At 37.6% G+C, this 288,358-nt stretch overlaps 1 protein-coding gene across 4 annotated transcripts; it reads right to left on the bottom strand.

The window, feature by feature from the left end:
* Positions 1 to 30,187: 30,187 nt before the first annotated feature.
* KCNJ3 (potassium inwardly rectifying channel subfamily J member 3) lies at positions 30,188 to 198,406 on the bottom strand. Of its 4 annotated transcripts, none has more exons than XM_055145198.1 (4): positions 198,162 to 198,300; positions 196,671 to 197,421; positions 186,325 to 186,541; positions 30,188 to 33,330 (listed from the first exon to the last, which is right to left on the bottom strand). In XM_055145198.1, exons 2-4 carry the CDS (start codon positions 197,370 to 197,372, stop codon positions 32,744 to 32,746), a joined length of 1,506 nt encoding a protein of 501 aa, XP_055001173.1. In that variant the 5' UTR covers positions 197,373 to 197,421; positions 198,162 to 198,300; the 3' UTR covers positions 30,188 to 32,743. The 4 variants fall into 4 exon arrangements, with proteins under 4 accessions (XP_055001173.1, XP_004621877.1, XP_055001334.1 ...); XM_055145359.1 differs by adding an exon at positions 85,474 to 85,529 and having other exon boundaries at positions 33,208 to 33,330; positions 196,671 to 198,405; XM_004621820.3 differs by having other exon boundaries at positions 196,671 to 198,402.
* Positions 198,407 to 288,358: the final 89,952 nt, after the last annotated feature.

Raw genomic sequence — 288,358 nt, forward strand, 5'->3', positions numbered from 1 at the left:
CCACTTTGTGGCCGCATGGTCCAGGAATGTGTTTATTCATGCATGAGGCTTAGCCAGATGGTGTGGAAAGCAAAACGACCTGGAGTGTGACGGCAGTTAGGTAGTGGAAGTCAGCTGATGGGACTGGATCCGTTGGGGCGGGAAGGGCTCTCACCCGCTCCCATCTGGGACGTCCTGAGTGGAAACAGCCTCTGGTGTGAAGTTTGGTGGCATGGTTATGGGAACCTCAATTTATGCTCCCTTTTGGAGGAAGCATCTGTGACGGCTGCTTCACAGTGATTCAATAAAAAAATTTTTTTTTAAATTTTTAAAAAATGTCCTCAGGGATGGAGCGACAGCATAGCAGGTAGAGTGTTTGCCTTGCACGTGGCCAACCTGGGTTCAATATTATGCTGTGTAATGTTTATTGCATAAGGTATGTTTAAATACCTTATAATATACCATTAAATTTAATTACCTTTAAATCTAAATACCTTTAAATATATAAGTACATTTTTATTTATGTATTCTGAATGAATCACTGTCACTGTCATCCCATTGCTCATTGATTTGCTTGAGCAGCCACCAGTAACATCTTCATTGTGAGACTTGTTACTGTTTTTGGCATATCGAATATGCTACAGGTAGCATTCCAGGCTCTGCCTTGCTGGTGAGATACTCTTGGTAGCTTTCCAGTCTCTCTGAGAGGGGCAGAAGAATCGAACCCAGGTCAGCCATGTGCAACGCAAACGCCTTACCTGCTGTGCTATCGTTCCAGACCTTCTGAATGAATACATTAGTATATTTTTAAGTAACCATGTAACATATTTAAGGCATCTATTTTATTCAAAATTTTATTTGTGTTTAGACCACACTTAGTGGCGCTCAGGGCTTACTCCAGATTACATGCTCAGATATCACTCCTGGTAGTGCTCAGTGAATCATCAGTGGTGCCAGGGATCAAACCAGGATCATCTACATACAAGTATGTGCCTTAACCGCTGCTTGGAACTGCCTTGGGTGAATGAGTCTGAAGCTGGATTAAGAAAACAAGACAGGAGCACTAAATAAATGATGGTTAGAGGAATCACTCGGGATGGTAGATACAAGTTGAAAGCAGACTATGGACCAAACGTGATGGCTGCTTGTTACTTGTATTGCAAACCATAACACCCCAAAATACAGAGAGAGCAAGAGGGAAAGAGGGATTGTGCCTGCCACAGAGGCAGGAGGTGGGAAGGGTGGGGTAAGGGGAGGGATACTGGGAACATTGGGATTGGAGAATGGGCACTGGTGGATAGATGGGTACTTAAACATTGTTTGACTGAAACACAATCATGAAAGTCTGTAAGTCTGTAAATGTATCTCACGGTGATATATTAAAATAAAAATTAAATAAAAAATGAATAAAAATGAAAAAATTAAAAGAAAATAAAAAAGAAAACAAGACAGGTCAAAGAGAGAGAAAAGCATGGAGTCAGGGGGCTAACAGCTTCGTGGACTAAAAATGCCCAATAGATTTATATAAAGAATATATAGTCCACTTGTGTACAGAATGATTATCTAATGCCATTTTGAAAATATTTATTTCAACATGTATTTCAATAAAATATAGTGTAGTGGATTTTGCAAGATATTTTCGTAAATTAGACAGAGGGTAAGTCACTAAATGAAGAAGACCTAGAAATTTTTCAAACTAAATAAAGAAGACCTAGAAAATTTTCAAACATGCACAGTTAGATATCAGTGAAATGGATGCGATTAGGAAACAACTGGAACAAGAATAATTCTAAGGGCATAGATATTTGGCTAGAAAAATAAAACACAAATGTTTGAAAGAGCTTCTACATATTGAATAAACTGTCATTATCCCACATTCATTGATTAAATCAAAATTTATAACATTTGACCACCAATACTTCCTACAGTAAAAATAAAAGCATGATATTATAATGTCATAATAATGTCACCATAACAGCCATGCTTGAGGCCCCTCTCCACATGTTCGACGGGCCTCACACATGAAGGTACCGACAGAGGAACCCAGGTGTGTGTAATCCCATCAACGGCCAACATCCAGAGACTTAAAAGCAAGCTCTCAGAAGCACGCAGCCGCAAAGTGACCACGCGATATCTTGTAACCTACTTCTCCCTCTGGGAGAAACTGGCAAGCTTCTGAGAGTTTCCTGCCCACATGGGACAGCCTTGCAAGCTTCCCATGGTGTATTCATATGCTAAAGCCAGTAACAAGCTGGATCCCATTCCCCTGACCCTGAAAGAGCCTCCAGTGCGATATCATTGAGAGGGCCAAGTTGAGAGAGACTTCTAAGATCTCAGGGAAAGGATGAATGGAGATGATACTGAGCCCGCTCAAGAAATCAATGATTAATGGGATTTCGTGATCGTGAATAACGTCACAGCTTTGGGGAATATGATTGTAAAGTTGATTAATTCTAAAAATAGGCCTTAACATAACATGGGTGAATAATGTATTATGTTTTCTTACAAAGAACAATTTAAACCCATTTCGGTATAATTGATACCTTCATAGTTCATGACTTTCTGACAGGTCTCCTGACTCCATTGTGAATAGATCTGTAAGCTCTAAATGTAATTGGATTGGCCAGTGAATTCTATTATATGGCTGGGTGGCAGACAAAATGTAATGCTATGATTTTTATTAAGAGACCTGGGTCAAAATTGCAAATACTGATTAGTGTAACAGTTTGGCAACCATAAAATAATAACTTCAATATTATTGTAAGTGATTATACCTCAATAAAAATATAAATATGTAAATAGGTATAATTATTTATGTAATATATTTATATTAAAAATGCAGTCCAAAATAAGTTAAAAGTCATAGCCATTAGAACATATAATTTTTAATCACAACAATGTAAAAATGTAATATGAAATACATAAAGAAAAATTAACAAGGTAAAAAGACATAGGCAATTCCACAATTATATTAGACTATTTTAAGACTCCTCCTTTCAGTAATTGAAGAATCAGAAAAAATAATCATTGAGAATAATGGAAAAGCAGCATCTATAATAAATTTACTGACTTCATATAGAATACTGCACTGTGGAAGCAAAAGATGTGATGCTTGTACCAGGTGAACACACTTGGACTTATTTCTGAAACTTATTTCTAAGTCAGTGCAATAAAGTCATGAAGCAGTCACAAAATTTCAGATTACTCAAAACAAGGGTCCTATACCCAGATCATAGCATAGTTTAGCTGTTGATGTGACAAAGTTTAGAAAAAAAATCCCGCATATCTAAAATTAAGAAATCCCTTTAAATTGTTAGTAGAAATATGTAGTGGAGGTTATAAAACATTGAATGAACAGGCAACAAAAACACTGCTTCCAAAACCTTCAAAATGCAGTTATAGGCATACAGATAATTGTAAGATAAAGAAATAAAATCAGCAACTTTGCAAAGTGTTTGTTTTTATTGTAGTTTATATAACATGGGTGGAATGTTAACATTGTGTGTTTCTAATTTTGTAATAATAAAAGCAACTTTTTAGAAAGTTGTGTGTAAATGAATATGCAATTGTTATGTACATTTGCTTTCTTCATGTAGTAACTAGAGGGACAGGGCAATTACAGGGACACATGTCTCACATGTGCAAGGACCCAAGTTTGCTTTCAGAGTTTTTTCCTATGTTTTCTAAAAGTATTCTGTGTCTCATTTTTTAGCTCCATAATCTTTTTTTTTAATTCTTTAATTAGTGAATCACCATTAGGGTACAGAGAGAGATTCACACATTTTAGAACTTGTTTTTCCCTCATACAATGTTCACAGACACATCCCTCCACCAATGCCCATTCTCCACCACCAATAAACCCAGTATCCCTCCCCTCCAATCCCATCTCCCCCCCCCCCCACCCAACACTGCCTCTGTGGCAGGGTATTCCATTTTGATCTCTCTCTCTCCAATTGGGTGTTGTGGTTTGCAATAGGGGTATTGAATGGCCATTGTGTTCAGTCTCTAGTCTACTTTCAGCATGCATCCCTCTTCCCAAGTGGGATCTCCAACCACATTTTATTAGGTGTTCTCTTCTCTATCTGAGCTGCCTTTTTCCCCAGAAAGTGAGGCCAGCTTCCAAGCCATGGAGCCAACCTACTGGTACTTATTTCTACTATTCTTGGATATTAGTCTCCTATTCTGTTATTTTATATTCCACAGATGTAGCTCCATGATCTTTTCCTCAGCAGCAGTTATCCTGTTGCTCAAACCTTCTATTGATTTTGTGTGTGTATAAGAGATAGAGAGAGAGAGAGAGAGAAATCTATCATACTCTACATTTCTGTCACTCCTGATTGGAGTGTGCTTTATTAGAAGCTTTGTTCTCTGGCATCTATTCTGCCATTTCTCCAGAAATCTGTGTCTCTTCATTTCTGTTGAAAATAATTCTAGAACCGAAGTGGGTGTTTTTTGTACCTTATGTAAATTTAGGTTTAAAAATATAAGACTTGTTAGCTTTTCAAACTGTTTTTAACATATGACAGTCCACTGCAGATATGAGAGTTCCATTTTCACCCTATTTTCTTCACATTTGTTAATTTATAATTTATTTTTATGACCTAAAGTTACAATAAACTTCATTTTATTGTGGTTTAGTTTATATTTCCCTAATGATCAATGACTCTGAGCAATTTGTCATGTATTTAGTGATCAATTTTTTTCTTTGATAGTGAATCAATTTTAATATTTTTCTCATTTTTTAGGTACAAACATTTTATGTTAATAGTTAAGATACAGAGAATTATCATATCTGGGCTGTAAACATTTTCTTCCTATATCTGGTTTGCTTTACAATTTCTCAAGCTCTTTAAAACAAAAATTTGAATCAAGTCCAATGTATTGTTTTTTCTTCTAACATCATTCTTGTAGTATCATATCTTAGAAATTTTTGGTTAATTCAAAGTAATAAAAATGTTCTGTAAAAGACCTGGACAGATTTATATAGAGGTTAAATATACTGGCTTTGCCATACAGCCAAGACCAGTTCAATCCCAGGTACCACAAATGATCTTCAGATCACTCCAAGGACAAATCCTTGAACATAGAGCCATGTGTAAGCCCCAGGTGCTGCCAACTGTGACACAAAATCCAAAAAAAAAGTTCTATATAAATTATAACAGTTTTGTTTTTTGCATTTATTCCTGCCATCTGTTTAAGTTGTTTGTGTCTATGTATGGTGTGTAAGTTAAAGATATATACTATATATATACAATATATATCTGTGTAGTTATATACAAATTATATATACATTTAGAGATATCTATTTATATATACACAACTATATACATATAATTTCAAACATTTACTGAAAAAAATCAAAGAATTCCCAAAGTATCTTTAAATCTTTGTGGAAAAATTAATGTGCTACAAATAAAGGATTATATTTGGATTACCAAATCTGTTTTCTATTAGTCTATTTTTATTATATAACCAAGCTGTACAGATTATTATCATTTTAAAGTTATCAAGTTTCAAATGAATAAATATTTGAGCAAAAGATATAAAGATTGTAAATCAGAGACTCTCCCACCGGTTCCCGGGCAGCGGGGGCTCCATTGGAACCCCCCCAACTCCCTGCGCTGCATGGACACGCCTCTCCGCTCCTCTGTAACGAGCTCCCAATCAGGTACTCACAAGGAGAACCCCGCCTACCCAGCCCTGTGCCCCAGAGATTACTGGGGGCGTGGCCTGTATTTCAGGGGGTGTGGCCTCAAAAGGAAGTGTGGCCACTTGCGGGAGCAGCAGCTGCTTATGCGGCCGCAGTTGTAATTTTTCTTACATTACATACTCTATAACCTATTTCTTCGAAAATCACCCTGGCCATATAAATCATTTTTTACAAAATAGTCCTTTAGCTGACTTGAATTTCACAAAAGCTGTCAATGAACAATAGAATCTGCACAAACTCCTCGTAAAGACAGCATAGCCTTAAGTCATCACTAAAGGCACCACATAAACCAAGAGGAGCACCTGAGAGTAAGGAAGTATTCTGGAATTGGAACCAAGACACCATCATCAACTTAGCACAAAAGAATCACCCCTGCAGAAAGAGGGAATAGGGATAGACAACTAGAAGGCTACAACTCTAGACTTCCATAACAATATGAAAAAACAGTGAAAATCCCCTTCATGAAGAGAAGATGAAGAAAAGATTCCAGAAATCTACACAGGGTCTACCCACATACTGGACCTCTCAGAAAAAGAATTCAGAGAAGAAATCTTGAAGAGAGTCGATGTACTCAAAGCAACCATGGAACAGACATCCAATAAATTAAGGGAGGATATGAATGATGCTTTGGAATGGTCAACCAAGAAAATGCAAGATGAAATGGGATCAGAAATTTCAAAGCTATGAACAGATGTCACAAAGCTATGAACAGAAGTCACAGAAATAAAGGAGTCGGTAGATGAACTAAAAATCTCAGTAGGTGCCGTCAACAGTAGAATGACTACAGCCGAAGACAGATTCAGTGAGCTTGAAGATGAGCTGTAGAAAGCTTACAGACAACAACAAATAATGGCAAAAGACCTCAAAATGGCTATAGAGCAACTCAGAGTTCTTGGGGATGACTTCAAGAGCAACAACATAAGAATAATTAGAGTATCAGAAGCACAGGTGTAAAAAACTAAAGGCCGCCTTCCATCTCCCACACTCCCAACTCCGGCCTCTCTCCAGATCTACTCCGCTCTTTCTCTAGTCTGTCCTTCCCCATGTCTCTCTCTCGGAACCCCTTTTTGCTCATGGTGCAATACATTGACAGTTACCAAAGGCACCAAAAGATCTTACAGGAAGAACATTGAGCCAACATTATTCTCTTGTATCTGCAGGCCAGTGAATTAGGCCTCCGGAAAGAAGATATAAAACCAAAACCTAAGCCTTCCTTGGACTGAAAAGCACTTGGATTTACATACCAAAGACTGGGCTGGGCTGCCACATGAAATCTACTTTGTCAATTACAAACTAGGCAGCACCTGAAATCTACATCCCAAAGACTAGGCTGGGCCAGAGCCTGGAATCTACAATGTAACAATTCAAGCTTAAAAGGTTCAATAACAATAGCAGAACACCTATTCTCTCTTTCAGCAGGACCCATCAATGATGAAATCCCATGGTTGTGTTTCTCCTCTCCTTGTCCAACAAACATATAAGCATTCATAATATTAATCGTTTTGTATGGGCATAGCAAGAGAAGCATTAAAATTTTAGAATTGCTCTCCTGGGGTCATCTCAATCTCAGACTACAGTGCTCAGGCCAGATTAGTCTTTCCTATCCCTAGCAGGGTCCTAGTCTCGTCATTACTTAAAGATCATGACAGCACTTGTCCATGATCAGACTCTTAACTTATAGTTAAGAATGAGGCACTTTGGCCAGGCCCATCTCGATGCCAGGGTAGCACATAACTTACCGCTTGCCCTGGGTCTGTCTTGTCCCCCATTGGGACCCTGCCTTATAGAGGGCTAGGAACTGAGGGCAACCAAGGCTACAGTCAAGAAAGCAGATGTCCGGGAATTAATAATATTCAAAGCCAATTAAATCCCAATTGCAAAGGCATATTAATAAATGTCTTTCTTTGTCCATACAAAAAGGACTTGCTCCGAATAAACTATGCAAAGGACGCTAGGAGAAGAGAAAGACATTATTTACAAGTCAACAGAACACTAAGAAAGAAGCTACAAATAAACACAGAGGAATGGGAGCACTGTGACAGGAGTAACCCAATAAACCTAAACTACCTGAAGCTATGCAATCCTACACACAAATAAGTAATCCCAATGAAAAAAACACAGTAAAAGACATCATTGCTAAGAACTTCCCAACTGGAGAAGGCAGGCATTCAGATCCAAGGAGTCCGAACAGTGCCAGCAAAAAGAGACCCGAATAAAAAGACCCCAAGGCATATCATAGTCAGAATGATGGATGTTGTGAATAGAGACACAATTTTGCAAGCAGCAAGGTCAAAGAAGGAAATCACATACAAAGGAGTACCCCTCAGATTTACAGCAGACCTATCAGAGGAAACTATCCAAGCCCGAAGACAATGGTGGGACATAGTGAAAAAACTCAACGAAATGAACGCCTCACCAAAAATACTTTATTCGGCTAAACACTCACTCAAACTCGAAGGATCCATACACAATTTTTTGGATAAACAACAGCTCAGGAACTTCATAGACTCAAAACCAAACTTGAAAGAAGGACTAAAGGGGCTATTGTAAGTCAAAGAAGAACCCCACAAGAACAACAAACCCCACAGAAAGATGACACAAAACCCCATGACAATAATCTCTCTCAATGTCAATGGCCTAAATGCACCAATTAAGAGACATAGAGTGGCAAAATGGATTAGGAAACTAAACCCAACATTCTGCTGCCTGCAAGAAACACACCTGAACAGTCAGGGCAAACACAGACTCAAAGTCAAAGGATGGAAAATAATCCTGCAGGCAAACGACTCCCTCAAAAAAGCTGGGGTGGCAATACTAGTATCCGACAATATAGATTTCAGGTTGAAAAAGATTAGAAGGGACAGAGAAGGTCACTTCTTATTTCTCAAGAGATATGTGCAACAGAAAGAAATCACACTCTTAAATGTATATTCACCTAATGAGAGACCGGCTATATACTTAAAACAACTCCTAACAGACGTTAAAAAGGACATAAATAACAGCAGAATAGTAGACGGAGACTTCAACACTGCCTTATCAACTCTGGAAAGATGGACAAGAACGAAACTCAGCAAGGAAACCCGGAGTCTGAAGGAAAAAATAGAAGAAAGAGGTCTAATAGACATATACAGGGCTTTACACCCGAAAAAGAAAGAATACACATTCATTTACAGTGCACACAGAAAATTTTCCAAAATAGACCATGTACTGGGTCACAAAACATACCTCAACAAAATCAGAAAAATAGAAATTGTATCAACTATCTTCTCAGACCACGATGTGCTGAAGATAGAAGCTACTCACACACAGATGCAGAGAATCAAAACAAACACCAGGAAATTAAACAGATCAATGTTGAACAATGAGTGTGTCAGGAAGAAAATCAAGGAAGAACTCAAGAGATAACTCGAAACAAATGAGAATGAAGACACGAGTTACCAAAACCTATGGGACACAACTAAAGCTGTGTTAAGGAGAAAATTTGTAGCTCTACAAGCATTCCTTAAGAAGGAAGAAAGGGCCTACATAGATAGCTTGATTTCACAGCTTAAGACCTTAGAAAAGGATCAGAAAAAGAAACCCAAACCAGACCGAAGGAAAGAAATAATAAAACAGAGCAGAAATTAACGACATGGAAACCCAGAAAACAATCTGAAAGGTCAATGAAACTAAGAGCTGGTTCTTTGAGAAAATAAACAAGATTTATAAACCACTAGCAAGACTCACAAAGAAAGAGAGACAGAGAACCCTAATAAATTGAATCAGGAATGAAAAGGGGGACATCATAACAGAAACCAACGAAATTCAAAAGATCGTCAGAGACTACTTTTAAAGTTATGCCATGAAACAAGAGAACCTAAAAGAAATGGATGAATTCCTTGGTTCCTACAATCTCCCAAGACTGAACCAAGAAGACTTGGAATACCTGAGCAGACCCATTAATATTAAGGAAATTGAAACTGTAATAAAAAATCTCCCCAAAAACAAAAGCCCAGGTACAGGTGGATTCACTTGCTAATTATTTTACACATTTAAAGAAGACCTGTTGCCAGTTCTCCTCAAGCTTTTCCAGAAAATTGAAAAAACAGAAACTCTCCCAAACAGTTATTATGAAACACATATCTCCCTAATAGCAAAAGCACACAAAGACACTACTAAGAAAGAAAATTATAGGCCAATATCCCTGATGAACAATGAAAAAAAGATCCTCATCAAAACTTAGCAAATAGGATCCAACAACTCATCAAAAAGATCATACACCATGACCAAGTAGGATTCATCCTGGGGATGCAAGGATGGTATAACATTCAGGAATCAATCAACATAAGGCATCAAATCAGCAAAAGTAAAGATAAAAACCATATGATCATATCATTAGATGCAGAGAAAGCATTTGACAAGATCCAACATCCATTCATGATGAAAACCCTCACCAAAATGGGTTTTGGAGGAACTTTCCTCAAGATAGTCAAAGCCATCTTCCACAAGCCTACAGCAAGCATTAATCTCAATGGGGAAAAAATTAAGGGCCTTTCCTCTAAGATCAGGCACAAGACAAGGATGCACACTCACCACTTCTCTTCCATACAGTACTGAAAGTACTTGTGATAACTGTTAGACAAGAAAAAGATATCAAGGGCCTCCAGATAGGAAAGGAAGAAATCAAACTCTCACTATTTGCATAGGATATGATACTATATCTAGAGAAGCCTAAAGCCTTTACTAAGAAACTCTTAGAAACAATAGACTTATACAGTAACGTTGCAGGCTACAAAATCAATACCCAAAAATCCATGGCCTTCCTATACACAAACAATGAAGCAGAGGAAAGGGACATGAAAAAAGCAATCCCATTCACAATCGTACCCCAGAAAATCAAGTACCTCGGAATCAGCTTAACCAAGGAAGTAAAAGACCTTTTCAAAGAAAACTATAAAACGCTACTCCATGAAATAAAAGAGGACATGAGGAAATGAAAGCATATCCCCTGTTCATGGATAGGGAGAATCAACATCGACAAAATGGCAATACTCCCCAAAGCATTATACAGATTCAATGCGATCCCTATAAGGATACCCATGACATTCTTCAAAGAAACGGATCAAGCAATGCTAAAATTCATATGGAACAACAAACGCCCATGGATAGCTAAAACAATTCTTGGGGAAAAGACGATGGGAGGCATCACCCTCCCCTACCTCAAACTTTATTACAAAGCGGTAACAATTAAAACAGCATGGTACTGGAACAAAGGCAGAGCAGCAGATCAATGGAAAAGGGTGGAATATCCCTACACACAACCCCAAATGTATGATCATCTAATCTTTGATAAGGGAGCAAGAGATGTGAAGTGGAGCAAGGAAAGCCTCTTTACAAATGGTGCTGGCATAACTGGACAACTACATGCAAAACAATGGGCTTAGACCTCGACCTGACACCATGTACAAAAGTCAGATCAAAATGGATTAAAGACCTGATCATCAGACCACAAACCATAAGGTACATTGAAGACAAGGTCGACAAAAACCTGCATGATATTGAAGCTAAAGGTATCTTCAAAGATGACATGCAACTGGCCAACGAAATGGAAACATAGATAAACAAATGGGACTACATTAAACTAAAAAGCTTCTGCACTGCAAAAGATACAGTGAGCAGAATACAAAGACAATCTACAGAATGGGAAAGAATATTCACCCAATAACCATCAGATAAGGGGTTAATATCATGGGTATATTAGGTTCTGGTTGAACTATACAAGAAGAAATCATCAAACCCCATCAGAAAATGTGGCGAAGAAATGAACAGAAACTTTCCCAAGGAAGACAGACAAGTGGCCAAAAGGCACATGAAAAGGTGTTCATCAGGGAGATGCAGATCAAAACAACCATGAGATACCACTTCACACCACAGAGACTGCCATACATCCAAACGAACAAAAGCAACCACTGTTGGAGAGGATGTGGGGAGAAAGGGACATTTTTTCACTACTGGTGGGAATGCTGAATGGTTCAGCCCTTTTGGAAAGCAATATGGACGCTTCTCAGAAAATTAGAAATTGAGCTCCCATTTGACCCAGAAATACCACTGCTGGGAAATTATTCCAGAGAAGCAAGAAAGTATAGTCAAAATGACATCTGCATTTAAATGTTCATAGCAGCACTGTTTACAATAGCCAGAGTCTGGAAAAATCCCGGGTAACCAAGAACAGATGACTGGTTAACGAAACTTTGGTACATCTATACAATGAAGTACTATGCATCTGTTAGGAAAGATGAATTCATAACTTTGCATATAAGTGGATCAACATGGAAAGTATCATGCTAAGTGAATTGAGTCAGAAAGTGAGAGACAGACATAGAAAGTTTCCACTCATCTGTGGAACATAAAATAACAGAGTAGGAGATTAACACCCAAGAATAGTAGAAATAAGTACCAGGATGTTGAATCCATGGCTTGGAAGCTGGCCTCACATGCTGGGGGAAAAGGCAGCTCAGGTAGATGAGGGAACACCAAGTAAAATGTGCTTGGAAACCACGCGTGGGAAGGGTGATTCGTGCTGAAAGTAGACTAGAGACTGCACACAATGGCTACTCAACACCACTATTGCAAACCACAACACCCAATTGGAGAGAGAGAACAAAAGGGAATACCCTGCCACAGCGGCAGGGTGGGGTGGCAGGAGATGGGATTGGATGGGTGGTAGGGATACTGGGTTTATTGGTGGCGGAAAATGGGCACGGGTGAATGGATGGGTTCTCAAATATTGTATGAGGGAAACCTGAGCACGAAAATGTATAAGTCTGTAACTGTACCCTTATGGTGATTCACTAATTAAAAATAAATTAAAAAAATAAAGATAGAACAGTTGATCAGACAGGAAATATAAAAGAACTAGCTCTTGGTTTCATTGATTTTTAGGTTTGTTTTTTGGATTTCCATCTTGTTAATTTCTGCTCTGAGTTTTATTATTTCCTTCTTTCTGTTCGGATTGGGCTCCTTTTGTTGGTCATTCTCCAAGCTCTTAAACTGTGAGGTTAGGTTACTTATGTGGGTTTTCTCCTTCTTCCTGAGGAATGCTTGTAGAGCTATAAACTTTCCTCTTAACACAACTTTTTCTGTGTCACATAAGTCTTGGTATCTCGTGACCTCATTGTCGTTCGTTTCCAGGAATCTTTTGATTTCCTCTTTGATTTCCTTTCTAAGCCACTCATTGTCCAATAGTGAGCTGTTTAATTTCCATGTGTTTGAGTTCATTTTTTGTTTGTCTGTGATTTATTCCTAATATCAGCGCATCATGGTCTGAGAAGATCGTTGATACAATCTCTATCTTCTTAATTTTATGGAGGCATGTTTTTTGGCTCAGCATGTGGTCTTCTTGGAGAATGTTCCATGCACACTTGAGAATAATGTATATTCAGCTTTTTGAGGATGAAGTGTCCTGTATATATCTACTTTCTTTCTTCCATTTCTTCCCTATGATGAAGTCCTTGCTAAGCTTGAGTCTGGTTGATCTATCAAGAGGTGATAAAGCGGTATTGAAGTCTTCAACTAGTATTGTGTTGCTATCAATGTCTTTCTTCAAGTCTATGAGTAGTTGTTTTAAGTACTTTGCTGTTCCCTCATTAGGTGCACATATATTTAGTATTGAAAGTTCTTCCTGTTGTACAGATCCCTTTATCAATAAGAAGTGACCTTCACTGTCTCTTGTGACCTTCTTTAGTCTGAAATCAATGTGGACTGATACTAGGACGGCTCCCCCAGATTTGTTATGGGAGTTGTTCGCTTGTAGGATTGTTTTCCAGTCTTTGACTTTGAGCCTGTGTTTGCTCTGATGTTGAGATGTGTTTCTTGCAGGCAGTAGAATGTTGGGTTCAATTTTCTAATCCATCCTGCCACTCTGTGTCTTTTAATTGGTGCGTTTGGCCCATTGACATTGAGAGAGATTATTGTTATGGGTTTCTTCCTATTTTTCAGCTGAAATTTGATGTATTTGCGGGGCCTGTCTTGTCTTAAAGTAGCCCATTCAGTTTTTCTTTGTAACCATGGTTTTAAGTCTATGAAGTTCCTGAGCTGTTGTTTATCTGTGAAACTGTGTGTTGTTCCTTCTCTTATTTATGAGTATAGCTGGGTAAATTATTTTTTGTGAGGCATTTATTTCATTGAGTTTCTTCACTATATTCCACCACTGTTTTTGAGCCCTGAGGGTTTCATCAGACAGGTTGATGACAGGTTCATCAGACAGGCTGTGAATCTTAAGGATGCTCCTTTTTAGGCAATTTCTTTCTTTGGTCTGCGGCTTTCTGGATTGTGTCTGTAAGATTTTGGCCATTTTGATCAGGATGTGTCTTGGGGTATTTTTATTTGGATTTCTTCTAGTTGGTACTCTTCAGGCCTCTTGAATTTGGTTGCATGTTTTCTTCAGCTCTGGGAACATTGTAGCAATGATGTCTTTGACAGTTTTCTTCTTCATCAGGGTTTTCTTCCTGTCCCTCTGGGACTCCAATAATTCTTATATTACTCCTCTTGGCTTCATCACGATCTTCTCTTGCTATCTGTTCCTGGATTGTCAGTCTCTTTCCCATTTTCTGTTCTTTTCTAGAGAGTCTCTGGACTTCATCTTCGAGCTCACTAATTCTGTCCTCAGCAGCTGTTGCTCTGCTGCTGAGGCCGTCCAGTGTGTTTTTTAATTCGCCTACCAGGTTTTTCAGGTCTGACATTTCCATTTGTAATTTTGTTTGCATATTCCGCATTTCTACCTTCAAATCCTCTTGTGTTTTATTGGTATTGCTTTCTATTGTTTCTTTAAGCTCCCTAAACATCCTCAGTAACTCCCTTCTAAATTCCTTGTTATTGCTGCTGGGGTCTTTTGGGCTAGCTTCTTCAACAAGTAAGCTTGATGGGGATCTGCGTTGCTTTACCATTGTGATCTATGTGGCTCAGCCTTTCACACTCAGTTACTATTCTGCTTATGATGCAATATTAGTCGAGGTGGACTTAATGAGTTATTGGCTAATGTGTTTCTGGTGGTTAAGGTAACCTGGTGAAAGTTCCAGCTAAGAGGGTAACTTACAGTTCTTGTGGGATATGGAGGGGAGAGAATAACTCGCAGCTGTATTTTACTATTATAAGACAGTTGGATCTTTTGGCTTTTAGAAGATCATGTGTGACTATATCAGGAATATTACTAATTAGTAGATCTGGCATAAATGTGCCTGAATTTCTTTAGTGTATTTATGGGTGAATAGAGATCTTCATCATATATATACACATTTTTTTAAACCTTTTCTTACCATACTTAACAGTATTCAGTGCATTTGTACCTGACATTGCTTGGGAAGCCAGCAGTGCCAGGAATGAACCTGGGCATTTAAAATGAAAAACACACAACTATAGCCCTATGAGTAATTTCCCTGGTCTGAAATAAAGATCTTTTAATTTTATTCATAAGGTCATTTTTACATATTAGTTTTCAAAATATCACTGTATCACTGTCATCCCATTGTTCATCAATTTACTCGAGCAGGCATCAGAAACATCTCCATTTGTCCCAGCCCTGAGATGTTAGCAGCCTCTCCTTACTAGTCTTTCCCAATGATTGGAAGCTCTTTCAGGGTCAAGGAAATGAGACCTGTTATTGTTACTGTATTTGGCATATCTAATATGCCATGGGGAACTTGCCAGCTCTGCCATTCAAATATTGAAATATTTATATTTCAATAAATAAACAAATATTTTAAATATTTATATTTCAAAATACAACTAATCAAAATAAAATATACCAATTTCACTGTGTCTGCAAAGTCAGCCTAATATTTTAAATGTAGTATTATTTTTTGCAGCATATTATATTTAATTATTCTGCATTTTTCTTATTAAGCATGTACCTGTGTTTGAACTTTTAATTTCTTTATTTTTTGAATTATATTTTAATGCTTCATCTAATATTTTGTGGATGGATATATAAAAGCAGAAAATTTATAAAAATGGAAAGTGAGTAATGATGTAAGTAAATACAAGAGTCAGATTTATAATTGCTTTCAGAATGAAATATGGTTCAAGAAGTAAAGCACATATCTAGCAAATGCAAGAAACTTGACTTGATGAGTTTAGTCCACAGACACTGAGTGAGAGTGTTGGGATCAAGTGGTTTATTGCTAGTATTTTGTCGAAGTTAAGTATGGTGTGAGGTTTATCTTGCATTTTAAATGAATGCCTTTAGTGCTTCTTGAAAAACTGATTTTAAGGCTATGAATTTTTCAATCTGTGGGTTGTGCATGAAAATTTATATCATTCTTTTAAACCAGAATGATAATCTAACTGGATAAAATATTCTTGGTGAATTGTTCAATTCCTTCAGCTTTTAAAAAAAATATTGTATCCCACCATTCTCTTCTTGTCCACAGAGTCTCATTTGATTGTGTGTGTATGTGTGTGTGTGTGAGAGAGAGAAAGAGAGAGAGACAGAGAGAGAGACAGAGAGAGAGACTCAGAATACTTCCTCTGTATATGAGTTTCTTCTCTGGTTTTGCTGATTGTTGCAATATTCTGTACCTCTGACCTTTCTCATTTTGATTACAGTGTGTTGTGATTTTTTTCCTGTTTGAAGCCCTCTTGGCTGGAATATTTTAGATTTGTTGAATCTGGATACATGGACTCTTCAACTTGGGTTTATCCCTCAGAAACAGTGAGGAGTACCCCACGATTGTAGACTCTGACCAGGATATTGATGCCTTCAGCATGAAGGTGGAGGAATAGAAATCTTGATTCAGGGTAGCAGAGGGTTCATTTAGAGCTCCACCACATCCCCATAGGATCTCAGTTAATTGGCTAGCTGGACAATCCCTTAGGGGTTAGGAACAGATGGACTGGCCAACAGCCATGGCCCCTCTAGGGCTGGGATGGAGCTTTATGCTGTGGGCTGTGTGGACTGGCTAAGCATGATGCCAACTCCCCTGGGGTGCTTCCCTTTAATAGGCAAGGCTGGAAACTCCACAGGAAGCAGCAAGCAGGCTGGCAACTTGAATTCCTTTCATTACTCTATTTTTAAAGTCATTTTAGAAACCTAGAAACTTTTAGACCTAAATGAAAAATGTAATGGGTGAGTAACCTGGAGTTTTGTATGAGTCCTCATACCTAATATATTTTAAAGATGGAGAGAGTGGCAGAACAAATACTGGCAATTTCCTGTTGACCTAGAAATTGAGAATTCATCTGTTTCAATTACTAAATTCTATTCATAATTGTCAGAGTATTCAAGCCAGAGAGAAAGGGCAAAACCCCCCAAAAACTTCATATGACTTGTATCTTCCTGCTCTGATTTCCTTTATGAATCCTCACCCCTTGGACTTGGGAAGAGGCTTCTTGTCCATTGAAATAGAGTGACTATGGCAAAAATGATGACAGAGTTGCAGAAGTTACTTACACCTAAAAGCTGAAGGAAACACGAGTCTCTCTCTACTCCTGGCTTTGAAACAGCAAAGCTGTCATGAATCCTATAACTACAGGAAAGGAATATATTTGACTTCTAGATTAAATTACTTCTGAGTAGTCGGATTGTCATACTGTATAGCTTAACTATTGCTCAAAGATAAGTAGGCCCATGTACTTCTCACTGAAGAGTATAAGATAACCAAGTCAGTTTAATTAGGCCTTATCAGGAGAATAGCACTCAGCAACTATAATTTCATGCTAAAAGTTACCATTGTTTTAGACATAAAAGGTGTGTAAAAACACATAAAAGAAAAAGGAAAGGGGTGCAGAGCGCCTCACCGCACCGCACAGGGCACTGGGCACAGGGCAGCGGCGCTGTCTCTCCCGCCACCCGCGTTCGGTAGTCTCCAGCCGCTTCCCCGACCCCGGGGAGGTTGATGGCAATGACGAGCCAGGCGAAGGAAGGAACGGAGGCAAGATGGTTGGTCTCAATCGCAGTTTATTCCATTCCCATCTCCATTCTCCTCTGATTCTCCTCCTGCTTCTTCCTCTCCCATCCTACTTCATTCTCCTTCTCCTCTGGGTCTCGATCTCAATCTAGGTCCTCCAGATCTGGCCCTGGGACTGACCCTGGAATTTGACAGCACTCGCCCCCAGCCCCCTCTCACAGCCACCTTAAACCCCCCCGCATCCGGGGCCGGGGATTATGCATAAGTGTGGTTAAAATCAATAGGGGGTAAAGTTCTATCCCTTAGGGGATGCTTTCACTAGGACAGAATATCTTTCAGCAGGACACCCGCCCAAGAGTGGAATCCCGTGGGTGTGTTTCTCCTCTCTTTGTCCAACTAATATATAAGTATTCATATTATAAATCATTTTGTATGGACATAGCAAGAGATGCATTAAACTTATAGAATTGCTCTCCTGGGGTCACCTCGATCTCAGACTACAGTGCTCAGGCTAGATTAGTCTTTCCTAGCCCTAGCAGGGTCCTAGTCTCGTCGTTGCTTTTGGATCATGACATGATACGTCCATGATCAACCTCTTAACATATAGTTAAGCATTAGGCGCTTTGGCCAGGCCCATCTCCATGCCAGGGTAGCACATAACTCACCGCTTGCCCTGGGTCCGTCCCGTCCCTCGTCGGGATCCTGCTTTTGGGGGTGCTAGGAAGTAAGGGCAGCTGAGGCTTAAGTCAAGAAAGCAGATGCCCGGGAATGAATAATATTTGAAACCAATTAAATCCCATGTTACCAAAGCATATTAACAATTGTCTTTCTTTGTCCATACAAAAAGGATATTGTTTTAAAGTAAACTATTCAAAAGACATAAGAGAGGAGAAAGACAATATTAACTTACAATACAAGTACACTTGTCCTAGCAAGTTCTGACCTTACAAATTAACAGAGTTTGATTAGAGGAAGAGCAGATAAACTGGTAGAAGTGGTTACAGATAAACAAAGGAATGGGAGTGACTTGGGAGCACTTTGATGGGTGTGACTGATATACCTAAGCTCCTAGTGGCAAGGGGAGCAGGACATACCAATGTAGTCTAGAATTGTTTAGAGATTATTACCAGATAAACCCAAACTCTGTGGCAAGGGAGAAAGGACAAACCAATGATATCCAACAAAAAGGAATGTAGATTAAAAATATAGTTTGATGAATTTAGACTTCAAACCTCTGCGCAATCATTGCACACCAACTATTATCTGAGGAGTGGGCACCTTAGTTCTGAAGAGATACTGGTGTAATTCAATAGTAAATAGAATCTCACTGACATTAGACTGACTTCTAGTTGGAAGATGACTCTGAAGAAGTAAATAGTTCTACAGTTTGTGTCAAATATGTTTTCATGTGTTTCCTGAAAAAAAAAAACTCAAGTGCTAGCAATCAATAGTGAGCTGTTGAAGACATTCAGACGATTTACATGGGGACCTGGAGAAGACTAGAGGCACAGATTTTTCCATTATCATTAGTTTGGTTTTTTTTTTTTGCTTTTTGGGTCACACCTAGCGATACACAGGGGTTACTCCTGGCTCTACACTCAGGAATCACCCCTGGTGGTGCTCAGGGGACCATATGGGATGCTGGGAATTGAACCCGGGTCAGTCGCGTGCAAGGCAAACGCCCTACCTGCTGTGCTATTTCCAGCCCCATCATTAGTTTGTTCTTCTAGATTCTAGACATGTCTCACAACTGGAAATACTGTGCATCTTTTTAATAAATCCAAAGATAGCCCCCTTAAGGCATTAAAATTATATAGTTAGTTGTTAATACATGTACTAGCATGTAGAATAATAATCATACCATCTTTCTTCATTTTCAAAAAAAGAGCATAATATTTTAAAAAATTGGAGGGGCATGTCCAGTGATACTCAGGGTTTACTACTAACTCTGCACTCAGGAATCACTCCTGGAGGGCTCAGAGGACCATATGGGGTGCTGGGTGCTGGGGATTGAACTCAGGTGAGTAGCAGGCAAAGCAAGTGCCCTACTATCGCTCTGGCCTCAAGAGCGTAACATTTCCATATTTCAAATTTTCAGGGAATATTTATAAATATGTATGTGTATAAATATGTGTGTAGCAAGATAGAGTAGGTAATTTTTTATTTTTAGATTTTGTTATTTTATGCAATGTTTATGAATTTAAATTGTAAAGCAAGTAGTTGTCTTGATAACCTGGAATTTTTATTCTTTTTCTTAAATTTGAGATGAAGTTTTGATCACTTGTATCTTCTTTTGTCAGACTTCTAATTATTGATTCTCTTTGTGTTTTTGCCATACCATCTTCAATAAGCATACTGAGCACTCAGGTAATTTGAGGAATACATTTAAATACATAACTGTCAATGAGGAGAAAATGTCAGACAAGTATATTTAATTTTTCATTGAATATAAAGTAATAAGATTTACATGGTGAAGTAGAAGTAGCTTGACCTATTTGTAATTTGTCCCCTCAGAAACTACACCATGTCCACCATATCTGTGCCCATCATTCCAGATGTTGATTAAGGTGATCATTTATCATTAATTTCCAATATTTGCAATGATTTATATGATTTGGAGGATATCAAAATATATAGAACTAACTAGCTATGCTTTTATCTTTATACATTTTATTGTAAAATTTTATTGTAAATTCAAATTATAAAGGAACAGTTCTGACTTGTATCTCATAAAGCTGATAGTGTTCCATGAATGTGTATGTATTTTGCTTATATATGACTATCATTTCATATGTGTGTTGCATTTAAGGGTCAGTATCTGAATCAGTAGATTGAAATAGAGATGAATGTACAGATATTTACTATTGCTTAGATAATGTCTTATAACTATGAAAATTTTCATTCTTTTCTTTTTTTGTGGGGGGGGGGTGCAGTGGGAAATAAGTGGTGGTGCTCAGGGCTGACTCCTGGCTCTGCACTCAGCATCATCCTGGTGTGTCTCAAAAGACACTTTGTGGTGCCAGGGATTGAACTTGTGTCTGCTACATCCAAGGCAAGGGCCCTACCCACTGTACTATCACTCTGTCCCCTCAGATTTCATTTCTATATAAATAATTAGTGGAAATATTTTTTTGCATACGGCTTTACAATTCAGTCATTTAACATTTAATCTTTAATTATAAAATTTAAAATAATATAAATTATGTATCAAATAGATACCACTTTTTTTTGCCACACCTGACAGTGCTCATGGCTGACTCCTGACTCCGTGATCAGGGACCATTCTGGTTGGGGACAATAAGGGATGTCTTGGATAAAAGCCAGGTCATCTGCATGCAAGACAAATGCCCTACCTGCTATATTGCTATTGCTCTGGCCCCTTGTAAGAAATTCTATCTTGGATTATAGAAGTTTTCCCTCTGAAACACACATCTCACACCAAAAAAATAAACATTTAAGTAAACAGTCCAATGTCAAAACTGTTAGGGGCTGGAGCAATAGCACAACAGGTAGGGCATTTGCTTTGCACGCGGCCGACCCGGGTTCAATTCCTAGCATCCCATATGGTACCCTGAGCACTGCCACAAGTAATTCCTGAGTGCATGAGCCAGGAGTAACCCCAGTGCAGTGGCGGGTGTGACCCAAAAAGCAAAAAAAAAAAAACTGTTAGTTTTTTTTATCATTGCTTTCTCACAATCAGCATTTTGCTCTCCTTAAGACAACTCAATAATTTTAAATGTAGCAAAAACAAAATGAGTAAATAAAATTTCAAATAGTACTCTCTTTGGGGAACATTTTAGGTAATTTAGATTTGTGACTGCAGTGGTTGAAGAAAGTAAGTCTTGGGGTCCTGGCTGTCACACCCACGATCTGCCTCCAGGTACCACCTCAGTGCATCAATATCCTTAAACCAGAGACTCCCAAATGAATCTCAAAATAGATTAGCTCCCTACAGATATGTCTCTGGACCCCAACCATTTAAAATTTACAATTTTAGAATCCTGGAAGTGCGTGGCTTTTCATGATATTCATAATAAGCAATAGAAAATTAATTATTTAGCATCTACCCCTGACATGTAGGCTTGAATGGTGGTGAGAAAATTCGAAATAATGGTGGTGAGAAGGTGTAATGGTGGTGGGCTTCGTGCTGAAATATTGAATGTAATCAATTAATATGAAAAATCTTATGAAAATAAAATTTAAAAAAATTATTGAATGCTCTTTGGGGAATTTTCCCTCAGATATGTGCACTGTAGCACTGTAGCACTGTCATCCTGTTGTTTGTTGATTTGCTCGAGTGGGTACCAGTAACGTCTCCATTGTGAGACTTGTTGAATATGCCATGGGTACATTGCCAGGCTCTGCCGTGAGGGTGGGATACTCTCGGTAGCTTTTGGGGCTCTCCAAGAGGGACAGAGAAATCTAACCCGGGTCGGCCATGTGCAAGTGTCCTCATCCCTTACCAAAAATAGTATAAGGAGGCACAAGCAGTGCAGTGGGGCTGGAAACATGGTGTTTTTCTTTCTTCAAACACACACCTACTGTGCTATCACTCCAGTCCACAATAGTATATAGCAAAGTTATTGTTTATCATAATTTTGCACAACTAAAACCAAACAAGTAAAACAACAACCAAAAAAAAGGAACCAATTCAAAAATATGGAATGCTTCACAAATTTGCAAATAAGTGCAACGACATAAAATAACCCCCTCTTTTTTTGGTTCTACTTCCCATGAGTGAAATATTGCACTTGTATAAATCTTTCAGATTAGACTATATTCTTTTTCTCACATATCTTGTGTATTAATTTTCCATATTCCCCTGTAACACTTTGTAAGCCTCATAAATTCTTTTTATGACTGTGTGAACTACCACTGTATCACTGTATCACCATTGCTCATTGATTGCTCGAGCAGGTGCCTGTAACACCTCTATTTGTCCCTATTGCATGCTAGTGTGGCCCAATGGTGTCTGCTCACTCCAGGAACATTAAGAGCACATTATTGTTACTGTTTTGAGCATATCAAGTAGGACATGGGTAGCTTGCCAGGCTCTGCTGTGCGGGATGTGAACTATATGTAAATATAATGAAAAAACATAGGTTCCAATAAAACGAAAAGTGTAGTTCCTTTATCCCTAGAGTATATTGGAAGACCAAACTTTTCAAAACGATTGTATGATCCCTCCCTCCATTCAACATCATTAAAGTCGTCTTTAATATTTTGAATGGAGTAGTTGTTTTGAACTCATTATCTTCTAGCTCAGTATTTTCATATAGGAATGCAATATATTTTGTGTATTGATTGTGTATCTTGATACTTTTTTATTTTAGATTATTGTTTCTAGGAGATTTTTCAGTGAACTCTTTCAAAACAGTGTCCGAAAATCAAGCAGGAATAAACCTAATAAAAGATGTGGGGGCTGGAGTGATAGCACAGAAGGTAGGGCCTTGCATGCGGCTGACCCGGGTTCGATTCCCAGCATCCCATATGGTCCCCTGAGCGCTGCCAGGAGCAATTCCTGAGTGCATGAGCCAGGAGTAACCCCTGTGCAATGCCAGTTATGACCCAAAAAGCAAAAAAAAAAAAAAGATGTGGAAGAACTTTACCTTGAAAACTATAAGTCAATTATGAAAGAAATATTAGAGAATTAACCTCAGGAAACAAAATATTTCATGTTCATTGATTGGAAGGATTATCATGGCCAAAATTGCCATTCTACCTAAATTATATATATGTATATATATATGCAATCTAATCCTCATCACATTCTAAAGACATTATTCAGTGGTAAAGAAACTTATCCAGAAAGAATTTCAAAAGAAGGAATGGAAAGGAAACAAACTATAAGCTGGAATGTCTGAATTACCAAAAAATAGAGTGTTCAAAGTCAAAAGAAAGGAATTAGCTCCCCAAGTTAGAATGTGGGTGGTCAAAAACGAAAGAATAAATTCCTTAAGTGAAGACGATATTATAGGCCTTCTCTATATCTTCCTGGTCTTTTGGGGCTTTTTATGCAAATAAAACTCTGTTGTCACAGGAAATAGAGGGTGAAGGAGAATCATAAAAAGTAGAAAATTACGTTTAAAGTGTTCAGAAGTCTGTGTGCTATGCAGTATGATTTCTAGGACCAAGCCAGTGCAATGTTTAACCTTATTTAGTTTAAAATTACCTCATGTAAATGTATTTTTATTACAGAGTTTTTGGTATTTTGTCAAAATTGGCAATAGAATGGTGATTATTATTCTAGAGTTTTGGTCTAAGTGGTGTAACTGCTTAATTATAATATCAACATATTATCAAAATTTTTGCATTATTTCTGAGTTACTAAAAATTTTATTCTTATTAAAATTAAAGTGGAAGTTAATTTAAATTTATTCCTGTGAAAACATTTCTTTTCCAATATCAGTTTTCCTGTGTAGTTTAAATGCATATAGTCTCATTATTTTCTTAGTCTCCTTTCAGTCTGAGGAACAAGTAGAAATCTGGAAAATAGAGTTTCAATATATTCCTTAGAGTTTTCCTTAACACTGAACTGACTGAATGGAAGTAAAAAAAAAAAGACATTATTCAAGGACTTAGAAGTCACTGATAAAATTTATATGGAATCATAAAGTACCCAAAATAGCCAAAAACATACGGAGGCATAAGAAATCAGGAAATATTATATTACTTGGCTTGCAACTATACTATACTATAGTAGAAAAAATAGCAGGGTAGGGCTGAAGTGATAGTACAGATGGGCTGCATGCAAGGCAAAATACCTACCTACTGTACTATCACTTTTTTGGGGAGGTGGGGCTAACTTCAGTGGTACTCAGGGCTTACTTCTACCTCTGCGCTCTGTATCACTCCTGGCTGCTGAGCACATGGGATCATATGCAGTACCAGGGATAGAACCCTAGTCCAGCACATGCAAGTAAATGCTCTACCCGCTATACTATCTCTCTGGCCCCATTTTTGTACCATCTTTTTTTTGGGCTTTTTGAGTCATACCCTGTGATGCTCAGGGATTAGTCCTGGCTCTGCACTCAGGAATTACTCCCAACGGTACTCTGGATACCGTATGGAATATCAGGGATCAAACGTGGTTTGGCCACGTGCAAGGCAGATGCCCTACCCCTGTGCTAACACTCCAGCACCTGTATGATCTTTAACATAAAAACATCAACTACTTGAAGCTAGAGAAATAGTACAGTGTCTTGGTCCAATTCCTCCTACCACATGAACTTTCTACATTGCTGGGTGTGGCCCTAGAAAGCCCCAACCACTGTCACAGTACAGGGTTGGCACTTTACATCCTGCAGCATCCAGAGCCCAAGAAGCAAGTCATGATTATGCTTTTGCATTGAACTGTCTTGGCTTATAATTATTGAGAGGAACTCCCAGCCCCCAGACTTCCTGAGCACCACTTGGAAACCCTCAAACAAACAAATAAAAAACACCTATTTTCTGTAGGTTATATGTAAAACATATCAACCTTTCCAATGTCCATTTATTGGCTTTGATTTTGGTTTGGGGGCCACACTGGGTTGTGCTTAAGGCTTACTCTTGTGCTCTGAGCTCAGGTATTAATCCTGGCATGACTTGGAGACTCAGTGGGATGCCGGAATTGAACCGAGTAAACTGTGTGGAAGGCAAGTGCCTTTCTAGCTGTACTATCACTCCAGCCCCATCCAATGACTATATATCTATGCACATTACTCCCTTCACCTGTCATTTTTAGTTCTTCAACTGTCTGAAAACAATTATAATTTTCTTTACTGTAAAAGTATTTTAAAGATCTTCCTATTTTTTAAGACCTCAACCTAATACCATATTCTTTCTTGGTATATACATAACCTCCTGTGCAGCTATGTTTCAATATTACTTAAAAATTTGTGTTTATTAGCTATCTCTAAAAAGTTTGGATAGTTATTTTCCCTTTATTACCTTTATAACTTTAACATATATCATAATATCTACAATATAGTGGGCACACAAAAATTGACAAATCAAACTGATATAGATTTGAAGCTTTAAAGTGATTGAGTTTCTGCATACTTGAGTTATGCAGTTAATTTAAAGCTGGAAACAACTATCAACAAAGTTCATGTTATTGGTTAAAGGGGAGTTGACTTGTCAAAGCAATTGGATTTTAAAAAAGGCATAATTGACAATCTGGAAATTGTTAATAGGGTATTGGAGAGAGAAATATATATAAGTAGTACCTAAGAAATAACAGGATATTTACAATTATTTTTTGATTCAAATGATTGACATGAATACTGGTTGTTCAGTTTGTGCTATGTCCTAATTAATATTATCCAATATAATTATCCAATATAATTAATATTATCCAATGTAATAACATTGATCTCAGAGGTAAAAATACTCTCTTCAAGACTAAGTATAGGGGCTGGAGTGATAGTATAGTGTGTAGTGTGTTTGCCTTGCATGCAACTGACCCAGGTTTGATTCCCAACATCCCAGATGGTCCTCTGAGAACCACCAGGAGTAATTCCAGAGTGCACAAGCAGGAGTAACCCCTGAGCATAACTGGGTGTGGCCCAAAAAGCCAAAAAGAAAAAAAGGACAAGTATAATGCATATCACAGTGATTTTTTCTCCATCTTGGTGGCCCATAATTAGCTTATCCCCTAATACCAGGCTTATAATTAATGGTTACTGTATTCAAGAAACTATATTTTCTATCATGGTTTATACCTTACTCTACTGAATAACTGGCACTTTGTATTTTCTTTAGATTTGTGTATCAACTCTGTCGTCAATCTAAATGAAAAGTTACTTACTTAGGCTGACTTATCTCACACATAAAAGTGATAGATGCTGTTTCCAATCTATTTTATTAAACAATGTTTGAGTTATTATGCATTTAATCTCATGAAGAATTGTAACATAAAATCCAATCAGATATTTTCTCACAATTCTAACAAAAATCACTGTATCATTGTCACTTTCATACTGTTGTTTATTGATTTACTCAAACAGGCACCAGTAATGTCTCCATTCGTCCCAACCCTGAGATTTTAGCAGCTTCTCCTTATTTGTTTTTCCCAAAAATTGGAAGCTCTTTTCAGGGTCAGGGGAATGAGACCTATTATTATTACTGTGTTTGGCATATCAAATACACCACGGGGAGCTTGCCAGGATTTTCCATGTGGGCGGGATACTCTGGGTAGCTTGCCAGGCTCTCCAATAGGCATTTACATATATATATATGTATTGAGGTATATATTCATATATATATGTACATAAGGCATATATACATCATCTAACAAAAATAAGAACTTTCATCCATGATAAGAAAAAGGACCCTTTAATAAAAAAAGAGACTAAGAGAATACAAAACAATTCCTATAAATCAAAGCTATTATAGAAGGAAAAAACTTAGACAATAAGTGGTATCAACTAAAGAAACAAAATTTTAATTGTTGTAGAGTATAAAATAAAAATTTTTAATAGAGAAAATTTCAAAGAGATAATAACTAAAAAGGAATTACTAAAATATTAGAAAATTCCGAGTTCCAATATCCAAATAATACACAATTTGGAAAGACGAAATAGAAAAAATTGGGAGAAAACTTTAAAAAATTTTCCTTAAGGACATGTTTCCAGATTTAAATGGAACACCAAAAATGCATTAAAACTGACCCAGATTAAAGTAGAAAATTAAAAATTTTAGGACACTGGGAAGATCCCAGAGAAGAGAAACCATTTTTTACACAAAGGATTAAAATTCAAAGGGCAAAAAATATATTTATAGCAACATTAGAAATTAGGGAAAATGTAAAAGTTGTTAAAAGAAAAGTTATGTAAGCCCTAAACCAAACTATTAATATTGATTCTAAAGGAACAATTAATTTATAAAAGATATAAACATTTCAGATAACATATGTCCATATTTTTCTTTCTTAGAAATTACTAAATAGTGAATCAAGGAAGATAAAAAATATATTTCTTGAAAAGGCTTCTCCACTCAACAGAGATAAATGGATCCTTCTTCTGACCAGTATCTGCACAGTAGACAATTAAATACGTATAACTGTGTATGTTAGAAAGCTTGTAGAAAATTCTTCAGAAAGATAAGATAGATCAAATATTTTGTGTGTTTCATGAACAATAAATCTTTACATTTGAGAAATAGTTATGTGGCTGAGTGGCTGAGTTAGTGATGAGTAATGAAAACAATACAGGTCCAGAGAGATAATACAATAGGGAAGGCATTTGCTTTGCACACAGCTGACCTGGGTTTGATTCCCCAGCAACAGATATGGTCCCTGGAACACTTTGCAGAGTTATCTCTGAGTACAGCTGGGTGTGACCCTCAAACAAACAAAATAATAGAAAAAAAATCAACCCGAAAGTGACTGACATGCAGAACTGAGAAATGTTGGGCAGGGGTTATACTTACTTTTTAGTATTGGGGGATGGAATCCAGGGCCTCACACATGAAAGGCATATATGCTCCTCCACTGAGTCACTTCTCCATATAGATTCCATATACGGAGAATAGATGCAGAATATGTTGAAGTTTTAATAAGCAATAAGAAAACAATGGGTCTTACTGTTTGTGTTAGTATTATCTAGAGCTGTCTTTCTCAAAGTAGGTAGAACCTCCCCTAGGGGTAAAAAGAAGTAGCTTCAGGTGAGTGACACTTTCTTTTTGTCCACTTAAAGAAGGTAGATTTCCAAGGTGCTGTAGAGTAATTTGTTTTTCTTTTTCAGAAACATGAGTGGTAGGCTAGATAAGTTGGGAGTCTATATCATTCATTGGTCAAACATAGTTCAAAAACAGCTATGACTTCAAGAAGAACTGTCCAGGCTTTAAAAAATGACATAGGAAAAAAATGCTACTGAGTGTTTGAGGACCATCTTCTTGGAACAGCATGAGGCCAGAAGCTCCAGAAAGTTAGTTTTTAAAATGAATTCTTTAAGAGTTCAGACTTAGATAGTTCACAGAAATGAACTGATCCAAATATAAGACACAATATTCTCATAAATTATTCTCAGGCAGTAACTTTGAAAAAGTCTTTATTTGATATCTAGACAAGTTGATATATAAAAAATTAGGAAAATGATGTATTTTTTTTTTGCTATACTTACTGTGGATCTGTAACACTTGTTTGGCTAAGGGAAAGATGGTTGTGATGTGTCCTCCAAGAAATGCAAGTCTCGGTCAGTATGAAGAGTTCAGGTTCAATATCACTATCATACTTCACAGGTAGGAGCTAAAATAAAAGTAATTTTTGTGGAGTGACTGTGAAGGATTCAGTAATTGCTTTAGGAGGAAAGTGTCTAATGAAAAATAGACTGAACCTAGAAATGTGAGTGATTAACTATTCAGAATTTCAAAAATGATGTTTAGATAGTTCACAGAAATGAACTGATCCAAATATAGCAATACAATATTCTCATAAATTATTTTCAGGCAGTAACTAACTCTGAAAAATGTTGATTTGATATCTTAGACAATTTTATATATAAAAATTAGGACAATTTAACCACCAAAAATTAAACCAAATTAAATTGGAAAGTTTAATGAAGTTTTAAAAACTGAAATTTCAAATATTAATTATATGAGATTATATCATTAAAAATCTATGACTGCAATTCATTGCATATTAGTTATAATATGTACAATATAATGCAAGTTTAAATTCTGAAGTAGAGCTTACAAGTGTGTTGCATGAACAAGCTAAAAATCTCTTCTTACTATGAAATAGTAGGAATCTTCAACAGTGGTAGAAATACAATCAGAACATAAACTACCTTCACCCTAATCTGTCTTTATTCATTAGGATTAATCCATTTGGTTTCATCTTATATCAACAAGGAAAATCTTGTTCTTGTTGTTGTTCATGATTGAGTTTCAGTTATATAATATTCCAAAACCCTTCACCAGTGTACATTTCTCACCAGCAATGCCCTCAGTTTGTCTTCCCACTTCCCATCTGCCTCTATGCAAGATACCTTTCTTCTCTCTCTCTCTCTCTCTCTCTCTCTCTCTCTCTCAAGAATCTTGAGAACTGAAAGATTAAGTACTTTTCATGATGAAACTCATAAGAGCATTGATTTAAAGCAGCCTGTATGTTTTTTTTCAGAAAATTAATGATTAAATATCCGTATCTGTAATTTGGTATACATTTATAAAAGTACAATCATATTGCTGAGAAGGATCAATATAGAAACCGAAATAAAAGCCTTATTAAATTTTTTTCATCATTTTTATAGAATGATTTTTTTTATCCTGACAGGAACTCTATGATAAAACCCTATAAATAGAGAACTTGTTTCCAGTTAAATAGAATTCAATACATGTTGCTTTCCAATAGTCCTGACATTAAAAGGCAGATATTATCTTGGCTTTAGTGGACTTCTGGTATCTTTGTTTAGAGCTCTGAAAACTTTCTGAAATGACACAGAAACAGATTCTACTTTTAGGTTGTCAATAAAATGCCTAACTCTTCACTGTTGAGAAAACATGTCAGATACACATTAAATAACTGTTAAATGTGTCACTTTGATAAGAATTCAGACTGAATATATATAAGTGATTATTATCTAGTGTTACCAGTGTAAGATAAACTAGTAACTATAAGCATAAAATAAACCAGTGAAAGAGAAAAGGAAATTCTTTATTTTTTTATCCAAATATGCCAGACTTCATAAGTTTCAACAAAAACATACAGTCACCAAATGTCATCCAAACCAGGACATACCAAAAGTGAGTGCTATTAATCATTTCACAGGTACAACAGGTATAAACGGAAACTTTCTAGGTAAACTGGGACCTATAATTAACTTATCAATAAGGTTTAAACTGCAATTACATGCAGAAATTATATCTTTCCCATTCATATCTGGAAAAGACAAAGGAATAGCTTTCATTTTAGAAAATTTTGAAAACATCAGTTTTCTTGTATCAATCAGGTATCAGTCATCTCTATGAGTCAGTTACCTCTCATATAATAATTCTTACTCGACATATTCCTATCATTGTATCCTGTTTTCCACTCTGCTTATAGTTTAACTCTCTGAAATAATTCTGTTTGCTCCTGGGTGTCTCCAAAGTCCTTTAGCCTTACTGTCCTACTTACAATAGGATTCAAATGATCAGTGGCCTTATCTCACTTAGTCATATCGAAATCACAAGGAGATAAGATGCCTAAGACATAAAATACATGCAAAAAATTTTTTGAACAAACGAGACAAGAATTTGGCCTCATTCTCCTTGGTACCAAAGATAAATTTAAACTATTATCCAAACTTAGTTATGGCTCTATTTGTTTCTAAAGGTTGGTCTATGCAGTTTCTTCTTCTGCTAGTAACTAGATCATGCCCCTGAGACCCCTTCTATGTTTGTTATTGTTATTTTATTTTCTAAGTCTAGGAAATATGAAAGTTTGAAAATCAAGGGGTAAGATAACCAGCTCTCCTCACAGTGGATGGATTCTAAAAGTTGATCATTATGTCAATAGCAATTCCCTGGTATATATTTGCACCTATAGAATTTGATCGATAGAGAGGTAGCCAGAAAGTATTACTATAGTCAATGTTAGAATTGTTGGTATAATTATTTTCTAGTAAGAAAATTATCACAAGTTTGTTAAAAAAAGATAATGGGGGTCTAAACCAGCCATTAAAGTTTTACATATTAATGAGAGAAAAAAGGTAAAATTTAAACAAACTTAAATTGAAATGCCTAAAGAATAAGAAAATTCACGAAAATCACCTATAAGTTTTTATAAAAATCTCCGCATTCTCAATTTTTATTGTTCAGGTGTTCTAATTGAGCAATAGTTGTAATCCCCACTTGAGTCTTAGATATCAGAACTTGAGGTTAAAAAAATAGTGTTGAAATTATTCTGGTAAGACACAGAGCTAAGATTTTGTAATATCAGACAAAATAAAACAAAATAGCTTAATCTAATTAAAAGGTTTCTTAGGAATTCCTCCTGAACTGAGTGATAGGAATAGGGTGGGATAGGTTTCCAGATGAGAGAAAAAATACGTCCTGTTAAACAACAAACAAATGTCATTAACAAGAGAAGATTACTTTTAAAAGTCTTTAACTAGACATACATATTTTAAGAATAAATATTTTTATCTTTTATAGTGTATTGTTGCATTCCCTCAGAGATAAACTGTTGGTTTTTCAAGTAACAAAATTTCAGGAAAAGAATAGAAATATTACCAATGAACTCAATGAACTCAACTTCAAACAAGAAACATTACTTATGTAACCACACAGATTTTGATATATTTAATATAAATTGGCTGCTGATGATTACAATGATTACACATTTGTTCAGAGCTCATATTTGTATTAGATCAAATATAAAATATATTTCTATATTTTAGTTATCCCAGAGAAAGACCAATTCTCAAATTAATTGATGAATATTTTTTCTAGTTATAGCAGTATTTAAAAATCATAAGAAATTTTCAGAAATTTGCAACTATACAGTGGTTATTATTAATTGTTTGCTGGGCATAAATAGCACAGACTTGTATGATTCTCTCATATAAAGTACATTTGAAAACCTCCCAAAACCTTAAACGTAAGAAAACATTAAATCAGATTTTTTAACTGACAAGTAATTTAAGGCTAAAATATTTGGTATTAATAATTAATGCCAGAAGCCATCCTAGCCTAATAAACATGCACAAGAATTACAACTTTGAACAAAACACCACAATTTTATCATATATGTATGTATGTATGTGCCTGGATATATATACATATACCTGTATTTATGTGTATATATATATAAATATATAGTTTTATCATCCTGAAAACTATCCACTCATGTTTGGCTTAATACATATGTTAGAAATGTAATGGAGAGTATCACTCCTTTAAATATATATATTTCCAGAATATACAATATAAATATACCATATATAAATCATGCCATAAAACTAAATTCAAAATATGAACATTATTGCATGCTTGATTGGATAATACATGCCTGTTAATAAGAACTTTAGGATGTCCTCCCTTCACAACTTTTGCTTTCTCAATACAGCAATATTTGGGAAAAATTCTCAAATATGCAATATGACTTGTAGGGAAAAATGCAACTCTCAGATTCCTTAGAGAAGATCATTTCATTAGCCAAATACTGGACTATGACTAAATCAAAAAGTAAATAATGCCTAAGTGGATGTTATGTGAATCGATCAGAGTTCATTTTCCTTAATTTTGCTGGAAGATTTCCTTCCATCCTGGCTGCTCCTCCAGCCATTTTTTGAAGCTTTGGTGGCAAATCAGCCACTGACTGGCTCATGGGGTCAGACAACATTTTGGTGGTTTTTGAAACCAGTTTTTCTTCCGAGTTGCCAGGAACTGAACTTATTCGTTGAAGTTTCATGGGCAAATCTCCCAAGCTATATGCTTTTTCTGAAGTTGTAGAACTCATCCTCAAGAGTTTCTTTGGAAAGTCTTCTCTTCCAGTAATTTTCTGCAGCTTAGATGGAAGTTTTGTACTGATGTCATCAAGCCCATCTAAGCATTCCACAGAATTATGTCTTTCTTTGCTGCTAGTGATGGCTGGTGCTATTAAAGGGGATGACATAAGAAGCATTTCCTCCTGTTCCTTTACACTATAGGGTGGGGTAGGGACTTCAAATGTTGCATGGAATTGGGAATAATCAACTTTAAAAAATCCTTCTTCTAAGGAAATTACAGGAAAAAAACGATGACCCCAAAGCACTTCATCTTCAGTATATGATGTTCGAGCTTGACAAGTCATTCCTATAAGAGATAAAATCATTGATGAATTATGCATAAATAGAATCTGAAATTTATTTTTATTTAAGTCTAAACTGCCTACATGCTAGAATGAACAATAGAATATGTTGATTTTTTTTGTTAATGTTAATAAATAGCTTAGATACATGTGTTGTCCATCAGTGGAAAGTGGTGATGTTACTGTTATGCTTAAATGTATCAAAGTGTAATTAATTGTTTTCTACCTAGAAATAAAAATAAAAATAGCAAAAATAATTTTAGAACATGGGAAAATAATAAAACGTTCATCAACATTTAAGAAGGAATGTGATATGTAAAATAAACTTGACCTTGAGCCCAAACTTTACTATTGTATGAGTATCTTCAGAAACAGAGTTGAGTACCATCTCATTCTTTTGTAAATCATGAAAGAAAATGTTTTATAATACTATAGTAGCATGAAATTTAAAACCTTGTACAGAAATGTGAAATGTTCACAATGTCAAAAATAATTAGTTCTTAGTAAATAAGAACAAAAATAACTACATTAAGCTTTTTTATAATTAAAAAGGGATATTTCTATTTTGGATGATGGAAAGTCATTCTGGTAAGTATAAGTTCCTCGGAATCATTAAAAATAGAATAAGCTTTTGCCCAAATTTCAGAAGTCCATATGTTAAATTGGTATTATGAACCATGCAATATTTCAAATTGTATTTATGCTACAGGAATTTATTAAATAACTATTTAGTATTATATTAAAAACTTCCTAAAAATATGCTATGCTGCTTAGATACAATTTAGTTCATGCTAGTGTTATGATCAATTGTATTTACTTCAAAAATCATATGCTTAAACTGCATTACTTTCAGATAAATCTCTGCATATTCATACTGTGAATACAGAAAGTGCAAGAACAAGTTAAAGCAATATGTAAATTATCAGTCATATTAGTCAAAGTCACAATTTTCTTTTCTCTTGAAAATTTACTACTTTCCTATACCTTTACTCTCAGACTTCTAATAGTGGGTATTAAAATGTAAAATTATAAATAAAATTACAAAATTGCATCTCTTAAATAATAAGTATAATTTAAAGAGCTGATGATAGTCTTTTCCCCTTTCATTTTTATTATTCTTTTGGCAACCTATAAATCATTTCTATTTTGTTTAAGCCTAGAATACTTTAGATTAAGCTATATTGTTTTTCCCCCAGTGACTAGTAATCATATATGCAATACTTTGTATCAGATGCAACACATAATGAAAAACCTATATTAAAGATGCTTAAATTCTTCATTGAATTATTCTAAAATCTTGCCAATTATTTTTATCAGCATTATCATGAAATTAGTTGTCAAGATTTGTATAACCATAATTTTCTACACATTTTTCTAAAGTTTCTTCTAAGAAACTTGTGTGGAAAATAAAATGTTATGAAATCTTAAGATTGTGCATAGGTGCTTTTGAAATTTCTTTTAATCCTCAATATAATTCTACAAGAAGAAAAAATTCTTTGTTTTAAAATTTTTTGGTTTTTAGAAAAAGAAATAAAAAGAAGACTAAAAAAAAGAAAAAAGAAAAGAAAAAAAAGAAGAAAAAAAGAAAACAATGTTTTTGGTTTTGAGCCACACCTGATGCTCCTCAGAAACTACTCCCTGGCTCTGTTCTCAGAGGTGTCTGGAGCACTCAGTGGTCCTCAAGGGACATCAAGGGACAACAGGCAGTCAGGAATAATATTCCAGTTTTGATACTTCAATAGCATGGAAAGCAAAAGACTAATTCTATACACTATACCAACCCCAAAGAAGATACTATATATCCATCACAAAAACAAAGATGAAATAAAACATGATTAAATAACTTGAAAATTATAAGGGTATTAGTATATTTCTAATTCCTAGGATTTTTATTACAGTTGTTCCTGTTGTGTTGTTTTAATTTACCATGGTGACTTTATTATTTATTTAGAAATGCAACTTCAAATATTTTCTCAGGAATCAGAGGCATACTACAGTGGGAATAGCGCTTGCCTTGCATGTGGCTTACTCAGATTTGAGCACTGGCACTCCTTAAAGTTCTCTGAGTTCAACAGGAGTGCGCTTAGAACCATAAGTAAGGTGTAAACAGCTCTCGGTGTGCCCCTCCCAATAAAACAAATTATCAATTAAGTTAAAATGTTAAAAAGCTGAGAAAAGCCAATTGTCAATCTTTATAACCATTATTATATCAGGAATATCCCCCCAAAATTTATACAAGAATATGAACTAAATTAGAAAAGTAATTAATAAAATTTTTAGACATATATTCAATAACTTTCTGTCTTCTCAAGCCTCTAAATACTTCATAAGAAAAATTGAAGAAAGATCATGATTCATTATAAAGAGGTGAAAATGTATTTACTGACATATTTATTTAGTTTATTGGCTTTATTCTGAGAAGTTCAAAAACCAGGAAAATACATAAAATAAAAAACAAATATTTCTATACAGGAAGTCAGGAATCATATTATGAGAGATAAAATAGAAAGCATTAACTGTGCTTTATTTATTTAACTGTCCTTTTATTTTTCTGTGAAAGCAATCACTTTCATGAAATCATTATTTGTCTTTCCAGTCCCTGTAAATAAATTTAATTCGAAGAAAAATTTTATAAATATGTACCTACCTGTTAAGTGATAATAGCTCCCTTAGAACTCAATATTTTAATTTCAAAAAAGAGACTTGTTTCATTGAAAGTTGATAGTGGGCATATTTATCTGACATGATGACAAACTATAACTCAGTGTTGAACTTTGCAATGCAAGTTTGTAAATTTAGTTATTAAGAATTGGGGTGAATTTACTCAATTATCTCTAAGAATAATAGAGTAAATAGTAAAATAGTCAGTCCATTTCATTTTTCATGACTTTTTTCTACCTGAGAAAATGAACATGAAATTTAACTGTGCTAAATGAAAAGGCAGATAGAAAGAAATGGGAAAAGGCAACAACAGAAATCTAAGACAGAAAACGAAAGACAGAATTGTAGTGAAGGCATATTTATCATTAATTGCCCCAAATTTGAATGCTTTAAACTCACCAATCAAAAGAACAATGCCTAGACTGACAAAAAAGCAGGATCCCTACTTACCATGTATTCAAAAGGCTCTTGTTCAATAAAAAGACAAATAGACAGTTTAGAGTTAAATAATGGAACAAGGTGTTTCGAGACAATATGCAGAGAAAAGACCAGGACCTGCTGGACTCATTCTGGATGAAAAAACTTCAACAAATAAAGATATTGAAACCAAAAAGAATAGTATATTATGATCAAAAGGAACAATCCCCCAGGTGGATATAGTGATCATCAATATGTAGGCACACAGTATGGAGGAATCTAAATATATTAATTGTGGTGGAAAAATAGTTCAGGGGCTAGGACACCCAAGTATCACTGAGTGTGGCCCCCCAAACACTTAAGAACGGCCTAGAATGCCCTCATGTTTCCTATATTCCAGGGACAGAGTAGAAACACATCATTCAGCTAGATCTTTAGCAGTAAGTTTTGCTAGCCATATTGACGAGAGAAGATTCTGTAAGCACTGCTTGAAGCTCCTAAATAAATCGATAAATAAGAAAACAAATAAAGATTATATTCCTGGTATTAATTTAACAACACTGAAAATTCCCAATGCCTACACAGAAATGAGCAAAAGGAACAAAAATGAATAAAAAGAATAGGAGAAAAAAATCTTATAAAACTTTAGGTAAAGAAAGATTAAATGACATCTACAATGAAAACAGGTCTTTCAAATATGTTGAATACTTAATAGAATAATACCTATTAAGCATTGTCTCTAAAACGTCAGTGGATAAATTTGGCTTTGAAGTAAAATGGAGATTTTATTCTACTATATGAAATTAGATTTATTTCCGTCCATGGCAAGCTAATACTTGTGAGGCAACATTCTTATGTTATTAAAAAATATGAATTTGGCTTTTACCTGCACTACCTAATAGCATATGAAAATTACTTAAAGCTCTCAGAAACTCAATTTCATTCTGCAAAGGAAAGATAGTGATATATTCTCTTTTAACGTAGCTGTTAATTTGAAATAAGTAATGTGCTTAGTGTTAGTCAGAGCTTAATATTGGCTGCTGCTTTTATATTTTTATCAGTGATCACTGTATTTCTGTTTTCCTTAGAAATTGATGCTAGTACTTTCATACACTTGAAAATATCTGGCATTAGTAATTTGCCTTATATTAGTAGGATGTAGAAACAATTTAAACCTAGATAAGGTAGAAGTGTTCTCTTTTAATTAAATCAATTAAAATTTCAATTATTTTAAAATATAGAAAAGATATTACTCATATTTTCAAATTTTAAAGAATTCACAACATTTTCTTCAATAGCATGGAATTAACTAAGAGTGAAAAGTCGAGTGCATTTAAAAAGGTCTACAGCAAGATGAGTGAATAAAATCCATGTATATACTTTGTTAACTTTATAAAGAACATTTGTCAGTATTTTAATTTTTACTTATTCCTCTGCTATTTCTTTTTTTGGAGGCCACACTCAGCTGTGCTCAAAACTTTCACCTAAAAAACAAACAAACAAACAAAAAAAGCAACTTGCACCTGACTCTGTGCTCAGGGCTCACTCTTGGAGGTGCTTTGAGGACCAGATGGGATGCCAGGGATGGAACCTGGGTTTTTTGCATGCAAAATAAGTGCCTTACCTGCTGTACTATCTCTCAGACCCTGCTATATCTTTTATAATCCATTAGAAATAGGAAACACATAACATTACCCCTTCAATGCGTTATAGTTTTAAAATCTCATTTTGCTTTTTGATTATTTTTAATGCAAAATAAAAACACATAGAATAATATGGGAGCTGTATATTGAATAGCAAAATGCCTATAAAGGTCAATTTGTAGCTGAAACAATGCTAAAATTAGATGGAACAGAGGCAATCATTAATTTCACAAAAGTTATCACAAAATTACATTTAAAATACATGGATATCAATGAAAAGAGTTAAAGTGACTATAATTTTGTTTTCTAAGAACATCTATTCCCCATTCTAAAATGATTTATATTATGACAGTCTTTACTGTCAAATGTAGACAAATAACATCATTTTAAGGATAGTATATGATTGAACTCCTTCACTGGTAATGCAACTGTTTGAATGTTTTAACCAGATTCCAGACTTGAACAAATGTGATGAAAATCAACAGAAGCTCATCTCTGTGGAAACTAGCAAAGCAACAGATGCTGCTACTGGAAATAGCTGGTACTTTTGAATCCTTAGATGAAGAACATTTTGAGAAATAAAAGGATTTATTCTGTGCATTGATTCATGGATTAAAAGGCTACATAATAGTGCTTCATCTATTCCAGCCTCAGTTTGTCAATGTAAAATGATGAACATAAATTCATTGTTTCTTTACATTCTCTTCCTGATTCTGGATTCATAGCACTCTAGGAAGTTCATCTATTTATCTGAATTGAGTGTTTGTTCAAATAACAAGTCTGAAAGATTTTAAAATGAAAATGACACAGTGAGTTGTTATTTGACAAATTTCATTATACCTATAATGCAGTTGTTACTCCTGGGTAGAGTTGGTGCTAATATGCATTACATGAATTGGGTATGATATGATTAAGTACAATATAACTTCAGGGCAAAGGAACAATCTGGATGCTATTGACACAGAAAATAGCAAATAATCAATAACTCCTGCCCAGCAGCAGCTTTATCTAAACCTTACCCAACATATTGCTTTGAGAAAGATTTTTTTATTTCAATCGTGTCTGTGTTTTATCATGTATTCACTAAACATAAGAGGGAAGGGAGATATAAAACTTTAATCGTGCCATAAAATAATAATACTGATGAGTAATATCTCCATAGGGCTTTTACTATGTGTCAACTATCTAGAATTCTGAGTATTTATTGTCTTGAATGGTCTCCTCTCTTTGAGGAAGGGGCTATTATGCCTTTTTAGTTTGACTGGAAACTAAATCACAGAGAGCTTACAAGTTAGTACCATCACAAAGATAAGAGTATGTGAAGTTGCAACTTGGTTTTTGCCTTTCTTTTTTTTGTTTGTTTGTTTTGGGGTTACAACCAATGGTGCTCAGGGATTACTCCTGGCTCTGCATTCAGGAATCACTCCTGGTGGGCTTGAGGGATCATATGGGATGCCAGGGATTGAACAAGTCAGCCACTTGCAAGGCAAGGGCCTTGCCCACTGTACTATAACTTCGGCGCCTGTGAAGTTGAAATTCGAGCTTAATGTTTGAGAAATAATATTCTGAACACCAATTTTATTATTGTGTATTAGAAAGAAGGAACAAGAACTAAACACATAATCCACACTGATTTTTGTTAAACTCTTTGTAACTTTACTACCTTATGATTATCTTAGTGGCTTAGATAAGGAGTAGTAGTCAAGGAGTCAATTTAAGACTGATGAACAGAAGTTTAACTTTTGGTGGCAAACACAGCACATATATATGCATATGTATATATATGTTTGTATATATGTGTATATATATGCACACACATATATATACACATCTGAGTTTGTACAACAAAAATAGAATTTCTATTCTATCTAGATATCCCATTTCTAGGAATCTATCTCCCCCAAACAGAAAACCATTAATTTCAAAAGATATAATCACAGTTCTGTACATTGTAGTTCTTAGTACAATAGCTAGGATACAGAAGCAATGCAAATGCCCAAAAATAGATGAATGAATGAAGTTTTAATACATATAAACAATGGAATACTATGCAGCCACAAAAAAGGAGTTATGCAGCTTTTTGGCAAATTGGATAAAACTGAAAGTATCATACTAAGTAAAACAAGCCACAGGCAGAAGGAAAAAATATAGAATTATTTCATTTATCTGTGATATATAGACACAAATCAAGGCTATGAACAATATCAAATTACAATAAACCTTGGACACTAAAAAGTGTCATTTGGTGGTGAGGGCTGGAATACAAATAGGTTGATTGGAAGTAACATGGAACATAGATGACAGATATGATACACATGGGTGACAGCTAAGGGATGTAGGAGTATGATTCAGAATCATAATTGTTATTCAACAAACTGAGAGATGGGGTAGGGAGAAATTGGATTGAAGGTGACATAGGGACAGTGGTAGAGGGACACGGAAATTTTTGTAGCAATTGTATGCATAACTTTGTACCTCAACATCATAAACTTAAGCACTATTATAATTCTAATACCTAAATTAATGAGATTAAAAATAAAAGCAGTCTTACTGTGATTAGAAAATAATGCTATAAAAATATAACATTTTTTGGGCTGAAGTGATAGCCCAGCGGGTAGGGCGTTTGCCTTGCACGCGGCCAACCAGGGTTCGATTCCCAGCATCCCATATGGTCACCTGAGCACCGCCGGATGTAATTCCTGAGTGCAGAGCCAGGAGTGACTCCTGTGCACTGCCAGGTGTGACCCCAAAAAAGCTAAAAATATATATATAACATTTTTATTATAAGTATGTGTATAGGTATATGTATTTAGTTTACTTATTCAATCATTCATTTCTATCTGGGATTCATATTTCTCAATTATCTTACTTAATATACAAGCTATTTATGCATCACTAAAATAATCTGATCCAAGGAGATTGTACAGAATAACAATAGATGATTTTCTGACCTATGAAGTAAGCATGTCATGTAAATCCTAGAGTCCATCTGTGTGGAGGAGAAAGGATGAACTTTAATGCCAGAATCATTTAATATAAAACATGGAACTCTTGCTCCACAAGTAATGAATGTGTCACTTTGGCCAAAAATGTTAAATATAAGTATCCATTTCATCATATGTAAAATTGAGGCCAGTCTACTGACCTCACAAGGATATTGTGAGGATAAAATAGAAGAATTAATGTTCATGTATCTATAAATTGCATGCACTATAAATATTGGTCATTTTCTTTGAGGAGAGTCTTTTGACACTGGCAGTGTGACAATTTTACAAAATTCAAACACATACACATTGCTTTAAAAAAATTGCCCAAGTGCTACACAGTACATGGTTTTTCTTAAACATGTCTTCAGTTTTTTTCTTCACTTTAACCTGAGTTTTACAACTGAATTAATGAATGGCTTAGCATGACTAGTATGTGCTATGTCACAAAATAATGTCTTAGTCTGCCTTATATTGCTCTAAGGATTACTGAGTAAGATTTGTAGCTATTTCTTTCCTATAATACTTCCAGGATCTAACCCAGCTGCCAAGATATAATACCCATAGTAGCTAGTCTGAATTCTCTGCATACTATTATGACACAATGGGCTAGACCTAAACTTAAATAGCAAAGTTTTTGTAAAAGCACATGATACTTTTCCAACTTTTTTTTCGTAAAACAAAGATACTGTCTACACCACTTTTCTAAAATGCTGATGTTACATCAGGCTTTTCTGGGCTATAATGTTGCAAAGTTATTTGGAAAAAAATAAAATGCAGTTCTCAAGTAGATAGAATTTCTTTAAAGCTCAGAGAGTTTTAAGGAAGAGAAGAAATGTTTGGCCTGCATTCAACCCAATATTATCCTCTATTATTCAAAAGCACTTGGTCTTACAATGTGTTTTCAGACATCAGTTTGCCATTATTGCTCAAGTGAAGTCAAAGAATTCTCAAAGAATATTAAAATGAAAACAAACAAAAGCTTTCTATTGTTTTACCTAGAAAATAAATTGCCAGTAAGAAATTTAGCAACATAGATTTAAAATGGATTACTGTAGGTTTCTAAGTTCTCAGAAGAACAGAACAAAAGAAGCAAAAACAGATTTTTAACCTTGATCAAAATAGCAAAATATCAGAGTCCCAAAAAAAAGATAAATACAGTTCTAAAAGTTGATGTAAGTTAGAAAATATAATAAGAAATTCATAATCATATTACAGAATACATACTTAGAAGAAATAAATTATTAGGCAAAATAATATAGATTTTTAATTTAAACTTTATTTTATTTAACTATGTTTTCTTAGTAAGATCTTTGGACACGTTGTCTAAGCTACCTAAACCTTAGTTGCTATAAAACATGGGATGGTCACCAAAAAATAACATCTAATACATAATTTAATAAAATTATGAATTACATAAACAATTGTTTGTTAAAAAATAAATGTTAAATAATTGGTGGAGACACAATAACTATCAGTCACTATTTATGCATTTTTGATTAATAAAATGATAAGTTACATATACACATATCTCAAACTTTTAGTGATTTAGTCATTGCTAAGAATCAACCAAAACATATTAAATCATTTTCAAGCTTTATAAATACAAATTTGCTTCACATTGTTGCTACCATTCTGGAGAGTGCAAAGAAAGCATATTATTATCATATTATGAATGGAACAACAAGTATAGCACACTCAAAGGTCTTTCTGTGAACACCTTAGGGCCATTAATTTTTAGGGCATTTTTTTGCTTGGAATTCGTCAGTTTTTATTTTCTTTCTTTTTGGGTCACACCCAGCGATGCTCAGGGGTTACTCCTGGTTCTGCACTCAGGAATAACTCCTGGCGGTGCTTGGAGGACCGTATGGGATGCTGGAGATAGGATGCAGGTGGGCCGCGTGCAAGACAAACGCCCTGTCTTTTTTTTTAACCTTAGCGCCCTGCCACTTGAAATTCATCCAGGTGTGGTAGGGAAATCTCCAGAACCTCCTTCAACCAATTACTCCTCTACCTTTACTCCTGGTTGCCAATCCCCGCCTTTTCCCCCACTTCCCCAAGTGAACCATCCCCCTAAAGACTGCAACCCTGTTCCTGCCAGAATAAACGAGAGATCTCATAGTCCCCTAATATACCCCAAACGACTGGTATGTCAGGTTTGCTAGAGACCAAATGGCAGTCAGCTGATGAATCAAAGATCACCCTGCCCCCAGCAGGACTTATGGCCCATCTGGCTGCATTCCATGCTTCCTCACATCTATCCACTACAGATAACAGAAGGCCAGGCCCATTCCACTGGTCTTTCTTCTCTTTTCTTGCCCAAGACAACTTAAAAGTCCCCTTAGTCTCTCCAGGATGAGGCTCTACCCCAGCCTCGGCCCTGGGGCCAGTATAGGATCCATTTTGGGAGTGCAGTAAATGTCTATTCCTTTCAAAAAATACAAACACAATTTCTCTGCTATGTTGACAAAACATTAGCTTTTCACTTTTACTTCATAGGGAAGTACTGCAGAATTTGCTTAGTTTAACAGTGGAAATGACCCATTCTTAGGATATTTTTTCCCTGATTTTATTTCATATTATCTATTTTTAAAGCTTTTTGAATTATCAAAGATGACATTGAAAGTATATCTGCATAAATAAATTTTGCCAAAAAAAGTGAAAAATATAACTTTAGTGTCTTCAGCATCTTAGTGGTTGAAGTATAACCTCTATAACTGTTTGAAACTCGGTGTATGGCTTGTAATCAGAAAAGAATTTTTTTTTCTTTTTGGGTCACACCCGGTGATGCACAGGGGCTACTTCTGGCTCATGCACTCAGAAATTACTCCTGGCGGTGCTCGAGGGATCATATGGGATGCTGGGAATCGAACTCGGGGAGGCCACGTGCAAGGCAAACACCCTGCCTGCTGCTCCAGTCCAGAAAAGAATTTTTTTTAAAGGGGAAATAGAATAAATTTTGAGCTTCAACATAGTTTACATAACATTGAGATATAATTATCTTGGAGCACATTATCCTGCTTATGGGAGGATAAATCTTTTTGAAATAGTGTCTGAAACAGTAATACAAATCAGCATTGACAAAATATGCACAGATTATAATAATTAAATGCTTAGATCTATATATGCTTTAAAATGTAAGCATATCTTTAACTTCATTTAAAAAATAACCGTATCTTTTCTACTTTACTTATAACCATTTTTTGTGGTCTTATGGCCAAATATTTGTATCCTTTCCAAGTCCTTTTTGATGAAGTCATGCCTCATAATGTGAAGATACTGAGATATGGAATTCAGTAAACTTTGAGTTGTTTTCTTTAAAATAAATAAAATTTTGCGGCTGGAGTGATAGCACAGCGGGTAGGGGGTTTGCCTTGCACGTGGCCAACCTGGGTTCAATATCCGGCATCCCATATGGTCCCCTAAGCACCTCCAGGAGTAATTCCTGAGTGCAGAGCCAGGAGTAACCCCTGAGCTATGCTGGATGTGACCAAAAAAGCAAAAGAAAATAATAAGTAATAAAATAAATGAAATTTTAAAACAAGTAAAATTAAACACCTTATGTATGGAATAACAAGTATAGCACCCTGAAAAATCTTTCTGTGAACACTGTAGCTCAAAGAACTGGAAATGCATGTTTTACATGCAAGGGCCCCAGATTTACTGGCCAGTACAGCATGATATCCAGAGTATCACCAGGAAGTGGCCATGTGACCACAAAACGAAACCAAATAAATAAGCCCCAAACTTATGCTGTCCTCCTACTCCTAAAATCTAGTTCCAAAATAGTCACAATTTTATCTCTTTAAAAAAGTCATAACACTGCAACACAGTAAAAACATATACTTTATACTACTAAATACATGTGATTATCATATATTTATAACTGCCTATCTATTAAATATGTGCTATTGTTTTTCTCATATGAGAGAGAACCATCCTGAGATATTGAGAGGAGATGTTACTTTCTCAGTATGTCAAAGATGGCTATAGTCAAAAGTTACAAACTTAAGCACTCTAATTCCAGAGTCAGTCTTTAAACTTTATGTTCTTTTACTCTTTTTTTTTTCTTGAGTGGATGACTTTCCCACTGATTGATATTTACCAGGCATATTACTTGGTCCACATGGTTTCAATTCCTTTAAATATTCTCTCTTGCCTTTCTACAGATTGATACCTCAAATTCAAAGTTCAGCTCAAATACCATTAATGCCTGGAAGTCTTTCTTGATTTTCCATTTTAATCTCTTATGTTTTCTGTATACCATACTGCCATAAAAGTGTTTTATCAATAAAGTGATCAACTCCCTCTCAATCCCTGTATTTAAACTTAGTTTAGAAAAACAATTAGTAGCTAGACACAATTCTATATTTGCCATGAAGTAAAAAGCATAGCTTGAGGTAGAGAGAGAGCACATGAGAAGGTCAATGATTTGCAACGTGAATTTTGGTTACAGTTCTAATTGCTTATTCACTGAAGTTAGAGACATATCAAATTAGTATATGTAAGAGAGCTCTAGATACCTTAACATGTCAAGAATCCAGAATTGTTGATACTCTTTAGTGTTTGAATTTAGATGTCCAGTGGAAGAAAGGAAAAACAGGACTATATGAAAAAAGTCAGGGCAACCATTTAATATTTTTTATTATAGCACTCAGTTCAATAGCTAGGACATAGAATCAACCTAGGTACCCACAAACAGATGAGTTGACAATAAAAAGTGGTATATATACACAATGGAATACTAGATAAGGACACTGAAGTCATGTGATTCATTGTAACTTGGATAGAACTAGAGGATACCAAGTTAAGTGAAGTGAATCAGAAGGACAAACACCAGATGATTTCACTCATCTTTGGTTTATAAAAGAAAAAAATGCAAGATATCAAAGAGGTATTGGATATTAATTCTAAGTGTTTTAGACTTCATCAGTGAATTGCCCCTCCTCCCCACATCCTAGAAAAGCTTATAGTGCTTTTATGATCACCCCTAATCCCCAAGTTTATCTTTAACCTTTCCTTTGTGTTAGCTACTAAGTCAAACCTGGTGATTCTGGATTTTGTATTTGTAGTGAATTATTTGCTTCTCTATTTCCCCTATTGCCTTTTCATATTTTACTATAGAGCAATGGTCTTTGATTAAACATAGAAAAATCCTTAGTGATAGGCTCCTAATATTTGGGATTTGAATGATTCCATAATACATCTACTCCTAGGTGTCCATCATGATTACTTGACTCAGGCTTCAATTGATGTCTTTTCTAACACCTCACAAAGGATGGTCCCACTATGGGCTTGGATGGACTGAAGTGAGCCACAGACTCACCCCTGGACTGAAGTAGACAGTCTAGAAAGCAAAAAAGCATGCTCTTGATGCAAGCTCTTATGAATTAAGAGACAGGAGGACCCCCATGGGGAAGGACAAACTGAACCAGCCAGACAACTTAGTCTTGGATTTACAATAAAAGCCTTGCTTGACCTCAGAGTCCAGAGAACTAAATTTTGGAATCTATATCTTTCTGTGCTTATCCAAATAACTGCAAGTATTAGTAAGAAAAGCAATATAGATGTCCCTGGGAGATAGAGTGTCTCCTTGTCTCCTTGAATTACCTCCCCACCCCCGAGAATTGCCTCCACTGAAATGCTTTTACCTGTGTAAAAGATCAATCACACCTGTGTGCAGTCCTATACCTTGAAGCCCTTCAGATGTTCTGTAGCAATTCTCACAGTTGTGCATTAAAGGGACCATTTTGGCCATCAGTCCTTGGACTCCCGTCTCTTTATTCCTCTGCTAGGAAGACCAGGAGGTGGTTCAAGGCCACCAAAGATGTTGGCCACATGGACCCCAGAACTCACAGAGGGGATACCTCAATTACCCTTGACACTAGATTATAGAAATGAGAAGGACAGGGGAAAAAAGTAATCAAGAGGAGAGTAAGAAGAGATGGTTGGGTGGTAATAGGGGTAGGAGTCAGGGGCTTTGGGCACATTAAAGGTGTTGAGGGGAGTCATGTGTCAATATACAGAGTCAACAGTAAGGAGGAGATCCAAACTACAACAACCAAACTTTAAAATGTGTCTGTTGGTTGGAGGTCATTTGGGGGAAGGGCGATGCAGGCCGAATACAGACTAGAGACTGAACACAATGGCCACTCAACACCTTTATTGCAAACCACAACACCTAATCAGAGAGAGAGAACAAAAGGGAATGCCCTGCCATAGTGGCAGTGTGGGGTGGGGGGAGATGGGACTGGGGAGGGGGGGAGGGATGTTGGGTTTACTGGTGGTGGAGAATGGGCACTGGTGAAGGGATGGGTTATCGAACTTTGTAAGGGAGAAACATGAGCACAAAAATGTATAAATCTGTAACTGTACCCTCACGTTGACTCACTAATTAAAAATAAAATATTAATTATTAATTAAAATGTGTCTGTCAAGAAGGCAGGCTTGGGTGTAGGAGGAAATCTGGTGACATTGCTGGAGGGAAGTTAACCCTGGTGGTAGAGTTTGCATTTGAGCAGGAACTTAACTTTCTTAATGACAGAGATACACATGTCCATCAATACCACCATTAAAGGTAGTTACTAGTAAAAATAAAAGAAATTTAACCACTAATGAATTATCTATCTGTAATAGGGTCATCCTGATTATTTTTTATGCCTCTCAAGTGGTGATCTATTACTCTGTTTAATTTAAGAAACAAAACATACTAAGTGCTTCTTATTTTGATTAGAGAAGTGAGGTAAAACAATCTTAAAATAAATTATATAGTCACTACATAAAATACAAATAATTCTTGAATAAAGAAATGACACACTTGCTGATATTAAAATTTAATGACAAGTAATAAACAGCTAACTTTTCCCTTGCGATACACACAGATGCATGCCTATATCACTAGAGAGGTCATGTTTATCTGCATTTTAAAAGTTAAGTCATATAATTAAATTAATTTGATATTTTAAAATACATTTGCTCTAGGTAATCCAGTTTTGTGAAAATTCTAATTCCCTATAAAACTGTAACCTAACAATTGACTTTATAAAATGTTGTATATCTATTTTTACTTAAAATGTAAAACTTTTCACCCAAAATTCATAAGGTTCACTTTTTATATAAACTGCTACATCTTTTTCAGTCACAAAGTATAGCGTATGCTATTTTTTAACATCTCCTTTGGCAGAAATTCAAATATATTTTGTTTGCTTGCAGGCTTTGAACAGAGCCTGAATAAATATTTGCAATTCAGCAGTTGTTCTAGTTCTGTGCTCTATATAAAAGGTCAGAAAATTTTCCTCCTAATTTTCCTGTTATGTTATTTATAGAGTTAAATGAAAAATAAAATTCATGTAAGTTTATGAAAACTGTTAGTTTCTTTGCTTAGGTATGAAAATACCACACCACAGTAGTAATTACAAATATATGATGTTTTATTTATTTATTTATACTTTGAGTTTTGGTACCACACCCAGTGGTGCTCAGGGCTTACACCTGGTCTGCACTCAGGAATTACTCATGGTGGTGCTCATGGGACCATATGAGAGGTGGTAATTAAACTCTAGTTGGCCATGTGCAATGGAAGTGACCTATCCAATGTACCACTGTTCTGACCCCAAATATTGTCATTGTCATTGTCATTGTCATCCCGTTGCTCATCAATTTGCTCGAGCGGGCACCAGTAACGTCTCTCATTGTGAGACTTATTATTGTTTCTGGCATATCCAATATGCCACGGGTAGCTTGCCAGGCTCTACCATGCGGGCGTGATACTCTCGGTAGCTTGCCAGGCTCTCCAGAGAGGGGTGGAGGAATCGAACATGGGTCGGCCGCGTGAAAGGCAAATGCCCTACCGCTATGCTATCGCTCCAGCCTGGCCCCAAATATAAGATATTTTAATATAGCTATTTTAAAAATGAATGATTGCATTGAAACGCAAGTCTCCTGAAAAAATTAGTTTTCTCTCATGACATAAACACATCTTTGAAAGTGAAATATTAAAACCTTCACTAAATGCTATGATTTCTCTTCTCCCTAGATAGTAGTTTAATTTGCTTCACTAAGAAACGGAACCAACTTTAAAAATATTAAAATAATGAGGCAAGCAGAATATGTAATGTGAACAGTTACTGCCTAAAACTGAGATTTTTCAGAAAGGAAATAACTGAAATCTGCAAGTTTAAGCGAAACTGTAGTTCATCTCTTGATACAGCCTAGGTATTCTCCTCAGTTGTACTGTATTTTATTTATTTATTGTTGCTTATTTATTTATTGCATTTTATTTATTTATTATTCTTTTACTTGTCTCTACTTGGTATTTTTTGTTTATTTTTGTAAAAAATTTTAGTCACCATGGTTTATAATACTGTCAATGATAGAATTCTATGAATAATGCCTCACCACACTCTCCCCCGGCAGGCCCTCTTCTCTCCCAAATATCCCTTATTCTAATACAGACTCTCCACCCACCACTATCTTCCTTTGTAGCATGCTTTTTGCTGGACTGATTTTCAGTTTCTGTTGACTTTGAGTGTTTATTATACGCTACATTTCATTATGCTCCACATATAAAAGAGATTATTTTGTGTGTATCTCTCTCTTAACTTCACTCAGCATGATACCTCCAGATCAATCCACTTAGCAGCAAACTTCACTATTTCATCTTTCTTATAGCTGAGTAGTATTCTATTGTAACTATGTACCATAGTTTCTTTATTCAATCATCTGTTCTTGAGCATTTGGGCTATGTTCAGATTTTATCTGTTGTGAATAATACTACAATGAACACAAGAGTGCAAATATTCTTCCTGAATAGAGTTTTTGGTTTCTTGGGGTAGATGCCAAGAAGTTATCACTGGGTTACATGGGGATCAAATCTTAGTTTTTTGAGGAGTTCATATTGTTTTCCAGAAAAACTAGATCAGTCAACATTCTAATCGGCAGGGAATGAGGATCTTTTTCACAATATCCAAGCTAACAGTGGTTGATTTTGTTTTATGTGATGAGTACCAATGTTACTAATGTGATGATGTCTTATTGTTGTTTTGATTTGCATTTTCCTAATGAAAATGATGTAGAACATATTTTTATTATTTTATTTTATTTTTTAAATTATTTTTTATTGAGACACCATGAGATACACAGTTACAAAGCTGTTCATGATCAGGTTTCAGTCATACAATGTTCCAACACCCATCCCTCCACCAGTGTACATTTCCCATGACCAAAGTTTCTCTCCCACAACCTCTTTGCCCCTTCCCTAATGAAAGTGATATAGAACATATTTTTAAATATACCCTTTGACGACCTGTATGGCTTCTTTGAGAAAGTTTATGTTCATCTCCATACCTCCCCCATTATTTCATGAGGTCGGTTGTTTTCTTCTTGTAAATCCCTATCAGTGCATTGTGTATGCTGAATATTAATTCTTTATCATAAAGTGGTGTCATCTACTTCAAAAGACCAAAAACTCTATTCAGGAAGAATATTTGCACTCCTGTGTTCATTGTAGCACTATTCACAACAGATAAAATCTGAACATAGCCCAAACCTCACTTTATGGTTTTTTACTTTAGGTCTTAAAGTAAAAAATAACTCACTTATGAGTATTTTTTAATATAAAGGAGTCAGATGACAGAAATAAAATTCTTAACTGCTCTGGTGACATTTTGGAGAAATTTTATTTATGTCTTTGTAAAATGCCCTGATATTGAGAAAAGAATTGCTTATATTACAAAAATTATGCTAAGATATGCAGCATATAAAATGATCTAATATTCAAAGACATATTAGTATTGCAAAATCTTTTTTTTTCTTTTTTGCATCACACTCAGCAATGCTCAGGGGTTACTTCTGACTCTGTACTCAGGAATTACTCCTGGCGGTGTTTGGAGGACCATATGGGATGCCAGGGATCAAACCCGGTTTAGCTGCACACAAGGCAAATGCCCTACCTGCTGTACTATCGCTCTGGTCAAGTATTGCAAAACTTTTTAACAAGCTCTAAACAAGAAAGGGGACAAAAGAGTAAATGCAAGTGAATTAATTCACTTTTATGTTGGAAATGAGCATATCTAACAAGGTGCTTCTTAAAAGTTACAAGGTAGAGGATCAGTGAGATAGAACAGTGGTCAGGAAGCTTGCCTTGCAGTTGACAGACTCGGGTTTGATTCCCAACATCCTACATGGTCCCACAAGCACTGTCAGGAGTGATATTTGAGTGCAGAGCCAGGAATAAGTCCTAAGCCCAGCTGGGTGTGACCCAAACCAACCAAACATACAAACACAAAATAGAGTAATTAGTAAATAAGAGGGCTCATTTTGTGGCTGTACATATGCACAGATATTTATGTTTCTATCATTCATAATCAGAAACTACATTTTATATGTTCTACTAATTTTAACAAATTTTGACATAGTAATGCTTATCCTTTGATATATATCAATACAATATGTCTATATCTATCTATACATATATACACATACATATATACACATATACATATATATAGAGAGAGAGAGGGAGAGAGAGAGAAAGACAGAGATTAACACAGAGCCAGCCAGAAGAGAACATAAGGAAAGTTAGACCAGTGGCCGCTGTGGAAGAACATTATATACCAAAAACTCAACAAATCAAAAATTAGTAATTTTATAAAATTATAGTTCTTTAAATAAAAATAAATAAGGTTTAGAAAATAATTTAATATTAGGTCTAGGTGTACAGTTCAGTGGTAAAGCACAACAGTCACCTATTTGAGGTTTGATCTTCTATTTCCCCCTCACAATAACCTAATGTTGAGAAGTTTTACTTTAAGTAGTGTTTTATTCTGCCTAATAAAGACTCCAGATTTGATCAAAGGAAGTAGGGGGTCCAAAAATCTCTGGAATAATACTGGTACATTCCATAATACTGGTGGATTATCACTATCACCATCCCTTTGATCGTTGAATTATCGAGTGATCTCAGTAACGTCTCCATTTGTCCTAGCCCTGAGATTTTAGAAGCCTCTCTTTACTCGTCCTTCCCAACAGAGCATTGGAGGCTCTTTCAGGGTCAGAGGAATGAGACCCAGCAATATCCAATACTGGTGGATATGATGTGATAATGCATATGATGCTATATGCATCCCTAAAGCATATACAATTGTGTTAATGAATATTATCTCAGTAAACAAACAAAAATAATAAAAACTCTTAAGTCATTATCAACATATAATTGAATAAACTTGACATAAAGTCTAACATTATCCAACTGCAGAAGAAAATGGAAATTCTGACGTTTATAACAATATGGAAGAAACTGGAGGGTATAAGGTTGAATGAAAAAAGTTAGAAAAAGAAAAAAACACATTATCATATCTTTACACATATATAAGAAAAAATGAATGAATAAACAAAACAAAAAACGATTTTAAAACTTGGAGAAAAAATAGAAAGGAAGTGGAAGGGTGCAGGTAAACCAGGTAAAAGGAGTTGATTTAAGTCAATACCCAAAGAAAACATTGGATTACTATTTTCCAGTGGGGAGAGTAATTTGGTAGACTGGAAAAGTAGGAAGAATAAGTTTGTTTTAGCTAACTTATTATGAAATAATATAGATAGACCATAACAAAATACTATCTAATATTTACTGGATATATACTATACCTTGGGGTCTTTCAGTGCTATTGAAATTAACTACTTATTTTCGCAATCCCTGTGAAATAGTTAGCATCTTCTGTTTTAGATGATAAATTTGTGCTTAAAGACAGACAAAAAGATTTGAATAGGCCTTTATCAAAGAGAATAGACAGATGGCTATTAATAATATGAAAAGACATTCCTCATCAAATGCCATTAGGAAATTGTAAATTAAAACAAGTCTGTACTGCTGATGCCCATTAAAATGGGAAAAATATGGAATACTGACAATAGCAAATACTGACAGGGATATGGCGCAAAAGGAATTCTCATTGATTGTCAGTGGGAATACAGATTTTTCAACTCTGTAGAAGACAGGTTGGCAGTTTCTTACAAAAATAAGTACATTCTTATCATAAACTCCAGCAGGTAGAATTTTTTATATTTACCTAAGTGAGCTAAAAATTTATTTTCACAAAAAATCTGCAGACAAATATTTATTGTAGTTTTTTTCCATGATTGTCAAAACGTGTGAGAACCTTCAACAGCTGAATGGATAAGCAGAATGCATAACATCCAGACAATCTATGAAATACTCACTGATAAAAAGAAATGTTATTAAACTTTGAAAAAACAAAAAACCTTAAATAACTGAAAAAAAAACAAATCTGGAAAGGCTTCATACACCACACATTTTAAAATTTTGTGTCATCTGGAAAAGGTAACTATGGAGACAGTCACAAGATTAGTGATTACCAGAGCTTTGTGATAAGAAGAAGAGAGAGGGCTAATAGATCTATACAGGGCTCTATATCCAAAAAAAGGGGAATACACATTCTTTTCCAGTGCACATGGAACATTTTCCAGAATAGACCATGCGCTGGGCCACGCAACATACCTCAACAGAATCAACAAAATAAACATTGTACCAGCTATTTTTTTTAGACCATGATGCACTGAAAATAGAAGTTAATCATGGACAGATGCAGAAAACCAAATCAAACACCTGGAAATTAAATAGCTTGATATTGAACAATGAGTGGGTCAGGAAGGAAATCAAGGAGGAAATCAAAAGGTACATGGAAACAAATGAGAATGAAGACACGAGCTACCAGAACCTGTGGGACGCAGCTAAAGCCGTTTTGGGGGGAAAATTTATAGCTCTGCAAGCATATCTCAGGAAGGAAGAAAGGGCCCGCATAAATAACTTGACTTCACAGCTCAAGACCTTAGAAAAGGACCAACAAAAGAATCCCAAACCAGGCAGAAGGAAAGAGATAATAAAACTTAGAGCAGAAATTAACGACATGGAAACCCAAAAGACAATTCGAAAGATCAATGAAACCAAGAGCTGGTTCTTTGAGAAAATAAATAAGATTGATAAAACACTAGCAAGACTCACAAAGAAAGAGAGAGAGAGAACACTTATAAGCTGAATCAGAAACGAAAAGGGGGACATCACAACAGAAACCAATGAAATTCAAAAGATCATCAGAGACTACTTTGAAAATCTATATGCCAAGAAACAAGAGAACCTAGAAGAAATGGATAAATTCCTGGATTCCTATACTCTCCAAAGGCTGAACCAAGAAGACCTGGAGTTCCTGAGCAGTCCAATTAACTCAAGGAAATTGAAACGGTAATCAAAAGTCTTCCCAAAAACAAAAGCCCAGGCCCAGACGGATTCACTAGCAAATTCTTCCAAACATTTAAAGAGGACCTATTGCCAGTTCTTCTCAAGCTTTTCCAGGAAACTGAAGAAACAGAAACCCTCCCAAACAGTTTCTATGAGGCTCACATCTCCCTAATACCAAAAGCAAACAAAGACACCACAAAAAAAGAAAACTACAGGCCAATATCCCTGATGAACACAGATGCAAAGATTCTCAACAAAATATTAGCAAACAGAATTCAACAAATCATCAAAAAGATCATACACCACGACCAAGTGGGATTCATTCTGGGGATGCAAGGATGGTATAACATTCAGAAATCAATCAACATAATCCATCATTTCAACAAAAGAAAAGATAAAAATCATATAATCATATCAATAGATGCAGAGAAAGCATTTGACAAGATCCAGCACCCCTTTATGATGAAAACTCTCGCCAAAATGGGTATAGAAGGGACCTTCCTCAATATAGTCAAAGCCATCTACCACAAGCCTACGGCAAGCATCATCCTCAATGGGGAAAAACTAAGACCCTTCCCTCTGAGAACAGGGACAAGACAAGGATGCCCACTCTCTCCTCTTCTGTTCAATATAGTACTGGAAGTACTTGCAATAGCGATCAGGCAAGAAAAAGATATTAAGGGCATTCAGGTAGGAAAGGAAGAAATCAAGCTCTCACTATTCGCTGATGATATGATATTATACTTAGAAAACCCTAAAACCTCTACCAAGAAACTCCTAGAAACAATAGACTCGTATAGTAAAGTTGCAGGCTTTAAAATCAATACACAAAAGTCCATGGCTTTCTTATATGCAAATAGTGAGAGAGAAGAAAGCGACATGATAAAAGCTATCCCGTTCACAATTGTGCCTCAAAAAATCAAATACCTCGGAATCAGCTTAACTAAGGAGGTAAAGGACTTGTATAATGAAAACTACAAAACGCTACTTTAGGAAATAAAAGAAGACACGAGGAAATGGAAAAATCTCCCCTGCTCATGGATTGGTGAATTAATATTGTCAAAATGGCAATTCTCCCCAAAGCATTGTACAAATTCAATGCGATCCCTATAGGGATACCATTGTCATTCTTCAAAGAAATGGAATATGCACTCCTGAAATTCATATGGAACAATAAACCCCCACGAATAGCTAAAGCAATTCTGGGGAAAAAGAAAATGGGAGGAATCAACCTCCCCAACTTCCAACACTACTACAAAGCGGTAGTCATTAAAACAGCTTGGTACTGGAACAACGGCAGAGCAGCAGACCAATGGAACAGGGTTGAATACTCTGACACATCCCCCCAAATATATGACCATCTAATCGTTGATAAGGGAGCAAGAAAAGTGAAGTGGAGCAAGGAAAGCATGTTTAACAAATTGTGCTGGCAAAACTGGACAGCTACATGCAAAAATCCACCTATCACCACTTATCACCATGTACAAAAGTCAGATCAAAATGGATTAAAGAACTCAACATCAGACCAGAATCCCTAAGGTACATTGAAGACAAGGTCGGCAAAACCCTCCACGACATTGAAGCCAAAGGGATCTTCAAAGCTGACATGCCACTGGCCAAGCAAGTGAAAACAGAGATAAATAAATGGGACTATCTGAAACTAAAAAGCTTCTGCACCACGAGAGAAACAGTGACCAAAATACAAAGACAATCTACAGCATGGGAAAGGATATTTATGCAGTACCCATCTGATAAAGGGTTGATAACAAGGATATACAATTCTCTAGTTGAACTCCACAAGAATAAAACTGCCAACCCGATCAAAAAATGGGGTGATCAAATGAACAGAAACTTTCCCAAAGAAGAAATCCGAATGGCTGAGAGGCACATGAGAAAATGTTCATCATCACTAATCATCAGGGAGATGCAGATCAAAACAACCATGAGATATAATCTCACACCACAGAGACTGGCCCACATCCCAAAAAACAAAAACAACCGGTGTTGGCGTGGATGCGGGGAGAAAGGGACTCTCCTTTACTGCTGGTGGGAATGCCGACTGGTTCATCCCCTTTGGAAAACAATATGGATGATTCTCAAAAAATTAGAAATTGAGCTTCCATTTGACCCAGCAATACCACTTCTCGGAATATACCCCAGAGAGGCAAAAAGGTATAGTAGAGATGGCATCTGTATTTCTATGTTCATTGCAGCACTGTTTACAATAGCCAGAATCTGGAAAAAAGCAGAGTGTCCCCAAACAGATGACTGGTTAAAGAAACTCTGGTACATCTACACAATGGAATACTATGTAGCCGTCAGAAAACATGAAGTCATGAAATTTCCATATAAATGTATCAACATGGAAAGTATCATGTTGAGTGAAATGAGTCAGAAAGAAAGAGACAGACATAGAAAGACTGCACTCATATGTGGAATATAATGTAACTGAGAAGTACAAATTTGCAATGATGCAACTTCTGGCAGATATCTCTCTGGACTTAGTTACTGAAATACTAAAATACAGAACCCCAAAACCGAGAGGCTGCTAAGTGTGGTCACTCGACCTCATACCTTTTCATTCTCAGCAATGGAAAACAAATTATCTAATGCTTCCTTTTCAGCAGGTCTGACTTTAGGGGAGAGACTCTCCAAACAATAATAGTGAGTTTTGTTGAAATATTGAATGCCATCAAAGTGAAAGTAAAGTGAAATTTATTAGTTACACAGGCGGGGGGGCTAAGGGTGGGGGGGCTAGGGGCGTGGGGGGGCTAGGGGTGTGAGAATGCGGGGTGGAGCTATGCTGTGATTCTTGGTGGTGGAATATGTGCACTGGTGAAGGGATGGGTGTTCGAGCATTGTATAACTGAGACTTAAACCTGAAAACTTTGTAACTTTCCACATGGTGACTCAATAGATAAATTTTTTAAAAAAGAAGGTGGCACAAAGGAGATTTTTGTTAACGTTTCCTCATATCCCGTTGGGTAAAGATTACTTATTATTCAACAGTACCCTTTCTAGTTATGAGATGATTTTAGCACACACTTGGCTCTATACAAGCAACTCATGAATCTTTTTTCTTTCCTTTCTTCCTTCCTTCCTTCCTTCCTTCCTTCCTTCCTTTCTTTCTTTCTTTTCTTTCTTTCTTTCTTTTCTTTCTTTCTTTCTTTCTTTCTTTCTTTCTTCTTTCTCTCTCTCTCTTTTTCCCTTTCTTTCCTTCCTTCCCTCCCTTCCTTCCTTCCTTCCTTCCCTCCCTCCCTCCCCTCTTCTTTCTTTCTTTCTTTCTTTCTTTCTTTCTTTCTTTCTTTCTTTCTTTCTTTCTTTCTTTCTTTCTTTCTTTCTTTCTTTCTTTCTTTCTTTCTTTCTTTCTTTCTCTCTCTCTCTTTTCTCCTTTCTTTCCTTCCTTTCCTCCCTCCCTTCCTTCCTTCCTTCCCTCCCTCCCTCTCTTTCTTTCTTTCTTTCTTTCTTTCTTTCTTTCTTTCTTTCTTTCTTTCTTTCTTTCTTTCTTTCTTTCTTTCTTTCTTTCTTTCTTTCTTTCTTTCTTTCTTTCTCTCTCTCTCTTTTCTCCTTTCTTTCCTTCCTTTCCTCCCTCCCTTCCTTCCTTCCTTCCCTCCCTCCCTCTCTCTCTTTCTTTCTTTCTTTCTTTCTTTCTTTCTTTCTTTCTTTCTTTCTTTCTTTCTTTCTTTCTTCCTTCCTTCCTTCCTTCCTTCCTTCCTTCCTTCCTTCCTTCCTTTCTCTCTCTCTCTCTCTCTTTCTTTCTTTCTTTCTTTCTTTCTTTCTTTCTTTCTTTCTTTCTTTCTTTCTTTCTTTCTTTCTTTCTTTCTTTCTTTCTTCACACCCAGTGAAGCCCAGGGGTTACTCCTGGCTTTGCACTCAGGAATCACTCCTGGAAGTGCTCAGAGTATGGGATGCTGGGAATCGAATCTGGGTCGGTCCCGTGGAAGGCAAACACCCTACCTGGCTGTGTTATCGCTCCAGCCACAACAACTCATGAATCTTTTTTTTTAGATGCCCAGATTTCTCTTTTTAATGAGTAACTAGTAGACTATATAAAACTTTTAATTTTTATGGATTAATTTGAAAAGTTTGAGATTAACTAATAGTTTTTCATCTAAAGTCACAAGCTAGAAACCAGTAACTAAATGAAGAATTAAAAAATTGAAATATTTGCATAGCTACTCATACTTTCATAAATGTAAATAAACAACTCATCATTGACTTCCTTCTCTGGAGAGCAAAGTCCTCAACCTACGCTCCAGGCAGTGGAGCACATAAACAGATCCGATTATTTTAATTCTTTTTTTAAAATTTATTTATTTTTAATTAGTGAATAACCGTGAGGGTACAGTTACAGATTTATACACTTTTGTGCTTATGCTTCCCTCATACAAAGTTCGGGAACCCATCCCTTCACCAGTGCCCATTCTCCACCACCGGTAAACCCAGCATCCCTCCCACCCTCCCCAATCCCATCTCCCCCCACCCCAACCTGACACTGTGGCAAGGCATCCCCTTCTGTTCTCTCTCTCTAATTAGCTGTTGAGGTTTGCAATAAAGGTGTTGAGTGGCCACTGTGCTCAGTCTCTAGCCCCCATTCAGCCCGAAACTCCCTTTCCCCGCATGGCCTTCAACTGTATTATAATTGGTGATCCCTTCTCTGAGTTGCCCTTTCCCCAGAATGTGAGGTCAGTCTCCAAGTCATGGAGTAAACCTCCTGGTACTTATTTCTACTATTCTTGGGTGTTAGTCTCCCACTCTGTTATTCTATATGCCATAGATGAGTGCAATCTTTCTATGTCTGTCTCTCTCTTTCTGACTCATTTCACTTAGCATGAAACTTTTCATGCCAATCCACTTGAATACAAAATTCATGACCTCCTTTTTTCTAACAGCTGCATAGTATTCCATTGTATAGATGTACCAAAGTTTCCTCAACCAGTCATCCGTTCTAGGGCATTCGGGTTTTTTTCAGATTCTGGCTATTGTAAACAGTGCTACAATGAACATACATGTGCAGATGTTGTTTCGATTATACTTTTTTGCATCTCTGGGATATATTCCCAGCAGTGGTATTGCTGAGTCAAATGGGAGCTCAACCTCTAGTTTTTTGAGAATCGTCCATATTGTTTTCCAGAAGGGCTGAACCAGTCGGCATTCCCACCAGCAGTGTAGAAGGGTCCCTTTCTCCCCACATCCTCTCCAACAGCGGTTGCTTTTGTTCTTTTGGCTGTGTGCTAGTCTCTGTGGTGTGAGGTGGTATCTCTTGGTTGTTTTGATCTGCATCTCTCTCATGATTAGTGATGTAGAGCACTTTTTCATGTGCCTTTTGCCATTCGTATTTCTTCCTTGGTAAAGTTTCTGTTCATTTCTTCGCCCCATTTTTTAATGGGGTTGGATGTTTTCCTCTTGTAGAGTTCAACCAGTGTTTTATATACCATTGATATCAACCCCTTATCTGATGGGTATTGTGTAAATATCCTTTCCCATTCTGTGGATAGTCTTTGTATTCTGGTCACTGTATATTTTGCGGTGCAGAAGCTTTTTAGTTTAATGTAGTCCCATTTGTTGATCTCTGTTTTTACTAGATTGCTTAGTTCCGTGTCACCTTTGAAGATACCTTTATCTTCAATATCGTCAAGGGTTTTGCCAACCTTGTCTTCAATGTACCTTATGGTTTGTGGTCTGATGTTGAGGTCTTTAATCCATTTTGATCTGACTTTTGTGCATGGTGTCAGGTCGAGGTCTAAGCCCATTTTTTTGCATGTGGTTGTCCAGTTGTGCCAGCACCATTTGTTGAAGAGACTTTCCTTGCTCCATTTCACATCTCTTGCTCCCTTATCAAAGATTAGATGATCATACATTTGGGGTTGTGTGTAGGGATATTCCACCCTGTTCCATTGGTCTATGGCTCTGCCTTTGTTCCAGTACCATGCTGTTTTAATTGTTACTGCTTTGTAGTAAAGTTTGAGGTTGGGGAGGGTGATGCCTCCCATCGTCTTTTTCCCAAGAATTGTTTTAGCTATCCTTGGACGTTTGTTATTCCATATGAATTTTAGGATTGCTTGATCCATTTCTTTGAAGAGTGTCATGGGTATATTTATAGGGATCGCATTGAATCTGTATAATGCTTTGGGGAGTATTGCCATTTTGACAACATTGATTCTCCCTATCCACGAGCAGGGTATATGTTTCCATTTCCTCATGTCCTCTTTTATTTCATGGAGTAGCGTTTTATAGTTTTTTTTGAAAAGGTCTTTTACTTCCTTGGTTAAGATGATTCCGAGGTACTTGATTTTCTGGGGTACGATTGTGAATGGGATTGCTTTTTTCATGTCCCTTTCCTCTGCCTCATTGTTTGTGTATAGGAAGGCCATGGATTTTTGGGTATTGATTTTGTAGCCTGCAACGTTACTGTATAAGTCTATTGTTTCTAAGAGTTTCTTAGTAGAGGCTTTAGGCTTCTCTAGATATAGTATCATATCTTCTTTGAGAGTTTGATTTCTTCCTTTCCTATCTGGATGCCCTTAATCTCTTTTTCTTGTCTAATAGCTATCACAAGTACTTCCAGTACTATATTGAAGAGAAGTGGTGAGAGCGGTTATCCTTGTCTTGTACCTGATCTTAGAGGAAAGGCCCTTAGTTTTTCCCCGTTGAGGATAATGCTTGCCGTAGGCTTGTGATAGATGGCTTCGACTATCTTGAGGAAAGTTCCTCCAAACTCCATTTTGTTGAGGGTTTTCATCATGAAAGCATGTTGGACCTTGTCAAATGCTTTCTCTGCATCTACTGATATGATCATATGGTTTTTATCTTTACTTTTGTTGATATGATGGATTATCTTGATTGATTTCTGAATGTTAAACCATCCTTGCATCCCCGGAATGAATGCCACTTGGTCATGATGTATGATCTTTTTGATGAGTTGTTGGATCCTATTTGCTAATATTTTGTTGAGAATCTTCGCATCGGTGTTCATCAGGGATATTGGTCTGTAATTTTCTTTCTTAGTGGTGTCTTTGTTTGCTTTTGGTATTAGGGAGATGTATGCTTCATAGAAACTGTTTGGGAGAGTTCATTTTTTTCAATTTCCTGGAAAAGTTTGAGGAGAACTGGCAATAGGTCTTCCTGAAATGTTTGGAAGAATTCACCGGTGAAACCATCTGGGCCTGGGCTTTTGCTTTTGGGGAGATGTTTGATTACAGTTTCAATTTCCTTAACATTGATGGGATAATTCAGGTATTCCAAGTCTTCTTTGTTCAGTCTTGGGAGTTTGTAGGAGTCCAGGAATTCATCCATTTCTTTTAGGTATCCTGTTTTGTGGCGTATAGGCCTTCAAAGTAGTCTCTAATGATCTTTTGTATCTCACTGTTTTCTGTCATGATGTCCCCCTTTTCATTTCTGATTCGATTTATTAGGGCTCTCTCTCTTTCTTTCTTTGTGAGTCTTGTTAGCGGTTTATCAATCTTATTTATTTTCTCGAAGAACCAGCTCTTTGTTTCATTGATCTTTCGGATTGTTTTTTTTGGTTTTGATGTCGTTAATTTCTGCTCTAATTTTTATTATTTCTTTCCTTCGGTTTGGTTTGGGTTCCTTTTTCTGGTCCTTTTCTAAGGTCTTGAGTCGTGAAGTCAAGCTATCTATGTGGGCCCTTTCTTTCTTCCTGAGATATGCTTGCAGAGCTATAAAATTTCCCCTTAACATGGCTTTAGCTGTGTCCCATAGGATTTGGTAGCTTGTGTCTTCATTCTCATTTGTTTCTAAGTATTTTTTGATTTCTTCCTTGATTTCCTTCCTGACCCACTCATTGTTCAACATTGAATTGTTAAATTTCCAGCTGTTTGATTTGGTTCTCCGTGTCGGTGAGTGGTTAGCTTCTATCTTCAGCGCATCGTGGTCTGAAAAGATGGTTGATACAATTTCTATTTTTCCTATTCTATTGAGGTATGTTCTGGGGCCCAGTACATGGTCTATTTTAGAAAATGTTCCATGTGCACTGGAAAAGAATGTGTATTCTTTCTTTTTGGGATGTAAGGCCCTGTATAGGTCTGTTAGTCCTCTCTCTTCAATTTCTTCTTTCAGAGTCAGTGTTTCCTTGTTGAGTTTTGTTCTTGTCGATCTATCTAGAGGTGATAAGGCTGTATTGAAGTCTCTGACTACAATTGTGCTGTTATTGATGTCCTCTTTGAAGTCTGTTAGGAGTTGTTTTAAATATTTAGCCGGTCGTTCATTAGGAGCGTATACGTTTAAGAGTGTGATTTCTTCCTGTTGTACGTATCCCTTGATAAATAGAAAATGACCTTCACTGTCCCTTTTAATCTTTTTCAACCTGAAGTCTGTGTTGTCGGATACCAGGATGGCCACTCCAGCTTTTTTAAGGGAGCTGTTTGCTTGCAGGATTGTTTTCCATCCTTTGACTTTGAGTCTATGTTTACTCTGTTTGTTCAGGTGTGTTTCTTGCAGGCAGCAGAATGTTGGGTTTAATTTCCGGATCCATTTTGCCACTCTGTGTCTCTTGATGGGTGCATTTAGGCCATTGACATTAAGAGAGATTATTGTGATAGGATTTTGTGTCATATTTCTGTGGTATCTGTTGTTTTTTATGGGGCTCCACCTTGTCTTACAGTAGCCCCTTTAGACCTTCTTTCAAGTTTGGTTTTGAGTCTATGAAGTTCCTGAGCTGTTGTTTATCTGAGAAATAGTGTATGTTTCCTTCGAGTTTGAGTGAGAGTTTAGCCGGATAAAGTATTCTTGGTGAGGCATTCATTTCGTTGAGTTTTTTCACTATGTCCCACCATTGTCTCCGGGCTCGGAGGGTTTCCTCTGACAGGTCTGCTGTAAATCTGAGGGGTGCTCCTTTGTATGTGATTTCCTTCTTTGACCTTTCTACTTGCAGAATTGTGTCTCTATCCATAACTTCCGTTATTCTGAGTATGATATGCCTTGGAGTCTTTTTATTCGAGTCTCTTTTTGCTGGTACTCTTCAGACTCCTTGGATCTGGATGCCTGCCTTCTCTAGCTCTGGGAATTTCTTAGCAATGATGTCTTTGACTGTGTTTTTTTCATTGGGGTTACTTCCCTGCGGTTCTGGTACTCCAATGATTCTTATGTTGTTTCTCTTGAAGTCATCCCCCAGGGCTCTGATTCCCTCATAGCCATTTTGAGGTCTTTGGCCATGTTGTTCTCTATAAGCTTTCTGCAGCTCATCTTCCAGGTCACTGATTCTGTCTTCAGCTGTAGTCATTCTACTGTTGAGGGCATCTAGTGAGATTTTTAATTTGTCTACCGATTCCTTTATTTGTGTGACTTGCGTTCGTAGGTTTGAGATTTCTGTTTTCATTTCTTCCTGTATTTTCTTGGTAGACTGTTCCAGTGCTTAATTCATCTCCTCCCTTAATTTATTGGATATCTGTTCCATGGTTGCTTGGAGTAGGTCGACTCTCCTACAGATCTCCTCTCTGAATTGTTTATCTGAGAGGTCGTAGATTTGAGTAGCCCCCGTTGATGTTTCTGGAATTTTTTCTTCTCCCTCTCTTTGTGGAGGGGATTTTTGCTGCTTCTTCATGTTGTTACGGAAGTATAGAGTTGGAACTTTGTAATTATCTATTCTTGTTCCCTCTTGCTGAGGAAAGGAGGGTTTCTGCTTATGCTAAAATTCCTTATTCACTGACAGCTTTTATAGTGTGAAACTAAGCTAATGGATATTTTGCATGAGTGTTTGAGATGGCTAAAGTGATTTTCAAAGAAATACTCGGTAACTATTAGGCTGAGGTAATAAAGAATTACCTTGGCCGCTCCGACAGGAGGCCACGCCCACTTTGAGACCACGCCCCTTAAGATACAGGCCACGCCCCCAGTGTCTTCCTGTTAGAGAGCCAGGTAGGACGTGCAGGGCACGTGGAGGGGCAGCTGCAGGCTGTCAGGGACCCCGCTCGGTGGGAAGCAGGAGACGGGAGGGCGTGGCCGAGAGTCAGTGACGGTACCTGGGTAGGCAGGCCGCAGTTAGAGAGCGGGATCGGGAGACGGGACGCACAGGGCACGGGGCGGGGCAGCTGCAGGCTGTCCGGGACCCCGTTCGGTGGGAAGCGGGGGACGGGAGGGCCCAACTCATGAATCTTAATACATGACTCAAGCAAGCTTGATTCAAGCAAGCTACCAAGTGACCAAGAATGACAGAGGTCAATTAGCATCTCTCTGCCTCTTTCTCCCAAAATAAATAAATATGTTCCATACCTAGACCATAAGATCAATCTATAGAAGCAAAGCAATATTGAACATTTTTTTCAACAAAAGTAATGATAAAATTATATTAGATAATTTTCCAGTCAAGGAGACAGGCTGGAGGATGAGAGGGAGCTGGAGAAATTAGTGGAGGGAAGTCGACACTGCTGCGATATTGGTGATGTAACATTATGTGTGTGCTAGAACTGAACTATGAGCAAGTTTGTCAGTCATGGTGCCTTAATAAAAAATAAACAAAAATCTTTTAAAAAAGTGAGCATCGACTACTAAAATTTTTATCCTAACTCTGGATTTTTGGTGAAATATGAAATGTATCCTTACTACTATTATCTTTAAAAAAACTATTTGGTCACAACTGGTGATGCTCAGATTTACTCCAGGCAATGCATTCAGGGATCACTCCTGGAGGACTTAGAGGACCCATATGGGGTTCTGGAGATCAAAACCCGGGTTAGTTGTGTACATCTACCCACTGTACTGTAGATCTGGCCTCTTAATTTTTTGTAGTTTATAATATGATCACAATAGTCTTAACATTTATGGATTTATGGTTCTGTTGTACAAAGTCACTGGAACTTTATCATGATCAAAGTGCCCGCACCTCTCCCACAACTGTTTTACGTCACTTCTAGTCTGTCTTTTTCTTTCTCACTTAATTCCAAAGCCCTCCCCCAACCACTAGATAATTTCAGTTTTATAATAAAAGATTAAGCATTTGTCATTATTCAATACTATGAAGGTATTTTAAATGAAACTTGTTTGTAATAGGGGATCAGTAGTAAAACATCTTGCATGGGTCCTTGGAGTCCTGAACCTTCATTTCTTGTTACTAACTCCCCCAGATAGCTACTACTTCCTACTTAACATTTTCACAGATGTCACTAATACATTAATTTAAATATTTAGGCATTGAGCAGTGAGTATCAACTAGGTACTGAGTATAATATAACTAATAAATAAAATTTATGCTCACTATAGTTAACACAGATTTAGAAAAGAATATTTCTAAACAATATATTTTTCAATTTTGAGATATAATTGTTCTCTGGATAAAAACAATTTTAAAATTATTGTTTCAATATTATTTTTCAAAGTAAATTATTACAAACATTTAAGTTTAAATCTGGATGCAAGGTATCATGTATTTTTAAAATATTTTGGTATTCATTAGAAAAAATTTTGAATGCTAATGCTTTCAAAAAATACTCTAGGCCAAATTTAAATTAAGGTTCAACTACTGCTTAGTTAAGCTAAAATCATGTGTAATTCTCCCCATTTCCCAACCTCCCCCTGCCTCTAGGGAAGACAATATTCCCCATACTGTCTCTCTACTTTTGGGCATTATAGCTTGCAACACAGACACTGAGAGGTCATCATGCTTGGTCCATCATCTACTTTTGGCATGCATCTCCCATCCAAACTGGTTCCTTCAGCCATCATTTTCTTAGTGATCCCTAGAGAGAAAGCCATTTCTCTCACAATACTGAACCTCATCACAATAAGATTTTATTGCAAATATACTCACATTGGGGCTTTAACACACAAATTTATAGGGATACAATTCAATTCATAGCATATGCAAACGAGATTTTGTTTTAACTCTCACCAACACAAAGAAGGTACAGATACCTCTAAATATTCAGATATCTGTCAGATTTTAATATATTAAATGTAGAAAAAAGTTATGTTAAATGTTAAAATGAGGGGCTGGAGCGATAGCACAGCGGGTAGGGCATTTGCCTTGCATGCGGTCGATCCGAGTTCGATTCCCAGCATCCCATATGGTCCCCCCGAGCAACACCAGGAGTAATTCCTGAGTGCACAGCCAGGAGTAAACCCTAAGCGTCACCAGGTATGGCTCCAAAAAGTAAAAAAAAAAGTTAAAATGATCTTTTATAAGTCCAAAGAGGTAGTACAGAAGGCATGACTTATAATCAGTAGGTTTAACCTGGATTTGATCCTGAACACTAGATATAGTCCCTATGTCATCAGGAGTGATACAGAGACAGGACTAAGCACAGTGGGATATAGCCCAAAATAAGAACAAAACAACTAAAAGATGATATTCTACAAACATGAAATGAGGGAAATTCTATTTGATTAATAAAATGACACCATGATCAAATTTTTGCCAAAGTTGCCAAAATAAATGTAAATGTTATTTTGATGTGTGGAGCTATAGAGAAACACATGGACTGTAAGACAAAGGTTAATATAAGAGAATAGCATAAATTGAAAGGGAGACAATTTAGCAATTAGGAAGCCCTTCTCAATAATGAAATCTGTTAGAGCAGAGAAAGTTCTCCTGAGGGAAGTATAGAAATCTTATGGACCAGATCATTTCAGATAGACTAGACAAAATAATATAAAAATGGCATTCAGGGAACATTCCCTCAAGAAAAAGACAAGGGTAGGAGGCTGATTAGATAATCTAATACAGCTGTCTCATCTTTAAATTTCTATTATTCTAAAATTCTATGAGATTTTTAGACAGTTTGGTCACCCATAAAAGATATTTTAATTTTATTTTTATGACATATCTAATAGATGAAGAGCAGTGATCATGCAAACTTGGCTTGACTTGTTCTCTGGGGTTTAGATCCCTGGTAGAATGCTAACTACAGCTCTAATATAAACCTAAATGAAACCAATAATTACTCAGCAATCCCTAAACAGAATTTCCATCAGACATGGAAGGTTCATATTAGTATGGTCAATGTAGAATTATTGAAATTGAAACCAGAAGTGTTTATCCAACACTGTGACGAGAAAAAGTGATTTGAGACTGCTTATCATGATTAAGGCTGCAGATTGCAGGTTATTATTAGAATGAAAAAGGAATACAAAATTAATGGGGGAAAAAACAAACATAGGTTCTTATTGTCTGGGGAAAGAAAAAGATTGGATCTTGAATGCAATCAATACGCTTAAATGATTGCGGTATTCTCTTGTTTCTTCACATTAATCACTTTTATTCCCGAGGACTGACATGGATATGTCATAATGTTTCAGGACTAAAAGACTTGCTAGAACACTAAAAGTTTGAAGAACTGTTTAAAATCATTCACCAGGTTTTATTGTTTAGATATAAAACTATCACCAAGGTAAAGGTCAATGGGAAGTTACACTAAGAATAACAGGGTCTATTCTGAACTACAGTTGATGTTTTCTTCTTTTTCTTTTAATTTAGTCACTCTGAAATTATGAAGTTATTCATAATTTAGGTATACAATGGTTCAACACCTTCACCAGTGCCCATTTTAAATTTATATTTTAAAATATGGTTTTGAATCACATCCAGTGATGCTCAAGAGTTACACCTAGCTCTGTGCTTAGGAATTACTCCTGGCAGTGCTTGGCAGACCATATGGGATGCTGGGGATCAAACCCACGTCTATGGTGTGCAAGGCAAACTCCCTACCCACTGTACTATTTATTGCTCCAGCCTTCTAATTATTCATACTTACAATATGAAAGAATTTTCTCGGGGAATATTTTCCCCCAAAATATGTATAAACTCAGTTTAAGAGTAAGAATTATTTACTATGACATTGCTGATCATTATCCATTACACTGCAATCCAACATTATATAACATATGGATAGCCTACCGACACATAATTATTAACAATTATTAAATAGTATGTGAACTTATTATATCAGTAATGCTTTTACATGTTCAATAGTGTCAACATGTTTCTACGTCCAACAAAAGAAAGACTCCCTTCACCTTAAAGACCTCTTTTTACTCAAATAAAACTGTATTAGATAATAAAGCAGAGCGGGTCCTGCAAGATGAAGTTGCATAAAAGGCAAAATGAAAAATAACAGAAATGAAAGCAAAAAAACTGTGATATACTGTACTATGATAGCTATTTCTATTAATTGTGTTAATTTTTTACTTAGGGCCGGAGCAATAGCACAGCGATAGGGCATTCACCTTTCATGCGGCCAACCTGTGTTTGATTCCTCCGCCCCTCTGGGAGAGCCCAGCAAGCTACCGAGAGTATTGCGCCCACATGGCAGAGCCTGGCAAGCTACCTGTGACGTATTCGATATGCCAAAAACAGTAACAATAAGTCTCACAATGAGAGACGTTACTGGTGCCCGCTCGAATAAATCGATGAACAACGGGATGACAGTGATATGTGATATAATATTAGTTTACACAACTATATGTGTTTTAGAAATACAATTTAACATTTATTCAAAATATATACTACCATTCCACAACCACTATCAACAACTTATGAAATCCTCACCATTGTCCATTACAGCCTTTCCCCTAAGTCTCCCCTCCTCAGTCCTCCTCTGGCAACCACATGTTTGCATTAGGCAACTTTGGGTCATTGTCTTTTGTTTTTGAGGAAAAAAATGGGATGGGTGAATATATAAGAATTAATTTCAGAAGTCTGTTAATGTAGGTCCTTCAGATTGGGGAAGGAGACACAGTTAAGAAAGTTAAGAGGCTGCAGCTGAGGGTTCTCTCCTTAATCAAAATATATGGCCATTTTTATAGGCCTGTGCATTAGTATGTGATGCTTGATTGACTCTCTTGTTTTCTTTCTATCCAAAATTCATGCCCTGGTGAACATGGACATGGGTATAAACCCATAACTAAATTACAAAGAGGAACACTGTTGAAAGCTGAGTATACAATCAACAGTAATGTTTAATAAAATTTTTGAAAGAAAAAAATGGTGGTAACATAAAGAAACTAACAAAATATAGCTGAACCTGTTTGCTAGGATCCATTATTAATAGATATCTTTGGGACAGAATTAGCTATTGAAAATTTCTTAACTTCTAAATATGTTCTACAGCAGAAATAACATTCATGCTCAACAATTTTAGTAAGTATCAACAGATGCTGAAACCAAGAAGAACCTCTTCTGTTAAGAGAAAAAATACAGGAAAATAATTTATACAGAAATACAACCTTTCAGGAATGTTTATATTAAGTAAAAGTCAAATAAACATCTCTAATCTCATATATGCCAAATCTTGGGGGCTGAAGCAGCTATTCTTGCATTCCCAGCAAGCCATAAATACACAAGCAAGGCTTCTGTGTAAGTCACGGTGCCCACTTTAACTCTCTTTTCTATTTATGGCTGTGATCTTTTCCAGAATTACATTCTGATTCTAAAAGTACTCTGTTAACTTCTCTATCTTATAAGAAATACTTTAGTTCCCACTTTATTTTAAGGAATAACAAAGATGTTTGAATGTTCCTGGATAATAACCTTTTATAATAATGCACATAACATCACTGATTATATATTTCCACTGAAGTTTTCTAGAGCATTTCTACTGAGATAATTAATAAAGAAAAAAGACTTCCAAATGAGAAAAATAGAACTGTATCCACCTTAAAGACTTAGGAAATTTCTGTCCATAGAATATTTAATTTCAAATAGAGTATGTGGACTTCTCTGTTATTGTAGGCACTATATACACATTATTTATGTATAATTAGGCACTAAATGTTTGAAAGTTTTTTTGGTAACCATAACTTTACATTTAATGCTGTGTCATTTTATGTCAGAAGTAGATAGGTTAAAAAATGAGAGGTAATTAGATTTACTTATTTTGTAAAGAGAAAAAGAAAATAAAAAAGAAAGCTGCATGTTTTAAATTTGTTTGTTGGACATCTTGTGAGAAGATTAAGGAAGAAACGAGAAGGCAAGAGAGAAAGTAAAAAGGCTAGAATGATGCACAGTAAAAGAGCAATAGAGAAGTGCAATTATCACCCTGTGAGTAGAAAGTATGTAGACAGCACAACCAGCTGATTAATGAACACATTTCAAATCATAAGCTGTGACTTTGTATTGGCATATAGAAACCAAATTTTGAAATACAGTAATATAGGAAGGAATTTATTTCTTGGTATAAGTATTGTTCCTAGCATATGATGATGCTAGTTGACACCTTCAGAATTTGTAACTCCCACTGCGGAGTGTGGAGATTGAGGAGGGGGTAGACTGGTGCAATGGTGCCCAGAAGTGGAAACTGGGTGAAGGTTATGGTCTTGCAATATTGTATGCATGAAGCCCTATCATTAGTAGTACTGTAAATCATGGTGCTTAAAAAGAAATTCGAAACCCAAAGTCTTATAGAATTTACAAGACTGTTTATCAAGAGTCACGACTCTTGTGATCAGTCTTATAAGTAGAACTTTAAGTTCTCATGTGATGTTGGATTCATGCTCACTGTATGATTTCAAATACCAGTTAGTTGAAACCCTTCTTAGGGAATTATAAAACTGATCCTTAACACTAACAAATGTGTATCATATAGTGGCAGATATCATATCTATGTAATCTATGTTTTACCAAAATTCACTGAAGAAGGAAAATACATTTCTTAAAGAAAAGAAGTGAATTAAAATTTTATCCTATTAGAAGTGATTTCTGAGGACTACTTAATATTCTCCTGGGTGAAGAAAAATAGACTTAGAGAAACAATAGCAGAACTATTAGTTATAACTAAGCTGCTGAATTTTGTCTGTGAAATGCATTTATGACTCTAGAATTTTCTAAAGTGCAACATGGAAGTTATAAGATAACAGCAAGGCAGGTGCTAATGTAGGTTAAGAAAGAGATTTTGTTTGAACAGGAGATTCTTAGAGATTTTAAACTCTGAGGAAACTAAAAGTATATGAACCTCTGCAACAATTGTTCTCAAAGTAGAGGCTCAGGATTTCTGGTTTCCTGAGATCATTTCAGGTATCTGATTATTCTGCCTTTTCCAACCACACATCTGCATGAGACCTGATTTTGCTAATAAACATAAACTAAAATGACCCTTTATTAAATGAAGAACCAAATATGAGAAGACACCTATCTTCTCTTGAGCTAGACACTGAAGATGTTTGTCAAGATATAAAAATAATGCTACCCAGCATTGTTTTTATTTTGGGAAATACTTTTTTTAAAAAAAAGAAATATGCTACTTCTGTGTCATCTAAATTGGGAAAATATTTAATAAATGAAATTAAATATTTTAAGGGCTATTATCTTCTACAACAGCCATCCTCACAGTTTAGCATAGCTCCTGTTATGTCAAAGCAAAGAAGCAGATCCCAGGGCACGCAGACACTACACCATTTGGGAGAGCTAACAGACAGTGAATTTTTCTGAATTAGGCTTCAGGGTGTCTTCTATAGTTTGTATATGGAAAAGAATGGTGTGCCAGGAAGAAAGTAGGGCATGACTACAAGCTAGCTAGTAATGAGGACCAAGAAGCTAGAATAAAACAGATGGTAGTGCCCCTTCTGACTATTTACCATCACCCAACAAAATGCTTAGGAGGGTTGAATTCCCACTACTTAGTAGATGTGAAGCCTAAAGTAATAAGTGAATCACAATTCCTGACTAATATCAATTAATATATTTTAGAAACAGTGTTGATCATAAAATAATAACAATAAATTCAAACCAAGTTTGTATAACCTGGGTTAGTGAAGACATTAAATTTAGAACATTTACATATATGAGACACACAGACAGTGTTCAATAAATTTAGTTAAGATTATTATGACTCCATGAAATTCATAATACCTCCACTTTTCTATATACACTGACTAGCTGTATCATGTCAAGCAATTGGATATGTACAAAGAGAGAGAACAAAAGGGAATGCCCTACCGAAGAGGCAGGGTGGGGTGGTGGTGGATGAGGTGGGGGTGGTGGGAGGGATACTGGGAACATTGGTGAAGGAGAATAGGCACTGGTGGAAGGATGGGTAAATGGTCAACGATCACTGTATGACTGAAATGCAAACATCAAAGTTCATAAATTTGTAACTGTACCTCACTGTGATTAATAAATTTTTTAAAAAATGAATATGAACAAGCTATATCAATATCTCATGACCTGGTTATGAGAAAATACCAGCAAATTACAACAAAGTTTTGAATCAACTCACAACAGTGTACTGTGTCCAGATAAATGAGAAAACAAAAGATCCCCAGGTGTTTTAAAAAAGGTTCTTTATTTCTTTTTAAAGAGTAACTTTCTGAAGAAAACAGGGTTATCCTGGAGACTCAGAACCACTGTCAAAATAGCGAGATAGGGAATGTGAAACAACTTTAGGAAGTTTGTAATTCTAAAAATTCTATAATGTTCACAATAAAACACTTGGGATCCACCAGGAGAGTATGGAAGGACCTTTGTAGATATTGTTTTAAAAATAAAAGCTATACATATGTTCTTTTTTGGTTCTTTTTCTTAAAGAGTTTTTCATCCACCAATAGGATCCATTCTGTGCCCCCACATGCTATGATAAAGCAGCTTATCAAATATTTTCTTGATTATTTAAGTGCTTATTTGTGTCCACTGGACTTTTGGTTAGAATGACATTAATCGAATAATTCAATTTAAGTAAAGTTTCATGCTGTACTATTGATTCCTCTTATCCAGAACAATGACACTCAATTTTTTTGGTATTTTTTTAATCCAACAAGTATTTACCTAAGGAAATAAATGTTTTTCATTTTTCTCTAAATCTCTTAAAACAGGCACTCAGGGTGTTTTGCATTTCAAGTAAACAAGCTCCTTTTCCTCTTACAGAGTTTTCCATTTGTGACTATTTAATCTAAAGGCTGTTGAAAGTAACTTTTTCTTATGTCCAGCAATAAAAACCTAGGGATCAACCTGGAAATCTAACTCAACTCAACCAGGGTTGAGTATTTTATATTTTAAAAGAACTTTAAGAAACAGGATCCAGACCCTTCCTTCCAGGTTCATTAACTGTGTTGACATTGTGTAAAATAATCACAACACCTCCCTTCAATTCCCTGTCTCTGATCCTGTTTCATGGAGACATATAGGACAGCGGAAAAGTACACGAAGAATTCCTTCTTGACATTTTTTATTTTATTCTGTTTATTTCCCATACCTGGAGGTGCTTATGGCCCCTGAGTCTGCACTCAGGGATCACTACTGGTGGGGCTCAAGGGACCATATGGGAGTCAGGGACCAGGGATCATCAGGGATAGAACCCAGGTCGGCTGAGGGCAAGGCAGGTGTCCTACCCATTGTACTACTGCTCCAGCCCCTTACTGGGCATTTCTGAAGATAGAAGCCGTGACAGTGAACGAGAAGAGATAATGGGGTGATGGTCTGGAGCTCATGAGTAGCTTCAGGGGCCAATGGAAAGCTGTCACCCTCCAAGGAATTAAGAGGGTGGAATAAAGCTGAAAACTGGGGCTGGAAAGATAGTAAAGTGGGTAGGATGCTTCCCTGGCACCCTATATGACCCCTGAGCCCCCTCCAGGAGTAATTCTTGAGTGCAGAACCTGGAGTATGCTTGGAGTACTGTTGGGTGCAGCCCCAAAACAAAACAAACAACAAAAAAGAAAACTGTCCCCGGGGCATTCTTGTATTTTCATTGACAGAATCTTTACAAACATGATAGACCCACTTTAGAGTCATTGCTCTCCCATGCTTACCACATTTTTAATACAATCTGACATTTGGAACGCATTATGTTTGCTATTTACTTTCTGACCATGCATTGCAGGAGACTGGGATGGATCAGATAACTGCCCGAACCCAACCACAATTATTCTCCTCCTCGTCTACGAGGCTCTGAAAGAGTTCACCAACAGTCCCCACTCAGGTGCTAATCAGACCATGGCTGCTTTAAGTGAGTTAGTATTATAATGCACTTCGAAAGTGCTTGGTACACATTAAGAACACAATATAGAAAAGTGGAGAATATTATTCAGGCTTTATCCCATATGAGAAAAACTAAAGTCATTCTATTTCTACTCTGGACAAGAGAATGTCAGAGACATAACACACCATACTCTAAAATGCCAAGAGTGAGAAAGCCACAAACAGACGCCTGTCTTCGGAAGCTCTCAAGCTCATTCGTCACCGTGGTTTGGCACGAGCCTCAGGCAACCACAAGCTAACGTCCGAGCTCACAAAGTTGTGCAGAGATGTGATAAAGGAAGACTTCAAAGAGAGAAGAGCAACAGTGTTGGCAGCAGAAGCCGGGAAAAGTATTCGCAATGCTAGTCTGTCCTTTGCCAACTACAAGACCAAGATGACTGCCCTCCGATGTCCCGATGGATCTATTACATCTTCCAGAAAGGCAATGGAGAGGATTATTCACGACTTCTACTCGGATCTCTTTGACAGCCATGTCCACCTGCCCACATACCAAATTCCGCAGGATGGATATGTCGTTCCCAACGTTCTTCTTTCTGAAATCTGACATGCCATTTTGTTGGTAAAGATGCATACAGCACCTGGTCTGGACAAGGTCAGACCCGAACACCTGAAGAATCTGCTGCAGGTACTCATCAAAGTCGGTACTGGCTCGACTCTACACATGCTACCTGTCTGAATGCAAGGTTCCATCTCAGTGGGAAACCAGTAGGACCGTTCTGTTTTACAAGAAGGGAGACATCCTCAACATAGGCAACTATTGCCCAATCTGCCTGCTGTCTGTCATCTACAAGTTGTTCACTCATGTCATCCTGAATAGAATAGGCAGAACACTAAACAAAGGACAACCATGTGAGCAAGCCGGGTTCCGAAGGGGATTCAGCACGATAGACCATATCCACACAGTGACCAAAGTCATTGAAGTTTCGTGAGAGTTCAAGATACCGCTCTGTCTAATGTTCATCAACTTAAAGAAGGCCTTCGATTCTGTTGAGACTGAGGTGGTCATAGAAGCCCTGGATAAACAGGGCGTTCAAACTCAGTATATCAAAATCCTCTGCGAGCTGTATTGTAGATTCACCACCAGGATCTCACCATTCTACAAGGAAGTGATCATTGATGTAGAGAGGGGTTCGACAGGGTGGTACCATTTCACCAAAACTCTTCAGTGCCGCCCTCGAGAACATCATGCAACGACTGGAATGGGAAGGAATGGGAGTGAAGATAGACGGTTGGCAATTACACCACCTCCGCTTCGCTGATGACATCTTTCTCATAACACCAAACATTTACCAAGCAGCACAAATGCTGGCCGACTTCAACCATGAGTGTGGAAAGGTCAGATTGTAGCTGAATCTCAACAAGATGATGTTCATGAAAAACGAACTGGTCCCTGAAGCTCCATTTGCTCTCAATGGAATGAACATCTCCGAATGCAGTAGCTATGTGTACCTGGGTCGAGAAATCAACATGAAGAACGACTTGGTGCCAGACCTGCGCAGGAGGAAGAGAGCAGCGTGGAATGCATTCAAGAGCATCAAAGAAGTGGTTAAGAGAACGAAGAACCTCTGACTCCGGGCACATCTTTTCGATTCCACTGTTCTTCCTGCACTAACATATGCCTCAGAGACCTGGGCCCTATGCAAACAGGATGAGAATGCTATTAGGGTATCCCAAAGAGGAATCGAAAGAGCTATGCTAGGAATATCATGTCTCACTCAAGTGAGATAAGGGATCCGGAGTTCTGACCTCCGTCAATGGCCAAAATCAGGGATGCTGTCTCGTTTGCCAAGGCATCAAAAATCAGATGGGCTGGTCATGTAATGCGATTCAGAGACAACCGTTGGACTAGAGCTGCTACCGACTGGATTCCATGGGATGTCAGAAGACCTCATGGCTGCCCACCAACTAGATGGTCAGATTTGTTCGTCAAATCCCTGAATGAACAATTTGAGGCTCTTCCTGTTCCTGGAGCAAGCAGATATCATCGGGCTGCACTAGCTCGCAACAGTGATAAATGAAGACATTACTGGCGCCCCCTCGAGCAAATGGAAGATCAATGGGACTAGAAGTGATAAGTGAAGTGATACTCTAAAATAACCTTTTGCTTGGAAGAGTGAAAGGAACACCCATGTGCAATGCCAAATCAAATGTCTATATTCTGATCTTTTTCTTTTAGCATTTGAGTCCAAAATACTTCTCAGGAACAAAATTTTTTGTATTTTTGTCTTTGGGGAAGGAGAGAGTGTACAGAGCTTATAGGCCCTGTATGTGGACAATATGGTGTGATTCTCAGCCCCACAGAGGCCCTCAATGCTCAGCAGGTGCAGTCCTGTCATTCCCCCAGCTCTTATCAGGTATGACTTGGGATGTCCCAAACATGACTGATGGGCCCCAGTAATGACCAATACTGTTGGCACTGTGCAGCACTGCATGCTTAGTCCTTCACATTTACCTAGAAACCTGTTTTTCTCAGAATCACCAGGAGAGTCTCCTGGATCTCCTGAGAGCCACTTGGGAGATACATCTTCTCCGGAAATGAACTCTCTTTAGATATTATAGTTTTGCTTCACTCTTTGAAGAAATAGTTTGCCTTGGGGCTGGAAAGATAGCAGGCAGGTAGGCTGCTTGTCTTGCATGCACTGACCCAAACTCTAGCCCTGGAACTTCAAATTCTCCCTCTAGCACAACCAAGAATGATCCCTGAGGGCAGAGCCAGGATTAAGCCCTGAGCACTGCTGGGTGCAGCCCAGGGAAGGAAGGGAAGGAAGAAAGAAAGAAAGAAAGTAAGAAGGAAAGAAAGAAAGAAAGAAAGAAAGAAAGAAAGAAAGAAAGAAAGAAAGAAAGAAAGAAAGAAAGAAAGAAAGAAAGAAAGAAAGAAAGGAAGGAAGGAAGGAAGGAAGGAAGGAAGGAAGGAAGGAAGAAAGAAAGAAAGAAAGAAAGAAAGAAAGAAAGAAAGAAAGAAAGAAAGAAAGAAAGAAAGAAAGAAAGAAAGAAAGAAAGAAAGAAAGAAAGAAGAAAAAGAGAAAGGGAGGGAGGAAGGAAGGAAGGAAGAAAGGAAGAAAGGAAGAAGAAAGAAAGAAAGAAAGAAAGAAAGAAAGAAAGAAAGAAAGAAAGAAAGAAAGAAAGAAAGAAAGAAAGAAAGAGAAAGGGACGGAGGGAGGAAGGAAGGAAGGAAGGAAGGAAGGAAGGAAGGAAGGAAGGAAGGAAGGGAGGAAGGAAGGGAGGGACGAAAGGAGGGAGGGAGGAAGGGAGGGAAGGAAGGAAGGAAGGAAGGAAGGAAGGAAGGAAGAAGAGGAAGGGAGAGAGGGAAGGAGGATTGGAAGGAAGAAAGGAAGGACTGAACAAAGGAATGAAAGAGAAATAAGTTTACCTATATTAAGCTCCAATAAATATGTGCATATATACAAAAATTCATATACATGTAGATACATGTGCACGCATACATTTATCTGTATATACATATATGTATGGATGTATTTTCCAATATTGTGGGCTTTTTCATACAATGGATAAAATATGCTATCTCTTATATGTTCATTAAAAGCTTATATAAACAAAGCGTGTAATGCTGATTCTTTGAGTATTAGGCAAAACTTTACATCAGTTTGCACAAGAAATTACAGTGTACACTGTTATTCTATATGAGCACATAATAGAAATTGTTTTAAATTTCATTTTAAAGCTTCCCCCAAAGTAGGCACAACTGAGAAGCGGCCAGGCATTCTGGTGAGCAACGCAGACCCCGAATTGGGGCCAACAACACCGGGGAGCCGGAAGGTGGAGGTGCAGCCACAACACCTTCTTCAGATGGAGCCCTGGCGACACTGAGCAGCAACTAACATGGCTCCGGGATTCGGGACTGGGACACATCCGAGCCGCGGGGGGGGGCACTGGAGTGGGGCGGCACCAGCCCCAAACTCCAAGTGGTCCCGGCCGCCAGAAGTCACGCCCTCGACCCACCCTCGGCGCCATCTTGCCACAATCAACAGAGAAGCGGCCAGGCATTCTGGTGAGCAACGCAGCCAGGAAAATGCTCTGGACCCGAATTGGGGCCAACAACACCGGGGAGCCGGAAGGTGGAGGTGCAGCCACAATACCTTCTCCAGATGGAGCCCTGGTGACACTGAGCCACAACTAACATGGCTCCAGGATTCAGGACTGGGACACATCCAAGCCGCGCGGGCGCTAATGCGGCCGCGCGACCTTTTCTACAATCTGAAAACATACAATCTTTTAATGGAAAACTAATTATCAAATGCTTCCTTAGTAGGGCTATCTTGTTTGGGGGTATAACTCCCACAACAATAGTGAGTTTTGTGTTGAAATATGGAATGTAATCAAGGTGAAGAGAAAATGAAGTGAAATTCATCAGTTATACAGTTGGGGTGGGGGGCGGGGGGTATACCGGGGATCTTGGTGGTGGAATATGGGCACTGTTGAAGGGATGGTGTTTGAATACAGTATAACTGAGACATAAACCTGAGAACTTTGTAACTTTCCACATGGTGATAAAATTTTAAAAAAAGTAGGCACAACTGAGCTCCTTTATTTTAATAACAAACCAGTGAATAAAAGAAAAAAAATCAGGTCAGGTTACGTATTGTAGCTAAAACAAAAAGCAAAAAAAATCTGAGTGTTCTTTGTAGTTGATCCAACATTACTTATTCTCAGCCTTGTCTGAGTATTTCTGGTAACTGCTATTATAGACAATTCACATTGCCTCTCAGTTTGGTAATTAACCTGATTATCTTATTAATTAGCTGACTTTCTAGCCTAGTCATTTTCTCAACACTACTGTAGGTGAGATCATAATTTGATCTCCTCTTTTTAGTTTTCTACTGAAATGAAACAGATTTCTAAGAGGTATTGAGAAATACCCACCACTTAGAATTATCTCACTGCTGAGATAAAAAGGAACAATTGGGTGACTTACCTGGAGTTGCATATTTTTTTCTACTATCCTTCCTCAGTTTTGTATTGGAGGGAACTACCTAAAATGTCTAGAGCTATTTCCCTCTGTAGTAAAATAGGGGTGAGCCATGAATCTATTACCACCCAACTAAATACTTGTGACCTGTGTAAGCAATCTGTTATGGGTTCAGTTTCCCTATCTGTGAACCATTTCTCCTTGTCACAGGTGAATCTTTTGTTTCAAAGGCTCACCCCAGAATTGGGCCAGGAGCTGAGGTATTCAATGAAAATTTCATGTCTTTTCTGTATTAATGTTGGGCCATTAAGAGCATAATCTTTTAAAAAGTGCACTGGAAACCCTCCCTAATCTTTTCCTGATCCTCACACTTTAGAAAAGGCAATGCTAAGTAAATGCTAATAAAGCAAATGCTTGGTAAAAGCAAATGATTTTAAAGGAATTAGTAAAGGAATGCTACTAAGTGTGGTAATGCCCTCAAATGGTTTGTCTATGTATTTTGTTTTTAATTTCCCTGGCTCTGCACTCAGGAATCACTCCTGGTGGACTCAAGGGACCATATGGAGTGCTGGAAATCTATCTGAGTCAGCCATGTGCAAGGCAAGCAGCCCTATTCACTTTAACATTGTTCTGGCTCCTGGTTTATCTTTTCTTGGTTAACTCCTCAATAATATCAGTATCACAGAGTTGAGGCTTTAAATGGTCTATTTCTCTTTTGTTTTGTTTGTTCCTGGGCCACACCTGACGGTGCTCAGGGCTTACTCCTGGCTCTGTGCTCAGGGCTCATTCTTGTTAGGGCATGGGGAACCATACGTGGTGTCAGGGATTGAACCTGGGTAATCTGAGTGCAAGGAGAGTGCCCTAATGAATGTAACATCACTCTGGCCATATCTGATCTATTTTGAAGTAGATCTATTCTATCGTGTCAATTTAGGTGCTTCATTCATGGTGCTTCATTTTCTTCCCTTTATAACAATCTCAAGATAGCCTATCAGGTACTCTCTAGGTTGCAATTTGGTAAGAAGGTGGTAAACAGAATTCAAACTTAATTTTGACTCAGCCAACTTATTGCATTCAGTCAACTTATTGTGTTGATGTGCATCTCAGTTCACAGACACATGTTTAAGTACATTGATCCTGAGTTCATGACAGACCCACCTGAGTCAAAGAAATTGTACAACCAATTTTACGTAAATGTCTTTCTTCATCTTACATCCCATCTGACAATCCAGATGAAAATGTCTATGGACAAGAAGAGGATGTCAGAAGAAAATGAGAATGTATAGCTACTGGAAAAAGCACATTAATTATGTCAGAGTAAGAGCAATCTTCTTAACTTTAAGACCTAGGGTGGACATTAGTGATCTCTTGTTTTTCAGAGTCATCCTTAGGCTTTTTTCAAAAGAAAACATCCCTCACTCATGGTGGTTTCCCAAAGGGTAGCAAGCTGTTTAAATTTAAATGACTCTGAAGATTTTCTTTTAGTCATGAAATGGTGTTTACTATGGCACAATCATTGATCTCTATAATTAACCAAGAAATCAATCAGAAACATTAAATGGTAGATGAAGTCCTTTAATCTCCACACATAATACTGGGACTACTATATGCTTCCTAGATAAATTTTTATTGCTGGCTAGTTCCATGGAATAAATATGGCATAAGAGGTGTAGGAAAAATACCTCATGTAGAAAAAAATACTTCCTCTGACATTCCTTCCAAAAACATAAGCTAAGCCAGTCATACCTGCAGGTAGGCAGGTCTCATTGTGTAGGTCACATTGTCAACCTCTGGCCCTGAAAAATGTAAGTTCTATGTGCAGTAAGTAACAATTGCAACCTACGTTTCACCCTATAAATATCATATGTTTCCCCAGGATGGTACTGCTTCTTTGGAAGTCAGACACTAACTGATCTGAAAATTGTTGCAATTTAAACCTAAGGAGTGTCCAGAAAAGCCTTTCAAAAATTACCACCATAATATCATGTGACTGTGGAGATGTCTCTTGAAAGGGGCACCTAACATAATTGTTAGGTAGCTCCCAGGAAGGATAAATGAATCACTGTGTCTGAGTTATTAGAGTAATTTAATCATAAGGAGTTGTAAGAAAAGTGCCCTTGACTTTAGCTGTATTTATCAATAATACCACGTTAGACACTGGTCAGTTTCACTCACAGTCAGGGATGATAATAAAAACCATATTTTTCTACACATCTTCTTTCTGACCAAAGTGGAGATTGTTCAATTATTAATATATCCTGTGGTGTCAATATTATTTCTTATGAAAAAGTTGACAGGTCAATGTACAAACTTAAAGAGAAAGCCACATGTGTTTCTATGTATACAGTTCAATATCCTGATGTCACAGAATTTGCTCAGTTGAATAAGTGTGGAACCCTGAGTCATGGCTGATACCAGTACAGTTATATAGGTTGACTCTCTTCTGATTTGAGTACTATTTATAGTAGCTTTAATTTAATGATGTAAGATCTAAATTGAAGCAACATATAGGTTTCGCTCATATCAAAGAGTATAAAGTTTCTAGCTGGTATCATTGAATAGGTTATCTTTTGGGTTTGACAGTGTTAAAAAATTTTTCGCTCAAATAAATAATTGGAAATAGTATCTCCACACTTACCTAAGAAATCATAACAAACCAAAATATTCCACTTTCTAATAGTAAGTAAAACCACTAGTTCTATCTCTGTTGACAAAATTAATCAGAGAAGCCCATAGAGTAAGCACTATTATGTGAAAACTTGAATTCAGTTAATAACATGGAAAAATAAAGGGTAGATTTTTGAGGAGGCAATCAGCCAAGACTTTGAGAAACCCTGCATCTTCTTGCTGAGTGTGCTATGCTACAAAGATTATATGTTTCCCCATACTAAGTTTTTCTAACTATAGACATTGGCCAAATCCAACAGAGAGTGACAATCTTGTTACCACTTGTTCCCCAGTGGAACAGGAATTTTTTATAAGCAGGGATCATTTTTAGTAATGTTTCCTTTCTGCTTTAAAAGTAGTGGATCCTGGTACACTGGCGATTAGTATGGTGTTGGAATTAAGTGCATGGGAAACCATGATAAACAGTATTGTGAATCACAGAACCTTAATCAATTTTTTAATAAGTTTAAAAAATTTAAATAAATTCAAAACAAATAAATAAAAATAGACAAAATAAAATAAGAGTACTGGGTTTGATATTTCTCAGCCTCTGTGACAGGTACCTTTCTTTCTCTCACTCTCACTTTCTTTTTGCAATAAAGGTGCTGAAAGGTTATTATGTTTGTCCCTTTACCTCTTTTCAGCACTCAGTTCTTGTCCAGAGTGATCATTTCCAGCTATTATTGCCATAGTGCCCCCTTCTCTATCCTAACTCCCCTTTGCACCACCATTTGTGGCAAGCTTCCAACCATGGACCAGCTCTCCTTGCCCTTGTCTAACTATTCTCATTAACTATCCTTTAGACATTTTCCCAAAACTTGAATACTTGATTATAATTAGCAAAATACTCAGCTAAGCAATTGGTCTAGTATAAACTAGAAAATATGGGTGTATGCTTTTTAACTACTCCCTCATACTTTTCTATATGTTGATTCAATGTATTGAAACTATATACATTTTATTCAGTAAATTTTCCATGTCTATTTTAAGTAATTCTGTTTGTAATTTATTAAATACCACTTTCAGTATTATTTTCTAAATTTGGAGTTACTTTATATAAATCTGGAAAACCTGATAATCATTCTCTTTAATTTTTGTGACAGTTTTTGAACAAACTGATTACAATGTAAGTATGTTTTTGCATCATAACCTATCATCTGATTCTAACAAACACATCTTTAGAGGTTGATTCTATAGCAACAATAATTTAAATCTAGTTATGGAATAGCTCTTAGTTGAAAAATTCCAGAAATATAGATGCTAAAATTTTACAAAATGAAATTACCATCTTTTAGTTATTTTTCTCCAAACTGTAATTCATATTTGTTATGACTTTAACTTGTTCCAGAATTACATTCACTAATTAACCAAGAGGAAAAAAACACATTTAAAACCCTTCCAAAGTGTTACTGTGATATTTTATGAAACAGAAAAAGAAAAAAAAGTGACTTACACATAACCTGGTTCTAAATACAAAGTCTACTTCATGAAACTTCTACTTATCTATGGCCCTAGGCTTTCTATTCGTCTCACTTTTACTTCTACTCAGCTACTCACACCATTTTATAGACTAATGAGACCAATCCGTCCAATTCACATTATTTTCTTTTAATTCTTTATTTATCCTGCCAGGTAAAAGTTTGTACAAAATATTGAACAATCATTCCTATGTAAATATCTTTCTGGTTATTTAATTCACCTCTTTATTTTTTATTGGAGGGACTGTCGTCACACATAGAGGTGCTCAGGGCCTACTCCTAGCTTTGCACTCAGAAAACACTCCTGGCAAGGCTCAGGGTACCGTATGGGGTACTGGGGATTGCATCTGGTCTGCTGTATGCAAAGTTAGTGCCCTAATCACTGTAACTATCTCTCTATTCTTTAAATTCACCTCTCTTTACGCACATCTATAACAATTGCAACTTTTCACTGTACATACATTTCAATTGCTGAGTGAACTTCATTGGAAATAATTCTCAATAATGAAGGAGAGAAATAAGGGAAAGGGAAGGGAGACTAGAGGAGGGGAAAGGAGGGGGAAAATAAGGAAGGAAAGAAAAGAAATTTCTTTTTTTTTTTTTTGCTTTTTGGGTCATCATTCATAGGGTAGGATTAAGTTGGGGTAGGATTTCATAGGTTGGGGTAGGATTAAGGATTACAGTTTAGTTCAAGAGTAAAGGATAAAATAATAAATAAGAATATTTAATACAGATTTTCTTAGTCTTTTTTGATGTTTGCTCAAAATATACTATGAATTATAAAACTGGGGTAAAGAAAGGCAATACTGATCACATATTATAATAGAATCAAATCATGACAGGGACCAGAGCACTTGGTAGTCACCTGTTCAAGATTTTTTTTTTAATCCAAGCTCCAGTGGATCAAGCCCTCCACATAATGCATAATGATCCATCTTCTGTTCCCACCAACATCTTCTGCATCAGGTACATAATTTTAGAGATGGTAAATTTGAGGCTTCTTATAACAGGAAAGTTTTTAAATGTTTGGAAACACCATTGGAGTAGAATCTTAAATGAAGGACACAAACTAACAACTACTCATTATTATCGACTCTGAATTACATTTAAAATCAAATAATCAGAGCAGGCAAAAATATCAAAGCAGCATCTCTGTTGATTGAAACCACTGAACATAGAAAACGGGGCTAAGACTAGAGCTTGGGAAACCAAGAAAACGGGGCTAATTAAGCTAATTCTTTAAAATATTTGGAATCTGATTGAAATGTTGAGTATTCCGAGCTCCTCCCCACATCTTCTTAAACATTTTAATATTAATTTCTAGAAAATACTATACTTTTCATTTTAAATTAGAAGTCAATCAAAATCTTAGAGACATAAAAAACATAGATTCACTATTCAGTGTATCTTTATATTTATCATTCATGTTTTTCTTCTATCACCACACACACATACACACACAAACACGCATACCACACTACAGATATAGCATAACTCCCCACTTCACACCAAATGTAAGTCACAGTAAACTTCAAAGGTCCAAGCTTCAATACTTTAAATATGTCAACTCTTCCAAATTCATCTAAAATTTAGCACAACCTCAAACAAAATCTCAAGGATTTTTTTTGATAGAACTTGTCAAGTTAAATTCTAAAGTCCATCTGGAATATAAACTATAAATGTATAGCCAAAATAATTCTGAAAAATTAGAGTAGAATAGTAAGTGTGTACTAATCTTGATATCAAAAACATACAATTTTCAGTGATTAATATTAGTGTGATATTATCCAGCTAAGATGTTATTCAGATTTGAAGAAATGCTATAAAATTTTGAAGACAAGCAACAAACTTAGAAACTCCATGAAACAAAAACCAAAAAAAAATTTAAAAAATTAAAATTAAAAATTAAGAAGCATTAAAGGAGTTTCTCTAATAAGTACAGCATGGAGATTTGAATATTTAGCTACTCCTCCACATTACTGAGATCTAAATCATAAAAACCAAATTTTAAAAAGTTCTTGTCAAGGTTAAGGCTTCAAGGGAGGGGAAAAACTGTGAAACACTGGTGAAGAAAGTTAACACTGATGGTGAGATTGATGCTAGAATACTATACATCTAAAACTCAACACACATAACTTTTATAAAATAACAGAAAAAAATATGTGATCTCAATAATCTCAGTGTCAATGGATTGAACTCACCCATCAACAGACACAGAGTGTCAGGGTGGATCAATCTGAAGTCAACTTTCTGTTACCTATAAGAGATATAACGACAGAGTCAGGGGTAAACATAGGCTCAAAATCAAAGGCCAGAAAACAATCCTGCATGCAAACAGTTTCTTTAAAAATGACCAGATTGGCAGACCCCAGCTGGTTCCCACCCGGCTGGTGGGGCCTGCATCTCGCAGCAGTGGCCCAAGCCCGTCTCCTGTCACCGCGCCTCCTGGCCTGGCTCCCTAATACCGCCCCTGTCTCCAGGTAATCCCAAGAGGATACTGGGGGCTTGGCCTGCATATCAGAGGGCATGGTCTCAAAAGGACCGTGGCCTCCAGGCGAATCAGAGGCCACTAACATGGCCACAGTTATTTTTTGCTTCAGCATAATAGGTATAGTCTGTTTCTTTGAAAATCACTCTAGCCATCTAAATCACTCTATACCAAATAGCTCATTAGCTTATTCTAACTTCATAAAAACTAACAGCGAATAATAGAAGATGGGCAAAACCTTCGTAAAGAGAATATAGCCTTAAGCCTTCACTAGAGGCCCCACAACAATCAGGAAGAGCACTGAGAGTAAGGAAGAACTCTAGAATAGGAACAAGGCTGCCATCAGCAACAGCACAACCAGAGCACCCTCCTCCCATGGGAAGAGGGAATAGGAACAGGCAATTACAAGTTTCCACCTCTATACTTCCATAAGAATATGAAGAAACAGCAAAAATCCCCTCCACGAAAAGAGGGAGAAGAAAAGATTCCAGACCTCAACAGGGGCTACTCACATCTATGACCTCACAGATAAAGAATTCAAAGAGGAAATCTTGAGAGTCGACGTACTCCAAGCAACCATGGAACTGACATCCAACAAATTAAGGGAGGATATGAATGACGCATAGGAATGGTCCACCAAAAAAATGCAGGAAGAAATGAGTTTAGAAATTTCAAAGTTACAAACAGAAGTCACACAAATAAAGGAATCGGTAGATGAATTAAAAATCTCAGTAGATGCCCTCAACAGTACAATGGTTACAGCCGAACAGAATCAGTGAGCTTGAAGATGAGCTGCAGAAAGCTTACAGACAACAACAAGTAATAGCAAAAGATCTCAAAATGGCTATAGAGCAAATCAGAGTCCTTGGGGATGACTTCAAGAGGAACAACATAAGAATCATTAGAGTACCAGAAGCACAGGGAAGTAATCCCAATGAAAAAAACACAGTCAAAGACATCATTACTAAGAAATTCCCAAAGCTGGAGAAGACAGGCATCCAGATCCAAGGAGTCCAAAGAGTACCAGCAAAAAGAGACCCGAATAAAAAGACTCCAAGGCATATCATAGTCAGAATGATGGATGTTGTGGATAGAGACAAAATTCTGTAAGCAGCAAGGTCAAAGAAGGAAATCACATACAAAGGAGCACCCCTCAGATTTACAGCAGACCTATCAGAGGAAACTCTCCAAGCCCGAAGACAATGGTGGAACATAGTGAAAAAACTCAGTGAAATAAATGCGTCACCAAGAATACTTTATCCGGCTAAACTCTCACTCAAACTCGAGGAACCATACACTATTTCTCGGATAAACAACAGGTCATGAACTTCATAGACTCAAAACCAAACTTAAAAGAAAGTGTAAAGGGGCTATTGTAACACAAGGAAGAACCCCATAAGAACAACAAACCCCACAGAAAGATGACACAAAACCCCATCACAATAATCTCTCTCAATGTCAACGGCCTAAATGCACATATCAAGAGACAGAGTGGCAAAATGGATCAGGAAATTAAATCCAACATTCTGCTGCCTGCAAAAAACACACCTGAACATCAGGGCAAACACAGTCTCAAAGTCAAAGGATGGAAAACAATCCTACAAGCAAACTACTCCATCAAAAAAGCTTAAGTGGCCATCCTAGTATCCAAAAACATAGATTTCAGGTTGAAAAAGATTAGAAGGGATAGTGAATGTCATATTCCATTTATCAAGGGATATGTACAACAGGAGGAAATCACACTCTTAAATGTATACACACCAAATGAATGACCAGCTAAATACTTAAAACAACTCCTAACAGACTTTAAAGAGGACAGCACTAACAACAGAATAGAAATCGGAGACTCCAATACCGCCTTATCACCTCTGGATAGATCGACAAGAACACAACTTAGCAAGGAAACACTGACTCTGAAAGAAGAAATGGAAGAGAGAGGCCTAATAGACCTATATGGGGCTTTATACCCCCAAAAGAAAGAACACACATTCTTTTCCAGTGCACATGGAACATTTTCCAAAATAGACCATGTACTGGGCCACAAAACATACCTCAATACAATCAGGAAGATAGAAATTGTATCAACTATCTTTTCAGACCATGATGCACTGAAGATAGAAGCTAACCACACACAGACACGAAGAACCAAATCAAACACCTGGAAATTAAACAACTCAGTGTTGAACAATGAGTGGATCAGGAGGGAAATCAAGGAAGAAATCAAAAGATACCTGGAAACAAGTGATAATGAAGACACAAGCTACCAAAACCTATGGGACGCAGCTAAAGCTGTGTTAAGGGGAAAATTTATGTCTCTGCAAGCATTCCTCAGGAAGGAAGAAAGGGCCTACATAGATAGCTTGACTTCACAGCTCAAGATCTTAGAAAAGGACCAGAAAAAAAGAACCCAAACCAGACCAAAGGAAAGAAATAATAAAACTTAGAGCAGAAATTAATAATATGGAAACCCGAAAAACAATCTGAAAGATTCATGAAACAAAGAGTTGGTTCTTTGAGAAAATAAACAAGATTGATAAACCGCTAGCAAGATTCACAAAGAAAGAGAGAGAACCCTAATAAACCAAATCAGAAATGAAAAGGGGGACATGACAACAGAAACCAATGAGATTCAAAAGATCATCAGAGACTACTTTGAAGTGCTGTACGCCACGAAACAAGAGAACCTAAAGAAATGGATGAATTCCTTGATTTCTATAATCTCCCAAGACTGAACAAAGAAGACCCAAAATACTTGAATAGACCCATTAATATCAAGGAAATTGAAACTGCAATCAAAAATCTCCCCAAAAACAAAAGCCCAGGTCCAGATGGATTCACTGGCAAAAATCTTCTAAACACTTAAATAGGACCTGTTGCCAGTTCTCCTCAAGCTTTTCCAGGAAATTGCAGAAACAGAAACTCTCCCAAAGAGTTTCTATGAAGCACACATCTCCCTAATACCAAAAGCAAGCAAAGCCACGACTAACAAAGAAAATTACAGGCCAATATCCTGGATAAACACCGATGCGAAGATCCTCAACAAAATTTTAGCAAATAGAATCCAACAACTCACAAAAAGATCATACACCATGACCAAGTGGGATTCATCCCGGGGATGCAAGGATGGTTTAACATTCAGAAATCAATCAACATAATCCATCATATCAACAAAAGTAAAGATAAAAACCATATGATCATATTAATAGATGCATAGAAAGCATTTGACAAGATAAACCATATGCTCATGATGAAAACTCTCACCAAAATGGGTTTTGGAGGAACTTTTCTCAAGATAGTCAGTGCCAACTACTACAGACACATGGCAAGCATTATCCTCAACGGGAAAAAACTAAGGACTTTTTCTCTAAGATCAGGAACAAGACAAGGATGAGCATTCTCACCACTTCTATTCAACACAGTACTGGAAGTACTTGCAATAGCTGTTAGGGAAGAAAAAGACATTAAAGGGCATCCAGATTGGAAAGGAAGAAATCAAACTCTCACTATTCAAAGATGATATGATGATATATCTAGAGAAGCCTAAAACCTCTACTAAGAAACTCTTAGAAAAAATAGGCTTGTACAGTAAAGTTTCAGGCTATAAAATCAATACCCCAAAATCCATGGCCTTCCTATATGCAAACAATGAGACAAAGGAAAGGGACATCAAAAAAGCAATCCCATTCACAATGGTGCCCCAGAAAATAAATCAAGTACCTCGGAATCAGCTTAACCAAGGAAGTAAAAGACCTCTACAAGGAAAACTAGAAAACACTACTCCATGAAATAAAAGAGGACATGAGGAAATGGAAACATATCCCCTGCTAATGGATAGAGAGTCTCAACATTGTCAAAATGGCAATACTCCCCAAAGCATTATACAGATTCAATGCGATCCCTATAAAGATACCCATGAAATTCTTCAATGAAATGGATCCAGCAATCCTGAAATTCATATGGAACAACAAACGCCCACGGATAGCTAAAACAAATCTCGGGAAAATGATGATGGGAGGCATCACCCTCCCCAACCTTAAATTTTACTACAAAGCGGTAACAATTAAAACAGCATGGTACTGGAACAAAGGCAGAGCTGCAGACCAATGGAACAAGGTGGAATATCCCTACACACAACCCCAAATGTACGATCATCTAATCTTTGATAAAGGAGCAAAAAATGTGAAGTGGAGCAAAGAAAGCCTCTTTAACAAATGGTGCTGGCACAACTGTGCAACCACATGCAAAAGAATGGGCTTAGATCTCGACCTGACACCGTGCACAAAAGTCAGATCAAAATGGATTAAAGACCTCAACATCAGTCCAAAATCCATAAGGTACATTGAAGACAAAGTCCGCAAAACCCTCCATGATATTAAACTAAAGATATCTTCAAAGATGACACACAACTGATGAACCAAATGAAAACAGAGATAAACAAATGGGACTACATTAAACTAAAAAGCTTCTGCACCGCAAAAGATACAGTGACCAGAACACAAATGCAATCTACAAAATGGGAAAGGATATTCCCCCAATACCCATCTGATAAGCTGTTGATATCAAGGGTATATAAAGCACTGGTTGAACTCTACAAGAAGAAAACATCCAACACCATCATAAAATGGGGCGAAGAAATGAATAGAAACTTTCCCAAAGAAGAGATATGGATGGCCAAAAGGCATATGAAAAAATGCTCTTCATCAGTAATCATCAGGGAGATGCAGATCAAAACATCTATGACATACCACCTCACACCACAGAGAATGGCACACATCAAATAGAACAAAAACAACCTGTGTTGGCGTGGTTGTGGGGAGAAATGGACCCTTCTACACTGTTGGTGGGAATGTCGACTTGTTCAGCCCTTCTGGAAAACAATATGGATGCTCCTCAGAAAATTAGAAATCGAGCTCCCATTTGACCCAGCCATACCACTGCTGGGAATATATCCCCAAGAAGCAAAAAATATAGTCAAAATGCCATTTGCACTTCTATGTTCATTTCAGCTTGTATACTATAGCCAAAACCTGGAAAAAACCCAAGTGTCCGAGAACAGATGACTGGTTAAAGAAACTTTGGTACATCTATACAATGGAATACTATGCCGCTGTTAGAAAACATGAAGTCATGAATTTTGCATATAAGTGGATCAACATGGAAAGTGTCATGCTAAGTGAAATGAGTCAGAAAGAGAGAGACAGACATAGAAAGATTGCACTCATCTGTGGAATATAGAATAACAGAGTAGGAGACTTACACCTAAGAATATTAGAAATAAGTACGAGGTTGTTGGCTCCATGGCTTGAAAGCTGGCCTCACATGCTGGGGTAAGGGCAGTTCAGATAGAGAAGAGAACATCAAATTAGCTGTGGTTGGAAGACCCACTCGGGATGGGAGATGCAGGCTGAAAGTAGACTATAGATTGAACATGATGGCCACTCAGTACCTCTATTACATACCACAACACCCAAAAGGAGAGAGAGAACCAAAGGGAATGCCCTGCCGCAGAGGCGGGGATGGGGTGGGGTAGGGGGAGGGAGGATGTGATTGGGGGATGGGAGGGATACTGGGTTCACTGGTGGTGGAGAATGGACACTGGTGGAGGGAGGGTTGCTCGAACATTGTATGAGGGAAACACAAGTATGAAAATGTGTAAATCTGTTACTGTAACCTCATGGTGAATCACTAATTAAAAAATTTAAATAAATAAATAAATAAAATAAAAACATATTTTAGGATAAATTTCCAGGAAAATATTTGATTTTTTCATTAAAGATTATGAAAAATAAAGAAAATTAACTGTTCAAAAAAGAGACTAGATTGCCATACCAAGTAACATAAAATTCAGATTAAATAAGGTCATAATAGACAGGGATATCCATTAATGATTAAGGAATCATCTCATCAATAAGAACTCTCATTACTCAATGTCTATGTCCCTAATGATGACCCATCAAATATTAAAAATAACTGCAAAGAGACATGAAGGAAGACTTCAACTCTTTTACCACTGAATAGGCCCTCTAGGCAAAAACTTAGTAAGTGAGCCTTGAAGGAAGAAATGGAAGACATGAGCCTAAAAGACAAGTATTTATGTATAAGCACTTGTCCCCAAAGTGTTTGGCACATTCACTTCCACTGTTCATGAGACATTCTCTAAGACAGTCCACACACTGGGTCACAGAGCATACCTCCGCAAAATCAAGAAGGTAGAAATCATACCAATTATTCTTTCTGATCATGGGGCTTTTAAATATAAATTAATCATATACAGAAATGTGTGGGGTTCAAACACTTGGAAAATAAACCAACATCTACTGAACAGATCTTCAAACATATAGACAGTTAATCTTAAATAAAGGGGAAAAAGTAAGAGGGGAAGCATAGGATCCCTGTTTAACAAATGATACTGAGAAAATAGGTTAGTTACATGCAAAAAAAAAATCAACACATACCCCTTTATAACATCTTGCAAAAATGTCAAATAAAAATGTATTAAAGATGTTGATATCAGATCTGAATCCATAAATCATATATTTAAAATATATGTAGAAAACTTTATAACATAGAATCTAGAGGTATAGTCAATGATTCAATGCAAACAGAAGCAAAGATTAAAAAAAGAGAACTACATAAAACTAAGAAATTTGATGAGAAAGAAATTATGTAAAAATGACACCCGACAGACAGACTGGATAAAGGTATTTGCTCGCCTTTGATCTGATGAAGGTGAATAATCAAGGTACATAAAGCACTGGTAGAAGTTAATAAATAAAAGAAACAAAAATCCCATCAAAAAGTGGAGAAGAGAGGAATTAAAACTTGCTCAAAGAAGAAAAAGAAGGCCAAAGAGAATATGAAAATATACTCAATATAATTTTCCATCAAGTAAATGGAAGTCAAAACACTAATGAGATATCTCACATCAATGACACTGCTACATATCACACAGAACAGAAACAATTTGTGGTGTAAGGACATGGGGAAGGGAAGTTTTATCCACTGTTGGTGGGAATGCCAACTAGTTTAGTTTTTTGGAAAACAATAATATGGATACTTCTGGGAAAAAAAAAGAACTAGGAATAGAGCTTTCATATGATCCAGCAATTCCACAAAGCTGCATCTATCAGGATGGCCCAAACACTCTACTTAGTAAAGCCATTTGCATTCCTTTGTTCATTGTAGTACTATTCATAGTAACCAAAATCTGAAAACAAAAGCCAAGAATCCAAGAACAAATGACTGGATTAAGAAATTGTTGGATATTAACCCTAAGTGCTTAAGGCTTTATCAGTGAATTGTCTCCTTTCCTCCTCCTAGAGGAATTTAAATTATCCTTGCTAGCATCGCTAATTTAATTAAAGTTTATCTGTAATCTTTCCCATGTATTTTACCTCACATTATCACAGTCCCCCATGTCAATCTCGATTGCTTGTAAAACAAAACTTTCTGGTAATTCTGAACTTGTATTGATACTGCTTTGTATTTAAAGTGCTGTATATTTGTACTTGTTTTTCTGTTTCCCTTATAGCCTTTTTATACATTACCATAGAGCAATGTTCTTTGTTTAAACACAGACCATTACTGCTATGCTCCTAATATTTGGGAGTTGACTGACTCTGAAATATATCTGCTCCTGGGCATAGTTACTTGGTCATAACTACTTGACTCAGGCTTCAGTTCCTGTAGTTCCTGATACCCCAAAGGGGAGGTCCCGCTGTGGGACTGGGATAGACCCGGGGCGAGTGGCAAAACTACCCGGCAGTAAAATGGGACATTCTAGAAAGCATAAATGCATGGTTTTCATGCAAACTGTTACAACTTTAGAGATAGGACCCCCCTGGGGAAGGACTAGCTGAACTGGCCTGAGGACTTAGTCTGGGATTTATGGTAAAAGCCTTGCTTGCCCTCAGAGCCCAGACAACCAAGTGTTTAAAGCCTTGTTTGCTCTCAGCACAGAGAACTAAGTGTTGGGATCTCTGTCTCTTACTGTGTTTATCCAAACAACTGCAAGTATCAATAACTTGTACAATTAGAGGGAAACAAAAGCAATGCAGTTGTTCCTGGGAGACAGTGTCTCCTTGAATTGATCTCCCCAAAAGAATTTCCTCTGCCAAATATTTATCTTTGTAAATGACAACCACATCTGTGCTTACCTCAACCCCGCTTCAGATGCTCAATTCTGCATTAAACGGGCCATTTTCACCATCTGACTGTGGTCCCCAGCCTCCCTGTCTCCCAGTCTCTCTGTGTCTCTGTTCGGGGGCCCTGGGGAGGTGGGGAGGCGGGGAGGCAGCTCAGGGCTACAGAAAGCACACAGGTGTCCAGCAGCAGCAGCCATCCGAGGATCTTCATCTCTTTTTTTGTGTGTGTGTTTACACATAAACTATGGTACATTTATACAGTTAACTGTAAGTATAAGGCAGAAATGTAAAACCCATACTGCTTGGATATCTGGTGGACAAGATATAGGGGTGCTTGGACATCAAGTCAAATGTTGGAAGCTAAGAAAAGCATGTTTCTGGAGAACAAAGGGGTCCAAACATTCCTAAGAATGTTACCCTAGTTAAATGTAAACATCTGGCTCTTGGTCTGATTAAGCAAGAAAACCCCCTTCCCCAATGACCTATACACACAGCATATTATTCCGATATGAAGAAAGCAGCCTATCCTTTTCAATGCAGCATTCTACTCTCAGGGTATCCACCCAGCAGCCTTTTCTAATAAAGCTTTCTCACTCCACACAGTGGAGTGCGGTCTGGTTTCTGGCAGCCTAACAGTAAGAAAAGATGGAATTATGCAATTTGTTGCTATGTGGATGAAGCAGTATGCTGAGTGAAGTTAGAAGTCGAGAGACAGATGCAGAATGATCTCCCTCATGTGTGGGATATAAAGAAATACAGTGAGAGAAAAACAAATATCCAATGGCAACAGAAACTGACAACTGTTTAGTAGGAAGCTTGCCAAAGTGAAGGTTCGAAGGGCAAGGGAGTGAGTGACTCTGGGACAAGGCGAGGGAGACAGGTACTCTGACAGAGGGTGTGGTGCGGGTATGTTTTATGCATAAAATCCTATCACAAACAGTACTGCAAGTCATGGTGCCTAAAATTAAATAAAATTTTAAGTTAACAGCGTGATTAGTATTCAGAAATGAATTGAAGAATGTTTACAGTATGACTTAATGGAAAAAGCAAATTGTTTGATATATATGCAACTATACATGTACATACATATAAAATGTACCTCTGATATGCGTCCATCTTATAAAATAATGACACTAAAATTTGCAGCAACAGCAAAACTAAATGTGTTTGCACGGATATATGAATACACTTTAAAATATCAAATGCACAGTAAACAATGAGAACTGAGATTGACATTTTTCACTTTTTTGTTTGTTTGAACTTTGGCTACAAGTGACAATACCCAGCAACTACTCGTGGCTGTATGCTGAGGGATACCTCCTGGGGGTTTGGGGGAGCCAGAGTTACAGGGAACAAACCAGAGATGGCCTTGGACAAGGCAAAAGCATTGCCTACTGTTCTGTGCTTCCAGATCTGAGCTCTCACTTTTTATTCTAGAGTTTGGTGTCACTGGAAATATTTGTTATGAAATGTTTCATATTTTAAATTAAATGCACATTAAATTCATTTAGCATGGCATAAAATTAAAAATTGTCCAATTTGTCTTGCATTACCTTTATGATCCACAGCCACCATTAACATCTCAAAATTAGAAATAAAAGAAGTCAAACGATGCTCCACAGAGAGTAACAGGAATGTTCAGGAAGTGACAGTCACCTTAATATGCCAACTCTCTAGAACATTAGGTGGTGCATTGTATGTTTCAGTGAATATTGAAACATAACAGTCATGAGAAAGAAAAAACTCATAGGCTAAGAATCATATAACACGTATACAGATGCATTTCAATAATTGAGTGTCACAGCCTTTTGATCAGCAATGTTAAAACAGAATGGATCTAAAATGTCTCTAGAATAAAATAGATTAAGTATATTCAACTTTTTTCTTTTTTGGGGGGTCACACCTAGCGATGCACAGGGGTTAATTCCGGCTCATACACTCAGGAATTACTCCTGGTGGTGCTCCGAGGAACCTGGGAATCGAACCCAGGTCGACTGCATGCAAGGAAAACACCCTACCTGCTACGCTACTGCTCCAGCCCCATATTCAACTTTTTAAAACAAAAATTTACTATATATTGATAGTGCCTCCTATAAATGAATAATTTATAGCTCACTCTAATGAATATATCTTACTACCCTTAAGTACCCTTTCACAGTTTTAATGAAATAGCAATAAGATGAACAAGGGAATCGGTTGTAACCTTGTCAAAATGTGATTCAACTCTGCTACAGAGTATCTAGGTACTTGATTTGTTATCACAAAGAAAAATTTTTAAATGAAACTCAAAAATTTTTAATGAGTAACAGAATAATGTATCAAATTTTCAAACATTGAATATGCTGCCTAAATATAATGGAAAACTATGACTCAGGATTCTCAAAAGAGTAGAGAACAAAAAGTCATTTCATTGATGAAGGTGGTTAGCATTTCAGGCACAAAAATATTTATGGGTGGAATCACTGAAATAAAACAATAGAGGCAGAGCTCCGGGATACTTAAAATGTTAATGTTAATATGATGACTGGAGGGATCTCTCTGGATGCGAGATCTGTGCTGAAAGTGGGTAAAAGACCAAACATTATGGTTTCCCAGTATCTGTACTGCAAACTATAATGCCCTGAAGTAGAAAGTAAGGATAAAAGTGCCTGCCATGGAGGCAGGCAGGGGTTGGGATGGGGGTTAGTGGAGGGATACTGGGGCATTGGTGGTGGGAAATGTCCACCATTGGAGGGATGGGTGTTGGAACACTGTATGACTGAAACCTAGTCACAAAATTTTTGTAACTGTTTTATCTCACGGTGATTCAATTAAATTTTTTAAATGTTAATGTGGGACATTAATAGGACAATTTAATGAGAAGAACTCATAGTAAAACTGCTTTTAAAATATGACATGAAGACTTATTAAGGGGTTTTAAATTTTCATAAACCAACAGTTCTATTGATTATCCATCTGCTTTGAATCTCTCCTTTTCTGACTGAGTCTCCCAAGTGCCATTCCTAGAATGAATCCCAATATTGTACAAATATATCTTATGACTTTAAACTAGGCTTCAATTAATTCCTCCAGGAATTCCTCCAGATATGCTCATCCAACTATGGAATTCAGCCCTGCAGACACTCAATATAATTTGCAGCTTAATACATCACCCAAGTTTGCAAATCATAATAGAATCGTCAATAGAAAATCTGAAATTTAGTAAAAATAAAATAACAACGGCACTGGGTTTTGTGAATTAGTCTACAATGATATTTGAAAGGATGCCTTTCTATTAGAGTTTGAGTTACTGTCATTCACAATCCCATAGGGAAATCCAATTTCTCAAAATCCAATTTTCTAAGTAAAAATACAAAGTAAATCTTTCCTTACTTGTAAAGATGCTTTAGGCTCTAAACTGATATAACAGGGAGGGTGAAAAAGTAAGTACTTCACACACACACACACACACACACAGGACAAATAAGATGCTGTATGTTCTTTCATGCCTCTAAAAAAGACCTGCTTTTCAATTGTATATAAGACGAAAATACCGCTTAGTTTCATTTTGACTGATAGGACCCAAATGAATATGAAGCAATAAAAAGAAAGCTGTTTGGCCTTTTAGAATGACAATAATTCTAGGATACTAAATACGCACAGATTCTGGTTTTTTTTTTTGCTTGGTTTGGTTTTGGGTTTTGGTTCCTGGGTCATACCAGGCTGTACTTATTCCAGTTCTGTGCTCAGCAATCACTCCTTGCAATGCTCACAAAGTGATGCACATCTCTTTGAGCCAGAAAGTGTACTTAATAAGCTAAATAATTTAAAAAGTATCAAATAAGAAAAAGTAATGCTTACAATAGTTTTTGAAAAACAAGACTTCAGAAACATTTATAAGAGCTCAATGAAAAAGTAGAATAATAAAATATATTTACAGTATTACTATTAAATAGTGACCACCTACTAAATGTATACTATATATGCATATATATACATATATATGTATATAAATTAATATATGTATGCTTAGGAGCACACATTTATATACTATAGTCAGTAAAACATAATTTTTGTTTCAAAGAGATAACAATAACTATTATTATCTCTAGTGATGACCACAAATTCATATTCTCCAATTTTATATAACATTCATTTTCCTATGAACATGTGAGAAACTCATTATAATTGTTCTCTAACTGCATTTAAAGAAAGAATAAAAATGGCAAAAAATTAGGTAATCTTAGACTTAGATCATAGAGGGAATGATAGCAACAAAATTGAAACATGTTTTGCATAGAATAATCAACATACATCTTTATTAAATAGTCTAAATTAGAGTATAATCTAATAAAGATTCATGGTGCTGATCAAAGTTACTCATTTAAGAACAATGATTTCTTTTAAGTGACCATTATGCATAATTACAGCTAGTTCTTGCTAGGCATTGCCATTTTCTTTGTAACTAACTGACCAGTTGATAAAGTTGGAACCTAAACAATTTTCCTGGATCCCTCTGTCAGCTCTTGGTCTAGCTACTTTCATCTAATTTACAGCTCTTCCCAGACAAGCAGGATATCTTACTTCTCCTTGCTTTTTAAAAATTTTTATTTTTACTGTCCTTCCCTTTCTACCTCTGTCCCTAGCTTTATAAAGCCTCTATCAGATCTTTCTACAGTAGGTGATTTCCTGGGTAATTCCTTCCTAGTTGGTAAACTCTTTGCAAGCAAGTTCCATGGTTTGTGGGATTTTCTTTTTCTTTTCCTTTTTCTTTTCTTTTCTCTTCTTTTCTTTTATCTTCTTTTCTCTTCTCTTTTCTTTTCTTTTCTTTTCTTTCTTTTCCTTCCTTCCTTCCTTCCTTCCTTCCTTCCTTCCTTCCTTCCTTCCTTCCTTCCTTCCTTCCTTCCTTATTTCTCTCTATTTCTCTCCTTCCTTCCTTCCTTCCTTCCTTCCTTCCTTCCTTCCTTCCTTCCTTCCTTCCTTCCTTTCTTTCTTTCTTTCTTTCTTTCTTTCTTTCTTTCTTTCTTTCTTTCTTTCTTTCTTTCTTTCTTTCTGTTAATTCACAATGCTCTGCCAATAAATAACATCAGAACCTGACTGTTAGAGGTGTTAGATGAATTGAGTGAATATTGAATATTAATGAGAATCAAACTCTGGGGACGGGGAAATATGTTGGGAAAGATGTTTCTATATTCTAGAAACTCCAATAAGCAAAGAAAAGTCTTAAAATTTACCACCGAGATTCATTGTTTCTACTTCAGAAGCATGGCAAGCTATGAGTTATCTGTTGACCTAGAAGTAACTGAAGAATGTCAACAAATTCAAGCCTTAATTTAATCTCACAGTCCATATTGTTAACTCTTCATAGGATGGATGATTAGCCCGTTTCTCAATTTTGTGAGAGTTAGGTGACAGTGAGAAGTACTTCCTATAAACCTAGTGCAACAGAATCATTGGGGGTGGAGTGGAAAGTGAACTTTGAAGGCAATTCCTATAAATTCACCATAGGAGAACTGGACCCTCCTTCCTTCCTCTCTCTCCATACAATGCAAGAAGCATAGGCCAAGGTGATACTGATCTTGGAGAAATTTTGGATAGATGGGGCTCCTCCTAGATCACCCAGTATTTGGACACAAAGCTTTCATTACCCTGGAGTAACAAGCTCCTTTTCTAGGAGTTCCCCTGTTAAAAAAAAACTCATTATCTTAGGGTGTGAGCATTCTTAGGAGATGGTGTGTTGCTGGGAGGAGAGTGTCTCTGGTTCTGGACCTTGCAGGTGGCAGAGCCAAGAGTGGCATATGGTCTCCTTTCTGGAGGGTATGGCCTGTCCCATGCAAGATGTGTTCACAATGCAGGATGGGGTCAGGCTCCAGAACCCAGGGTAGCCCCTGGAGCACAGGAAGACTTAAATGAATAACTAGAACCTAAATTATTTTTTATTGCAAAGCATGAACAAATCAGACATTTCATTTATTTCTGAATGATACTATTGCCTCACCTAAATGGAAATATTCACCAAAAGTAATATTCACACTTGCTCCCGAATGATATTCATTATGAATAGGTGAGATGCCATTTGGCAGGTTAAATTCCTTTTGCTGGGGAAATGAAAAGATAATTTAGCTGTGAGTGTTCTTCTAGTTATATTTATTCCTGGATCTCTCTCTCTCTTCCACTCAGTGATACTGCAACATATTGCACAGTGCTTTAACTTGGAACAGGCACCAACTTCAGAATTCAATTTTGAGAACCTTAAAAATAGACTGAACATATCATGACAAATCAAACATTTTGAAATAACACTGTTGGCAAGGTAGCTTTTACTTGAAATTGAAAATGTTAACATTTTGCAAGAAGGTGAATTATTTTATTTTGGCAGATCTGTTTTAAAGAACATTGAAAGGAAATACTGAATAAGAACAAAAGTTTCTAGCAAAATCAGTTTTCTTTAAGGAAATAAAAACATCATGGAGAAGTGACAACAAAATATGTGTGATTTCCTTTCTGACAAAACCAACTTCATCTGAATAACAGCTTTCTACCAATAATGCATAGAAATGTTTTTATCCAATAGTTCAAGATATAAAATCATAGAATACATTAATCTGATTATCTCAGTGAGATGTGAAATGTCAACTCACAATTCAGTAAAAGCCAACTTTACTCTGAGATGGTTTTGTGGAGTTTCTAGACACCTCCACCTTACTGCGCTGAAAGTGAACACCTAACAGCCTAAAAATACCAAGTTATTCGCTGCAGGGGAAGAAAGAAATTAGCATAATATTTGGGTTCAGAATATGCAATATGAGTTCCTTGAAACATTCAATTCAATACTTGTATGTAATCCACAGCCACTTCTGTGGTAGCAAACATTTATTTACTCATTCAACCTAGAAATGCTTATGTGCTAGAACCCTCCATGAGTCCATAAGTATGTACGAGTTTAGTACATACTTAAGGTTAGTGGTCTGGTTTCTGGAACTTAAATTTCAGTTCAGATTTTCTCTGTTTCTATGTCTCTGTCTCTCCTCTCCTTCTTTGCTCCCTCACCCCTGACTCTGCCTTTATTTAAAAGATTCCTCCAGGGGGCCAGAGCAAAAGTCAAGCAGATAGCACTGTAGCACTGTCATCCCGTCCCCTTGTTCATCAATTTGCTCAAGCGGGCACCAGTAACATCTCCATTGTGAGACTTATTGTTACTGTTTTTTGGCATATCGGATATGACACGGGTAGCTTGCCAGGCTCTGATGTGCGGGCAGAATAATACTCTGGTAGCTTGCCAGGCTCTCCGAGAGGGACGGAGGAATCGAACCTGGGTTAGCCGAGTGCAAGGCAAACACCCTACCTGCTATGCTATTGCTCCAGTCCAGTAGAGCAGGTAAAATAAATAAATAAAAGAATCCTCCAGTAGCAAACACTTGGCAAGTCTAAAACTGAGAGGCTCAAAATGATAAATATTATATTATGCAACACTCTCGTTCAGAAGAAATTTTTATAGGTTTTAAAATTACAGATCACGTTAGAAAACTTTGTGAAGGATATAAAAATGTATTGAGAATCATATTCAAGATAAGGTTAAGTAATCTCATTTTTATGATTTTTATGTGACATAGTATAGGCTGGAGATTATATTTTTAAAGAGACATTAAAAGGCAGAATACTCAAATATTGAGGTGTTCCTCATTTTGACTGATTTAGATATATGCCTGCAGTTTCCAGCTCTCACTATAAATTGATAAGCATGTGCCTGCAAGGCACAATCCTGAGAGAATTTATGCAGCTGTCTTTCATGATTCAAAACAACTCAGTGTCATTTGTGGGAATTTCCCAATGAGAAAGGAGATGCTGACAGGAAGATACCAGGCATGGAGTTGCCCAGGAAGAGCTCACTAATAGAGGGTTTATGATGTGGACTTGCATTTTTCATTTACTCTCTTAAATTTCCAAGAACTTTAAGTTCTGGAAATTACTTTCACCTGTAATTCATCCAAACTATTATATTATAGAGAAAAAAAATTGGTCCCTTTAGTGCCTAAGTTTATTCTGTTCCCACAAAAATCACCATTTTTTCCTATGATCTGTTTAGTATAACTCTGGGTTTTCATGTCAAGTAAAACTGTTTTGTATAATTTTTGGTTTTGAGTTTTGTATTTTGGGCCATTCCCAGTGAGACTCAGGGGTTACTCCTGGCTCTGTACTCCTGGTGGTACTCAGGGGGCCTTATAGGTTGCCAGGGATCAAACCTAGATTAGCCGCATGCAAGAAAAGCACCATATCTACTCTACTATTGCTCTGACCCCCTAAAAGTATTTTATGCTTAATTCTGTTCTGAAGACTTATGGTAGGTTTTTTTTCATAAACAATTTCTTTATCATTTTTAACCTTTCTGAGATCTATATCTATAGGAACAAAATACAACTTTTATGGGGACATTTTTCCACTGAAGTAGGTTGAAGTACAGTTGACAGAATGATAAACCACATTAATGTTTTTAGGTAGGATAACTGTATTTCTGAAAACACAATAAAAATAAAACATAAACAAAGAACAACAAATATTCAGGGATGACACAAGACCTCTGCTTTTTGTCTTGGCTATGACTAAAATACAGAAAATCCATGCCAAAACAGTCCCTTGACAGTGCTCCATGTTATAAAACCTGCATGTTTCTAAGAGAGTTATGAGGGAATTGTACCCTATTTAAATAAGGATGATTATAGGAAAAATAATTCGAGCTAACAGAATTTACAGTGAAATAATTATGTGAGTGAAAACAGCCTGTTACAACTTCATGAATTCTCACAGAATACATGAACTTCCTTGATGAGGACAATGAGATTTATCAACCTCAGAAAATTCAGGCACATCAGTCTTAGTAAAACTACCTACTTTTCCCAACTCTCCAGATCCCTGAGTGTAGACCAAAGACCTACCAAATACTTGCAGAGAAGAGTCCTGAGAAAAGGAGGGAAGAGCTGCTGAGCTTAGGGAATCGGAAACTTTTACAGTGTGGAGTAAGCAAGCATCTACTCAGACAGAGACAAAGTACGGGGAAGAACTGATTGATACATTTCTGGATGCAGTCTTTAGGCTTAGAGTAACCTGTTGAATCAATGATCCTGAGAATAATAATTTTTTGACAAATTTTGATAAAATTTTTAGATAAATAATGATAAATGAAATCATTTTAATGATAAAGAATTATAATTTTTATCATTATTATTATAAATCAATAATAATAATAATGCGTTGTCACACCCTGCAAGATATATACATAATGAACTGCCTGAGGTCAGATATAAAAATTGTTTTTTATATATCAAGTCTGGGACATCCTGTGCTCATGACTAGAAACATAAAGACAGTAAAAACAAACAAACAAATGAGTGCAGTCCCTCTATGTCTGTCCCTCTCTTTCTGAGGATGACACACCCAAGGACAGTAGATACAAGGGCCAGGGGAATTTCCCCATAGCTGGAAGACTGCTTCATGAGCAGAGGGGAGAAGGCATATGGAATACAGAAGGGATCACTAAGAAAATGATGGCTGAAGGAACCAGTTGGGATGGGAGATGCATGCCGAAAATAGATAATGGACCAAACATGACCTCTCAGTGTCTGTGTTGCAAGATATAATGCCCAAAAGTAGAGAGAGAGTATGAAGAACATAGTCTGCCATAGAGGCAGGGGGAGAGTGGGAAAGGGGAGGAATACCTGAGATATTGGTGGTGGGGAATGTGCACTGGTGGAGGGATGGGTGTTTGATCATTGTGAGATTGTAACCCAAACATGAAAGCTTGTAACCATCTCACTGTGATTCAATGAAATTTTAAAAATTAAAAAAATTATATTATAAGAAAACAAACAAACAAGCAAACAAAACACCCATGTTTATGGATATCTTGCCTTCTAAAGAAGCTGTTTTGGGACAGGCAGGAGACTTCGTTGACTTACAAACTAATGTAATCTTGGATCTATAACAGAAATTAAAGTATATTTTTCTTGAAACATCAAATGATTCATTTTTTTCCCCAGCACATTTGTCTAATTTTATTTTTCACCTTACTGAATAACTGCTTAGATCTGGTATATTTTTTGAATGTCCATGTTTGACTCTCAGAAAATGAAGTTTGCTCCAATAGACTGAGACTAAACACTTTCTAGTCTCTATTTGATGTCCAAATTCCTAGAACTAGTTCTTTACAGATACTCTATAGAGTTTTTATACCATTAGCCTATTTGTGCTCTCCATAATCAGATGATCTTATTACCTAGTCTAAAGGTTCAAACATCTGTTTATACTGACTGAAAGGGTTCATTTCTTGGTCAGAACCTATTACTTAGCCATCTATAAATTGTGTTTACAACCTTTCTGAGACACCCACTGTTTAATAATAGAATCTGGTATGTGAGGTTTCAATGAGGTAAAGCATGTGTGACCAGTTCACAGAGAAGCCTTCGGAAAAATTCAGTAAGAGTAAGAAACTTCATTTTTCCACTAATGTTTCAAAACCAACTTTGAATTACCTTTTCTCCACTCTTTGTACAAAATTTTATACATATTCTAACTTTTTAACGACTTTCAGAAATATAATAACAAACAAGTTTTATATTAGATATTTTAAGCTTTAGTAGCTTTAGGAACAATTGAAACCAATTAAAATGTCAATACTTCCCTAACACAGGCACAACCAATAAACTTCAATGTTCAACAGTTTGGGGGTGGAATTTATCTTCTGCTCCATTGTTCTTACCTGTGTTCTTTTCCACTGTCTCCTCTAAATCCTACCTCCTCCTTTATGCCTCATCTCTTCTTCTAAGCCTCACTGGTCTTCTAAGTTCCACTCCAACCTTTACAATCATATTCTTTTTGTTTTTTGTTTTTGTTTGGGAGCAAACAAAGCGACTGGAGCGATAGCACAGAGGGTAAGGCGTTTGCCTTGCACACGGCTGGACCGGGTTCGATTTTCTCGTCCCACTCAGACAGTGCTACAGTGTTTTGTTTGGGGGCTACACCCTGCAGTGCAAAGAAATTACTTCTCGGGTGCTCGGATGTTACTCTTTTGCACTCAGGAATTACTTGTAGTGATGCTTGGGGTGCTATAGGGGATACCCAGAGATCAAACCCAGGTTGGCTGCCTTACCCACTGTACTATGAGGTAAAGCATGCGTGACCAGTTCATGGAGACACCTCCCCCCAAAATTCAATAAGAGTAAGAAACTTGCCCCTGCATCATCATTGCCGGTCCCTTCATCAGGTCTGTGAATCGCCGCGTGCTCCCTTGCCATCCAGCCCTGTGCTCCCCAAAACCTCCTGCCAGGACCATCCCGCCAGCAAGCATATATGTCTGTGGACTGTACATTAATAAGGAACTGGCTTGGGGTGTGGCCTCCACTGAAGAAGGTGTGGCCTCATCAAAAGTGGGCGTGGCCCTCTGTGGGGCTGGCGGCCAGCCGCAGTTATATTTTCCACTCCCAGCACTCTCAACCCCCATCCCAACCTTTATTTAATTTGGTAGAAACTGTTCTGACTACCTCAAACACAATACGACAATAATCTTCTGGCCGACTCCAATTCCACCAAAAAACAAGTGTATTCAAGAAGTTGCATAAAGCCCAATAAGAAACAATGTCTCCTCCAATGCTGCACTAGATGCCTATCATAAGTCACAGAATAATGACCAAGAGAAAAGACATACTCTAACAGAGGAGAAGATTGACCACCATCGATCTTATTCAGAACTCTTTCTGGCAATAAAAGTGAACCTAAAGGCTTTACAGTGCCAGTGAACCTAAGGGCTTTACGTCTATAGATCCACAACAACGTGAAGAAACAGTGCAAATATCCACTACAAGAGGAGGACAAAGAAAAGAGTCCCGAATCCTCAACAGGGGGTTGAGGATCAACCATAAATATGATCTCTCCGAAAAAGAATTCCGAGATGAAATGCTGAGGATGTTCAAGGAACTCTTATCAATGGAACAGTCATACAGAAAATTAAAGGAAGAAGTGAAAGAAATGGAGGAATGGATAGCTGAGAAAATACAGGAAGAAATGAGAGCAGAAATAAGAAAACTACAAAAAGAAATGGCACAAATGAAGAATTCGATAGATGAACTTAAAAACTCAATAGGTGCCCTCAACAGTAGATTGTCTACGGCCGAAGACAAAATCAGCGAACTTGAAGACGAGCAGCAGAAATCCTGTAGGTAACAAAAAACAATGGGAAGAGACCGCAAAATAGCTCTAAGGTGAATCAGAGACCTAGGAGGAAAAACATTAGAATCATCAGAGTACCAGAAGCACAGGGAGGAAACCCCAATGAAAAAACCACAGTTAAAGAAATCATTGCTGAAAAGTTCCCAGAGTTAGAGAATGCAAACATCCAGGTCCAAGAAGCCAGAAGGGTGCCAGCTAAAAGAAATCCTAATAAAAACACTCCAAGGCATATCATAGAATGATGGATGCTGCAGATAGAGACACAATAATGCAAACAGCAAGTTCAAAGAAAGAAATCACATACAAAGGAGCACCCTAGATTTACAGCAGACCTATCAGAGGAAACCCTCCAAGCCCGAAGACAATGGTGGGACATAGTGAAAAAACTCAATGAAATGAACACCTCACCAAGAATATTTTATCCAGCCAAACTCTTACTCAAACTCAATGGAACGATAGACCATTTTATATATACACAACAGGTCATGAACTTCATAGACTCAAAACAAAACTTAAAAGAAGGACTAAAAGGGCTCCTGTAAGACAAGAAAGAAAACACCCATAAGAACAACAAACCCTTATACAAAGATGGCACAAAACCGCATGGCAATACTGTCTCTCAATGTCAATGGTCTAAATGCACCTATCAAGAGACACAGAGTAGCAAAATGGATCCAGAAACTGAAAACAACATTCTGCTGCCTACAAGAAACACATCTGAACAATCAGAACAAACACAGATTCAAAGTTAAAGGGTGGAAAACAATCGTGCAAGCAAAAAACTCCCTGAAAAAAGCTGAGGTGGCCATACTAGTATCTGAAAACATAGATTTCAGGTTGAAAAATATCAGAAAGGACAGAGAAGGCCATTTTCTATTTATCAAGAGTTCTGTACAACAGGAAGAAATCACACTCTTAAATGTATATTCACCTAATGAGGGACCAGCTAAATACTTAAAACAACTGGTAGCAGATTTTAAGGAGGAAATCGCCAGCAATACAATCGTAGTCGGAGATTTCAACATTGCCTTGTCACCTCTGGATAGATCAACAAGAACAAAACTCAGAAAGGAAACACTGGCTTTGTACAGTAAAGTCGCAGGTTATAAAATCAATACCCCAAAATCCATGGTCTTCCTATATGCAAATAACGAGACAGAGGAAAGAGACATTTAAAAAAACACAATCCCATTCACAATCGTGCCTCAGAAAATCAAGTACCTCGGAATCAGCCTAACTAAGGAGGTCAAAAACCTCTACAAAGAAAACTACAAAACGGTAATCAATGAAATAAAAGAGAACACAAGGAAGTGGAAACATATTCCCTGCTCAGAGATAGGGAGAATTAACATTGTCAAAAAGGCAATACTCCCAAAGCACTGTACATATTCAATGAAATCCCTATAAGGATACCCATGAAAACCTTCAAGGAAATGGAGCAAACACTCCTGAAATTCATATGAAACAATGAACACCCACGAATAGCTAAAGCAATTCTTGGGGAAAAGACGATGGGAGGCATCACTCTCCCCAACCTCAAACTCTACTATAAAGTGGTAATAATCAAAACAGCATGGTGCTGGAACAAAGGCAAATCTGCAGACCAATGGAACAGGGTGGAATATCCCACATACAACCCCAATTGTATGAACATCTAATCTTTGATAAGGAGCAAGAAATGTGGAGTGGAACAAAGAAAGCCTCTTTAACAAATGGTGCTGGCATAACTAGATAACCACTTGCAAAAAAATGGTTTTAGATCTCGACTTATCACCATGCACAAAAATCAGATTAAAATGGATTAAAGTCCTCAACATCAGACCAGAATCCATAAGGTACATTGAAGACAAGGTTGGCAAAACCCTCCATGACATTGAAGCTAACGGTATATTCAAAGATGGCATGCCACTGACCAACCAAGTGGAAACAGAGATATAAAAATGGGACTATATTGAACTAAGAAGTTTCTGCATTGCAAAAGATACAGTGACCAAAATACAAAGTCAATCTACAGAATGTTAAAGAATATTCACCCAATACCCATCAGATAAGTGGTTGATATCAAGGATACACAAAGCACTGGTTGGAATCTACAAGAAGAAAACATTCAACCCCATCAAAACATGGGGCAATGAAATGAACAGAAACTTTCTGAAGGAAGAAATACAAATGGCAAAAAGGCACATGGAAACATTCTCTTCATCACTAATCATCATAGACTTGTAGATCAAAACAACTATGTGATACCTCCTACACCTCAAAGACTGTTTTGAATGTGTATTCAAAACAACGTGGATGTGGGGAGAAAGGGACCCTCTTACACTACTAGTGGGAATGCCGACTGGTTCAGCCCTTTTGGAAAACAGTATGGTTGCTTCTCAAAAAATTAGAAATTGAACTCCCATTTCACCCAGGGATACCACTCCTGGGAATCTATCCTGGAGAGGCAAAAAAGTATAGTCGAAATGACATCTGATCTCGAATGTTCATTGCAGCACTGTTTAAAATAGCCAGAATCTGGAAGAAATCTAAGTGCCTGAGAACGGATGACTGGTTAAAGAAATTTTGGTACATCTACACAATGGAATACTATGCTGCTGTTTGAATAGATGAAGTCATGACTTTTGCATATAAGTGGATCAACATGGAAAGTATCATGCTACGTGAAATGCATCAGAAAGAGAGAGACAGACATAGAAAGATTGCACTCATCTGTGGAATATAAAGTAGCAGAATAGGAGACTAACACCCAAGAATAGTAGAGATAAGTACCAGGAGGTTGGCTCCAAGGTTTGGAAGCTGGCCTCACACTGGAGGAAAGGGCAGCTCAGATAGAGAAAGGAACACCAGGTAAATTGTCATTTGAAGACCCACACGGGATAGGAGATGTGCACTGAAAATAAAATTTAGACCAAACACAATAACCACTCATTGCCTCTATTGCAAACCACAATACCCAAAAGGAGAGAGAGAACAAAAGGGAATGCCCTACCACAGAGGTGGGGTGGGGTGGGGTGGGGGGGATGGGGTGAGAGGGTGGGAGGGATATTGGGAACACTGGTGGAGGGGACTGAGCACTGGTGGAGGGATGTAAACAAAATGCAAACATGAAAGTTCATAAGTTTGTAATTGTAACTCATGGTGATTCACTAATAAAAAAAGAATAAAAAAGAGTAAGAAACTTTATTTTTCCCCTTGAAGCCCCCCAAATCCATTTTCTTTTATAACTCACTTTTTCTCTAAATTCCAACTCCTTCCTAAGCCAAATTTTCTCTAAGTCCCTCCTTTTCCCTTATCTCTATTCTCTCTAAGAAGTCATACTTCCTCCTCAAAATCCCATCTTCTCTGGATATTTATTTGGGGGAGGGGTGTGGGCAAGGAAGAGTTGAACATTGAACCACATTCAGCAGTACTCATGAGTACTCCCAGGTTCATGCTCAGTGACCCATATATGTTACTAGGCATCTTACCTGGCCAGTCTCATGTAAGGTGAGAGTCTTGATCTTGTACTGTTTCTGGCCCTTCCTCTCCTATATCTTATCCTCAGATTGTAGTATACGAGGAGAAACAATCACGGAAATAAGATTTAGAGGTGACATAAGGTATTAGTGGAGGGATTTTTGCCACTCAGGTGGTGGTGAAGTTGCCATTAACTTTGCACAACAAAAGCATGAATGCTAACACCATTATGAATGTGTTTCCCCAAATTACAATAACAGTTTTTAAAAGATCAAAGTCATAATTAACCAAGACTGCTGAAAACAAATAGCAATAATTTCTACTGACTTTCTTTTCCAAATTAGTAAAATGTAGAAATTTATTCTCTCTCTCTCTCTCTCTCTCTCTCTCTCTCTCTCTCTCTCTCTCTTTCCCTCTCATTGCAATCCTCATATGATCCTACTCCTTTGGCAAAAGTTTGTTAAAGAGTAAAACTTCTCCTTCTCCCCACCCTGATGAGGCCCCGGAGTTGCCACCCATGAATGGCTCCTCTGGCTCCTGAACAGCCATGATCTCAGAGACACACAAAAGTATTTCTAAACCCAGCAGCTTTTGGCAAAAACGCACCTGGACTGAGCATTAAACTATAGCACTATGAAACCATGGGTGAGGAAAGGTGTCTGTCCCTTCCACCTTTTCTTCCTGGCAGCGCGATGGCCACCACCTTTTCAGAGCCTATTGGACAGACAGGTATGAGACTGCAGTGACGAGACACGTGGAGCTTCCCAGGATGGGGGGCTGGAACCGGCCCTTCTCCCCACCCTGATGAGGCCCTGAGTTTTTGGTAGAAATCCATTCAGACTTATTACTAAAATATCAGAAATCCAAATCACATGGCTGCTTTGTGGCCATATGACATCATATGTTCTTCATAATCAGCAATAGAAAACAGATTATCTAATGATGCCTTCTCAGCAGGTCTGACTGTTGGGGGAAAATTCCAAATAATAATGGTGGGTCTGTTGTCGAAATATTGAATGTGATCAAAGTGGACAGAGAGTACAGTGCAAATCATCTGCCACACAGGCAGGGGGAGGAGTGGGTTGGGGGTATACTGGGCTCTTGGTGGTGGAAAATGTGCACTGTTGAAGGGATGGGTGTTTGATCATTGTATGACTGAGACTTAAGCTTTGTAACTGTTCTCACGATGATTTAATAAAAAAAAGAGTAAAACTCCTCTTGAAGACCTCTCAGGACTCCCTATATAAACTCTTATTGTACATATTGTACAGCTTCTTTCTGCTAGATTTACCACATTTATTGGAGGTATAGAAATTTGTGACTTTTCCCCCTAAGAAAGAACTCAGCTTTCCCCCAAAATACTAAAGCCTTGCTCACCAAAAATATATGATAACCCACACATTATAAACCTGCTATTTTTGAACATAGAAACAACTTTCTTCAAAGCATTTAGCCTCACAACAAAACTACAGTGAGAATAGAGGCAAACAAAATAGCCAAATTTTAGTGTATGCATCATCATACTGTACTAATGATTGCCTTCAGAATTCTCAGAGTAATTTGAGTGTCAGTATATAAAAGAAGCAATGAAGTAAACGGAGAAGATAAATCAACTTCATGTAAGCAATATGGTTAAAAATTATTGTGTTAGAAAAATTAAAACTGTATCTGCTCCTTTATTTACCTAGTAATGAGTGTCAATGTAAGAATTAATAGAGTTAAAGTTTGTTATAATAAAGCTCACTGAATTAATTGTGATGACAAAATTGATTTTTTTCTAGTGATTTTTAGTTCAAGATTTTATTTTGAATAATTTAGTTAATTTGTTTTGAACGTTGCACTATTTTTGAATTTCTTCTAAAATAATTTCTGACATCTGTCATGAAGGAAGCAAGATCCTGCCCTTCATTTAGAGTGTTATTTTTGTAACTTATCAGATCAATTGCCATTCCCTTTTACAGCTTTTAATAAAATAGCTACTTGTTATTTGACAGGCTTGATGGACCAGGCTTCTGTTAAATTTCAAGCTTTATAAAATATTCTTAAAAATAACTACACCTGTATCACTGTGTCACTGTCATCCCGTTGTTCATCGATTTGCTCAAGCAGGCACCAGTAATGTCTCTATTTTGGGACTTGTTATACTGTTTTTGGCATACCGAATGCACCACAGGTAGCTTGCCAGGCTCTACCGTGTGGGCGGGATACTCTCGGTAGCTTGTTAGGCTCTTTGAGAGGGACGGAGGAATCGAATCCAGGTCTGCTGTGTGCAAGGCAAACATCCTTCCTGCTATGTCATCACTCCAGCCCATGTATGTGTATATGAACAGGTAAATATGAAACATTTTTGAGCAATTTCTATGTGTCAGACACTTTATTAGCCTATGACTGTCACGGTCATCCCTGTCATCCCGTTCGTTGATTTGCTCCAGTGGACACCAGTAACGTCTCCATTCGTCCCAACCCTGAGATTTTAGCAGCCTCTCCTTACTCATCTTTCCCAATGGTGCCATATTGGATGCTCTTTCAGGGTCAGGGGAATGAGAATCATCATTGTTACTGTATTTGGCATATGAATACACCATGGGGAGCTTGCCAGGCTCTCCCATGTGGGCAGGAAACTCTTGGTAGCTTACCAAGTTCTCTGAGAGGGACAGAGAATGTATATAAGAGAATACAAGCAAGGATGTTAAAACCAAACACATGTGTGATGCTTTAGGAATATCCTAGATAATCCTATTAGTAATATCTATACTGCTAACTGACATAGAGTATAAGCATGTTTGAAGCTGAACATATCATTTTTTCCCTATAAACCTATTTTGTCTTATATTTCTCATCTTCTGATTATCCAGAAATATTTTTCACTTAAGAAATTAGCCTTGGGGGCTGGAGCGATAGCACAGCGGGTAGGGCGTTTGCCTTGCACGAGGCCGACCCGGGTTCGATCCCCGGCATCCCATATGGTCCCCCAAGCACCGTCAGGGGTAATTCCTGAGTGCAGAGCCAGGAGTAACCCCTGTACATTACCAGGTGTGACCCAAAAAAGAAAAAAAAAAGAAAGAAAGAAATTAGCCTTGGATAGGACTGGAGCAATAGTACAGGGAGTAGGGCATTTGCCTTGCACGTGGCCGACCAGGGTTCAATTCCCAGCATCCCATATTATAGTCCCCTGGAGCACTGCCAGGAGCAATTCCTGAGTGTATGAGCCAGGAATAACCCCTGTGCATTGCTGGGTGTGACCCAAAAAGCAAATAAAAAAAAGAAAGAAAAGAAAGAGATTAGCCTTGGGGCCGGAGTGACAGCACAGCCGGTAGGGCATTTGCCTTGCACACGGCCAACCTTGGTTCAATACCCGACATCCCATATAGTCACCCCCAAGCACCGGAGGGAGTAATTCCCGAGTGCAGAGCCAGTCCTGAGCATCGCTGGGTGTGACCCCAAATAATAATAATAATAATAATAATAATAATAATAATGAAATAAAGAAATCAGCTTTTATAACCTAATATCAATTTCCAACAAACTACTGGAAAGCAAATCTAGGCAAAATTAAACTGTGGCTGGGATGGAAAGCTCCTGACAGAACAATTCTCTTTGATAATAAGTATAAACTCCAGATAAAAGTATAATAAACTGTGGAAACACTGAAGAAATAATAAATGCTGGCATAAACTACAAAACAATCAAAACAGAGGAGAAGAACTGATGAGTCTCTCCCGTCCCCCAGCCTCCCAGCCCTGTTTTAAAAAACACTTGGCCTAAGCTTAGGGTCCAGTCTACACATGTGGAATGGCTGAAACTTCAACATTAAAAACTCATCCTTACTAGCACAAATAATGAGAAGACAAAATGTTGAGGCAACTATAACTTCTGGAAAGTTAGGTGGGAAATCTCAGAGAGATCAATTTTGGGTGTTGGGCGTTTAATAAATCTTGATTAAATTTATAGCATGAGCAGAGTCCAGCTAAGGTTAAAAGAAGAGAGGGATTCTCAAGTAGCTGTCACTTTAAGGAATGGTCTGGCAATCTTGTTATTTTGTTCCCCTCAGGGGTGTGGGCAGGTGAGAGAGGATGTTTGGGTGCTCTGGGGACCATATATGGGGCAGGGAATTATTATAATCACATTATAATCACATCATAATTACATTATAATAATTACATCAGCATGGATAAAGGACCAAACATGACGGCCTCTCAGTATCTGTACTGCAAACTAAAATGCCCCAAAGTAGAGAGAGAGTGTAAGAAGAAAATCGTCTGCCATAGAGGCAGGGGTAGGGTTGGGTGAGGGTGGTAGGAGGGATACTGGGGACTTTGGTGATGGAAAATGTGCACTGGTGGAGGGATGGGTGTTCGATCATTGTATGACTGAAACTCAATCGTGAAAGCTTTCTAACTGTATATCATAGGGCTTCAATAAAAATATTAAAAAATAATACTTACATCACTAAGACCTTACTACATTAGTGTTAATTTTATATTCCTTTATTTTGCTCAAAACATTTCTATAGCAAATCATTATTCTCTTCATCACAAATTTCTTTACACTTTCTTTTCAGTCTATTTATTTACATCCAAATATCCAATATCCAACTATTCAGTCATTCAGAATGAGTATTAAAATGACACATCTCTGCATAGAATGACAAGAAAGGTGAAAGATTCTAGAAAAAGTTAGGAATACCTGAATGAAACCATACACTTAGAGTGTTGAGGACAAAGGGAAAATGAAATAATTTCTTTCAATAATTTCAAAGAGATAACATTATCTCTTTGTCTTGCCAGGAAGAGTTTATGTTTATGTTTTAATTAACTGTTGATATTGAAGCAGGGAGGTAGATAGGAAACCTCCTTAGCAATGAGATATTAAGTTGTAATAAAATCAAGATGCAACTTGAAGAAGTTGCTCCAGTTTCTAGTTTTAGAGCTAAGAGCTAAAAGAATTATTGCAGGGCCCACTTTGTGGATACTGAACTGAGCCCTGCTAAGACTCCAACTGGCTCCAGACATGGCTTTGGAAAAGTCAAGACCACCAGTCATTGCAAGCGAGGACATATTAGAGCAGTGACAAAAAGCTATAATAAGGACACGAAGGGGGACCATTCAAAGCTCAAAGCTCTTTATGCCAATGTCCTGATCAACTCTTACATCCACAGAAAATTCAGTCTAAGACAACCTGAAGTATAAATACCCATAAAGAAGCTGGCCCTAAAAGCCACTAAGAGCTCTTCTACCGTCTCTCCCTCTCCTCACTTCACATAAGTCACCTGCAACAATATCTAACAGTAGAATGATATTTTGAATACTTCAAGGTACTCTGGAATGCACTATTTCAGTAATTAGAGAGGACCTAACATCTATTCTGTTTATTGAGAGTTACTATTTCTTTAAACCCTCAAGTTTTTAAGCTCTTTTTGCTTTTCTAGTTCTGAATAAAGCCTTCCACAAAGCAAACTTCCATAATTATGATTTCTAGACAAAGTAAATATCTTCAGCAGTTTTCTCATAAAAAATCCCCATGATATTTCAATAAACGAAGTAAATTCAAAGATACAGTGGGCTTAATTTCCCCTGTGGTCACTGTCTTCTCCACTTTAAACATAGCCTGATAACTATTTGGCTCTGGGTACAGGGTTGTTTCTGGACTTGCTGGTTAGAAAGAAATCTAATTCACAAAGACCACTGTGCTCTCTTATTGCACTACTATATAGCTTCAAAAGTTTCAGCCATAAAAATCTAAGAACCTTCAGAATTACTGCGGTTATGGAATCAATAACTTACAAGAACTGATAATGGCTAAAGTTAATATTGAATGTCAATCATGTTCTTGTGAAAATTTCTTAAACTCCAGAACAACTTTAGAATTTTATTTTATTTGGTTCAGTGCCACACCCAATGGTGCTCAGGGCTTACTCCTGGCTCTGTGCTCAGGAATCACTTCTACAGAGCTTGGGAGACCCTCTGGGGGGCACTTCATAGAACCTGGTTAGGTTGTGTATAAGGCAAGTGCCCTACTCACTGTGCTATTTCTTCAGCCCCAACTCCAGAACAACTTTAGAGTGAGAATTTCAAGTAATACTTAATCAAGTATAGGTACATAGTTTGATTTAGATTCTTATGTTTAACTCAAGGCAATTAGGCGACTCTTTTTCTTCAGAATTATTCTAATTATTTATGCAGCATGCAACCTCACTTTTACGAAAAGTATCCTTTAAAATATTTCTAATAGCTTCACAGAAGTTGAAAAAAATAACTCCACTTACAGACTAATATTTTTCATCCCTCTTAACTGTAGCACTGTAAATATAGCTGAAATCAAATGCTTAAAATAATAATTTTAAAAATAGAAATGTGAGTACATATTTCTTCTGAAGAAGACATACAGATGGCCAGCAGGCACATGAAAAAGTATTCCTCATCACTTATTATCAGGGAAATAGAAATTAAGATGATGATGAGATATCACCTCACAGCAGTGTGAATGGTACACAGTGAAAAGTCTAGAATCAGTCTGTACTGGTGGGGGTGTGAGATAAAAAGAGCTGTTGGACTGTTTGTGGGATTATTGTCTGGTTCAGCCCCTATGAAAAATAATCAATTTTATAATTCAACTTTTGGAAACTAATGTAGCTGAACAAAAGTATAATATATGATTTACTGTTTTTTTCTAAGTTGACTAAAATGAAATTCCACTCATGATAATTCTTTTATATCATATGATGCAATTCTGATATCAGAAAATATTTTGCTTTATTTCAGACAAGGAGTTACAGGGTCTAGTGTTACTGCCTCGTGATGGAATAAAATACAATTTTACTGAACACTAAAAGCACAGTTAATTACACTGTGCACAAGTAACTCAGGAAATTAACACTGGAGATAACATTTCATTTCTTACTTTAATGGTACCAAATAGCAAATTATTAATTGCACATTTTGTGTGGGTAACAATGCAATCATGAAAACACCTCTCATGTCTTTTGTCTAACATCTCAAAAATAAGCTAGATATAAACTGAGTAATATTTTCTCAGGAAATGATTGTTCAATGTCTCTAAATTTTCAGGGCTAGGGTAGATGGAAGATACTTTTATAACTTTTAACTCTCAATTCTCCCATCCAAGTACTAACCAGGCCCGACCTGCTTAGCTTCCAAGATCAGACGAGATCGGGCGCGTTCAGGGTGGTATGGCCATAGACTAACTCTCAATTCTCAAAGTAAGAAGAATAAAAAAATTCAGAAATTAAGTGTGGTAGAAATTACTGTTTTTGTTTTATTTTATTATTTTATTTCAGTTCTAAACTTCACAAATTTTCTTTTACTGAAATTTAAAAATAAAATAATTTCACTGCCATTTTTTGGAACAAGCAAGGCAGCAGGCCTCGGGGGTTGGGTGGGAAACTGGAGACAAAGGCAGAGGGAAGGGCAGACGGGTGGCAGGATTGGTGTTGTAATACTGAATGTCAGAAGCAACTGTGTTATATCCAACTTTGTAAACCAAAGTGTTAAAGTTAGAAAAAAAAAGCTAAATAAGTACAGTGGTTACATTATAATCAGTTCATTTCCATAGATAACAACCATATCACAACATTCTCAACCTAAAAAACTATATACTCATAGATATGAAGCTTAACATTTCATGGTTATTGAAGGCTTTTGTCACTGATCTCTGATTTATTTTCTCCAAATACGACTCTTATGACCTATATAATGTTCTCTCATATGTTGAATTCCTACCAATTGGTATCTAAGAAGGCATCTAGATATGAAAACAGTATATATAAATAAGAAATTCAGTTTAAAATGAGACTACTGGGGTGGACTCTAAATTAATATGAATGATTTTCCTATAGGAAAAGAAAATTCCGACACACAAAGAGGCCCTAGGGATGAATACAGAGAAAGTAACTATGAAAAGAGAAAATTATCAGCTAACCAAAAGAAAGAGCACAGGAAAAAAAAAAAGACCCATTAACACCCTAATATTGGACTCCAGTCTTCAAGAATGGTCAGAAAAATAATTGCTTTTGTTTACAACTACCTCATTTACATTTTGTTATGAGGGTAGAATTTTGTTATAGCAGTCCTATGAAACTAACACTTTTTTTTTTGCCACACACATCGTTTTCATTATCTCAAAGTTACACAATTTATTTCATCACCTATTCTCTAGAAAAGAACAGCTACATTTGGAGACACATCTCATCTACACAGTGGTGCCCTGCTATTTAGCATATTTATATAACAATCCAGTAAATTTTCTTTCTCTCTCTTCCAAGCACCATCAACCCAACTACCACTGTTACACCCACATTAAAATCAAACTCATACGTTGAATACATAACACTGTAGGCACTGTATCCCATATGCCAAATGCCTTCCATATTAAGTATGAAAAAAGTTAAGTATGAAATAAAATAATAAAATAAAACAAAATGTACATATGTGTTGTGTTTTAAAACATTTAGTTTTCTTCATTAAAAAAGGGACAGTACTTATTTTTATCAATTGGAAATAAAACCCAGAGAGGTACATAATCTGATGAAAGACACAGAGTTAAGATACAAACCCCAGGAGCCCAATTGCAGACCATACTGACCACTATGGTATCAAGTTTTGTATACAGATCAACATTTCATACGGTAAAACTGACATTCATTTCAGTTGGTACACTAGTTGGCCTGAATATTTGTGACAAAAGCCATATTCAATTTCTACTTAAACTTAAAAAAAAGGGGGGAGTCATCACTGTCTGAGATAAGATTGGGAGGGGGGCTTGCAGTACCAGGTACCAAATCCAAGTTCTCACACACAAAGGACATGCGCTCAATTGCTTGAACCATATTCCTAGTCATTGCTCCAAGATTTAATGCCAATAGTTTTTGTGCACTAAGCATTTAAAATATTTTCCAGTTTTTAAAGGGTAGAAAGTCACGCTTAGTTTTTAATCATTTTAAACTTTATTCTTGTTTTATTTTGTTTTACGTATGTTTGTTTTTTGTGTCACACGTGGTGTTGCTCAGGGGTTACTTCTGGATCTGCACTCAGGAATTACTTCTGGAAGTGTTCAGGGGACCATATGGGATGCCAGGAATTGAACACAAGTCAGTTGTGTGCAAGGCAAGTGCCCTTCCTATACTGGACTGTCTCTCTGGTCTATAAGTCCCATTAGTTTAACGAATGGGAACTTGCAGTTAATAAACATTATTTTAAATTATTAGAGATATTACCAATTGCAAAACCAAGTATAACTTTGACACATTAGTAATATACTAAGGTAATATAATCAAATCTCATTGAAGTGTGTCTCAAACCTCAAATTTATCTCCTTGCAAGAAAAATAATCAATTAACTATTTTTAAGTTTATAAAATAAAGACTGCTGTGTTTTTCCATCATTCTCTTAGGAAGTTTATTTGATTATGATAACAGTGTTTTCTGTATATAATCCAACGAAGTAGCAATTATTCAAAACATTATAAATGAAACATAAACTATAAATTTGGTATTAACAAAATAGAGCAATGGTAGTCGTTACTATTTGGGTTCAGTCCAGAGGAAACCAGTCTCATAAAATTCAAAGATAAGAGTGTGATATTACTGATTTTCAAGTCTGTCTACTGCTTACCAACTATGAGATCATGGGTGAGTTACTTGGCTTCTTTGTGCCATAGGTTTCTCCTTTCTACCAGGATGATAATAATACCTACCTCCTAAGAATTGTTTAAAACTTACTTTAAAAGTTCCTATCTGCACTCAATGGTTGTGATTTTTTTCCTAGTGTCTTCTCCGTAGTTTTGAGAGACATGGAGATACTACAGTCTTGTCAATAATCCAGGTGACTCATAATTCTCCAGGTACTCTTCTACTCCTATCCCTACAAAACCGTATCTTCATGTTTCTTTGTCTCAAATGGAAAAAAGTAGGGTAAATACTTCTGAATATTATTACAGTCTTGCTTATGAAAAATTCACTGGAGAGTACAGAAAGCATAAATATAAATGTTTCAGCACCTTTGAAAATTTCATTATTCAAATTCAAGCAACATCTTTTTTTTTCTCTTTGCTGCCATCTTTGGTGTGTGTGCGTTTGTGTGTATGTGTGTCTGTGTCTGTGTGTATGTGTGTGTGTGTGTGTTTCCTTCAACATACAAAGTATACTCTCTCCTAGTTTAGATTGCAAAACTTTCCTCAAAAGAAATATGAAATGTTGTCTTAAGTAACATAACATTAAGCCTTAAGGACATAAAGATCGGAGTCTTGATTCTATTTTGAGTTTGTAGAATCTGCAAGGAATCTATATCTTTCTTCTACATCTTTATTTGTTTTTTTTTATTAATTTTTTTTTTTGTTGAATCACTGTGAGATACACCTTTACAAAGCTGTTCATGATTAGGTTTCAGTCATACAATGTTTCAGTAATGATCCCTTCACCAGTGTACATTTCCCACCACCAGTGTCCCCAGTTTCCTTCCTGGCCCTCCCCCTCCCCTTGCAGCCTGCCTCTAAGGCAGGCATTTTTCTTCTTCCTCTTCTCTTCTTCTTCCTATCCTCCTTCTCCTCCTCCTCTTCTTCTTCTCCTCCTCCTCCTCTTCCTTCTTCTTTATTCTCCTTTTCCTTCTCCTTCTCCTTCTCCTTCTCCTTCTCCTTCTCCTTCTCCTTCTCCTTCCTCTTCTCTGTCTCTGTCTCTGTCTCTCTCTCTGGGCATTATGGTTTGCAATATAGGTACTGAGATATCTCAAGGAAACTCTTTCCTAAAACTTTAAACTAAGGCAGACTGCAAGGAACACTCGATCAGTTCTGATGTCTAGTACCAGACAGAGTTGTGAGCCCAATTTTATTAATAACTTCCTCTTCATCTCACTTTGTCTTGCTTTTCTGATCCATAAACATGTAAGCAGGAGGTATGTGTGGTGTGGATATGTGCATATGTGATTGAGTGCCTAAGCACAGGCATTTGGAATATGAGTTGACACTATTAAATAAGCTATTTCTAACAGTTTAAAGGCAGTTTTAGAAACCAAAGAGGTAGTACAGGAAGTAAGGCTTTTGCTTTCCATGTGACTATGATTGTGGTGACCTGGCTTGAATCCCAGTACCACAGATGGCGCACCTGAGCACCACCAGGGATCACTGGAAGCACAAAGCCTGGAGTAGCCCCTGAACACTACCAGGTAGGCCCAATCCCTGTGGTCTTCCACCCAAATAAATAAATAAATAAAGATGTGTTTTAACCATTATCAATCACATGGAAATAATTATAGATTAACTTTAGACAGCCCATACTGTGAGCCAGTAACTGCTCAGATATATATATTGTACCTTAATTATATTAACTAATTTAGTCCATTCAAATGTCATGTAAGACAAGTGTTACTGTTATTTTAGAATTAATTTTGTATTTAAAAAAGTGAGGCTCAGAAAAATAACTAATTTGCAAAGAATTACATGGGAAACTGGTAGCAGAGCCACATTTATGTGGTTCTCTGACTCTCTCTTTTCAAACAACTGCACTGCTTCTTTCCACTAGCTGTCAAACAGTCAAATAGTACTTCCCATTACAACATACACATGGCCAAGCAAAGTAATAATTTTACTTCAGTACCACTTATTGGCAGATAATTATAAGAGCTTCTTAAAAAGAACAAAGAATTATATATCCTCTTTAGAACATATTTTAGCACTCATAGCCACTACATCATTTGCTAGCCTGACTTAATTAAAACATTGAATAAAAGCAATTGAATTCATTAGGATCCATTGATCCCTGATTAAGCTGAAGGTGGACAAAAGGGAGAGAAATAAAAGCCACAGATATACTCCACATTTCCATCCTTAATCTCTATATGCATCAGCTATAGTTATTATCAATAACTAAACAGCTCAGGCAAATAAGAAATATCCAAAAGTTTATTATTTTTTTCTTTATGGGATCTATTTGTAGTCTACTATATCATGATACTCAAGAAATAATGTAACTTTAAACTAAGCTCTTTCACAGAATTAAATTTGACTATTATTTCAGTAGTAAAATTCACATTACTCAAAGAGTACAAATTCTAAACAGAATCCTCCTTGACTGATTCTTGCCTCTGTCCTTTTGTCTCACTGCGTGCTTCCTCATTGTTTATTTTCTCCCTTCCTTCCTTCCTTCCTTCCTTCCTTCCTTCCTTCCTTCCTTCCTTCCTTCCTTCCTTCCTTCCTTCCTTCCTTCCTTCCTTCCTCTCTCTCTTTCTTTCTTTCTTTCTCTTTCTTTCTTTCTTTCTTTCTTTCTTTCTTTCTTTCTTTCTTTCTTTCTTTCTTTCTTTCTTTCTTTCTTTCTTTCTTTCTTTCTTTCTTTCTTTCTTTCTTTCTCTCTCTCTCTCTTTCTTTCTTTCTTTCTTTCTTTCTTTCTTTCTTTCTTTCTTTCTTTCACAGTGAACCTGTTGTTACTGCTGCTGTTGTTATTTTAATCATCATCATCATCATCATCATCATTATCATCATCATCATCATCATCCTCCCGTTGATCATCGAATTTCTCAAGCAGTCTCAGTAACATCTCCATTCATCCAAACCCTGAGATTTTAGAAGCCTCTCTCTATTCGTCCTTCCAATGATGGACGCTGGAGGCTCTTTCAGGGTCAGAGGAATGAGACCCAGCTTGTTAGTAGTTTTGGCTAACTACTAATACACTATGGGGACCTTGCCAGGCTCTCCCATGTGGGCAGGAAACTCCCAGTAGTTTGCCAGGTTCTCCCAGAGGGAGAAGTAGGCTATAAGATACCACACGGCTGCTTTGTGGCCACGTGCTTCTGGGACTTGCTTTTAAGTTTCTGGATGATGGCCATTGACAGGATTACATGGCGCTGGGGGCAGTCCCTGGGTGTAACCGCCTAGCTACTGGGAGGTGGGAAATCTGGGCGGAGGAGGCCAAGACCCGATCTGAGCAGCCTTGGAGGTCTTAGCCCTGGGTCCCACACAACTTGGTTCCTCTGCCAGTTCCTTCATGTGTGAGGCTTGTGGAGAGGGGCCTTGAGCATGGCTCTGGCTAGGCTCTGGAGGTCTTCAGCTGCTGGGAGCTCTGCGTGGGGTGGGGAAGGAAGCTGGAGCCCATCCCCTCTCCTCTGAGGAGGCCCCGGGGAAGACAGCCAGGCGAGCAGGCAAGAGACTCTCTCTTATTTTAATCAGCAAAAGACAAATCCATAGCTAAGTCTTCTTTGACAAGGTTGAGTTGAAATTTGGAAACAGGTATACTAAGCACATTTAGAATATTTATATCAAAATTGGGCATAATATGGTAGAAAGAAGTTATACTCAATGAAAATAATTAATGTTTGGGGGCTAAATTAATTTCCTGGCATTGCTGTGGAACATTATCACAAATATACTAGTTGAAACTCATTTATTTCTTATAATTCTATAAATCTAAAACTTGAAATGGGTATCTAGGAGTTAAAATCAAAGTGTTCCCAGGGCTACAATTCCTCCTGGAGTCTCAAAGGGAGAATTCACATCCCGACTTTTTCCCTCTTTTTAACTGACTACTTTGTTATCTTGTCTTTTAACCCCTTCAGTCTTCAAAGCCAGATTCTATTTTCCTTGCAGCTCATCATTCCAGCTCTCACTCTTCTTTTCCCATGTATAAGCACCCTTATCCTATAACCCACCCAGATAATCCAGGATATTCTCCCTGATTTAAGATGACCTCATTAATTAATGCACTAATTCACATTTTGTTTATACTATTTCCAGATATTTCCTCTTACAATATCCTTCTTACAAACGATGGTCCATTTCTGTAACATAAGGACATCACTGATTCAAATTGCCGCAAGCATTCTCATCTCCTCAAAGATACAATGAAATCATTCAAGAAAGTCATGTCTCAACAGCCAGAAATCATAAACTGAAATCCACCGTTCTCTCCCATGTACATAAATATACCAAGTACATGCATGCACATGAATAAGCCTCCCTCTCTGTAGCAAAATACATAATGGAATGAAAACATGCTAAAACTGCATTCTTTGGTGGAGGGGAGATTGTTTTATGAAACCTCTCCCTCCATATGCCTCAAAACATTCATTTCCATTATCTAATTCAAATATCTCTTTATAAGTAAAATCTCCCCTGATCTCTCCAAGGGCAGATATTTCCTTTTTTGTATTCCCTTATAGAAGGATGTATTATTCTAATAGAGAGCTTAGCACATTATTTAGAATACATGTTCTCAAATATCTCTTCCTCCATCTCTCTCTCTCTCTCTCTCTCTCACACACACACACACACACACATCTCATATTCTTTCTTCTCTGTCTCTTTCTTTACTCCTCTGAAAAGATCAAACCTGAGATTGGACCTTTAAAGAAAAAGGATAAAAAGCATGGTATAAAAAAAGCCCTCTTTTTCTTTTCATTCTTTGACATGGTCACTTCATTTTTTCCTTTAGGTTCTTGGAAAGCAGAAAAGCTTAAGTTTAAACGTTTAGGCTTAGATATTGGAAAGGCTAAATTTTTGTTACCTTAGTGACAAGGAACTATATAGTAATGCCTTAAACTTCAGTGCCTTTTTATCAGTGCCTTTTTATCAAAATCAGGATATAATAAGGTCTCAATGAGGTGTCACAGAACTAAATTAGCTATCAACTTCATGAGGGCATGATTAACAAATAGGAAGTATCCAAAGCACCATAGAATTACCAATTCTGAAATAAAATAAAACCAATTATTTATTTTAGAATTTTTTTAAATTTTATTTATTTAGTTTTTAATTGAATCACCGTGAGCTATAGTTACACAGCTTTCATGATTGAGTTTCAGTCACACAATGATCAAACACCTATCCCTCCACCAGTGTACATTTTCCATCACCAATGTCACCAGTATCTCCTCCCTCTCCATCACACCCCTACCCCTGCCTCTATGGCAATTTCCCTTTTACTCTCTCTCTACTTTTGGGCATTATGGTTTGCAATACAGATACTGAGAGGCTATCATATTTGGTCCTTTATCTACATTCAGCACACATGTCCCATCCTGAGATATCCCTCCAACCATCATTGACTTAGTTATCCCTTCTCTATCCCAGCTCTATTCCCCAGCTCATGAGGCAGGCTTCAAATCGTGGAGCAGTCTTCCTGGCCCTGGTCTCTACTGTCCTTGGGTGTCAGTCTCATATTATGATATTTTATATTCTTCAAATGAGTACAGTCATTCTATATTTGTCCCTCTCTTTCTGACTCATTTTACTTAAGAAAGATAATTCTTAATGGTTCCCTTTCTTTTTTCTTTATTGGAAGAAGAAAAACCAGAATATGTTGGGTTGGGCAGTATGAACTTTTTAAAAATTGGCTTTTGGGCCACACCTGGTGGTGTTCATGGCTTATTATTGGCTCTTATTATTGGCACAGGAATCACTTCTGGAGGGTTTAGGTTGGACCATATGGGGTACCAGGGATCAAACCTGGATTGGCTGCATGCAAGGCAAACACTCTACCCACTTTCTATTGCTTGCACCCCCAAAATAGATATTTTAATGGTGATCCTTCTGGTCCACAAACAAGAAACCAGGTCCAATTTCCTGTGTCTATTTATTCCCATCAGAAGTGAATTATAGATTTTTACTGAATAGGTATTTCACCTCCTTTGGTAGTTTGATCCTAGATACTTGAATTTTTGGGGCACTATCATAAGTGGGGTAAATTCTCAGCCTATTTAGTAGAGTAGCAGGTTATACAAACAATGCATAGAAATAGGTAGCATTTTTATATCCAACAATGATTATTAAGGTAAATATATAAAAATACTTTAAGGGGAATGGAGAAATAGTATAGAGGGCAGGGACCTTGTCTTGTAGGTAACTGACCCCGGACCAATCCTCAGCACCTTATATGGTCACCAAAGCACCTCCATGAATGATCTCTGAGTATAGAAGTAAACCTTGAGTACCACTGTGTAAGCCCCCCCCAAAAAATAAAATAAGAAAAATAGGAAAAAGAAAAAGAAAAATAATTTTAATGATTATCTGCCCTCACAGAATCATATTGTAGAAATATTATCATTTAATTGACCATATTTGTACTATATATGTGACAATTTCAAAGAAGGAAGTTGTTTTAATAAATACTGTGGCTGGTTGGAAATAGCTATGAGATGCTTGAGATCTTGAGCATTGAATACACAATATTTGATTGCTTTATAAATTAATGTACTAGTATGCAAAATATTAGATATAACTAGACATTTGATTATGATAATTATCAAAAATTAGCATGCTCATCCTTTATCTAAACTCCCAGATAATCAGAGAAAGATAGAAAGAGAAACTTGAACGAGAAAGAGCAGAAGGAGGGGTGAGAGTGTTAGCATAGCAAATAGGCTTCTTGCCTTGCATAATGGCTGACCTAGGTTTGATTCTAAGCATCATACACAGTTCCATGGGCCCCCACCAAGAGTGATTCTGAGTGCAGAGCCTGGAGTAAGTCGTAAACAACATCCAGTATGCCCTCTAAAACCAGAAAAAGGGAGAATAAGTAACTTCCACCAGCAACAGAAACAAAGAGTAGTAGAACTGGTCTTTTGTAGGAAGCTTTCCAGGTGTGTGTGTGTGTGTGTGTGTGTGTGTGTGTGTGTGTGTGTGTGTGTGTGTGCATGTGTAGGGCAGAGAATAGGTCAGGGAAGAGACCACCTATGACAATGGTAAAGGGAAGTGGTCACTCTGAACCAGGACTTGGTGCTGAAAGGAGGTTAAAGTCATGATACCTTGTCAGTTACAGTATTTTAAACCACAGTGCCTAAAAGGGGAAAAGGGGATGGGGAAGAGCACCTGACACAGAGACAGGCTGGGGGATGGGAGGGAAACTCAGGACATTGGTGGAGGGAATTGAACACTGGTGAAGGGACTGATGTTGGAACAGTTTACCCATGAAACTAAATCATGAATAGCTTCGTAACTTCATAATTCAGGGTGATTCAATTAAAAAGTTTTTAAAAGATGGAAAGGAAACAAGAAAAATGTTCTCTCTTTAATTCCTTAGTAAATGCTAGGGCATAAAAAATAAAGATGCTACTATTAGCTGAAATAAAATGAGAAATAAAATAAAACGAAGAAAAAGTAAACCCAGTATTTTGAATGGTATTTCTCAATTTACTAACCAGGCTCAACCCTGCCTAGCTTCTGAGATCAGACGAGATTGGATGTGTTCAGGGTGGTATGGCCATAGAGTCACAGCACTGTTGGACATAAAGCCAGGGCAGCAGAGCACACAGTGGCTCATCCACTGTGGGGTGTTGTCAGCCAACCACCAGGTGACCTGGGACACGGTGCAGGTGTTCAACCTGGCACAGACCCTCCATGATAGGGTCATGTTCTGCCAGCTGCTCAAGAACCTCCAGGTGCACTCCATCAACCTCAAGGAGATCAACCTGAGGCCGCAGATGTCCCAGGTGCTGCCTAGAAATGCAGGCAAGTGCCTGTTTGTCAGTGTGCAGATTGTTACAACATGCCAGTTGACCAAAAGCTTACCTTTGATAGACTGGGAACACCTGTAAAGGTTATTAGAGGCCACTCCAAAAGCCTCCGTCCCTCTCGGAGAGCCGGGAAAGCTACTGAGAGTATCCCACCTGAATGGCAGAGCCTGGCAATCTACTGGCATACTTGATATGCCAAAAGCAGTAACAATGAGGTTCTCATTCCCCTCATCCTGAAAGAGCCCCCAATATGCCATCGGGCTACACTGGCATGCGACAGGGACGAATGGAGACATTACTGGTGCCCGCTCGAGCAAATCGATGAACAACTGGGTGACAGTGATACAGTGATTTCTCAATAGGTCATACATAAATAGAATTTACCTAAACTTCTTTTTCTTGATAATATTTCCATTTTGCAAAGTCGTTCTGTTCCAAATCCTTGACTTTTCCAGGCTTTATGACCAAGTAATTTAGTAGTAAAGTTCTAAAAACTTTCAAAGGGAAATGTTCTATATACTGAATTTCAGTTATTCTAAAATCAATTTGTTACAATTTTGGTACTTCTATTTAGCACATTTAATAAAATATTGGTATTATTGATATTAATTTATCTCAAAATATGTATTAAAGATAATTTATCTATATATTATCAACCTGTGAAATTCGGGAAATGAAAAAACATTGAAATATACTGGAAACGCCCACCACAGAAATAGATAGGTATTTAACTTTGTGAAGCAAATAGCATTATGATACAAATAATACACGTGAGTGGATTTGTAAAAAATATAGCAACATTGTAGAAGAATGTTTGCCAAAAACTTCTGCAATGGGTTCCTGAATTACAAAATTAATTGATCAGGTTGCTTTGAAATGTCTTTTAAAAACATTTATCAAGTAGAACGATACAGAATTTTCTTATATTACATAAATATGAATAAATTGGGCTGGAGCGATAGCACAACGGTTAAGTGTTCGCCTTTCACGCGGCTGATCCGTGTTCGATTCCTCCGCCCCTCTCTGAGAGCCCGGCAAGCTACCAAGAGTATGGAGCCCACACGGCAGAGCCTGGCAAGCTACCCGTATGTATTGAATATGCCAAAAACAGTAACAATAAGTCTGGTGCCCACTCGAACAAATCAATGAGCAATGGGATCACAGTGACAGTGACAGTGATGAATAAATAAACTATTTTGATTAGTAAAACATTTATCTTATGACAATGCTGTCTCACGACTCACTCAAAATGGGTCACCTTTCAAAGTATTCATTCCATACTGTCATCACCTTGACAAGGAATACTTCATTTTTGACCTTGAATTCATTTCTAGCACAAGCGGGGTTCATCCACAAGCCCAATGTGGTATGTCTGATGAATCCTAAATATCAATTAGCAAGCTAGTAGATAATACTAATACTCTAATACCTTTTGTGAAAAGCTACCACTAATGCTGTGCTCCAACTTCCTTATCTAATTAGATAACTAGCTTGCTAATTGATACTAGTAAGGTAGGCTTCATTGAAGGCTTAGTGTATAGCCCCTGACCTCTGACCTAAGACCCTGACCTTGTAGTTCCAACACTAACTAGTCTTAGAATCTACTTGTCACATTATCATCATTATCTCCCTAATACTATAAAATTACAATAAACACATTTTAAAAGCAGGAGTGGAAATAATAAAACATAAAATAAATTTCTTATAACAAAAAATCATCTAAGTAGCACAAAGTCATCAACATACCATGCAATAATATATATTCCACATACTCTAGGCAAAAAATAAAGAAAAAAGAGGCAAAATTAAAAGCAAAAATTTCCTTTACTTTTTAAATTTCCTTTACTTTTTTTTCAGTTCCTTCAATCTGCCATACATTCTGTGTCTCAGTTCCAAAAGCTACACAGGAAAAGAATTTGGGACAAAGAAGAATTCCAACCATGCGAATTCTACTCATCTTTCCAAGATATCTCAGTGACCCAAATTCATAAAAGATCATTTTGTGCACAAACAGAAATTTCAGAGTACTGCTGAGAGAACAGTGAAATGCAAACACAGATACTAAGGAGGAAAATTCAGAAAACAAGAGCTAATTATTATTACTTTTGTAACTATATTCATTACATAGAATTGCATAGTGTTGAATTTTCTCTATATGGCATGGCATACTATAATAAATTGTAGAACTAATTTTAAAATTTAATTTATCCCATAGTACTTCTCCAGGACAAGTAATAACAGAAGTTTAAAGATATAATCACCTTCTCCAGAAGCTCTTAAAAGGCTTAAATTAGTAGTGAAATTTATTGCATTAAGACTTAAGTGAGGAGCCAGAGAAATATTGGGCAGGTTGCTTCTTTGCACACGTCTGACTTAGGTTTGATCTGTGGTGCCCCATATGGTCCCCTGAGCACTTCCAGGTGTGATCTTTAAGTACAGAGCCAAGAGTAAGCCCTGAGTACTGCAGGGTGTGGAAAAAAAAAGAAATAATAAAAACCTCCATGAGGATACACTACCAGTATGTTGAATGTATTAAAGACTTGAGGTTCATTAAGTTTGCCTTCCAACTTTGTCTGCAGTAGCTTATACACAGAATGTAGGGATGTTTCATATATTCATTACAAATGCTAATGCCCCTACATTTAAATAGAATCTGGACCTTCAGTTAAAATAATATGATTTAATTACAATGGCATTTATAAAATCTATTTCACCATTTAATGAAAGTTAAGACTGAGGAGATTTAGAGTTTAATAAAAAGAAAACTGATTGGTAAAGCCTATTCTAAATGATTCTTATGAATCTTATTTAGTGTAGCCAATATGTTGGTAACCTAAATATAGCTTGGTAGCCCTCTGGTATGTACACTGATAAAGCCTAGAATATATGTAGGATAAAGATTATCTTCAGTGTAAATGCACAGAGAATCCCTACTGAAATAAAAAACAAAAAACGTCATTATTACTGAAATTATTCTTTCTTTTGAACATACTAGAAAATCCTTTAACTTAATTCTATTTTCTTTGAATATTAAGCATCAGAATAGAAAGGACATCAACTGCAGTCCATATCTAAGTTTTTTAGAACAAAATGATGTTTTTAATAACATAATTATAAAAAACAAATATCACCTAAAAGTTTATATGCAAAGAACACCTACCAAAACAAACAAATTGGAAAATTCAATTAAAAAAATCAAATGACCATAATTCCCAAAAGTAGAGCGAGAGTATGGGGAATATTGTCTGCCATGGAGGCAGGGGGAGGGTGGGGAAGGGGGGGTATACCGGGGATACTAGTGGTGGGGAATGTGCACTGGTGGAGGGTGTTTGATCATTGTGTGACTGTAACCCAAAAATGAAAGCTTGTAACTATCACAGTGATTCAATAAAAATTTTAAAAAATCAAATGACCAATAATCTAAATTTGAAAAAATGTCAAATTTCATAACAGAAAAGGGACTATCATAGAAAATATATACTTAATGTCTAAATCACTATATTGGCTCAAAATTTGGGAGGAGTGGATTTGTGCTACATGAATGAGCAGTGCTCAGGGGCTACTTCTGGTTCTGTGCACAGAGGCCAAAGTGATGTCAGGGATTTAATCAGAGTCTGCTGCATGCAAGGCAAGTGCCCAAATTCTTATAATTTCTCTAGTCCTGGGCCCACACTAAAATGATTAAATGCAGTAACAACAAGCATTGTTTAGGACATTTTTTTTCATAGAGATCATGGAAAGCTATTAAAAGTACAAACGTTATACTTACAAAATCTGTTGCTCTGCATTTCACCACCCTGAATTTAATAATCCAATACCTTGGCAAAGCTCTATCTCACCTAAAGAAATCTAAAATTATATTCAGTTCAGCAAGGCAGATAGTGCAACGAGTTGGAAACAATTTATCAATAAGATGCTGATGAATAAATTTTATACAGGGCATTTAAACCTACAAAGTTTTTACTTCATGAACAGAATGTAATTTTTCATACATGAAAAAAATGTTAAAAGATGCAAGTTACGTATTATGTATTCTTACATTTAAAAATAGATGAATATTTTTATTAATGAATATAAATATAATTTAATAAACTGCATAGCTTTAATCCATGTCATTTCAGAACAGTAATTTTTCCAGGGAAGAGAAAAAGTGAAAAAAATGTATTTTTTAGGGCTTGACTTGCATTAGATTAGATCCCCAGTACAGTGTAGGCTCCTGAGGAGGAATAGCCCCTGAGTATCATGGGATAAGAACAAAATATTTTAATGTCTGTCTATCTATCTATCTATCTATCTATCTATCTATCTATCTATCTATCTATCTATCTATCTATCTATCTATCTATCTACCTAAGGAAGTGTCTTAAGGGCCCAGTGATATAGTTCAGGAGTCAGGGGCAGATTTAGTCTCTGAAACAAGAGACTTCCTGCCCCCAACTCAACCATCACCAGTCCTTAGAGCTCCCCGCCACATTACTGCACCCTAGAATTTAACCATCTAGCAGGCTGGCTGAAGACTGCCAAGGTTAGTCCCCTGGGTTCCTGAGGACTACTTAAGGGCTGCCTTCCCTGCCCACCAACCAACCCTCCCAAAAAAAGCAAGTATGTTTTACAAACTACTGATTTTTGTTTTGAAAACATCTCTGAAAAAAATATTTCAACGGTAAAAAACTATTGAATTAAAACTCAGGATATACAAATCCTTCTTTTTACCCATACACTTAAAATGTTTTATTAATTAATGAATTTATTTATTTTTGCTTTTGGGCCGTACCCAGCGATGCACAGGGCTTACTCCTGGCTCTGCACTCAGGAATTTCCCTTGGTGGTGCTCAGGGGACCATATGGGATTCTGGGAATCAAACCCAGGTTGGCTGTGTGCAAGGCAAACGCCCTACCCACTGTGCTATTGCTCCAGCCCCCACTTAATATATTTTAAAAATAAAATTAAATTGTGTTAAAACCAATATGAAGAAGGGCTTTTAAGAATATTGCAAAAGGGACACAACACTGGCAAATAAGTAAACCGCATTAAATCAAAAGCCTAACATCCCTCAGGTATATTTGAAAATCATCTTGGTCCAAACACTAGGCTGAGGTGTCAGGTCATAAAGGACCAATGAGAATTGATTTTAATGCACCAGCTCTGTCAGCTTGTTTCAAAGTTCAATCCAATTCCACACAACCTGTACTTTACAGTCATGTGACTCACTTGGGACTGACGACAGGTACACACATTATAAAAGGGCATTTAATAAAAAGATTAGGAGCACCACCTGTTACTGACTCAGCAAAACCAACCAGAGACTTTCCGTCATCCATTTTAATACTAGGCACATGAAATTTGTTTTACTGTTGTCAGAGACCTCTAGGGCAAAACTATCTCATAAACAGTGAAAAACATAAGCTTGGAATCACTAATCAGTAAAATGAAGAAAGAACTGTTGACAGAGACTTTAGCGGTATCTTTCCCTCTTTAAATTAGGCTCCTAAGCAAATAAATCGTCCACCTACATAATTAAATTATTTACTTTCAAAAAGGAATCCCGGATGGGTCAGAGTGATAGTAAAGCAGGGATGGGCATTTATTTGCCCTGCACAAGTTTGATCCTGGTTCAAATCCCAGCAGTCTACGTGGTCTACGTGGTCCCCCAAGCACAGCCAACAGTAATTACTGAGTTTAGAGCCAGGAGTAATCCCTGAACATTACCCTGGGTTTCAAGGTGTGATCCAAAGAGTCAAAAATTTAAAAATAAAAAAAATTTAAAAGGAGCATGGGGCTGGAGCAAGAGCACAGTGGGCAGAGCATTAGCCTCATACACAATCAACCAGGGTTCAGTCCCTGGCATTCCATATGGTTCCCCTGAGCACCACCAGGGGTGACTCCTTAGTGCAGAGCCAGGAATAATTCCTGAGCAACTGAAGGTATGGCCCACAAACTAAAAACTAAAATAATAAATTTAAAAATATCAGTATGAAAAAAAAGTTCTTTTCCTCAGTAGATTTCACCTGCTATTCAAGGTTGCTAACATACATAGTTAGGCCAACTCATAAAACACTGCTGCCTTGTAAACTTTGTTTTTAACTCTGTTCACTTGCAATTAATCTAACAGTTTCCTGGGAATCATTAGTGCTAACCAAGTACCATCCTAACCACATTAAAAATAATTCCAGTTGTGAAATAAATCCTGAGAGATTGCCTGCTAAATTCTCAGTTCAAATGTACAAAATAACTGTAAAGAGATTCTCATATGAAAATATTTATAAAATGCTTAAAATTAAGAGACTGTGCTAAGTCAAGATTAAGTTCAGTTTAGTCAAAAATTAGGAATTTCTCCAATTTCAAGCACATAATTTTTTTGGAGTGATACTATCAAAACCAGAGATTAAAAACTAAGCTTACACAAATAATTGAGACTCTACCAAATCTTTTTATTTTTTCTCTTGAACTACACTTGAAGGTAGAAAAAAAATCAAATTGTGTACATTTGGAAAATTGAGAGATAAAAAGAATGTAAGGAGGACAAAAATGCAAAGAGTTTACTTGCTTGAGTGAACATTATATTTTGAGCTCCGATTTCTACTCTTGGCTCATCTAGAAGTCTGATAAACCTGAATCAGCTTTTGCAATATTAAACCTTTCTCCCCTGTACTTGTTATATTTCTCTGCTGCTCGCAAATACAAATCCAGCAGCTTCTCTTAGTTGCTCATTTAGAAACAGCAAGGGAGACAAAAAAGGGATAATAAGAATATTTTGTTGCTTTTGAATGTCTTGATTCATACTCCTGATTTATACTTTACCTATTTACATCACAAATTTTACTCAGAGAAATCCATACTTGATGTGAAAATATTCTATTTGCATATTGCTTTGACATTTGAGTGTATGTCTTAAACTCATAATGTAGTCCTAATGGCTTATAAAATAATCCTCAAATTTCTTTTTATCCCTTTACTTTAGAAGAATATGAAAATCTAGAGATGTTAATTGTCCAAAAAACAACAGAAAATCAAATTAGCCATTCTAAAACATTACTGACTGACAACCAGTCATAGTAATCTGCAGAGGGAATTATTTGTTAATTTTTTTGTATTTCTTTTGTTAAAAAAATACTTTATTTCCTTGGGGAAGGGTACTGGAGAAATAGAACAGTGAGGAGTCTTGCACATGGCTTATCTGTGTTTGATCCCTGGAATCCCAAAAGGTCCCCCTACCATCACCTGAAGTAATTCCTGCCTGCAGAAACAGAAGTAACCCCTGAGCATTGTCAGGTGTGACCCAAAAGCAAACAAAAAATTGTTTTATTTCCCTTCAAACTTTAGTTAGTTCAGATTTAATACAAAATTACAAGAAAAAGAAAGTTCTCAGAAAAGATGTGAATGAGATTCCTAAGTTATATATTGATCTTTGCCCTACAGACGTTATAATGTAAAAATCTGACTGTGGTGAGAAACTATGTAGTATCATGTAATAAACAAAAAATTACTTGAATTTTAGTAACTTCTGTGTCTTCATAAATTTATAGGATTGTTAATCCTTTTATGGCATGTATTGTGTAAGCAGAATAATGTTTAAAATGAATAAAATATTACACTGAAATAATATTTAAATATTTAAAGAATATTTTTAAAAAATTGTGACAAAATTTTTCAAAAACTGGGTAATATTAGAAATTTTAAAAATCAAGTATAAAGAATCTAAACTTTTATCTGAATGAGTTACATTAATACGTTGAATCAAGTTCAAGAATCGGTAAAAAATGTTAATAAAAAAATCATGCACTCCTTTTGGCGTGGCTGCCGCTCGAGCATGATAGAAGAGCCCAAAAGAGCGCTCTTGGACTCCAGCAGCCCACTGAAATAATTCCAGAATGGGAACTAAGCCATATCCCCACGCCGGCTGAGAAGAGATATCCTTCTTTCTCGGGAAGAAACGCGGCGTGGCGTTAACCATAATATGATGTCCATTAAGCAAACACAGACCTGGTGGTGTGGGAATGGGATATAAGGGAAAAAATTATGTACATGGAACAGTGGGACGCTGGTGGAATCCCGAGCCGGAGCCGATACCAGTGCACTACGTTTGGTTCCAGAAACTGCTTGCAGACATTCTACTAGACTATCAACTAAGCCAGAGCCCCACGCCGGCTGATGACCGGAAATAACCATCTTTTTCGGTGTTTTTCCCTTTGTCAGGCAGCGTGGCGATTACTAAATGGGCATGAACTCGGTGGCGCGGGACGAGGGGGGAAAAAAAGAAAAGTTATGTAACAAACAGCGGCACTTAATATCTCTACATTCTCAGCAATGGAGAACTATCAAATGCTTCCTTGGCAGTAGGACTGTCTTTTTCTTTTTTGGGGGAGACCCCAGCAACAATAGTGAGTTATGTGTTGAAACATGGAATGTAATCAAGATAAAGCGTAAACGAAGTGAAACCTATCACTTACAACGGCGGGGACTGGGAGGGTGGGAGGGGGCGGGAGGTATACTGGGGTGGTTGGTGATGGAATATGGGCACTGGTGAAGGGAAGGGTGTTTGAGTATTGTATAACTGATAATCCTGAGAACTATGTAACCCTCCACATGGTGATTCAATAAAACTTTTTTTTTAAAAAATAAATAAATAAAAAAATCATGCACTCATTTATGGAATATAAAATAATGTAGTATGAGACTAACACCCAAGTACAGTAGAGACAAGGGCCAGGAATATTACTCCATAGTTGGAAGCCTGCCTTATAAGCTAGGGGAGAAGGCAGATAGAATCGATCACTAAGTCGATGATGGTTGGAGGGAGGGTTCAGGATGGGAGATATGTGCTGAACGTTGATAAAAGACCAAATATGATAGTCTCTCAGTATCTGTATTGCCATCTATAATGTCCCAAAGTAAAGAGAGAATATGGGGGAATTGTCTTCCATAGAGGCAGGGGGAATACTGGGACATTGGTGGTGGAAAATATGCACTGGTGAGGGATGGGTGTTCGATCGGTAGATGACTGATACTCAAACAAGAAAGCTTTGTCACTGTATCTTATGGTGAGTCAATTAAAAATAAATGAATAAATAAAAATATATGACTGGGTAAAAAAAAAAAGGAAATCCATGTCAAGGATGGCAGACATTTCCCAGAGAACCCCAAGACAATCAAAAGCATGTCCTTTTTATGGATATATAAAACTCAAACAAGAAGGAGAATGATGATGAAAAAAAGATGGTAATATGCACTATAAATCACAGGTTTAAAAAGAAAAGCAGAACTGTAGAAGTTTGGAGGCATATAAAGATAATATAAAAATATTACAAGTAACTTTCCAGTATACCTGGAAACATAATACATAGACAAATTCTTTGAAAACACAACTTTTCAAAGTTGAGCAAGAAAATAAAATAACACTTCTGACCAAAACTGAACAAGAAAAACAGAATTTCATAACAAGCTTGACAAGTGACCTATCAATCTTTCAAACTATCCATCTATTATCTATAAAACAGGGGAATTTTTTCTTTGTAATCTTCCTAAAAGTCTAACACTAAACTTAAAAAGTTACTTAGGGAGCACTAAGAGGCTTTCCTCCCCTCCGGACTGCCAGCTAAGTGGCCGGCACGCCGACCCCAAGTGCCACAGCCATTTTGTCTTCCGGCCAAGGTGTGTGATGCTCCCTCGACCTAGCCTTCCAGACCCAGCCTGCTCCTCGGCCCTGAGCACCCCAGGTTTCCCTCCCCTCCGGACTGCCAGCCGAGTGGCCGGCACACACCCCCAAACCCCTGACCCTCTGTCGGGTTGTGGGAAGGGGCATGGCCTAATCATCAGGGGCGTAGCCTAGGAAAGTGGGCATGGCCTATTTTCCCGCCAGCCAACGCTAACGTGGCGGCACATTGTCTCCTCAACACCCTGTCCAAGACTAACATCCTAGCTATTCGTAAGCAGTAGGACAGTAAAACACAAGACTTCACATAACGATTGAAGGAACATCTCAGTGGGAGGCCAGGTTCTAGAAGAGAGAAATAAAAAGGCAACCGTCATTGACTGAGCCTATCCACAATCCTTTTTCGCAACAATAGAGAACAAGGATACTCATCTTCAAGGTCCCTCTTCCATACCACCACAACCACATGAAGAAACAGCGCAAATCCCCACCGCAAGCAAGGGACGATGAAAGGAGTCCAGAAACCGCAATTGGCGTTACCTACAAACTTCAGCTCTCTGATAAAGAATTCAGAGTTGAAATCCTCAGCATGTTCAATGAACTCAATACAAAGATGGACAACTTCAAGGAGGACCTGGCAGAAACAATACAACAGACAGCCGACAAAATGCGGGAAGAAATGAGAGCAGAAATAAAAAACCTTCAAAAAGTAATGAAGGATTCGGTACATGAAATCAAAAACTCTCTGGCTGCCCTCAACAATAGAATGACTACAGCGGAAGAAAGAACCAGTATGCTTGAAGATGACCTACAAGAAGCCTACAGGCAACAACAAACCATGGCAAGAGACTTCAATCAATCAACATAATCCATCATATCAACAAAAGAAAAGATAAAAATTATAAAACCATATCAATAGATGCATAGAAAGCATTTGACAAGGTCCAACACTGTTTTTGATGAAAACGCTGGCCAAAATGGGTATAGAAGGGGTCTTCCTCAATATAGTCAAAGCCAAATACCACAAGCCTACGGCAAGCATCATCCTCAATGGGGAAAAACTTAGAGCCTTCCCCTTGAGAACAGGGACGAGATAGGATGCCCACTCTCTCCACTTCTGTTCAGTATAGTACTGGAAGTATTTGCAGTAGCGATTAGGCAAGAAAAATATATTAAGTGCATTCAGGTAGGAAAGGAAGAAATCAAGCTCTCACTATTCACAGATGATATGATACTATACCTAGAGAACCCTAAAACCTCTACCAAGAAACTCCTAGAAACAATAGACTCGTATAGTAAAGTTGCAAGCTATAGAATCAATACCCAAAAGTCCATGGCTTTCCTATATGCAAATAATGAGAGAGAAGAAAGTGATATGAGAAAAGCAATCCTGTTCACAATTGCGCCTCAAAAAATCAAGTACCTCGGAATCAGCTTAACAAAGGAGGTAAACGACTTGTATAATGAAAACTACAAAATGCTACTTCAGAAAAAAAGAGGACATGAGGAAATGGAAAGACATCCTCTGCTCATGGATTGGAACAATTAATATTTTCAAGATGGCAATACTGCCCAAAGCATTGTACAAATTCAATGCGATCCCTATAGGGATACCCTTGACATTTTTCAAAGAAATGGAGTATGCGCTCCTGAAATTCATATGGAACAATAAGCCCCCACGAATAGCTAAAGCAATTCTGGGTAAAAGAAAATGGGAGAAATCAACCTCCCCAACTTCCAACTTCACTACAAAGCGGTAGTCATTAAAACAGCATGGTACTGGAACAAAGGCAGAGCTGCAGACCAATGGAACAGGGTTGAATACTCTGATACACACTCCCAAATTTATCTCACACCACAGAGACTGGCCCACATTCCAAAAAACAAAAACAACCGGTGTTGGCGTGGATGCGGGGAGAAAGGAACTCTCCTTCACTGCTGGTGGGAATGCCGACTGGTTCAGCCCTTCTGGAAAACAATATGGATGATTCTCAAAAAATTAGAAATTGAGCTTCCATTTGACCCAGCAATACCACTTCTCAGAATATACCCCGGAGAGGCAAAAAGGTATAGTATAAATGACATCTGCATTTCTATGTTCATTGCCACACTGTTTACAATAGCCGCAATATGGAAAAATCCAGAGTGCCCCAAAACAATGACTGGTTAAAGAAACTCTGGTATATCTATACAATGGAATACTACGTAGCTGTCAGAAAACATCAAGTCATGAAATTTGCATATAAGTGAATCAACATGGAAACTATCATGCTGAGTGAAATGACTCAGAAAAAAGAGACATACACAGAAAGATTGCAACCATATGTGGAATATAAAGTATCTGAGAGGTATAAGCTTACAATGATGCAATTTCTGGCAGATATTTCTCTGGACTTAGTTACTAAAATACTAAAACACAGAAATCCAAACCTATGAGGCTGCTAGTGTGGCCTTTCGACCTCATATCTCTTCATTCTCAGCAATGGAAAACAAATTATCAAATGCTTTCTTTTCAGCAGGTCGAATTTAGGGGGGTAGAAACTCCAAATCAATAATAGTGAGTTTTTTGTTGAAATATTGAATGTAATCAAAGTAAAGTGAAATTAAATTAAAATTTACCAGTTACACATGCGGGGTGGGGTGCTGTGGAGGTGGGGGGGAAAGGGGAGGTATACTGTGATTCTTGGTGGTGGAATATATGCACTGGCGAAGGGATGGGTGTTCAAGCATTGTTTAACTGAGACTTAAACCTGAAAGCTTTGTAACTTTCCACATGGTGATTCAATAAAAGAATAAATTTTAAAAATAAATAAATAAAAAAATAAAGTTTTATAGAAAAAAAGTTACTTAGAAAGATGATTTTAGTGGAAATATTGGCAAAAATATTTTGAATAGTAAAGATTATTGACATAATGCTAATTTCTCCGTGCTGATAATTATAATCATACCATATTTATATTAACAGAAGCTGATTTGAAATGTAAGTGGCAACTGTACTATATATTAAAAAATCCTATAAATATAACTTTCCCCCAAATAATCAGTAGTTTAAAAATAACAGAAAATGGGACATGGTGCCTCCAAGAGCTCAAGGTGTACCTACAGGGCGAGTGCATCAGCAGCCTGATGGTGCCTTCAGGCTTCCTGACACCCAAAATTGCCACTGTGCCTTTGGCAGGACCTCAACAACTTGGGATCAAGTTTACCAAGAAATTAAATTACCAAAAGTTAGGTATGTGGGAGCTATGTCCACAAACCACCTCTGACTCAGCTATACAAGCTCATTTATTGGTCTTATTTCAGAGACCCATAGATAAATCTCGAAAGAGATCAAAAGCCATAGTTAACCTCGGACCCGCACATTGCTGAACAGACTGGGATATATTGGAGAGGGGCAGGTTGGCCTGTGCCTGCCCAAGCAGAGCCCGCAACATCCACTTGCTTCCAAAAATCCAAAATTGCCACCATAACCCCCCAGCCTGACTCCACTGTCTCAGGACCTCACCAAGATATAATTTGCTAAAAATTCGGGTATGCAGGTTTTGTGACTGAAATCTCCAGGCTTTCATGGAGTTGAAATACACTTCCCAAAACACATGGGAATTTGAAATGCTTCCACTTTCCAATACACATGGAAACACTGGCAGTCACCACCATGAACCAACTCCAGCGCCTATAAACTCTATTACTGGCCTTGCTTCAGAGACCCATAAATAAATTTCAAAAGAAATTATAAGTCAGAGACACAGCAGCGAGTCCCAGAAGACACCACAGCGCTGAAGATCTCTCCAGGTCCCATACTGAGCCAATTTCACCAGGGCACCCCAGATGGAGCAGGAATCCCGGCAACCAAGAGCTTCCACAAGCAAGACCCAGGTGTTCGGGGTCTAGGATTAAATCTCCATGCGCATGGCAGCAGAGGTGCCAGGCTGTCCTTCCCCAGCTCTCCGCCCACTCATCAGCCTGCCTGTCATGCCCACAATGTACCTCTCAGCGCCATCTTAGCACACTAACAGCCCTGGTCCAGAAATGCCCAGCTGAATCCCAGAATGGATTAGTGCCCTACTGAAATGTCTCTGAAACCCAATAATCTACAATCTAGGATTCCAGAAGCACAAGGCCACAGCACCCATGATATTCAAAATGAGGAAGGGACAATAAATGATCTAGCATCAGTCCCCTGACAGTAAGGCTTCAATGGTGGTGGAAAATTCTAGCAAATCATAATGCCCAAAAGTAGAGAGAAAGTATTGGAGAAATTGTTTCCCATGGAGGCAGGGTGAGGACTGTGATGGGGTGGGGGAGAATACACTGGTAGAGGGAGGGGTGTTCAATCATTGTATGGCTGAATCTTGAACATGAAAGCTTTGTAACTGTATCTCATAGTGATTCATTAAAAAAAAAAGTAGTAATGTGGAGTTCATGCCCAATTCAATCAGCTAAACCAATAGCTGAATAAATAGCAGTACTCCTACATTTAAAAAAAATACGAAAGGCAAATTTCGTGAATAAATAAGCATTTTTCCTGAATTTACGTATAATGCAAGTGAATATGTTTTCTAAACTTTTGGAAATGTTATCTCTTATCAATACTGCTACTAATATCTAAACTGTCATTTAAAACCTGTCATATTTTATTTTATTTTTTATTTTTATTTATTTTTTAAAATTTTTTATTAGTGAATCACCGTGAGGTACAGTTACAAAATTACAAACTTTTGTGTTTGCATTTCAGTCACACAGTGATCATTTACCCATCCCTGCAGCATTGCCCATTCTCCTTCACCAATGTTCCCAGTATCCCTCCCCCCACCCCCACCCCAGCCCCACTCCCCATCCCACCTGATCTCTGTGGCAGGGCGTTCCCTTTTGTTCTTTCTCCTTTTGGATGTTGTGCTTTGCAATAGAGGTATTGAGTGGCCATCCTGTTCTGTCTTACAGTCTACTTTCGGCAAGCATCTTTCAACCCGAGTGGGTCCTCCAAAGATCCTTTACTTGGTGTTCCCTTCTCTCTCTGAGCTGCCTTTTCTCCCAGCATGTGAGGCCAAAAACCTGTCATATTTTAAAGCTAATAAGATTTTCCTTTCCCTTACCCACTATCTTTGGTAGTTTTTTTCTACTAGGCATTCAAGACTATTGAATATACTGTATCATCAAAGGGGAAATTTTAAACTATAAAATCATGAACTTAGTCCTGTACTAAGTTCTTCCCTACATGGGGAGTTCCTTTTTTTTTTCTCGATTACTTTCCAATAAACTCTTCTTAATTCTAAAAGTAAATAGATATAATTAAAAATTAGTTTACAAGTGAAAATATCAAAATGTTTCCACTCTGAGGAGCATATTAAAAACAGAATAAAAATGAGAAAAACAATTCCCAATGGGAAAAATGAGTGAAAAGAAAATATGCTTAAGTGCTATGACATAGGACAAGTTCTAAAATTAAGATGACTCTGTGGTGTGAGATGATATCTCATTGTTGTTTTGATCTGCATCTCCCTGATGATTAGTGAACATCCAAAAAAACCAAAAGCAACGGTGTTAGCACAGATGTGGAGAGAAAGGGACTCTCCTTCACTGCTGGTGGGAATGCGACTGATTTAGCCCTTTTGGAAAATAATGTGGACAATTCTCAAAAAAATTAGAAATTGAGTTCCCATTTGACCCAGCAATACCACTCCTGAGAATATATTCCAGAGAGGCAAAAAGGTATAGTATAAATGACATCTGCATGTGTATGTTCATTGCAGCACTGTTTACAATAGCCAGAATCTGGAAAAAAACAGAGTGTCCAAAAACACATGACTGGTTAAAGAAACTTTGGTACATCTACACAATGGAATACTATGCAACTGTTAGAAAAGATGAAGTCATGAAATTTGCATATAAGTGGATCAACATGGAAAGTATCATGTTGAGTGAAATGAGTCAGAAAGAAAGAGACAGACATAGAGAGATCTCACTCATATGTGGAATATAAAGTAGCAGAATGGGACACTAGCACGAAAGAATAGTAGAGATAAGAACCAGGAGGTCTGCCCAACAGCTTGGAAACTGGCCTCACATGCTAGGGGAAAAGACAGCAGAGACAGAGAAGGGAACACCTAGTAGAGAATGTTGGGAGGACCCACTCGGGTTGAAAGCTGCGTACCCAAAGTAGACTATAGACCGAACATGATGGCCACTCAATTCCTCTATTGCTAACTACAACTACCAACAGGAGAGAGAACAAAAGGGAATGCTCTATCATAGAGGCAGGGTGGGGTGGTGGGGTTTCGGGTGGAGGTGGTGGGAGGGATACTGGGAACATTGGTGGAGGAGAATGGGCACTGGTGGAGGGAAGTAAACCAAATATAAACATGAAAGTTCATAAGTTTGTAACTGTACGCCACAGTGATTCAATAATAAAAGTTAAAAAATAAATAAAATAAAGATGACTTACAATCTAATATCCAGGTAAATAAATGAGAAAATAAATTAATAAAAATAGAAAACATTACCTGAAATTAAAAAGACACCTTTCATAATATAACACAATTCTAATAAACTAAAATGTCATAGTTTCTAAAGGACTTTGAATCAATCAGAAATATAGCTGTTAATAAACATAATAATACATTTTCCTGGAGTATAATTGGCATATCTTGTTCTGAAAGCAATGAGAAGAGGTCATATTTTTTGTTTTTGACATCAAATTACTGTTTTAAAAATTATTAAAAATAAGTAATTAGATAGCTCAAAAGACTTGCTATAAATATGATGCCATTACATTATAATTGATAGAACAAAATTTGTGTCCAAAAGATTCTCATTTATGATCAATAGTAATTCCAGGCAATTTCAAAGAATAACAACTAGTCATAAAAACTGCTCAATATTCTTTCCATTAAACTGTCTCATTACCAATTAGTTACAATTGTAAAATATTTTAACCACTGCTATTTTGTTATCTTTCATATGTGTTTCTTCTGATGAACCTTTTTGAATTTTATTGATATTTTTATTTGACAAATATTCTCATCTACAGTTAGTCATAGCAGTGCTATCTTTCATCAGAATTCTACCTTTATGCCCAACCATGCTCAGAGATCATTCCTGGAAATTCGATTCAAGCACCCTACCCACTATCCTATTTCTCTGGCCCCAGTCTTATCAACTTTCTTATGATAGTATGATTCTTTATTCAAAATAAACCCATTTCAAATGCATTTTTAATTTTCAATTTTACATGTGTGAATGTTTATATATGTCCATAAACTATTAATGACAATGAAATAATGTTTCTTTTTATGGCAAATGAGATAACATGCTTATAATTGTGTAAAGTTTTATACTCTGGGTGTACAGTTACTGCACTTCTACCACCACCCAAACCCCCACTACTAATTGGGGTTTCTTCTGTCACATCTAGCCTACTTTTCCTTTCCTTCCTGCTTCCTTCTCCACCAGTGCCTGGCAACCTCAGATCTGTAGTCCAAGTCCAAGGGTTTGTTACCATTAGGGACTTTCCATTCCCCTGCTTTGTTTCTTTATATGCCACAGATGATGAATCATCCCATATTTGTTCCACTACTCTGATTTATTTCACTTAACATGATATACTCCCTAGAAACATCCAAGTTCTAGCAAATGACAAAATTACATCTTTCCTCAAAGCTGAATGGTATGGAATAATATTATTGGTAGCTATAATTTTATCAAACATTTGTCACAGCATAAAACATTTCAGACAATTTTCTGAGCGCCAACCAGTAAATACAGTGTAATACATATTTAATAAATAAAGTAATGAGGTTAAGAGGAATTTTCACTTCAAGAGAGACAGATAAAGTATACCTACCTCTGTTTCTCTGATTAATTACAACTGAAAGTACTAGACATTACGTGTAAAAAAAAACTTCATTAAACTGATAGCTGCAGGGAGGGAATAGGAGAGGTAAACTATCAGTGTATCTAAGGTCCTAAAGAAAGATATATTGGTAAATTCACTTCTTTGTCTCATATGTTCCAGTCTTATAGCAAAAAGCACTGGTACCCAAGAAACACTAACAGGTAGAGACCCAAACAAACAAAAGTCACTGACCTAAGTGTTTTCTCTATCAATAGGCCAGACACCCAGATAGAAAATGTTTAGGATATAATCATTCTACTCTAGTCAAACAGCAAGGAAAAAGTTTGGTTTTACAACACCAATACTAGCAAATGTCCAGTTGGGATTTTCACACCTACCAAGCTATAACAAGGTCCAACAATTTTCTAGCCCAAATGGACTCAAAAGAAAAGTACATAGGGGTTCTCATGCCCATGTCAGTGGAGATAACCTTTCCATTTCCAGGGCTGGAGAGTCCAGCAGGAAGAGTGTTTGCCTTCCATGTGGCTGACCTGGGTTCAATTCTCAGCATCCCATATGACCCCTAGAGCACTGCTAGGAGTAATTCCTGAGTATAAAGCCAGTAGTAACCTCTGAGCATATCCAGGTGTCGCCTCAAAACAAAACAAAACAAAACAAAACAAAACACCTTTCCATCCGTAACTTGTAAGACATGGTGGATTTCCATTCCCAATTTGTACTCTCTGCACGTTTATTCACTGGTAATATCAAGTTCGCCATTCTCTTTTAGTGTTTTGTTCCATTCGCTCAGTATTTTCTCCCTCCCGCGCATCCCTCATGGACAATCTCTACAATAAGTTTTGTCAATAAATTGTTAGTATTCTCCCACTTCAAATAATTAAAATTAGGATTCAGGGTTCCCTTTTGGGGTCCAATGTACCCTTGGAGTACATAGGATTTAAACATAAATTATGTTTTACTGCTTCATTTACATCTGTAATAGCTGTATTTCATTATGCTTTCTAGTTGAAGTTCTGTTTATTTTTCATCTTGTACTTTTAATAGATATAATTAAGACTAAACATTTGTATAGACATTGTGTATATAATATCTTTTAATATGTAGAATTATTTATTTTGGGGTGGGGTACACCTAACAGTGCTCAGAGCTTGCTCCTGGCTCTGCATTCAGAGATCACTCCTGATGGGGCTTGGTGATCATACGTAGTACAGGGATTGAACTTGGGTCGGCTGTGTACAAGGAAACGCTTACCTGCTGTACTAGTGCTTTGGCCTAACTCAGCATTTCTTAAAATAAATGTTTAATTTTTAGATTTTTATAGTTTTAAAAAATATTTCCTAAGACACAGATTTTATCTAGGCACTTAGATAGCTCTTGCTGTGAATTTCTATTTTTATTTCATAGTAGAAAGAACTATAGCCAATATGATAATGAATTTTAGAAATATTTTGGGATTTTTTCTCCATGACCTTATGTATTTTTAATATTTGAAAATATCCTACAGAAGCAAGAAATGTAAAGTGGAACAAGAAAACTCCTTTAACAAATGGTGCTGGGAAAACTGGATAGCTACCTGCAAAAAAATAAACTCTGACCTCTGTCTAATGCCAGGCACAAAAGTCAGATCGAAGTGAATTAAAGACCTCAATATCAGACCTGAGTCCATAAGCTACATGGAGGAAAATGTAGGCAGAACCCTCAATGACATTGAAGCTAAAGGCATCTTTAAGAATGAAACAACATTGACCAAGCAAGTGGAAACAAACATAAACAAATGGGACTACATTAAACTAAGAAGCTTCTGCACCTCAAAAGAAACAATGACCAAAATACAGAGAGATCCCAAGGAATAGGGAAGAATATTTACCAAATACCCATCTGATAAGGGGTTAATATCCAGGATATACAAGACACTAGTAGAATTGTACAAGAAAAAAACCTCTAACCCCATAAAAAAAATGGAGATAAGAAACAAACAGAAGCTTCCTCAAAATAGAAATACAAATGGCCAAAAGACACATGAAAAAATGCTCTACATCACTAATCATCAGGGAGATGCAAATCAAAACAACAATGAGATATAATCTCACACCACAGAGACTGGACACATCAAAAGAACAACAACCAATGCTTGTGTGGTTGTGGGGGAAAACGGATTCTCTTTCATTGTTGGTGAGAATGCCAACTGGTCCAAACTGTTTGGAAAACAATATGGACTTACTCAAAAAAACTAGAAATTGAGCTTCCATTTGACCCACCAATATCACTTCAGGGAATATCTCCCGAGGGTGCAAAAAAGTACAGTAGAAATGACATCTGCACCTGTATGTTCATTGCAACCCTGTTCACAATAGCTAGAATCTAGAAAAAACCTGAGTGCCTGAGAACAGACCACTGGTTAAAGAAACTTTGGTACATCTACACAATAGAATACCGTGCAGCTGTTAGGAAAGATGAAGTCATGAAATTTGCTTATAAATGGATGGTCATGGAGAGCATCATGCTAAGTGAAATGAGTCAGAAAGAGAGGGACATAGACTGACTGCACTCATTTGTGGAATATAAAATATCATAACATAAAATTAACACCTAAAGACATTAAAGACAAAACCAGGAAGATTGCTCCATGCTTGGAAGCCTGCCTTATGAGACAGGATCACTAAATCAATGATGGTTGGAGGGATTGCTCGGGAAGGGAGATGTGTGCTGAAGGTATATAAAGGACCAAGCATAATGGCTTTTTGGCATCTGTATTGCAAACCATAGTGTCCCAAAGTAGAGAGAGAGTATGGAGGAAATTGTCTGCCATAGAGGAAGGGGTGGGGTGAGATGGGAGGAGGGATACTGGAGACATTGGTGGTGGAAAATGTGCACTAGTGGAGAGATGGGTGTTCAATCAATGTATGAATGAAACAAATCCAATATGGAAGCATTGCAACTGTAGCTTACACTGATTCAATTTAAAAAAAAGAAAACCTACAGATCCTACAGGTACTCTATAGGTAGTATAATACATAGTACATTATAATATATATAAATGGAATTTACTCAGTATAACATAATCTATAAGGTCACATTATAATATATACAATAGATAATAAATGATATTTGTTTATTTTCAATGATGTTCTTAACATTCTAGTTATACTTTTATTGTTTGACATATGATTTTTTTCCTTTTTGTGTGTGAAGTAAAAGAGTTTATTTGGAGATTTACATAGAGGTCAGAGCAATAGTACAGTGAGTTGTTCTTTTACTTTGCACTTAGCACACCCGTGTTCCATCCCTGACATCATAATATGATTCCCCAAGCCCTGCCAGGAGTGATCTCTGAGCACAGAGACAGGAGTAGGCCATGAATACCACTGAGTGTACCCCACACCCCAAATTAAAAAGAAAGATTTGCTTACAGTAGTAAGAGGGGAAAGAAAAAAAGAGATACAGATAATGACAGAAGGACTTTATCTTGTTCATCTTTGCAATTTGTATTATTTTCTCTCTGATAGAGTGAAGATCAAGCTGGTAAACTCTGTAGAAGAAAATATGTGCAGTCTTTATTTGATACATGTGCACAGTAAAGTAATCTTGTGCTAATTTTATGTGAGAAAATTATTGTTTTTTATTACATAACTTTCACCCAAAAGCAGGAGGGAGATTAAAAAGAATCAGTGCTAAAGCAAACTTTTCAAAACAGAAACCCACCATCTGTAGCAGGAGAACTTCATAAAACCCAGGGGTGTCTTACCCAACTGTCAACACCAGGAAATGTGCCAAGGGGACAGATGCTAAAATTGGAAAATCTCATCTAGGGCGTGACATCAGAGTTCTATAATTTCTCTCTACAAAAGCATCAGTCGCCACAAAGGCAACAAAAGATTTGGGAGAAAACAAATGCCTTTCTTCTCTAAAAACTTGCTTCTATAAAACAGTTATGCGAATAAAATCTTATTAATAAACACGAATAAACTATTTTTTGTGAGATGGGAGGCAAATTCTGTATTGAAACAGTTTCCCAAAAATCAGCGTTTTTTTCTTTTTAATCACTGGCAACAACAGGGAACATAGAACATATGATCAACCAGGAAAATGATAACAGAAGCCACTACTAAAAATAGATTCCAATGACAGTGCAGTTAAAGAAAAACAATAAGGATTTCTCTTTCCTATTTTACCAATACACTGACAAAGACCTGACAATGAAAATGGGAAACTCAAAAACAGCATTCTGCACTGAAAATGAAAAGCAAATTGCAATTAATTCCGTTATGGATGAAAGTGATGGCCCAGAAACACAGATATCCTCAGTAAACATATTTCCTATTCACTGGAGAACTGAATTTGGATTTTTTATTCCCACTGGACTTTCACTTTTTGATTGAATAAGTTTGATTTTTAAGATTTCAAATCTTTAGTTGTTTTACAAGCAGATTAAATCAGAGAGTGTATTTTGGTGCCATCAGTTTGATCTCTAAACCACAGCTGCAAACTCCTGTCTTATGAACTGATAACTGGAATAAGTAGAATTGCCTTGAAGGACTGTGGGATCCTGGAGAGTATATGCCCACAATACAGGTGCAAGACACAACCCAGTTTCAAGCTAGAGAGGAAGCCTAGTATTGGTCACATTTCATTTAAAAACAGATTTAAAAAATCCATACTTCTATGGAAAACTCTCAAGTTTTATTGATGCTGGTTTAAATAAAAACATCAATTATTATTTTCAAACTGAATGTTATATACATCAGAAAGGAAACTAACTTCAACCAACACACAGGTAACCCGATGGTGATCTCTAAAGGGGCTTCTTTATAATTAAACTTAATAAGGGCAATTAGATCATAAGCTCATTCTACTTTTATGAAAATCATGATGATTTAACCATTTGTGACAATTTTTTAACTGTTTAAGCACACAATTTTGCAATTTTTTAAAAAACAAAACATATAATATGGCCAATTGTAACATAATTTTACAGTATGTAAAAAATTAAAACATCTAATATGGCTAAAGAAAACTAGATGAAGAAGTTTTATTTAGTTTCCCAGTATCATTTTTAAAGAAATGAAAAACTGAAAGAGATCTAGCAGTTATTTTCTATATTTCTGCAAGGTACAAAACCCAATATAAACTTCCATTTGTCTTTTAGATAAGATAAAGCAGAATATAACCCAATATTGTTTCTGGTTTATCAGTAATTCAGAGGAAAATAAAGTTACCAATAAGGTCCTGTTTTAGTAATGTATGAGCCACAAAAGATCATGAGATCATGCTAAAGAGATTCAAATAATATATTCTCCTTTCTCCATTTTAAAATAGGAGTAAAAGAGGAACGAAACCAACAAAAATATCTAAAGAGAAAAATTAAGAAAAGTCATACCTTAGTTAAATGCTTTTTCAACTTTGATTCCTGCTTCACTCCAAAAAATTCTAATAATCAATTTTTACTTATTTCGTTCTAAGGGAATTGATAAGAATACTTTCTTCCCCTTAAAACTATTATTTTTCCTTACTTTTTTGTTTTGTTTTGTATTTTGGGCTTCACGCAGAGTGCTCAGGGCTAACTACAGATGTGTTTGGGGACCACTCCTGGCAGGCTGGGAAGGGCCATATGGAGAGCAGGGAATCTAACCCAGTTCAGCTGTGTGCAAGGCGAGTGCCCTACCTACTGTATCATCTCTCCAGCACACCTCAAACTATTTTCTTTGCCATTCATATACATCAATGAATCTCATTTCTATTAACAGAGAAGAAAACACATGCATCTGCCTGTCTGACATAAATCCATATTAGCCAATCCCTGTACACAAATGAAAACTCTGAATTATTTTGGAATAGCCAAGTAAAAGCAGAAAGAACACATTTGTCAAATGACCTATGGCAGATTAGATCTTGAAGTGTCCAGGTACATATGTGTATTTTTTGGTACAGTGTTCCCATTACTGAATATTTGATGCAATACTTTATGAATGATGAGATTTTCCACTAGGTTGGTATGAGCAGGAAGTCATCTGTTCTTAAATAATTCCAGCTATTGTTTCCATTCTTCTTTTTTGGCGGTTCATTCCCTAGCCTTGGGCAGCTTCCTCATAAAAATGAACTGAATGGGACTATAGACATGTGCAGATCTCTTCTATTTTGTCTCAAGCTCTCTTCTTGGGTACTACTTGGTGAACCACCTAAGCTTCGAGTCTTTAGGAGAAATAAACTTTGGGCTCCACCTGACATTCTTGCCTAGAAAAATGCAAACAGTCATATACAATAGGTATATGGCTCATCTTGCTGATTTATTTTTTTCTGATAAGACCACTGTCCTTCCTTATCTGCTATGTAACGGCTTGAAAACTCTTATTTTGTGCAATTCAGTACTTTTTAGCTTCTTCATATAGGACAAGTATAGTCACCATTACTCCACTTTTGCAAGTATGGAAGTTTGGGTGCTTTTTGGGGGTGTTTTCTTTATATAAAATGTATTTATAATTTATATATATATATAATTTCAAAAGTAAGAGATTATTCTTTTCTCCACATTCACTACTTTATAGTTAAATTATCCCACTCAAAAAAGCAAACTATTATGACAAGAAGGTAAGAAGACACTTCTTAAGGTTTTGGATCTCTCTTAGTTTTTTTGTTTTTGAAATTATTGTGTGTGCATGTGTGTGTGTGTGTGTGTGTGCGTGCGTGCATGTGTGTGTTTTCCACAACCAGGTGCTCTCAGAGCTATTACTCCTGACCCTGAGGTCAGACATCACTCCTGGTGGTGCTCTGAGAAATGTAGTGCAGTCCCAAGTATTGAACCCAGGTCAGGCTCATGCAAGGCCAAGCTCCCATAATAATTCAGAAGACAATTTCCAGAAAGTTGTACCATTATATCACTCTTTCTTATTTGATGTGTTGAGTTGAAAATTGTTGTATATGTGCTAGATCACTAATAGAAATAATAGCCTTTTTCCAACAATCAGGAATTGTAGTGGGCCAGAGAGGTAAGTATAGTGGGCAAGGTGTTTGCTTTGTATTTGGCTGATCAGATTCAATCCCTGGCACCCTATGTGGTCCCCTGAGGCCTGTCTGGAGTGATCCCTGAGAACAAAGCCAGGTGTAAGCCCCAAGCATTGCTAAGTATGTCCCCCAAACAAACCAAACCAAATCAAAGAAAAGAATTATAACATAGGGCAGAATGATAGTACAGTAGGTAAGGCCTAGGATGTGGCCAATCCACCAACCCACATGGTTCCCAGAGCCTGATAGGAATAATCCTTGATCGCAAAGCCAAAAGTAAGCCCTGACCACTGCTGGGTATTGCCAGAAACAAACAACAAATCATAACATAAATTTTGAATTTTAAAATAATGCATATTTTCTTGCTCTGAACTAAAGACTGGCATTTAAAAATTGCTTTAAGTCAAGCCATAATACTTTTCTATAAACATCCTATAACTGGTATTCATAGCACCGTAGCACTATCCTCCTGTTGTTCATCAATTTGCTTGAGCAGGCACCAGTAACGTCTCCATTGTGAGACTTGTGCTACTGTTTTTGGCATATCGAATATGCCATAGTTAGCTTGCCATGCTCTGCCATGCGGGCGGGATACTAAGTAGCTTTTGGGCGGGATACTCTCAGTAGCTTGCCGTGCTCTCCGAGAGGAACAGAGGAATTGAACCCAGGTTGGCTGCATGCAAGGCAAATGCCCTACCAGCTGTGTTATCTCCAGTATTCATATTCAAAAATAATTCTGGTATTAATATTCAAAATAATTCTCTTTATTATTTAATTTTTCCTACCATATAATGGAGGAGGCAGAGAAGAGGTTGAAAGTTAAACAAATGATCATTCTTCAAAAATCTTTATTGTTCTTGGGGAAATATAACATTAATATAAAAATAAAACAGACTTTCAAAATAAATGCCAGTTTATATTGCTATAATTTTTAGAGATCAATTAAAAAACAAAAAAACAGAAGTTCTTAATATTCAAAAATCATTTTGTACCAACATCAATAATTAAGAAAATATAATTAACTACATTCCAGATGAATACAAAAAAGTAGAAATTAATTAAGTGCATTCCCAGTGTTTCCCTTTTATGTTTAAAGCTGCTACATAATTAAATTTATTCTTACCAAAGGCTGATTGTCTTGCAGTTTGGAGAGGTTTGTGTTAACAGGAACACAGATTAAGATATTCCAGTGACGTGGAGACAGGCCGTAACAGAAGAGCAAAGTCCAGGGAGCTAAAGCATTACTATTTCTGACTGAACATAAATGGAATTTGTTTACTGAGCAGGTTGAACTTGCAAGGCCAGCAATAATGACTTCCTTTGTTCTTTCTTTTCTGCCTTTTAATTCAATGTTAGATCTTCATTCTTCAGAAAATGAAACTTTTGGTAGAGAACAGTATCCTCACTACAAATACCTATAATTCATAGGAATTAGGGTAGGCATTATATTTTATGTATTACATTTTATGATATCTTAAATTCTGTCTTGTTAACATAAGATGGTTAATTTGCAATTAATTTTAGTAATAATTAGCTCTTGTGTCTCTTTCAGATGTATGCAGTTGGGGGCCAGCTCACAGGTTTCAATTTTGGGAATTTCCTTTTCAATATTATTAACTTTCTTTGAAGAGAGTAGAGGTCATATATATAAAAACTACTTTCTAAGATTATGATGTTGGGAGATTATCCCAGAGTTTCTTACTATTAAGATGTCTCCTAGAGGCAGATTTCTTTGCCAGGATTCCCTTCAAGACAGATAAAAACAGATGAAGCCCAACTTTGTCTAGTCTATAAATTCACTCTTAAGGAAGGCTTAATAAAGGCATCCTGGCCATGCAAAGTGCTACACTGAAAGCAATATCTTGCAGAAGTTTGTAATCGCAAGTATATCTTGTTACTCTCTATGATTTTTCAGTGAATTCAGTGAGTATAAAGCAGACATAAGTTTGTATGATATATAATTTTTATGAAGATTAGGAATTTTAAATTTAGGCCTCCTGTATCCCTTTTGACATTAACGAGCTTCTTCCAAGTCTCTTAAAAGTTTTATAGCAATGTAATCATTAGCAAACCAAAAAAAATAACAAAAATACTAATGCAATTAAACTGTATATTGAATTCAGGGCCTACAAAACGTGTATTTTCTCATGATCTTCTCTGTTTTCATTACACTCTTAGAAGTTCGAGATCACATATATATAAACTTACCTTGTAGAACTCTTATTATAATTTATTTTATTCACTGTTCAATGGGACAGAGACTAAAAGATGCTCCCAAACATCAAATGTCCCAATAGGCTGACATACTATACATTAATTAATTAATCCCAATATAGCCTACTAATGAAAGTGGCACTGGGAATTATTAGTTGCCTAGCTAGATGTGTTTTTGAAAAGTTCTTCATGAATGTATCTAGTACCATCATGTGAGACAGAGGTTTTATGAATTAGAGACCTTAACCTTGTAATTTCAGCCTTAAAATTCTAGAAAACAAAAATAATCATGGAATTCCCCTATAAAGATTCATATGACACAGAGTGAGTGGATACCATTGACTCAAGCTTTTTCCTCAAGTTTTTCATGAAAGAGTCTCAAGTTACAACTAAAACGATGGTATATATTCAGAAGTCAAAATCATTTTATATTTTACTAATGTTTTCCTAGGGAAAAAATTTTGACTGCAGATCAATTTACTAGAAGTAAGAGACTATGCCTTTTATAATTTCTATAAACTTTATTTATTTACTTACTTATTTATTTGTGGGGGTCATACCAAAAGATGCTCTGGGCTTACTCCTGGCTCTGCACTCAGAGATAACTACTGGCATAGTTCAGGGAACATTATCAGGTGCCAGGGATAAAATCTGGGTTGGCTGTATGCAAGGCAAGTGACAGATCTGCTATACTATCTCTCAGTCCACAAATTATTACAGAATTTTAAAGATCACTTGATGCTTAGATGTCAACACACGTTGTTAATTCAAATAAAGTAATTAAAAATCATTTAACTATTATTCAAATAAAACCTAACAATCTGCTGAAGATGAATTGGTTTCAACATAAGTTCTTACCTAGATAAACAAGTTCATTTAGTTCTAAATCTATATAAAGATGCCAATAGTTTAAAAAAATTTTAGATTGTGGATTGATTTTGTTTCTTTTTTCCATTGTTTTGCTGTGCAGACTAAAGATCCTAAAAATGCAAACAACAACTGTTTTAGCTCTCTAAGAAAAATCATTCCTACTTTAAAAATGATAAAAGCTAAATATATTTTTCTACTTTTCATTCTTGATTAATCCCTCATACTTTCAAGTGAGCTATGAATAATGCATGCTTTTGAATGATATCTTCCCAGATAGTTTTTACCGGGTCTGAGTTCCACATTAAATGATGAAACATGAATGATGATGAAACATGATGATAAATCATCAATGAAAAACCATCATGATGATAAACATGATGATGAACGTTGATGAAACATGATGATAAACCACCAATTCAAAGAGTGAGAAATAAAAATCTAATGGATAACTTGAATGCCAAAATAGCATTTTATCTATAAAAACCCACACCAAGTAGTGACAGAAAGACAAAATTGACTAGAGCACAGATTTTTAAACTTGTTCTAAAATATATCCCTGTAAAATGTTTTAGTTTCTAAAGAGTTCTTTGAATTCTCTGAGTTCTTTGAATTCTTTATCCTTAATTTACCTAAACACGAGTATGAAATAAATACCATGAAGAAAAATTTTAAAATAACAAGAAATTGAAAAATTCAAAAATCTAAAAAATTATAAATTTCAGGCCAGAGAGATGATTCAGCAGTAGGGAACATGCCTTGCACATGGCACCCTGAGTCGGTCTCTGGCACCCCATGTTGTCTCCAGAGCCCACCAGGAGTGACCCTTGGGTGCAGCGCCAGGAGTAAGCCCTAATACTGCTGGCTGTGGTCCCAAATAAAAAAAATTCTATAGCAACCATAGTCCATAGTCTTAGAGATCTCAAAATTTAAAATATTGATGACACAACAATATACAAGATCAAATAATATGAAACATTTACTTCCAACCAAGTAATAGCTCTATAAATGAACCTTATAACATCAGGAAAAATGATATTTTTATACTAGTAGCCTCTTTTAAGCTACTAAGTGGAAATCTGAACTTATCTCACAGGGTTTAAATTAGCCTCTGACATATAAAAGACAGATCAACTTTTACTGTGTCATCCCCTCCTTCAAAGAGCACTTCTTTATTCTATAGCCTTCTGTTATTACATAAATCATGCCATAGATTTTAAGTAAGTCATATTCACTATATAGAAAGAGATGAAATTGTACACTTTTCTCTTTTTTAGAAAAATACTGTTACTTTTAAATGCGATTTCATATAGGTTTTCTTCACCATAATTCAAACTGAGAATAATTGCAGCTTATTGGGATATTGGAGGGTGTGACTTAGCAATATATTGCAGGTAAAAAAGGCATGTACAAATACAATTTTGATTAGTGATGAAACACCATAATACATTTAGTGGGGAGAAAAATCCATGTATGAATGAATAATTTAGGAAAATAACTAGTTAAATATTTCTATACACTTTATAGGAGCTTCAACTATTCATAAGAGCAAAATTAAATTAAGCATTGGAAAAAGTTGATGCTGTGTTTCTTTCCTTGTACCTTAGACTTATTTAATATTAGAAAGCAGTGTAGGCTAGCAAGAAATTGCTAAAGTGGTTAATTTTAACATTCTACTACTAAATTTTTCTAATGGACTGGAGCGACAGCACAGGGGTAGGGCGTTTGCCTTGCATGCAGCCGACCCAGGTTTGATTCCTTGGTCCCTATCAGAGAGCCTGGCAAGCTACTGAGAGTATCCCACCTGCATGGCAGAGCCTGGCAAGCTACCAGTGCATGTTCAATATGCCAAAAACAGTAAGAACAAGTCTCACAACTGGTGCCCACCGAGCAAATTGATGAACAACAGGACAACGATGACAGTCTCACAATGTAACTTATGTAGGGACAAAAATAAAATTCTTAGTTTTGGTTACTTGCATTTTGAATTATTAATAATGTATTTTAGACAATATTCTTATTTTATAGCTTTATAAAGACAAAGTTTTCAACTCCTAAAATTTTTCCAGATAATAAAGGGTGTCAGAGGAGATCAATGCAATGGAAAGATGATTTTCTATAGCTTGTCCTTTCCTAATTACAGTGGCAAAGTTTCTCTAAAATAAACACTGATGACCTTGCCCTTGCCTTTCTTTCAGCTTGTAACTAAAATGACCCCTGAAGGTGAATAAGGATCATGACCATGACAGAAATGTTAAGGGCAGCCGCAGGGCTCCAAGAGTCTGGGTCTTTGAGCCTATCATTCTTGAAAAGCTAATCCTGCCTACTTCTAAAAAGTGATAAATGTCTGGTTCTACATGAGAAATCAACCTTTCCTTGCTAAGTCACTGTGAACTGGAAATGCTGTATTTAAGACCAAATTTATGTCTAACACAAACAATAGATTTAAGATAAATTAAAAATATAGATCAGTCTTTCTGATTTAAAGGTTTTCTGTTTTAAATTTATTTCATTATAATTTTATTTATAATAAAAGACTTTTACTTCCTGGGCTAGAAAAACAGTAAAGAGGTAAAGGACTTGTTCTGCATGCAGCTGACCCTGTTTTGATCCTGGGGCTGTATATCCCCAGCACTGCTTATGGTCACTCCTGAGCACAGAGCCAGGAAAAGCCCCTGAATATGGACAAGTGTGGTCCAAATGCCCTCAAAAATTAAATCTAAAAATTAAAACAAATGTTTCTATCCACCTTATTTTAGAAAACATTTATATAGGCTGTATTACTCTAGAGATATAGAGTATCAATGCCAAGTTGTTGCTTCTCATTGATAAGTCACAATAATAAATAATTACGTCAATATTTATAAGACAATGTTTACCCCAATGACCAACAAATTATTGTAATATTAAAATAAAATTTTTAATTAAATGTAAAGGTGCAGGTTATAACTCAGTAGCAGAACACAAGCCTTGAATGCATAAGACCCCTGGGTTCAATCTCTGAACACACATACACGCAATGTGATATAAGAATATTTTAGACACTTCCTACCCATTTTCCATAATTACCACCACAACAAATCATAAATAGTAATACACACACATATATATGTATATATATACATATATATATATATATATATATATCGGAGATCCCAGCTAACTACCGAGAGTATTCTGCCTGCATGGCAGAGCCTGGCAAGTTACCTGTGGCGTATTCGATATGCCAAAAACAGTAAGGATAGGTCTCATTCCCCTGACCCTGAAAGAGCCTCCAATCTTTGGGAAAGATGAGTAAGGAGGGACTGCTAAAATCTCAGGGCTGGGAGGAATAGAGACATTACTGGTGCATGGAGTAAATCGATAAACAGCGGGACGACACTGATACAGTGATACAATGATACAGCAATAAAATAAAACAAAGTATACTCTAAATATTAATATTCAGGTTTATGAGCCTAAATGACCATGATTTACTCAGTTGAAAACTTAGTCAAGATGCTGTAACATTCTATGGAATTTAAAACAAGCACAAGTAAAATTTGTCTTTCTAGATGGCAAAACTAATTGTAGAAACTTTAAATTTTGTATGTTGTTCTCCCAAAAGAAGCCCAATTTTCAATTTGTTTTAGTCATGCTAAACCTACACTTTAATTATAACTCTGAAACTTAGGAATTCTTTATTTCTTATACCCTGCAATAATATTTAATTTATATACCACTTGGGGCTCGCTATATAGTTTTACAAAATTCTTTTTTTTTTATTTTTATTTTTTATTTTTTTTTAATTTATTTATTTTTAATTAGAGAATCACCGTGAGGGTACAGTTACAGATTTATACACTTTTGTGCTTATATTTCCCTCATACAAAGTTTGGGAGCCCATCCCTTCACCAGTGCCCATTCTCCACCACCCGTAAACCCAGTGTCCCTCCCACCCTCCCCAATCCCATCTCCCCCCCACCCCACCCTGCCACTGTGACCAGGCATTCCCTTCTGTTTTCTCTCTCTAATTAGCTGTTGTGGTTTGCAATAAAGGTGTTGAGTGGCCGCTGTGCTCAGTCTCTAGCCCTCATTCAGCCCGCAACTCCCTTCCCCCACATGGCCTTCGACTACAATGTAGTTGGTGATCGCTTCTCTGAGTTGACCTTTCCCCGGAACGTGAGGCCAGCCTCGAAGCCATGGAGTCAACCTCCTGGTACTTATTTCTACAGTTCTTGGGTGTTAGTCTCCCACTCTGTTATTCTATATACCATAGATGAGTGCAATCTTTCTATGTCTGTCTCTCTCTTTCTGACTCATTTCACTCAGCATGAAACTTTTCATGCCCATCCACTTGACTACAAAATTCTTGACCTCCTTTTTTCTAACAGCTGCATAGTATTCCATTGTATAGATGTACCAAAGTTTCCTCAACCAGTCATCCGTTCTGGGGCATTCGGGTTTCAAAATTCTTAACATATGTACTATGGACATTTCTGAGCATAGAGTCAGGAGAAAACCCTGAGCAATGCCAGGTATGGCCCAAGAACCAAAAAAATACATGTTAATAATTAATCTTCAAAAATTAGTTCACTTAAGATGTATGAAACCTCCAGCCTGAAAGGAATAATTCATACCTCCATTTTATATACTAGGAAAAGGAAATTTCTTCAACTTGGCCACAATCGTGCAAATAATAAGTGGCATCTGGGCTTAAAACCAGTTGATATAACTTTGAAGTCTAACCTATAATTAATGTGCTTATTTCCTTAACTTTAACAATCCCATGCCTCTTTAATACTTGATAAGTTTTCAAATCAGCAGGTTGAAAATCTTGAATTGTTCTACTCATCAACTTTGCAAATACTTAAACTTTCTACTCAAAGTCACAGATTTGTTTCAATGGTTCTAAAAATCAATCACATTAACACCAAGGAAGTAAGTTCAAATGTAATAAATTAATAGAGAAGTATTACTAGAACAGATGTCTTGATAATCCCTTTTCAGAGTGAAAAGAGTTCAGACATATACGACTGCCCCATTTTACAGTATAGTATTTTAAAATACATAATAAGCGTATAACATAGTAGGTAAAGTAAGCCCCAAGACTGCCACTATAAAGTATGATCAATGAACAGATTTCAGTGATTTTACTGGTAACAACTATACTACCATAAAAATAATCATGGGCAGCTCCCACACCCACATCTCTACCTACCACACCCTACCAAATGGAATTCATTTCTAGTCTCCATACTGGACCTCTGCCATTTCAACAGGCCCACACCGATAGCTCCTGAAGCTGCAGCTCCACATCAAATCTGACACTGCTCAGTTATACTTCCTATTACTGGGTGAAGGTAGGCAGGAAAGGATGAGAGCAACTCTTATCCTCAGAGACTCACAGGAGAGCTAACTACAAAGATTCACCTTTAACACAGCAGGAGAACCACAACCCCAATAAGACATGTAAAAGCAAACCAAGATCATATGAGACTGACATCCAAGGGCTGTAGAAGACAAGGGCCAGGAATACTGCTCCATAGTTGGAAGACTGCCTCATGAGCTGTGGGAGAAGGCAGCTGGAATAGAGAAGTTAATGATAGTTGGAGGGATTGTTCGGGATGGGAGATGTGTGCTGAAAGTAGGTAAAGGACCAAACATGATAACCTCTCAGTATCTATATTGCAAACCAAATTGCCCAAAAGTAGAAGAGAGACTATGGGGGAAATTGTCTGCCATGGAGGCGAGACGGGGGAGGGGGGAGGCGTGGGGTGGGGCGAGGGGGGATACTAGGATCATTGGCAGTGGAAAATGTGCACTGGTGGAGGGATGGGTGTTCAACGAAAACTCAAACATGAAAGCTTTGCAACTGCGTCTCACGATGATCCAATTAAAAAAAAAAGCAAACCAAGATCAATAAGCAGAAACAGTAGCACAGAAGGTTCAACCCAGCACCAACAGCTCAGTAAAATGCAAATATAGGAAATATTGAAAGCAACAAGATCAAAAAAGTAACTTACATACAAAGGAAAGCCCAGATGATTTAAGCAGATCTATCAAATGGGACTCCATGTGCCAGAAGAAAATGGAAATATATAAACAAAAATTCAATGAACTGAACATGTTGCCAACAATACTCTATCCAGCTAGATTATCATTCAGATTTGAAAGAACAAAACAAACCTTCAGGGGCAGGCAACAGTTTAGGAAGTGTATAAGCTTCAATCCAACCTTTTAAGAAGCATTCAAGGTACTTCTTAAAAAGTAGGACAAACTCTTCAGCCCTTGGCATGCAATATGGGATTCAACTCATGGCAATTATGACTGCCCTCTACCATTTCAAGAAAGGTTTGTTTATTCCTCTTCTACTAGGGGATTGTATATATTCATGATAATGAATCATTAATCATTTGATCAGGTGATTTTTTATACCCCCAAAAATTTTAATTACAATTCTTTATTAATTAGACATCTTAGCAATAAATATAATATTTCTAACATAAAGCCGATGTTCTCTTAGAGTAAAATGCATATTTAATTTTACTTCTATCCAGTCTATTCAGATTCTTTTTGTGTATTTCTTGAGTCTCTTCACTCTTCCTAAATTTTTACATATGTAGATTGTATCTATTTCATATAAATATTAAAATGTGTTGACAGGATAAGCCATATTATTAATTTAAAAATTATATGCATGAAGAAAGATGCAGCTTAAAAACATTTGTTACTATATCAATTTGTCATTGATTTACAATTGTGTGTAATTCCAGGAGATTAGCTTTATTCACCTAAAGGTTGACACCTCCATAATAAAATTTTTAAGAAAGAGATTGACCCCAAAATATGAGATTTTTAAAAAACACAAGTAGTAAGGGAACAACAAATGGTCAAAATTATCAGAGCTGAAGATTTTGTTTCCATAAATGAGCTTATTTTGGAGGTTATGGATCGAGGTGCATATGGGACATGAGCTTTCTGGTGATGCGTGTGGTGCTCAAATGATGTATCCATAAAAAATATGACTACAATATTGTACTCCTACTGTCACTGTCACTGTCATCCGGATGAGCAATCAAATTTGTTCGAGCGGGCACCAGTAACGTCTCTCATTGTGAGACTTATTGTTACTGTTTTTGGCATATCGAATACACCACAGGTAGCTTGTCAGGCTCTGCCGCGCAGGCACAATACTCTCGGTAGCTTGCCAGGCTCTCTGAGAGGGGCAGAGGAACCGAACTCGGGTCAGCTGTGTGCAAGGCAAATGCCCTACTCACTGCGCTGTCGCTCCAGCCCAAAATGTCTATTATTTTTAAAAATTCTAAATTCTAAAAATAAAAAATCATGGTCCAAAACTAACCAATAATGCCCGCCCAGATGAAAACCGGAGCAGTCACACACACGCAACGGCTCCTCTGCTCCTTAAAGACTATGATCCTGGAAGGCTACTAATCACTTTTGGCACCCAGCGGCTTCTTACAGAAATGCATCTAGACTGTAAACTGAGCTACAACCCCAGGCCGCCCGGGGAGGGGAAAGGTTTTTCTCTCTCAGTCTTGTCTTTTGGTGACTTCTGACAGAAATATCTCTGGACTTAATTACTAAAATATCAGAAATCCAAAACTGCATGGCCGTGGAGTTATTCTTAACTCTCAGCAATGAAAAACAAATTACCAAATGATGACTTTTCAGCGGGATTGATTGTTGGGGGAATTTATAAATAATAATAGTGAGTATTCTGTTGAAATATTGAATATACTCAAAGTATAGAGAGAGTAAAGTGAAGATCATTAGCCACTCAGGTTGGGGGAGTGTTGGAAGGGAGGTTATATTGGGGTTCTTGGTGGTGGAACATGTACACTGGTGAAGGGATGTGGGTTTGATATTATATGACTGAGACTTAAACCTGAAAACCTTAAAGCTTTATAACTTTTTTCACGGTGATTCAATAAAACAAAATTTAAAAAAAAATAAAAAATCAACTTACAAAAAAACCCAAAAAACTAACCAATAATGAAACTTTCCTAAACATCAATATAGAATAATAAAAACTGTTACTGAACTTTTTACACAGCCAGAAGAAGAATTAAGAGAGTGTAATTGAGAAAATATCATATTAATAAACAGTTAAGATGAAAATGACAAAAATGGCATTTCAGGCATTATTATTTACCAAAATTCTAATATTTTACAGTGTGGCAGCTAACTTATAAAATGCTAAATTCCCTTTGTCTTAGCAAAAACCAAGATTACTATTGATATATTGTAGATAAATAAAATTTTGCTCAAGATTAGATATTTTTGGGGCACCTCAGTGGTGTGGCTCGGTGGTAGAGGGCCTGCTTGCAGTCATGAAGCCAGTGAAGTCCATCCCTGACACTGCCCCGCCCTGCTGCTAGAACACTACCCCACAACACAGTGTGTGAATCTAACTCCAGTCACTGCAACAACGACCAAGGGAAGGGAAGGGGCACATTCATTAAATGCACATATTTCATAAATGGCTTGGCAAATAGTATATCCAAGCAATTAGGGGATTCAAATTCAGTACTCTTTCCACCATGGCAGCTTGATTTGCAGTCGTAAGAAGTGATTTTTAAAAGGTTGTGCCATGTATAACTTCTTAATCTATACGTTTTCAAGAAAATTAAATTTTTATATTAGAAATCATATAAAAAGGACCTACAACAGTCTTATTTCTGGACGTTCAGGGGAGAGGGGTGTCAGGAAGTGATAAGCGCTGAGCAATGCTCAATAGGTCTGAAGGCCACTCTGGTGACACTAGGTCCAGCTGTAAAGGTAGGTCTGAAAGCTGCATGCTTGATCCCAGTGGTGTTCCGTCACAAGGGCCATACCCAGCGGTGCTTGGGGCACCATGGGGTGCTTGGAATTGAATCCAGGGCTTTCCAGGCAAGGTGTTGTCTCCAACCCTTTGAGTGGTGTCCTCAGCCCCTACAATATTCTTTAAACAGTGAAAGATATAGCTTTTGAATATATTGATACACTTTCTATTCATTAACTTTCAGGTCATCAGCTTCTCTGTGTACATGAATACCACATGTACTAGCAAAATTAAGAATGATGTCAAGAGCAAATACAATAAAATGGGATAAAAGAAAATCAGCTATTTTTAAGGAAAACTGGAAGTATAAATATGAAATAGCCATGTTTATAGAGAAATTACAGAAGGTAGGGAGGAGTCTCAAAAATGGAAGATACACAGGAGGAGCTAGTGAGTGAGGCATTTGCCTGCAGATGATTGACCTGGGTTCAATACCCAGCACCAAATCTGGTCCCGAGTCCACCAGGAGTAATTCCTGAGCTCAGAGCCATAAACAAAGTCTGAGGTACCAGGTATGGCCTTAAAACAAAACAAAAAGAAAGCAAGACCTTTAAGTTGAAGATATTTTCCTATACCATCTCTGAATTAGTTTAAGGAATAAATGGAGAAAGCATTACTGTTATCCAGAAAATGGAAATACATCTCTCTAGGCTGTTGATAAAGGACTTAAGATCTAGAAGGTAAAAAATAGTAGAAGACAATTCTAGGAGAGAATTTGTGAGAAGGAAAAAAAACAAAAAAAAATCTTTATTGTGTAACTAGTGAATGACAGGGTGGGAATGTGACCAAAATCAGAAACAATTTGAACAATTTGATTTTCCAAATACAATAGATTATAGTTCATTATACAAAAAAGTTTTATGTTTCTTGAAGGAAATCTTTAAATGTCTAAGAAATTTATTTATGTGCACGAATCATTAAGCAGCAGAACATTCTTCCAATGGAAATCATTAGAAGTCCTTTTAAGTCATTAAACTCTTCAGAGTCAAACAGTACTTCATACATTGCAATTATCCATTAAGGTACATTTACACAGCAAAAACAAAAGGTAATAGTTGATGTATATTTATAAATAATGTGAAATAAATCATTGCATGCATAATGTAACAGAATTATGTAATAAATTTCTTTTCGCCCATTATATTAGATTTTATTCTTCCAGTCAGTAAAACCTCATTTTCCAATTTTATATTGGTGTATAGCAAAGTTTACAAGAAAAGGCAATAAAGTCACAGCTATGGTACATAACTGCTGGCACGATTCCAGAAAATGAAATGTGTCAGTGAAAGCATTTTCCAAAGGGTTATGGTTTATTTTCACTTTTGCATGTAGAGTATAAAAGCTCTGCATGATGGGCCAGAGAGATACTACTATGGGCAAGGTGCTTGCCTTGCTCTCATAAAGCAGACCTAGTTTATTTCCTTGGCACCACCTACAATGCTTAAATATCACCAGTAATCCTTCAGCAGAGATCTGGTATAATCAAGGTGTGGCCACCGGAACATAAAAACAAGAGACAAAAACACTGCACTGAAAAGAAATGTAAAACAGCTTGGCAAAACAGCAAAACAATTTCTTTGTGCTTAAAAAATAATGGATGCACGTGTATACTTTTTACTTCTAAAATCAATTTGAAATTGATTTTATTTAAAAAATAACAGAATTTATATATGGTTAGCAATGATTAAACTAACTTATTCTTATAACTTCAGAGATCAAAGTAATAGTAATAATAATAGCAATTCTTGGTTAATTTTAAATATATTCAACAGAAGAAAAACATAAACATATATATCTACCATTTTATAATTATAGATACTCCTGTGGTTTTATTAATTGGACATTGTCATAAGTCTACTAATCTCTGTAAGTATTAAATTTGCCACATTGTCTTCAAACAGAGCATTCAGCTTATTTTGGTATATGCAAATTTATGAAAATTTTTTCTCCAGTCATAATTTTATTTCTTAAGAAATTCTTTAAAAAGGTGGAGCATTATTACAAAGTGTTCTCCAAAATTTAAATTTAAATTGCAAAGTACACATTTATGATTGAATGAATTCAAATACCTTTGCAGGCTTCTTCTAAAGAGGTTTTTAAAACTCCAATTCTAATTTGACGCTTTATTTTTGAAATCTGTATGTGATGGATGTTAAAAGAGCATGTTTTGATGTGAAACTAATTCTACGTTTCTAAACACTTCATTTAAGAAATAAACTTTCAAACAATCTTGTTTTAAAAAATCATATAATCATCGAGAACCATCAATTTTTACTAAAGCACCAAGCATATCTCATCTGTTTTAGAAAATGTACCAAGTACATGATATGTAGCATTTTTCATAAACTAAATGAATTCAAAACTGTATCTATTAACCTATCTTTCCTGTCTCAGGAAGGACAAAATGAACAGATCACAATAAAATGAGAAAGACAATATTATATAGACTACTGTTATTTATTATACATATTACTGTCCATGACATTAGGTACAAATCCAATCACAGCCATTACTGCTAATATACCAGATAGCTTTTTGCCTCATAAGAGTTATGTACCATATTCTCCCAGTACTTTTATAAGCTTACTATCCTTATTCCTTATATCTTCCTCTAGTCCAACCTAAATTAAAAAAATCTTCTACTATAGATCAACTACAATTTCACAGCCCAACCGCATACTGTTCAATCTCTCTTCTTTCATCCCTCATCAAAACCTCATCAATGGCAACCTAAAATTACACATTCTTCAATTTTTCAGCAAGTCTTCCTCTATACCCTAGTGAAAACTGGGTTCTTCCTCTTTAAAACTAACTCTAGCAATATATTATCATTTTTTCTGAATTACTGTGCAATGCTGTAATTGATTAACCCATTTTTAAATTTTTCTTTGTTCATTACTTTCTCCAACCTCAGTGATTGTGATTCCCATCCCAACCCTGCCTCATTAAATGGAATTGCTGATCATACCATTCTTCTAAAAACGGAGAATGTAGAGCAGGTAAAGAACTTGCACATGGCCAATTCCAGTTCTATTCCTGGCACCCTATATGGTTCTCTAACCTCAGTTCTGTCTTTAGCACCACATATGGTACCCTGAGGGCCGCAAGCTGTAAGATTTGAGTACAGAGCTAGGAATGAGCTATGAGCACTGACCGGTGTAGCTCTTAAACCAAACCAACCAAATAAACAAGTAAGTACTCCTAGGTCTATGCTCAAGGATCACTCTTTGTAGACTCAGGGACCATATATGGTGCCAGGAATCAAACCCGGTCAGCCATGCACAAGGCAAGTGTCCTATCTACTGTAATTACTCCAGGACCTTTTCATTACCTTTAATGAGTACAAATACACAAAAGACTTAGTGATATTTTCCAGCCCTTTCAACACATATCTGAAACTTAATTCATTTCTGTATGATTTTACTCATACCTTATGCCAACCATATGAATATTATTCAATACCTTAAACTTAGCAAGTTGTTTTTGCTATTGTGGATACATTGACTTTGACACTTGCCCAGTAATATTCACCCCTTATCTTTATTTATTTATTTATTTATTTATTTATTTATTTATTTATTTATTTATAAGTGAATCAGCATGAGGGTACAGTTACAGATTTATTCATTTTTGTGCTCATGTTTCCCTCATACAAAGTTCAAGAACCCATCTCTTCACCAGTGCCCATTCTCCACCACAAATAAACTCAGCATCCCTCCCACCTTCCCCAATCCCATCTCCCCCCCACCCAACCCTGTCACAGTAGCAGGGTATGCCCTTTTGTTCTCTCTCTCTAATTAGGTGTTGTGGTTTGCAATAAAGATGTTGAGTGGCCATTGTGTTCAGTTTCTAGTCTACATTCAGCACGCATTATCCTTCCCCTCTTCTCCCGCATGGCTTCCAACCACATTTTACTTGGTGTTCCCGTCTCTATCTGAGTTGCCCTCTCCCCAGAATGTGAGACCAGCTTCCAAGCCATGGAGTCAACTTCCTGGTACTTATTTCTACTATTCTTGAGTGTTAGTCCCCTACTCTATTATTCTATATTCCACAGATGAGTGCAATCTTTCTATGTCTGTCTTTCTCTTTCTGACTCATTTCACTTAGCATGATACTTTCTATGCTGATCCACTTATATGCAAAGTTCATGACCTCAAACTGTAATCAAAAATCTCCCCCAAAACTAAAGCCCAGTTCCAGATGGATTCACTGGCTAATTCTTTTACACATTTAAAAAAGACATTTTGCCAGTTCTCCTCAAGCTTTTCCAGGAAATTGAAAAAACAGGAACTCTCCCAAGAAGTTTCTATGAAGCACATATCTCCCTAATACCAAAAGCAAACAAAGACACCACTAAGAAAGAAAATTATAGACCAATATCCCTGATGAACACTGATAAAAAGATCCTCAACAAAACTTAGCAAATAGGATCCAACAACTCATCAAAAAGATCATACACGATGACCAAGTGGGATTCATCCTGGGGATGCAAGGATGGTTTAACATTCAGAAATCAATCAACATAATGCATCAAATCAACAAAAGTAAAGATAAAAACCATATGATCATATCATTAGATGCAGAGAAAGCATTTGACAAGATCCAACATCCGTTCATGATGAAAACCCTCACCAAAATGGGTTTTGGAGGAACTTTCCTCAAGATAGTCAAAGGCATCTACCACAAACCTACAGTAAGCATTAACTTCAATGGGGAAAAAATTAAGGCCCTTTCCTCTAAGATCAGGCACAAGACAAGGATGCCCACTTTCACCACTTCTCTTCCATATAGTACTGGAAGTACTTGTGATAACTGTTAGACAATTAAAAGATATCAAGGGCTTCCAGATAGGAAAGGAAGAAATCAAACTCTCACTATTTACAGACGATATCACCCCTTCTCTTAATGTAGTTCTTACTTATTCTTTTCTAGATTAAGTTGTTGCCCTCACTCATTTCTCCCCTTATTTAAGCCCCCCTTACCCCACAGATTAACTTACTTATTAATTTATATTACTCCCATTGTCAGGAAAGTGATATTATTCTTTACTAGACTATATGTTCATCTGATTGGAATGTGGTATTTCCTTATTATCCATGGTGTATCCGGTGCACACCACAGTGCTTAGTATGTAGAGGTTACTTAAGACATAGCTATTTAAAATAGCATGGCTCAATAACTAGCACTCTTACTATATCTGAGCATATGAAGACTGCAGTGTTGTTCAAGACCAAGCTGATTTATAGAACATGAATCTCTTGATTGGATTTCTCTTCTATTTACTTAGGCACCAAAATGATCTGATCTAAAACTTAGACCCTAGAAATAGAAGTGATTGTTGGCATGCCTTAGCAGACTAAAGAATCCATCATCGTAAACTATTTTAAAGTAGGTGTGTACTTTAAAATGCACTTAAATAAGTGAAACATTGTTGCTACTGAAAAGGTCAGAATAAAACTCAAAAGCTCATATACTCCACATTATTGCAATAGTTGGTTTTAAAAGATGTAATTTTTGTTTACTTCATAAATCATGTTTTTCACTTAAGTAAAATGGTGACTTTAAATCAGGGCTGCAGTAAGGTAAATTTTATCTTTATAATTTTATCGTTCTAATTCCAATATTCAATTAAGAGAGAGATAAACATCACAAATATGCCCTTTCGGGGGTCTGGCTTCTAATATTCTGGTTTTCACAGTAAAGAAAATGAAGTGTGATGGTTTCAAGCGAAACATAGCATATTAGATTTCACCCAAACCAGAGAAGACACAACATATTGGGAAGATATTATTAAATAATCAGTTCAAATAAAATAAGTGGTTTTTTTTTGAGGGGAGGGCATACTCAGAAGTGCTAAGGGTTTACTCCTGGCGCTTCACTCAGAGATCACTCCTACCAGGCTCAGAGCACTAAAATAATATTTTAACTAGTATCTTGTACACTGGTTCAACAAAACACAGATCCTATGATGACACTTTTTAAAGGATCCATTCCTTTCTTTAATTGGGTTTTAAACACATTAAACAGATAAGCTAATTTTGGCGTGTTAGACTGAATTTATATAAGATTTGATAATCATATTGAAAACAACAGATCATTAGTGTACTGCGTAGAATGGAAGTAAAATATTCAAGACAAAAGTATGTCCTCAATTTTAAGGAATTAAATTAGAAATTTAAGTACATATGAACTTTTTAATAAAGGATTATTGTAAGTCCTCATCATTCAATAATTTACGGTATATAAAACACTAAATTCTTAGCTTGCATAAGAGAATGTCATGCAAGTTTAGCAAAGCTTTCATTTACTATATGAAAATATAAATGGCAGGAGGCTGAGAGATAGCATAGTATATAGGGTGATTGCCTTGCACATGGCCTGCTCAGATTGGATCCCTGGCACCCATGTAGTTCCCCATGCTCCATAAGGAGTGATCCCTAAGCACAAAGCCAGGAATAAGACCTGAGTACCATCAAGTGTGGCCCCCAAATCAACCACATGTATATATGTATACATGAGAATGAAAGGGTAAGAAGCATATTTGAAGAAAAGATAACTGAGAGAAATATATAGCAAAGCAACACCAGAAAAAAGCAGATAGCACATGCAAAAACATTTTTAGAACCAATAATGCTCATCTGAATAAATACACACATACAAAGAGGCTACATCATTTCTCTCTCTCTGTACATTCTCTAACTAGTGCTGCCAAATATGGAAGGATTGGAGCCATTTCAAGTGTACTGCTGATTCAGGAGCGTGAGTCAGAAAGTAAACCCTTAGTGCAGAAAAAATACGAAAAAAAGTGCTGAGAGCTCATCTACAAACAGATATACATTCTGTTCAAAAGGTTTTAAACCTCCTCTGGTAATGAATTCTTGTGAATCTCCATTCCCTAAGTTAAACTGTGATGTGATGTGTATTTTTTAAGCAATCAGCTATACCTGCAACTATATATACAGCACAGGTTTGGTTTTATCAGGATTAAAGATGTCTTTAAAATCGTCTTTTATATGTTTTTGTTTTCTGGGGCCACATCTGGCACTGAATGATCAGGGGTTACTCCTAGCCCTGTACTCAAAACTTACACCTGATGATTCAGGAAATCTTATGGGATGTTGGGGTTCAAACCAGAGCAAGCGCAAGGAAAATGCCTACCTCAGTCTCTAAAATCATTTGGCACTGCTTCTTTATCCAGGTGTGCCAGGCCCCCTCACCAGGCACCCCCGCCCCTGCCTGCACACCCCCCAGGCCCCAAGACCTGATCTCATCCCAGAGACCAGCGGGCAGAGACCCGCTGCTCTCAGCCACCCCAAGACCCTGGGTTTCCTTCTTCTTCATCCAGGTGTGGCAGCTCCTCCTCACCTGGCACCCCAGCCCCAACTCATGCCTGTGAGCCTGAGCGCCCCCAAGACCCAATCTCATCCCAGCATTGTGCTGGCAGACACCCCTGCTTTCAGCAGCCACTGCAGAGGGCCACAAGGGGCCAGGAGGGGGTGTGGCCTCCACAGTAGTGGGGGCAGCCTATGCTGCAGGGGGCGTGGCCTCCAGGGCTGTGGCCTGTGGTGGGGCCCCTTTCTCTTCCAGTACACTCTCAATCCCCATTACCTAACTCTGTAGAGATCTCCTGGCTACCTCAAACACAAGAGGCCAATAGGCCACTAGCCTTTCCAATTGCACCAAAATAACAGTGAGAACAAGTCCTTTCCAATTACACCAAAATACAGATGAGCACAAGAAGCTATATAAGCCCAATGTAAAAAACAAATCCTCCAAACCTTCACCAGAAACCTAAGAGAGAACAGCACTAGTGAACTGAAAGGTTCCACCTCTATACAACCGTGACAACATGAAGAAACAGCACAAATCTCCACCACGAGGAGAGGATGAAGAAAAGAGTACAGAAGCCTCAACAGGGGTTACCCACAAATATGAACACTCCAATAAAGAATTCAGAGAAGAAATGCTAAGAATGTTTAATGAAGTTAAAGAAACAGTGGAGCAACCTGCGAAGAAAATACGAGAAGAAATGAGAGTAGAAATAGGAAAGCTACATTCAGAATAAAAGATTCTGTAGATGAAATTAAAAAAAAGAAACACAGTGGGTGCCCTTAACAGTAGAATGGCTACAGCTGAAGATAGAATCAGTGAGCTTGAAGACGAGCTGCAGAAAGCTAACAGGCTACAACAAACTATGGAAAAAGACCTCAAAATTGCTCTAGGGCAAATCAGAGAAATAGGGCATGATTCCAAGAGGAATAACATTAGAATCATCGGAGTACCAGAGGGACAGGGAGGCAAACCCAATGAAAAAGTCACAGCTAAAGAAGTCATTGCTGAAAAGTTCCCAGAGATGGATAATGTAGACATCCAGATCCTAGAAGCCCGAAGGGTGTCAGCAAGAAGAGACCCTAAAAAAAGACCTCCAAGACATATCATAGTCAGAATGATGGACGCCACGTATAGGGACACAATACTGCAAGCAGCAAGGTCAAAGACAACAGAACCTGAGAACTGGTTCTACACAACCCGGCTTACTACAGCACTCAGGTGTCTGGGTGGGGAAGGAAGTGATGAAGTCCATATGGAGTGAGGGGGAATCTGAGAGGATGGTGGAGGGAAACTGCCTGCTGGGGGTGGGGGTGACAATGGAATGTTGCAATCATGAAACCCAATCATAGAAAGTGTAAAATTATAAATCATGGTAATTAAAATAAAATTATTTTTTAAACCGATATTGTGGCGGAATAGTTAGTTCAGTAGATATTTGTAGTTTTTCCATTTACTGAAGAGTTCTCTGGGTCTCGGGCTGGGGCTGGTGCCGGCTCGAGCTCCACCGAGATTTGACCCAGGTGGCCATGCCTTTGCACAGCTGCTTTGCTGCTGAACGACCAGGATCCAGAGCCAGCTATATGACTTGGGGTTCCAGCGAGTGCTTGCAGTAATGTCTCCAGACTGTGAACTAAGCTTCTGCTCCATGCTGCTCCAGGAAGGGAAATTATTCAATTTTCAACTTAAATCTCCCTGGACTTAATTACTAAAATACAGAAATCCTAAATCGCGCGGCCGCTACTGCGGCCGTGTGACTTTATATCTCTTCATTCTCATCAGTGGAAAACTAATTATCAAATATTTCCCTGTCAATAGGGCCGTATTCTTGGGGGATAAATTCCAACAAGAATAGTGAGTTCTGTGTTGAAACTGCAACAACAATAGTGAGTTTTGTGTTGAAATATGGAATGTAATCAAGGTAAAGAGAAAAGGAAGTGAAATTTATCAGTTATGCAGGGGGGGTGGTTGAGGGATGGGGGGGTGGGATGTATACTGGGTTTTTTTTTTTTTGGTGGTGGAATATGAGCACTGGTGAAAGAACGGGTGTTTGAGCATTGTATAACTGAGACATAAGCCTGAGAACTTTGTAACTTTCCACATGGTGATTCAATAAAATAAATTAAAAAAAAAGAGTTCTCTGAAATTATTTTTTTAAACTGATATTGTAGTGGAATAGTAAGCTCAGTAGATATTTGTAGTTTTTCCATTTACTGAAAAGTTCTCAATCTTGAGCAAAAAAGAAATACATTTTTATGTTTTGCTGTTGTCTGTCAAGTTCAATAGTGGTTTTCTGTTCTACATGGCTTTAATGTTCTGAATAAGTATAATCTACATGCTTATTAAATATGAAAAAATTTCTTGGTTCACAATTGCTAGACATTTTAACATTTTACCTAAAGTCATTTTAGGTAACAAACACTAGGTAATATAGCCCCAGGTTTTACAACCGTTTTCCAGCGGTGGCCCCTTTCTGATCTTGTCACCTTCCTATGGCCCTTGTTCTTCCAGTTGGGCCTAAGTCTCATGCTGTGGCCCCTATTTCTGTTTACCTGTGGTCCCCTTGGAATTTCCAGAAGGTCCACAGAGGGCCATAGAGCCCTTTGTTGAGAAACATTGATCTTGGCAAGCACCTAGTAGTCAGCATCTTAATAAGCATCCTATGAAATTCCAAAGTAAATTGCTGAGTCCTCGGGCTTCAACTTAAAAAATCCCCTGAAAATGAATTAACTAACCTCATCATTGGGCTGTATACTACATTTTTCATTTGTTTTTTTGGGCCTACCCAGCACTGCTCAGGACTTACTCCTGGCTCTGTGCTCAGAGCTTACTCTTACTGGTCCTTAGGGGTCCATATAGGATACCAGGGACCCAACTTGGGCCAGCCATGTGGAAGAGACCTACCTGCTACACTATTGCTTGGACCATGGATACTACATCTTAAACTAAACTGCTTTCCCAGTTAAAATTTCCATATGTCTACATTCAGCAATCAACTAGATCATCCATAAGACTGGCTGACATTTTATTCATGTCAAACTTAAATCACGTTATGAAAAATATCTAGTGTTAATCTCCCCTAATGTATTCATGTCCAGCAATTTACTCATGACAGCTTTTTCACAATAAATAAAAAATTTGTATCTAAGAATTGTACTAATTGAATCTTCCATAAAGATAATAGTGAAAATAACATGTCAGAACACTGCATTTTTTAGTGGAGACATTTATTATATGTTTTATATATGTTACATATGGGTATATTATATGTCAAAAAGCAACATATGGTATTTTATATTAAGCTCACCACTAAAAATCCAACTTTTTTTTTTTTGCTTTTTGGGTCACACCCAGCCATGCTCAGGGGTTACTCCTGGCTCTGCACTCAGGAATCACCAATGGCAGTACTCGGGGGACCATATGGGATGCTGGGAATTGAACCCAGGTCTGCCGTGTGCAAGGCAAATGCCCAACCCACTGTGCTATCACTCCAGTCCCTAAAAACCCAACTCTTTGTTAATTAGACTTCACTTCTGAAATGACTAAGTAATGAAAATAGCAGATTTTATTTATGTATTTTTTATTTATTTTAATCATACATTTGAAAAAACTTATTCCACTATTAATAAAGGAATTTTCTCAATTAAATTGAAGCAGACTTTAGAAATCCTAGATAGACTTAGACATCTAAGTACGATAACAAACCTTTCTAGTATTTCTCAGGTCTTCTAAGTGACAGAGTTTCATGTCAGAAAATCTTTCAGTTACAGAACAAGAGATGGTTGATTATCCTATTTCATGTCTATTGAGAGGAAATGATATTTCAGGAATTTCTCCCAAAAATTCCTCCATGCAAAAATAGGTTGTAAATTAAAATGCAAATTGTTTAATTGCCAAAAATGTAACATAATGCTTATATGTCAACAAATCCATGCCCCCAAAAATGTCAGCTTTATTTTGACTCAAATTACTGAATAGGTGTTTCTAAAAAATGAGGAGAAAATCACTATAACCAATTTGTGCTAGAAAAATATGCCTTAGATGCAGGCAATGCCTATTTGACCCTTGGCACCCCTAGGAGCAATCCTGGATCACAGAACTAGAAGTAGAACCAGTGAGATTCAGCCCCCTCGAAGAATCAATATGTGATTATAAAAGTTACTAAGAGGAGAATGTTTAGAGATCTATGATATCCAAGACCCACATGTTATGGACTTTAAAAGCCTTATGAAACATCAGGTAATTTTTTAAGAATTTGTGAAGCATCAGTAAATATCTTAATTTGTATTTTTATTTGTGAGATTTATTGTTACCATTTTCGGCATATTTTTATTTGTTTTTTTTTGAAAAGAGAACACCTCACTCTGTTTGGGACTCTCTGCTCAAGGATCACTTCTGGAAGTGATTGGGGGCCGTATGAAGTGTTCAGAATCAAACCAGTTTTGGCCACATTCAAGGCAAGCATCTTAAAGCCTATAGAATTTCTCCAGCTCATCACTAACTCTTGTAAAAGACAAAAGCAATGTGGGCAGAAATACGGTAATCAAAAAAGAAGCCCCTTATACGAATCCCGGTTAAAACCAGTAAGAGCTGTTGATTGGAGCTAATGATACTGATCATACAATGAGAAAGAAAGAGTATTATCCAAGGGTCAAGAGCGTGTTACCTAGTTATGGCAACATTTATTACTACCTCCTGGTGTATTATAAAGAGTAATAATTAATTCCATTTAGAAAGTTATATATAACAGGCTTATTAACAGAAAATTATAGTCACGTCTCAGTTATTCACATGATTCATTCATCAAAAAAAATTCAAGTTTTCTCTAGTAAGGAAAACATTAATTGTTCAAGCTACTGTTTTTCCCTCAGTCTCTCCTCTCTCTCTCTCTCTCTCTCTCTCTCAATCTCACTGTATGTTTTTGCTTTTTATAAGTAGCCCACAGAACTTCAAAGTGAGAGGAATTCTGAAGCCCCTTTCTTTATTCCCATTTAGTCACATGTAAACCAGAGGACTTTTTCATTATTTTCAACACACAGTTGCCTGAGCCAGACAATTCCAGGCAGGACCCAATTATCTCTGGTCTGGCCTATTGTAATAGCCTAATAACTGGTCTGTCTCCGGTTTCATCCTTACTCAATTCATCCTCCACACTTGGCCAGAGAGATCTTTAGATCCCGCACGTAAGATCACTGCACTCTTCTATTTAAAATTCTCCAAAATCTTTGCTGCCTGTTATTAAATAGATCCGAACTATGACTTAAGGATTGATTCATCTCCAATCAATTTCCTTCAATATATTCTACACCTAAGACATAACAAATAATCATTGCATAAAGTTAACAAATTCTCACTTTCTGTCTCTCTGGCCTCCAGTTCCTCTTAGCCTCCTGATGAACTTCTTTTTCACCATCCTGTCTGAGGTCCCCTTAGGAAAATCTCAGAATTCCATGGCAGCCTATTATGGATCTGTTATGTGTCAATTTAAATCACCTTCACTTCCACTGCACTGTAGATTTTTTCTTTAGTCTTTTTTGTGCCATCTGACACATAAAACATGGAAAATCACAAAAAATTTATCGGTTTATTACCTATAAGAAATAATCTGGGACCAGCAAGCTAGTACAGCAAGTAAGATGCTTGCCCATTACACAGCTAACCTGGGTTCAGTCCCTGGCATCCCACATGATCCCCTAAGCACAGGCAGGAGTAAACCCTGAGCATCACGGGGTGCAATACGTTTCCCACAAAATAAATCATCTAACACACAGGAAAAGTTCCTACAAAAAGAGAGCAACTTTAAAGGATAATGAATAGATGAGCAGTATTTATTGGGACTTACCACCTTGATTCCTTGATATGAAAAGAAATAACCATAAAACAAACTTTTAAATCAATATTGAAATTTTTCCAGTTTATCTGGAGATGTAATAGGTCACACATGAATTGACTGTGATAAAATTATAATTATATATATGAATATGGAATATATTTCAACAAGAGTATAAAGGCTATGGGAGATGTTTTATTAATAATATGCTAATACTATCAATAGTTGATACATTAAAATTATTAGAAGTAAAATGGCACTATTAATTGAACTCTAGATATAAAACTCAGTAAATTTTTACAATAATTCCAATCTCACTAGCAAATAAAAAAAGAAAAAATGTTAAATAGATGAAAATAAAGCCAATTCTAACATTCACTACTGGCAGGCTGTGAGGAAATGGATACCTTCATCTATAATTTTAAATTGGCACCAGTTTGCTGATAGCAATACCTATGCAGACACTAGAAACCACCATATCCATTTGTCTCTTTACTCAAGAATTTCATCTTTATTATATAAAGTTCATTAAGAAATTTCCATAAAATAGTGAAAGCAATGATAAATAGATTAAAACTATAAACTTTGAAAGCATTTCAATTTTGAGAACATAAGTAGCTAATAACCCCAGACTTGGAGAAAGATAACATTAAAGTAGATATATATGTATGCATACATATATAATTAATAAGAAATCTATTAAATTATATAAGGACTCAATATCTTTTTATTACATAAATGATTATAATTACATAAATTGAATAATTATATAAAGGATTATATGAGTTATTTATCTTGAATCACCTCCATTGGCATCAACATATGATACAAAACTAAGTTACAAAACATCACATATAGTATAACAATGATATACCTGAATGTGGTATATCTGAAATATTAACAATCAGCTATGTTAATACTAAAGTTGAGCTTTAAAATATTTATTATATCTAATTTTTTCATTTTTCTTAAATGAGCATGTACTTACTAGCTAATTCCTAGAAAAGTGTTTTAATGAGTGAGTAAAAAACAAAAACAAAAACACACGGGGTTTAGGTGCTCAGGAAAAATGGGTAGATATTGCATCTCAAATACTGAACCTAAACTGGAGACAACCATGAGGTTGTTGCAGTACTGGCATGTGGGTTGAGGAAGAGCTGAGCCGAGAATTACTACTTAGCAAGAGTGGCACCAGGTGTCCCATTCCCTCGGACTATTGACAACTGCAGATCCCACTGTCAAGACTGCTCTCCCTCTCAGTCCCTGCTATGTTGAAGTTACCATACTTTAATCCAAGCAGAAATGCTTTACTACAGTCCTTTATGATTTCCCTCTACTAGTAAACCCTCTATCTTGCATCTTTTTTTTTTTCTGGATCACACCTAGCGATGCTCAGGGGTTACTCCTGTCTCTGCACTCAGCAATTACCCCTGGTGGTGCTCAGGGGACCATATGGGATGCTGGGAACCGAACCCGGGTCGGCCGTATGTAAGGCAAACACCCTACCCACTGTGCTCCAATCCCCTCCCTTGCATGTTTGTTTTGTTTTTTCCCTTGTCACTTCTCCTTTTCTAACACTCTAGGTGAGATCCTATATGTTGTTTTTTGTTTCTTATATAAAAATATGTGTGCCTACAAGAACAGAAATTTTATTTTGGTAAGGAACATGTCTCTTAGGTGAAGAGTAGTGTTTAGGGGCCAAGGATATAACTCAAGTGCTCTGAAGGTATGAAGCTCTGAATTCAATACTTTGTCCCACAATGCACCTGCCCTTCTCCTCCAGGGTATAGTTCCAGGGAATATGCATCTACACCCCACACCCCCAAGAAGTAAACTGCCCTGTACCAGTCTGAGCCACAAACCTTCAGGCCCACATCAATACAGCATGTATCCTGTCTTTCTCCTCCAGCTTTGAGGGGTGACTCCTATTAAAGTAGTGCTCTGGCATAATACATGCCTTTTTTTAAATAGATGGTTTGCATACTGAATGAATATTTGAATAGAATAATGGAAAGTGGGAAGAAAACTGGAAAAAATGCAAGTATTAGTGATACAACTGTCCAAATAAATATGTAATAAAAAGGTAAGAGGAGACATAGTATTTGGACAATTTGAGTCTAATAAAATAATGACATCCAAGGGAAAAAATAATAGCAAGGTAGTTGGCAGGAGATGGAGTATATTGCATGCAGGAGTATTGAGTTCTAATCCTGCCTGGTATCACATGGTCCCTTTAAAAGCACTGAGCGTGATGCTGAGCACTGAGCCAGGAGTAGTCCCCACCACTGCTGGGAGTGGCCCCAAATTTAAAACAAAAATTAAAACATAATTGTAGGAGGTTGCAGAGCTTGAAGTAAAAGAAAAGATGAACTTGTGAGTACTTTGTAAATTCATTATGGAAAAACAAAAGGATAAGAGTTGGATTGTAAAGGAAAGAAGGGAAAGATGGAAATTATTAGGAAACATTCACAGGACATAAACAGCTAAGAAGGGGCAGTCATGCAAAACAGAGTAACTGGGAATGTAAATGAGAAGAAACACCAAGTAAGAGAGGGGAGAATATATTCCTGGATCCCCAAAAGAACTCTGAGTATAGGGACCCTCTGCGCCTGAAGACGTTGATTCCAGAGACCTAACACATTTGGGCATCCAGCGCAGCTTCTAATAGCAATGTACTGGGGACTGTGAACTGGGCTACAACTTCGTACGGCCTGGGGGTGGATCTTTCTTCCCCACCCTGTCTTCCTGCATGGAAAATTGCGGCGGCAGCACCATCCACATGGCAGGCGCCATCTTCTAAGACTCCTAACCCAGAGGTATAAGATTTTTACACTTGGGGCTCCTAGGGAATCATGGGAAGTGGGTGTAACCGGCACGCCCTCGGCCCAGATAAATTCGGAGCTGCTGAGAGTGAAACGGACCCTCTGCGCCTAAAGACTTTGATTCCAGAGACTTCATACAGCAATGCACTGGGACTGTGAGCTGGGCTATGCAATTTCTGGCAGAATTTTCCCTGGACTTTATACAGAAATTTAAAACCGCGCGGACATCTATAATTGTCAGCAATGTGAAACGGTTTTTTTTTTAACAGGTCTGACTTGGGGGGGAATCTCCAAATAATAACAGTGAGTTTTTGTTGAAATATTGACGGTTATTAAAGTAGCAGCCACTTCTCTGGACTGTGAACTAAGCAACAGCCCCATACCGGCCAAGAAGAGGAAATATCCCTCTTTCCCAGTTGTTTCCCATTTTCAGGGAGAAACGTGGCGTGGTGTCCACCATACTATGAGGTGCGGGAAGGGGGATGAGGGGGGGAAAAAAAGGAAAAGGAAAAAGGAAAAAAAAAGTTACATACTTGGAACAGTGGGGCTACATATCTCTTCATTCTCAGCAATGGAAAACTAATTATCAAATGCTTCCTTGGTAGTAGGGCTGTCTTTCTTGGGGGGAAACTCCAACAACAATTGTGAGTTTTGTGTTGAAATATGGAACGTAATCAAGGTAAAGAGAAAATGAAGTGAAATTCATCAGTTATACAGTTGGGGGTGGGGGACGGGGGTATACTGGGGTTTTTGGTGGTGGAATATGGGCACTGGTGAAAGGATGGGTGTTTGAGTATTGTAAACTGAGACATAAACCTGAGAACTTTGTAACTTTCCACATGGTGATTCAATAAAAAATTTTAAAAAAAAGAACTCTGAGTATAAAATGACGAGTCATAGGATTACTTTATCACGAGGAAAAATGTAGAAATGTTTGAGAGAAAATAGTGTCAGTGCAATTTTAGGTATCATGGATATAACGTTTGTGGGACTTCAATCACAGGTGTAGGGAAACGTAATTAGCTCTAGCAGAGATGATTTGGGAGAGGAATGTAGATTTCCCCCCACCCGTATCTGCTCCCAAACAGAAGCATACAAAGATACCACTTAAGAAAAATAAAATAACTGAAAAAAAAGGACGAGAACTCAAAAATTTGTGAAAACTCAAGTGATATTTTTTCCTTTTGCTAGAATAGTTGGAGAGATGATACACCAAGGAAGAGATAGGACAGCTGGGACTGGGGGCATAGGAAAGAGAAAAGGTCTAAAATAGATCCACTGGGAGAGAGCAGAGGAGTACAGAAAAGACAATTAAAAAGTCTGCCAAATAGCAGCAAAGAGCAGATTGAAGTTTGAAAGCATTCAATTCTAATGAGCCAAATCTGCAATGCTGTTTGCCTCTAGCACTGCTCTCTCTCCAGGGAGAAAAAACTGAGAGAGCAAGAGTTAGAGGTAACCGAGATTTAGGAATTCACTGACTGAGCAAAGAAGCAGAGGTTTTTAATGAAGAGATAGCTTGTGTTCCTTGTGGGGAGTGAAAGTCTAACTCATTTAAATCAAGAAGGGAGATTTTTTTTAAAAAAAGAAGATTTAAATTCCTAAATCTGATCATTGGGAAGTATTTCCCAGGGATAGAGGGAATTATTCTGAGTCCTGAAACTGGAAGATGAAACTGTCAAGGAATTAGGAGCAGTTCTAATTATGCAATAGCCCTCCCTCTCTGACCCAGCCCGCATCCTCTCTGACCCAATCCGCACCATTCCTGCTGAAATGAGAGCAATGAGAAGGGAAAAAATGTGAGATCAGAAAAGTGAGATTAGAAGTCTTCTGATGAGGTTTGAGGGGAAGTGAGCAGTGTGTGTGTGGTATGTGTGAGAGAGACAGAAAAAGAGACAGAGATAGAGGAGAGATTGTGTATATGTATGTGTCGGCCTGGGAGGGGGATATTATTATTAATACGAGAGCTAAGAATGCCTAAAATCTTATATATTTCTAAGACATAAAATCAGCCATTTTTAATGACTCCACTAGAAAAAAATTGTTTTCTTAAATACATACTTTGAGATTAGTAAACTATGGCTTTTCTGTAATTACATATTTTTGTTTTTCAAATCCTTGTCAGTACAACAATTTCCATTTTGGAGACAACCTCCTCATCTTGCCCTCTAATTTTTCACTCTATTTCAGTCACCTCTGCCTTCTCTTAGTTTCTGGATTATATCAGAAAGATTTCCACTTTCCGAGTCCGTGCTCACAGTACCTATCATACTATACTCCAAAGGGGTCCAGATGCTTCTTGTGCAGATCTCTGCTGAGGAGTGCACATCCCAGAGAATCCCTCCTTAAATAGCAACTGAGAGTAGCCTTCATACATTTTGTCTCCTTGTTTTTGTTGCTTTTTTTTCCCTTTGGAGGGCGCACCCAGCCGTGTTCAGGGCTTACTTCTGACTCTGTGCTCAAGGATCAATCCTGGAGGTCCTTGGGGGACCCAGTTTGGTCACTTGCAAGGCAAAAGTCTTTCCCACTGAACTGTCACCGGAGCCTTTGTTGTTTTTTTCAAATCCCGCACACATCATCTGAAAATTTCTTGATTGCTTTTTGTTTTAGAATGTACATTCTCCAATTTGAATATGTCCCTTAGAAAGAGAAGGAGACCCTCTGGCCACCATTATATTCGGCAATGCACTTTCAAAGTCTATCATACTATAAGCATACAGCAGGCATTCAAATACTTGTCTGTTGAACGCAGAATGAGAACAGAGTGTCAGGAACATGATAGACACTTGGATACAAAATAAAATCGAATTAACATCAAATAGAAGTTTAAAAGCTTATTCACAGAGCTCTGATCCCCAAAACATGACAGATAAAAATGTTCATATTGCTGCCTTAAAACATCCCAAAAGATTGTCTCTATTTTATACTAAGCCATAACTATTTTGATCAAGTAAGAATTGTTTTGAATGGAAGGATAAAGAAAGAGACATCTTTAAAGATGAACCTAAAACTACTCAGTAAAATTTTAAATTAGCAAATAAAATATGCACATAAAAATGCCCATGCTATTTTTAACCAGCTCAGGGAGCTCTGGAAATATAGACAGATTTTACAGAGTTTGAACAGTACAAGATTTAATTAGTGAGGGCATATACACAAACAAAATGTCAGATAAATTTTTCAGAAAATAAATTCTATAAATTATGAGTAATGCTTTAATTGTTTGTCTTGCTATATTAGATCTAGAAAATAAGCTTAATTAAGAGGTTAAGAGGAAGTAGACTTTAATCTCTTTTCCATAAAAGGCAATCTGTAAATTAAAAATTCAATCTCGAGTTAAATTTTCACATTTTCTGTGGAAAATATTCTTCTTAAAAATTATTCATTTTTTTTAAAAGGAAAGATCATTGTTGAACTTTATTCTTAATGAATGATTTACTGTTTTTAAATTAGTGGATTTCCTATCAGACATTACAATGTCTGAGTTGCTTCAGTGCTAAGTTGTTACAAGTCCATAGGAAGATATTGAAACAAGCATCTTCAGCTTTCTTTTAAAATCTCAATATTAGAAGAATTCTTATCTAAAGAATCTTCAGATAAATTCACAACAAAACACTTAGTCTGTATTGTTCAAGTATGTCAAGGTCAACTTCTCAAAGAAACTATCTCATCCTAGTTCTAAAAAGAAAAATAAGGGGCTGGAGTGATAGCACAGTGAGTAGGGCATTTGCCTTGCAAGCGGCAGACCCAGGTCGAATCCCAGCATCTCATATGGTCCCCCGAGCACCGCCAGGAGTAATTCCTGAGTGCATGAGCCAGGAATAACCCCTGTGCATTGCCGGGTGTGACCCAAAAACCAAAAAACAAAAGAAAAAGAAAAAAAAGAAAAAGAAAAATAAAGGCATAATTCTTAAATTAATATTGAACAACAAAAAACAAAATAACTTTGAAAAGAATTGCACCAGTGAGTGTAGAATATGAACTACATAGTATTATGCCATTGTCAAATTTCCTGATGGTTTTATTAATTGCACTGTGTTTTGGTGGGGAAATGTTCTTACTCTTTATAAATGCAAACAAACTAACGGTAAACAGGATCATGGGCAAATACTTGGTTGGATTGGTGGATGGATAAACATATATTTAGGGAAAGACAAAGGAAGAAAGGAGGAAAGGAAGGAAAGGAGAAATGGCAGGAAGAGAGGATGGGAGGAGAGGAGGAAGGACACATTAGTGAAAGTTGCAAGTCTTTCACTTTTTTTCAAGCAATATAGATATTTCACTCATTTCAGTGATTTGAACAATAAGCACATCATGCTCTATTAGTGGATATCTCAAACATAAAAGCATACTAAAGAATAAATCACTAAGCATCCGACATCTGCTATTTAAATTGTAATAACATATTATATCAATAGAGAGGATAAAAGTTCAAATATAAATTTTCATAAACTATATAAAATTCCTTAAGCTCTTTGTGATTTAATTTTACTGTTTATCAATATATGCCAATTATTTTTGGTGTGTGAGAGTGTTGGGCTACACCTTGTACAGTTGGGCTATACTACAAATAGTATTGTTGGACTATTATAGTATAGTATAGGTGTACTATTACAGTATAGTATAGGTATACGATACTACTATGGTACTATACTATACAACGCTCTAGGCATTGCTCCTGACAAAGCTTGAGGAGAACATATGGGGTGTCAGGGATTGAATCCAGGTAGGCCTCATGCAAGGCCAGTGCCCTACCTGTTTTACTATTCCTCTGGTCCCAATATATGAAAACTTTGGAATATAGTATTAAGTTGTTCCAAACTTAAGTATAAAAATTTAAATAAAGGGTTTAAGTTGCCTGAAAGTTCACATAAACAAAATACCAGGTATAGGCTGAATTATGTCTTTTCTCACTGCTCTTAAAATAACAGCAACTAAAAAAATGTGTGGAGATATATGCATGTATGTGTGTGTGTTGAGTTTAACTCTTTCTACTAATAATGAGAAAACAAGATATATTTCTTATCATCATCATCATCATCATCATCATCATCATCATCATCATCATCATCCTTTCTCATATAGTATAGTATAGGTATACGATACTACTATGGTACTATACTATACAACGCTCTAGGCATTGCTCACTTTCTCATTTTTAAACCCAAATGCTAACAAGAGTAATAAGACAAGCAACAAACAGCTTTGTTATTCATTTTCACTTTAAGGAAGCTTATAGAAATTAAATATCTTGTCCAAATAGGCATTATGTGTCAGAAGTATGAGAATTACAAAAGCAAGCCTCTCTCTTAGCTTCTCTAATATAACTAGCGGGAAGATGGGATATATTTTATTATGTAACATTTTGTATCTTGGAATAAAACTTGCATGTATGTATCCATGGTATTACTGATAATACTCTCAATATTACTCCACACACAATAAATAACATTTGAAGGATATTAAAAAAAAGGAGAGCTAAAAATATATCTTTTTAAAAAAAATTTTAAAAATATATATCTTGGCAGATAGTCTCTTGTCCAAGCGCCTGGGTATCTTCCCCGGGGCCCTTTGGAGGGGGTGGGCTCCAACTTCCCTCTCTGCCTTGAGCAGAGCTCCTGAGGCAGAAGACCACCAGAGTATGGCCATAGCCATGCTCAAGGCCCCTCTCCACATGTTCAGATGAGCCTCATGCATAAAGGTACCAGCAGAAGAACCCAGGTGTGTAGGACCCAGGGCTGAGACCTCCAAGTCTGCTCAGATCGGGACTGGGCCTCTTCCACCCAGATCTCCCCTTTTCCAGTAGCTAGGCGGTCACACTCAGAGACTGTCCCTGGCACCGTGTAATCCCATCAACGGCCAACATCCAGAGACTATAAAACCAAGCTCCCGGACATCTTATAGCTTACTTCCCCCTCTGGGAGAACCTGGCAAGCTACCGAGAGTTTCCTGCTCACATGGGAGAGCCTTGCAAACTCCCCATGGTGTATTCATATGCCAAAACCAGTAACAATGCTGGGTCTCATTCCCCTGACCCTGAAAGAGCCTCCAATTCGGCATTGTTGGGAAAGATGAGTAAAGAGAGACCTCTGAAATCTCAGGGCTAGGACGAATGGAGATGTTACTGAGACCGCTAGAGAAATTCGAAGATCAACGGGATGATGATGATGATGATGATGATGATGATGATGATAAGAAATATATCTTGTTTTCTCATTATTAGTAGAAAGAGTTAAACTCAACACACACACATACATGCATATGTCTCCACACATTTTTTTAGTTGTTGTTATTTTTCTGCCAACACTCCTAAGAGAGAAGTAAGTTTTATTTGGGTAGTATTAAGATCATATTGCATTGTTAGGAGTAATGTAAGCAAGTAGTTATATTGAAACTAAAACAAATTTTAAAATTTTTTAGTCATGGTTCACCAAGAAAATTTCCTGCTCCACATTAAAATTAAAATCTCTTCTCACACACATGCAAACACATAAGGAGTTTTCCAGTGAGTTTGCACATAGTAGCATATAAAAGTTCTATCAATGACACGATGAATCACCATCTTTAAAGGCAGGAAATTGCATGCTGAGTTCAGGCTGCTCAGTAATTATCTTAATTTATTTTAACCTTAAGTCTTTAAAGGAATATTATGATTCTAGGAAATCCAAATCTGCAGTTAAAATAGAACATCACAATCATTTCTAAGGAGTCACACACACCCCTTTTTTTGCAGTGAGTATTCCTGAGTTAACATTATACATGCAATGATCACAATTAAAACTCATTTCAAAGGAGTATCAATTTAACAATACAAAAAAGTAAGAAACAAGACATTACTCTCATCATTGTAAATCGAAACATTTAGCCTGTTCAGGGCAAGTTATTGTGGACTAAAGAAATCTTGTTATTTCTACGGTTTTACTCACCTGTTGTTTCCACAATGCCTTCGAGGATGACGACAATTTCGAACTGTTCACTTTGCATGCTTCGCTGGGATAGGTCATAAAAGGGACTTTTGGCATCAATCACGTGACAAATCGTGAGGGGAGAAACAAGAAAAAGTTGATCTGCTCCAGTACTAAAACCTACATCCAGTTCGAGTTGGTCAAGGGGAAGGAATTCACCCTCAGGTGTCTGCCGAGACTAGACAAGCACACAGAAAAAAAGAAGAAATCACCACTTGTACTGAAATTTTCAAGGCACCCCAACAGTAATTTACATCATTGCCAACATTCTGCACTATCCATCACCTTGCAACAAAATCCAAATAAATCATTATGCAACTATGTTCTAGCAATTGGGCCCAAATCCCACATAGCTCATGTGGAATATACATGCATTATTTATAAAACACAACTTACTATAATTATCATTCCCTCACTCTTTGGAGAATTGCCTGGTCCTACAATGACTGTTAACACAAACTGTGGGACTCAGTGTCCATGTTCTACTGCTTGACATAAATCACTGCTGGTAACTCTGTAAGCCAGCTTCTTTCCTCAGAAAGCAAATAAGTAAGCAATTCTTACACAGTTTATCTTCAAGCACAGTTATAATTTAAGAAGAGATTTATTACATCATTATTAAGTAAATCAGAATAATTTCTTTTAGATAAAAATTAGAATAAAGATACTATCATATTAAACTGCTATGCAAACAACAGTTCAAATAGTAAAAGTAAAAGGCAGATATTAGCTAATAGTTTTCAGACTCCTAATAATAGACTGCATTACATTTGTTTATTTCTGTTTTATTAATTGTTAAAAGGTAGTAAAACATTATACTAAACTGAACGTTTTTGTATTGAAAAGCAATTTTAAAAGCAGTTAGGGGCTGGAACACTAGCACAGCGGGTAGGGTGTTTGCCTTGCACATGGCTGACCAGGTTCGATTCCCAGCATCCCACATGGTCCCCTGAGCACCGCCAGGAGTAATTCCTGAGTGCGTGAGCCAGAAGTAATCCCTGTGCAATGCCGGTGTGACCCCAAAAGGAAAAAACAAAAACATACTCAGGACTGGAGTGATAGCACAGCATATCAGCAGAATTACAGATTATTTTGTCTCTAGAGAAATTCAGTAATGTTCCTTCTGTAGGAAAAAAATTAACAAAAAAAAGTCCTTTTTTTCCATTGTCCAGAGTAATTAATTTAAAAAAATTAGAGAGAGGGAGAGAGAGAGAGATCCATGGAAAAATCTGATAATGTAAAAGTAAAAACAGCTGCCCTAACAACCAATGTTGGAGATAACTAGGAATTTCTAGTCCAGTGTGAAAAAGCTCTTTTTGGAACTATTTCAAGTTATCTAAATCTGTTTCTGTTGCAAAATATATTGTCATGTTAGGAAAACACAAACCTTTCCAATGATGCAGTTGTATAGAGATTGATGATACAACAAAATAAAAGTCAAAAACAAAAATATTTTTGACATATTTTTGTTTCATTATTCTTTCACCTACAGAAAACAGGTGCTATATGAACACAAGGTGTGATTCTGATATTTGCAATTAAATAATAAAATTTGGTAAGTTTTACTAGTGATTCTAAGCTCTTATTCTTTAGCAAATGAGAATCTTCAAAAAGAAAATTCTTTAAAGATTAATTTTGTTTGTCTACGTAAAGTTTCCCCCTGGAGGACATGTCTTTTCACTTATCATATGTGAACCTCAAAATTAAAATATTTTCCTTTGGACATAATTGTTATTTATACCTATGAATCATTCTAAAGATCTTAATAAACTATACTATACTCCGATCATTTACCAACCCAGGAAAAGGAGTGTCAATAACAAGAGACTAGGAGAATACCAAACTAGAATAAATAACATGCTATTTACAGTAAACTGATTAATTAATTTGTAAGTAATTTAGACCAAATATGCAAGTTCCATGAAACACTATGTATTTTATGATTTTAAAAATGTGTTCTATGTACTCAAAAATCACCCCTATATGCTTTATATATAAAGACATGGCAGAAACAAAGCTGACAACAAAGAGAAATGTAATAATATCTAATTTGGGGGCAGGGGGTGGAAATGGTTTCTGTGTTTATCTATTTTGCAGATAAATATAGTTTTGTGCATATCCATTAAAATATAATCTAAGATCTTATACCATTGACCTTTCTTTAAAGAAAAAAAAGAGGTATTATACATAGCCACAATGTTTTTTCCTGGTAAATCTTTTGTTATGCCATCAAAGTACTTCAATTGGCAATATGCTTCCCTGTTCCCCCCAGCTTTGCTTGCTTTGGTGACACTGTAAGAGTCTGGGATGTACACTGATCACTGGGAGTCAAACAGAATGCTTGTCTGGTTAGTGGTGTGAGTGTGGCAGGAGACTAGTGGTGGAATTGTTTAAAGTCTGAGCTGCTGGGGAGAGTGAGGTTATCTTGCCATACTCAACTAAAAACTTAGAATGTTCCAGAAAATAAATACACCTACCAATTTTTTTCAGAAGCATACACATTCTACTCTATGCTCAAAGAATTCTAACCATGGCTTTTAAATTCTGGTGTGGTTCCAGAAATTTTCAGAGCAAAGGTGGGCAAAAGAGCCTATGTTAGTTTTAAGTCTCATACAAGTGGAGTGAGTGACTTTTGTTCAACGAACTACTAGACCCAAGGATATGAAAAAGAAACCAAGGAAAATAGAAGAGTTACATATTTGCCTGTATAAAATCAAAAAATGATCTGTATTTTAAGTATGTTATAAGGAGTGATATGGCATGAGCTCCAAATTCTCTTATTTAGCTCTTAACTATGTATCCAGAATTTTTAATTATGTAAAAAGGAATTTTAGGTAAAATTCAGCATAACATTTAATCTACTTTATTTTTGGAAGGGGTGGGGGGCACCACACCCAGTGATGCTCTCAGGGGTTACTCCTGACTCTACATTCAGGAATTACTCCTGGTGGTGCTGGGAGGAACATATGGGGTGCCAAGGATCAAACCCAGTCAGCTGGGTGAAATGTAAGCACCCTACCTGCTGTACCACTGCTCAGGCCCCAAGTGTAACCTTTATGATGCCATTTTAAGGAGTAGGCTAGAGAGATAGCCCAGGGGATAAGGTGAGTGCTGTGCATGCAGCTGATCCGGGTTCAATTCCCCAGCCCAGTAAATGGTCTCCTTTGTAGAGTCAGGAATAGACTCTGAGAATAGCCAGGTGTGGCTCAACTGCCCCCCCAAAACCACCCCAAGGAAATATGATATAAGAAGAAATATTTCACTAATAAAGCAGTTTGATGATAGTCATCAAAACCATAAACCTCCTAATTCCAAAGGAATCACAGAACCATGATCATTTCCTAGAAAAAAATGTATAAGCAGATATGGTTTCTCTCAGTAATAATTCAAGGCAAATCAAAATTTTAAACCTGACACAGTAAATTTAAATCCTTAAAAGTTGTAACTATCATCAACTTCCACTTGATAAAGCAATCATTTAGAATCATAAATAATTTTTAAGCCATTCATGAAAAATTATAGCAGGTCATGAAAAGCAGGCTCATAAAAACTGGTAATTCTTAAAAAGTATAAAATTTTTTTAAAAAAACTATGATCTGAGAATGACTTCTATAAACCTCTATTTCAATTTGTAATGGAGGAAAGAAAAATAAATCTTCCTGCTTTTAAAAAATTTTTCTGCTTGGGTGCATTATAGCAAAAAATGGAGGTAAGAGAAAAATCAATCTAAAGGTTCAACTTGGTTTAGATTTATCATCCAAAACTTTATATTATGTATTTGAAAAATTATATTGTAGAAATTATTTCACCACAGTTAGATGTGGCATATAATTAAAATTTAAAATATTCTTCATAATAAAGATTCCTATTATGTTCATTTTACACCAATGAATGTGTGTAGAACATAGGATTTGTACATTGTTTATATTATAGTATACTAACTTCAAAGGATCAGTCAATGGGATATGACTGTATTATGTTAAAATCCAAAAACAGCTTTGAATTCACAATAATTTAACTTAAAAATGTGCCTGCCAAGGAGGCAGGGTGGGTGGGTGGGAAGAAACCTGAGGACACTGGTGGAGAAAGGTTGACATGGGGGTTGGATTGATTTAGGAACATTTTTTATGCCTGAAACTCTATTATGGACATATTTGTAAATCATGGTGACTAAATTAAAAAACAAAACAGAAAAGAAGAACACTTCAAAGAAAGAAAGGAAAATAATCCCAAAAGGCCTAGAAGATTATTAATTATAATTCTGAATAAACGTAGAAAAAGAGATTCAAAACTCAGATTCTGGTCATTTAATTAATAAATAAGTATCTTCCACATATAGTGAAAGACCACTGAATATTTAAGAATACATAAACATAGTTCTCTGGGATGCACCCTTAGTATATCTTGCCATCAAGCAAATCATGTGATCAAGTTCCTGGTGGAAATGGGACAGTTTCCATATTCACTCATCAGGGATAACTTCACCAATGCAATCTATATTTTTTGTGCCTTTGTCCCATTTCTCTAACTTGTAAGTCTATGTTTTAATGATAACTATTCCTAGTTTTGGTTGAATCTAGGGATTTGTGAATAAGTTCCTTAATCAATAACATCTGATTCATGAGATTTACTTCTTTCATATCTTAAATCTTGCTTCACACGTCACCTTCCACAAATCTCTACTGGAAAGAGGTGTTCAAGGTCAGTGTGGGGAGATGGTAGGAGAGGGAAGGGTAGATGAAAAGTAGGGAAAAGGAGCATAAGAGGAAAAAAGAGGTGAGTCAAAGCAAGAAGGAAGATAGGAGAAGGGGAAGGCAAGGGGGAGGAAAGAAAAGGGGATGGGAGGAAAAAGGAATGTAGGGGAAATAAGGGAAGAAGGGAGGGAAGGGATGGAGAAAGAGGAGGGAAAGGGGGGAGGGGAAGAGGAAGGGGAAAGAAAAGGGGGAAGGGAAAAGGGGAAAGGAAAGGTAGGAAAGGAGAGGGGAGGAGAAGGAAGAGAAGGGAAGAGATGCAATTTTACTTAGCTGTATACTACTTCTGTATGTGTATCTGTGTAATATATACTAAAGTGTGTGTGGGGGGATCACATGGAATGAGGTAAAAGTTCTATCTGAAAACTAAAATTAGAAAATGAACCAAAAATAGGTTCTATAATAAGAGACAAAAATAATAATGCCTTGCCACTCAAATAAATGATAGGCATGGCTTTGGTATATTCATATCAAATTTAAAGCCAGGCAGAGAAGAGCATAGACATCTAATTTTATCTGTACTGTCCACAGTTTTGGTCTGTTTTGATCTACAACTGCATTTCTCTGGACTCCTTGAAATTCGTGAATTGTCACATAGAAAAATATGACCATACATCATAAGGCTAAAATGAATATTTTTAAATGCTAAGCTAGCTATACTATAGAAATATATTCACTTTTATGAAAAGAAAGTATGGCATAGAGTGGAATGTAATTTATATTTAATAAATTTGTGAGTTTTTTGTACAGTCAAATGGAAAAATGGTTTTATAATTTCCCGAGGGCCTCTTAAGGAATTTATAATAACTGTGGATGAGATTTGTAACCCTTCTGGCACATTCTCCTCCTACTCAGCAAACACCCTCAAATCCCACAAAAGCTTTCTCTAATTTCCTTTATCATATGTTCTTGCCTACCACTGTTTATTTGTGGGTCTTTAAGTCCTTTATTTCTGTTCACACTGAGCACAAGGCACACTGTACTTTTAAGGAACCACACTAAAAATCAAGAACAAAATCAACAGAATTGCATACTATGCCTATTTTTAAAATAAAAGAAAGAATCCTAAATGAAAGAATTTTTTAAAAGAGCTCAAATAAATGTCTTTGTCATTTATGTCAGAGGATGCCAATGAGAATAATCAGGAACTATGGTTTTTAAAAATACAGATAATATTTCCACAAATGAAACTCCCTCTCCACTGAAGTACCCAGAATTCATAGATACCTTTTCTATGATGTTCAAAAGAACAGGTTTATAAAATAGATAACCATCTGCAGCTCCTTTAAAGGAGATATCCAAATTAATAACTTAAATGGATTCAAAACAAAAGTACAGTTTGGCCAAGATCAACGGACAAAAAGAATCACTTATATAAAGCCACATTGAATTAAAACTAGCCAGATCAAAGTGCAAGAGATAAAATAAAAGCAAGTTCTAATATGAAGAAATAAAAGATTTGTGTCATCCACATATCACTGTGGTTGAAATATTAACAAAATATGAGGATATATTCAGAGGGTGAAAATATAACTAGATTAACAGATATAAAAGTCTATTTTATTGATCTTTACTTGATCACATTCATATGAGGAAGAAATACAATAACACCCAATTTTAAGTATTCACATAATTGGAGAATAAAAATGTGAGTAAAAAAATAACTTCTTAGACAATAAATACCATTGCCTTGAAATAAATGAAAGTTAGGGTAAATCTTCTTAGAAAAATTTTGATGCCTATTTACAATAAAATAAGAAGCAAAATGACACTTTTATGAAAAAAATATTATCTTTATCACTTTAGTTCAGAGTTTTTGTCCAAAAATTATTTAGTTGATTTGATCTTAAAGATTTGACTATCATCTCTCTGAGTTCTGGAGTGTGTACATGCCTAAATAAATAATTAAGAACACCTTGTCTCACCTAACAAGAAATCAATCTAAAAAAATCCACTATTAGTATATTTGCAGAGAAGAGTAAGTGTAATTCCCCAATCCTTGAAGCCAATACTAAATTAAGAGTCCATTGTTTCAACTATCAGGCCTTTTTATTGAAACTTTCAACTGGATGATAGATGAACATAAGCAGGCCATTCTTAATTACAACTTTCTAGGTTAAAAGAAAATACTAAAAATAAATAAATAAGAGAGAAAATTCAAACAACTCATCAAGACAGGGATGAGAGAAGAAAATAGAATGTTCTTCTTAGAGGAATTTGCGAAGGCTACATATAAAATAGATAATGAATAAATTCAAATTAAGCCCTAATTTTTATTTATTTATTTATTTGCTTTTTGGGTCACACCTGACAATGCACAGGGGTCACTCCTGGCTCTGCACTCAGGAATTACCCCTGGCAGTGCTCAGGAGACCATATGGGATGCTGGGAATCGAACCTGGGTCAGCCGAGTGCAAGGCAAATGCCCTACCCACTGTGCTACCACTCCAGCCCTTCCTAATTTTTATTTAATCTATATAATTTTTTTGTCAATAGAAGAAGAACTGTTTTCTTGGGTATGAAGTTGAAAACTCTTATCTGACTCCCAAACTAAGTAACATTTTCTTTGTATTAGTTAATAACATAAACAAATGACAACATAGTTAAAATTATTAAAAGTTAAAGAATTCAACGGTTTACACATGGAAATTTTTACCGTAATAAGGGTTGGAAAACCAAGCCTATATTCTATTTGCCCAAGAATTGAAAATGCTGCATGATCTTTAAATAGAACTCCTATAGTAATGTTGAGAGAAAACCTTTTAATTCAGCAAGAAAATAAACTGAAAATAAAATGAAGCTATGGCAAAGCATACATAGACAAAAATTATCATCATCAAATATATTGTTTTGTTGCCTTAAAATTCTATATACTTCTCTGTTATAGAGAAATTAAAAATATCAAGTGGGGCTTGCAAGAGGAAACTGATATGTATAGTATAATTTCATAAAAATTTATAATGACTGAACTAAAATACTATTACTTTAATATTTTGGTATAACTTCTCTTTGAAAAAATACAGTTTAGGGCATTTTATCTCACTCCCTAAGAGAAAATAAGATTAACTTATTGAAGGCAAATCTTGCCATTAATTTTGTTGAATGTTATTAGTTCTCTAATAAAACATGACTTCTCTTTAATGAAGTCTAAGGAAACGACAAGAACTAGGAAAAATCCATCTCCATCAACCTAGCTACAGAAAAAAACTCAGACTCAAACAAAATCCACTCACTGGGTAACACAGTGCTCCTATTGATCAACCCTCTCACTTCACAAATAACAGGAGAGAATTTTACTATAATTTTGTTTAAATATAAATCTATGTCACATGTCCATCATTTTTACTTCTAGCATTGACATTTTAACAAATAAAAAGTAGAGTACTTCATAAGAATAATCTATTCATAGGTATTAACTTTTTTTTAATCAATTTGTGTTGATATAGCACCTTGCTTTGAAATTGCCAATACTATAAATCTTTTATTGTTCTAATCAGGACACTATTCATATTATAATGGTACAGGGACCATTGGACAAATGTCATTTATCAGTGTTCTAAGATACTATAGAGACCAAGGCCATCAGATCCATTACACCTTTGTAAATGACAAAAGCAAAGCCAAAAGATATATCTAAATATATATATATATATTTAAGATAATTCTAATTTTTCAGTTTTTGTGAAAACAAAGATAGAAAAAAGTGTAAAAGCTATCTAAATTATATAGCTTTTTAAAGTACTTATTTATTTTCATAAACACCTTATAGATACATATGAAATATGAAGAAGAAAATCAAAGTAATGCATGCATATGGATTTCTTGGCAAAAATTCTGACAGTAGAATATTAAAAGTACTCCTATCTTTCTGGCAAGTTCAACCTAAAGAGAGAGAATACATACTTTGTTCTAGTCCTTGAAAAAGAAGCCTGTCCAATACATAGTACTGCAAAAATCATGTTTGTAGCAAAACTGCTTCTTTGCTTAATCCAAGGATTTACTTAGTTTGGGCAGTGGTCAAACACAAAATGCCAAGTTAAATGAAAATTTAGTTCAAGCACATATGTTAAGTTAAATCAATACCATGCATTTCACTAAATTATAAGATATTTGGTCAAAAACTATTCCGTTATCTTGAATAGCATGTACATTTGAATCAAGTTGAAAAATTACCACCATATCACACAAAACACAAAACTTAGATCATTTACTGTCTGAAACACCAGCATGTATGTGATGTAAAGTGACAAGAACTGAACTCCTTTTTAGCTTCCCTCCCCAACACTTTAGTGAGCAACATGGTCAAATGTAATTAGCCTGAGGGCTTATAAAGGAATAATTGAAATGACATAGAAGGGCCAAACTGCTCCCAAACAATGGATTACCTTTAACTACAACAAAAGTTGAGGGTGAGTAAAGCAATATAATCTCAGGGTGAAAATGAGATTTCAAAGACAAAAATCTCAATTTAAATATGAGTCAATACTAACTCTGTTTATGGCGCTCAAAACAAACCCAGATGCATTTTTAATATTTCACTTGAGGTTATCTTTTTCAATCTGTGAACATTTTTTGGAACTCCCCTCCAAAAGATGAACTGTAAATGGTACAGGGGGAAGTGACTTATTATCCTTAGCTCCCAGGCTCTAATTGGGTGAGTGACTAAGGAACGCTTCTTTCTTGTTTGTAATGGTTCCAAGGAGTGCATGGATCTTACTTTAATAACGACATCCCATGCATCTACACTGCTAAGGGTAGGAAGCAATCTTCTTTGATGGCTCCTGAAAAGCTTCAAGTGAAGTCTGTAATTGACAAAAGTTCCCCCACCAAAAATATTAAGAACAAAATTAAAAAGGCATGCTATAGGAAAAGCATTCGAGCTTTTACAAAACACTTCTCTAGGAAAGTATTTAGTTTTTAAAAGTTTTTGTTTTGTTTTTAAAGAATCGGATGCTGTTCTTCCCACTTTATGAGCTGTTTTTCGCCTCCACAAGCTTGCTGAAAGAGATGACCCACAGGTATATCCTTGTGCATTTCACTGAGTGTAGAGTTCTGAACCGGACAATATTATTCGGGAAGAAGAAATAAAAAGAGCCACTACAGAAGGAAAGGTGAGGTCCTATTGGTGACTAATTCATCAAAATAATAGGTGTTCAGGGTTTGTTTTTTTTTTTTTCAGCACCACTGTCGCAGAGCAAATAGAATGAGGACAAAATAGAAGTGCTCTGCACGGCAAAGGAGCAAAGAGTGGAAAAGCAGGGCAATTTACCTTAGGCATCTGGGGCCAACACCTCTCCTTAAGTGTTACTACTTCCAGTGGTGCAATAGTGACACCGAGAAGGCAGAGGTGAGGGATATAAGCAAGAACAAGAGAGTGAGCGGGCTAAGAACAAGCCTGTCAACAGTGCTCACTGGGTCCTGTCCTGCAGACACCCTCTGCCCCATCCTCAAAGGAATGGCAGGAGGTCCCCTGGGGCTGGGGCAGAGGATGGGGCGGGGTGGGGGGAGGGGACTGGTTTCCGTTTAGTGGGAGGTGGGAAGGGGCACAGCACTTACTTTGAGCAGTTTGCAGCGGATCTGTGCCGAGACCATGTGGCTGTTCCGCAGGTTGCCCACCCGGAACATGAGCGTGAGTTTGCCGTCCCTCATGGAGATGACCGCGTGCTCGCTGAACATGAGGGTCTCCGCGCGTTTCTTGGGCTGGGACATCTTGATGAACATGCAGCCGATGAGGAAGGCGTCCACGATGGAGCCAAGGATGGACTGGAAGAGGAAGAGGATGATGCCCTCGGGACACTTGTCGGTGATGTAGCGGTAGCCGTAGCCGATGGTGGCCTCGGTCTCGATGAAGAAGAGGAAGGCAGAGGGAAAGTTGTAGACGTTGGCCACGCAGGGCGTGTAGTTGCCGACGTGGGCTTTGTTCAGGTCGCCCCGGGAATAGGCGATCACCCACCACATGGACGCCATGAAGAGCCAGGCCACCGTGTAGGTGAGGATGAAGATGAAGAGGTTCCAGCGCCACTTGAGGTCCACCAAGGTGGTGAAGAGATCCGAGAGGTAGCGGCTGGTCTCGCTGCCCAGGTTGCCGTGCTGCACATTGCACCGGCCGTTCTTGTCCACGAACCGCTGCCGCTTTTTCTTGGGCACCAGCTGCTGCTGTGGGCCCTGGCCCGGCCCCTGGGGCTGCAAGCCCGAGCCACTGGACGAGGTGGTCACTACCTGGTAATCGTCCCCAAATTTCCTTCGGAGTGCAGACATAATACGGAGGGGCGAGCCAGATTCACACGCCAAGTCGCAGAGCCGAGCGCTGCAAACCAGCACCAGTAAGAAGGTGGGGGCGGGGGACGGGTGGGGGGGACAAAAGCGAGAGCGCTTTGGGGAACGGCGGGGAGGTGGTCAAGCGCACCCCCCAGGTAGCCGCGGTCTCTGCCCCCGACCGACGCCTGTGCCACCCTGGGACCGAGTCTGAAAAAGTGTCCTCCCGCACTCAAGGCAGACGTTAGGCTAGGAGCAGGAACCCCTGCGCAATTTTGCCTCCCAGCTTTACGACGCTTCTCCTCTCTCCCCCCACCACCGGCATCCCGGAGGCCCCAGTGCCTTCCCTACTGCCCCCACCGAGTCTCCTGCGCACTCCCAGGCTGTTTGGAAATACACGAGTTGCCACGCGAGGTTCCAACCCCACTAGCCAACTCGCAGGGCTGCCGGGAGCTGCTCTACCTGCTCCGACGAGCCCCGGCCAGCTCCCGCCGCTCGCGACCGTCTGTCCCCCTACTCCGGGCCGGGCCGCGGGCGTCCCCGCCTCCTATCTTTTGGCCAGAATCCCGCCCAAAGGCATATCTGCCGGGGAACCGGCGCAGCACCAGCTTCTCCAAGCCCTCGGGGGTCGGGTTCCCGGCTGTAGGGTTCCAGGAACCTGAGCTCCTGGCGCCCGCGGACTGCCGAATTCCTGCCCTCGCCACCAGGGCCCCTGGGCTGACCCTCGGGGGGCCCACGGGCCGCCCTTGCGCGCGCCGGAGACGCGGCGGTTCGTGCAACCCCAGCACTCACCCAGCAGCTGCGGGCAGGAGGCGGCACAGCGGGCGCCAGTGGCTACCGGGCCTCGCCCTCGGCGCTCACCGCTGTTTCCGCGCCCCGACTTTTCTTGGGGTACCACCGGCGGCGCCAAAGCAGGTCCCCCAAAGCTCCGCACCTTCCGGAGGGCACCACGCCGGAAGGATCCCGGCGCTCCGGGCGCTGAGCGACTTGGGTGCGGGACTCGAGTGCTCCTGGGCTTGGTGCTCTGAGCCAGGCGACACTGTGCAGCTTGCGGGGGGGGGGGTGGGGTGGGGGTTGCGGGGGAGGGGGGAGGGGGCGGAGATCGAGCTCAGGGTCGGACTTGCAGGTGAGACACCCGAGCTCTCGGGCTCGTCCTCGGCTTTAAGGCGCCTTCCTTGACCTCTGCCTAACCTCGATGCCCCGTTCCCCGGCTGCGCGTCTCCGGCCCTGGTGGGAAAGGCTAGGCGCGCGGGCAGGGGCGGCGGGAGCGCGGTGTCGGGGCTGGTGCGTGTGATCAGCTGCAGAGCCGCACTAGCCCCGCCTGTCCCTGCCTTCCCCCGCTGCTCCACCAGCCTGAATTGCACCTCCGCGCCTCGGTTGAGCCTGCAGTGTCTGGCAGCTCAAGAAAAAGCCAGTCCCTCCAGTGAGAAGCGACTCTAAATCTGCTCCCAAACGCCAGCCAAACTCTCCTTTCTCTCCCCCTCTGCTTGTCAGAAAGCCCCTCACAGCAAGCTGCAAATGCTGCTCGCTGGAAGGAGAGAAGTGGAATCTGCCTCTTGAACTGGGACTCGCTTTTAAAGGGACGGTTGAATCCTGTACGAAGCTCCCAACTGGCTCCGAGATAAGCGGGATCAGAACTCCAAGTTGCTGGAAGTAGAAGGGCCCTTAAGAAAGAATAGGAAAGAGGGTAGACTCTAATAGCAATACACTCTGAACATAGCTCTGTCAGCAAGGCTTAGGATTTCTAGGATTAACCTATGACTTTAATTGAGGGAAGAAAACTGGGTTTTAAAGGCACCAAACGGGGGCAGTTAACTTACTGGAAGGGCAAAGTGCAGAAAAATCTAACTCAGGGCCAATGAGGACACACCATTTCACTATATACCACCACATTTTGTGTTTGGTTCCAAAATGTCATGGTATCTTAGAGTATGTCTCACTCAGTCAAGATCTATAAAATTGATCGTTTTGGAAAATCCTCAAATCCTGGTTTTGTGAAAGCAAGGGGCTGCTTTAAGACTCCTAATCAAAGGAAAAGAAGTCCATAGTCATGCTACGTTTTTTCTTTTTTTTTTGTCTAAAAGTATGTCCTTCTACTTCCCAACCTTTAAATCCTGGCACAGATAAATCTTGTGACCAGTGGGACAGAAACACTGAACTCTTTCACTCCTGTCCTTGGTCAAAATAACTATCCTGAGAACTCTTCAGCAGGCTGTTTCATAACAGCCTGCTACTGTTTAGGGTTGCTTTAGAAGGAAAACTGACGGACCTGAAATGCTGTGGACCTGGAGTCACAACATCTGACACTTGTCCTTTTCCCCTACCCTACCATTTTACAAACTGTGAACCGCACGTTTCTCTTCTGAAAAATTGGGAGTCTTCATTTTTTTTTCCAAAGTCGATATGAAAAAGAGCATGAGTATGGTCAAAATTACTTTGACTGTGAATATATTCTATACTGAGCTGTACAGTTGTGACCACTCCAGGAAGAAACTCTCAATGGGTTTTTGGAATTAGCTCCACTGATAAACTATGCATATGCAATCTCTCATCTTTTACTGTTCTCATCTTTTACTGTTCTTTACTTAACTTGCCAGTCTGGCTTCTTCCTCCTAGAATAGACCAGCCAGATAGAGGTACACAATAAATATTTGTTGCTAAATAACAGATATCAACTTACATCACTAGAAACCCCAAAGACATTAAAACTGAGTAATGCAGCATTAAAACTCATCTCTAAATCAGATCACTTAAATCTCAATATAAAAGAGGATGTAAATTTAAAATATAATACTTCCTGTACTTGAAATCTTTAAAATTGATGCTCAATAAACTGTCAATTCCTTTTGATTATACTACTGCAATTTGTCTTTAATGGACTTTCCCTCTCTACTCATCTTCTCCAAATCTCCTTTTTACTTTAGGCTGAAACTGAAATTACCTTCCTGACTTCAGTTTCTTATTCCTTCAAACTGTAAGACTAGCTTATCTAGATTAATTTCCTAGGAACTGTCTAAATTCAGTAGTGAAATGTAAACCAATGATCTGATTTTATTTGGTCACTTCATTTAAGTTTGTCAACTTAAAAATCAAATGCTTTTAGATCAAAAATATCTACAATGTTTTCTAAAATATTTATACATAAATAAATGCATTAACTATGTGTACATAAATACATAGCTTATTCTAATCTTTTTATTTTGCCAATAAGTAAATTAAACCTAGAAAGGAAATATATTGCTCAGTGTCAAACAGTGGAAACACTGAGATTTGAACCCAGAAAAAAAAAGTACCTTTAGAAGTTGATTGTTCTGCTATTCCTTGCAAGGAAGCTAGGATCCACAATTCATAATTAAGGTTTCTTTCCAATGATTTTCTTGCATATTGAGGCCTCTGGTTCTCCAAAATACAACTTTATCCTATCTTTCTAGAATTATCTTCTTGTTCTTCATGTTCCAGGCTACATTCAAATTGTCTCCCTTAATTTGCCCATGTTGATTATCAATGATTTCCCAAATATGGTCTGCATTGTTTCCATTTTTCTTCTTGATACTTTTTTATTCTGTAAGTCCAAAGTACCTTCTATTCCTACTAACAATAACCTAGCCCTCTCTATGTTGTTATTTTTCTAGATCTGCAAAGCAACTTTTTGTATTGCTAGTCTGAATTAACCACAATTCCCCCCAGGATAATCACCCCGAGCCTCCTCCTAATAGTGTAAGAACCATTCAGTACCCCAGCTATCCTGCATTACCTTGTATAGGGTAAATATTCAATGCATTCATAGTGAAAAATAAAGTTTATCGAGCCAATTAACAAATCTGGAAACATCCTTTGCACTTACCAGTTGGGACTCCTAATACATAGCTCCAAAACATGATTGCTTAGCTTCAAGGTCTCTATTCTTTCATAAAAACAGAGCTGCCTGATAAGTTAAATCTTTTAGGCTTGCCATCACATCACACTTTAAATGTGACAGAACCTTTGACCTATTTGTGACATAGCATCTCTTGGTTGCGAATATTTAAAGATAAAAAAAGTCAACTCATCTTCCCCGGTTGGACAGCTGCTTCCATGATGAAGTTCTGGAAGGCAGCCAAGGGCTGTGGCCAGACTGCATGTGTGGAGGAACGGATGGCAGAAGCCACCTAAATCAGGTGCTGTCTGATGAGCTAAGGAGAAACGCCATAAACAGAATGTGTTAGAGCCTGAGTAATAGAGAGCGAGCAGGAAACTTGCCTTGTAGATGTCTAACCTGCCAGGATTGAGCCCTGAGTGCTGAGCCAGAGCCCTGAGGATGTGTCCCTCAAAATAAACAAAAATTTAAAATAAATAAACACATGCAGAATAAACTAAAGGAAGAAAAGTCACTTGATTCCAGTCTAGACCACAAAACAAGAAAAGTCTAGAAAATATTAACTGCTGAATTAATAATCATTTGTAGTCTAAAATTTATAATAAGGTAGTAGGTTGATGATAAACAAACTACCAGATAGTTGGGAAGGAGAGTGTCAAGGTTATATTTAACATCAGACTCGGTAAGAACAAGTCACACAATCCTTCTGCCAATGTCTTATTTTCTGTGTCCAAAATTAGTAATTTTATAACAGTAATTTCAGAAATGAAGGAGATGACTCTGTGTTTTATACTAAAAAGGCATGACTTTGCACACACACACTTTATTATGTAACTGAACAGTTTTAGAGGAAAAAGAGTATATTTAATGTAAAAGGAAAAAAAGCTTCTCTCTAAAAGTCCAAATTCTAAAAATAATTTAATCATCAAACTGTGAAAAAATGCCAAGCTTTGAACCTCTCAACATAACCCAGAGTCCATCTTCTCCTCATTCATGTATTGCCTCTGTGATTCCTACCTCAGAGTTGTCTGCATGTTCAGAAATATTAATTACTCTCTGGTGAGATGGTATTATAGTTAAGACTCCTTTACTCCTAATCCTACCACTGTCCAAAACAGTGAAGAGATGGGCAGGTCTAGGGATCTAAAGTTCTTACACTTCAAATGATGACATATTCACATCACCACCAGACAAGTTCTGCTATATCTGGGAAGAGGTCATTCTTTGAAATTCTAGATGCAATTTTGGGCTGTAGGCTGGTATTCCTTTTTATAAAACTCTACTGAAAAAAAGAATTTTGAAGTTATTTTCTCTCTCGCCAAAAAATAAAATGAAATGAAAAGAAGAAATCAGTTTGAAATCTGATTGTGCAGACTTGAGAACTGAGACATTGCCATACATGGCAAATGACTCAGTCAGCTCCTAATCTTGCCTCTAAATCCTGGCTTCTGCCTGTATATTCAGAGAAAGGCAAATGTCATCATCACATGGAGGCCGTTTGTTTAATAAGTTTTTCTGGACAAAACTTTTTCTCTTTGGGGCTAGAGCAATAGCAGCACAGAGGGTGGGGCATTTGCCTTGCATGCAGCCAACCTGGGTTCGATTCCCAATATCCCATATGGCCCCCTAAGCACCATGTGGAATGATTCCTGAGTACAGAAGCAGGAGTAAGTAACCCCTGAGCATCACTGGATGTGACCAAAAATCAAAAAACAACAAAAAAAAACTTTCTTTGCTACCGAGTCATATATGAGAGAGTTCTAATTTATGAAGAATGAAGGGTTTATTTTTTTAAATTATTTTATCAGATCCAATGGTCTACTGGAAAGGCCTGAAGGGAGAGCAATGATTTCCTATAGCTTTATCCATGACAGTTCAAGTTACACTTCTCAGGATTTTTCCACTGAAACTGTCAATGTTGTTCCAGATATAAAACTATATAAACTATGTATAACTTTCTATCTTAGTTCAATATAATAACTACTTCATGTGTACAAGTGATATGCTTAATACTATAACAAGGACTGAGCAGGAGAGAAATGATGGTAATATATGGCAAATAAAATATAGTAATAAACACAATAATAATTAACACAATGTGGTAAGCAATTAAATACATGGATTGCTTTATTAGTATTCAGTATTTCAGAAGTACTGATCCAACTGGTGTGAGTTTTCCAAACCTATCAAATCAGAATCACCTATATTGTGTTAAAATTACCTGTCAGAGCTATTTTATTTTAGAAATCTGGAGATTTAATAAAATCATGAAAAGATTTCTACATAATTGGAATAAGAGAAATATTCTGTGTTAATCTTACAAATATATTAAACTACTAGAGGAAAATTACAAGTAGCATTTAGAAGGTAGAGCAAATTTTCACTATAATTTTGACAATTGGGGAAAACTCAACTTTTATAATTTTTTAAATTTTTTAAAGAAAAGGACTGACAGATTGTGCCAGTTGTGTTTATTTAAAAGGCAGATGCTGAGACAATCTAAGATCGAAAGATTTCTTAAAGGATAACTCCTATGAAAGATAAAATGATAGAAAACAGATGAAGCAAAAAAGGGTCTTTAAACTGTAATAATGGTGAGTCCAGGTTTAATTGAGTAGAGAGACTTCAAACTATAAAGAAAATTTGATAACTTTTTTAAAATTTATTTTATTGAATCACCATGTGGAAAGTTACAAAGTTCTCAGGCTTATGTCTCAGTTATACAATGCTCAAACACCCGTCCCTTCACCAGTGCCCACATTCCACCACCAAAAAAAAAAAAGTACACATCCCACCCTCCCCAGCTCCCACCCCCACCTGCATAACTGATAAAATTCACTTCATTTTCTCTTTACCTTGATTACATTCCATATTTCAACCCAAAACTCACTATTGTTGTTGGGGTTTCAACACAGAACTCACTATTCTTCTTGGACTTTTTCCCCCCAAAATACAACCCTATTGACAAGGAAACATTTGATAATTAGTTCTCCACTAATGAAAATGAAGAGGTAAAAGGTCCCGTGGCCGCGAGGTTTAGGATTTCTGTGTTTTAGTAATTAAGTACATGGAGATTTAAGTGGGAAATTTCATCATTTCCCTTCCTGGGGCAGAATAAAGCAAAAGCTTAGTTCACATTCTGGGGACATGGCTGCGAGCACTTGCTGGGTTCAGAAGTAATATATCTGGCTCTGGATCTTGGTCGTTCAGCAGCAAAGTGGCCGTGCAAACGCATGGCCACCCAGTTCAAATCTTGGCGGAGCTTGAGCCGGAGCTGATACCAGCCCCCTTGATAAGTCTTAAAGAATCAAGTGGGGACCTTCTCATTAAAGTTAGAGGGCAGGAGGGACTCTAGGGTGATTGGTGGAAGGATGGAGTCATGGGGTAGTGGGATCGGAAGTGGGAATATTAAATGACTGAAACCCTATTATAAGCACTTTGAAAATGAACAAATAGTCCATTATCATGGATACTACAGAACAACTGAGACAGAAAAGGGAGAGAGGGTGGAAAGTGTTAGAGTGGTGAGGAGTTACTGTCTCAGTCTAGCAGTGGGGGTGGTGAAATAGCCTTGCAAGTATATGACAATAAGATGGGAACTGTTGTAAATCATTTTGCCTCAATTAAAAGTTAAAGAAAAGAAAGACACAGTACTCTTTTTTTCTTGCATTTATTCTTTTTTTAATAGTTTATTTTTAATTAGTGAGTCAACGTGAGGTACAGTTACAGATTTATACATTTTTGTGCTCATATTTCCCCCATACAAAGTTCAATAACCCATCACTTCACCAGTGCCCATTCTCCACCACCCGTAAACCCAACATCCCTCCCGCCCTCCCCAGTCCTGTCTCCCCCCACCCCACACTGCCACTATGGCAGGGTATTCCCTTTTGTTCTCTCTCTCTGATTAGGTGTTGTGGTTTGCAATAAAGGTGTTGAGTGGCCATTGTGTTCAGTCTCTAGTCTATATTTGGCCCGCATCATCCTTCCCCCACATGACCGCCAACCAAATTTTACTTGGTGTTCCCTTCTCTGAGTTGCCCAGAATGAGAGACCAGCCTCTAGGCCATGGAGACAACCTCCTGGTACGTATTTCTACTATTATTGGGTGTTAGTCTTATAGTCTATTATTCTATATTCCACAGATGAGTGCAATCTTTCTATATCTGTCTCTCTCTTTCTGACTCATTTCACTTAGCATGATATTTTCCATGCTGATCCACTTGTATGCAAACGTCATGACCTCATTTTTTCTAACAGCTGTATAGTATTCCATTGTATAGATGTACCAGAGTTTCTTCAACCAGTCATCTGTTGAGGGCACTCGGGTTTTTTCCAGATTCTGGCTATTGTAAACAGTGCTGCGATGAACATATAAGTGCAAATGTCATTTCGACTATACTTTTTGGCTTTTCTGGGATATATTCCCAGCAGTGGTATTGCTGGGTCAAATGGGAGCTCAATCTCTAGTTTTTTGAGAATCGTCCATATTGTTTTCCAAAAGGGCTGAACTAGCCGGCATTCCCACCAGCAGTGTAGAAGGGTCCTTTTCTCCCCACATCCTCTCCAACAGCGGTTGTTTTTGTTCTTTTGGATGTGTGCTAGTCTCTGTGGTGTGAGGTGGTATCTCGTGGTTGTTTTGATCTGCATCTCTCTGATGACTATAAAATCAATACCCAAAAATCCATGGCCTTCCTATATGCAAACAATGAGACAGAGGAAAGGGACATGAAAAAAGCAATCCCATTCACAATTGTGCCCCAGAAAATCAAATACCTTGAAATCAGCTTAACTAAAGAAGTAAAGGACCTCTACAAAGAAAACTATAAAACGTTACTCCGTGAAATAAAAGAGGACATGAGGAAATGGAAACATATCCCCTGCTCATGGATAGGGAGAATAAACATTGTCAAAATGGCAATACTCCCAAAAGCATTGTACAGATTTAACGCGATCCCTATAGGGATACACATGGCATTCTTCAAAGAAACGGAGCAAGCAATCCTGAAATTTATATGGAACAATAAATGCCCACGGATAGCTAAAACAATTCTTGGGAAAAAGATGATGGGAGGCATCACCCTCCCCAACCTTAAACTCTACTACAAAGCGGTAACAATTAAAACAGCATGGTCCTGGAACAAAGGCAGAGCTGCAGACCAATGGAACAGGGTGGAATATCCCCACACACAACCTCAAATGTATGATCATGTAATCTTTGATAAAGGAGCAAGAGATGTGAAGTGGAGCAAGGAAAGCCTCTTTAACAAATGGTGCTGGCACAACTGGACAACCACATGTAAAAGAATGGGCTTAGAACTCGACCTGACACCATGCACAAAAGTCAGATCAAAATGGATTAAAGACCTCAACATCAGACCACAAACCATAAGCTACATTGAAGAGAAGGTCGGCAAAACCCTCCACGATATTGAAGATAAAGGTATCTTCAAAGATGACATGCCACTGGCCAACCAAGTAGAAACAGAGATCAACAAATGGGACTACATTAAACTAAAAAGCTTCTGCACCGCAAAAGATACAGTGACCAGAATACAAAGACTATCTACAGAATGGGAAAGGATATTTACACAATACCCATCAGATAAGGGGTTGATATCAATGGTATATAAAGCACTGGTTGAACTCTACAAGAAGAAAACATCCAACCCCATCAAAAACTGGGGCGAAGAAATGAACAGAAACTTTACCAAGGAAGAGATACGAATGGCCAAAAGGCACATGAAAAAGACACAGTACTCTTGGCTCAGTTCTGTCCTTGGACTTCTTTTGGAAAAACATGACAAGTTGGTTGCTTATCAGAAGGATAATGGAGCTTTAGCTAGATGCCTAGAGCTCAGTGCACTTCTTCCAGCTGAGGATTGTTTCTAAAGGAGATCAGGTGACACACCTCCATGGCTGCTCTTCAATGTCTTTCCAGAAGTTTTGCTACAAAAATCCAGATAACCAATTGCTTATGAATATGTCCAAATCTTCAGTTTCCTGGGATATTAAAGGGATAGTAACCGATGATGTGTTAATCTTGGCTTTAATGATAGTTTGCAAGTCACTAGAAATACCCATATATAATTTATTATATGTTACATATAAATAGGTACTATGTATACCATAGTCATAATTAGATAAACATTCATATATTAACTTTGGTAGCTTATTTCATCACTGCATCTGTATTTAGTCTGAAGAAAGTGCAATGGGTAATGTGCTTGCTTTGCTTGCCACCAATCTCTGGGTTCAATCTTAAACAGCACACGTACTTTTTCAAGCACTGCCAGAATAATCCCTGAGCATGCACCATCAGGTCCCATTCCAACACACACACACACACACACACATACATACACACACATAACTGCCTGAAGACAAAGGAGAGAGTTAGAGACTAGTGGGAGAACAATTGAGCTACAGAGAGAAAAGATAAATAAACCATAAAGTCCTTGCATTGACAAGAGGATGGAGAACAAAACTCAAGGTTTTATGGCAGGAAGACTCAGTGAGGAAAACAGTGCAATAAATAGAACTGTCTGAAATCCAATGATGTTGCTAGTGGAATAGTTAGAATTGCCTTGAAAAACCCCATCCCTGATAATTATGTCAGATAGTGGTAGAGGGCATTGGAGAGGGTGGTGGGTGGAGTCCCAGGCATCAGTGTATTCTGAGAGCTTCTTTGGTTAATCTCAGAATTAATCAATACTGCTATGTGGATATTCTCACGGATCAATAGCAGTTTGTGAATTAGTCAAAGAGCGTCCCTGGGAAATATCAAACCCAGAAATACCATCTATCTTCCTTCCTACTTTTGAGCATCCCTATCCTTTGGCACCAAAGAGAGAGAATTGGGATTCAGCTGGTTTTCTGAACTCAAAAATCACTGGAGTTCGGTGTTAGAGAATCTAAATATAAGATGACAGAAGGATCTTCTCCTTTCCGAAAAATCACTTGGGCAAAGCAGAGCACATGTGGGTTGGTGCTGTTTAATCCAGTCCACCATCCTTAATCATCAATAATGAGTGTGAAAGGAGGGATCGAGGGATCAATTGGGGGCACTAAATTGTATCACTGTATCACTGTATCACGGTCATCCCATTGCTCATTGATTTGCTCGAGCGGGCACCAGTATTGTCTTCATTATAAGACTTGTTACTGTTTTTGGCATATCACATATGCCATGGGTAGCTTGCCAGGCTCTGCCATGCGGGTGAGATACTCTTGGTAGCTTGCTGGGCTCTCTGAGAGGGGCAGAGAAATCGAATCTGTGTGAGTCGCATGCCCTACCCGCTGTGCTATTGCTCCAGCCCCACTAAACTGTAAAGTCTATAAATGTTTTAAGTTATTTCTATTAGTAAGATTTATGCTTGCAGAGGATATGAATATAAAATATAAAAAAGTTTCCCTCCATAATATATCTCTCAGCACTATTTCTTATACTTTACCATATTAAAAAGGGGAAATAGAAGGAAGGAAGATGGAAAAGGGGATATTTAAAAAAGGGCACAAAAATGAAAATTCTCACAGAATCCTGATAGGACAATGGAAAGTCACATCACTGGGACACCCAGGGACACCTTGACAGGGACCCCACCTGGGATCAGCAGAATTGACAAGTTGCTTTATCCTGTATGATAATTTGGAAAGCAGGGATAACAACCAATTCAGACAAAAAGGCAATAATCACAATAAACTAGGGCATCAATCTTACTCACTTCTAGAAGTCCTCGTTGTTGCCAGTCAAGGAACTCTCCATTATTTTCATTTTGCTCTTCAGTGGGGAAAAGATAGTAGCTTAGGTCTACCCAGTAAAATAACAGTGCACGTTCACCCGCTTCATAAATTACTCCAGAGGTCACAGATCATCTTCATATTCTTTCTCCTTGAGAAGCAAAAGAGAGCCTGGGAACTTATAAGAATGGGGAGGAAATGCAATAAGTCTCTTAGCTTCTTATTTACATAGTATCTCCTCAAGCATACAAATTCAGTGCTTAAATAATCCAAATTTCCTGTGGAGTAGCAATTATCGATCAAAGCTGATCAGGAAGTAAAAATTGCATTCAATTCATTCATGGGAAGTTTTACCTGTTTATTTGACCCTACAGGCATTATTATGGCTGTAAGAACATTTTGATTTTTGAAGCAATAATTAAATTTAATGATTCTTTAAAGCTACTCCTCTCCTTTTCTCATCTGTACTAATTGCAAAGTCTGTTCTCCAAACAAAGCTTAGATTATTGACAGCTACTATAGAAATTAGAAAACTTCTCTGAGTTGATGACTTCTAACATGCTATTATGCCTATAAAATGAAGAAGAGGCCCTGCTACACAATTTTTGCTTTTTGTATTTTGTGTGTTGATCTACATGATAAAGAAAGTTAAAAACATACAGTGATATAAACAAATAATGCATTAACTTTTTGTCTATGGAGGAAGATCGTTATTTCAGGTAGGACTAGTTTAGTGAAATGAAAGATAAGAATAAAAAAATCAGAAAAGATTCAGGTCAGAAGTACAAAGTGAGGGAGCAGCCAAGACCTGGTTCTAACAATCAATAAAGTGAGTACTCTTTTTGCATTCTGTGAAGCTGGGGCTGCTGCTGCTGAAATGTCCTTACATATTCTGTCAGTGTCAGCATGCAAACATCACTAAACAAACCCTGGTGTCAGAATATCACATGGTGCTTTTTTATGCTTCTTGACAACACCAATGAATGACAGGACTGCCTCTAATACTGTTAAAGTTTGCATACCAATTGTTAGAGGTAACAGGTGATGGAAAATATAGTCACCAGGACTCATATAAACAGGGCCACTAATTAGGTAAGTTACTAGAGCAGTGTATACTACTGTGATTTTCTAGATAGAAAAAAGATTGATGAGGACAAACAGATAGTATAAGGAATAGGGCACTTGCCTTGCACACAGCTGACCTGGGTTTGAACCCTGGCATCCCATGTGGACAACTGAGCACAACCAGGTATAATTCCTGAGCACTGAGTCAAAAATAACTCCAGAATAATGCTGCTGTGGCACACCAAGAAAGAAAAATATTGACTTAACAATTTAATGAAAAAATTTGATAATTAGCATGCATTTCTAAAGCTTTATTATCAATAATTTTGATAGTTATACTGAAAGAGGAGTGTCATTGCTTCTTCTTCTTCAGACAAAACTACAATTAGTAAGTCATCATCATCATCATCCTCCCATTGATCATTGATTTTCTCGAGTGGATTCAGTAACATCTTCACTCATCCTAGGCCTGAGAGTTTAGAGGCCTCTCTTTACTTGTCCTTCTCAAGGGTGCCACGTTGGAGGCTCTTTCAGGGTCAGGGGAATGAGACCCATCATTGTTACTGGTTTTGGCATATGAATACACCATGGGGAGTTTGCCAAACTCTCCCATGCGGGCAGGAAACTCTCATAGCTTGCCAGGTTCTCTGAGAGGGAGAACTGGGCCATAAGCGGCCGCTTGCTTCTGGGAGCTTGGCTTTATAGTCTCTGGATGTTGGCCATTGATGGGATTACAGGGCGCTGGGGGCAGTTTCTGGGTGTGACCGCCTACCTACTGGAAAATGGGGTATCAGGGTAGGAAGAGGCCCAGTCCCAATCCGAGCAGGCTTGGAGGTATCAGCCCCCGATCCCGCATACCTGGGTTCCTCCAATGGTTTCTTCATGCGTGAGGCTCAATCGAACAAATGTGTGGAGAGTGGCCTTGAGCATGGCTGTGGCTGGGTTCCAGAGGTCTTCCACTGTAGGGGCTCTGCTGGGGCGGGGAGGGGAACTCAACCCATCCCCTCCAAGGAGCCCCGGTGAAGACAGCCAGGCGCAGGAGATTTTAGTGTATGAATACCAATTCTTTCTCATGGGAAAATGTAGGTGTGGTGACCTCAAAGTCCAGTAAGTAATTAGTAAGTTTGGATAATACGGAACAAACTCAGATCACATAATAAAAAGTGTTGCAAAATATACCTAACTTTATCCTCTATTCCAATTCCACTTAGTAAGGGAAAAAAAATTGAAGCACTGGTGAGGATAAAAATATACATAGGGCTGGAGCGATAGCACAGTGGGTAGGGCGTTTGCCTTGCACACGGCTGACCCGGGTTTGAATCCCAGCATCCTATATGGTCCCCTGAGCATCACCAGAAGTGATTCCTGAGTGTAGCACCAGGAGTAACCCCTGTTCATCACCAGGTGTGACCCAAAAATAAAAAATATATATACATAATGGTATTTTCTTAAACACATCAATACAATTTGTAAAGTAACACAAATCTTTTAATATTCTCAATACTAAATGATGGTTAGCAGGTATTATTTTACTGAAGTAATATTGAAAAGTAATTATTTTAGCAGAGATTATATTCTGCCAGCATTATACACTATTTATCATATTAATATGTTTGATGGTCAAACATAATTCACCTAAGTTACTATGGCTTTCTTATTTTGAATAAGATATCTAATGCAGTATAAGATTTGCTCTGTATTTCTCGGCTGTATGATTTATAAAAGTTATGAACTTGCTTGTGATTGAATTTTCTTTTTTTTCATTTGTTTGTTTTGGGGTCATGCCTGATAGTCTTTAGGGTTTACTCCTGTCTCTGTGCTTAGGAATAACTTCTAGTGAGCTCGGGGGTCAGAGGGTGTCTCTGGGATTGAAATTATGTTGATCGAATGCAAAGCAAGCACCTACCCACTGTACCTGTATTATCATTCCAGCATCCTGAGTTTGCTCATTGTTAGAGAAAGGAATAGAGTACATTTCTAAAAGGTGGTTTGATGTGAGAATTAAATGGGAAAATTTACACAAATCCTGGAACCTAATAGTGGCACTAAATATGTTCAAGGTAATTTATTTATTTTTTTATTTTTTTATTTTTTTTGCTTTTGGGGTCACACCTGGCGATGCACAGGGGTTACTCCTGGCTCTGCACTCAGGAATCACCCCTGGCCGTGCTCAGGGGACCATATGGGATGCTGGGATTTGAACCCGGGTCGGCCGCGTGCAAGGCAAACGCCCTGCCCGCTGTGCTATCTCTCCAGCCCCTGTTCAAGGTAATTTAAAAAACACATGCAATCAAAAAGCTAACAAAGCAAGCATTTATATAGAAAAATTTTAATTTGCTATTACACTATGGGTGATTCTACAGAAACATTTAAATTAAAGGAGCGAAAAAATTAAAAAATAGTCGGCTTGGGGCTTGGCCTGAAGCCCACGCCTGGCACCTTTCCACCGCCGCCATCGGTTCCTGACCAATCTCCACTCTGCAAGTAAATAGGCAATCCCTTGGAGAGCCTGCCTCAGAGCAGAGAAACCCCTCCCCGACCCCTGCCCGCCTCGGCTTGGGGCTTGCCCTGAAGCACCCGCCTGGCACCTTTCCGCCACCGCCGTTGGTTCCTAACCAATCTCCACTCTGCAGAACCCATTCCTCTGAAGAACTCCCTCATCATCTTAGTCATTATATGTTAATAGTCAACTAACCTAGCCTATACTAACTTCAGGAAAACTGTCACTGAAAACATCGCGTTGCACAGAAAAGTCCTTTGTAAAAAGAGCATAGCCCCACATCTTCAGTTGAGGTCCCTCCCAAGCTAAGGACAGCTCCAGATTGTAAAGCCCATAACAACATGAAGAAACAGAGAAAATTCCCACCACCAGGAGAGAGCCAAGAAAATATCTCACTAACCTCAGCAGTGACCTCCCAGAAATATAACCTCCTCTCGGATAAAGAATTCAGAGAGGAAATTGTGAGGATGGTTCACGAACTCAATGCAACTATGGAATGAACTTCTAATAAATTAAGGGAGGATATGGATGCAGCATTGGAACGCTCCACCAAGATAATCCAGGAAAAAATGAGAGCAGAAATTTCAAAGCTACGAACAGAAGTCACACAACTGAAAGAATCAGTAGATGAAATAAAAAACTCTGTAGGAGGCCTCAATAGTAGAATGACTACAGCCGAAGACAGAATCAGTGAGCTTGAAGATGAGCTGCACAAAGCATATAGGCAACAACAAATAATGGCAAAAGACCTCAAAATGGCTCTAGAGCGAATTAGAGTCCTAAGGGATGACCTCAGGAGAAACAACATAAGAATCATGGGAGTGCCGGAACACGGAACCAATCTCAATGAAAAAAACACCATTAAAGACATCATTGCTAAAAAATTCCCAGAGCTAGAGAATGCGGACATCCAGATCCAAGGAGTCCGAAGGGTGCTAGCTAAAAGGGACCCAAACAGAAAATCCCCAAAGCATATCATAGTCTGAATGATGGATACCGTGGATAGAGATACAATACTGCAAGCAGCAAGATCAAAGAAAGAGATCATATACAAAGGCGCACCCCTTAGATTCACAGCAGACCTATCAGAAGAAACCCTCCAAGCCCGAAGACAATGGTAGGATATAGTGAAAAAACTTAATGAAATGAATGTCTCACCAAGAATACTCTACCCGGCTAAACTCTCAGTTAAACTTGAAGGAACCATACACTATTTCACGGACAAGCAACAGCTCAGGAACTTCATAGACTCAAGACCAAATTTAAAAGAAGGACTCAAAGGGCTACTATAAGATAAGGAAAAAATCTACAACAATAAGAAATCCTACAGAAAAATGACACAAAATCCCATGATAAAAATTTCTCTTAATGTTAACGGTCTAAATGAACCAATCAAGAGGCATACAGTGGCAAAATGGATTCAGAAACTAAACCCAACTTTCTGCTTCCTACAAGAAACACATCTGAATAGTAAGAACAAACACAGACTCAAAATCAAAGGATAGAAAACAATTCTGCAAGCAAACAGCCCCCTCAAAAATAAACCAGGGGTGGCCATACTTGTATCCAATAGCATAGACTTCAAGCTGAAAAAGATCAGAAGGGACAGCGAAGGGCATTTTCTATTCATCAAGGGATATGTGCAACAGGAAGAAATCACACTCCTAAATATATACGCACCTAATGAACGACCAGCTAAATACTTAAAAGAACTCCTAACAGAATTTAAGCAGGACATAACTAGCACCACGATAGTAGTTGGAGATTTCAACACTGCCTTATCACCTCTGGATAGATCGACAAGAACAACACTCAGCAAGGAAATGATGGCCCTGAAGGAAGAAATGGAGGAGACAGGGCTAATAGACCTATACAGGGCTATACACCCCAAAAAGAAAGAATACACATTCTTTTCCAGCACACACGGAACATTTTCCAAAATAGACCATGTTCTGGGCCACAAATTATACCTTAATAGAATTGGGAAGATAGAAATTGTATCAACTATCTTTTCAGACCATGATGCACTGAAGATGGAAGTTAATCACACACAGACTCGGAGAACCAAATCAAACACTTGGAAATTAAACAACTCACTATTGAACAATGACTGGGTCATGAAGGAAATAAAGAGATACCTCGAAACAAATGAGAATGAAGACACAAGCTACCAGAACCTATGGGACGCAGCTAAAGCTGTGTTAAGGGGAAAATTTATAGCTCTGCAAGCCTTCCTCAGAAAGGAAGAAAGGGCCTATATAGATTGCTTGACTTCGCAGCTAAAGATCTTAGAAGAGGACCAGCAAAAAGAACCCAAACCAGATAGAAGGAAAGAAATAATAAAACTTAGAGCAGAAATTAACGATATGGAAACCCGAAAAACAATCCGAAAGATCAATGAAACAAAGACCTGGTTCTTCGAGAAAATAAATAAGATTGATAAACCGCTAGCAAGACTCACAAAAAAAAAAAAAGAAAGAGAAAACCCTAATAAACCGTATCAAAAATGTAAAGGGGGACATCACAAGAGAAACCAAGGAGATTCAAAGGATCATCAGAGACTACTTTGAAAGTCTGTATGCCACGAAACAAGAGAACCTAAAAGAAATGGACGAATTCCTTGACTCCTGCAATCTCCCAAGACTGAGCCAAGAAGATGTGAAATACCTCAATAGGTCCATAAATATCAAGGAAATCGAAACTGTAATCAAAAGTCTCCCCAAAAACAAAAGCCCAGGTCCAGACGGATTCACTGGCAAATTCTTCCAAACATATAAAGAAGACTTGTTGCCAGTTCTCCTCAAGCTTTTCCAGGAAATCGAAAAGACAGGAACCCTTCCGAACAGTTTCTACGATGCACATATCTCCCTAATACCAAAAGCAAACAAAGACACCACTAAGAAAGAAAACTATAGACCAATATCCTGATGAACACCAACGCGAAGATCCTCAACAAAATACTAGCAAATAGAATCCAACAATCATCAAAAAGATCATACACCATGACCAAGTGGGATTTATCCTGGGGATGCAAGGATGATTTAACATTCGGAAATGAATCAACATAATCCATTACATCAACACAAGTAAAGATAAAAACCATATGATCATATCAATAGATGCAGAGAAAGCATTTAACAAGATCCAACACCCATTCATGATAAAAACTCTCACCAAAATGGGCTTTGGAGGAACTTTTCTCAAGATAGTCAAAGCCATCTACCACGAACCTATGGCAAGCATTATCATCAATGGAGAAAAACTAAGGGCTTTTCCTCTAAGATCGGGGACAAGACAAGGATGCCCACTCTAACCACTTCTCTTTAATATAGTATTGGAAGTATTAGCAATAGCCATCAGGCAAGAAAAAGATATTAAGGGGATTCAGATTGGAAAGGAAGAAATCAAGCTCTCACTATTCGCAGACGATATGATGCTATACCTAGAGAAACCTAAAAGCTCTAGTAAGAAACTCTTAGGAACAATTGACCTATACAGTAAAGTCGCAGGCTATAAAATCAATACCCAAAAATCCATGGCCTTCCTATATGCAAACAATGAGACAGAGGAAAGGGACATGAAAAAAGCAATCCCATTCACAATTGTGCCCCAGAAAATCAAATACCTTGGAATTAGCTTAACTAAAGAAGTAAAGGACCTCTACAAAGAAAACTATAAAACGCTACTCCATGAAATAAAAGAGGACATGAGGAAATAAAAACATATCCCCTGCTCATGGATAGGGAGAATAAACATTGTCAAAATGGCAATAATCCCAAAAGCATTGTACAGATTTAACGCGATCCCTATAGGGATACCCATGGCATTCTTCAAAGAAACGGAGCAAGCAATCCTGAAATTTATATGGAACAATAAACGCCCACGGATAGCTAAAACAATTCTTGGGGAAAAGATGATGGGAGGCATCACCCTCCCCAACCTTAAACTCTACTACAAAGCGGTAACAATTAAAACAGCATGGTCCTGGAACAAAGGCAGAGCTGCAGACCAATGGAACAGGGTGGAATATCCCCACACACAACCTCAAATGTATGATCATGTAATCTTTGATAAAGGAGCAAGAGATCTGAAGTGGAGCAAGGAAAGTCTCCTTAACAAATGGTGCTGGCACAACTGGACAACCACATGTAAAAGAATGGGCTTAGAACTCGACCTGACACCATGCACAAAAGTCAGATCAAAATGGATTAAAGACCTCAACATCAGACCACAAACCATAAGCTACATTGAAGAGAAGGTCGGCAAAACCCTCCACGATATTGAAGATAAAGGTATCTTCAAAGATGACATGCCACTGGCCAACCAAGTAGAAACAGAGATAAACAAATGGGACTACATTAAACTAAAAAGCTTCTGCACCGCAAAAGATACAGTGACCAGAATACAAAGACTATCTACAGAATGGGAAAGGATATTTACACAATACCCATCAGATAAGGGGTTGATATCAATGGTATATAAAGCACTGGTTGAACTCTACAAGAAGAAAACATCCAACCCCATCAAAAACTGGGGCGAAGAAATGAACAGAAACTTTATCAAGGAAGAGATATGAATGGCCAAAAGGCACATGAAAAAGTGCTCTACATCACTAATCGTCGAGAGATGCAGATGAAAACAACCACGAGATACCACCTCACACCACAGAGGCTAGCACACATCCAAAAGAACAAAAGCAACCGCTGTTGGAGAGGATGTGGAGAGAAAGGGACCCTTCTACACTGCTGGTGGGAATGCCTGCTAGTTCAGCCCTTTTGGAAAACAATATGGACGATTCTCAAAAAACTAGAGATTGAGCTCCCATTTGACCCAGCAATACCACTGCTGGGAATATATCCCAGAAAAGCCAAAAAGTATAGTCGAAATGACATTTGCACTTATATGTTCATCGCAGCACTGTTTACAATAGCCAGAATCTGGAAAAAACCCGAGTGCCCTCAACAGATGACTGGTTGAAGAAACTCTGGTACATCTATACAATGGAATACTATGCAGCTGTTAGAAAAAATGAGGTCATGACGTTTGCATATAAGTGGATCAGCATGGAAAGTATCATGCTAAGTGAAATGAGTCAGAAAGAGAGAGACAGACATAAAGAGATTGCACTCATCTGTGGAATATAGAATAATAGACTATAAGACTAACGCCCAAGAATAGTAGAAATACGTACCAGGAGGTTGTCTCCATGGCTTGAAGGCTGGTCTCTCATTCTGGGTAACTCAGAGAAGGGACCACCAAGTAAAATGTGGTCGGAGGTCATGTGGGGGAAAGATGATGCGGGCCGAATATAGACTAGAGACTGAACACAATGGCCACTCAACACCTTTATTGCAAACCACAACACCTAATCAGAGAGAGAGAACAAAAGGCAAGACCCTGCCATAGTGGCAGTGTGGGGTGGGGGGAGACGGGACTGGGGATGGTGGGAGGGATGTTGCGTTTACGGGTGGTGGAGAATGGGCACTGGTGAAGGGATGGGTTATCGAATTTTGTATGGGGGAAACATGAGCACAAAAATGTATAAATCTGTAACTGTACCTCATGTTGACTCACTAATTAAAAATAAACTAATAGAAAAAAATTAAAAAATATTTCTATATTTATATTTCCTTTATAACAACGTAGATTTATAAGTTACAAATTCTGTTTCTCAATTAAACAAAGTGAATATTCAAAGTAAGAAATGTGTGTTTGCATTTATTTTCTAAATGCTTCCATTTTCCTGTTATATTGTTATCATGATTAAAGTAATTGTATGTCAGATGTCAGTAGTCACAAAACAAGGGACACCCTAGTAGCTTGTCCTCTGTAACAAATATGAACCTAAGTTAGTCTGTACTTAAGGGACCAGTAATGCCAATCAAATTTCTCCAACTCAGCTTTGGAGCTGAGATATATACATATATATATGATACACACACACACACACACACACACACACACATATATATATATATATATATATATGTTTCTCAGCATAACTTACTCTTGAAAATAAGGTTTGCTAGCCTTGCAAGGAAAACACTTCTCTCACAGTGGAAAAGGAAACCTGTTTCCCCTTGCCAGTTGCTGCCAAAAGTTCAATTTAAGCTTTTTCCCTTCCACATTTGAACATTCCAGCAAATTCCTGGACTCAGTCTAATGATGGGAATTAACTTATTTCCCAAGACCATGGATTCCGAAACAGACATTAGGTTCACTGAAGACTAAGATAATGGGCAATGCCTTGGCAAATGGTCAGAGAGGTAACTTGAAAAGGCCTCAGTGGCTGGAGCGATAGCACAGCGGGTAGGGCGTTTGCCTTGCACACGGCTCACCCGGATTTGATTCCCAGCATCCCATATGGTCCCCCTGAGCACCGCCAGGAGTAATTCCTGAGTGCAGAGCCAGGAGTAACCCCTGTGCATTGCCGGGTGTGACCCAAAAAGCCAAAAAAGAAAAAAAAGAAAAGGCCTCAAACTAGTCAGATCACACTGTAAGACCCTCATATTCTCTGTGACTTTTTTGTCACTTGGTAAGTAACACAAAGATTATTATTCTATTTAAAAAACTACCAAAGGAGCCATACTGAGTTCTATACTAAGTTCCTCTTCCAGTGAGTAGTTTCTTTTTTACTTTCCAAAAGAACTTTACCACTTTCTCAGCTCTGAGTCTGAGCATACTTATCAGAAGAATCTGGAAACCATGGATGAACATATTGACCTACCGTCACCACTCCTGCATCAGTCACTCATGGTCTGATTATCCCTCTCCTAATGTTCTGTGAAACCCATATTTCCCCAAATCCCTCAAAAAAGAGATTTCCACTGCTTATGAAATATTTATTCCTGAAATCCATGGATTGTTTTCATAATAGTAACTTGTTATTGACATGTCTTTGACTGCTGGCTGTAGCTGAAGTTACTTTACACTGAATTTGATATCTGGGATATAATAGTCACTTTGATTCACTTTTACTCAGGTGCTTTGTCATATGTGGGGGGGGGGAAACATCTAGTGTACCATCACTCTGCTGCCTAATCTCATACTCCAAAATATTTGCCACTTGATAAACAGTTTTTTTCATTGGCTTCTCAGCAGTCCAACAAAAATATCATCTGGGTCATTCTTTATGGGAAACAGTATGGAAATTTCTCAGTGAAGTAAGAACTGAGCTGACATATGACCCAGCAATTCCACGTTGGGATATCTATCCCGTAGGACACAAAAAATAATGCCTTGCATATGATGTCCTTTGTCATTCAAAAGGATATCATATTAATGACATTCTTCATTGCAGCACTTCCCGTGGAGAGCCTCCACGGGACCGTGCTTCGTGGACACCTGTTTCTTGTTAATTGAACCGTGCTTCGTAGACAACACCTGATAAGGAATCAGGATGTCTTGTCACGCCACGAGCTGTAACTAGTCTATCAGCTGCAGACACTCGGGCGTAAGCAAGCAGCGAGGGGTATATAAGGAGGGAAGCTGCCTAGCCAGGGGGTTCCTCCGGGTTCCTCCGGGTTCCTCCGGGTTCCTCCGGGTTCCTCCAGGTTCCTCCAGGCTCCTCCTCGCTCCTCCTCGCTCCTCCTCGTTCGTCCCTCGTTATTCCTCCTTGTTTCTCCTCTTTCCTGTTTCCAATGATGAGAAGGTCTCTGAATAAATCGCTGCAAGAAGAATCTCCGGGTTCCGTATTTTTTTTACAGTACAATAGCTAAGACATGGAATCAACCTAGGACGGAAGAGTAGACTAGGAAGGTGTGGTAGAAATGCACAATGGGACACTATGTATCTTTAAGAAATGATGAAATCATGCAATTCTCAGAAATTTGGATGGAACTAAAAGATGAGATTTTTTTGGCTACCAATGAATGTCTGAATTTTACTTTAATCTAATTTTATTTTTGAACTAATTCATTTACTTTTTCCAACAGTCCCCTTACTCTTTACATAAACTCTATGGTTTATAAAGTTGTTCATGATGACTCGTTGCAGGCATTCAATATTCTAACATCCATCCAACCACCAATACGCCTTCCTTCCACCATTGTCTTCAATTTTCCCAACCACCCTTTAAGCCTGCTCTCATAGCAGGCCCTCAATAATTCATTTACTATTGCTTGTTACCAATAATTTGTTAACAGAATGATCAAAAATGTTTCCTTAGAAGAAAGTTAATGAAGATTGTTGTAACTCACTTTAAAGCCATTAAGTCCTAGTATAAAAGATTACTAAGATTAATTTTTTTAAAAAAAAAGATTACTAAGATGTTTTTATAGATGAAGCCTTTTGATTTTTTTGTGCTGGTGTGATAGCACAGCGGTTGGGCATTTGCCTTTCATGTGGCCGACCGGAGTTCGATTCCTCTGTCCCTCTCGGAGAGCCCAGCAAGCTACCGAGAGTATGGAGCCCGTGTGGCAGAGCCTGGCAAGATACCTGTGAGTATTGGATATGCCAAAAACAGTAACATTAAGTGTCTCAATGAAAGGCATTACTGGTGTCGGCTCGAACAAATCGATGAGCAACGGGATGACAGTGAATGGAGATTGATTGCCTTCTATATTATATCACATCCAATCTGGTGTGATACTATTGATTCATTAGGATTGTAAAGTTAAAGATGTTGCTCCAGGAAGTCCAGAATTTTTAATGGGGTGACAGAGCTGGAGTTAATTTTTTAACTGAGTGGTAGCTTTGAGGCGTGTGTGTGACCACTAGGTGGGAGCCCCCCTCCCACCTCTGTGAGAGCGAGCCTGGAAATTTCAGTGACAAAACCCACATAACTCAGTTTTTCAGCAGATTCATTTCTGGAAGAGGCTTGTCCTCAGTGGGGTCTGGTGGAGCATGGCAGTGATTGTGGAGTGCGACAGCTTTGTGCTGCTGGGGCTCTGTTTGAGCAGGCCCTGTGCTGACCCATCCCCAAACAGGGGTGCTCCATATGACTCAGCCTTGTGTGGGCGTCCAGGAGAGACTTCCACAATAAGAAGATAACAATGTAAGTAAGTGCAAAGAAGGACAAATACAGGATGATTTTACTTATCTTTTGTATATAGACTAACTGGATGAGGTAATGCAAGGTATTAAATGGAGGATACCTAGATCAGCCTTGACCCCAGAGTATTGGAAGGAGGATAGAAAAGGAAATAAATTTGGGCCAAATAAGAGGCATATGGTAAATAAAGGGCCTTAGGTTTATTGATAGTGTAAAGCAGTGGTATAACTATTTATCCAAGCCACAGAGCCAACAGCACTGAACAGGGGATCTAAAACACAACAACCAAACTTAAAAATGTGCCTATCAAGAGGGAAGGTTGAGGGGACTGTGGGAGGGGACAAGAGGGACACTGGTGGAAGAAGTTGACACTTGTGGTACAGAACATTTTATGCCTGAAGTTCAACTATGAATAACTTGTTAATTTATTTTTAAATTGACTTCTCAGCAGGTCAACAACAATGACAACAAAAGAGTCCTACCCACTCTCAGAAACAACAACACAAGGAGGCTTTAAGCAAAGACCTCCCTCAAGTTTTTCTTGTAATAAAATGGCGGGAGATTTATCCACCAGAAAGAATTCTTACAAGACTCTGGGACTTCTAAACCTTCTGAAACTTACAAGACAGAACTACTTTAAGGAAAGACATCAAGAATTGCTTGTCAGGGTGAGGAAAGGTGCAGGTAAAACAGGAGAAGAATTGCTTATTATTCCTGAGACTATGGACAAGAGGAAGATAATGAGCAGTATCAGTACTGATATGGTGGCTCTGTCTCTCTGAGAGAAGAATTCAATCCAGGAGAATTGTCAAAAATTCACAAAGTTCATTAGTTTGTTGGTTGCTTTTGAATCCAACCTATGAAGAAAGTGTTTAGCTATAATAAAAGTACTCACACTCACCTTAATGTAAGGCATACTTATAGGAACGTACCTTTAGGGACTAGAGGTGAGCAGGAAAGAAACAGGAAAAAAATTTCATACAAGAGGAAAATCTGTTAAAAGTTTTCTAACCTGGAACCAATTGAATTTCATATGGCCATAGTATTCAGATAAAGTTGAAATGGTTCTATGTGGGTCCAAAAGAGTACAACCTTTGCTGTATATTTATTTTGTTTTGAGGGTTTATTTAAAAATATTTTTTCTAAGTCAAGAGATCTGAGTCTGCCTTTTCACTATTAGTATTCATTTCCTAGTGCTCTGTGTGGACCACAAGACAGAAAACGTACTGAAAAAGGAGCATTTTAAAATTCAGAGATAAAGGTGGACAAGGGTATTAAGATAACTGTGCAAATAACAATCTAAAAACACTAGCACAGTATTTCAAATAATGACTTTAGGAACTAAACCCACCTAACATAATAACACACATTTAAATTAGTGCTATTTTGAGGCAAAATAGCAGTATTATAAAAAGTGTCACTGATACTTCTATTCTACTTGCCTTTCAAACACTATGAAAAACTGCATTTGGGTAAGCCTCAAATAAAAGCAAAAATTGCAGCAGTGACAAAAAAAAATACATATAATCTCCTGAGAAGCATCTTTTTATACACAGTCTAGAATAAGTGAATGCCATTTTCAAAAACATATGTTTTTATAAGTATTACGTTTGTTCCGTGCAACCATTATAGTGACAGTATGAGAATAAAACATTTTACATCTTCCAAAATTGCGTACTATTCACCATTTATTTGCACGAAGTTACCATTGACTAAACTGACACCAGTGTTACTTTAACCCATGGTACTAAGCATGTTCGCTGTGATTGGGGGGAGGGAGACTATTTAGTTAACACCTTAAAATTAAGCTATGTGAGAGGGGCTGGAGAAGTAGTACAGTGTGTGCGTTGCTTGCCTTACATTGTGCCAACCCAGGTTTGATCCCCCACCACCCCATTTAGCTCCCTGAGCCCTGCCTGGAGTGATCCTGACCTCAGAGCCAGGAGTAATCCAAACCCTGAACACCACTGGGTGTGGTCCTAAAATCAAAATTAAAAAATAAAAAGCTATGTGAGAGAAAAAAATTGAAAATTTGAAAATAAGCTTGAGGCTGACTCAAGGTGTAAAACTCTAATAATTTAGACTTTCTCCTTCCTAGGAAAAGCTGAGAAACTTCAAGGCTTGGGGGGGGGCTCATACTCTACCAATAATGACTTTCTAAGAATAATAAGAAGAGATGCCAATCTATTCCAAACTATGCCTCATTTATTCCAAGATTGTTCTTCCACTTGGATGATGGATGAGGCTGACCTGACATAGTAAGTTTCTTGATGAATTTTAAAGTCTTATGAAAAATAATTTATTCCTTCGAAGGAAAGAGGGAATGGGACCAAGAAGCTAGTAACAAACTCTTAGTAATAGGGCTATAAGCAATTTTGCATCCAGTTACCTTTGAGAAAAATATCTCTTGTCCAGTCTTTAATGGTCTTCTATAATGTGTGAATCTTATAAATGTGCCTCTGGATTGAAAGAGTTTATAGAATTCTACATGAACAGAAAATAGCTTATTCCATTAAGTATGCTATAAAGAATATTTAGTATTAGTAGTGTGTTTTGGTATCTTTGTGGAAATATTAGTGTTGTAGGGGAGGTTTGGGGTGGGGAGTCAGGGTTCTGGTGCTGCATTCTGAGATGTTCATTCCATTGAGAGCAAATGGAGCCTCAGGGACTAGTTTGTTTTTCATGAGCATCGTCTTGAGGTTCAGCTGCAGTCCTTTCCACACTCGAGGTTGAAGTCAGCCAGCATTTGTGCTGCTTGGCTAATGTTTGGCGTTATGAGAATGATGTCATCAGCGAAGCGGAGGTGGTGTAGTTGTCGACCGTCTATCTTCACTCCCATTCCTTCCCATTCCAGTCGTCGCATGAAATTTTCGAGAGTGTCACTGAAGAGTTTTGGTGAAATGGTATCGCCCTGCCAAATCCCTCTCTTCACGTCAGACTCTGTTTACTTGCAAATATTGCTTTTCTCTTTTCCTTTACAGAGTTAATTCAGAGCAATGTCCTTTTTATATGGACACAGAAAGACAGCTAATACTATGCTTTTGTAACGTGGAGTTAATTGACTCCCAGTGATATTCACTCCTGGGAATCTATTCTCTCGACTTAAGCCTCAAGTGCCCTTACTTCCTAGCATTCCAAAAGCAGGGTCCTGAGGAGGGACTGGATGAACCCAGGGTAAGTTGTGAGCTACCCTGGCATGGAAATGGGCCAGGCCAAAGTGCCATAATACTTAACTATAAGTTAAGAGTATTCATGGACAAATTCTGTCATGATCCAAAAAGTAATAACTGGAATAGGTCCCTGCTAGGGTTAGGAAAGATTAACCTGACCTGAGCACTGTAGTTGAGATTTATAGCAAGATGTCTCCAGGAGAGCCACCCTGCAGGCTCAATGTATCTCTTACTGTGTCCATACAAAATAACTAATATTAAGAAGTAGAATTAAGACATTAATTAAGATGTTAATTAAGTTATTGGATTTAGGAGAGAAGAAACACCCCTATGTGTACCCTTGAGCCTGATTGGTGGCTATCAGGAAGGGCTTCTGATGTTGATTGTGCTACCAGACAGGGTGTGGTGTCTACACTCAATGCAAAGAGTTGGGGAGAGACTAGAGAGAGACCAGGGCAGTAAAATGGAGTGTGGGGAGAATAGCAAGAGGGACAGAGTGAGAAAAATGTAGGGGAAGAATGCAGGCGCAGGTGTGTGGAGAGATGAGAGGCATGACTGGGAGAGAGAGAGGGAGAGATGAGTAGGAGAGAGAGAAGACAGTAATGAGGGGCAGTGTGAGACTAGAATGAGGGGCTCAGTGAGACTGGAACGGGCGCATGGGGAGAATGAATAATTAGCAACTGATCACCAACCAGCCTGACCCTCGCTCCTCCTTTGTCCACCCATGGCATTGGCTGACCTGAGTGGAGAAGTGGTCTGAGACTACCAAATGCAGGTAGAGAGAGAGAGCCATGAGGCTTTCTCTAGACGCCTAGAGTTTACACAATGTGTCTTGAACAGCTTTAGACTTACACATCAACAATAAATGAGTGAACACTATTAGATTCCTTCCAAAATATGACAGTAGAAATTGCTTTGCTTGAAAGAGAATGTATGGGGACAAATAATAATGAAGAAGCTAATGACACAGAACAGCTTTATATCATCTTTACTCTTTCAAATTTTAAAAAAATAACTGGTCAAATTTCATATCTAGCTATAACTTCTTGTGTTGTTTAAGAATTTTTTTTCTATATGCTCTCTAAACCTTTTTTCTATATGCTCTCTAAACATTCTTGGCCATAGTTTCAAATGCAATTATATATAGATTAATGATTTCCAAGACTGCTTTGTCAACCCTAAGTTTAAAAACCTGCTTCAAATTGGGTATGTTGGTGTGGCAGTTTCAACAGTCATGTTAACATTTTCTGTAGACATATCAGATACTGTGGGTTCAAATCTGAAAATTTTGGACTTGCTTTTCCAATAAACATCAGGGCCTCTTCTCTGAGGAATTCTTTTGGAATCACCAAAAATGCCTTGCCCTAAGATATAAACATTAATCTTTTTCGTTTTTCTTCCCTTCTCTCCTCATATTTAATTTATTAAATTCACTTACCATTTGCCTTTTAGCTAACACATTTTTGCTCAGAATGTCTCTCAAATCTAGCCTGTCAAATTATCCAGGAACTGCCTAAGTTTAGAAATTCACAATCACTCATCATATTTCAGTGTCTTTCCATATGTTCTTTCTCTCAGCGTGTTCTTTTTGCTATTGTTCCTTCACCATATATCTTGCAGGTGATCTTCCTGAAAATGTTGTTTAAAATGTCACATCACACAGGAAAACTATCTGGTTATATATACTGTCACTGTCACCCCATTGCTCATTGATCCGTTCGAGTGGGCACCAGTAACATTTCTCATGGTGAGACTTGTTACTGTTTTTGGCATATCTAATACGCCACAGGTAGCTTGCCAGGAACTGCCATGCGGGCACGGTACTCTCGGTAGCTTGCCAGTCTCACCGAGAGGGGCAGAGGAACCGAACACGGGTTGGCCACGTGAAAGGCAAACGCCCTACTACTGTCCTATCACTCCAGCCCATGGTTATATGTACTAATATTTTTAAATTTTTTGAGTGGTGCTTTGTGCCATAACTGACAGTGATCAGAGATAACTCCTGATTCTGTGTTCAGGGGTTACTCCTGGAGGTGCTCAGGGAACAATATGTGGTTCCAAGATTAGAACCACGGTTGACTGCATACCTTAACCTCGGTTCTTTGTCTCTGCTGCCTAAAAAATAGTTTTGAATCTTATTTTCCTAGATCATGCATATATAGTCTTCAATCCTCGATCCATATTGATTGAACCTCTGTTATTCATGTGGATCATAGATTTACCACTTGTGCATCTGGAAATTACAAATTGTCCGTTCCTCACATTATAAGCTATATATTATGCAATTTTTTAAAGAATTGTGTTTCTGAAATTGATTTATTTTTAAATTTTTTAATTTTTTTCATTAGTGAATCGCTGTGAGGTACAGTTACATACTTACAAATTTTCGTGTTTGAGTTTCAGTCATACAATGATCGAGTACCCGTCGTTCCACCAATGCCCATTCTCCAACACCACTGATCCCAGGAGCCCTCCTACAACCCCCATCCCACCACACCAACCCCTAGCACATTTCTGTGGCAGAGAATTCCCTTTTGTTCTCTCTCTCCTTTTAGGTGTTGTGGTTTGCGATAGAGGTATTGAGTGGTCATCATATTTGGCCTATAGTCTACTTTCCACTCATATCTCCCAACTAGAGCGGGTTCTCCCGACATTCTCTACTAGGTATTCCCTTCTCTGTCTCTGCTGCCTTTTCCCCCAGCATGTGAGGCCAGCTTCCAAGACATGGGGTAAGCCTTCTGGACTTTATAACTGCCATTCGTGGGTGTTAGTCTTCTATTCTGCTACTTTATATTCCACAGATAAGTGCAGTGCTTCTGTGTCTGTCCCTCTATTTCTGACTCATTTCGCTTAACATGATACTCTCCATGTTGATCCAATTATATGCAAATTTTATGACTTCATCTTTTTTAACAGCTGCATAGTATTCCATTGTGTAGATGTACCAAAGTTTCTTTAACCAGTCATCTGATCTTGGCACTCGAGATTTTTCCATATTTGGCCTATTGTAAACAGTGTAGCAATGAACATACAAGTGCAGATGTCTTTTCTACTATGCTTTTTTTGCCTCTCCTTGCTCCACTTCACATTTTTTGCTCCCTTATCAAAGATTAAATGATCATACATTTGAGAGTGTGCATAAGGATATTCAACCCTGTCCCATTGGTCTGCAGCTCTGCCTTTGTTCCAGTACCATGCTGTTTTAATTATTACTGTTTTGTAGTAGAGTTTGAGGTTCGGGAAGATAATGACTTCCATCTTCTTTTTCCCAAGAATTGCTTTAGCTATTCATGGGGGTTTGTTGTTCCATATGAATTTCAGGAGTGTTTGGTCCACGTCCTAGGAGAATGTCATGGGTATCCTTATAGGGATCACATTGAATCTGTACAATGCTTTGGGGAGTATTGCCATTTTGATGATGTTAGTTCTCCCAGTCCATGGGCAGGGGATGTGTTTCCATTTCCTCATGTCTTCTATTATTTTGTGAAGTAATGTTTTGTAATTTTCTCTGTACAGGCCCTTCACCTCCTTAGTTAAGCTGATTCTGAGGTACTTGATTTTCTGAGGCATGATTGTGAATAGGATTGCTTTTTTCATACCACTTTCTTCTCTCTCATTATTTGTATATGGGAAAGCCATGGACTTTCGGGTACTGATTTTATAGCCTGCTACTTTACTATACAAGTCTATTGTTTCTAGGAGTTTCTTGCTAGAGGCTTTCAGTTCTCTAGATATATAGTATCATATCTCTGCAAATAGTGACAGCTTGATTTCTTTCTTTCCTATCTGGATGCCCTTAATATCATTTTCTTACCAAATTGCTATTGCAAGTATATCCAGTACTATATTGAACAGAAGTTGTAAGAGTGAACATCCTCGTCTTGTCCCTGATCTTAGAGGGAAGGCCCTTAGTTTTTCTCCATTGAGGATAATGCTTACCATAGGCTTGAGGTAGATGGCTTTGACTATATTGAGGAAAGTCCCTTCTATACCCATTTTGGAGAGTTTTCATGATAAGTGGGTGCTGGATCTTGTCAAATGCTTTCTCTGCATCTATTGATATGATCATATGGATTTTACCTTTTCTTTTTTTCATTTTTTTAAAAATTTTTATTATATCACCATGTGGAAAGTTACAAAGTTTTCAGGTGTATGTCTCAGTTATACAATATTCAAACACCATCCCTTCACCAGTGCCCATATTCCACCACCAAAATCCCCAGTATACCCCCCGTCCCCCACCCCAACTGTATGACTGATGAATTTCACTTCATTTTCTCTTCACCTTGATTACGTCCCATATTTCAACACAAAACTCACTATTGTTTTGGGAGTTGTGCCCCCAAACAAGATAGCCCTACTAAGGAAGCATTTGATAATTGGTTTGTCATTAAAAGATTGTATAAAACTGAAAAGTTTTTAGAAAAGGTTCGGATGTGTTCCAGTCCCGCAACCCGGAGCCGTGTTAGTTGCTGCTCAGTGTCGCCAGGGTTCCATCCAGAGAAGGTGTGCCAGCTGTACCTCCTCCGTCTGGATCCCTGGTGTTGTTGGCCCGGATTCGGGTCCGGAGCATTTCTCTGGCCGCGTTGCTCACCAGACTGCCTGGCCTCTTCTCGGTTGAAGGTGGGAAGATCTGGATTTTACCTTTTCTTTTGTTGATATGATGGATTATGTTGATTGATGACCATCCTTGCATCCCCAGGGTGAATCTCACTTGGTTGTGGTATATGATCTTTTTGATGAGTTGTTGGATTCTACTTGCAAATATTTTGTTGGGGATCTTCACATCCATATTCATCAGAGATATCAGCCTGTAATTTTCTTTTTTTGTGGTGTCTTTGTTTGCTTTTGGTATTAGAGTGCTACGTACCTCATAGAAACTGTTTGTTTCCTCAATTTCCTGGAAATCTTGCAAAGAACTGGCAATAAGACCTCTTTGAATGTTTGGAAGAATTCGCTGGTGAATCCATCTGGATTTGGACTTTTGTTTCTGGGGAAATTTTTGATTACAGTTTCAATTTCTTTTATAGTAATAGGTCTATTCAGGTATTCCAAATCATCTTGGTTCAGCCTTGGAGGTTATAGGAATCCAGGAATTTATCCATTTCTTCTAGATTCTTTAGTTTATCGTGGCATAAAGACCTTCAAAGCAGTCTCTGATGATCTTTCAAATTTCTTTGGTTTCTGTTGTGATGTCCCCCTTTTCATTTCTGATTTGGTTTATTAGGGTTCTCTCTCTCTCTTTGTGAGTCTTGCTAGTGGTTTATTGATCTTATTTATTTTATCAAGGAACAGGTCTTGGTTTCATTGATCTTTCGGATTGTTTTTGCGTTTCCATATTATTGATTCTGCTCTAAGTTTTATTATTTCCTTCCTTCTGCCTGGTTTGGGCTCCTGTTGTTGGTCGTTTTCTAAGGCCTGGAGCTGTGAGGTCAAGTTATTTATGTGGGCCCTTTCTTCCTTCCTGAGGTATGCTTGCAGAGCTATAAATTTTCCCCTTAACATGCCTTTAGCTGTGTCCCACAGGTTATGGTAGCTCGTGTTTTCATTCTCAATTGTTTCCAGGTACCTTTTGATTTTTCCTTGATTTCTCCCCGACCCACTCATTGTTCAACATTGAGTTGTTTGATTTCCAGGCGTTTAATTTAGTTCTCTGCATCTATGCATGATTAACTTCTATCTTCAGTGCATCATGATCTGAAAAGATAGTTGACACAATTTCTATCTTCCTGATTCTACTGAGGTATGCTTTGTTGCCCAGCATGTGGTCCATTTTGGGAAATGTTCCATGTGAACTGGAGAAGAATATGTATTCTTTATTGTAGGGATGTAAAGCCCTGTACAGATCTATTAGCCCCCCCTCTCTTCTATTTCTTCCTTCAAAGTCAGTGTTTCCTTGCTGAGTTTTAATCTTGTTTATCTATCTAGAGGTGATAACGTGGTGTTGAAGTCTCCAACTATTATTGTGTTGTTAGCAATGTCTTCCTTAAAATCTGTTAGCAGTTGTTTTAAGAATTTAACTGGTCCCTCACTGAGTGTGCGTATGTTCAGGAAAGTGATTTCTTCCTGCTTATCATATCCCTTGATTAGTAAAAAATGGCCTTCACTGTCCTAATACTTTTCAACCTAAAATTTATGTTGTTAGGTACCAGTAAGGCCACCCCAGCTTTTTTTGAGGGAGTTGTTTGCTTGTAGAATTGTTTTCCATCCTTTGACTTTGAGTCTGTGTTTGATCTGATTGCTCAAATGTGTTTCTTGTAGGCAGGAGAATGTTGATTTCAGTTTATGAGTCCATTTTGCCACTCTGTGTCTCTTAATTGGTGCATTTAAACCATTGACATTGAGAGAGATTATTGTCATGGGGTTTTGTGCCATCTTTCTTTAGGGGTTTGTTGTGTTTGAAGTTTTTTTTCTTGTATTACAGTAGCCCTTTAGTCCTTCTTTTGTTTTTGAGTCTATGATGTTCCTGAGCTGTTTTTTTATCCATTAAACATTGTATTGTTCCTTCGAGTTTGAGTGAGAGTTTTGTTGGATAAAGTATTCTTGGTGAAGCGTTCATTTCATTGAATTTTTTCACTATATTCCACCATTGTCTTCGGGCTTGGAGGGTTTCCTCTGATAGATCTGCTGTAAATCTAAGGAGTGCTCCTTTGTATGTGATTTGCTTTTTTGACCTTGCTGCTTGCAGTATTGTGTCCCTATCCGTGGCATCCATCGTCCTGAATATGATATGTCTTGGAATCTTTTTATTAGCATCTCTTCTAGCTGGCACCCTTCAGGTTCCTTGGATCTGGGCATCTGCATTCTCCATTTCTGGGAACTTTTCAGCAAAGATTTCTTTAACTGTGGCTCTTTCATTAGGGTTGCCTCCCTGTCTTTGCAGTACTCCAATGGTTCTAATGTTATTCCTCTTGGAATCATCCCATAGGTCTCTGACCTGCCCTAGATATATTTTGAGGTCTTTTTCCATAGTTTGCTGTTGCCTGTGAGCTTTCTACAGCTTGTCTTCATGCTCACTGATTCTGTCTTCTGCTGTAACCATTCTACTGTTGAGGGCACCCACAACAGTATTTTATTTCCTTTACTGAATCTTTTATTCATTATATTTCTGAATGTAGATTTCCTATTTCTGCTCTTATTTCTTCCTGTATTTTCTTCGAATACTGCTCCACTATTTCTTTAAGTTCATTAAACTTTCTCAGCATTTCATCTCTGAATTCTTTATCAGAGAGATCGTGTTTGTGGGTAACCCCTGTTGAGGCCTCTGGACTCTTTTCTTCATCCTCTCTTTGTGGTGGGGATTTGCGCTGTTTCTTCATATTTTTGTGGTTGTATAGAGGTCAGACCTTCCAGTTCACTAGAGCTGTTCCCTCTTACTGCGAGAAAGGGTTTTGGATGAGCTTGGTCTATGGTGGTTGTCTTTTTCCCCTTTCAGAGTATGTCCTGATTCTCAGGTATTTCTCTGTGACTTATGTGAGGCATCTAGTGAAGGTTTGGAGGATGGATTCTTTTATGTCGAGTTTGTACAGATTCTTGTGCTCATAGGTATTTTGGTAAAATAGGGATAGATGTGTGTTCACCGTCGTTTTGGTGTAATTGGAATAGGCTACTATTCCCTGCTGTGTTTGAGTTAGTCAGGGAGTTCTCCACGGAGTTAAGTAATAGAGATTGAGATGTGAGTCCTGTGTGATAGGAGAGGAGAAAGTAAGTGCAACCGTGTGAGCGGCTGCTGCCCTCGGAGGCCACGCCCCCACAGCGGAGACCCTGCCCACAACCACGGATTCCACACCCACATTTGGCCCTCGGGATGTTGGGATGAGATCAGGGTGGTGGCCAAGAGGGCACACATATGCAGGGATAGGAAACTCAATGAGGGGCCGAGGGCACATCTGGGTATAGAAGGTTGAAGCTCTGGGAATCGCTGGTGGTGGCTAGCTATTATGCAATTCTTTGTGTCATAGAGCAAAATATATTGCTTAGAATAGAATACCAAAAGAATTGTTATTTATTTAATAAGTAAAGACAAATTTTAAATTAACATTTTCCAAATATATTCCAGAAATATGTTAAATATTCTTTTACAAAATCATGACTTTGTAAATAAATTAATTTGCAACATTTTAGGAAGACAAAAGAATTTTAAAAATGGAATACCTTTCAAGATTGTTATATTTTAAATTGTATATTATCACTCTTAAAAATACAATGTAGTGTCAAACTCACTGAATGCTTTGACAACTGAACCAATTTTAAGATGAGTAGACCCCTACTGAAGTAATTTTGGAAATGTTTTATATACATATTGATGAATTCACTTTAAGAAACTAATAAGAAAATATTCTTTCATTTTTTATTTTTTTAGGAAACAATAAACAGTTTTTGTAAAAAAATACAGTTTTTATTTAAAAAATTCACAATTGTAAAAGACAATTTTTTAAAAAATTACTGTTCTGCAAAAAAATTTACTTTTATTAATTAAAAAGAATCTGTTTGGGGGCATACCTGGTTGTGATCAGAGCTTACTTCTGGCTCTGTGCTCAGATATCACTTATCATTCTTTGTTAAATTGGGGGACCAAATGGAGTACCAGGTATTAAACTCAGGTTGGTCGCATGCAAAGTAATGCTCTAGTTCCATACATTTTCTTTTAAATTACATTTTTAATATATTGCATACTAGGTGAAAGTAACTTAAGTCAAATTTACTTTTCCAGTGCCATTCCTAGCAAATAGTATGGGTGATGGCTTTTTGGATACAACAAAAATAATAATCAATTAAAAGATTGTGCAATTTTTTCCTGAATTTTGTACCTATCTTTTATGAAACTATTTGTTCAAGAACTTTAGAAATCAGCATAATGCTAATAACCAAAAAAAAGACATGTGGATCATAACTGTGTTTTTTAAAAAGTAAACAGTTCTGGAAAGTAATAATAATGACCATATTATTGTTATTTCAAAAGATAAAATTAAAAAACTCAAATTTTATAAGAATTTAATAGAAAATCACTTGCTGTCTTTCTACAAAAAGAGGAAAGTTTTTTATTTTCTTTGGTTTTTGGGTCACACCTGGAGATGCACTGGGGTTACCCTTGGCTCTACACTCAGGAATTACTCCTGGCCATGCTCAGGGACCTGGGCCCTATGAAAATAGGGCCCTATGAAAACAGTAACATATGGGATGCTGGGAATTGAATCTGGGTCATCCATGTGCCAGGCAAACACCCTACCCGCTGTGCTATCGCTCCAGCAACCCAAAAGAGAAAAGTTATAACATGATCAACAAATATTGGGACATAAGAATCTGCTTTTGATCAAAACTAAATTCTAATTCCATGAAAATCACCCAGAAATTGTTTGGTTTTTGTTTGTTTTGGAACACACCTGGCAGTGCTCAGTAATTTTTCTTAGCTCTGTACTCAGGGATCATTCCTGATGGTTCTCAGGGGGGCCATATTTGGTGCTAGGGTTTGAACCCAGGTCAGCTGGATACTTCTCCCTTACATATCGTGGAGAAACACACATTGGACTATTGCAATAGACTCACATTAAAACAGTGTGGCTGCTCCCAACCACACTGTGCTAATATTAACTTAATCACAATTCCACTCACCTATTCCCAAAAAATATTCAAACAGCAATGACATTAACAAATTATAAAACCTTAAATTAAACATGGAGTTCTGGCAGGACTGTTGGCATTGAGAGCCCTCCTGGGAGTATAAATTATTTATGTAATAGGGGTATCACCTGTATCATCTGTCATCCTGTTGCTCATTTATTTGCTCGAGCAGATGCCAGTAATGTCTCCATTCATCCCTGCCGCGTTCTAGTGTAGCCCAATGACATCTACTTGTTCCAGGAACACTAAGAGCATTCAGGTTCTTGACGAAGAAGTCCAACCCTCTCGTAGGTGGGCAGCCACGCGTTCTGTTGATGTCCCATGGAATCCAGTCAATAACGGCTCTAGTCCAGTGGTCATCTCCAACTCCCATTATGTTTCTGGCCCATATGATTTTTGACACCTTAGCAAAGAAGACAGCGTCCCTGATTCTCAATAAGTCAGAACTCTGGATTCCTTCTCTCACTTGAGTGATATGTGATACTCCAAGCATAGCTCTTTCTAGTCCTCTTCGGGAGACCCAAATAGTGTTCTCAACCTGTTTTCATAGGGCCCAGGTTTCTGATGAGTATGTTAGTGTAGGAAGAACAGTGCAATCAGAAAGATGTGGCTGGAGATGGAGGTTCTTCATCCTCTTAACTACTTATTTGACTCTTGAAGGTGTTCCATGCTGTTCTCTTCCTCCTGTGAATCTCAGGTGCCAGGTCATTTGTCATGTTGAGTTTGAGACTCAGGTGCACATAACTGCTGCATTCAGAGATCTTTGTTTCGTTGAGAGCAAATGGAACATCAAGAACTAGTCTGTTTCTCATGAACATTGTCATGGTGAGATTCAGTTGCAGTCTGACCTTTCCACACTCAGGGTTAAAATTGGCCAACATTAGTGCTGCTTGGCTAAAGTTTGGTGTTATTAGAACAATGTCATCATCGAAGCAGAGGTGTTCTTTGGCATTATTGTGGCAATATGGGAAGATGCCATCGTTGACAACATAAACGAGGAATACAATCAACTGGTTCAGCACTTTCATGACTGCGAGGAACTCCAAGATAGAGAAAGCCACAAAAAGATGTCTATCTTTGGAAACTCTTGAGCTTATTACCAATGTGGTTTGGTGTGAGCCTCAGGCAATAACAAGCTAATGTCTGAGCTTGCAAAGCTGTGCAGAAAAGTGATAAAGAAGACCTCAAAAAGAGAAAAGCAGCAGTGTTGGCCAATGCAGCAGAAGCCGGAAAAAGTATTTGCAATGCCTGCCTGTCCTTCGCTAACTACAAGACCAAAATGACTGCCCTCTGATGGACATCCTGATGGATCTACCATATCTTCCAGAAGGACAATGGAAGAGGTTATTCACAACTTCTACGTTGATAGCCACGTCCACCTGCCCATATACCAAATTCCACAGGATGGATATGTCGTTCCCTTTTGAAATCCAACACGTCATTTCATCTGCAAAGAAGCATAGAGCACCCGGTCCAGACAAGGTCAGACCTGAACACCTGAAGAATCTGCCGCCCATACTCATCAATACACTAGCTCAGCTCTTCACACGCTACCTGTCTGTTGAATGCAAGGTTCCGTCCCAATGGAAAACCAGCAGTACCATTCTGTTGTACAAGAAGGGAGACATCCATGACATCAGCAACTATGGCCCGATCTGCCTGTTGTCCACATTTACAAGTTGTTCACTCAAGTCATCCTGAATAGGATTGGCAGAACACTAGATGACGGACAACCATGTGAGCAAGCCGGGTTCCGAAAAGGATTTAGCATGATTGACCATATCCACACAGTGACCAAGATCATTGAGGTTTCACGAGAGTTTAAGATGCTGCTGTCTAATGTTCATTGATTTAAAGAAGACCTTTGATTCTGTTGAGACTGAAGCAGTCATCGAAGCCCTAGCCAAACAGGGTGTTCAAATTCAGTACATCAGGATCCTCTGTGAGTTGTATTACAGACTCACCACCAGGATCTCACCATTCTACAAGGAAGTGATCATCGATGTTAAGAGAGGGGTTTCTGTAGAGCGATACTATTTCACTGAAACTCTTCAGTGCCACTCTCACAAATGTCATGTGATGATTGGAATGGGAAGAAATAGGAGTGAAGATAGTTGGTCGGCAACTAAAATAGGGGTAAGTAGCCAAATAAACCAAAGAGAACCCTGCCTGTGCAGGTAAGTCCTGACATGACACTCCCATTCTTGCGTCTCCCAACAAATCCCCCTTCTCCAACCCCATCAATGGAGTCAGTTTCTGCACAATGAATGAGTGCCAAGCTAATCTTGTCCTCAGGGGATGTAAGAGAACAATTCACTTGTAACTGCACTGTAAAAAAGATAAAACATCCTCAAGTCAACTAACAAAAGAGGTTATAAAGATCTCTACACTGAAACTATAATAGATGATACAAATCAATAAAAGATATCCTTCACTCATGGATTGGAAAAGTACTACTAGAGCGACCATCTTTCGTAAAGCAATTTATAGGTTTAACCCAATCAGTCTCGATTAAAAATTATTGGAATTTTTGGGGAAACAGAGCTAAAGATCTAAAATTCTTATTAAATCAGAAGAGACCTGTATTGTAAAAAAAAAAGTCCAGAGAGAAAAAAAGAAGAAATATGAAAGCATTCATGATTCCTAAATTCAAACATTCTACAAACCAAGAATAATAAAAACAGAATAGTTTTTAAACAAAAACATACAAAGACTAATGGACTAAGACTGAATATACAGAAATAAATATACATACAAATGAACATAAAACTTTTGGTAAAGGAACCAAGGTCATTCAGTGGAGGAAAGAGTGTTAGATGTAGGGATACCGGGCAGGGACTGGAAAGATATTATAGTGGTTAGGACACTTGTCTTCTATGCAGCCCACCTAGTTTTGATCTTCAGAATGCATATGACCCTACCAGCAGTGATCTCTGAGCACAGGTCCAAAAGTAAACCCTGAACACTGTCAGGTGTGGCATAAGAAACAAAGAAAGCAAAAACGAGAAAAAAAGAAATACTGGACAGTCACATATGAAAAAACTGAAACCAGATCACTAGTGGGCTTAACAAATAGCACTGAAGTTTAAGGTAGTTATTTCCCTTGCATATGGCCAATCCTGATACAATCCCTAGCACCACATATGTTCCTCCAATAACTGTCAAGAGTGATTTCTGAGCACTGAGTCAGGAGTAAGCCCTGAGTACAACTAGGTATGACCCTCAAACCAAATTTAAAAAAAGTAAAATAAAACAAAACAAAAAAGAATAGATCACTATGTAGTGCTACATACAAATAATTAACTCAAAATATATTAAAGACCAGTACAGAGTGATCTTTGAGCATAGAGTCAGGAATAAGCCCTGAGCATAGCTGGGTATGTTCCCAAAATGTAAACAAACAAAAAATGAATCAAACAAAAATCAAGAATAGATATTTATATTCAATGAAATATTGCTAATTTGCTACTAAAAATGAAGTGGTGCTTTTGGATACAATATGGATAGATCTTGAAGTGTTTATGACAAGCGAAATAAAAAAACTAAAGATGATATATTTGCAAAGATGTGGAATATGAATAACTAAAGAAAACAAGCCCTCCAAATCCTCCCAAACTGACTTCTAATCTCAGTAAAATCTATGCAGATTACCAGGAGGAAAAAAGAAAAATGTGTGAGAGGAAAGACTAGCATTATTTTTTTACTGTTGGTTGGCATTGGAAGTAGATGTGGTCCTTACACATGTAATGGAAATTATATGATATTGTAGACTATTAGTAAACATTTTAAATGGTGAATGTCATATTACAAAACTACATTATAAATGACTAGAGAACAATAGTTACCAAGTTTTCTAAAAGTTATCAGCAGTGAACCACTGAAAGAGTTTGAGTTTTAAAAAAGTGAACCTTTTTAATTTGTTTTTGTTTTTTGGGTCACACCCGATGAAGCACAGGGGTTATTCCTGGCTCATGCACTCAGAAATTACTCCTGGCAGTGCTCAGGGAACCACATGGGATGCTGGGAATTGAACCCGTGTCGGCCACATGCAAGGCCCCACCTGCTTGCAATCACTCCAGCTCCAAAAAGTAAACCTTTTAAAATAGTTTTGTAGTTCTTAGATCTGTGGTGGCAAAACTGTAAATGTAAACAAATGATTGCTGGTTGATTGCCTGATATATGGTGTTTTTCTCTCAATAAACATTCTATTGGAAGATAAAATATGACTGATATTTTACATAGAGTATAAACCAAGAATTAAGATGTTAGTAATTATTTTATATAAATATTTCTAATCATAAGATTCCTTTATGCATATCTAGTCTTCTAGATCGAAGGTGTAAGTATGTTTGAATAAATCACAATCTATCAAAAACATCATTTTAATATTAATATAGTAGGAAATTTAATCAGACACAAGACAAAAGGCAGAGACAAGAGAAATCTGACTCAAATACCAAACTATTTAGCATACAGTTTTTACCACTTGAGTTCTGTCTTTTGAAATTACAAAATAATAGATAATAACTTTTCTTAGCGCCTCAGAGTTCACTGTAACTACTCAAGGGCTCCCTGTGGAGGGACATAATCAGGCTGCCATTCAGCTAAGACTCACAGGTTATTAACTCGCAGTGATATTAACTGACAGCTCATCTCCTTGACTGAAAATGTAGTGGCTGCCAGAAATCTATGGCGTGGCAGTTGTTTAATATAAAAATATTAAACAAAATATTAAACTAAAAAGTATCTCTCCTGGACTTAGCAAAAGACATTACAGGCTGAAATCAGAAGAAACAGCTATGTCTTATCAAAGAGATATGGTTAACCCAAAATGATACACAATGTGAAAGAATTCCTATTTGGTTTTGAAAAGTATCTTTGGATGAACATTTGAATGTGTGGCTGATGTACAGAGAAATTACATTCAAAGAAATTAATGAAGCATACTATTGGGGACCAGATTCAGGAGACCTGGGAAACTGTCCAGATTTCTCTTCATTCACTTCCTTGCTGAACTCCTCTTGGACACCCATTTTATGACACCATAAGGTATAGCTAAAATGTCTTGTGGAATAATATTCATACTTAGACAATGAGCGTTTGAATATCAGATTTTTTATAGTAGGAGATGCAGAATTAAATTTATACATATGCAATTTTATCTTAATAATACATTTTCCTCTTATTACTTTCCAGTAGATACTTCTGGTCTTAATGTAGTTACCTCTTTACTTCTAAAAAAATTGGTTTCCCTCTCAACTTCAGATATGTCACCTGGTCAGCTTCCAAACTGAAAGCCTGAGGATGGTGACCTTAATTCACTACATCTGTTCCCTTTACAATAGTCATGGAGTTTAGACCTGAATATCCATTCTAGCTTAGCCAATAACAGTAGACCTCCTAATGTCATAATTGTGTTATTTCCTATAAATTATCTCAAATAGATGTAAGACTTAGATCTGGTGCATCCAATTTAATAAATGACCATGAGAAAAAATAATAAGTAAAGTTGAAGAGAGTTGAAAGACACATCATTGTAACCCTTATAATACTGTAGAGATCTAGAAGTTATATTTGAGTCTTTCCCCCCTTCTATCAATACAAGCACTTAATTAACTTTTATCACTGAGGCTTTCTAATATTTTAATTCCCTTTAATTAAAACTGTGGCAGAGAGTCTCTTGCCTGCATGCCTGGATGTCTTCCCCGGGGCAACTCAGAGGGGATGGGCTCCAGCTTCCCTTCCCACCTCGAGCAGAGCTCCCGGCAGCCGAAGACCACTGGAACCTAGCTACAGCCATGCTCAAGACCCCTCTCCACATTTTCGAACAGGCCTCACGCATGAAGGTACTGGCAGAGGAACCCAGGTGTGTGTAATCCCATCAATGGCCAACATCCAGAGAGAGACTTAAAAGAAAGCTCTCAGAGGAGAGTGATGCAGAGAGTCTCTTGCCCGCACACCTGGCTGTCTTCCCCAGGGCCCCTCGGAGGGGATGGGCTCCAGCTTCCCTCCCCACCCCGAGCAGAGACTTAAAAGCAAGGTCTCAGAAACGTGCTGCCGCTTTGCGGCCGCAGGATATCTTGTACCCTACTTCTCCCTCTGGGAAAAAATGGCAAATTTCTGAGAGTTTCCTGCTCACATGGGACAGCCTTGTAAGCTTCCCAAGGTGTATTCATATGCTAGATCCAGTAACAAGCTGGATCTCATTCCCCTGACCTTGAAAGAGCCCCCAGTGCGACATCGTTGGGAGGGCCAAGTAGAGATAGACTACTAAAGATCTCAGGGAAAGAACGAAATGAGAGGTTACTGAGCCCGGTCGAGAAATCGATAAATAATGGGATTTTGTGATCGTGTGATCATGAATTAAAACTGTAAGTCAACAAACAGGTAATTAAGCTCATTATGAACTGTCAACAATATTAAAATATAAATGTTGTAAATTAATATAATTCTATGTGACATTTGTAAGTTAATATACACTTCTCTTTTCTCTTTCTTTCTCTCTCTCACCCACACATGCACACACACTCTCTCTTCACCCTCCTTTATGCCACTACCAATATATGCTAATTGGTATATTTTAATTAAGTTGAACTATATATTTCTAAGAATACACGACAAGGCAAAATTATGGATTGAGTTAAGGTTTCTTTGATCCTGACAGTGCTGCCTGTAAGAAAATGAAAATTCATAACTATGAGTTATTTGGCAGAAAAAAATATAGATTAAGGTTTTATTTACAGAAATAGAAAAAGTTTGGGACACACAAATGAACCTCGGACCCAAGCAACTTGCTGCAGAAATGGCCCCAGACTTTGCAATAGGCCATCTCCACTGGGCAACTGCAGACAGGAGCAGGCGTCGTCCCTCCACCTACCCTCTAGAAGCCCTGGCGGCTGCCACTTTCTAGAAGTCAGCAACAAGCTCCAGGTACAAGTTGTGGTGACAGAAAATGCCAGGCCTCATGGGACAGGGGAGGAGTAGACCCTTCTCTTTCCCTCCTCGATGGAACTCCAAGATGATGCCACATCCGGCCACCATCTACTTAAGCTCCCACACAGCCATGATCCAGAGACACACAAACGAATCTTGGACCCAAGAAACTTACTGCAGTGATCTCTCCAGACCCTAACTGTTAAAATTTTAGAATTCCTAGAGAAAGAGCAGCCATGCAACATTATATTGTATCTATAACAAGCAATACAAAACACATTGCCTATCTTTGCCTTTTCAGCAGGTATGAGGGGTGGTGGGACTGGTCTTGAAATATCGAAGGTAACTAAAGTAGAGAAAGAGAGTATTGTGCAAATTGTCTGCCACACAAGCAGAGGGAGGTGTGGAATGGGTGGGTAGGGGGAATACTGGGGATTTGGGTGGTAGAAAACATGCATTGGTGAAGGGATGGGTATTTGATGACTGTATGATTGAAGCTCAAAAATGAAAGCTTTGTTACTATACCTCACGGTGAATCAGTAAAAAAATAAATAAGTAAAATAAAATAAAAATAAAAATGCAAAAAAAATTAGTCTGAAAAGAAATGAACAGCGCACCAGACAAGTATGGGATGAGTTCAAGAGGAACAGTTTAAAAATCATAAGAATCCCTGAAGAACAGGAAGGCAGTTTGATGAAAAAATACTACCTAAAATAATCATAGATAGGAATTTCCTGGAGCTGAGGAGTGCAGGCACCCAGATCCAAGAGGCTCAAATGGTCCCAGCAAAAATAAACCCAAACAGAAAAACATTATAATCAGAATGACAAAAGCCAAAGATAGAGAAAGCATATTTAGAGCAGCAAGATAAAAGAGGAACTTACAAACAGAGGTGCTACCATAAGCACTTTGCCACTGAGCATGGCACTTGCTCATGGTCCTAATAGTTGCCCTACTATTAGATGCTGGGTCTCATTCCCCTGACCCTGAAAGAGCCTCCAATGCAGCATTATTGGGAAGGATGAGTAAAGAGAGGCTTCTGAAATCTCAGGGCTAGGACGAATGGAGACGTTACTGAGACTGTTCGAGAAAATCAATGGGATGATGATGATGATGATGACGACTACTAGATTAAGAAATGTTTGTTCATTTATAGTTAGTGTCAATAATGAATGTTTCATTTAGAATGAATTTTCTTTGTCTATTTGTTTTTTACATTTGTAGAGAACTTTCAGTATAATATTAGATATCTAAGAATTATTTATAATAAAACATTATCTAACATAATGTCAATATTCCCCCTTTAGGGTAAAACACACTTTTGTACTTTTATAGACCTATTCATATTTTACTTAAATTTTCAGAAAATCTCTCTTCACTCTTACTAAATTGAATGAATATTTGTAGAATATTTCTATTTCATGTACATTTTCAAATATATTAGTATATAATTAGTTATACCTTAAATATTTTATTTTACACACCTATGAAAGAAAGATAAGCAGGTTTTGAAATAAATAATTCTTCCACATCATTTGTTTAAAATTTTGTGGATTTTCAGGAGTTTATCTTTAGTTAGCTATATATTTAAGTGTCTCCACCTCCACAACTTAAAAAAATTATTCTTCTGACATTTGAAATATAAAGAAACACAATAAAGAAGCAACATATGATCAAAAGTATCAGAATTAGAGGGGCCAGAATGAGAGTACAGTGGGTAAGGCACTTGCCTTGCATGACTGCCAGGACTACTGATTCTTGAGTGCAGAGTCAGGACTAAACTCTTTTTTTTGGTGGGGGGGAGTAACACCCAGTGATGCTCAGGGATTCTTTCTGGCTCTGCACTCAGAAATTACTTCTGGTGGTGCTTGGGGAGCTATATGGGTTGCTGAGAATCGAATCCGGGTCACCCTCGTGCTAGGTACCCGCTGTACTATTGCTCAGGCCCCACAGGAGTAAACTCTTAGCACTGCCAGGTGTCCCCTCCTTAACCACCCTCCCATCTCCCCCTAAAAAGCATGAGAACTGGAGATTTTTGTCTACAAAACTGACCTTACCTGGGAGGTGCATGGATGGCAGGGAAGTGCTTTTGGGACATTGGTGGAGGGAAGTTAGCACTCTAGTGATAGTGTGGTGTTAAAACAACGTACAAAAGAAAAGTGTGTTAATGCTATTGTAAATCACACTGCCTTAATACAAATGGTAAACATATATATTGATAAGTAAATTGAATATTTTTGTACAAATTAGCATACAATTTTGATTAGAAGAATCAGAATTCACATAAAATTCAATAAAAATAGCACATCAAATGCCATGAACTTTGTATGTGGTCTTGAGGTCAAGTCAAATTTGACCCCAAAACATGCAAAGCAAGTGCTCCAGCCAGCACTGAGCTATATCCATATACCAGATATTAGGAACAAATATTTACATTGTTGCAAAAACAACCCCAACCTTGCCTGTCCATCCATGTCAGTATTTTGAAATATTCAAAAGAGATATGTTCTTTTTAGGAGTTTTGTCATAATACATAGATAACAATGATATTATTCTGAGTGTTAAAACCAAAGGCAAAAATAAAAGAAGTGGGTAGTCAACAAAGTCAGTGAAGTAAAAATAATGTTTTGCTATTGTTTACAAAGTTATATTAGCCATAAATATATAATGTTTTCCTCCTAATTTTACTACAATAGGGTTTTTGATCTAATATTCAGGAGTAGCACAGATGCAAATTTTCTGGGAAAAATATTTTCAATATCACTGAATATCTGTTGAGAAGTACTTAAAGTCAATTCAGCTGGTTTCATGATCAAAAGTTGTATTGCTCTTGTCAAGCTCATAACTAGGTTACAGCTTTCTCTAAGAAAACATTCTTGAAGATGCTTCATTAACTTTCCACTGCAGTTATAACAAATGCAGAAAGGTTATTCCAGAAAGTACAACTATGCACACAAGACCAGTCTAATGGCTTTTGTTGGCATCCTACTTGCTTCTGCAGAGAGATCTGGAACCAATTGACAGCAGTCAGCAGCTACTGGGAAACAGGAGCTAAAACACAATAGAAAGAAAATCCATTTCAGCCACAGCAGGTAGAAAGAAAGGCAGGCAGAAGGAGAAAATTCAGTGTTGAAGAGGTGGCTTGGATAGTTTCACTGAAGTACATATAAAAAGTTTGCTACTAAAATAGTCTTCAACAGAATCTGAGAAATTTTAAGGGAAGTCCCTAACAAATCAACAATTGGTATCTGGCACGAAAGATTTCTAAAGAGAGGAGATGTAAATTCTCTGGGAAAAGAAATAAACAGTGTTTGTATAATCCTGAATTCCGATAATTATTCAAAAAAGAAGTTATGACTCCATATTCTATCAATTATATAATTATCAGTAACATAGTAGCAATCAAGATGATGTATAATACTAGTGGAAATTGTTTTTATTTTTATGTGGCTACACCGAGCATTGTTCAGGGAATACTCCTGACACTGCACTCAGGGATCACTCTTAGAAGGAATTGGGGGAGGGTGATGAAGGGGCACACAAAAACCATTCGGGTTGACTGGATGCAAAACAAATGACTTACCTGATCATCCCCTAGTTGTTGCGCGCCGCTTCGTCCAGCGAAGAAACACGCAACTTGGAGATCCTTTTGGCTGCGATTTATTCAGGAACTTTCTCATGCATTAGAGAAGAAAACGGGAACGGGGACGAGGAGGAAGGAGGCAAGGGGGACGCATGAGGGAGAACCGACTAGCTAGGTGACTTCCCCCCTTCTATACCTCTCGCTCGCTGCCTGCTTACGCCCACGTGTCTGCATCTGATAGATTAGTTACAGCTTATGGGCGTGGCAAGACATCCTGTTTCCTTATTAGGAGTTGTTTTTGAAGCACACAAGTGTTGATTACGAAGAACGCTACAAAGCATGGTCCCGTGGAGGCTCTCCACAGTTCCCCCTTTTTGTTTTAGAACAGCAAGCCTGTGTAGCAACCTCGGCCCCCTTGGCCTTACCCGTCATTGGGAGCCCTCTCGCTTATAGGTCCCTGTCTTAGGTTGGTCCAAGGGTCAGGTGGGGTATAGTGCACCCTTTCAAACTCCTCAACTACAGGAGGTCCCCTGCAGTTAAGGGCTCTCAGCTGCATAACACCTTTGCTACATCCAGCTAGACCTGATTGTTCTAAGCGAGATTATTGTTTTCAAGTTGCAAGCCAAAACTGTGGGGATTGCTTTGCCTCCAGGGTCACGAATGCCTGTAAATATCACGCCTTTGTAAATAGTTGTTTTTGCCGCATTTTGTATAGACACCAGGCAAAAACCAAAGCAGTGAAAAGCAATAAGGATAGTACTACTCCCACCCCCACCCACTCTTTGATAAGATAGAGGGGACTTCTACTCTGGTCTTATTATTAAGGTGGGTAAGGAAGGGATTAAAGCAGGCCATGGTGTAGCAATAGCCCAAAAAGCTGCTTCTTCAGCTCGTATCATCACAGGAACCAGGCTGAGCAGGAGCACCAGTTTCCACCTCTTGATCTACTGGAGGCGCGGTCTTCGTGTCAGACGTTCAGGAATCCACACTGGTTCTGCCCTGTCCTGTGGAAAAACACAAACAGAACCCCTGGCCCAGGTTAACACGGGGTCCGGGCCGTGCCATTCACCAGAAAGGATATCCTTCCATTTAACATATCCTTGGCACACAGGGATCTTTGAAGAATGCCTGTCTGCAGGGGAGGTGCCCTTATCATCGATAATCAAAAAATTTAGAGTAAAAAGTGCAATAGAGATTCTTTCTCGAGGGGGCCGTCCCAGGCCAACTCCCCCTTTTTGTTTTATTAGGCATGCTTTAAGGGTGGAATGGGCACGCTCAACAATGCCCTGTCCTTGTGGGTTATACGGGAGGCCATGAGATAAAGAGACTCCCATCTGGGCACAAAATGCGGTGAATTTAGCAGAGGTGTATGCCGGACTGTTATCTGTTTTCAGTTGGGCTGGGATGCCCCAGGCTGCCCATGCTTCAAGGCAATGAGAGATAACATTTGTGGACCGCTCTCCAGAAAGGGGAGTGGCATGAATGATACCGGAGCACGTGTCTACAGATACATGGAGATATTTGAGCCTGCCAAATTCCGAGAAATGTGTAACATCCATTTGCCAAATGCGTAAAGGCACAAGACCACGAGGGTTTATGCCCATGGAGGGGGCAGGAAGAAAAAGGACACAGTGTGGACAATGTAAAACAATTGCCCGAGCTTCGGCTCGAGGGATTTGAAATCTATGTTGAAGGGTCCGAAAAGAAACATGGAAACGGTCATGAAAATTTTTTGCTAATTGTAAAGGAGACCGAATAACAAAACAAGATGGTCTAGTGAGTGCATCAACACAAGCATTGCCTTCTGCTAAGGGACCCGGAAGGCCTGTGTGAGAGCGGATATGTGTGACAAAAAATGGTTTTTCACGGGTCCAAAGAATTTGCTGTAAAGCAGATAACAAGGAGGCTATTGAGCTGGAGGCCTTTATGGGTCCTGCCACCTCAAGTGAGCAAAGAGCATTTACAACGTATTGTGAATCAGAGATCAAATTGAAAGCAAAGGGGCAATGCTCAAACACTGTCAAGACAATGCGGAGTTCCACAACTTGAGGAGACGTAGTTGGAAATTGCATACGAATAGGATCTTGACCCTCTATCATATAAGCCCCCCAGCCTGTACTTGAACCATCAGTATAAATGTTTGGAACATCCCGAAGGGGTACATAAGAGGTGACTTTGGGGAAAATTACCGGATGGGTTTTAAAGAAGGTCATTAGTGGATGTTTGGGATAATGATTATCAATAACATTGGGAAAAGAAAATCGGAGAATCGCCCAATCATCATGTAAGTTACACAAAGAAACTATTTGAGTGGAATTATAGGGGGTAATAAGAGTATCTGGAAGTTTTCCAAAGTATTGCAAGCAGTCCTGAATACCAATCATAGCCAAACGGGCTACAGCTGCAGGGTATAATTCCACAGCTTTTGCCGGAGAGACCCTAGGATGAATCCACAGAAGGGGTCCCTCTTGCCATAGGACTGCAGTAGGTTGCCCATATGTTGGAAGCACACAAAGTAAAATGGGAAACTCAGGCTGCACGCGTGTATTGCCAGCAGCAGTAAGAGCTTGCTCAATTTTGCAAATTCCATTAAGAAGGTATGCCAGTCTAAGTATTGTCTGGGCGTCAACACCGCTCTAGCCACCTGTTGCCAATCATTTGGGGTCATACGATATCTGAATAAGCCTTCTACTTGGGTTATAGTAAATGCGGCGTTGGCTCCATAAGTCTTTACTGATTCTGCCAAGGACTTAATTATTTTAAAATCTAGGGGCTCATGATATCGCTGTTGATTGTTATCTTCAAAAACAGGATAAGTTAACTGTAGCTCTCGCCTAACTTCTGCCCAGAGCCCGGGTTTTGCAAAAGAAAGTCCGCCTCCCGCTCTGTTAAGATAAGGGGGCGGATCATCCTCAGAGCCCTTTAGCGGTAAGTATCGGTCACTATCATGTGTCGCAGCTTCCTCTTCAATAGGGAGGTCAGAATCCCCGTTAGCCCGTCCCTGCTGAAATTGACGTAGCGAGGGATAAAGAGACGGACGGGTCACAGATGGTTCTCAGGGCCTTCCTCTCTTTTGGGGGGCACGTCCCTCCATCAGCGGAGTTCCCCCAGAGGCCTCGCTTTCCACGTCTGAACCCTCCTCTAGCTCAGAGGCTACAATGACATGACGGCTGCCTCTGTCCAACAGTTCCTTCTTTGTCTCTTCTAACACTACTTGTCCCAGTTGTACGGCCTCACCGCACTTCTGATCCTCCAACCAACTTCTAACTAACTTACTAAACGTGAAAGGGAGGCGCAGCTCCTCAATACAGCCACAGAAAGCAAAAACGAAAAAACAAAGGGAAAGACAAACAAACATCCAACCAACAAACAAAACATACACATCCATGGATATTATTGTCCTGACTCACCACAGGAACTTCATCATCACGACTTCTCGTGAACCTTAGTCCTGACTTACCACAGGAACCTCATTGTCACGATTTCTCGTGAACCTTAGTCCTGAATAAATCGCAGCAAGTTCCGAATCCACCGGGGGGGGGGGGTTACTGGAGGTCGGGTTCCCCGTAGGGGCCACCAGCTGTCGCGCACCACTTCGTCCAGCGAAGAAACACGCAACTTGGAGATCCTTTTGGCTGCGATTTATTCAGGAACTTTCTCATGCATTAGAGAAGAAAACGGGAACGGGGACGAGGAGGAAGGAGGCAAGGGGGACGCATGAGGGAGAACCGACTAGCTAGGTGACTTCCCCCCTTCTATACCTCTCGCTCGCTGCCTGCTTACGCCCACGTGTCTGCATCTGATAGGTTAGTTACAGCTTATGGGCGTGGCAAGACATCCTGTTTCCTTATTAGGAGTTGTTTTCGAAGCACACAGGTGTTGATTACTAAGAACGCTACAAAGCATGGCCCCGTGGAGGCTCTCCACACCTAGTGAAATTTTTTTAAGTACATGGATTGGGGCGATAGCACAGAAGGTAGGGCGTTTGCCTTGCATGCAGCCGACCCATGCTTGATTCCTCCACCCCCCTCTCGGAGAGCCCGGCAAGCTACTGAGAGTATCCCGCCCACACAGCAGAGCCTGGCAAGCTACCCATGGCGTATTCGATATGCCAAAAATAGTAACAACAAGTCTCACAATGGAGACGTTACTGGTGCCCGCCTGAGCAAATTGATGTATAACAAGACGACAGTGCTACAGTGCTACATGGGGGCAAGTGTTAAATCACTCTTCATCCTTGTCAGGAACTGGTCATAGATAAAGAAGGCTAGAGAGATAGTACAACAAGCAGCACAACAAGCCTGGCACTGACCTTGCAGAAAGTCTACCTCAATTCCATCTGTGGCACCCCATATAGTCCCCAGAGCCCATCAGGAATGATTCCTAAGTGCAGTTAGGAGTAAACCCTCAGCACCATTGGATGTGGCACATATAACTAAATAAAAAATAAAAAACTAATTGCAACTATTGCACCAAAATAAGTTATGCAGTGAACTTTATGCTTTTCTTATATCACTTGTCATCCCTTTCTCATCAATTTGCTCTAGCAGGCGCCAGTAATGTCTTCGTTTGTCCCTGCCACGTGCTAGTGTAGCCCAATGGCGACTGATTGCTCCAGGAACACGAAGACCCTCAAACCGTTCTTTCAGGGTTTTGACAAAGAAGTCTGACCATCTTGTAGGTGGGCGGCCAGGCGTTCTTTTGACATCCTGAGGAATCCAGTCAGTAAAGGCTCTAGTGCAGTGGTCATCTCTAAATCACATTTCATGTCTGTCCCATCTGATTTTCGATGCATTGGCAAACGAAACACCATCCCTGATTCTTGATCGTCGATGGAGTTTGGATCTCCGGATTCCTTCTCTCACTTGAGTGAAACGTGATATTCCAAGCATAGCTCTTTCGATTCCTCTTTGGGATACCCAAATAGCGTTCTCATCCTGTTTTTGTAGGGCCCAGGTCTCTGAGGCGTATGTTAGTGCAGGGAGAATGGTGAAGTCAAAAAGATTTGCCTGGAGCCGGAGTTTCTTCATCCTCTTAACCACTTCTTTGACCCACTTGAAGGCGTTCCACACTGCTCTCTAGTCCATTTCTCATGAACACTGTCTGGGTGAGATTCAGCTGCAGTCCGACCTTTCCACACTCATGGTTGCAGTCGGCCAGCATTTGTACTGCTTGGCTAATGATTGGTGTTATTAGAACGATGCCATCAGTGAAGCAGAGGTGGTGTAGTTACTGACCTTCTATCTTCACTCCCATTCCTTCCCATTTTAGTGGTCACATGACATTCTTGAGAGTTGCACTGAAGAGTTTTGGTGAAATGGTGTCCTCCTGCCGAACACCTCTCTTTACGTCGATGATCACTTCCTTGTAGAAAGGTGAGCTCCTGCGGCATCTTAAAATCTCGAGAAACCTCAACGAACTTGATCACGGTGTGGATATGGTCGTTCATGCTGAATCCTTTTCGGAACCTGGAGATTGCTCATGTGGTTGTCCTTCATCTAGTGTTCTGCCAATCCTATGACTTGAGTGAACAACTTGTAGATGACAGACAACAAGCAGATTGGGCAATAGTTGCCGATGTTGTGAATGTTTCCCTTCTTGTACAACAGAACGGTCCTGCTGGTTTTCCACTGGGACAGAAACTTGCATTCAGACAGGTAGCGTGTGAAGTGATGAGCCAGTGTATTGATGAGTACTGGTGGCAGATTCTTCAGGTGTTCAGGTTTGACCTTGTTTGGACCGGGTGCTGTACATGTCTTTACCAACAAAATGGAATGTTGGATATCAGAAGGGAGAACACTGGGAATGACACATCCATCCTGCAGAATTTGTTATGTGGGCAGGTGGACATGGCTATCGAAGTGATCCCAGTAGAAGTCGTGGATAACCTTTTCCATTGACCTTCAGGAAGATGTGATAGATCCATCAGGATGTTGGAGGGCAGTCATCTTGGTCTTGTAGTTGGTGAAGGACAGGTGGATGTTGAGAATACTTTTCCCAGCTTCTGCCACATCAGCCAACACTGCTACTCTTCACTCTTTGAGGTCTTCCTTTATCACTTCTCTGCACAGCTTTTCGAGCTCAGATGTTAGCTTGTGATTGCCTGAGGCTTGGACCAAGCAACATTGGTGAATGAGTTCGAAAGTTTCCAAAGACAGGCGTTTGTTTGTGGCTTTCCCCCTCTCGGCATTTGTCTCGAAGTCATGAAGGTGCTGAACCAGTTGATCATATTCCTTGTCGATGTTGTCAATGATGGCATCTTCCCGTGGTGCCGCTATAGTGACAAGGAGCTCCCATTATGTATACAAAGGGTAAAGTCTAAATAGAAATGTCACACTAGATAAATTTATTGCCATATAAATCTGACATACTTCTCAGGTATTTCTTTTAAGCATTTTCTGTCTTAGAATTGAATAATTTTCTTCTACTTATTTGTTCACGTATCCAACAAATTTTTATAGAGTATTAAATCTGTGTCTGGTGCAGTGGTAAATCCTAGCTCTCAATGCTGAGCCCTAATATCCTCAATATGTTTTTAGTTTGTATTGTAGATGCTATTGTTCCATGCAATTAAAACATACATGGTAACCTAAAAAAATATGGAGTTTTGCTCAGGCTAGGGAAGTGAGTGACTAGATCAGAGAAAATTCCCCAGAGAAGGTTAGCCCATGCTGAATCTTGATTACTGAACTGAGACAAATTGAATCATTATAATGTGCCAAATGAAATGATGTCCTCCTTTATGGTTATTTACCTATTTAGCAGAACAATCCAGAAGAATATCTATTTAATTATAACTATATATAATATATAGTATATATTTATATACAATTACATGAATCTATATATTATGTATAATTACAGGAACCTGCAAGATATTTTGGGTCTTTTTTTCCATTATTCATTGAGATATAATTGATACATTATTGGCAAATGTGAATTTAAATGATACAATAATTTGTATTACATGTGTACATCTGTGTCAAATATATATGCATATGTATGCATATACATATATTATATATTATACATATATAATAACAACTAGGAAAGTTATTCCACATATCAATTTTCTCACATAATTATCATTTTTCCTTTTAGTGAGAATATTTAAGAACTGCTGTCTTAACAACTCAAATATATTTTAAATTACAATAACAAGTATTTTATGGAGGTTATTCAATTGGGCTTTTTGTCAAGGGGAAGGGAGTTGGGCAGAAATATACTTTAAAATAATGTCCAAATACATTTTTCAGGCTTAGCACTAGGGAATACCCCACCATAAAATATTAAATAACTATATTCACAAAGCAATAAAAGAGATTCTACTTCTATAGAAATAAAATCAAATACTTTTATTTGGAACAAAAGTGATGCAGTGAACTAATGAACATAATTGTAACATCATCATCATCATCACCATCATCATCATCATCCTGTTGATTGTCAAATTTCTCGAGCGATTTCAGTAAAGTCTCCATTCGTCCAAACCCTGAGATTTTAGAAGCCTCTCGGTACTCGTCCTTCCAATGATGCTGTACTGGAGGCTCTTTCAGGGTCAGAGGAATGAGACCCAGCTTGTTACTGGTTTTGGCATATTAATACACCATGGAGACCTTGTGAGGCTCTACCATGTGGGCAGGAAACTCCCAGTAGTTTGCCAGGTTCTCCCAGAGGGAGAAGGAGGCTATAAGATATCGCGCAGCCGCAAAGCAGCCTCGCGCTTCAGGGAGCTTGCTTTTAAGTCTCTGGATGCTGGCCGTTGACAGGATTACACGGAGCCAGGGACAGTCCTTGGGTGTGACCGCCTAGCTACTGGGAAATGGGAAGTCTGGGAGGAGGAGGCCCAGTCTCGATCCGAGCAGGCATGGAGGTCTCAGCCCCGGGTCCCACACACCTGGGTTCCTCTGCTGGTTCCTTCATGCATGAGGCTCATCTGAACGTGTGGAGAGGGGCCTTGAGCATGGCTGTGGTTAGGCTCCAGAGGTCTGGCCGCCGGGAGCTCTGCTCTGGGCGAAGAGGGAAGCTGGAGCCCATCCCCTCTGAGGAGGCCCTGGGGAAGACAGCCAGGTGCGTGGGCAAGAGACACTGTGTTGCTCTCCTGTCACTCTCTTCCAGGAGCTTGCTTTTAAGTCACTAGATGCTGGCTGTTGACACAGATTATACATTAGGTATACAAAGAGAAAAACCTAAGCTTTGACTCCCATGTCAGTTGAAAAAAAATTTTCTTAATTATACTTAGCTAATTCTTCTTTAGTTTATTAAAATATATAATATCTGTCCTTGCTGTTGATCATATTGGCAATAAAATCTGAGGATAAGAAAGAGTAGAGCTAGTTTATCACATATTACCAAACTTTTAATTTTCCTATAATATCAATTTTTCTTGGAGAAAAGGAAAGGAAAAAAAATACTTTTGAAACCCAAACCAGCATTGATCACAGGTTTTTAAAAATTTAGGTGTCCAGACAAATTTTATTAAACTGAAGCAGTAACTACAATTTTGAATTTTTATATGGTTATAAGGATTAAATAAGACAATGATTATAATATGCTTAATTCAAATTCTAAAACTGTATAGAAAGAGGGTACTGGCTCCCTCTGTTCCTTTTATTATTTTGGGGGGGTCACACTCAGGGATGCACAGGGGTTACTCCTGACTCTGCACTCAGGAATTGGTCCCCTGGCAGTGCTCAGAGGACCATAAGGGATGTTGGGATTCAAACCTGGGTTGGCCACGGCAAGGCAAAAGCCCTACCCACTGTGCTATCACTCCAGCCCCTTTTCCTTCTCTTTTATAAATATCTTCAACTAGGGAATTACTTACGTTTGGAGATCTGTAAACCAGGAATGTAGAAGACATATGAGGGTCTAAAATTGTTATGACCTCTTTTGTTATTTTGTTTTCAGTATATTTTCTTTAATTCAGAGCATTATAGACCCTTCCCTATCTTACCTCAGTACCACTCTGGAGTAGCCCCCGACATCACCAGGTGTAACCCTGAAAACAAACATACAAATAAAAAAGTTTCTCCAGGAAAACTTTTGTAAATAAGTAGCAACAAAGTTCACTTAAAAAATACAGACTGGGGCTGGAGCGATAATACAGTGGGTAGGGCGTTTGCCTTGCACATGGCCGACCTGGATTCAATTCCCAGCATCCCATATGGTCCCCCAAGCACCGCCAGGAGTGATTCCTGAGTGCAGAGCCAAAAGTCAGCCCTGAGCATCGCCAGGTGTGACCCAAATAGCAATATATATATATATATATATACATATATATATATATTATATGCATAGAGGTAGAGAGAGAGAGAGAGAGATCCTTTAGGTCTGTTCTTCAGACTTGAAATTTTATGCCTAAAGATTTATCCATAGTATGATGCACTAGTCTGTTTAATTATTTGCTAGTTTTGTTTTGTTTACATTAGAACTGTCCTTTACACGGTAGACTTCAATGCTTTTATCCCTTTTGTATTGTTTTTTTGTTTGGGGGCCATACCAGCAGTATTTGTGATCTACCCCACTCTGTGCTCGGAAGCCACTTCCTACAGTGATGGGGATGTGTTTGGGGAAACCATGTGTGGCTAGGAATCGATCCCTCTAGTTGGTCCCCTCACCCCTTTTTCTTCAACAATGCAACAGGCATCATTTGTATTATCTGAAAAGAGAAAATGTGTGAAAATAGAATTCTCAACCTATTCTGGTTAAAGATCCAAAAGCCCATACAACTTGGCTAAAGTTGCAAATTTGAATCACTATCTTATAGAATGTCCTGTTTCCAGTGAGTAAGTTTAGCATTTCATTTTACTGTCATGAAATAGGACAGTAAAATTTAATTTGAGCGGCCACAGAATAAGAGGTCTTTTGAACTGAGGCTAGGATTAATTGGTTCTTTTTAAAATTTTTTTGTTTTATTAATTTTTTTAATTAAATCACCGTGAGATAGTTACAAAACTTTCATGTTTGAATTTCAGTCATACAGTGATCAAACACCCATCCCTTCACCAGTGTACATTCCCCACTACCAATTGATTCTTTCTGAATCTTTTCATATGGATGCTTGATCTTTACCTGCTGTGACAGGAACATAATTTATTTTCTCAATAGTTTGTTTTTTCTACAATCATTTTGTCAAGGATCTCAGTTGTGCACCAAAGCATAGGGTTGCTCATCTCCAAATAGCCCAAAAGACATTTTCTTATATATATATATATATATGTGTGTGTAATTACATATCTTGAGCAATTAAATGATTCAAAAGTACCAAGTGATTTTCCAATGCCTAGGTAGTATTAAGAGGACTTTCACTGAGAAATTAGGAGCTACCACTTCACTAACTGATTTGAAAATTACCTACTCAATTATAAGTTATATAGTCATTTCCAGATGTTCATTAGTTATTGCTTATTCAGAGGATTGCCTATATTGGTCTTTGTATATTTTTAGGATTATTAGACTGTGAACATATACTGTAATTATGAGATGCAGATGAGGAACCATCTGCAGTTATTTCTCCTCCTCTCAAGGACTTTTAGATCAAACTGAGTCATAATTCACTGATGAGTTTTCCCTGGATTAAAGCATCCTAGCACTGTAAATGACAATAATTATAGTGCTGAAAATATAATGTTTCTTTAGGCTGGAAACTTCCTTTTCTGGCCTTTCATGCTTCTAAAATAAGCAACATCTTGTGTGATGTTAATAAGCCCTTTAGGTCAACATTATTAGTTATTTTATAAATGGGCTCATTGACAACTAAGCAACTTATTTTTAGGTCATAATTTGAAGATTAAATACAAAAAAGTTAAATATATGATAACTATAAAAAGATATATCTTCATCCAACAAGACACTTTACACTTCTTCATTTTTCAGTGCAGGAATGCATCCTATCTCACTTGTGGTATATTTGCTTTTTGGGGTATTTTGTGAAAATATTTATTGGAAGATTCTATAGTGGTGATACCATGTGGAAGTTCTCCAGATACAATGCTGCTGATTAGCATCAAAAAATGGAACATTTAAATTCTGTCTGAATTTTGCTCAAAAAATATAAATATACAGGTATTATTTTAAACAAAGGAATTTCTGATTTTTGGTGGGGGGAGACATTTGCAATAGTACTGGCCAGAGACCTCTTCAGTAGAGCATAGCCCAGATGTACAGTCTGACTAATTCACAGCTCTATGTGTTATGTTTAGGTACTATCAGGGCCTCACCTAACCATTCTTAGGAAATCATATCCTACCAGGGATCAAACTCAAGATCTCACACATGGTAGAAATGTGATCTAATACTCAAGTCATCTTCCAGGTTCACAGGGGAACTTTTTGTAAAAACTATTTTCCTTTGTCTTATGGATTGCACACTCATAAATATATATTTAAAATATTAAGTATTAAAATATGTTTGCATGATGTCTTGGAGAACATTAGCTTTTTGCTTTTGGTTGGGAATCTTTCTTTGGTGGCAATAGAGATTGAGACACACCCGGCAGGCCAGGGACTTTGTTTTCAGGGGTTGCTGTAGGCAAGTATTCAAGGGATCATGCAGTGCTGGGTATCGTGCAAAACTTGTGTTCTAGCCCTTTGAGATATCACCCGGTACCTAGCTTTGTTTTTGAAATGGAAGAAATTAATAGGCATTGGGAAGTTTATTCATAGACTATGAAATTGAGATGAGCAGTTTGTAAGCTCCATAACCCACCACACATTTTGTTTCATGTCTAAAATGCATAGGGATCTGGGAATTCCATTCTAGAACTACCCAGATCCTAAGTTGGGGTAGAATTCCTGCCCTTGATTTCCTGCCATTTGATATCCTCCCTCTGGAAAGGCCTGATTGGTCTCTTGAGCTTGTTTTCTTTCCTCTCCCTTTTAATAAAATTCCTTTATTCCAAAAAAATAACAATATGGACAGGGATTTATTAAGTTTGTGTAAGGTCTAAGAAAAATATGCAAATTAGCTTTTAATGGTCTGAATATTAACTAGACTGAGAAGAGAGCCATAAAACTGCTCCACTATACTAATCAGAATTAAAGCTAGTGCCCAGATATAGGCTGACGCAATGTTTTGGAAAGAGGAACATGGATAGAAAAAATTAGACTTTATTGGAATTTCTCACTACCTCTTCTGTCAAACATTCTTTTTTTTTCATTTTTTTCTTTATAGTCAGTCCTATTATTTTATGGATTAGGTTTAGGAAGTTGGAGACTCCATATTATAGGAGTGTAGAATGCTGACTTGATCTTGAAATTAGAAGGCCAACAAGAAAAGGTTACTTAACATAAGTGGGAAATGCAAATTAAATAAGAACAATATGTGAAAAGGAAAAATTAATATGGTGTGGGAAAGATGTGAAAAATGCTGCTTATGTGTGTGCAAATTCAGGGTGACTAATTTGATACTATCTATCATAATTGAAAATATCAATGTCTTATTATCTAACAATGCAATTTCTCTATTACTTCAGAAAAGCCATACATGAGCACAGAGTATGTATACATATAACATTTTTGGGAAATGTGCTAGGATAGAATTTACTCACTAAATATACATCAGTATCTAAATTATTAAATCATCTAATCATGCAACAGATCTTTGTCTGCTAAATTTCTAAGATATACATATAGAAAATAAAGATAAGACTAATTTATAACTAATATATATTTTCCAGGGTACTCATATCACATGTTAAAAAAAAAGAATTGTAGGATGAAAATAATTTTCCCCAGAGAAAAGAAGACATCATAATTAGACTTAATTAGACATAAACAGACATGTCACTGTCACTGTCATCCAGTTGCTCATCTATTTGTTCGAGCAGGCACCAGTAACGTCTCTCATTGAGAGACTTATTGTTACTGTTTTTGGCATATCCAATATGCACGGGTAGCTTTCCAGGCTCTGCCATGCAAGCTCCATACTCTCAGTAGCTTGCCGGGCTCTCTGAGAGGGGCGGAGGAATCGAACACCAGTCCGCCATGTCAAAAGTGAAACCCCAACCGCTGTGCTATCGCTCCAGTCCATAAGTAGACATAATTAGATAAATTAAAATTTTAATTTTATTCTTGGTACAATTTTATTGAAGCATGGCATTCATCAAACAAATATGAACACACAAATTGTTATATTTTAAAAATATAGCACACAATCAATAATTGTCTTTCACTGGGTCCATCTCATTTCACACTCTTGTTACAAAAGAAATTGTTACACAGTCTTCTAAAGGCATAGATAAATTTTTATCTATGACTCGTATTTTAATTAAGTAAAGCCATACAAGTTCCTTTTTTTTGTCTGGCTCCTTTTGCCCAACATCAGGCTTGGAATATTTATTCAGCAATGTGTACATATTGAGCATTTTCATTCTTTTTTGCTCTGTACACAGACACTTTGGTTGTGGGGATGTGGGTCAGGAGAGGAACACAAAAGAATATATTATCATTTCATAATAATGCTCCAGCAACTCAGACAATTTAGTTTATCTCCTTAGGTATCAGTTGTCATATTTGAAAATCAGAATAATAATAGTGCTTATCAAATGATATTTATATTAAAATAATGCATGCAAAGCATATGTTGTCTCTATATATTTTAGCATAATCTATATATTTAACTATATGTTAACTACAAATTCTTTTCCTTTTACGATAGCACAATATTCTGCTAATATTCTTTTGTGGAGGATGGTGATCTCTCCTGGCAGACTCAGGGAACCATATGGGGTGCTGGGGATTGAACCGGGTCAGCCTCATGCAAGTCTTACCCTCTTTTCTATCACTGTGATCCCTAATAGTTTTCTAGTGTGAACAAATAGTCTTCTAGCTGTAACAAATGTTTTTAATTCATCAATCTCTGAAACTGTTTCTACCTATATCTATGTTTATACATTTCAATAGATAATTAGATAGATCAATTAATAAATAGCGTTTATCTATTGAAACAGTTTTAGGGACTGGAGAGATAATACAGATGGTAAGGTATTTGTATTGCTTGCAGCCAACCCAAGTTCATTACCCAGCACCATATACAGGTATGATTCCCCCGTCAGGAGTGGTCCCTAGAAACAGAGCCAGGAATAAGCCCTAAGTATAACTGGGTGTGTCACAAAACCATATAATAATACCAATTATAATAATAATTATTAATTAACTTTTAAAATTTTTATGTGATTTTAAATCAACCACATTTAAGTATAAATCCATTTTCTTTGTTTTACTCCAAAAAGTAGTCTATTCTAAGAAACAAGGAAATTTCATGAGCGTTACTATGGTTTGAGCATTTTCTTTGCCCTCTCTTTCTCTGCATTTCTTTACATTTCAAAAAATAGTCCTTGTCTCACCTTTATATTTCAAATGAATGTTCTTAAAGAATGGACAATGATGACTGTAAAAGGGAACAATGATGAGTTTGCTTTAGTGTAATTTTGAAAGTCAATAAAGCAATCAGAATCCTTTCATGGCAGTTATAATTACAACATGGTACACTCAGTGTATCAGAATAACTAATTTCCATACATTACTAGAACCTGAAGTTCACTAGCCCAGAGGCAAGTCATGTTGAGAGTAATACTCAGGATATAGAGACAGTTTAGGGAATTACACAAGTAAAGATCTGGATTGTTCAGAAATGTTCACAAGGGCAAGATACTTGTTGAGACTCTATATTCACATAAGAAGTTATTGGAGGATAAAAAATAATTTTCAAGAATGTTTCCTAGGCACTGTTGTCATTATGCATTCCAATTTTCGGTTACCTTGTGAAAATGAGAAGAAATAATTGTGTTACCCAGTTTTATTTTAGGGTTCTTATATCTGTTGAACCAAACACTCTTAACAGTTAAAAATTATGTCAGTATTGTTATTGACATTTGTTATAGCTATGGCCAAATTCATAGCTATAACAAAAATGGGAAATATTGGATATGTTATGGCTCATAGTTATCTGAGCCATAACATATCTGAGCATTTATTTATTTTTATATGTTTGTTCTGTACAAAATCATTAATGGTAAATTACTATTAAGCTTATATTATTCTAGGGAAATAATAATAAAGTTTTCATTGTTGTGATAAAGTCATGTAAATTGAAGGTTGAAATATTAACTAAAAGAGAGATCATTTAAAAATAATTATTACTAGTTTAATAGAAATTTCTGAATAAGAAATTCTACAAATCAACTAAAGATTCTTACCACAAAGTTTACAAAGTCCAAGATTGCACTCATATGTAGAATATAAAGTAGCAGAGAGGTACAAGCTAGCAATGATGCAACTTCTGGCAGAAATTCCTCTGGACTTAGTTACTGAAATACTAAAATACAGAAATCCAAAATCTCGCAGCCACTATTGTGGCCACACAACCTCATATCTCTTCATTCTCAGCAATGGAAAACAAATTATCAAATGCTTCCTTTTCAGCAGGTCCGACTTTGGGGGGGGGACTCCAAACAATAATAGTGAGTTCTTTGTTGAAATATTAAATGTAATCAAAGTAAAGAGAAAGTAAAGTGAAATTTATCAGCTACATAGGGAGAGTGGGGGGGTGAGGGAGAGGTTTACTGTGGTTCTTGGTGGTGGAATATGTGCACTGGTGAAGGGATGGGTGTTCGAGCGTTGTATAACTGAGACTTAAGCCTGAAAGCTTTGTAACTTTCCACATGGTGATTCAATAAAAAAATAAAATAAAATAAAAAGAAGTTATTATGAGGACAAATAATAAATAAATAAATAAATAAATAATATAGGTCAAAATAAATAAAATCAACCCTATGCCCAAAAAAAACAAATTAAAAAAATAATGTGTGTTTCTGAGTATCTATATGAATTAAATGATCATCAGAAAGTTATAGTACATGAAATTTACATCTCACATGAGTTTTGGATTTTTACAGTGACAATTTAATTATGTGGGATGGTAACAGTGGCATGATCAAATGGAAATACATAATTATAGAGTTAAGATGTGAAAAAAAATCATAGCTCTGATGCATTATATAAACTCTAGCAACAGTGTAATCTTGTCACATGAATAATGTATAACATAACAATTATTCAGAGGAGTAAATGTATTATAAATGGAAGTACCTAGTTTGTCACAAAGAAGATGCTTAATAAATGTTGGTTATGTCTAGTGTTCTATATGCTGAAGTGTTAGTTGCATTATGAAAATGCATTGAAGTATCTTTCTTGGTTAACTTAATCACTCATCTAATTTCTAATGCGGAGAACATCAGAAAGGGAAAAAATGACTTAGAGAAAGCCAACACTTTATACTTGGCAAATCTTGCTTCAGAATCATAAAAATGTCTATTCATCCTGTCACCACAACTGTGGGATAAAACTGAGAGAAAATGTAGTTTTAGAATGCTATAATTTCTCTAAAGCCCCTGGAAATGAGTGACATAGAACGTCCTGACCCTGCACAAGGCTGCTTCACTGGGGCAACTTGGAGAATGTGTGTTTACCTCCCTGCCCCAGCAGAACTCAGGCAGCTGAAAATCCCCAGAACTCAACTGCAGCCATGCTTAAGGCCACTCCTCAAGGCTCAGATGGCCCTAACCCATGAGGAAACCTGCAGAAAAAAACTCAGGTATGTAGGACCCATGACTGAGCTCTTTAAGCTTGATCGGAGTGGGACTGGGCCTCCTCCGCCCAACTCCCCAGTTTTCCAGTAGCTTGGCAGTCACACCCACAAACTGCTCCTGGCACCATGTAATTTCATCAATGACCAAGAAAAATCTGCTCTGTAATCATATTCTGAATTTCAGATTTTCTGTAGCTTTCATACTCTAGCCCACTGAATACTAAAAGTAGCACACATTTGTTTGGGTTTAACATACATGTTTGTAATATCTTATACAAGGGCTTAAATGGCTCCAGGATGAAATACAACGATCTTCACACATTTTCCTATTCTCGTGGTGCAAAGGTGCATGGTGGTTGGACTGGTGTTCGAGTATTAAATGTAGTGAATTATTATGAACAACTTGACAAAAATAAATTAAAATCAAATTTTAAAAATGTTATAATTTCTCTATGCTGTTTCATCCTTAATATTCAAGAAAAGAAAAAAGCTTCCCAATTCTTTAAAGGTGACTTAAATAGACTGAGAAGATAACGCAAAGGGCAAAAACACATGTTTTGTAGTTAGGAGACCTGGCTTGATTCTGATCATGGCATAATCACCAAGATCATAATCATGGTCATACCACTGGGTATGAACCAAAAAAAAATCAATGAATAAATGAAGCATAAAGATCATGGAATCTTAGCAAGCATGCCTTACCAGGGACCAGAAGTTCAAACGGTAGAAGCACAGCACTGCATAGTCCCTGAGCACTGCTGAGTATAGCTCAGGCTCACACCAGTGGATCTGAGAAACTCACCATTGGGCCCACAAACTAGACCCAGAATCTCCCGAGTCCCTTGGGGTCCCTCTCAACCCAGAATCCCCTGGGTCCCTTGGAGTGCCTCTCAACCCAGAATCCTGCAGGTCCCTGGGAGTCCCTCTCGACCCAGAATCCCATGGGTCCCTCAGAGTCCCTCTTGACCCAGAATCCCCTGGGTTACTAGGAGTTCTTCTACACTTCTTGGAAGGGCCTAATCCTCCCCCAACAAGTGAGACACAACATAAAATGCTTTTCTGCAATGACAGATTTGCTCCACTACTGCTATGCATTTTCTAGACTGAATAAATATAGTAAGTTCAAATAATGATATACTTTTACTATATTCCAAAATAAAAATCAGGTAAAAAATTAACAAATATTGAGGTAAAATGCTTCAGATCCACTTTTATGATCACTGCTTACAATTTAGTAATCTTTGGAACTGTGCATAACAGTGCTTGCAAAAGAAAACCTGCTGGCAAGATAACTATGATTAGTTAACTGTATTTCTATAGCTCAGAGCTTTCTAAAATTTCTTCTGCTGGGATGACATTTGCAAATTATTGTACAATAAAGCATTCCTCCCTTCAAAAGCTAAAAAAATTATTAAAAGTCCAAAAATAAAAATAATTGCAAATCTTTCTTTTTAAATATTGGAGATCTGTTATATGTTTATATACATATACGTATATAAATATATATAGTGTGTGTGCTGTGTGTTATGTATTTTTCTTAATGTATTTTCCTAAATGAACAATATATTTAGTTAATGACAAAGTCCTTTTAAAAATTGTTAACTATATTCCTGAATTTAACTATAAAACAGCAATATATTTTGCCAATGTATTTTAGCATTCCCTAAAATTACTCATTATATTTTCTGGAGCAATTTAGTACAAAATAAATAATACAAAATACTTAAAAATATGATATAAATGTATACATCATATTTTATGTAAATATTTATTACTCAGCATTAAAGTTTGAAGTTCAGAATAAAATAGACATGGGCATCTATAGACATGTTGTTTGATTAAGAATGTTCTAAATATCTCATTTTATTTCTGAAAACTTTTTTTGGATCAGAACATTTTATTGGGGGGGTCTTCAAAGGAGGGCTGAAAGTTGACTTTCTCAACCAACCAGTATCTCTGCAGCCGCATAGAACATTTCTGAAAATATCTTAAAATTACTGGTCCAAGTGCAGAAGGAAGAATTGAAATTAATCAATTTCAGGGACGGGGGAGGGGGAAGAGAAAGAGAGAGAAGAGAGAAAGAGAGAGAGAGAGAGAGAGAGAGAGAGAGAGGATGAGAGGAAGAGAAAGAGTTATTTCAGTAAGAGGAGATAGTTTCTAGCAATTAGAACTCTCTTCTCTAGGATATAGTGGCTTGGAAGGATTCACCAGATGATTGAATTGTTTTACGAGGATCATCAAGAAAAGGTCGGAGCCGCAACAGTGATCTAGAGGTTCTCTATGGAGAATTTCACTGTACATTTTTATTGGACAAATTGAAAATAAAGTTGCATTTGCTGCACAGTTTGTCTAGAAATTATTTAAAAACAAGGTAAGACTAGATTTTTAAATAAAAAATACTATTAGGGAAAACTTTATGATAACATCGAGACACAATTGAAAGTAATTATAAATATTTTTCTACCTATTAACACACACTTTACAAAGTTGCTTCAAGTATGCTGTTCTTTTCCCAGTACCTTGTTTTAGACAATTTGGGAAGATTTTACTTAGGTTTTTGTTTTTGTTTTTTTTTTGCTTTTTGGGTCCCACCCAGCCATGCTCAGGGGTTACTCCTGACTTTGCACTCAGGAATTACTCCTGGCAGTGCTCAGTGCTCAGAGGACCATATGATGCTGGGAATCGAACCCAGGTTGGCCACATGCAAGGCAAATGCCCTGCCCACTGTGCTATCATTCCAGCCCCTGATTTTACTGTTTTAATATGATAATATGATAATAATATCAATTTGAAGTATAATCATATATATGATCGACTACATCATTATATTGCATCATAGGCCATGAACTAATGGTATGTAATAATTTAGTTGATTAAATAATAAAATTAAAGATAAAGTAATTAAAATCAATTTTAATTATTTTATCGTTTAATTAATTATTTAAATTAATATTAATACTAATTTCATATTATTAAATTTAATCATTTTGTTGATTATCTCAGCCAGACCCAGTCACTGCTCCATCAGACACAGAGCTGTGGCAGCAGTGTACGCAGTGGCTCATCCACTGTGGGGTGCTGTCAGCCAACCACCAGGTGACCTGGGACTCGGCGCAGGTGTTCAACCTGGCACAGACCCTCTTCCATAACATCCTATGCTGCCAGCTGCTCAACACCCTCCGGGCACACTCCCTTAACCTCGAGGAGATCAACCTGAGGCTGCAGATGTCCCAGGTGCTGCCCAGAGACGCAGGCAGGTGCGTGTTTGTCAGTGTGTAGATTGTTGCAACATGCCAGTTGACTAAAAGCTTACATTCTGTAGACTGGGAACACATATAAAGGCAATTGGAGGCCTCCCCTAATGCCTCTGTCCCTCTCGGAGAGCTGGGCAAGCTACCGGCAGCCCACACGGCAGAGCCTGGCAAGATACCTGTGGCGTACTCAGTATGCCAAAAACAGTATCAACAACTGTCCTCATTCCCCTGATCCTGAAAGAGCCCCCAATACGCCATCAGGCTACACTAGCACATGACAGGGATGAATGGAGACATTACTGGTGCCCGCTCGAGTAAATCGATGAACAAAAGGGATAACAGTGATACAGTGACATAGTGATCCTGTTTAATCCTTCCATTGCAATTATAGATGGGGTCACTTTGGCAAGAAAATCTCATGCATAAAGTTATTATGTGGCATAATAGGGTCATTACATCAGGTATTGATTCTTTAGATTTTTATGCAATACATTTATAAAGACTGTCATATATATAAATGTGGATGAGCAGAGAATTTCTGATGCCATCTGCGGTTTCATTACTGCTTCACCTATCTTTTTAGAAGTAGACATTAATGTACAACCCTTTGGCCATTAACTGGAACTCAGTGATAATCTGGGTTCCTTTTTGAGAATTTCTGATTCAATATGTAGGAAATAGTCACTTTGGTATTTCTAGAAACAGTTGTAGAAATATATTTGGAGCTGAGTCACTTAGAGTGGTTAGATATTCTTCAAGCTTTTTTCCAGGGTAGTAGGAAGGTGATAAAATTTTATATTTTTACAAGAATAAGGCATGTTTCTTTTCTTCAAGAATAAATATCTATAAAAGGGTAGAGGCGGTATATAGATGACTAAATTCATTTTTGTTTTCAAATGACAAAATTTTAGGTCAATTTTGTTTTATTATTATGGCTATAAAAATGACTGGACATGTTTGAGTGTCATCATATTCTAGAGTTTGTAAGATAGCCAGCAATGGCTTTAATGTAATTTGCAGGCTTCATGGAAATAATGACATTATTTTCCTTTGACTTCTATAGAATATAAACTGAAAGTCCAAGAACAAAAACTATCAGAAAGGATTCTTCTTAGTTGGTTTATTAAAAAATTATGAAATATTAAGAATACTTGTTTGCAAACCATTAGAAGCTCTTTTCTTTTTCTTGTCAAGTTAGTATTATCCTCATGCATTTAAACTATTTATATCCTAGAATAACTCTCTAAGATGTCAGTAATTTCTTACCACTGAAACATAAATTGTCTGGGAAGATTTTTTTTCTAAGACAGAACTTTCTCTCATTTCAAGGTGTCTCTGTGTGGAATTCTTCCTCTCTAAGCCCATTCCTCTTCCTTTATTATTATTTTTTCTTAATAAGCCTGGAGTTAAACCTACAATTACAAAAATTATTTCCTAGCTTCTGCAATGTAGAATTCCTCAGAATACTTTGACCTGCTTTCTGCTGCATTCTTGCCTTGTCTTGAGTCTTTTTTTTAATTAAATCATCATGACACACACAGTTACAAAGTTGTTCATGATTGAATTTTGGTCATAAAAGCAATGTTCAACACTCATTCTTGTCTAGAGTCTTGAGATTATAAAGAGATCACTTTATAGTCTAGTATAGATAGAGATAGTCTAGTATAGATATAGTCTACAGTATAGATAGAGAAGACCTTGAAATTTGAGACATTAAAGTACCCAGAGGTCTGGGAGATGAAGAGAAACTAGTAAAATAAGATATTAATGCTTAGAAAGAAGTTACTGAGGTAACTTACTAATATGAAATATTGTTCTCTGGAAGAAAAAATTATGAGTAAGGACAATATATAGGTGAGAGTGGGAATGTGACTCACTGTGTCAGATATGATTCTGGAGAAAAAATTATCAAGATTTTGAGAGGTTAGTGTATGAAAATATAAAATACAAAAATTAGTAACAGTAAGAAAGAAATTTCCTTTAAAAAGAGAGGTACTTACCTTAGGTTATTACAACAAGGATATGGTATTTTTCATTCTAGTAGTAAAAATTAGGCTACATGGGCCAGACAGATCCCTGAGAACAGTCAAGCATAAGCCCTAAGCACAGCTGGGTAGGTAGGGCTCCAAAACAAATGAGCAGCCCAATCAAACTTAAAAAATGAAGTGATATGGACAAGTTGTCCATCTGAAAGCTGTAAGAACTGCTTAAGATGTTTAAAAATTAGGGGGGGGAGTGGAGTGATAGCACAGTGGGTATGGCATTTGCCTTACATATGTCCGACTCAGGTTCGATTCCCAGCATCCCATATGGTCCTCCAAGAACCGCCAGGAGTAATCCCTGAGTGTACAGCCAGGAATAACCCCTGTGCATCGCTGGGTATGACCCATCCCCCAAAAAAGGTGTTTAAGAATTTAAATCAAAGCTTTTGTGTGAGCCGCACCCCTCCCTTCCCCAACCCAGTTTAGGCAGCAAAAAGCAACAGAACCCAAGCACTGCCATGCTCATGACCAATTGCCAGAGGCCCAGGATGAGAACCCTTCAGTCATGAGAATGAATCTGCTGAAAAACACAAGTATCTGGGGTTTGTGACTGAACTCTCCAGGCTTTCGCAGAGTAAGGAATTAGCGACCTCTCCCAATCCCAATCTCTCTGTTCCTTGGGGCACCATATAAGCTCATTAGTGGCCACATAAACTCATTAATTGTCATGATCCAGTGGCTCACAAATAAATCTCAGAAGAGAACAATGAGTTTCAGAAATGCTTCTGGAACCCAAAGTCACCATCCAGTTAAAATTTTAACTCCAATTCTATCACCCTATTTAAAATTTTAGGATTCCTGGAGACATCTCATTTTCTGTCCCACTATGTACCAAGAGTAGCATACCACATTTGATGGGGTATTAAATAGAAGGCAACTGATCTACATCTACATCTACATCTACATCTATATCTATATCTATATATCTATCTATATCTATCTATTAACACAAAAGGCTCAATCTTTTATAAAGGGCGTAATGACTCCAAAGTAAGATAAAACAATTTTCTCACACTTTCCTCTAAGAAAACATTTTTGGATTATTTTTAACATATTATTAATAACAAGCTGTATAAAATAAATTACTTAGGACCTGCTTTTGGGTGGTGGTGGGAAAAATCAAAATAATGGTGTTGGGAAGATATAATGATGGTGGGACTGGTGTTGGAATATTGAATGTAATAAATTATTGTGAACAACTTTATAAAATAAAATAAAATTGGGGGAAAAAAAGAAAACCAAGTGATGTCCCCAGATTTGAACTTTGTTACAAATGATGCCTGCCAATATTTTAATGCATTATATATTTTTACTTTATTTTATAATTTATTTTTAATATAATCTTAGATATTTTATTGCCAAGAAATAACAAATCATCTTTAGAAGAAATGAATATATATAATATCTTAATTTTTGCTCTAAAATTTTTTACAAACAAATCTAGATTAAAATGAGCAGAGCATAAAGGGAAAACGAATGCAATGTGAAATAACCTTCTTCTAGGAGTAGACCTTGAAAAAAGGGAGTTATGTTAAAATAATTTTGAGGGAATATGAGTTCAAGAAAGTATTTTGAGAAGATTGGAAATGTGAGAAAAGAAAAATAGAAAACAAATAAAAGTTGCATTATTGTGTCAATTACCTCTGAGAATAACTGAAGTTCAGTATTCTTAAGGGAACTTAAGGAGATTGTATGAGACATGTCCTAATGCCATCCTAGAGGTGAGAAAGGTGGAGCTTTATTCATCAACTTCCAAATTATTATTGGAGATATGCTGTTTCTGCAGGCATTATTTTCTCAATATTTCTATTTTGCACCAAGACAAAACAAAACAAATAAAAGTGAAAAAGCAGGAAGGAAAAGGTGTTAGGAGAAGAATGTTGCGACTCACAAATACTTAGAAGGCATGTAAGGAAGTACAAATATTGAAATCAATAAGTAGAGGTTTAAACATAACTGTACTTAATATGTTTGAGAATACAGAAGATTTAGAGTCATGCACAATCTGGAACATAAAAACCACATGCAAACTTGTGGTTAACATCAATGGTGAATTAAATTAAGATTTTAATAGTTGGCTTAATAGGAGATGCAATGCAAATGAAAAAAGATTTCATGAATTAGAATATAGATCAGAAGAAAATATCTATATTGATATTTGATGTGCTAAAGAATAAAGATGACTAAAATATGCATAAACTATGAGATTCCATGAGAAAGTCACATTCACTATAGCTAGAACTTCAGAAAGAGAGGAGATAGTATAGGGCAGAATGAATATTTTAAAAATAATAGTGGGTTTTTTAAGCCTATAAAATACACAAAGCATTGTCTTCACAAATAATAAATACAGAAAAAAATAACTTATCAGCATCATAGTAAAGTAACTGAAAACATATACCAAACATAGGATTTTAAATATGAATCTACAAAAAAATAAAGGCATTGTCTCTGAAGGAGAAAGCACAGGAAACTTACCACTAGGCAGCAGATAAAAGCAAAAGTAACACTTAACTTTCTTCTAAGCACTGAAAGGAAAGAATTGCCATCTAAAAATTCAAAAATTGGAGAACGTATCTCTCTGCTTCTTCCCATGAGGAACTAAAAGAACCAAATTTACAGATCTTTTGTAAACAAAAATTAATAACTGCAAAATATATAAACAGATAAAACATCCAAATATTGGGTAACAGGCAGCATAAAACTGTAGGAAAGAAAATAGACTGATCCCTATTGCTGCTTAAAATTCTTTTCTTTAACTTTTTTATTGAATCACTGTGAGATAGACCCTTACAAAGCTGTTCGTGGTTGAATTTCAGTCATACAGTATTCTTATACCCATGCCTCCTCCAATGTACATTTCCCAGCACCAGTGTCCCCAGTTTCCCTCCCATCACCCTCCTCCCAACCGCCCATAGAGGCAGGCACTTTTCTTTCTTCTCTCTCTCTCTCTCTCTCTCTCTCTCTCTCTCTCTCTCTCTCTCTCTCTGGGCACTGTGGTTTGCAATACTGATATTGAAAAGATTATCAAGAAAATCCCTTTACCTACTTTTAACCCTCAGATCTTGTCCAGCATGATCATTCCCAGCTATTACTGTCATAGTGGTGTCTCCTCTGTATTACCTACACTCAGTCCCACACACACTTGTGGTTAGTTCCAACCATTGATGAGTCCTCCTAACCACTGTTTTCCCTGGCCATGGATATTAGTCTTCTACTATATATATATATATATATATATGTATATATATATGTATATATAAAATGAATGCATCTTTAAGTTCTTATCAGAAGATGATTTCTAGAAGGAAAATTTAGCAAGGAGAATCAAACAGAGCTAGGGTTGGAGCGATAGCACAGTGGTTGGATGTTTGCCTTTCACGAGGCCGACCTGAGTTCGATTCCTCTGCCCCTCTCAGAGAGCCCAGCAAGCTACCGAGAGTATTGAGCCCGCGCAGCAGAGCCTGGCAAGCTACCCGTGCGTATTGGATATGCCAAAAACAGTAACAATAAGTCTCTCAATGAGAGACATTACTGGTGCCCGCTCGAACAAATCGATGAGCAATGGGATGACAGTGACAGTGATATACATATATATTCATACATACTCATATACATGTATATATGTGCATATATATTATATCACAAATGAATGCATCTTGAAGTTCTTATCAGAAGATGATTTCTAGAAGGAAAATTTAGCAAGGAGAATCAAACAGAGCAAGGCAATATTGAAGTCTTTCAAAGACATATATTGAAGATCAAGGCCTCTTTTGGGGGAGTGGGGGTTGTTTGTTTATTTTGGAACCACACCTGGCTCAGGCAATGCTCAGTGACTCTGCACTCAGGAATTATTTCTGGTGGTAAAGCGGGTAACCATTTGCAGGGATAAGAACCTAGATCAGGAGCATGCAAGGCAAGATCCTTACCCTACTGTACTATTACTCTGTCCCCAGAAAGTTGGGGCCTCTTAGGTGACTAAAATTTTCTCATCAGAATACTAACAAGGAGGTAGCTATGTGGAAAGTTCCAGAAATATGAAGTAGCATTCGCATTTCCTTTCAATGTTACATAATAACTTACCACATAACTAATGTCCTTAAACCATACACAATTATCTGATAGATCAGTAGTTTGACTTAGTTTTATCAGGTTTTCAGCTTCACGGTCCTGCTAAGCAGCAAAGAAGATACTAACTAGGGTTGGGGTCTCAGGCTACTCTCAGTTTATCTCCAGTAGGCTACAGAACTGAGGATTCCAGTTTTTTTTGCTGGATATTGACAAGAGATTTCCCTTGGAGTTTTCAGTGCAGTGCCACACACAGGGCCTTTTACACACAGTGGAGATGAAATTTTTTTTCCCCCCGAAGACTAAAAAAAGAATGAATTTCTCCATTATTTTCCTAAACCACTGTCATATGACTGTAATGTTTATGGGCAAAACCCCTATACATTTGCCACTTTCTGTTGACTAAAAGTAACTCATGCGGCCTATCCAACACTCAAGTAGTGGAAATTCTGCACGGCAGACCATCAAGGAGTAAAAACCATAAAAGTCATGTTCTATTCTGGAGTGACTAGGTAAGTATTAATCTGCACATACGTAGAGTCCACACGACTGGTAGAAAAAAGAAAAGGAAAACAGCTACTTATTTTTATATCAAATAATTTTAAGAAATCCTACAGATGTAGGAGACATTTGAGTTCCCACAACTCAAAATGGAGAGATCTTAGGAAACAATGGAATATTCCACAGAGACACAGGCAGAGTCACTCTCTATTTAGTGGTGAATTGAAACTAGCTTTAAAGTAAAGCCTAATCTAGACCTCAATAATTTGAAAGATTATAGGCACACCCATGTTCTTTTAAGCACATAATACAAAACTTAACAGAATATGGAAACATCTCAAATGCCCAACAATTAATGAATGGATGTACAAGTTGTGTGATATATACACAGTGTGGAGCACTATGCAACAGTTAGAGATTTAATGATTCAGTAAACATGTAAAATTGGAGGATATCATCTTAAGCAAAATTAATCAGGGAGGAAAATACCAGATGATCTCACTCATCTGTGGAATATGGAGAGACAAACCAAGAGGACAGATAGTACTGAACAATCACAAAACCTTGGCGTTGGAATACAAAACTGACTACCAAATAGTGGGGTTAGAGGAGAAAGAAAGCCATACTAGAGGTGACATAGGGACAGTGGTGTGGAGTTGTGAACACTTTAATGATGGGTGGATATAGTATACTTTGTATACATCAACTAAACCCTAGTGTAACTACCTAAACTACATTATGTATTATTTCTTTTGGGGTCACACCCAGTAATGCTCAGAGGTTAATCCTGACTCTACACCCAGGAATTACACCTGACAGTGCTCAGGGGACCATATGGGATGCTAGGATTGAACATAGGTTTGCTGTATTTAAGGTAGATGTTTAACCTACCGTACTATTAATCTGTACTATTACTGTACTATTAATCTACTGGTCCCCTAAACTATAATAAAATTTAAAAAATAATTTGGAACTTGAATAAAATAAAAACACCTCAAAAATAGAAAAAATTTTACAAATTCTTGAAAACATTAGGAAGAAGATCAGAAAAGGCATGTGTGTAACTAAATTCAATCCTTTGAGGGCCTCTGGTTGCCAAAAATCTTAAAGTTTATCATTAATGTAATTATTAAGAATAATTAACATCATTAAAAATTGATATATTGATCTTTTTGTTCAGCATTTCTGCTTCATTGAAAATAATTAACTAGAAATAATTATTCTAGCTTCTGGAAATTGGTAATTAGTTTTAATAACATAGCATCAGAGAGTGCAAGTTTAGGAATAAAATGAACATGTTCAATAAATCATTTAATAAATGTAAATTATCCTGCCAAGCTCAAAGTAAGTGAATTGTTTCTGTACTCCAACTAAATAAAAAAACTAGTTAATGTTTTCATCCAATCATCTTCCCTCTACTACAACAATTTTCTATGTCCTTTTACTTATACTCCTACTACCCATTCCAAATACAAAATTTTATCAATATTTCTTCAGAATAAAAGTTTAAAGGGAAACTTTCAGAAGTGAAAAAATTTCAAAAAGACAAATAGAATGAAATATCTTCATTTAGCAGTGAAATATAAATGCTATAGAGAATTTTTTTCTCTGGAGGTAATTTAATAATCACTATAAGTCAGAAATTTCAGAAATAAACATATGTGCCACCATGTGATGTGAGTATTTTTATTGTTTAACGCTGAATCTAGTATATCTAGCTATTGATTTTTCTTTATGTGTATATAAAACACATAACCATGTTTTGAGAGCTCAGAAGCATATTTAATGCATATATACCTTCATCAAACAATGTAATATCTAGGAATTTGCCAAAATATTTACATACATAGTATATATGCATAATCATATTTATTCTCATACATGAAGTGTCATAGATGCAATGACACAGATGCATTATGTTAAATGTTATTTAAGTATAAACTATTAAAAATTTAATACATAAATCATAATATTTATTATTTAAATAAATATTTAATGCTATAGTAAGTGGTATAGAATTAAAATATTAGAAGCAACATAAGTTGGTTATAAGATGTGATAATGAAATTCTAAGCAGCAACCAAAGAAAATAATATAAGGAAATTTTCTAAATGATAATTTTAGAAGACTTCCATATAATAGCTATTGATTTTTATTATTTCCATCACACAGGGGAGAAAACAGAGCATTATTAAGAATAAACAATATGTTCAGAGAGGTTAAATTATTGGTGGAAGTTGAAGTAGAATTTTAGGTTAGGCATTCTTTGGAAATATATTTGACACTAGAGTCCCAATTTGACTCTACATTAATAATTACTAGCTCTCCTTTGTGTGCATGATATACTTATGATAATTACATATATAAAAAGACCTTGGGAATTCATTCCTAGGAGAGAAGAAATGATGGGAAAAGTATATTCTATAACTATTTAGTACTGGTTTTCAGTTTAATAATTCTATTTTTTCTTATTATGCTTTTCCTATCGCTGAAATTAGATTTTCGTTTCTCACTATTGCATTTCAGTAACCATTCATCTATTCTGATCTTCCAGAAAGCAGTTTATACTTTCCACATTTTCCAATTTGGTGACTTTGGTAATACACATCAAAATAGTTCATGTGTATTTAAAATCCACTTCCAAATATTAATATTCATTTCATTTTCTGTTTTCTGTATACACACTGAAAAAGCATTCATAAATGTGTTCCCTGGAGCATATTTTAATACTGAATCACTTGATTTTTAGATAATCATAAGACATCTAAAATTGATATCCTTTAATGCACACATTGCAACTATTTTTAAAGATATTGGAGGCTGGAATAATAGTACAGAGCGAGTGTAGGGCACTTGTATGCAGATAAACCAGGTTCAATCCCTGGAACCCCATGTTGTCCTTCAAGCCTTGCCAGGAGTAATCCCTGAGCACAGAACCACGAAGCCCTGAGCACTGCCAACTATGGCCCAAAACAACAAAAAGTATCATATTAGTGATATAGTTATGTTATTTAAAACAAATTATAATCACATAAATTATAACATAAACTTAACATATGATTATATGGATGGAAATATTAAGTAAAACAATAAAAGATAGTCAATGTTGAACTATTAAGATCATCTTAAGATTAAATAAAGAATATTGTGAACTTGACTTAAATATATCTTCTCTCTTGACTTTGATACAGTGATCTATATGTTTTACCTTCTGTATAAAAATACCAATTGCTGAAATACAGCATTTATCATGCCGTTGCATAAAATTAGTTATATGATAATTATAAATTTTAAGTCTCCTTTAATCAAGTCTTCCTTATAAATCAAGTTGTACAGAACTCAATTTTCTTCATTATAATAACATATTTGGTTTTACTACTTGTCATCTTTGCCTAACTTCTATCCTTATTTTTCTTCTTTTCCTTTTCATTTTGCTTTTGTTTCAGTAACGATGAAAATAACACATACTTGGTTATGATATTCACATATCTGGATGTGTTGCTTGTTGTTTGCCACACTTTTGATTAATTTTATTTATTTATTTATTTAATTTTGAGTTTGGGGCTGCACTCGGCTTTTCTCAGGGATTATTCCTGGTTCTGTGCAAAGAGAATTGTATGTGCCAGGACTCAGGGAACCATAAGTGGTGTTGGGTATCAAATCTGGGTCAGCTTCATTCAAGGCAAGCACCCTAACCACTGTACTATCTCTCAGTTCCCTGGTCACACATTTTCATGTGGATCTAAGAATCACAAAATCATGTGGCTTTTGGGATTACTCTGGGCTTGGGAAACAGCTGGGGATCAAATTTATAGCCTCACTCACCTCGTACTTGCAATGAAGGTATTTAATCACTGAGCAATCCCAGAGTCCTCGTATTTTCATATTTCATCTATATTATATCTATTGGTAAAATATAATGATCTGTTATGAGATAAACTGATGTCATTTTCCCACTTCCTGTTATTAAAATTTTGGTTATGAAATAATTATTATATTTTTTTATTTTTAATTTTTTAAATTTTATTGAATCACCATGAGAGAGTTACAAGCTTTCATGTTTGGGTTACAATCTCACAATGATCAAACACCCATCCCTCCACCAGTGCACATTCCCCACCACCAATATCCCAGGTACACCCTCCCTTTCCCACCCTCCCCCTTGTCTTCATGGCAGACAATATTCCCCATACTCTCTCTCTACTTTTGGTCATTATGGCTTGCAACACAGACACTGAGAGGTCATCATGTTTGGTCCATTATCTACTTTCAGCATGCATCTCCCATGCCAACTGATTCCTCCAGCCATCATTTTCTTAGTGATCCCTTCTCTATTCCATCTGCCTTCTCCCCTCCACTCATGAAGCAGTCTTCCAGCTATGGGGCAATCCCCCTGCCCCTTGTATCTACTGTCCTTGGTACATCTACACAATGGAATACTATGCAGTTGTTAGGATAAAGTCATGTAATTTGCTTATAAATGGATAAACATGGAGAGTATCATGCTAAGTGAAATGAGTCAGAAAGAGAAGGACAGGCATAGAGGGACTACACTCATTTGTGGAGTGTTGGGTAGCATCACATGAGGCTGACACCCGAAATAATTATTTTAAGAGTATACACCCAGATACTCAAAAAGCAGCCCATATAACTGTGAGTAAGATAAAATAATGTTAAATTTGTAACACATCTCTCTCATAGGTTTAATAAAAGGAAAAATACATGGTAGAACCCTTTTCAATCATGAATGGAGATATATAAAAATAGGGTTTGAGAAGACTGGGTAGAGAGTTCAGATGGTAGAGCGCATGCCTAGTACACTGAAGTCTTAAGTTAGATCCATTGTTGCCAGGTGTTCTACCCCAAAAGGAAAGTTTTGGAAAAATTAGACCACAAAATTAATGTGGGCCCACTGAAATGAAGATGGCATATTTGGAATGCATATCATAGTATTTGTTAGTTCTTTTTAACTTGGTTTTGACACCATATTTCTGTACAAGTTGTTGAGTGGAGCATTTTAATGGCATTTGATTTTTTTTTGAGTTTGCCTGTATTCAATGGGGAATTGGGAATGGAAAGAAGTCATTAAAAGGATTGTTTCCAATATTGACCTGGATTAAGAGATAGGGATATAAATCAAGTGCAATCAATTACCTAAGCAATGCTCTCATTTTACAAACTATTCCTCTAAAATGTTTCACAGGAATTGGACTCCTGATAAGCATTAGACTCACAGAAGAACTTTCATTGCAGACTGACCTCCTGTAAAGTCAGAAGCAATGTCAATTCTGTAATTAAATTAGTGACATCAGTTCAGACTGACAGACTATAAACATTTAAACTGGGAAATAGGCCTTTTTCTTGGCTTCCCATAGATAAGGACAAGATTTTTTACTTCAGTTTTAACAACACTACACCATTCTTCAGTAGTACCCACCAGACCAAATTTGTATTCATTATATTACAGCTGGGAGAGTGACTCCTCCATGAAGGAGTAGTGAGTGCTCCTTGGGTGGCCTGTTTGAAGAGGAGAGGAGGAGTAAGGAATCTGTTCGTCTCTTTCCACCTTAGTCACCCATGTTAGTAAGTGCCTGGGAAAATCTAGGATTATTTGATTGTTCTGCAGAGAATGGGAAATGACCCCCACCATCTGATTTGTTGGGGAGCCTTGAAACTCAGACTGGAGCAAGGAATTGCTCTTTGTAGGAAAGTAGAAAAGCTCTTTGTAGAAAAATCTTACCCAGGTTTTTCTGTAGCGTGTTTTCCATAGCCTTTTGTTGCAGAAAATAATTTTAGGAGGAAATGAAGAGTGAAAAAAAATTGATCAGGGAAATAGAGGGAGGGAAGGAGAGAGGTGGATATAAAGCTATGTGGTCAACAGAGCACACAGGCTGGTTCAATGTGGATACAAACCAAGTACATATCTCTAACAAGGGTGTGGAGAAAACTGCCCCCTCAGGCAGCTGCTGGACAAAGAGATACCTTTCCCTTTGCCAAGGTACTTATATGCAGCGTTCCCCAACTGCCCCACACTCTGTTGGTAGGGCAGTTGATATCTGGGAGAACTTAGAGCAGTTGAAGATCTTCTTTGCCAGTCCTTTGTCCCCCAGTGAGGAGCCTCTGTGCCTGGGGACAAGCCCCCTCTCCTCTCCATGGCCATCCTTGCAATTGGCCTGGAGTTCTGCATCTTGATGGTTTTCAGGGCTGCTGAAAAGAGTCTTTTGTCTCAAATTCCTTCATGCTTTGGAGCTAGTATAAGTTTCAGACAATGTTTTCCCAAAAATACTATTACCAGGACTCCCCTATTTTCTTGCCTGCACAATCACAAATTTTACAGGGTTATAATTCAGATATATAATTTGGAGGGTGAAGTAAGTTCTTTCATTCAACGCATCATACTTTTGCTAATATGTATCTTTGCTATGTGGAGAAGTAATATATTCTTGAATAACAAGAAACTGAGCACCTGCCCCTGCTATAACAATCAGTATATTGTCCTTTCCTAATTTATTTAATTAAACATGATACCTTTTCATTCCTATCAAGTGGCAGTGAGTTGCATGATTTCATCATCCTTTGCCACTGCACACCTTTATCATCCACTCCTCTGTCTTGGATACCAGATTGTTTCCATGTCTTAACTATTATGCTGAGTGATGCAATAAACAGTGGTGCATATGTCCTTTTTGACACAAAAATATTCATTCAGAACAGGGTTTGAACTAAAAGTTAGAGAACAAACAATTTAGGCTTGGGAACAAATTTAGATTTGGGAATGTAAAGCAGGGACCAAAATATGAAAGAGGTTGTCAGAAAGGCAACTGGGTTACAGTTTAGGAAACAGCATGGGACTCAGTTAGAAGATCAGGATATTGAATTCCAGATCAGACATATACCCAAATGAAATCCTAATGTTGCAGGCAGAGATTTGGAGGTGATGAACTATTAATAGGTATTGAGAAAAAAATGAAACCTATTAGGAACCTAAGCTCAAAGGCTTTAAGGCATTTAAGAAGCAAAGTGCTATCTGAGAATCCCAGAAAACCTCCTAGTTCCTGACATGGCTGGAACCCCGGAAGGAGCAGCTCTACTGATGGAACAAATATCCAGCTAAGATCTTCAACACCAAATTCATCCCCTGGACCTTTTGGGGGCAGTTTAGGGAAAGTGTCCATAAACTGGCTCAGCAGAGGAAAAGGCATTTTTGCCCACCTCTTTGCCTGATATGTGTTTACTTTAAGCTGCATCTCCTCATTCTGGTGAAAAGGCCTGGATGGAACATGTACTTTCTTACTTTAGGGTGCTTTAGGGTGCTTGACTTCATGAAAAAAAGTTTTCATTCTCTCTAGATTTTGAAACTGAATTCTGAGAACATGAGGCAACCAGCTTAAATAGCATTAGCCCTCAGCAGTCTGTCAAAAGAAGCAGGAAGCCTGGTGCCTTCCACTCATGTTGGCTCACCGGCATCCCATAGGAATCCCTCCCGCAAAAGAGCATCAGGAGTGATTCCTGAGTGATTCCTGTAGCCAGAGTAACCCCTGAACATTGATGGGTATGACCGCCCAAATAAACAAACAAACAAACATGCTGGAAGCTGGATTAAGGGCATTTCTTCCCCACTGACTGGTTGATGGGAACCATTGTTACTTGGCTGTTGGGGGAAGACACTAAGTGTCACTTTCATGATGAACCTTTTCCCTCCCTTTCACCACACTATATCACATTCCCACATTCCACAGTCCTAGCTTCCTGGCACAAAATCCTTCTGGGGCTCCCACATTTAAACATGCACTCCTGCCCGTTAAGCCACCTTTTCAGGCCCTTTTCTACATAGTTTTGAATACTTTTTAAAAAAAATTTGCAGTTGATCTTGGGGGAATTATATGTAATCATCAGATTGTCAGATTATCACATACAAATGGTAATAGAATCCAATTGTGTGATCTGTGGAAATATTAAGATTAAAGTTGAACACTGATTCTACCATCTATTACTGATGTAATCCTGCATAAGATTGAGCATTTCATTGGAGTATTGAAAAGATTAATTGAGATAATCCAGGTCAAATATTTAGCAAAATATCTAGCAATAAAAAATGTTTAGCAATTGTAATATATCACTATCTCCAAGTAGACTTGAAATCCTCATCACAGAAAACTGCACATGCTGTGACACAGTTATTCCAAAAACTGTCCTGTTTCCTTTCTGTACAAGAAAAAATATATTGCTTAAGAAAAATACTTGTAGTTCAGAGCAATAGTACAGTGGATAGGGCTTTTGCCTTGCACACAACCAACCTAGGTTTGATCCCTGATGTCCCATGTGCCCCCCTCCCCGCCAAGCACAGCCAGGAATCCAGGAATGATCCCTGAGTGCAAAGCAGGAGTAAAACCTGACTTCTGTTGGCTGTGGCCCAAAACAAGACATAACAAAAACAAAAAGTAAAAATACATAAAGTGTATAGCAACATACTTAAAACACTTGGATTTTAGTAATTGTCATGAATGTTTTGTTGTTCCAAATACTGTGTAGTAGAAACTGTTGTTTCATTCTCTTTATTAATGATTCCTACTATAGCCACCATGTTCTTTAGATAACACCTTCTTCTAGTTCAGCCCATATGACTCACAAAAAGATGACAGCATTTTCAGTTCTGGAGTAGACCGGATTCAGTTGTTTCTAAATAATTCCGGTGATAAAAATCCAACATCACATGTCAGTAAGCTGGAATGACCTTCCCTGTGTGAGTGTTATTGAATAGTTGGTCCCATCAGTATGAAGGAACAACTTTTGTCTTCATGACTAGGGGAATATTTCTCTCTTTTTCCTTCTCCTTCTGTCTTTCCCCTTCCAAACATACAGCTTCAATTTTTTCTAGCAGTCAATTGGTGTGCTAAAGGAAAACATGCTGAGAAATAGTAAGTTGTTGAGATCAGACTGTGAATTACAAATATACACTTTCTCTCATTGTATTGAATTTCTTTTCTTATTAAACCAGTTTGAATCAGGAATTTTGTTGACTGCATCTAAGAGATTCTCACATATCATCTCACAAATCATTCTCTGATTTTTTTCCCCTGTTCATTCTAATCATTGAAAAAGTCAGACTAGAACAGATCATTCTAATTACAGTCAATTTTGTTTCCCTTGATCTATTTGCTTCCTTGATAGATTCTATCTATTCTGATGGCTCTAATGACTCTCTATGTGTTGACATATTCAAATCAGATATTACAATTGAATACCAAGTTCCTATTTCCAAATGTCATTAGTCATCCCCTCATGAGTCACCCAAAGCTTCTAATTAGCAAATGCAGTATTGAAATTTTTATTTGCTAGTACATCCTTGTCCTTCACATGCATCCCATTATTTATCATTCATTTATATAAGTGAATGTTATAAAAAAATCAAGTTTTACTTTTAACTTATCTCCTTGTTCTTATCCAGATAGCTATGCATTTTTACATTTTTCTCCATCCTAAGTTTTTCTTGAATTTATTTCCTTCTTTCCTTCACTCTGTAACTCTGTAGGCCACGTTCCCATCATCTCTCATATGGAGTATTGCAAACTCCTCTTGTTCAAACTACCAGTCATGAATCCCCCCACCCTGCCCTCCATCTATCTCATGATATAAATGTTATCTTTTCTGATTTGCCCTTTTTCCTAGATGGAAATTCAAACTTCTCAGCATATTGCCCATGGCTCTTTAGGAGCAGACCCAAACCATCTCTCTCGATGTATTGTTCTCTACCTCCCATTCTTTCACACATTCTACAGTTCCATTAAAAGAAAATGTTGGCTTAAATATCTTGCTTTTCTTCAACTGTGCCATGTTTCTTCATTAATCTTTTTAGTTATACTAGTTTCTTCCTCTATTTTAAATATTGTGATCCCATTTCTCTATGTGGAAAACTATTATTCTGTAGTGCCCAGACTACTCTATCTCTCAAAACAGATCTTAGCTGTGGCCTTGGGTCTCAGGAAGATTTAATTTTTCCTTGTCTCAAATTCAAATCATATTTTATACATAAACTCTCATTTTATATACAGCACATAGTGATGTAATTGTAGTCACTAAATCTCTTCTGCATTGGTCTTTTATCTCTTTTTTGTTCTGTTGCTTTAGACCTTACTCAGGGGTTATTCCTGGCTTTGCACTCAAGAATCACTTCTGATGCTCCTTCAGGAATGATATGAGGTCCTTAGTATCCAATCCTGGTGGGCTGCATGCCAGGCAAGCTCCCTACCTGCTTGAACCAGTCTCTCTATTGGTTCTTTTTAAAAGAGAGAGTGTACTATGTAAACAAAAAAGGGGCACACTAGGCACAGGGCAGCGGTGCTCTATCTCTCCCCTGTTGCCCGCCTTTGGTAGTCTCCAGCCACTTTTCCAACCCGGGGGAGGTTGATGGCAATGACGAGGCAGGCAAAGGAAGGAACGAGCGCCAGGCTGGTTGGTCTCAGTTGCAGTTTATTCCATTCCCATCTCCATTCTCCTCTGATTCTCTTCCTGCTTCTTCCTTCTCCATGCTACTTCATTCTCCTTGCTCTGGATCTGGATCTGGCTTCTCCGGATCTGGCACTGGAACCTCCAACCCACTCTTACAGCCTAGTTAAATCCTCCAGCATGAGGGGTTGGGGCTTACACATAGGTGTGGTCACAATCAATAGGGGTAAATTTCTTTCCCTCAGGGAATGCCGCTTCTAGGACAGATTCTCTTTCAGCAGGACACCCACCCAAGAGTGGAATGCCACAGGTGTGTTTTTCCTCTCCTTGTCCAACTAACATATAAGCATTCATAATATCATTTTGTATGGACATAGAAAGATATGCTTTAAGCTTTTAGAATTGCTCTCCTGGGGTCATCTCAATCTCAGACTACAGTGCTCAGGCCAGATTAGTCTTTCCTATCCCTAGCAGGGTTCTAGTCTTGTCATTACTTTTGGATCATGACAGCATTTGTCCATGACCAAGCTCTTAACTTATAGTTAAGCATTAGGCACTTTGGCCAGGCCCATCTCAATGCCAGGGTAGCACATAACTCACCACTTGCCCTGGGTCCGTTTCGTCCCTCGTCGGGACCCTGCTTTTGGGGGTGCTAGAAAGTAAGGGCAGCTGAGGCTTAAGTCGAGAAAGCAGATGCCTAGGAGTGAATAATATTTAAGCCAATTAAATCCTATGTTACAGAAGCATATTAACAACTGTCTTTCTTTGTCCATACAAAAAGGACATTGCTTAAAAGTAAACTATTCAAAAGACACAAGGAGAGGAGAAAGGCAATATTAACTTACAATACAAGTTCAGTGTCCTAGAAAGGTCTGACCTTACAAATTAACAGTCTGATTAGGGGAAAAGCTGATTAACTGGTTGGGGAAGAGAGCATAGAGAAGTGGTTCCAGATAGACAAAGGAATGGGAGTGACTGGGGAGCACTTTGATGAGTGTGACCCGATAAAGCTAAGCTCCTTGTGGCAAGGAGAACAGGACATACCAATGTGTCTTAAAATGTTTAGAGATTATTACCAGGTAAACCTAAACTCTTTGTGGCAAGGGAGAAAGGACAAATCAATGATATCCTACAGTACACGATTCATCTGAGAATCTCTCAACTGGGTAATCACAGGATGAGTTTTTCAATGAATGTCTATATAAGAAAAAAGCTGAAAGATCTCACAGAAATCCATACAGTAAAAAGCAAACTCTTTAGATTTTGTATCATTGAAGTTTGTGCTACCTGCACTCATAGGATATTCACCTTATCATCTGGCAATTTCACTTCACTTTTTATGACAAATAACTTACAAGATTCACTCTAAGTTCAAATCTGAAAAAAATGCATAGTTATATTCTAGAACTCTATTATTTCACTGAATAATCATTGCAACTTTATTCCAAATGTGTGTGTTTTAAATAGAGGTGCAGGGACCAGAGAGATAGTACAGTGGGCAAGGCATTTGTTTTGTATACTGTTGACCTAGGTTCAATACCCAGTGCTCTATGTGGTCCTCTGAGCCCATCATTATGTGCAATTATGTTGTTATTACTTTAAAACAGAATGAAATGATAAGATGGTGAATTATAGTCAAGAATAAATTAAAATGAGATTGGAGAGATAACATAGCAAATAATGTGCTTGCCTGGTAACTAGCTTATCAGGCACTGATCCCCAGCACCTGTTATGTCCCTCTAAGTTCTTTTTTTTTAAATTCTTTTATTAATTCACCATGTGGAAAGTTACAAAGCGTTCAGGTTAAAATCTCAGTTATAAAATGCTCAAACACCCATCCCTTCACCAATGCACATATTCCACCACCAAGAATCACGATATACCTCCCGCCTTCCCCCTACCTCCCCAGCCCCCACCCCGCATGTGTAACTGGTAAATTTCACTTTACTTTCACTTTACTATGATTACATTCAATATTTAAACAAAAAAAATTCACTATTATTGATTTGGAGTTTCTCCCCCCTAAAGTCGGTCTGCTGAAAAGGAAGCATTTGGTAATTTGTTTTCCATTGCTGAGAATGAAGAGATATGAGGTCAGGAGGCCACACTAGCAGCAGCATAGTTTTGGATTTCTGTGTTTTAGTATTTTAGTAACTAAGTCCAGAGAAATGTCTGCCAGGAATCACAACATTGTAAGCTTGTACTTCTCAGCTACTTTATAATCCACATATGAGTGCGATCTTTCTATGTCTGTCTCTTTCTTTCTGACTCATTTCACTCAGCATGATACTTTCCATGTTGATCCACTTATATGCAAATTTCATGACTTCATGTTTTCTGACAGCTACGTAGTATTCCATTGTGTAAATATACCAGAGTTTCTTTAGCCAGTCATCTGTTTTCGGGCACTCTGGTTTTTTCCATATTGTGGCTATTGTAAACAGAGCGGCAGTGAACATGGAAATGCAGATGTCATCTCTACTATACCTTTTTGCCTCTCCAGGATATATTCCCAGGAGTGGTATTGCTGGGTCAAATAGGAGCTTAATTTCTAACTTTTTGAGAATTGTCCATATTGTTTTCCAAAATGGCTGAACCAGTCGGCATTCCCACCAGCAGTGAAGGAGAGTCCCTTTCTCCCCACATCCACGCCAACACCGGTTGCTTTTGTTTTTTGGGATGTGGGCCAGTCTCTGTGGTGTGAGATGATATCTCATGGTTGTTTTGATCTGCATCTCCCTGATAATTAGTGATGTTGAACATTTTCTCATGTGCCTCTCAGCCATACGAATTTCTTCTTTGGAAAAGTTTCTGTTCATTTCATCACCCCATTTTTTTTTTTGGGTTGGCAGTTTTCTTCTTGTGGAGTTCAACCAGTGCATTGTATATCTTTGTTATCAACCCTTTATCGGATGGGTACTGCATAAATATCCTTTTCCATTCTGTACATTGTCTTTGTATTTTGGTCACTGTTTCTTTTGAGTTGCAGAAGCTTCTTAGTTTGAAATAGTCCCATTTATTTATCTCTGTTTTAACTTGCTTGGCCAGTGGTGTGTCAGCTTTGAAGATACCTTTGGCATCAATGTCGTGGAGGGTTTTGCCGACCTTATCTTCAATGTACCTTAGGGATTCTGGTCTGGTGTTGAGGTCTTTAATCCATTTTGATCTGATTTTTGTACATGGTGATAGATGGAGGTCTAAGCCCATATTTTTGCATGTAGCTGTCCAGGTTTGCCAGCACAATTTGTTAAACATGCTTTCCTTGCTCCACTTCACATTTCTCGCTCCCTTATCAAAGATTAGATGATCATATATTTGGGGGTGTATGTCAGAGTATTCAACCCTATTCGATTGGTCTGCAGCTCTGCCTTTGTTCCAATACCATGCTGTTTTAATGACTACCGCTTTGTAGTAGAGTTGGAAGTTGGGGAGGTTGATTCCTCCCATTTTCTTTTTCCCAAGGATTGCTTTAGCTATTCGTGGGGGCTTATTGTTCCATATGAATTTCAGGAGCGCTTGCTCCATTTCTTTGAAGAATGTCAAGGGTATCCCTATAGGGATCACATTGAATTTGTACAATGCTTTGGGGAGAATTGCCATTTTGACAATATTAATTCTTCCAATCAATGAGCAGGGGATGTCTTTCCATTTCCTCGTGTCCTCTTTTATTTCCTGAAGTAGTGTTTTATAGTCTTCATTATACAAGTCCTTTACCTCCTTTGTTAAGCTGATTCCGAGGTACTTGATTTTTTGAGGCGCAATTGTGAATGGGATTGCTTTTCTCAGGTCACTTTCTTCTCTCTCATTATTTGCATATAGGAAAGCAATGGACTTTTGGGTATTGATTCTATAGCCTGCAACTTTACTATACGAGTCTATTGTTTCTAGGAGTTTCTTGGTAGAGGTTTTAGGGTTCTCTATAGTATCATATCATCTGCGAATAGTGAGAGCTTGATTTCTTCCTTTCCTACCTGAATGCCCTTAATGTCTTTTTCTTGTCTAATCGCTATTGCAAGTACTTCCAGTACTATATTGAACAGAAGTGGAGAGAGTGGGCATCCTTGTCTCGTCCCTGTTCTCAGAGGGAAGGCTCTTAGTTTTTCTCCATTGAGGACAATGCTTGCCATAGGCTTGTGATAAATGGCTTTGACTATATTGAGGAAGGTCCCTTCTATACCCATTTTGACGAGTGTTTTCATCATAAACGGATGCTGGATTTTGTCAAATGCTTTCTCTGCATCTATTGATATGATTATATGATTTTTATCTTTTCTTTTGTTGATATGCTGGATTACGTTGATTGATTTCCGGATGTTAAACCATCCTTGCATCCCCGGGATGAATCCCACTTGGTCGTGGTGTATGATCTTTTTGATGAGTTGTTGAATTCTATTTGCTAATATTTTTTTGAGGATCTTCGCATCTGTGTTCATCAGGGATATTGGACTGTAGTTTTCTTTTTTTTGTGGTGTCTTTGTTTGCTTTTGGTATTAGGGAGATATGAGCCTCATAGAAACTGTTTGGGAGGGTTTCTGTTTCTTCAATTTCCTGGAAAAGCTTGAGAAGGACTGGCAAAAGGTCTTCTTTAAATGTTTGGAAGAACTCGTTAGTGAATCCATCTGGACCTGGGCTTTTGTTTTTGGGAAGACTTTTGATTACCATTTCAATTTCCTTGATGTTAATTGGACGATTCAGGTACTCCAGGTCTTCTTGGTTGAGCCTTGGGAGATTATAGGAGTCAAGGAATTTATCCATTTCTTCTAGGTTCTCTTGTTTCGTGGCATCGAGATTTTCGAAGTAGCCTCTGATGATCTTTTGAATTTCATTGGTTTCTGTTGTGATGTCCCCCTTTTCATTTCTGATTCGGCTTATAAGGGTTCTCTCTCTCTCTCTTTCTTTGTGAGTCTTGCTAGTGGTTTATCAATCTTGTTTATTTTCTTGAAGAAACAGCTCTTGGTTTCATTGATCTTTCGGATTGTCTTTTGGGTTTTCATGTCGTTAATTTCTGCTCTAAGTTTTATTATCTCTTTCCTTCTGCTTGGTTTGGGCTCCTTTTGTTGGTCCTTTTCTAACGTCTTGAGCTGTGAAGTCAAGTTATTTATGTGGGCCCTTTCTTCCTTCCTCATATATGTTTGCAGAGCTATAAATTTTCCCCTTAAAACGGCTTTAGCTGCATCCCACAGGTTCTGGTAGCTCGTGTCTTCATTCTCATTTGTTTCTAGGTACCTTTTGATTTCTTCCTTGATTTCCTTCCTGACCCACTCATTGTTCAATATCGAGCTATTTAATTTCCAGGTGTTTGATTTGGTTTTCTGCATCTGTCCACGATTAAGTTTTATCTTCAGTGCATCATGGTCTGAAAAGATAGCTGGTACAATGTCTATCTTTTTGATTATGTTGAGGTATGCTGTGTGGCCTAGTGCATGGTCTATTCTGGAAAATGTTCCATGTGCACTGGAAAAGAATGTGTATTCCTTTTTTTGGGGATATAAAGCCCTGTATAGATCTATTATCCCTCTTTCTTCTATTTCTTCCTTCAAAGCCAGTATTTCCTTGGTAAGTTTTAATCTTCTTGATCTGTCCAGAGGAGACAGTGCGGTGTTGAAGTCTCCAACTACTATTGTGTTGCTCGAGATGTTCTTCTTAAGGTCTCTTAGCAGCTGTTGTAGGTATTTAGCTGGTCCCTCATTGGGTGCGTAGACATTTAGGAGTGTGATTTCTTCCTGATGTACACATCCCGTGATTAATAAAAAGTGGCCTTCACTATCCCTTCTAATCTTTTTCAACCTGAAGTCTATGTCGTCCGATATTAGTAACACCACCCCAGCTTTCTTGAGGGAGTTGTTTGCTTGCAGGATTGTTTTCCATCCTTTGACTTTGAGTCTGTGCTTGTTCTGGCTATTCAGATGTGTTTCTTGCAGGCAGCAGAATGTTGGGTTCAGTCTTTGAATCCATTTTGCCAGTCTGTGTCTCTTAATTGGTGAATTCAGACCATTGACATTAAGGAAGATTATTGTTATGGGATTTTGTGCCATCTTTGTGCAAGTGTTTGTTTTGTTTGTAGGGGTTGTTCTTGTCTTACAATAGCCCCTTTAGTGCTTCTTTTAGGTTTGGTTTTGAGTCTATGAAGTTCCTGAGCTGTTGTTTATCCCCAAAGTAGTGGATGATTCCTTCTAGTTTGAATGAGAGTTTAGCCGGATAAAGTATTCTTGGTGAAGCGTTGATTTCATTGAGTTTTTTCACTATATCCCACCATTGCCTTCGAGCTTGGAGGGTTTCCTCTGATAGGTCTGCTGTGAGTCTAAGGGCTGCTCCTTTGTATGCAATTTCCTTCTTGGACCTTGCTGCTTGCAGTATAGTGTCTCTCTGAACGATGTCCATCATTGTAACTGATATGTCTTGGGGTTTTTCTATTAGGATCTCTTTAAGCTGGCACTCTTCGGACACCTTGAATCTGGATGCCCGCATTGTCCAGCTCTGGGAAGTTTTCCGCAATGATTTGTTTGACTGTGTCTTTTTCGTTGGGGTTGGTTCCCTGTGGTTCTGGTAGTCCAATGATTCTAATGTTGTTCCTCTTGAAATCATCCCCTAGGACTCTGATTCTGGCTAGAGCTATTTTGAGGTCTCT

This window comes from Sorex araneus, chromosome 1 (genome assembly GCF_027595985.1).
Source record: "Sorex araneus isolate mSorAra2 chromosome 1, mSorAra2.pri, whole genome shotgun sequence".
Taxonomy (NCBI): domain Eukaryota; kingdom Metazoa; phylum Chordata; class Mammalia; order Eulipotyphla; family Soricidae; genus Sorex; species Sorex araneus.

What these genes read in the sequence shown, in the direction of transcription:
- KCNJ3 (XM_004621820.3), bottom strand. Translation starts at nt 197,372, where the DNA reads ATGTCTGCACTCCGAAGGAAATTTGGGGACGATTACCAGGTAGTGACC. An exon ending in TCCGCTGCAAACTGCTCAAA is followed by an intron (nt 186,542 to 196,670) that starts GTAAGTGCTGTG and finishes GTGCTTGTCTAG; the next exon opens with TCTCGGCAGACACCTGAGGG. An exon ending in AGGCATTGTGGAAACAACAG is followed by an intron (nt 33,331 to 186,324) that starts GTGAGTAAAACC and finishes TATCTCTTATAG; the next exon opens with GAATGACTTGTCAAGCTCGA.